This window comes from Haemorhous mexicanus, chromosome 15, assembly GCF_027477595.1.
Source record: "Haemorhous mexicanus isolate bHaeMex1 chromosome 15, bHaeMex1.pri, whole genome shotgun sequence".
Lineage (NCBI taxonomy): Eukaryota > Metazoa > Chordata > Aves > Passeriformes > Fringillidae > Haemorhous > Haemorhous mexicanus.
In genome coordinates this window covers 7289496-7567321 of record NC_082355.1, presented here as the reverse complement: position 1 = coordinate 7567321, position 277826 = coordinate 7289496, and the positions used below count along the sequence as shown (strand labels likewise).

The 277826-nt window shown below is 42.3% G+C and overlaps 3 protein-coding genes and 1 long non-coding RNA gene across 6 annotated transcripts; 2 read left to right on the top strand and 2 right to left on the bottom strand.

Moving 5' to 3' along the window:
* The first annotated feature begins 46999 nt into the window (after positions 1-46999).
* CNOT6 (CCR4-NOT transcription complex subunit 6) lies at positions 47000-79741 on the top strand. 2 transcript variants are annotated; one of them, XM_059860501.1, is made up of 12 exons: positions 47000-47171; positions 61595-61708; positions 64164-64350; positions 67709-67794; positions 68739-68828; positions 68935-69003; positions 70427-70584; positions 71087-71241; positions 72190-72344; positions 73307-73537; positions 74783-74985; positions 75642-79741. In XM_059860501.1, exons 2-12 carry the CDS (start codon positions 61597-61599, stop codon positions 75852-75854), a joined length of 1659 nt encoding a protein of 552 aa, XP_059716484.1. In that variant the 5' UTR covers positions 47000-47171; positions 61595-61596; the 3' UTR covers positions 75855-79741. The 2 variants fall into 2 exon arrangements, with proteins under 2 accessions (XP_059716484.1, XP_059716483.1); XM_059860500.1 differs by having other exon boundaries at positions 68739-68843.
* An 11870-nt stretch (positions 79742-91611) lies between these two features.
* On the bottom strand, positions 91612-96391 carry LOC132334272 (uncharacterized). The gene is made up of 2 exons (XM_059860205.1): positions 96258-96391; positions 91612-94561 (listed from the first exon to the last, which is right to left on the bottom strand). The coding sequence occupies exon 2, from the start codon at positions 94557-94559 to the stop codon at positions 93573-93575; it is 987 nt and encodes a 328-aa protein (XP_059716188.1). The 5' UTR covers positions 94560-94561; positions 96258-96391; the 3' UTR covers positions 91612-93572.
* LOC132334273 (uncharacterized) lies at positions 94074-98704 on the top strand. 2 transcript variants are annotated; one of them, XR_009488367.1, is made up of 3 exons: positions 94074-94213; positions 97989-98213; positions 98458-98704. It is a non-coding gene; the product is annotated as an uncharacterized LOC132334273 (long non-coding RNA). The 2 variants fall into 2 exon arrangements; XR_009488366.1 differs by having other exon boundaries at positions 97989-98704.
* Positions 98705-100750: 2046 nt separating this feature from the next.
* ADAMTS2 (ADAM metallopeptidase with thrombospondin type 1 motif 2) lies at positions 100751-275406 on the bottom strand. Its single transcript, XM_059860002.1, has 22 exons — positions 275286-275406; positions 273967-274328; positions 211812-211971; positions 160289-160491; positions 149193-149276; positions 139591-139747; positions 138649-138754; positions 136889-137032; positions 133831-133963; positions 132254-132367; positions 125152-125297; positions 123569-123744; positions 119599-119732; positions 118667-118790; positions 117981-118061; positions 116343-116506; positions 115013-115172; positions 113693-113825; positions 111243-111450; positions 110757-110886; positions 109698-109787; positions 100751-105386 (listed from the first exon to the last, which is right to left on the bottom strand). The coding sequence occupies exons 1-22, from the start codon at positions 275371-275373 to the stop codon at positions 104926-104928; spliced, it is 3558 nt and encodes a 1185-aa protein (XP_059715985.1). The 5' UTR covers positions 275374-275406; the 3' UTR covers positions 100751-104925.
* Positions 275407-277826: the final 2420 nt, after the last annotated feature.

Sequence of the window (277826 nt, the reverse complement as noted above, 5' to 3'; positions counted from 1 at the left end):
CCCAGTCTCCCAGAATAAGACAAAACAGGCCCATGATTTGTCACCATTGCAGTCTCAGTTCTGTCACTGACCTGCCACATGACATCAGACAAGTCATTTTGACACTCCATTCCAATTTTTCTTCTCTGTTTAGGTAACTGCTCCTTCTCTAAAGCAACCTCTGATCTTGTTTTTCCCAGCCCAACCTGAGTGAAGAAGGACATTCCTAATCACAGCTCTCTGTGTTTTAAGTAGCATTACTATTTATATCAAATTATATACAATAAATATAGCTTCTTATTTGCTTCTTGTGGGGCATTTTAACTAATGAGTGATCCAGACAGTAGGAAATAAACACTTTTTTTTGAACATCACTGCAGTACTAATTGCCAAAGATCACGACTTAGAGCCTAAAATTCCACTCATGCAAGACATTTTGATGTTTCCCTGTGACATTCCCAGGGAGAAAACTAAACAAAATGAGATTCAACTGCTAGGAAGAACTGCATTAATTAGTGGTTAATGCATCACCTTGATAACTTATCAGTCAACACTTCTCAGACACATCTGCCTGATGCCATTTGGCTTTTTCATTACTTTTTGGAAGTACATTAGAGACTACACTAATTCTTTTTACTAGTGGGTTTGTTTGGCTTGAAGGACACATTTTATGGCACTCATGAGGTAATCAAACTGATCCCATCTAACAACTTCTTAAACTCTAAAAGCCAAAATATTTTGAAGTATCACCCACTTTATTCAACACAATAAGGATCCAGAAATTCTGCCATACTCTGCAAAAATGCTCTTCTCATGAGACCATTAAAAAACCCAAAACAAAAGAGGGCACTTTTGACAGAGAGTTTGCAAATTGAAGGTTGCAGTTTTCCTGTCATGAGAGACAGGCAACTGGTGAGCAATAAGGAGGTCAAGGGGTGCAACTTCCCACTAAGGTCTGAAGACAGATCCGAAGGGGCACCCAAAGGATCAGGAATTTTTGCCCAGCTACATCTTTCTCTTTTTTTCTGTTTTTACACAAGTGATCAAAAATAGAAGTAGGAAACAGTGGGGTACAGGATGGAGATGACTGTATCACTGTTTTAGTGCAAGGCAATGAGGAATTTGCCTGGGGCACCAATAGGTAAAGATGAGGGGCAATGAAAATCATGGAGCATGTGGCTGGAAAGAGGAGGGATTTCTGTTTAGGCTCCCTCTGAGCCTAATACTCCTACTAGTTCTCACAGCATTTATGATCTGCCCTGAAAAGCAGCCATCAGCATTTTAAGGACAGCTATTTCAAACTGCATTTGCACACTCAAGAGGTCCAGATACATCTCTGAATACCTTGTTCTGTTCCTTGACACCCATGGGAACCAAGTTTCCTGGTGAGGAGTTCCAGTAGGTTCCCTTGTCCCCAGGAGCGAAAGGACCAAATCCCTCTCATTAGTAAACCAGGGCAGGAAAAATGTAGTGGATGTGAAGTGCAAAAGGGAAGAACTGTGATAAACACCAAGAAAAAATTAGGAGGAGCAGTTATGCAAAGGAACAGCCTCCAGAGGGTGGCTTATGGCCATTTCCCCGGTGACACCACTGGAATAGACCCTGTCCTGTGAGTCACCACTGAGTGACCTGTGTGTGGTCTGAAGGACAAGGGGTGACCAAATGGCAGTCCCTTCCAACTCCAGCACTCCCATGATTATGACTGGGTTATAAAATTCCTTTTAAATTGCCTTTTTGAACTGCTGTTCGAGGTCTACAACATTTTCTGAGAACTAGTAGCCTGTCTCCAGGTTCATACTGGAATGCACAGCACAAATTCTTATATTAAAAATGAAATCCATTATTTTAGTTTATATTATATATATTATTTTAGTTTATATTATATATCTATATATTATATAACATATATGTATTTAATAATTATTTTTCATATAAATAAATATGTAATATATATTTATATATTACATATTATATATTTATATATTTCATATAATTATCTATTATTTATTTAGAGATTTCTTGCTCCCAAATGTGGAATTTGAGAGTCTAAAAGCAGCAATTGTACATTACAGATCATCATCCCCCACAACTGGGGCTTGATGCACTTCTGCAATTTTTGTGTATTACTCCAAATAAAAAAAATATTTAAAACATGGAAAAATCCTGAACATTCTCATCACCATCACTTTCATCTTAACAAAATGGGACAGTGTTATTCCCTGCCAAGTCTCTCAGGAATATTTGGGCTGACAGCTTGGTCGGGATCTCTCTGATTTCTCCCCAGTCTGATAACGATGACTGCTGTTAACCAGGACTCACTCCAATGAAGCTGAATTTCACCCACAGAAAATATAAAAAGGAAGTGCTGACCTTGCTGGCATATGAAGAAGGTCAGGCTGAGCTTCAGGACACCCTCTGCACCCATCTCAGCTCCACAGTGAGTTTGGAGAACAATCAGCTGTGCTTTTGGAGTGAAAACAGCAACACCTTTCTCCTGCTGAGAGGTTCAAAAGAGAAGAAAAATATGTTTGTAATTTTGATGGTTCTCTCAGTGGAGGTGTCAACTAGCTGCTCACCTAGGATCTGTGTAGGGCTAAGGCATTGCTATTTTCAGTTTAAAAGTATGAAATAGTAATTAACAGCTTTTCATTTGAGAATGGGGAGAGTTAATTATCATTTGTCACTGTCAAACAGTTGACTTTGAAATTATAAAAATTATGTGTGGAAGGAGGAGTTACACATAAATGTGAATCAACGTCCTACCTATGACTGAGGATTAAGTGACCATGATTTAATTCAGTGGTGGCTTTTCAGCTGAATGTTGTGAGGAGCATGTGTTATGTAAAACCAACCTAGCTATTTAACTGGATCTGAAATACTTTAAAAAACATGAAGGCACATTTAGTAATAATTCATCAAAACATTGTGTTTTAAAAAGCAAAGGTGGTTTCCTGAGGTTTTGATGTAAATTCCTCATAACAAGAGCTGCAAATAAATCAGTGGTGTCAGAGAGAAAAATAAATTCTTGGAAAAGTCTGTAGATTTTTCAAGCAAGCCAGCTTTCAGTGCTGGATTAGTTTTCTCAGCATATTGTGTGGTCCTTCAGGTCAAAAGTGAGAAATGCTGAGAGACTAAAACATATATCTGCATACTTGCCCTCCCCTGCCCCATTTGTGGGGACCAGGTCCATCTACCATTATTTTTCATAAATTCGGATTCTCTCAGCTCGCATGGAGTTGGAGGCAGCAAAGCCAGCTACTTACAATAGTTGCAGAAAGCATGCCCACGTGAGAAGTCCAGCAGCTTAAAAGTCAAAGATGAAAAAAGCATTGCAAGAAGAGAATTCTCTCCAGTGATGCCCCAAAACATGGCCTGGCTGAAAGTGTTTGAGCAAGGAGCTGGTCAGAGAAACAAAAAGCTGCTGCAGCTCCTCTCTATGGCTCAAAGAGCTCCATCACACCCCACACAGGCCAGAGCATCACCTCTTTGTCCTCCACTGAAGGAAAGCCTCACTCTCCTTCCCCAGTCCCTGCAGAGCCCTCCTGGCAGCAGCCACCACTTGTGTGCAATAATTCTGCTCTCCCCAGCTGCTCTGGCTCACCCAGCACCAGGGAGCAGAGCAGGGAGAGGTGTAACTCCTGCACTGCTCTGGTTAATTTTATTTCTAAGCATAGGAACCTGGCTTGCTGTTTTGGTAAGAGCAATTTCATTCAATTCTTCTCTCAATTTGTTTTCACAGCTTTAATGCTTCAAAGATTTATGCTGGCCCTTGAGAACAGCACCTCTGAAGCTAGAAAATGATTTTGCTGCTGGCTGCCCTCTGGGTTGCCCTTTAAAGAGTTCTCTGGCAAGAAGCTTCTGATTTTGTGAACAAAACCCTGTTGTTTTGCAGAACACATATCTACACTTTCCCCAAAGCCAAGCTGAGTAACAGCCCAATTTTCTCCACTGTCTCGCCCCTAACATTGTTTCTGTCACCACTGCCCAGCAAGAATCTGCTGCAGCAGCAGCTGGAATGAGCTGGAGGGAGGCAAGGTGCTGGCAATGGGAGGTCCTTCCAAGCAGCTCCGGTTATCAGCAGCTCCAGGCTGGAAGAAAATAAATCCAAGTGTCTAAAAGCAGCCCATCTAACAAGATGCATCTGGCTTTACCCCACACATTCAAATCTATTTGTTTTATCTATCCCTATCCCCAAATCCTAATCTGTCCTTATCGCTTTCTTCTAGTCGAAATAGGCATCAAAGGACTACATACTGGGGACTGAAACACCACCTCTTCCCCCTTTTCTCCCATTTGTGATTAAACTGAATTAATGGGGGGAGCCAGATTAAACTACAACAGTAATATTTAGGACTGGTGTATTAACACTGCAGCTTCAGAGCTACTATTTATTTTAGAGGAGGGTGAAGTAAAATACCTTAAGTCCAAACACAGGTAATCAGGCATTCCCCAGCTTTAATAAATAAAAAACAATTATTATAGATATGTGTTGCTGTTGTTTAGCAACTGATACAATATTGAACACAACTCTTCTCACAGGTGGTTTATTTTCTGTCCCAGAGTCACAGCTATTCTGATGATGTCTGCTCTTGCCTACAGATTCTATATTTCTCTTTCTGAGCTTGACACAAATCACAGCTACAGCTTCTTCAAGTGGTTTTTCTAACAGCTTGTGATCTTGTTCTTTTGGCAGCTTATTCAAAGAAAAATGGCATTAACTGCTTAAATAGAAGCAGTCATTTTCTTCCACTGACAATTAATGACTCGTCTACATCTCTGTTTCCAGGGGTTCAGGGTTATTAGATCTGCCATGATCTACCACTTGTCAAAATCAGCTTTAGGCACACCAACATTGGTAGAAATATAGAAATTGCATGCAAGGGATTCCAAGATAACTTTTCTATCACCAGCCATATGCAAAACCAGTTCAGTTTTTGTGCAGTTCCTCTGTACTGGGGATTAGGAAGCACCTAAAAAAACTGCAGAGCTTCTGTTTGTTTACTACACACACAGCATTGCTGCGGAACGGGGTGATAGAGACCACTGAGTAGAAGTCACAAGTTGATAATTAACAGAAACTGCTCTACAACCTGTGAAAGGGGGCAGGATGTTATCCTTAAGTGAGCCTGGAATGGAGGAAAGGTTGTGCAGTGAGACGGCAGCTCCCCCACGGTGTCACCTCGAGTGCACATCCCACAGCACCTCCTCTGCTGCCCCTGCCCCTCGGGCTGCAGAGAAAATCTGTCCCTGACAGCTTCTGCCAGCTACACAGTGAAACAGCTCTCATAACCAAGCTATGAATTGCACTGTTTTACTGGCAGTAAAAATTCCATGTATTTTCTCCTTTTTTGTTTTTTTTTTTTTTTCCTTTTAAATTTTAAATATAGTTTTCCTCTATTAAGCACAGGACTTTTGTGTTACAGTAAAATTAGAAATCCTCTTTGGGTTTCTCTTACTCAGATGGGCTCTATCTAATCCTAACAGCTCCAGTTACTAAATGGATTTAGAACTGTGTGTTTAGAGTATCCCATGAGATGCATGAAAGGATGGCATCCCTGTGGGGGTGTTTATGCTCTTGCACTGCAAAGTTGCCTTTGGCAAATGAAGTTCCTGTGGTATTGTCATTGGGCTCTGGGTACTTTGGTCTGAACATACCAGATGGGGTAAGCTGAGGACGATGGTTTGCTTCAAAACTGAGTTTTCTGCTTTTGATAAACCTACAGTTTGCCTCATCATTTTATCTGGGCAAGTGGGAGACAGGATGATGGTTTTGATTCTCCACTTTTAACTGTGCTTCTGTGAGTTGTGTGCTGAAACTGAGCCTGTACTTCTTAAATGTTTCCTATTGTTTCTACAATTTAAAGAGAAAAAATACTAACTCATGGTAACTTGGACAAAAATTAAGGAAGAGTTGGGGGAGTAAGCAAGAGAAATTTGCTAGAAAAACAAAGAGGAAAAGATGTTTCTGTTTTCTGTATTTGAGGTACATCTTACAATGAAGGGATTTACTCTTAAAAAATATTTTGCCCTAGTCAAAACATCTAATTTCAATTGAAGTCTGAAACCTTTTTTTTTTTTTGTGCTGTACATTTTGACAGCAAAGACAGTCAGTTTTCAACTCAGTTGACCAAAACTGGCTGGCAAACTTGAAACCCAAGCAGCTCAATCCCTTATTTGTACAGCTGCAGGCACTGCGCTCTCCTCTACCCCCCTCAGATGATCGAGTTGCAGGACATCAACTCTGCAACCTCGGGGTCCTGCAGCTGGACCTGGAATGGTCACAAGCCTCCTCTGTCCTTACAGCCCACAACAGTTCTGCCCAAATTATAGAAGGAAGTATTGCTAAAGCCTTCTAACCATAGCAATGCTTAAAGTGGTGCTGGCACAGCTACAGGCACAGCCTTGCTGCAGCCCAAGGGAGATCTGAATGCAATCCAGTCAGTCCAGGCTCAAAGCTTGGGTGTATTGTTACAATACAGCTTGAGTACATTTTAAATTAACTCAAACACAGATAGGTGTTGAATTAAATGGCCAACATTTAACATCAGTCTGCACATTTATGGATCCACCTATCCACCTTACTTCTAACCAACCTAAATGAAGGCAGTTTTAGTTTGGATGTGCTAAAAATGAAAAAAAATCAAATAAGGAAACATTTTATTTTATATCATATATCTTCCGAGTTCATTTACCAAAAGCAGCAGTAAAAGAAGGCAGAAGAAACAGCTTCACAGACTGTCCTGCATCTGCCACTGGAGCTACAACAAGAATTTCCATGTTGGAAACCAACAGGAAGCATGTCACTTCACAAGAACCAGCATCCTTGGCACCAAGGACAGGAAATTTGCCACTTTAGGTTTGCAGGGAATTCTGTGGAAGGTCATTTGCTTCCTGAACTGTGTCATGCTAGGAAAATAGGAACCATCCCAAATAGGAACCTTTTCCTTTTCCAAGAAATGGGGGATTATCATCTGCCTAATTACACATTGCAGTTTACAGAAAAAAAATTTCAATTTCATTGTCTCTTAGTCACATTGTTTACTGGCTGAGGGCGAGGAGCCCAGATATTAAATAATAGCTGCAGCACCTTCTCTACATATTAGATGTGAGAGGAGGGCTGCCAGGGGTTTAGCTAGTCCTTAGTCCAACCAGACTCATCATCCTGTCTGGACTGGGGCAAAACTTTCTTATGATATCACTTGTGCTTCAAGGCCTCTGTGACACACCAAATCTGCTTCCCTGTCTGCATGGGAGGGTAACACCTAAATCAGCTTGGAAATCCAAGAGGCCCAAAAATGTGAAGCAGAAACAGGATTTTTTTTTTTTTTTTAAACAACCGATTCCCCCAGACCCAGGGAAGTTTACCTAACACTCCTGAAGTCCCAGGCAACGCACTTTTGTTAACCTGTGTTTACCTAAGGCTTAAAGGCTTTCCCAGACCAAGGTGTGTGTAAACCATCTCGTGATTCATGAGCAGCACAGCTTCCAGGAGCTGGTGTTGAAACATGCTTTGCAGCAGATCCCCAGAGTGTGCTGAAAGATTGGAGCAGGAGAGGTTCTCCCTGCCTGTTTGCTCTCTCCACCTCCCTTTCCTTCTGGAAAGGCGGCTCTCCAAAGCCCTGCTATTTGTTACCCTGTTGCTTGTCAGAAAGCTGCTGGCCCTGGACCAGAGCCCAGGCTCTCCCAGGGCTCAGCATCAGAGGAGTGTAACAAGATAGGAAATATTTGCTGTCTGAAGGATAATGGGAAGTAGAATAGCAGGGAAGGGTGGATGCTGGAGCAGCCTTGGAGCATAGGCTCTCTTGGAAAACACTCCAGAAAGAAGCTGCCAGGAACTGAGACAATGCCATAGTCCCCCTGAAGAAGAGGAATCTGGAGCAACAAATCTAGGTGGTGGGAATGGAGGAAAAACCTACAAAGTGGAAGAAACAGGTTTGAGACTCCGAGAAGGGAGAGCTCAAGGCAGAACCAAGAGCACTGCCAGACCAGCAGCCAGGCTGGTGCTGCCTCAGGAGGACTCAACACTCCTGTGCTTTTACTCAGGCAAAGAATTTTTCACTCCTGCCAAACAAATTCCACCTCCATCTTCTTCCAGGCAGTTGCAGTATTGAAATGCTTCAGTCTGCTCTCACTAAGTGCCTGGAAAACAAACTCAAACCAATCCCCTCCTGTCTCAATTCAGGATGTCACAGGTTAACATTTGCTGTGCAGTTTCTGTTCCTGAGCAGGAGAAAAAGTTCCTTGGAGGGGAAAAACTGCACAGTTTGAATTCTTCAGTGAATAAATTAACATCACTTCTCTGTCTCCTTCCCTTTTTCTTTCTGAGGTTAGTACAAAATGCAGGCATTGGTTGATGTTCTACAAATAAACCTGAATTCCAGAGCAGCTCCTCTTAGCTGGAGCTGGAAGGGGAGCTTCCTCCTCTCAGGAAAGGGTTTGCTGTCACAAATAAAGCAAACCAGGAAAAAGTAATTTTCAAGTGATTTTCCTGTCCAGTCACTTCTTTGGTGAAAGAGAGCAAAGAAACTCTTTAGCACCCCTCATGATGAATTTTCAACTCTGTTTGTTTTGACTTTTTGTAGCTCAGCTAAAAAATAATTTAAAAAAAACCCAAAAAAAAACCCAGAAAAATAACCCACGTCTGAAAATATCCACTAATGAATTCCAGACTTCTGGACTGCAAAACCATCTGCTTTCTCCCAAGTCATGTTGTCAACAACTAAGCACAGCTGTATGAAGGGTAAGAAAATATTGCAGTTACTTGTGTTTCTACACCCCCAGATTTGCAGGGTTATTGAAGAACAGCAGAGAAACCCACCAGGTCCAATGCAAGGCTTTACCCTTAACTTTGCAAAAATCAGCAGCATTACCCATTTAAACAGGCAGGTTACATAGGTGAGCTATTTTCATTGTTTTAGAACATTCTTACAGTAAAGAGCCAGTGTATAGCAAAGCACACTGCCAGGGCATTCACCACTCAGCCTGGGGGGCAGGAGCTGGGATGCCACACATTGCTCCTGTTCAATAGCTCAGTTTCTGCTGCTGTCCAGGCAGCCCAGCAGCTCCAAGGAGACAGTACCTGTGTGAGCTAGAGGGTCCATTGAGCTGATGGTGTCTCTCAAACCAAATAATTGCATTAACACTGCAAACAAGACAAATGGTTTTGTCCAGCTCTGCTGCCATCAGGGACACCCAAGCCTGCTGATGGATGTGTGCAGAGTAAGGACAGAGCTTGGAGAGCTCCCTGGAGGTGCTGCTGGCACCTGGAGCATCCCCTGCAAAAACAGCAGCCATCAGTCTCAGCCCCATCACAGCATTTGGTGGGAAGAACCTGATTCAGCATTAGCACAGAGCCCTGTCCTCTTTGGGAAGGTCCTGTGGGATGTTCAGTGACTCTGAGAGGTTCAGTCCCACCTTTCTGAGCCCTCCTGCAGATACCAGAAGCTCCAGCTCCACAAGCACAGGGTTCCTGCTCACATACTGGGCATCATAAGTGGCACTGACAGCAAAGGCACCAACCTGAGCCAGCCCCTTCCTGTAGGAGAACTTCCCATCACAAACCACAGCAGGCAGCCTGGTGCCCCTCTTGATGGGCCAGGGGTTTATTTTTTGCCTTTGGAAAATGGTACCTAACAAAATTTTCTCCAGATAGACACAGTTGAAGCAATTGCTCGTTAGTTTAAACACATTAAACAGCCCATTAAACACAGCCTCATCAGCTGCAGGGGCAAATATAGTGAAGTAAATAAAGTTTTAGAAAAGTCTGATTCTGATATCCTTGAGAGCTCCATTCTTAATGCCAGTGTCTTCCTTAAAAAGTCCTTGAAGCATTTATCATTTTAAAAGAAACACAAACTAATTGATCAATAGAATGAATACAGCAAAATCAATACATTAATTAGAGGTCAAGGAGGATCAATACACTGGAAGGCTTCCTACATGCTGCTAGAATGTTTTTAACTTTCAAGTTTCCTCACTTCCTTTCTTACAGCCTTTTTTTTTAACAAGGCACAGGGGAAAGAGAACCTTTGAGATAGACATTTAGAAACTGAAACCAGATATTTAACATAGAGCCTGTCAAATACTTCAAGTCAGAAATACCCATCAATGCATAAATAGCTTGTGCTTCAATTGTTTCAGCCTACATGAAGATATTTTTTCCAGATAGGCTGGGAAAAAGCACAACTCTGAAAGCACATCTTTCCTCTTAGGGACACAGCTCCTATACATTTCCAAGAACAGAAATAAATATTATTTTGCTTATTTTTCTGACTAGCAAAATACTAAATCTACTCTTCTAATGGTCTAAACCACAGCTTATTCACTGCCCTGAACCTGGTGCCTGCTAATACTTAACCAACTTAAGCTTCTTTCTTATCCTTTAAATGGATGGATTTTAAATACACAAAAAACCCCATAAAACCAAACAACAAAAGAAATATTTGTCCTTCATAGGCATAATAAGTCAGGTACATAAATAAAATATAGCTAAGGATCACCCATGAATGAGTTCAGCCACGCAGCAGTGATTGACCTGATCTGCAGCAGCTAAGTTAATTCACAGGTGGAGAGTGACAGCCTTTCATGGAGAGATCCCAAATACACAGCTGCTTTGGGAACCTCAGTTCTATTTTCCACAGAGATCGTTTGAGGAGTTAGGATGAGATCTGAGCTTTTGGAAGCATGAAGTGCATTTGTGAGTGTTGCACCCATCAGGCCTTTCTGCAAAGGCGCTGAAGGGAGCAGCTCTCCTGGCACAGGGGCTGTGCCTGCTGCAGCACCTGGGTCTGGCTCTGCAGGTCCTGAGTCTGGCCCTAGGGTGCCCTCTGGATTATCCCTTGAGTTAAAATAAGTGAGGATAAATAGATGAAACCTATTTCTTCCTTTCTTATTCAGACTGGAGCATTCTTGGGTTTAACTGCTTCTTATCAGCTCTGGGCCAGGCTATATCCAAGCCTAACTTTTGGCCTCAGGGAAACTTTTCCCACTGATAATTTGCATCCAGTACCTGTGTGTCTGCTTATGCTCATATCTGTCACTTTTCCTTAGATAAGGAACCAGCTGCCAGGAGAATTCCTAAGAAAGCAAGTCTTTATTGCTAGAAGTTCCCAAGAAGGGATAATGCTGGGGGCAGTAAGTGCACTTTGGGGTTGGGGCAAGGGCTGTCTCCTACAGCTGCAATCTCAGATCTGTGCCTGTGGCTTTTAATGAGCAGAGCTGTATGTAAAACAGATTATTCACAGCATCTACAAGTCAACATTTGCATTTGGTTTTAAAAGGGCAAAACATTTGCTGAGGAGATAAATAAATATTCTTATTCCTTCTCATGGGATAAAGGATTTATCCAAGGTCCCAAAGAAAGCCAGAGGCAGTGTGTGATGCTGAGGATGGAGCATCTGTAGTGTCTCTGTCCCAGTCCCCAGAGTCCTTCTCCCACCTCACAGATCACATCTGAAAACCAAAGGTAATGAAATATTTCATTTTTCTGTACAAGAATTCTGTCAGATCATCTAGTCAGGTAGGACTTGCCCTTTACAAATTTTGCTTTTGAAGACTCTTCTTGCAATTCTTGTTGGTGTGTTATTCTACACTTGAGAGAACACTTCCAAGAGGAGGCTGAATGCTTTTTTGCAGCCAAGAAAAGTAAAGGAGCAATTCCAGTACCCATTTCTTCTTTACCTGTTCCTACTGAACTGTAATGTGCATTGCTGCTGAAACAGTGCAATGCAGTAAAAGCTTTGGCCTCTTGGCAACAGAAAGAACTAAGTATCCCCTGGTAAGCTACATCCAGTTCTTGTTCCCTTTTTATTAAAGGACCACCTCTCAAACAGCATTTACTGACAGCTTAGAGGAGGTTCCAGTAATGGCTGACACAGTCCATCTTTTAATGGATCTGAGCACTGTTTACTGGGAAGAAAATTAAAAGGCATGGCTGCAAACTTAGAAGGAAATGTATCCTTTTCTGGTATGCCAAAATACAATTTCTTTCTATTAAATTTGGCTTAGATTTAACAAAACATATTACACAGATGGAGATTTCTTTCAAAAGAAAATTAACCAATCTAAGCTAAGCAAGATTTAATGGTTCTGGTAGAATAGCCAGATATAAAATAAATTATCAACCAATATTAGTTACATTTTCTCTTTTAGATTGATGGATTGTTTGCCAGTAGATTGTGTTTTATTTGGGCATAGTTGTTAAAGAAATAATAAGGCAAAGTTCAGACTCTGATTTTATGAAAATGTTCATTTCCAGTAGTTGGGGTTCCTCTTCTTTCCATGTTTTGATTCAGGAAAAGAAAGAATCTGGGTTTTAATCCTGCTCAAAATGGAACTGAACTGACAGACATTTTGCCAGGTCTTTCATGGTAAAGCAGAATCCTCACTGTTTGCAACCAGCCTTTCTGCTTCCTTCCACAAAGGGAGGCATCAGAAGAGCACTGATGGGAGAGAAGGCGTCAAAAGGGAGGTATCTTCAGGGGAAATAATTTCCTTCTCCAGACTGAATGTAGATCTCTAAAAAGCTTCCAAGGAAATGGCTTAGCACACGCATTCTCTCCCCACTGTTAGCAGGTGCATGCAGAGTTTCAGCAGTCATCTCACAGAAATACAACAGCAATTTTCACTGAGACAAGGACTACCAACGGATGCAGGGCAGGAGCCCAATTTTACAAGAGACCCCCCACTCCTCACAACTTTCCTTTGAAGCACAATCCCCCTAGCCCAGATGTTGGAATTGCCAGTCTGCAAACTGTTCAGAACAGGCTCTGAGCAGCTGATTTCCTGACCTTTACAAGGAGCTGTGAAAGCACAATGGACCCCTTGAGGGACATGAAATACCTATTGAGTCTGCTTTCTGCTTAGGTGTGCCTCCAAGGTGAACCCTAGAAATAAGCTTGTGGTATTTTCCTTTAGCTCTAAAGCACCAGTTAGACCAGGAGAAGATGGCTCAAGGGTTAAATGGGCTTTAGCAGATCCTATTTAAATCTCATGCTCCATTATTAATTTTTTTAATAAATGTAGCAAAGTCACTAAAGCCCAGATAATTAAATATATCTGAGTACCAGTTTCCTTGGTTTAATAATGCCTTTTGTTTAGGCAACCTGAGAATTTAAGTCCTGAGCCTTTAAAAGCACCTCAGCAGCACTTTCAGCCCTTGGAAGCCACGTTTCAAGTGACACATGGGAAGAGCACAGTTAAGGAGGAAAAGATGTCCTTTGGGAAATAAACCCCACTGAAACATCAAATCTACCCATGAATGACCTGATGTGGGAGATGATTAGATGATAAAGCAGATGCCCAACATATCTCTCTGACCTGATGTGTATCTGAGCCAAGAAAGAGTTCCCTCTGCCAGAATAGCTGTGAACCCTCTCCCAGGTGTGTGTGCATGACATTTCCATCCCCTACCAGCCAAACCCATCCCATGCCCTCCTCAAGTGCCCAGCTGCTCTCTAGCTCTTCCTTTTGTGAGTGCTCTGTCTCTTTCCTTCTTGATGTAGGAGAGCAGATTCAACTTTCTAGTCCCCACCAGTGACCATTTCCCTGACACCTTCTGCAGGAGCCACATGAGTTCAGATAATGAGGATCCATCTGCACAAAATGAGCTTTATTCTACTCTTGCTAGGAGTTTCTTCAGCTCAAATGCAAGGCTGAATTAATCTGTTTCTTGCAAAACCATCTAAATATTAAAGTTATTTCCTTAAACTGCTTTGAAGTCTTTTGGTGAAATCTAGTCTGGAGAGCACTCCACATGACTATGCCAATAATGTCTCCAAATATTCTCTCCAGTGAAGGGAGTGACATAAAAATTGTAATTCTTTCCTTACTACTCACTCTGCTGTCTGCCCTGTGTGTAGAAACTGTTGAGTGGGGGGATCATGTGTGTCTCAGTGACACATCCCCTGAGCTGATGTGCCACATCCTCTGAGCTGGACCAGGGCAGAAACGACGCGTTCACGCCGCGGCGTCAGAGCCGCACTCTTGGGAACCACATTTCAGAGCCTCCTGTGAGAAACAGAAGCTCAAGAGTGGCGTCAGCTGAGCAAGAGGCAGGGAAAATACAACCTAAAGAAGGTCCACATCATCTTCTAGCTAACCAATTCAAATTAAAATGGACAGATTTTGATTTTGGAATTGTAGAATGAGTAGAAAGTAGACCAGATACAAGCGTGCAGCTACCGAAGTGTTGTAAAAGACCCACAGAGATATTCAGTCTCCTGTGTGTGTTTGCTGAAAAATTACCTGTAGTTCTGTTGCTGAACTGTCTGTAGATCCTCAGGGCAGAATCCAGCTGTTTACACAGAAAGGATGAACTGACTGGCGGGATTTTCCTGACTTCTACTGGCCGTAACTTGGTTACCTTTGTGCTATCTACAGCCATAATTCAGGGAACCTGGCTCACCTTTTACTGGATTATAAACCTGTCTAAACAAACAAACTCCAAGTGTAGCTGGGCAAAAATAACAGCAGAGGTTAAAGACAGGGCCTCCAAGGAAAATAACTGAATAGCACAATTTGGCAAAGAGCTAAAGCTGAACAATGTGTTTTGTTCCCAGTGCTCTTAATGAAGACCTAAAGTAGAAAACTCAGAATTGTTTGTATCACCTAAGTAGGAAACTGGGTAGTTTTAGGATTCTGCAGCAGAAAGGAATCCTACAAGATAGCTAGAGAGCTGATTTCAAGTTTCACCGTTTCTAAATGCTCACTTGGAATCACTCTGATGAAAACGCCTCTGTAACACCTGGTGCTTCATTGTGACTCCAGCTCTCTGAGAACATCACTGCCTCTGCAGAAAAAGGTGTTTAAGATAACAACGAGGACAATGCTTTAAACAAGATAGCAGACAATAGCACTGGGTTTGAAAAGCTCCTCAGAGAGACACTGGTTTACAGCAGGGTGAGCCATACCTGACACTAATTGGAGCAGATCGTGACTCCTTCAGTGACACTACACACAGAGCTAGATTTTGGGGGTGGGAGAGCTTGGATTAGGACAGCTCAGTAGCTTTCATTTGCACTGCAAAGTCTATCAGATTTGGGTTTTTAATTTGACACTGCAGTTTTGACCCTCATAAAAAGAAATTTTTCCTTGATCTTTACATTCAACTGAGCCAGTCTTACACTTCCCCAGCAGGGCAGCCTGATGAAAACAGGCTGCTCTTGGAGGTTCTGCTTTCTGTACAAATCCAGACTTGCACATTAGCTAAACCATATTTGCTGCAGGGGAAGAACTGTTGATTTTTTTTCTTTCCCATTCAATTTTTTCTTTCCTCTGGGGCATCCATCCTAACATCTCATCCTCTGAACAACATCAGGGCATGCATGACACCACCAGTGAGGCAGAGAACATCACAGCAGCCAGAACTTTACCTCTGAACAGAGTTACTCTGTGGCCATCTGAACATTAACACAGGATGTTTTCTTTTCAGCTTCCACCAAAGGGTGTTTGTTTTTATCCACTCCTTTTATTTCCTCAGTAGCAGCAGAGATGTTTTGAATAAGGCAAGGGGAATACTTCTGATTGTTTGGATTCTGTTCAACATAGACAGATTTATGTGTTTACCCTGGAAATGACTTATTGGATCATACTTTGAGCAGAGCCAGGGAGCCCCCTTGCCTCCACCTCTCCCAGCCAGTCCCCAGGGCTCTGCCATAATGTGGTTTTCATTATAAGCAGGAGCATTTTCTTCCTTACTACAGTATTTTTCATTATACAGGGAGGAAAATAACTAGGAAACTCAACCTCTGAAGAAAAAAAAAAGATTAAAATTACTGGGGGAGGGCAATAAAGGTCTTTAGACTCATATGAGTGCAGTGGTGTTAAAGATGTGATGATGGAAGGTGTTGGAAGCCTTATCCTGTGCTTATAGTGCAGCAATGTGAAAAAGTAAGGATTGGTTTAGAACAGACCTCGAGACTCAGTTTGGTTCTTTGGTGTGCCCAGGTTATTGCTGAAGTTCAGGTGAATTGATTTGATTTGGTTTCTTCCAGTGGTGATTTTACCTAGGGAACATTCCTGCTTGCCAGCCCACCACCCTGGGGCTGCCCCTTGCAGCTGAGTGAAAATGATAAATGACATTGATTGTTTCTAGGAAGATGAACGTGTTGATGAAATTTGTCTTCAGTTTCACCTTCATTTGGGATTTATTTTTCCCATGCCTTCATTATATGAGGGTTAATCAAATCCAAGATACCTCTCTTGTTTCTGCCATGTCCCTACAATGAGCTCTGCAGGAATACCAGAACATAAGCTTTTTTGCCTGGAGGAGGAAGGGACAGAGATCCCTTGGGTGAAGAATTAATTGCCACTTTTTGGTGACAAAAGTATTCATTCCAGTAACTTGCTGAGCAACTGAGCTTTTGCAAAGTTTTTTTGCCATCTTCATTCATGTCACATTTGTTCTCCTGTGAGGGACTAGAGCCCAACTGTCTGCTCAAAGAGACACTTTTGCAGTTATATTACCTGCAAGAAGAGCTGGGACACCAGCAGAGAGATCAGTCTGGTGCATGTGAACCCCATTCACCCCAGCTCCCAGTTCCTGCACAACAGGAGACCACTTGCTGCAGACCCCAGGGAGTGTGGATTGCTGTGAACATTTCAGCACAGTTTTTTGTCCCATGGAAGTGTCCCAATAAATCCCCAAAATAGTATCAGAGCTTGGAGGGATTCCTACCTCTGCAGCCCCTCAATATGCATCAGTTTCAGAGGCTGATATGTATTGAATTACCAGAGTTAGCATCGTGGTAGAAGAGAAATTCCACTGGATGACAGAAAGATCTCCTGTTACCCTCCTAAGGGGGGAAGAAGTGAAAGTCTGTAGGGCAGAACTGCTCTTTGACATGTCAAGTTCCAGACACAAGAGGTTATCTCAAACATCTGCTGTTGATTTGCCTGACTCTGGAGGAAGACACATTTCACACAGCAACTTTGCCTCTGCATTTGGGGTGCCTTTCTTTTGCCTTCTCTTTTTCTTTTTCATCTCTCACTCCATCACTGTGGGTTAGTGTGGAGGAAGTTTTACTGAGTGATTTCCTGGCTTATATGATATTTTTGCTTTAATGAGGATGAGAGATGATGAGGCTGAGCAGTGAACAAGTCTATCTGAAATTCTGAGGTTTCCATGTGTATTCCTGGTGTGGGGTTCATGCAGCCCTCCCACAGCAGTCAGGCATGACAAGCCTTTGATGCATGAGACACGACACAGTTACCTCTCCACAAAATGAGACATTTCCAAATTAATATATTTTCTCTTCTGTTACTTCCTTTTCAGCTGTGGCCTTGCATGAGATAACCCAGTTCTGCTGGTTTGTGAAGAAAACACAAAGGCTAGCAGATATAATGACTGAGGATGTTGAGCAAGGAACCATTTACCCAATTGCAACCACTTGAGCCATTCTCCAGATGTACCCAGAGCATCCCTACCATATCACATGGAATTTTCTGTGGCAGAGAAGACCAGCTGCCAGGCCTGGGACAGAAACAGCACTGCTGTAACTCTTCTAGAGACATTTTATCAGATGTTTTCAGTATAAGAGCAAAGCCTGGAGCAGTGTGACATTTCTTGCTTTGGGTGGGATGAATGATATTTCATTAATCATTGCTTGTTTTGGAGTTACATCACTGTCCATGAAACTGAAAAACAGAATATGCTGTGTAGTTTCAATAGGTTTGACCATCAAATTATGCAAGTCATCTGTAGTAGGGAAGTGAACAGGTCACTCTCATGCTTACAACGCCCAGTGTGGCTTTTTTTTCCTTCCTAATGTCTTTTTCATCTGAAAGTAGCTGTGCCTAAGTCACACTGAAAATGACACAACTGAAAAATTTTGTCAGCTCGACCAATGATAATGTTGAAGATGCAGATTGTCCCAGCAAAAAAAGCTTCTATTTTTCATGTGTTAAAAACCAGGCATAGGGCTGCTAGAGTGAGGCCTGGTTAAAATCTGTTAGTAATATTTTAAATAACTGACACTAGGGGGTTTTGTAACTTACCATATTTATGCATGGGACATAGACAACCAAACTGCCATCCCCCTTCAGCATTACAAGGCAGGGCTGGCCATTTCCAGCTGTGACCTTTGCCCACGCTGGTCCATTGCTCAAGGACAGTAAAATGAATACCACAGGGATGGATGAATTCTTTGTGGGATCCAAGCTATGCTCTGCTGGGTAGCCAGATCCAGCCAGCTGCCCTTTGCAGCAGGGGGTCCTTGTAGATGTGGGCTCTTCTGGAAAGACATTTCTGTGTGCACAGCACAAGTCAGGATCCTGCAGCAGATGCAGGAATTTTTGTGCCAACTACAAGCCTGGAGAGGCACTGGACACTTGGCCAGTTCTTGTTCCTGTTGAAGGTAATGGATTTTGACATCATTCTCAATGGGCAGCACAATCAGTCTTCAAGGGGGATTCTCCCACACGTGTGATTAAATGTGTGTACAAGCTCCTGAGTCAGTATTTCATCGGTCATTCCTTCAATTGAGTTTGTACTTTTCAGACATACAAAATAAACATTGATTTCCTTTGTTAAATGGAGAGCAATAAACTGGGGTTGCACACTTTTATTATCAGGAAATAATATAAAACCCAGGAATCAGAAGTGTGCAGGTTTGTGTGCTGTATGGCTAACCCCAGGATGAAAACTTCCCATTACTGGTATCAGAAAAAGACTTTGCTCACCAGTGTTCATTCACATACATGTCCATGTTTGTACACAAAGCAAGATGTGGCCAGCCCATAAAAATGTAGAGAATGATAAAGCAAGAGAAACAATATATAAAATGATAATCTTCTCCATCTACAATATTCAACAACATCTGTGTTGGATCAGAGTTTGGCTGCTGAGGATGAGCTTTCAGAATATGTTGTTCTCATTTTTGGTTCTTTAGGGAATTGGGGAGCTTTTCCTCTGAATTTTCATAAGCTCATCTTTTCATATGGCAAAGAGCTCACCAATTACAGAGTCACAGTGTGGTAGACAGGCAGAAGAAAATGCTAAATGGAATTTTATTCTTTACATTTTTTGAACTTTGTGTGCCCACAAAGTCTTGGGCAGAGAGCTCCTTGGCACATAATCATTACATGTCTGGGAGGCAGACACTCTCTGATTTCTGAAGTGGAAGAAACCAAGATGTTGGAGCCTGATATGCTACTGCAGAGGCTAAAAGAACAATTAGTGAATAGTTTCCACCCTGAAATACAATATCCAAATATAGTCTGAGACCCCACTGCCACACCAGGAATGGAGCTGGGAAGTCCCTGTAGTAGCTTGTAACAGAAATGACTATTGAGAGACAAGGTTTGAAGTAGTTGAAGAAAATACAAAAGCCAAGAGTACAAGTAGCTGGCTACATTTTAAGACCCAAGACTCAGAATACACCATCTGTTGTACGTTGATTTTTAATGAATTTCTGTACAGTTCAGTTCTTATCCCTCTTTGAAGATCTATCATTTACCAGGTAGAGTAAAAAAGCTCATTCACTGCAGTTGTTTTCCATCAACAATTCATGATCAAGAGTTGACCACATCCATTGGAGCTGCTCAAAGAGTGAGCCTGTAGTTAAGAAATGGCCAATTTCTGTGTGCTTGGAGGGCTCACTTCATTTCCAGCCCCATATTCACATGGCAGTTCATATAACCCAATAACCCCTGCCTGACCCTGCCACAGGCAATAGTCCTAGGGGCCAAATCAAAATCCACACATTTTCTGTTTCAGCTCTAGCTCCTTCTCCTAAACCATAACTGCATGGCTGATTAGAATTGGGGTTTTTTAATAATTGGGGTTGTGCACTGCAGACTCAGTCTAGGAGACCTCATGATGTGATGTAACCACCCCATGATGAGCACGGCAGTGATGCTGGAGCCCCACGACTGCAGCGCCACTCCTGACAGGGGCTGGGTGGAGGTCATGTAATCAGTGAATGTTTTCAGCACAACAGTAAACCTTTTCAGCTGGACAGTGAGGGATTCTGAATTGAATATGCAGCCCAGGTAATGCTGGCTGCCCTGTCCTGTTTTTTCTCTGTTATTTTTAATCCTTTGTTGCTATGGGAGGTCTTGCTGGGATGTTTCTGATTTGGAGAGCAGTGCTTTGCATCATTTCCCCTCTAAACCAGACTTGCTTTCTCTGTTGTGGTAAGCAGTGAGACATTATAGTAGTTCACATTTGTTTAGGTTTGTGGATTTTTTTGATGGTAACTACTTACACATCCCCTTTTTGTAGCAGCTGTTTTTCTGTAACTTGCATCTGTGGCATATTTTTGAGGCCAGGAGATAACAGATTTGTTGCTGAATGCAGACATAATGTATGTTGTCAAGGCTCATACACAGTGAAAATCTGCATTGCTTCAGAATGCACCAGGGTTTATTTGTTTTCTCAGTTCAAGCCTTCCTCTGTGATCACTTGCTGGCTGGAGTTTGGCATAAATTCTGTGCCAGGATCAAGGGAGCTGATAGCTCAGGAATATTTGAACCACTAAGTCACTTTGGGGTATTGAGGGTGGGGAGGGGGACTTTTACTCCTCCAGCTGTGGGGTTTTAAGGCAATAAAGTACAGGATTGTAAAATGATACTATTTGGTTTCTTATGGCACTTGAAACGTTCACAAGAGGACACAGGAGCCAGCCTTGGTTTGTGGCTGCAGGTAAAGAGCTGTTTGGGCTGTGTGGGGCTGTCATGCTCCACAGCAGTGATTTGCTTTAGAGGATGTCCACAGTGGCCAGCACAGAGAGCAGAATGCAAGAGACACAAAAGACATTCCCATGTCACTTACAGCAGCCTGGCAAAATGGGCTGGGCTCTCTGAGTCCCACGTTGAACCCAACACAGTTCCTGGGTTTTGAATCTGAATCTCTCCCATCTCTTTGGCAGCTCTGACCTGTGATGGGCAGATCACATCCCTTCCACCCCCAGAGGCTCATCAGACATGGGCAGAGGCTCCTGCTGCTTATTTTGCTGTTCTGAAGTGAGAGCATTCATGTTTTCCATTGCAGCAGTCCTCCTTGCTCTCCACCAGCTGGCACCAAACCCCTCAGCTTGGCAGTTCACTAGAGAGGGGAAGGAAACCTGACCAGAAAGTATGAGAAAGGCAGAAATAATGGATTTTAGGGGAGGGTCTCCTTTATCTGATCTGCAGTTTCATGCATGCTGTCAAGACTCACATGTCTTGACATGTGTCATGCATCAAAAGAAAACCCAAAAGAAGAAACAGATTTTTTTTTTTGCTTACAACCCAACAGAATGGAGGATTTTCTTAAATTTAACAACAAAAGCATTTTCATTTCATTCAAACTTCATTTCCTGATGCTTTATCTATCTTCTGAAGGATGCCCACATCCATCTCCTTCAAATTTCTACCTTTAATCGCTCAGTACATGGAATAACCATTACAGCATCTGAATGTGCCTGAAGCCTCATTTCACATTCAGATGTAGAAAAACAGAATAAACCTCTATTACAAGTTATCAAAGGTAACACCAATTACACTCTCAGCATCTTTCCTTGGTATCTCATTTCCTAAAGAACAGGAATGTGGTAGATCTCACCAAGATTTCAGTAAAGGCTTTGGTTAGTTCTCATCAGGAAAATCAAAGAAACTGGGGGAAAGGGGCATTAATAAGGAACTGTTGATAAAATAATTTCCCCAGCTAAAGAGAAAACATTGATTTTTCATGGAAAAGGGAAACACCAAATCAGCAGCAGAAAAAGGTAATATTGACTGCCCACGTCACTTAGGGAGTTGCTCAAAGACAGATTTTGAGAAGTGACATCCTCAGTCTACACAAGTGAGAATGGACATTGATTGCTTTCTATAAATACTTGGAAAGATACTGCCTGTGAGGGAGAAGAGCTATTTAAGAGCCATTTTTGCAGGGGAACAGATGAGGTTAAGTGACAGCAGACCAGTCCAGGCTTGGAATCAGGCACCATCTGAGCAGTGGGGTTCTGGAACAGCCTCCAGCAGGCAAAGAATCCAAATACCTGCACCACAAATTGTGGCACTCCCAGGAGGGGGCTTTATGAATTATTTCTTCCCAGATTTATGCTACTGCACACCCCTGCAGGGTGTGCCACAGAGGTGGCAGCTGTTCTTTAGCCCTGCAGGTATCACAGACTGAGCAGTAGTGGGTGATGCTCCAGCTCCTCTCCCAGTGCCCTGTTGTACACTCTGGCCTCTGGGCATTGCTACTGAATCCAGGGTCTGGCTCCTGCCTCCTGCAGCATGGAGGTGTCAAGTTCCAGCCTCTGAAAACCTCAGAGAGAAACTTGTCTCTAAAATAAATCAAGAATGACCTTAGCAATGCCAAAGGGGTAAAAATCCTCATGTGCTGCTGGCATTCTGGGGGCACAGGAGGGCTGGTATGGTCTCTGGCACAAACTGAGGGCCCCTGAGCCCTTCATGAGGATTGGCACTTTGCAGCCCACACCCACCCTTTCTACCACCTTCCTGCCTCTGCTCCCCATCCTTCTGCCTGGTGGGCATTCCCCTGAGGGAACAAGGAGGCAGACAGCTCAGGGATGATGCCTAGTCCAGAGGTAGACATGGGATTCTAGAGAGGTCATTTGCCACCTCCTCTGTGGTCTGTTAACCTCCCTGTGAGTGCTGTAAATAGGTGAAATGAAGATGCACATCCTTCCCAGGCAGTGTGCAGCTGTGGCCAGCCCTCTCCAAGACTGGCTTCTGTGGGCACGCTGTGCCTGGGAACAGTGTGTGCTGCTTGAAGGGCAGGAGGAAGGAGATTTCTCTGGCTCCTGTGCAAGGGTCACAATTTGACCCTCAAAACCAAAGAATGTGAAGTCAACTTGTGAGGATTAGAGATGCTGGGATTTGGATTTCTTTTGAGTTTTTCTCTGCGCTTTAAAAATCCCACAAGCACAGAGGAAAAAAATGCACCCATGCAGTCTGAAATTCTTCTGGCTTCCAGCTCAGCTCGGGAGGACTGTGGCACAATGGATTCCAGATGCTGAATTTCCGGCAGAGGCTCTCACACACACACACACACACACACACACATACACTCAGAGTTCCTCAGACAGAACCCCAGACTCCTACAGACAGCAGAGGCTGGCAGCATGAGAACAGAGACATTACAGACTTCCAAACTCATTGCCCCAGACCTGACTAGCACACAGGCCAGTCAATATTTTGGATATTTTTGGGAGTGTATTGGTGTGATGACGTCCCCTGCCTGTGGCAGCCAAGGAGGAGCCCAGCACAGAGCACCAGGAGCAGCAGTTCACTGAGTTTGGAGCAACGTCATTTCCAGTCCCCTGGGACTGCAAAGAGCATCAGGATCAGGAACCCAGAGGTGTAGCTCAGTCATACAAGTGTCTGGTTAACCTGTTGGTGCTTCTAGGCAGAAAATTAAGGAACTGATTCCAATTATAAATATTCCAGAGAGGGCTAATGATGATTAATCTGTTGTTACTGAGTTAGTCTTTTATGACTTGTTATTTATTGCTCATAGGACTGTACTCACTCGTGACACCTGTTCCTCATGGAAACATCTATCACCTATTAAATATCTGTAAGCAATTTAGTAGGGTAACCATCATGTATAAATAATACTTATGTCACATTTTAATATGGTGAATGACACTAGAGATAAATTGGAGATAAATGCATAACTCAAGTTTACATGCTCAAAACCACCAGGTACATTTTACATCTTGCATTTTGTGAGGCTGCTGCCCAGTATCAGTAACAAGAAGCGCTTAAACTGCAGCATCTCTTGGTGTGATGATGGAGACCATCTCTACTTGTCCTGTGCAACACAAATCAGTCCTTGCTGCAGACAGGAGACTCCAGGAATACCCACAGGCAAAGGCCCTTGCTGGGACTCAGCACAAGGTCAGAGGAAAGATCATTTTATTAAGAACTTCTGCTATGAAGATATAAACTTGCAATAAAATGTTGGCAACAGCTTTAGGCTGGAATTTTCCAGAAACTTAAGCGGCAATAGGTCCCCAAATCCCACCAAACTGGTACCCTACTCTTAGAGGTTTCCCTGAACAGCCCAACCTTTGCTCTGACTCATTACCCATACCACTGCTATTATTTCTTCATAAGCATTTGTTTAAGTTATTGTGTTCTTAATTTCCTGTTTCACAATCCCATACTGATGCCAGCAAAATATATTAATTCAGGTTTCTGGATTTGCATTTGAGCATTTAAAGGATTAAAATTAATCACAGCTTCTCATTGGCTCAAGGCAATCAAAGGTTCAGGACACATATTTCAGATTAATATTTCTCCTGACTGTGATTTGTCAAAGCTCAAGTGAAGAAAGAAAGGCAACTGGATCTTTACCAGCTATGCAAACACTGGGGCAAACCCAAGTCTAGCAGGAGTAGGTGAGCCTCCCCTCACTGAAGTGCAGATATGCTGGCTCATGTCCAGCTTGATCCTAAGCAAGGAAGGGCACGGACAGGAGTCAGGCTGTGCTCACAGTGAGTAACACACCCCCACAGCCCTCTGACTCAGGGCTGCTTCCCCAGCACCCTCATTATTTCATCACACTTCAATCCTTTTTTTTTTTCTTCTTCAGCAAGAAGCCCTTTCTCCCAGTAGCTGGACAAAAACAGGTTAAGTGAATGTAAAACTGGGCATGAGCAAAAAGATCTGTCAGTAGAAGTATCAGGTTTGTAGGAAAGGCTTGGAGACACCCCAGCCCCAGGATTTACTTCTGACTTGTGCCTCCAGAGCCTCTGTTATGCAAGATTTCTCTGCAGAGTGCCCAGAAGTGTGAAGGAAAAAAAAAAATCCAAAAGCTGTGAAGCATCTGGACTGCCAGGAATATCTAACTGTGGAATAACAGAAGTGCCTTCAATGAGCCACAGAGCGAAGGCACTTGCTCAGATCACCCAGTGGGCTCATGGCCAAGCTGGAGTGAGGGTCCCAGCCTCCAAGGCCCAACTGGCTGAGCTTATCTCCAGCTAGAAGATTTTTGTGGACAAGATAAATTTACCTAGAGTTCTTCAAGGAGATTTTCCCCCCTGACACTTAGCCCAGTCCTCCCTCACCAGTTTAGCAATGGAATCTGGCCCTTGGAGTCTCATTTCCATTGCAGATTCTCAAACATCTTAGTTAAGGGTCTGGTGTCAAGATGTTTGCTGGCTTTGGTGGTCTGGTCAGATAGGAATAAGGGAAGTTAATTCTCTAGGGGGATCTGTGTGCACTCCTAATTCTTTCTTCTAACCATGTGTCCAGCCAGACAAATCCACAAACATGTGAACTGGTAACAACTGCAGCCAACTGAGTTTTTCTAATTATTTTTCTGTGCACAAGATCTTGGGTGTCTGAAGCTCAGGTTCCATTCCAAGTGTGTTGCAGTTGATGGAAAGACTCCTTTTGGCTGCAGTGGCCTCTGGGTCAGGGCCCTGGGACGAGAGGCAGAGCAGTGGCTGCCTCTGCTTTAGAAATTTCACCAGAGCAACACGTGTTGAGGGAGCACCATTCCCTCAGCATGAGACAGCTCTCAGTGCTCTGGCCTGCTCTTCCAGCCATTGCTCCAGCAAGTGACATCCTGGTTACATAAATAATTACCCTTTGGACTCAGGAGGCACCACTTTTCCTGCCAGCCATCTCCTGCCCCTTCCCTCATGTCTAGCCCAGATCTACAGACCTTCTGTGAGCCTCAGGTGTGAAAAACAGGCCACTTCCAAGGCCTGAGTGGAAATTAGAAAACAAACCAAGCTCAATAAAATATCCAAGCCAGGCATTTTGTGCACATGGAGCAGCATGGCTGCTATCCAGAAAGTCTGAAGGCTCTCCTAGATTTCAGACAATGAGCATCTTTACTGAGGGAGGAGTCTTTTGGGCCATTTTCTCTTGCTGTACCCAGCACTGATGAATGGGTATCAAACACCAAGAACCACTCATTTTTCAACCTGATCAACATTTATAACCTCTGTTTTTTTAGTCACGGAATATGTCTTTTTCTTCATTTTAGGACATACCCTGGAAGGTGTTGATTGTTGAGTCCTGAAGAGGGAAATGAACTAATTTTTTAAAAAATTTATTTTAAGTTTACATTAATTTTAGTGGTTTGATAAAGCCAGCATTGCTGGAAGCTATGCATAAATCCAAGAACAGTTAATATCCATCAAGGTTTTACTGTGCAGCATCCAAGCAGTTAAGGGTGAGTCAGCTCTTGTATTGCAACCAGTTGGCTGCAGGGAAAAAGGATGGGAGGGATGGAGCAAGGGAAGGAGGGAGGGAGAGGTGGGGACCATAGTTTTGCCTAGGGATGGGGGAACACATCCTGCACCAGGCACAGCTTGAAATCCTCCTGATTTGAAAATCCTCCACAGCCACCTCAGGAAATCAGTGGCTGTGTCACTGCCAAATTCCTGATTTGTGGTGCCAAGACACCAGAGTGCCAATGCTGATCTCTGCAGGTGCAGGTGTGGCCTCAGACCTGAGACCTGTCTGCATTTATTCAGATCTGCTGTAACCCAGGCAGGTGGCCTGGGGACAGCTTTGGGTTCCCCTTGCTTTCAGCAAAGCAGCAGGGAGGAAAGAGGGTGGTGGTGCAAGTTTGGTGAAGCTGATAAACCTGTGGGAGAAAAGGAAGAGATGGCCTGGCCAGTCTGGCCTAGATCCAGGGGTAGCAAGGGACAGGTACTATCCCCATGCCTGGAGAAAGAAATGAAAGTTGGAAGTGAACAGAAGGGAAAAGATGACTCCAGCAAAGTTAATGGCAAAGCTTCCAGTGACTGCACTTCATTTCATAAAAATTTCACTGCATTTCATAAAGATTTCTCTTCCATGGCTTACACCCATGGTTATTAAAATTCAGGTGTACTGCTCATTTTGGTGGATGTTTAAATTGATACAATTTCTTGCATTTATAGTATTAATAAAGCTAAAGCCTATAAAAAGGAGGTATTTGGGGGAAAAAAAAATCCTGAAAATTTAGTTAACACAGGCCATATGATTCTTCTCCTACTGACAGTCAACACTTCATAATAACGGAATTTGCTCCCTTTTTAATTAAAAAGGCCAGTGTTCACCAAAAGGTGAATAAGAATAGATGTTTGGCGAGGAGCTTACAGTATATTTTGAAAAGTCTGTTTTATTTCCAAACTTGCTGCTGCTCATGAATCTAAATCTCAGAACTGACTCTGTTGCTTTCCTAATTAAATGTGATATATCCCCTTATCTTCTCACCTTAGAAATCACCTGGCATTCAACGCTCCATTGTGCAACTTCATCTGCTCCTGCATGGCTGGTTTGGGGTTGGATAAATCCCTCTAGCTGGAAAGCAACTGGAAATAATTTTGCATCAGAATGCCACGATTTGTCATTTGACATGGAGCAGAACCACGTGACTTTCCCCCAAAACATCCCGCAGAAAATGAGGCTGATGCTTCCTCGCACTGGGCTGAGTTTGTTCACTGCCTGCTGCCCTGGCAAATCCTCCTCCTGGGGAAGGAGCCACAGCAACCTGCTTTGCAATGGCTGTGCTCACCTTCCTCCTGCACTGCAGCAGAAGGAGCATCCCAGAGCCTTGACAAAGGAGAGGCCAAGGCAGGCTTGGCGAGTGCTGGGAGAGGAGAGGAAGAGGAGAGGAGAGGAGGGAGAAGAGGAAGAGGAGAGGCCAGTGAGGATAAATGTAGGAGAGGATACCATTCCCCAGCTGCTGTGCAGAACCTTAGCTGTTAACAACCACAGGGAACTAGTCCCTTGGCACTGAGATGGGGGCACAGGACCTGTCAAAGGGACTGGGCTGGGGACAGAGAGCCTGAGTTATTGCTTGGATAAAGGGAAGAGAACCAGAGCTGATGGGCCTCCCATCAAGATTTCCTGGAGAGAAAAAATCTCTCCAGAAATCCTGCCCTGACCTTTCTCTGTGCTCCTGTGCCTGCTCAGAGCTCACTGTTCTCTTACCCAAGCCAGTAAGGATTTACCTTGGCACCCAAGACTGGATCATGTTAGTTAGTTAGTTTGGGCTTTTTAGACTTAGGGTTGGCTAGAGAACAGGATTATATTTAATAATAAAAAAGAAAAATAAATGGAAGCTTCAATATTTGTCTCCTTATTTCTTAGAAATGAAATTGAAACTTTCCAAGAAAATTAGCTCCCCCCAACTCACCCTCATAAATCTTCCAATCAGCTTGACTTCAGGGGAGGTGTTTGCTTGCTTGCTTTTGTTTTTTTAGTAAAAAGCATAATCAAAATTCCCCAGTCTTTTTGTCTACCATGGAAGTAGGCAGGGAGAGAGACTGAATGGATGATTTCAAACGTTTTAAACCACCCCTAGATAATTTGGAGGTCTGGAAGTTACCACATTTCCTTGGTGAGGGTCAGCTTTCACCCCAGCTGGAACCAGCTGCAGCTGCAGTTACAGACAACAGAGTGACAGAAATGCCCATGACAGATGGCATATATATATATATAGTGTGTACATACCAATCCATACAGTCATCCACCTTGGAAAATGTTTTGTGACCCCCCCCAAATGGGCTTTTTCAGAGCAAAATATTAATATTGCTTCATTGTGGCAGGAAAGCAGCTTTCCACCTCAAGAGCTTTATTAGCTAATGGGGAACAAAATAATTTAACTGCTTGCTGAAAATGCAGAAATTAATTGCACACAATTTCATTGAATTCCTAGGGAAAAAAAAAATTAGTATTTTAACAGCTTTTAAATAAATGGACTGCCAACTGCAAACAGCTGAGCTCCAGAGAGAGGGCTTGGCTCACAGTGGGAACCAGCCCAGGGCTAACATGGCTTTTATTCAGTGCTTTTTTCCAGGTATGGCTGTCATCCAAGAGGATGATAAATTGCAACACCTTATAATTATTCCAGCAAAAACAACTTGGAAAAATGCATTTGAAATTAAAGGGTGCCTTAAAGATAGAAAGAGTGGTGAATATACTTTCAGTACCTCTTTGTATTATTCTTCAGGGACAAAACTCTGTCTTCCCTACAATTTATATGAAGTGAGAGAAAATTTGACAACTCCCAAAACTACTGGACACCCCATGTGCCAGCAGTGACTTTGGCTGTGTTGTTCTGGACCATTCTTCCCTCAGGCTTATCAGTGGAATATGGCTAGCTCCCCCAAAGTATTCTATTTACACTTTAATCTTCCAGCACTTCAGAGAGCCTGTCAGCAGATCTGTGGTGCTCCAGCAACTGCAGTCCATCAAATGCATTTAAGAATGCAAAAAAAATTGATAAGGAAAGCTGTGGATGAGATGATGGGCTGGAAGTCAGGAGGGTTTGGGGCTGCTCCAGCACAGCCAGAGACCAGCCAGGCAGGGTGGGGGAGCTCTCCCCACCACCCCACGCTCCCCTCCCACTCTTTGCTTCATCCTTTTAGGACATGAAGCCTTTAGGGAAAGCAGCATGTGTGTGAGGCCAAAGGCAGCACGGAGCATGGAGCAGCTCCACTCATACTGGGCTTTTAGGCATCAGTGAAATATCAACAAGAATATATTGACTAAGCCAGCAGCACTCCCCTCCTCTCCATCACCACTCGTGCATGGCAAACACAGCCCCAACCCTCAGCAGTACCTCCCCACACCCAAAATCCCCCCAAGCTGCTCTGGCCCCCCAGGAGCTGCCTCTGGAGAAAGGGCTCTGTATCTGCACCAGGAAGGTCAACAACTTCTGACACTTGTTCAAATAAAGGCTCAAATTCATTTGACTGCTGTGGTCTCTGAGGGCTTCCTGAAATTGTGTTTGGGGGGCGTGTGTGTGTGTGTGTGTGTGTGTCCCCATGGAAACAGGATGGTGAAAGGCAGCAGGCTTGTGCTGGGCAGGAGGGTATTCCCCTCGAGGGGCTGCTGTGCTGCTGCAGCCTCTGGAGAGCAGGAGATTGAACCTGAGGAATTTAGCAGATACCTCTATTAATTTCTGAAGGAGGAAAGGAATTAGGATATGAAATGAAAGCTGAAGACAGGATTAGGGCAGAGGGAACTAAAGGGTAGGCATGTTGAGTCAAGTGCCCTATTCCTAAAATCTTATCCAATATTTTTTAAATAAAGTTAATGAAAAAATTTTCAGCCATAATTCTCTTCAAATTTGCATTTTCTTCTCCCATGATTTGTAGCATGACCTTGTTATCTGTGAGAAATGTGAAGGCAAAGGGATATATGTGCATTAGGAGCACTGAAACTCAGACCTTTACAGGACTTTTCTCATAGAACCTCAGAACATCTGTTTATTTTATCACATCCAATTACCATGGAGATGTGAACACCCTGTGTTATTCACAGGAAGATGACATAGCTATTCTTCTGCAAAACAGAAATTGCTTTTTAAGTATTTCCAATCATAAATCAAGAAAACACCCAAAAATCCACGTTCCACCCATGGCCCAAAATACCACACCCTATTCTGTCAATTTAAAATAAATGAGTGTGATAACCCTCAGCTCAATGTGACCATGAACTATTGATTTGTCCTTCTGGGAATGGACAAGGAAAATTGCCTAGAGAGTGCAAGCTCCCCTACATGGACCTCATTTTTCTGGTTTCCTTTCAAACCCCACTTTCCATTACCTCAGAGTGAGTGATGTCCTATTTGCATTACCTAAATAAGGGGATGTCCCATCTTTACTTAAAACCAACAAAGCCCAGCATCCCTCAGTATGTCACTGAGGTGAGGGATGATGCTGAGGTACACCCCCAGCATCTCAGGGAGCACCAGCACTGCTTTGGGGTGGCTCTGGGGGCACTTGGGGGGATGTGCTGCTCCTGGGTCTCCTGATCTGTTTGGATAATTAGAACCCAACTGTATTGGGAATTAATTCAGCGCCTCCGGCTCTTCCAGCATTACAAGGACAATTGCCAGGCACAAGGTTTTCCTTTGTAAAATGCAGCTTTAGTCTCATAATCCCAGCCTGATATTTCACCCTCCAGCTATTTCCCACATTTTTTTAATGATTAAAGTAGGCTTTCAATTAACATGTCTTATGGATCAGATACCACCTGCAGATACAAACACAAACATTAAAAAAAGAAAGGTTGCTCAAAGGCTAGAGAAAAATCCCATCCTTTGTCACTTCTTTAAATCAAACCAGCCTGATAGAGAGCAGATGCTCTTGCTGGTGCCTCTGGAGGAGGTGAGGTTGAGTTTTCTGTTTGTTCACCATTCAGCACAACTTCCATAAGCACCAGCACTGCTGAGTTCTCTGGTACTGTGGGACACACAAGGGATCATCCTATAAATGAGTGACTTGTTTAATGCAAGAGGAATACAAGTAGGCATGATTATCCATTTAAAAATATTTTAATAAATAGCTTCATATGTCAGGTTATTTTTCTGCAGGATTGTACACATTGCTGAGAGAGAGGGAATTCCACTCTCTTACACCTTTGCCACATTAGGAAAGCAGCCCTCAAAATCTGAAATGACTGGCTAATATTTTCAGAATAAAACTGCACATTGCAGGAACTCCAGCTGATATGAAATGAAGATGACTTATCTGGCTGCAGTTTCCACTGGGGAAACCACAGGTTTGCACAGCTTTAGCTCTGGCCAGGGGCACAGCCAGCTGAGATCATCAGAGCCCTCAGCAGTGATGCAAAACAAGGATTGTGTAAGTCTCTGAGATAACTTGTCTGCTTTCCTGGTAGAGAGAGCAGCAAGGTTTCAGAGGGCTTCCAACCTGCAATGGAATATTTTCTTGTGGAGTACAATCAGAGGCTCACAAATGTTCAAGGTTATATAGGCTGTTAAGTGGTCTGGGATACACAAATGTAAATGTTTGTGTATTCTTCTGCATTCTTTTACAGAGCAAAAAATTGTATAATGGGCTATGTTTACACTTGAAAAATTTTAGGTGGTCACTGAGTCAAAAGAGCTTTGCTTGGCTTAGTTCTGAGTTTAGCTCATCAAAACTTGGTCTTCCCAGCTCTCAAAGTTTTGTACCCACGTGGGCTTGGTGTCTGTGTGCCCCTGCCCTCCCTTGGCAGGTCAGTCAGGGACTGGCAGGGCAGGGGGCAGGGAGGGGACAGCTGGCACAAAATCTGTCATACATCTCAGGCTCCCCAACACCTGCTGTGTGCAGGGGGCAGTTTGCTGACTAACAGCCTATTCAGGCCCAGCAGTCACAATTAGAATCAAATCAGGATCCCGCTGTGCTGAGGAGTGTGTTCTTCTGGAGAGCTGCAAATTTATACATGATGAGAGCCAGGAGGATGCAGAGCACAAAAGATATTAATGTTTTTAAAACATGTAACATTCATGGAATGTTTTTTTTTCCCAAATTAACACTAATTCTACTACTTTTGACTTTTTGCTATGTGAGTCATAGCTAGTCAGGTAACACAGCAGCAAAAATAAAAATCAGGGGGAGATCTGAGGGTGAGGAGTCCTGGTCTTTGGAATGAAGTAGGGCAGGGGATCAAGACACTAAAGCCAGGAGAGAGGCAGAGGAAGGAGCTGCCACATCAAGGAGAAAGAGCCATCACTTTTGGAAAAGGACAATGCAGGGCAGGAGCAGGTACAAGGGGATGGCGACAGAAGAGAGAGGTGCTGGTTTACAAAAATCCTGGCATATGGGTTCACATGTGCCTGAATCAAAACACTTCTAAAGGTTTACTAAGAACCAAAGGAAAGACAGTTGGTTGAAAATAGGTATTTAACCCCAAATCATCTTACCTTCATATTGGGAACTAATAAGTAATAATATGCTTGTAACCAGGTCATAAATTCTACCCCTTTTCCTGCAAAGGCAGCTGTGATAGCAGAGTTGATTTTCCTTCCCATTTCTTACAGGCAACTGAACAATTGTGGAAAATCCAGTGATCTGTGTAAGCTCTGCTTTGTGGCTGGCCCAGCTGAGCTGGACTTTCTGTGGAGCAAAATGTCCTGTGTGGGGAAGATCTGCAGTGCCCCACTGCTGGCACAGCCAAACCACGGGGCACACCAGCCTTGCTCCTGCTGCTGGTTCTGGAATTGGGACCCCAGGACCCTCAGGACCCTCCTAAAATATCCCACTGGGCAACTGTCCTGGGGCCCTTCACCAAAGGCAAAGGCAGCCTGGTTTGTAGAAAGCAAACTGCAAATATTTTGTACCATTTATTTTTAAATGGCTTGTTCTCCAGTTCAGCTTCTCAGCTGTTTTCCAGAGATGAGCATCCAGGATACTTCCTTTGAAATGCTTGGAAGTGAGTAGTTGTTCCTTGGAGTTGTGATTAGTCCCTCTGGGAAGGGTACCAAAGAGAAGCAGCACATCACAGCCCCTTTCTAATACTGCTAACTGCACGTGGATCATCTGTGACACAGCCCAATGCTGTAAGGCCAGCTATTGATTAGAGGGAAGAAACAGATCTAAATGAGCAAAGGGAGAACAGTGGTGACTTTGAGCTGGCTTTCAGTGCTGGTCTTTCTTCAAACCAGACCCCTGCCACTCCAGGAAGCACCCACCCCTCCTCCTGTTTTCTGGGGCCAGTTACACCTACTGAAGCTCAAATATCTCTATGTTACAGCTGATGGCTTGACCAGAGCACCTGAGTGGATACAGAAAGCCTCTGAGAATTCTGTGGTTTGGGTTATAAAGCAGGCAAAAACAACAATTGCTCAGTCCCCTTTAATATTTTGAAACCTACTTTTTATATTTTACTAAGCTATGTATGAGGCAATGATCAGTTCTGACTGAGAAAAGCTGGAATTTGTGTGTTCAGCTGTTACTTGTGATATAGGAAGGAAAACATCTGCATCAATTCAGTCACTTCTGTGAGCAACAGTGTAGATCAGACACTACCGAGCAGGCAGAACTTGCATTAGAAATCTGATGATTAGGACATATTTATGCAACATAATCTTTTTTTTAATCTTTTAGCACATTTAAAAATATGACAAACAACTAACAAACAAAAAGCAAGTCTTTTACATCTGTCCACAGTGGTAACCAGGGCTAAAACCAGAAATATCTGGGGTTTTTTACAGCTTGGTTATATGGAACATCTCTTTTCCTGTGCATAGCACTGCAGCAGTTCAAAAACAAAGGTCTTTTATGGACAAGCTACAGGCCCTTCAAAATACTGCCCAACAGCTCTCCTGCCAAATGAGGAGGATTTTACACCATCTAACAACATAGTGTAATACACCAACACATCCTGTGACACACCAAGGAACTCTGTGTCACTAGCAAAGTTACTGGAAGTGATGCTAACAGAGGTAGTTTTCTCTAAAAGTATTTTTTCACCCTGAGCTCAAGAAGTGGTCTGAGAAGCCTCGTTTGAATTCAGTCAGTCCAGCACGAAGGAAAATTTTCTTTTTTAGGAGTGTTTGAATGTTTCCACGAAATCACTTTTTTCTCTCTTAGAGACTTTATAACCATGCAAAGCACTCTAACACCGAATTTACATACAGCACCAGTCTCAGTAAGAACAACAAATTATCCACATTCATTGCATAAGCACTGAGATGCTCTGCAGGGCCATGATGAGCCCATACACAAGAATCAACCAGGTCCTTTGATCTGAACCTGCACACCTCACACTTGGACAAAGCAGGACTGAGGCTGCAGTCTGCTTTTCAGTGATAACTGACAGAATTCCAGAACTCTCCCATCCAAGAACAAAGGGTATTTCTGCATTGGCTTTGTCACTGCTGGGTCTGGAGCAGATGTCCTCTCTGCATTCCTGCACGCTGATCACCTCCACTCCCCTCTGCCCCCTGCAGCCTGGGCTGCTCCTCCTCTTCCAGCTCTCCCATGGTGATGAGCCAGAAGGTGGCTTCACCTGCTGCACTGTGTTATGATTTTCTTCATTCAGTGCTGTGCTGGAGAGATACAGTTTGTGACAGGGCCAGTGTGTTCCTTAGGGCTGTACAAGCCTACAGGATGTACACCAGAAAAATGCACAGAATAAAACACCCTGAACAATCCTGACCTCCACAAGCATCACCTCAGCACCAGAAACACTTAAATGAAAACAGTGTAAGCTGAGAAAAACACAGGCATGTTCTGAATCTCTTCAGGCAAAGCTCCAGCTGAGAAGCTCTTTTTTTCTATCCAACAAGACTCCCAGGATCTGGGCTCTGTAGGGAAATTGGCCACAGCATCCTCACACAGAAAGGAAAACCTTTTCCCTCTGGCTGGGCCCTACTAAACCCATACATCTATAGTAAAAGCTCTAAATACATTTTCAGCTTGCCCTTGTTCAGACCCACTTGGGAACGCCTCAGATTCACCACTTCCTTAATTTAAACATTTTGCATCTGAAAGCTGCAGACATCAAACCTCAGTTGTGGATTCTTATCAGCTTTACCAGAGTTTTCCATGGGAATCTCCCATCAGGGTACTGTGTCTCCACCAAACAGGGTGGAGTTGCTCTGATTACTAATGCTCTCCTTAGCCCCATCTATATCTAATAGCAGGACACTGAGGGAGTTCCTGTCTGTCCTGGCCAGGAGCCAGAGAATTGAACCTCTGACATGCCACAGAGCTGATGTACAGCTCTGCTAAACCAGGGAAGGACACAGCCTTTAACCTGCTCACCCAGTAGTAATGACAGAAGAACTCTGTCAAATCTTAATTTTCTGGGTGAAAATTAAATGGAGCATCACTTTATTCTCTAGGCATGCCCATGTTGTCACTTGGGCTAGAAAACAACACCAAATGGCAGTCAAGGGACACATTTAAGCATTACACCATGGGAACCACCACCAAGAGGGTCGAATGGCAGGACTTCCCAAGTCAGGGAAAAAAAAAACCTGTACCACTTGGCCTTTCAGACTGAAGTGCTTCTCTTCCTGAATGAAGGCCTGTGACTTGTCTCTGAGAAATTCTATTTTTTTTTTTTTTTAAAGCCAGGACTGAGAAACAAAGCTAAAATCATTCACACCGCTAAGCAAAACCAGATTGTCCCAGTTCCACCTCCATGCTAGTGTTTATTCACAACCTGGGTTCTTTTCCTGGGAGGCACAAAAGACACCACACAAAGGAAGGACTTTGTCCTGGACCCTGATACCATCACCCCAGCTATGAGAAGAGGGAAGGGAGATTGAGGTTTTAGGTTCTGTTTACAGAGCTGGGCAGGATCCTGCACATCCACATCCCTTCTCCAATAAATAGCATGTTCCCTGCTGTCCTGAAATTAAATACTAGGGAACTGACCAGCCTGCTGGGGACATCTCTAATAATGTGAGCCATCTGCACTCCTACCATGGGTGGTTCCTCCCACGTCATCACAGTGAATGTTACTGGCAGGACACCCAGTCTACTTCAGGACTTGTTCCCAGAGCTGTCCTATCATCCCATCCTGAAGGGAATTTTACTTACACACTCTGATATTTCTGCAAGCACCACCCTTCTGAAGAAGCATGCTGCAGTTACACGTCAGAATTTGGCTAAGTTTGAGCAGCAATTTCATATCAGTTACTACTTCTACATTCACTTAAGAACAAATAAGTCACTGCTAGCAAACCCTTTTATTCTCTTCCTCAGATGTGTCTTTCATAGGATGGTTTACTAGAGTATTTTTTTTTTAATGTAAGCTTTACAAAAAATAACTTTACAAAAAATGCAATGTCATTGAGGAACCATTTTTGCAATTAACAGTTACCATGTGATTTACCAGCTACTAGGACACAAAATTAATATTCACTTTTCTGGAAAAGCTGGGATTTGGCTCAACTGCAGCTCTGGAAAGCAGGAGGACTGCAGTGGTAATTCAACTTCTAGATTATCCAGATGAAAATGAATGAGGTTTTACTGGTAAAAGTTTAATGAAACAAAAGGTTATATTGCCACATAAGGTAATGAGCACCTGCCTGAGAGAGGTTGGCACTGAAAACAGAAGACACAGTGACTAGAGTGTATTGAGAACTGATTTAAACTGCTCAGAAGTTCTGCAAGATTTCAAATTCTGTCCAGTTCTTTGGAAAATTGTTACTTTTTCTAAATTGAAGTTTGGAATAGAATCCCAGCATGCTGCTGCAGAAGAAAAGTTCTGGTTTGTCAAAATCAAGGTGTAAAAGCTCAAACACAATTTAATTACAATAGGCTTATAGTTCAAACCTGAGAAAACTTAAACAGTTCAAAACAAGTGGAGACAAGTTGAATCACATATTCCTGTGACAGTATCCATTTCCTAGAGCATTTCCTAGGGCTTTTCTGCTCTCCCTGATATAAATGGATATCTACAGATATAAGAGATTAGGCACATAATATTTTTACAAAAGCAGCTACACCTGCAAACACGGGCCACATAAGAGGGTTCAGCCTCCTGGCACTCCTCACCTGGGCTGACAAGGAAACAACTCAGTGGTTATCCCAGTGGCCAAACTGCAGGTGTTGTTGTCCACATTTGGGCATTTGTAAGGGCAGTCTGAAAGCAATTATAAACCCAGTCAAACAAGAAACTTGAGGTTAGATCGTCTTAATTTAATTTGACATGTGATTGAAGCTCTGCTTTTTAGGCCATAGTAGACTGTCATAACATGTCAGTTAATTATATAAGCCCAGTTATTAAAAAACAAGCAAGTTTTCCCTTTTATTGGAGCTGAAATATTTCCAAAGCCAGCAGTAAACATAGTGTCTGTATTAAATAAATCTCAGGATGAATGTATTATTGACACATGGATTAACTGGGCTGGATATTTCAAAAGCATGTCTGTGCCTTTGCCCGTGCAGATGCTCTCACCAGGCCAACAAAAAAGTATTATCTTATCACAAACCCTGCAGGAATATTTGTCTAAAAATGCTTCCATTGCTCCTGTTGCCACTCAGCTTGCAGGGGAGAGGGATCTGTATATTTTGCCTGCCAGCTGGAGGGTGGACTCAGCCCTGCCTGTCTGACACGCTGCCCTGGCTACCTTCACACCTCTCAGGAGGATTTTGGGCTGGAAGAGTGTTTCCCTTCAGCAGCCCTGGTGGCTGATGCAACCAGTTTAATTCAGCTTTAGTTCAGGTCCACAGAGTCTGCCTGAGCTCGCTGCTGCTCCCAGCCCCGGTGCTCTGCTGGCTCAGCATTACCTGTGCTCTTCCACAGGAAAATGATCCAGGAAGGATTGCAGCCAAGCCAAGACAGGCTCTCTTGGTTACACGGCACAGTAACTCATGGAGGAAAAGTGTCTGTAGAAATGTCAGGGGCTTGAGATTTCGGGGAAAAACTGAAAAACTTGGAAGTAAGCCAGGTGCTCATCCTCTTCAGAGGCAGCCTTCCCACCCCTTCCCTTTCTAGAAAATCAGATGAAGCTTTGCAAAGCCTAATTCTTAAAAAAAACCCCAAAAGTGATGAAATGAACATGTGCTACCACCTGCTGTCCATTATTTGGAAGAGCAGGGTCCCCAGCAGGGCCGGGCACTCAGGGTCTCCTCACAGCCCCAAGTCCCACTCTGGCCCCAGAACACTGAGAGCAGCTTCAGTCCATGCTGGGCCAGTCTTGGGGAGCTCAGGGGCACCAGTCACGCCGGAGAGAAGGCATTCTGTGGAATTCTCCTGAACAAACAGCAGCACCGAGGAGAGAATTAGGAAATTAGGTAAAAGGAATGTCAGAAAAGTGCCCAGGCTGGTGCAGTTTCTTGTGGTGTCAGATGCATGGACAGACATGGAGGTACCAAGATGGAGAAAACAGCACTGGCAGCTCCAGACATCCACGTCCTGGCTGCTTTCCTGGGACCCCTCACCACCCCTGGCACATCCCTGACAGGCAGCTGCTGTCACAAACAGCCATAAAGGCCAACGATCCACCAAATAAATATGGGTTTAAATAGATCAATTCCTGTACAGGTCACTTCACTTCCACACATCCCCACCAGGGACTGGCAACTCAAATCTGAAGTAATAAATCACCTCGGGCTGGCAAGAATAACGGCCCAGAGCTCATGAACAGAAAGCATGCATTTAATCCTTTTCTGTTGCTGTGGTGAGCAAACAGAGCATGCCCGGTGCATTAGGCAGCTCTCTGTGTTAATGTATTACCTATAATTATTTGTAGAACAGAACAGAGATCAGTGGAGTCAGTCCAGGTACTCACCATTCACTGTAGCCAAAGGGCTCCCAGGAATCATCAGCTTCCCAAAGTCTTGAAGAAAGAATTAAAGGAGTAAAAGGGTTTGGTTCTAATTGTAAAAAGAACCACATATGTCCTGAACCTATGGTAAGACATAAGATCTCACAGGGAAAAAAAAAAAGAAAAAATTCTGGACACATCAAAAATCTTCCTTTATCCTTCTCAAGATGTGCAGAGGCTTCTCTTTTTGCAAGGGCCCTGGGCATCAACATTACCCATCTCAAATTCTTTTTGCAACATGTCACTGGTCCATGGTGTCTCTCATCCAAAACACTCAAAGCACCTCTACAGCTAACTAACCAAGCACATTGTTTTACAGAGATTAAACGAAGGAATCCCTCACATACAGTGTTGCACAGCTGAGCAGCAGACTCCAAAGAGCAGCCCAAACAGCCAAAGCGCTCAGCTGTGCTGGCAGAGACCACCCATCAAACAATTCTGAATAAGAAATTGGGAAGAAGTCGCCTTTCCCAAGAACATGTGTCAAAATAAAGTATGGCTAGATTTAATTAATAGATGACTCAGATAGAATATTCTGATCAACTGCAACAGAAGGTTGGATTGCAGAAGATATTTCCTTGGTAACTCCCCTGGACTTCCCCAGCCCGTTGCAGCTTGCTCTGAAAGGAACCCTCACCCAGACAGTTTGGAAGGGATCATTTCCATAAGCAATTGTACCCCAGTTTTATCTGAAGGCATTTTTGTACAGCCAATGTGCTGGAACAATGGAATAAAAAGGCCAATACAGCATCAGTAAAAGTAGAAAGGCAAAAGGTAATCAGAAAAAAAGCAAAAACGCAAATAAGTTAATCCAGGCTTTATAAATATGTCAAGGGTTTTTCCTCTTACTTTCCATCTGCCATCAAGACAAGAAAGAAACATTCTCTGATGAAATAAAAATGAGCAAAGGAAGAAAACAACATGTGTGTTAAAGCCATTTTTCCAAAGCCTCAATGGCATTTCTCTGCCACAGCACTGCACATCTCTCCGTAGGCTCGAGCCAGCGAGCGGATGCTGGGTTACTTCACTCTCATAGCATGAACTCGTACTCCTTGCTATTCTCAATCTGTCACATTCAACAATCACATGTGAAAATGACTCAGGCTGCCAGTTGTCTCCGTGTTGTGCTCGTTGAGCATTTGCCAGTTGCTCAGGAGTAGGCTTGATATTGAAAGCCACACTTTGGGAAACGAGATTTAGCCTGAGCCTGCTGCATTAGGCTCAAACATTTGGGATTTTTTTGTCTAACAAATTTTTGTCCTTTTTTTAATCTTGCAGACCAACAGTTCTGGACACAGAGGAAACAACAGCAGGTCAGATCAGTGGCTTGTTCCACTTGGCATTTTGTCCCTCCTGGGGTCATTTATTCAAAGTGCCTAATATTCTGGAAGGAACGGGAAAGCCCTTAATGTACCACACTAATCATCAGCTTTAAGGGACAAATTTTCTTCCTGTCCCCTGCAGTCATTACCTGGGAAGCAGGCAGTGATTTTCATCCTTTTTTTGAGCAGAAGCTGTTCCGTGGTGCAGCCTTTAAGCCAGCATGGCTGCAGACACTGAATCACCCCCCATCCTATGTTCTCTCAGCTCAGTGAGGTCTCCCAGCGCTTGGAAACAAAACTCTTCCAGTTTCATCACCTCAGCCCCAATGCCTGCCTTCAAAGCCCACTCCAGCGTGTCCCAAAGCAATGGATCTGGCCCTACAGGTGGGGAGCAACCTAATGTGTAGCTCCAAGAGAGGCTGAAAAGTTTTCATAATTAATTATTTTGGCTGTGCTGGTGTTTGACCCAATATTATGTTGTCCCGTCTCGTTGCATACCTGATGTCCTAAGGAAAGTATTTTGTCAATTCAGATAATGTAGAAATAGCCACACTTAACTACCAGCTAAATTTATCTAGTCATTTTGTAATTTTTTTTTGCAACTACCAATGAAAAAAACCCCAAGAATAGTAGGCCTATAACAGCCTCAAGATTAAAGGGTACTTTATAAATTCTCTGGAGGGTCTTTTCCCAACCAGAGACCACCCTTAGCCAAAATTCTTCAGATAAATAATAATAATCTATACAAAACATTCAGTAATGAGGGTATTCAACATCTCTGAAATGTGAAACACATTGCATAAGGAAGACTATGTCTAATTTAATTGGAAATTTTATGAAGTTGTTCTGAAGTTGTTCACTGTTAAATAAGCAAAACTTGGGCCTAAGATTTGACACAGTAAATAATAATATTAAGAGATTGATTCCAAAATCCTCGTGCAACCATTTTATTGTTATTCATAGTAATTAATCCGACTTGCTAATTTACAAAAAGTAAACAATAAATCACTCATTCTGTCCCTCAAATATCAAAAGTAAGATCATGGGGGTAATAAACAAAGTTTGCTACATTTCCTAATAATGTAGTAAATGGACTTTTTCTCCAGCATTCCCCAGTTACACAGCTAGCTGTCTGAAAGCATACGGTTTGTGTAAAGCCTGTGTGTACCATATGCACGTATCACTTCACTTGCCACTGAAACAGTTGTGTCATGGGTGGAATGTGGCAACTCTACCCACACACAGTAATGTGATACAACAGATGAAGATAGTGGAAAGCCGTGAAACTGTATGGAGAAATTTAAGTAGATTGAGTCCATCTCTACTTCAATGGGAATTAGATCAGGCCCCAAATGAGAATTTATGCATGACAGCTGGATTAACATATATATTTCCTGAAAGACAGTACCTTTATAAACTGAAGAGTTCCATAGTGTCACACGGGAGCATTAGTTCATTTTTTATTAAGAGAAAAACCATCATTTTGTAATTCACGGTAATTTCCTCCAGGACATAGGTCTCCTTAGTTATCTCTTTTGATTCCTGATCCTACTTAATTTGCAAGGGATGAGACTGCAGCAGGGACAGCTTAGTGTATATGTGAGTTATAGTCCTCATATATTCTGGTTCACAAGCAGGAAGAAGTGTGAGCACGAGAGACCCAATTAAATTAGAAGTTCAGCACTCTTCCATTTCAGCCAACGCTCAGGTGACAAATGATTACAGTATTACTGCATTTTCTTACACAAGGAAAACTGCCCACCCTCTTTTTTTAAAAAAAGCCCCATGCCCAGTGTGCAGTGCCCTGCCTGCCTGACCCACAGTGTGAAATCCTGACACTGTGGAAAGCTGGAGCTTTCCACCCGTCGCATGAAGCTCCATCAGCCATGCAGTGCCACGGCAGGGGGAAGCTTTACGATGCAGGAGCACAGATGGGATCAGCTTGCAAGTAAATATGTTTCTGTCGCTAGAGAAAATCATAGAAAGCGACAATGAATAAAGATGAAAAATAAGATGCTGACAGAGGAAGAGGAAAAAGCCGCCAAAATGGGCACAAAGGGAAGAGGATATGGTAGGAAACACCAAAGATCTGGGTGGGTAGTTTGAACACTGGCTTTCCTTCCATTAAAGAGAATCCTTCCATCTTACACCAATAATGCCATTATTTGGCTTTTAACCTCTCTGTTGTGACTCCATAACTGCGCATTCAGGGCATTTCATAGTAATTTGCTCTATTCACTCACATACATAAAAGCTTTTGCCATGAAAGGCAAAGCCTTGTGCTCTTTTTGCAGAGCTTTGAATGCAACCAGAAGCTCTGCCCATGTAATGCATGCAGGCAGGAAATACCATTAGCATTTTCTTTCATATTATTAACTTAGTTCTAATATGAAAAGATGGATATCTTCTTGGAGAAAGGTGACCAAGAGTTGGAGAGGTGATTCTAGGAACAAAAACATGCAAGAAACAGCCTGTGTCTAAAAAATGACAGTGAGGTAAACAACATCATGGTTCATAAATCCAGCTTCTTAACAGCCTTCAGATTTTAATATTTGATTAGGACAAGTAAGAATCATGGCATTCTTAGATCTGTTACTTCACTGCTACAGTATAGCACAAATGTACACACTAGGAAGTATTAATGATTGAGTGCTCCACAGACCTGCCTGCTTGAGATAGAGAACAAGATTCAATGCACATTTTAAACTGCTGCAACCCTGACAGTTCATCAAATATCTAAATAATTGTAAGAGTCATCTAAACATAGTACACAAGCATCTCAGGTGGTGGCAGAGTTATATGGTAGTACCCATAACCGGCAAAAAGGAGTTTGAAACTCTTCTCTCATTGTGAAAATCTTCCTACTAAAATGCAGATATTTCTAGAAAGAAAACTTTTGATCATATTCAGTTTTTTTCAAAGTACTTATGCCACTTTTGTCTAACACTGCATATTAAAGTAATTCTAAGGCTGCAAAGCCCTTACCGACAAATTGTGCCATCCCAGGATTAAAATTCCTGAATTCATCTCTGGTGTGGCTATGCATAAGGGGAGATTTCAATTACCTTTTTACATACAGGTCTTCTGGAAACCACTGAACTGCATTCCATGCAGAGAAAGCAGGAATATTAATTGCCTCAATGCTTTTTGTATGGAGCTTTCACTGTAGTTTTAATGCTCAATAAACATCAAAGATTTATCTTTACTATCCAGCTGTGAAAGAAGATGCTCTTACGTTCACTCGGTAGATAGAGAACAGGCCATAAAACTTAAGGCTGAAATCATTAAAAATGCAATGATTTCAGAAGCACAATATGAGTGTTCCAAGTCCTCATTTTTCAGACTACCTGTCATTTTAGGCATATGCCATCTTCAGAGCAGCTATCCCACTGATCTCAGCCATGGAAGCCATCCTGCAGTTCAGATCCCTGTATCTATACCCACACAGACTTAAAATGCAGACCATAATGAGGCTCTGCCCTCCTATTTGGGATCCCTCTCCATCTCCCACTTCTTCTTTCCTTCTCATTATCTCCCCTGCTTTACCATAACTGTGCTCTCCTCTTCGATTCTTTTCCTGCCTCCAGTTACGTTGCTTTTGTCACATTTCCTGGGCACAGAAAGTGAGGGGGTGGGTAGGACTGAACCTTTCCTTGGTCACCTCTTCTGTAACCCCAAACACAAGAGATCCCACAAGGCACAACCCCGCTGTGCCTGCTCTCTCTCAGGTAGGGGTGATGTATGAGCCGTGCAGGATGAAGGTCATCCTTTACTGCAAAGAACTTATAAGACAAACAAGCCTCTACTGTGCAACTGTATATAGATATTTCAAGAGTATATCTTTACCAAATTTAGCAATTTAAATAAAGCAGAAAAGTACCATTGCTCTGCCACAAAGACAACTCTCTACCACAAGTTTCACATCCCTCTGTCAGTGCATAGAGGCACCAGGACCTCGAACCAGCTGTAAGTGTTGGTCAAATGGACCCAGGGCCTCCCTGAGCCCTCCCAGGCACGCTCCCAGCTCCACCTGGACGTGTGCATTCAGAGAGAAGAGGATGGGGGGTACTGAGATTTTTTTAAACCACTCACAGAAAATACTTCTATCTCCAAGTGTAAGCTGAGAAATGTTGTAAGACATTCACCTGCATAGTGTGGGACATGCAATTGTGTGGTACAGGAGATTTGGCCCAGCTGAAGGCTTCTTCCACTGCACAAAAAGGCCTTTTTGGTTTAGAGTTAACGAATGAAAACTTACACTCAGAGTACAGTACATGTAATGTTGTGTTTTAAACAGTGGCCAATTTCTGCTTGACATGGTTGTCTTTCGCAGCACTACTGTCCCAAACTCAGGACAACAGCACTCAGTGTGACTTGGCAGCTCCTGAGATGCATGGAACTGTCATGGGCAGGTAAAAGATTAATGGGAAGGGCTCTCTCTTGATTGATGAATCTGTGACCTTGAGCAACCAGAGCACTTGCACCAAGTATATCTGCCATGTGAGACAGACAAAATGAAAGAGGCTCATGTTACACTCTCAGATCTCATTAAGCACCCAGACCAGAAACACCAATACTGGCACTGGCCATCTGCTCTGCTGTTTGCCTGGTTACAGGTCTGATAACACTTTCAGGGAGCAAAAGTTAATCAGACATACAGATGAGCAATAGCATTGCTGCACAGGAAATTCAGTGGAACATAACAGTTTCTAAAAAAACCCCCACATACCTGTTTTTACTTCATTCTGCTCTTTCATACCACACAAGCTGGTGGTTAAAAAAAAATTGTTAACATAAAAGGCTGTAATTTTAGGCTCTCCAAACATTGCTGTTTTTTATAAATAACCTGTAAAATCATAATAAGGTTCACTAACTCGAAATCTGCCAAATTGCTGTGATCTCCTGTTAATCTATACAGGATTATTTTAAATTATTTTCTCTAATGTTCTCATTTGCTTATCTCAGTTATTTGAGAATTACAGTATTTTCTGCCATTGGTTCTCCATTTGCAGTGTTGCAGGCCTTTGTCAGTAGACCTTTCCATGTTTAATGTACTATTACCCCAGCATCCATCCCTGAGGAATGAAGGTTCCCTGCAAGCATTTTTGGAGAGACTTTTGATCAACTGAATTTTCTTTGCTGAGCAGCAATTCCTGGAAAATCCTGCAACGTATTCAAAGACTTTCCTACTGCTTTTGGAGAATTAGCTCTGGGCAAAATGATATAGTCTATTGAGGCCATATCTGACCCAGAAAGTATTAACTGAAGAATGTGCAGGACAGCTGCTTATCAGAAAGAAAAGACATGCAGTGCAGGGCTACTCAAGTCAGTTGTGAATGACTGTCAGCTCTCCAGAGCCAGCCAGCACGGGGAAGCAGATACGGCATTCTGCCGGAGCCCGTGCGCATCCGTAATGGAGCAGGCTCGGATATCTTAGCACAGGACTGCACCATGTGGAGAGGAGATAGTTTATCATCCAAGAGCATTTCAGATATATGAGATGATAAGGCTGAACAGAAATCTGAAGTATAGCAGGATTATTTCCAACCAAGTGTCAACCTCTCTGTGGAGGAGGTTCTGTGAGCAGGTTTGGTCAGCAGCATGCCAGGGTCATGTTTCCCAAGGCACTGGCCTCCACGGATGGGGGTGCTGCTCCTCAGAAGCTGGACCTGGTACCCTCCTCTTTCACACCGAGTTAAAAGAGAATGCCTCGCTGCACAACAGTGTGAGTGACATTTATTTCCAGCTACATATCCACTTATATCTAAATGGAGGACTCGTTTCCTATTCAGCTTTCCCAGATCATAAACAGGGTTCTGGGACAGTTCTGGGTATCTGGGACAATGTCTTTGTCTTCACTATTCCTTTGGATGGTGTGTACCAAGTGATCATTTGCCACAGCATCATCAATTATTCAGCATTTTAACCCTCTGAAAAACTGTCGAAATCCTTAATTTGGAAGTCATTATTTAGGCATTTTGCTAGTATTACACCATGGATGGCACTTCCCCACCATCATTTCACTTGGCATCTCTCATCATAAGGTCTTGTTATGCAGGGACAGTAATAATAACACTTAATGAGAACGTACTTTATTTTTATAAATATCTTGGTTTGCAGCCAATAATCAGTTCATGGAGAAAATTACGTGAGCCACAACATGAGTTTCAAAAAGGTGCTGCTGGCGACTCTGGGGGACATTTCACAGTAAACACTGTTCCTGAGTGTGTCCCAGTAAAGGATCCGAGGCATGGTTTCCCATTAAAAACATAAACATAGAAGACATGTTGTCTTTCCTAAAAAGCGTTTGGCCTATCACCCGCACCGTGTCTGAGCTCATCCACTTCAAGGCTGAGTTCCCCACTTGGGCTTTGGCAGGAGAATTTAAAAGTTCTTTTCCAAACAAGTGACTATTCCCATTCGCCTTCCTCGGGCTCCTGCTGGGAGCCCCTTCCCTGCCATGCACCACTTGCACGGAGCCTCACTCCGCAGCCCACTCGTCACTTTCACCCACTTTTCCTGCGGCCGTACCCCCAAACACGCTCCAAACTCCTCCCTCCGCATCGCGCCCGCGGTCCCCCGGCCCTGCCGCCCCCTCCTCGGCCTCCCTCCGCGGCCGCGAAGCGTGCGCGCAGTGCGGGCGGCCTGCGCAGGTGGGGCGGAGAGCGGAGCGGAGAGGAGGAGGAGGAGAGGAAGGAGGAGGAGGCGGAGGAGGGGGGCCGGCCCGCCCGCAGCCGCCGCCGCCAGCGCCGCCATGATGCTTGTTTGCTTTCAATGAGTGTGAGGAGAAGGCGGGGGGGAGCCGCTCTCCCGTCCGGCCCGCGGCAGGAAACAAAGAGCCAGGCAGGCGGCGGAGCGAGGGCGGCGGGGGGACGGGGATGCTGCAGCCACAGGTAGGGGCCGCCCCGGCGCCCGGCCCGGAGCGGGGGGCTCTGCCCGGGGGGTGGGGGGGCAGCGCTGCGGGAGGAGTGCGCTGAGGGGGGGCACCGGCGGTAGAGCGGCGAGGGGGGATCCCCGGGCTCGGCGGGGAGAAGCCCCCGCGCCGCGTCATGTGGGGGTGTCGGGGGGCCCGAGACCGCTCTGGACGTGGCGGGGGTGCGGGGGTCCGGGGGCGGGGGGGGGCGTGCTGGGCCTGGGCAGTCGCTGCTGCGAGGACGCCCGGAGGAGGCTCCGCGGCCGGGGAGGCGGCGGGGAACCGCGGCTTTCGAAGCGGGGGTGGCCGGGAGGGGGCTCTGCACCCCCGGGCCGAGCCCCGCGAGCGCCCACCGGCGAGCGGGAGGCAGGGAAGGAGACTGGGAGGGAGCCGGGCCGGGCGGCGCCGCGCAGGAGCCCGGCTGTGTTTGCATCGGAGAGGCAATTAAGGGAAATTAGTATAATGGCATCTGGAAGCCTGAAGTTGTTTTTTTGTTTTTGTTGTTGTTGTTATTATTATTGGTGCTGGTAGGTTTTGTTGGTTTTTTTTTTTTTTTTTTTTCCCCTCACCGTGCAATTGAGTTTAAAATAATTTAACAAAAGGCCGAGGGAAATGACATCAATCGGGGGAACTGCCCGTCCACCCTCCACGCACGGCGCCCTGCGCCGCTGCCTCCCCGGAGGCCGATCCGCCTGGCTGGCCGCGCACCGAGGGGCGGCAGCGCTGCCTGTCAGCGGAGCGCTTCGCCTGCTCCGGAAGGAGCTGCGGCAGCCGCCCGCCCTCCGTCCCTCCCCGCCCCGCCGGCAGCGGGAGCCGCGGCCGCGCTGGCGCCGGGGCCGGAGCGCCGCTCGCTCGTTCCGGCGGAGGGAGCGGCGGGGCGGGCGGGGGCCCTGAGTAGCAGCGGCGACGGCCAATGCGGGGCCGCGGGGGCCGCGAATGACAGCGGCGGTGGCCAATGGGGAGGTGCGGGGGGCGGGCGCGCGCGGCCGCGGGACAGGCGCATGCAGGGATAAACAGAGGGAATTTGGGCGGGGGGCGGCGTCGCCGGGGCTGGGATCGGGATCGCGGCGGCCCGGCTGTCGGTCCGTAACCGGGCGGGGCCCGAGCGGGGTCACTGCCTCGGCTGGGGCATGGGAAATGAGCGCCTGGGTTGCCCGCCGAACCACATCGTGCTGGGGGAGCGGGCGGTGAGCAGCTCCCGCAGCCCCGGTCCGTCTTGGGGCTCGCGGGACAGCTTTTCCTCCTCCAGAATTTTATGGATAGCCATAAGCCTGGGATCAGACAAGGCTTTAGAAAAGGAGATATCTAATGCACGTGTCTGTGTCTTGGTGTCTGTGGTGAACGTGTATTTTATCAGCATTTTTTCCACAAGCATTAAAATTCATATGAAACCTACTAGGTTTTAGTCCTAGGTTGGACTTGATGATCTTAGAGGTCTTCTCTAACCTGATTCTTTACTGCTTTCCTTTGTGTAATGTAAGAACTATATTCAAAACAAATTCAGTAAGCTAAAGGTTCTGTTGCCTTTTTTTGTTCTGTTTTTTTGTTTTGTTTTTTGTTTGTTTGTTTTTTAATGCAGCCATCTGTATTTCCACAAATGCATAGAGGATTGTATCACTGAAAATAGGAATTCATGTATGGGTATTTGCTTTGTAACTAGAGTTGCAGATTGCCTGTTTTTTCATTTGATTTCTGGGGCTTATTTTCACAATCTAGATTTCGGCACAGTGGGTAACTAATTCAAAATCCAAGGGATTAAGAAATACCTGTGGTATTTGTCTGGCTTAAATACAAAGATGTGCAAGTGTTGACTGGTAATTGTATTGTATCTCGCATTTCTTTTCATTCTAGAGCAGGTCTCGTAATTGGGAATTTATCAACATTTCCACTGGGGTAATTTTACAGGATTATCCGCCCTCTGTTCTTCCTGCTGGTTCATCTGGACTCTGTGGAGTTTGCTGCTAGCAATGAAGCCTTCTGTGGGGGTTTATTCATGCTATTACTGAAATGGAGCCCTTCACATTTGGATTAACTCTTTGTTCACTTTTCACCTGAATCGCTTGGATCTGCCCATGTTTGAAACAGATCCTACCAAGCATCACATTTCTGCTTACATTCTGAAGTTGAACTCTGAATACAGTCACATGTTCAGGCTGTTTACTGTGCTTGAGTTTTAGAGGAAGAATTGAAATATAAAGAGAGATGAAGCTGTAATACTGCAGGGGCAGGTAAATACATCTGACATTTTATACATGAAGACTTGAAAACACGTTATGAAGGGTCACAAATTAAATGCACATGGTACCTTTTCAAGATAGGGCTGTACTAGATATTAGGAAGATGTTCTTTTAACCTTGTGCGATGTTTGTGATGGAAACCACTGTCTTCAAAATGGTTCCAAGACCAAGCAAACTAAAAATTCTTTCCCAACATATGAACAAAAGTATCCACATTTGAAAACGTGGCTGCATAAGGAAATGATTCTGTTAATCTGTTGCCAAAAAAAATTAAATATTAGTGCTCGTAGCACACTGTGCCATGCTGTTTGGCTCACCACTGTGCCAGGAGTCCATGTGGTGAACCAGAATTCTTCCATCCACTTGTGCAGTCCCTGTTGCAGAGGCCCTGGTTCTGTTTGCTAACAGACTGGTGAATTTTAAGTTATTATCTGTTTTTGTCATGTCCTTTTGACTGTACACTTTCGTATGTGCAGTCTGAGCATTATATCCCAGTCTCCAACAGGGCCACATTAGGCAAAGATGCTACACAGAAATCTTTAGGAATGAGGATGCCTTCAGTCTTCAGGAATGAAGGGATGTACAAGAATTGACACATTTCTATTTTCAGGAAGTATATGTAGTATTGAAAGATTACAGTTGTGTACATTGGGCTTTAAAAAGCTGCCAGTGACCTTAAAACACCACAAGAGTGTTCTCCACAGACCCAACCACCAGATTTAAGTTCTAGTTGCATGAGGCAGAGGTTGAGCCATGCCCAGTTGCATACAAAGTATCTGGGGTTTTCAATCCGTATATTGAGGTTTTACACTACTTCCCATGTCAAAACACTGACATTTCTGATTTCAGTCTAAATTTATCTTTCTCCATGGTGTAATTTTGAAAGCTGTGTGCATAAATTGCTCGAGCTGAGTCACTGCAGGGTTTCATCTGTTTTGTTCCTTCTAAAGTGTTGGTGCTTCACACTTGGAAGTGTGATTATTGTACAATAGCCTGCAAGATTATTAGCATTGTGTTAAGTGACATAATTTATGTTCTTACATTGAAATTGGCTATACAAGTCCACTCAACAAGGGAGTCTTGGCATAAGCTTGGGGACCTGCACTCTCAGTTTCTACACAGAGCAATTTCTGCAGCTGACATCTTTGAGAGTTTACAAATGCTTAGGCAGGTCTCAAAGAAAAAGCTGTTTAAATGCTTAACGTGTACTTTTAGCTGCTAATTGCACTTCCAAGATGGTGCTTGTTTAAAAAAAAAAGATTGGCAACAACTCAGTTTTTCCTTTTGTAAGACTGCAACATGAATCCTTTCTTTAATGCCTTGGAGGCCTTTTTTCTAGTGTATAAATCAAGGAGGGACTAGGAGCAGTAAATATATGCAGTTGTTTATTTCAGAACTAAAATACTTGCTGTTAGGATTCCAGTTTATGCTACAATAGAGATCTGCAGGAAGAGATTGATTTGACTTCAGATTTTTTTAGACTGGGAATGCTGTTAGTTGTTCTATGGAGGCTGCCAACTCCACGTTGTGATCACAGCCTGGGTATTTGGATGGCTCTCTTGTGCATCTTAGTTCATGTTCCTGGTATGCAGCCTTTATTCTGCAAGTGAAGGGGCTCCTTACCTGAAGACTTCCTAAAGTTTTTGTTCCATTTTATAATACCAGTATCTCCAAAGCATCCTTTGAGCTTCCCCCTTTCTTTAGCAAGGCAGCAGTTTCAGTTGGAAGACTGGGGTTTTCCAGAACATGCTGAAGCAATTTGAGTGATGGATCCTGTCATGAAGGTGCAGCATCTTGCCATGGTTAGAGACCAGGAATTTACAATAGTGTCGTATCCTGCATGTTAGAAATAATACGCAGCTTTATTGCTTGAGCTAATTTGGAGCGTATTGATGGATGAGATGTGGATCCTGCGCATTGATCTGACTTAAATGCCTCTCCACAAAACTATCTCTCTGCATAAATCAGTTTGCAAAGTCAGGGATCAGAAAAAAATTTGCTTCAGAGACAGATCTCCCATGTGATTTTTGCAACAAAGGCCACGTTTAGCCAACACCTACAAAGACAGAAGGCTTGAAACTAAACTAAAACACCACCGGGTTGTGTGCGCCATCTGACGTATGTCACCTGTCAGAGCAATGAAATGGCTTCATAATGGCTGAATGTAAAAAGTATTAGAGAATTTTATGCCACACTCTGATCATGAATACTTTTAAATGTTGTTTTAAAGAAGTTTTAACGGTTGCTCACCCAACAGAGGAGTTTTGTTTGACAAAGCAAAGGTCCTGTGGATTAAGAGGAATTTCAGTGCAGCATTAATCACAGTTCATCTGCAGAGTACTTTCAGGAATGGGAGCTTTTAGGAACAACTAATAAGGGTGAAGAATAATTAAAACTAGTAAGGAATCCTGTTTTGATGAGAAGCATGAGAGATCCACCTCTGGAGATTTGCAATGGCCAGTCATGGCATAGGTGCTTTCTGTATAGGGAGCAGTGGACTAGATCACCTCATGGTTTCTTCTGGTTTAGTAGGTCAGGATTTCTTTCTAGTGGCAGAATTTGGAAAGCTGCTACTTTGGTTGCTCATCATCCATGTTGGTATAAGCATTGCCGGAGTAGTGCTTAAAACCAGCCAGTGATGTGGCTGAGCAGTGATACTTGATTATTAAAAAAACCCCAACCCCCACAACCTCAAAGCCCCGCTTTCTTAGCTGAGTATCATTCTTGGTTTTCAGTATTGTCTCACAAACAGCTGCATCAACACAACTGAGAAAGGTGATGCAGTGGAACATGGGGACAGGAAAGAAGTCTTGAGTTGGCTTTTTGCACAAGAGCGTGGTTGTGGAAAAACATTTTTAGGCTTGTTGGTTAAATTTGAAGTAAAACCAATCTGTGAATAATTTGCTTGCTGTCAGGATGTGGCTAGATGGGTACAGCATCAACTGTGCAATGACTTCTGTAACATCCTGACCTTCACTTAGTTTAGCAACACTAATAATAACAAGCATTTAGGTGTCTTGAAATTGTGTTCTAGGAAGGCAGAGATTTTTGAATTTAGACACTGACCTCTCTTATCAAGCTCTAGTTCAGTTCTATAGCAGGAATGCTGAAAATGAGCTCATATCCAAACTTAAAGTAACTCTCCTACTCCTTAGTTCTGTTGTAAGACTAAGAAATAGTGTTTTGTGTGGTGATTTCTGGTTTTCCCCCATGGAGCCACAGAAATGTGGTAAGCATTCTGCAGACACATAAAGGAAAATGTGGTAAGGAACATGTTGGTGCATGTGCCAGTGTTTAGAATAGCTTACTGAGTTGGACCAAGATGAGAAATTTTGCAGTAGGTCCACTAAACAAGAATCAGTGTTCCATGTATAGTGAAGAATCATAACTAAGTTGTCAAATAAGATTGGATACAACCAGTGGAGTGGGAGTTGGTATTATATTAATGTTTTGGAGTGTAAGGCTATTCTCAGCTTTCAAGAGACATTTGTAGGTGAAGCTTTTAAGACTTGGTCTTTCTGCCTTTATAAAACCTGAAGCTAAATGTTTTACAACACAGCTCTTCCTTTTTAAATCTCCTTTTAGGTTCCATCTGACTTGTACAGTACACAGTTCTGTAATGCAATGCAATTTATTTAAATTCTTAAAGTAATTAGTGAACCTGACACCTCTTTAATATATTAGCTTTTCAGAACACACTAACAGAATGTGCAAAAAGCTGAATGCTGTGTAGTACTCATTAACTAGGCAATGTGGTTCCAGGGGTACCAGTTAAGGTCAGGCTTTGCTTTGCAATTTGGTTTTGTGTTAGTGTTTGTTTTGTATACAGCAGCCTTTTACTAGAGTCATAATTAGATACAATTTCTGATCATTAAGAACTATTCTAATCATCTGGACCATGTTTGCAACACTGAGAACATTTGGACATTGGATTTCTAGTGATTATATGTTGTGCAGGGGAGGGGGTGGGAATTTGAGGGGTTTTTATCATGATTCTTATAGAACAGGTCTGTCTTGGAGGTCTGTCTGGAAAATGGAGGAGTCAAGGAGCTCTGTCCTCAGTTGTGCCTTTTTTACTCTGACCATTTTAGATTTCTCTTCTGAGCCTAAACTAGTTTTTGTAGCAGCTGAACATGGAAGTGGCAATTGCTTCTTTGCATTAGTGAAATGGTGGTAAACAAGTTTTTCACACTGTGCAAGGTTTAGAGGATTACATGCACACCATTAAAACATGGGGCTGCACATTGCTTATCTGTGGGAAATTGTAATAGGCAGGGGTTGGGTAGAAAAAGTAGGAGTTGGGAAAATGACATCCTCCCTATGCCTGCCACTGCCAGCTGGAGCCAGCCAGTTTGCATTTCCATAAACAAGTAGTTATGAAGGACAAAGGAACCTTAATTAAATTTGAAATACCTGCAGGTCAAAATTTAATGTTCTCTTCTTAAAAATATGAAATGACTGAGTTTTGAACTTAACAGAATTTAAAGCCTGTTCTAGTCAGTGCTCTCTAGTCTAATGGAGTCTTCCTAATTTGAAGACAGCAAGTAAATCCTTTGACATTTATGGCCCAGTTTATCTGAACCAGGATGCTTTGCTTGGGTTTCAGGAGGGTTATGTTTCATTTTAGTCAGCTTTGGCTAGATTAAGGGGTTTGTTGAACTTTAACAGCTTTATAGATTTTTAAAAGAATATTAAAGCATTTGTCAGCTTGTGAGTTTTCTCTAGTAGAACTTATATATGCAAATTCAAATAACTCATCTGATTAATAATATTCCAGATACACTTACATGAATTAATGGATATTGACTTAATCAGTATCTTATATTTATTACACATGTTCACATGCATGTTCACAACCCACAGCATTATCTTAAGTCTGAAAAAGAGGCAGGGTAACTTGTGGGTTTGTATTGGCAGTCATGTAAAATTACAGTTTTAGAAGTCCTCAAAATAGGATGGAGAAGCATTACATCCCTGATGAAGCCATTAAATCTTAATATGCTAACAGCCACTAAAATGTGATCTTAGGGAGTGAAAAAGTACTTGGAATGAATCAATTGACTTCATGTTGACTCAACAGCTTTTCTTATAATTTTAATTTAGATTATTCCAACATTAAGCTATAAATTGGGTTTGAGGGATCTTGACACCTTCCCACATGTTTTAGTTGAGTCTCTTGGGAGGGGGGAGTTGTCCTTGTGCTGCTGCAGTTCTGCCTGTGCCCATAGCTGGTAATACATGCCATCCCTCCCCACACTAGGCAAAAGGAAATTTTTAACTTAGAGCATGTGTTCTGAAAAATTCAGGTGTTGGCCTTTAGCTGATTTCCCAATTAGATTTTTCCTAGCCTTATTTTTTCAATACCAAATACTTACTGTAAAAAAAAGAAATTGCTTGAACAGCTTTTTTTCAAATAAAATGCCAAGAGTGTTTGTACTAGTCCACAAATAATAGGTGTTTACACAACAGACTTGATATTTGCCTTGAAGTAGCAAACTAGTAGGGAAAAAATAAATATGTGGTTTCTTGCAACACTGGTGTTTTCTTTGTATATATTTCAATAGAGGGATCTGGTTCTTGCCTACAAAGTTAAATGTAAGGTTTTATTTCAATAGATATGCAAGTCCTTAAATTTCTGTTTATTCAGCCTCAGAATATTTGTGATTTTAGTTCTAATGTACTGTAGTATGGATTTCTCAATTCTGAGGCAGTTATAATTATTTTGGATTTTTTCTTTTTCTCTTGAGTAATGGCTCACACCTGTTTTCCTGAACTTTGGTTTATCTGCTTGTGTATTGTTGCAAAATATATTTTGCAGATATATTGCATGTTAGAATACATTGTAGAAAAAAAAATTCTGTATAAAATACATGTATTAACTATGTGTAACATAAATATATATTGTATACTATATTGCAACAAAGTATGTATTATGTAGCAAGTTACGTTTCTTAGCAGAATGCAAGTATTCTTCTATATTATGTTGTATACCTGCTAGTAGTTGGGAAATACAAAAACCACAGGCATATATTAAGATTTATTTTATTAAAAAAAAAAGTTTCAGTTTAGAATGTTTGGAAAAAGATATTTATAAAAATAAGATATCATGTAATTTAGGAGGCTTTGTAGGAACAGTATCAGGATACAAAAAAACCATCCAATTCTCTTGTTTTATGTCTTAGATGGGTGGGGTGATGCCAAATAATTTTAAATAAGAATTTAGCTGAAATACATTAAATGTACTTCACAGGGCACTTGGGGTTTAGCTTGGATGCATTAGGTATTTGTTTCCTTTCCTCATCATGGTATCTTGCCCATGAATATTTTTCCATCAGTTTTCAGTATTGACATCACTCTTGAGTTTGCTGCCCAGGCATGGAACAGGCTGAGGATAAATTCAGTCATTGACTCAACTCATCAAGTCAAGTGTGTAAAATTCTGCAGGGACTGACCTTTATCATAAACCCTGTTCAAGCTGCTGTGGCTTTTCTGTGGGGACGTGCCAGATGTTGCACCTTGTCATCCTGGCCAGGGACAGTGTTATTTGCCTGTACTTCAGGCTGAAATGTAATTAAGTTCCCGTAGAAATTCATGACTTGCTGAGTAAAGCACCACCAGTGAGAGGACAGAGAAAGCAGCAAGCTTGATTCATGTTGGAAAAGCACTTTTTAAACAAGGGGTAGTGAGTCTTTGAGTAGGAAAGGGCAAATCTGCAGTTTTATAATAAAACTGAAATACAGCACTATGAAATTATTTTAAAGATTTTTTTCCAAAGTACAGTAGTTATCTTTTAGAGGTACTTCCATTCCCTTTGAAGAGCGTCACTGTTTGGAGTTGAAAGCAGAAATTCCTGTTAATTCTTATAAAGCTCAACAGTAGAAAATAACCTTTTCAATACAGCTTAACACATCTGATCATCCTATACATTGCTAGACCTGCTGCAGCCTTAAGTTATCTAAAATGCAATGTACTTTGCCTTCAGTTAGCATTTCAGACTTTGTTCAGTGTTACTGTTTAACTGGGTGAAGGTAGCTGGAAGCAAGAGTTTGCTTCCTGCTATGGAAGAAGAGATTTTGTGTCAGTGTGGCCAGAAGTGCCATTATGATGATGTCCTGATTTCAACAGCTGCAAATCCTCACATGCATTCCTGCTATACAGGAATAATAACACAGAAATCTAGTCTCCCTCAAATATATATTTTTTTTCCTCTTCCCCCCTAGCCAGTTTAATTCTCTTCACCAGCTCCTTTGTTATCAGACACAAGTCGGTGCTGATGCAAGAGTGAAGTGGAAATACAGGGTCCTGGGGAGGAGGAACTGCAGCAGGACCAGCTTAATTCTGCTTCATGCATTGTAAAACCACAGTGCAAGTGGTAGAGGGTGTGGAGGATCCTAAATTAACTTTGAATTCAAAACAGACCAGTCAATTTAAGAAACGTTTATATTTGTGGGGAAGGTCATTGGAACCCATTTGTAAGTGAAACTTGGGATTGCATGGAAAAGAGCTTCAGGGTTAAAGGCACAAGGTTACAAAAGAATGGTCTGGGGTGAGCTTCCAGTTGAGGGTTTGGAGAGAGAAAGGGGAAGAAAAGTCTCTCATATGTGCTATTGTTTTCTTATGAAATCTTTGAGCAACTTAGTAGATTGCTTTCTATCCTGCTACTTTTCAGCAGTTGAGAAGTAATTTATTTGGCAAGTAATACTGCACTGCATCAACAAATGGAAAATATTGTCCAATTGTCTTTTTACTTCTTTATTAGATCTAGATTTGCATCATTTATTCACTGGTTTTAATTAAAGTAGCAAAAAGTTTGTGTAATTCTGCACTTGATCAGGTGTGGTGATGCTTTGTTTACTTTCCTCTCCTGGCTATTTCCAGACTTGCATTGGTGTGTTAGTAACAAGTAAAAGCAAGGGGAAAGAGGGGAATTCAAAAGAAGTCACTGATATGAGTTAGGAAGTTTCAGAAGCAGATCTGTAGTGCTTCAGCATTGTGATTGAATTGAAATACTTCTAAAGGTACTCCTAGATTTAAATGGGTTTTATAGATAGTTCATAGTAACTATGGAAATAGTTATTTTGGAATAGTTGATTGGATCAGTTGAAATTACATCTGAACGCTGTGTTGCTCATACTTGTTCATCATTTTCTACACCGTTTTAGAATTCAAATTTTCTTAATTTAAAGATGCGTTTTAAGGGCAAACTTGATATCTAAATCCATAGTAATAGTTTAAAAGATTGTACTTGGCCTACAGGAGTTGTCCAATACGTTTAGTTTTGAAATCGAGTCAATTTATCATGGTATTGTAGAAAGCATTTCAGGAAATGAAGAATTGCTGTATATTGGGGTGCTTAAAAAAACCCCAAAACCTTAATCTCAAAGTATCTGCTCAGTTACTTATTTTGTTTAAATCTTCTCCTCATCATCTTCTAATTTCATAAAAATGGGAGAACGGGGAAAAAAAAGTCGTCATCTTTCCTGCCCTGTCACTCAGAGCAGGCTCATTTCTCCATTTTGAAGACATTATTTATTGGTAGTTTCCCCAGTCACCTGGAGCATTAACTACCTCACAGTCCAGCTTCCACTTTGCACGTGTCCATAGCCAAGGACACTTACCATTCCAAATGTCTTGTCAGGCAATGAGCTGACCTGCCTTAGTTCTTCTAGGAGGAGCAGTGTATCTAAACCAGCTTGGCCTCCAGGAAGTCCTTTGTAGGCCACCAGCTCCCGCTGACAGGGTGCCTCCATGGCCCTGGTGCTGTGGCTGGGAGGGCACCTCAGGAGCTGGTGGTGCTGGTGATGACACTGTCATTGTCCAGGACAGCCCCAGTGCCCAGGCTGGCTGTGCATGGCCTGGCTGCAGCCATGGCTGTAATCTGGAGAGACAGGCAGCAGTCGGGGCAGGTGCAGCTCCACCTGGGAACATCTGGCTTTGTCTGCAGTGCTCTGTTCTGAGGGAAGCCTGAGCCAGAGCTCCATCACCAACCTGCTGCTGTGGCCACCTTTGTCAGCTCTCTTCCAGCCCTCCCTTGACATAACAATCTTCAGGTTTTTCCTTCCCTTCCTGGTTCCTGTCACCCTTCCCTGAAGGGGCTGTCAGTCCCTGCTGCCCCTCACCCTGTCCCAATGCCTGTCTCTCAGCACCCTCTGTACAAACAAGGGCTTAGGGCAGTGTCTGCTCTGGAGGCTTGAGCTGGAATTCCTGTGTCAGACCTGGGCACTGGTGACTTCATGGGCCTTGCTTGGCTCGGTTTCTGTGGAGTAGGGGGTGTTAATTCTGTGTGGGGACTGAGTGACCCATGGTGGGAGTGGACAGCCACACTCAGTACAGCTCTCAACCTCTTCTGTTTTTACAGCTATTAAAATGACAATTTTAATAACCTGGTACCAGATAGTAAACTATTTCATTTGCATTCAAACATACTTAAATGTCCTTTTCATTAACTTTATGTAGTCTGGAGCATTTTCCAGGAATCCGTGTCATATCTTTGTTATAAAGATTTTCTCCATTACAAACTAATTTACTGTATGCAATAAGAACCTAACATTAATGGTGTTTCACCATCTGTACTGGTGTAAGTGCAAATTACAGGTGGGATAAGCTCTTTTGAAAATTACCATGATGATTGTTAAGAGCTGCAGTTATCAATGGTTCTAAGGATATTCAACACTATTTTATGGGTCTTACTAAAAATTAATTTAGTCTGACAAAACTCTATCACTTAATCTGATGTTTACCTTAGCTTTTATGTTTTACTGTAGCAGCTTAGCAGGTGCTAAATTTGGATTTGGGGAGGTGGAGAAAGGAGACACTAAAAGAGACTGATTTTGAACTACTCCATGCTGTTAAGTTTTGAAATGCAATTGAAGATGTTGTGCTTGTATTTTCTGTTGTACTGTGAGATACTATCCAAAATTAGCCTTCCTGTCAGTTCCTGAGAAATTTTGAGTTCTGGGTGATAGATGAAGATGTGCTAATGCCTGGTGTGACAGTATCCTGGATGTGCCTGGTGGCAGTGGTGCTCTTGGGCAGCAGTAGCTCCTTCAGCCAGGAGGCTCTCAAGCATTTGCTGCTTTTCTGACAGCTGGTAATCCTCAACAGGAGGGACTCATCCTCTGAGAAGTGCAGCAGTGAGAGAGGGAAAACCATGAAGAGCAGGAACTTTATTATAGAGAGGGAGGGTGACTTTATTGAGATGGAGTGACTGGGAATGCAGGATCATCAGGATCCAGTATTAAAGCCCCAAATTCTTAAATCTCTAATTGTTTTAGTGTACATTAACAAAACCCACTGGAAAAGTATGTCATCCTCTTCTAGCAGTGATACACTGCTGGTACCAGCCAAGCTGTTAATTAGTGCATGTGATTGAGTGTGCTCTGGGGAGCGTTCTTGTTTCTGTACTGAATGAAATTTCTGTCTTTGCTATACCTGCTTCTCAAAAAATTGGAACATATTTATTAATTCAGGGAGCAGCAGGAAGAGAAAGCAGTAAATGTCTGACTAAGGTAAATATTTCCTGACAAGCTGGAGCATTCCTACTTGGTCTTTGTGAATTAGATATAATTATATGTTGAAATTTCAGAAGAGATGCTCTGTACATTACTCTGATATATATTTTTGCACCGGTTGCATATGTACTGCGGGAAGAAGTTAGGCTTTTACCTTTCTGGAGATTGTAATCCACTCTCCTCTTGTTTAATTAGTGAAGTTTGATGAAAAAAGTGTTACACTTAGCAATTCCTACACGGTGGCTACTCAAATGCCTTCACTCTGGAAGGAACCTCGCCCAGCTGCTATTTATAATCTGATCCTTTTACCCACAATTCACTTCTTAAAGGGGAATTTCTTTTCACTGCAGAAATCTGGTTTTGACCAGTAGTGGGAGTGGGAAAGGGAAGGAGGAGTGTGACTTAGTTAGTAAGAGCTGTTATATTAAAGTAAGCATGTGATACCTAAAAGCTTTATTTTAATTAAGATGCATAATTATCAGAAAGTTTTGTGTGGATTTCTTTTGTTTAACATGCAGAGTAAACATTTTTCAGTAAAATCAGTAAACAGTTTATAAGTCTGGTTGGTAGTCTTATTTACTAGGAGTGATTCTTTGATTTTTTTTTTTTTTAAATATAATGATAACATTTTTCAGTTTGTCACAGGAAATGAAAAAATGAGAGAGCCTTAAACGACTTGGTAGGAAGATGTCCTTAGAAATTTGACCAGTATAGCTGCTTGCTTATTGAGTGCATTTGTGTAGTATTACAATATTGCTGTAATGTATTTTGATGAATAATTGCATAATATTGCTTGTAATGTGTTTTTAAGTGTTATTTGAGCCAGTATTGTTTAATTTCTCTATTTCATTTGAATAGATTTATAGCTTGTTGTTTGTTGGAGAGGAATGTTTGCTTCTCTGTCATGGTGCATGATTGAGTATGGTAAAAAGAACCTAGAAAAATTATTCTTATAAAGTTACCAGGACTGATGTGAAAAAGAATGAGAAGAATGAAGTTAAGTTTTGGTATTAAGTATCTGGCTGAAGAAATTGATAGAAATACTTACCTTGTGTGCAATATTTTCAGATTGCAAAGAGTAGGGTGAAGGTTGGATTAAAAGCTATCACTTTGCAAATTTAAAGAATTGAGGATCTTTTTGAAACCTTAATTCTTTTCTTGATGCTGATTTGTGTGAAAAGCTGAGAATTGCAGTAAACCTGGAACTGATGGGTAATCAGAGTTATTAGCAAATATGTTCTCTAGGGGTATGAGATCCCAGTGGTCATGGTCATCCCTTTTTGAAGTTTCATTGTTGAAGGAACAAGAGCCTGCAGTGGGATGTTTTGGTTTTGAGGGACACACAGCATAGCCATGGAAGGTGGTGGGACACAATTTCTAAACTGCTTTGTAGATTCTGGTAATTTTTTTTTGGGGGGGGGGGGGGGGGAGTAGGCTGTTGTCTGCCATTCCGGGCGCATTAGGAATCTTTGTTTTTCTATTTTATAGCAGTGTTTCCTATTCAGCGACATTTGTAAATTGGCACATTATCTGTAGCTTTGAGAAGTAGTTGGTACAAAAGCCTAGTATGAAATGTAACTGAAATGAGAATTACCTTCTAAAGAATTCTCAGGATGTAATATCTCAGTTAATCACTTGCCTTTTGGTTTCAACAGGAATGCCCAAGGAAAAGTACGATCCACCTGATCCACGGAGGATGTACACAATTATGTCCTCAGAGGAAGCAGCCAATGGAAAGAAATCACACTGGGCAGAGTTGGAAATAAGTGGTAAGGAACTGAGGCATGGTCCTGAGTTAAGAACTCGCTGCAAGTAGTGTGGGCTTGGACAAGTCTGGGGGGTTACCTGCCTTGAAGTGAGCCAGCAAACTGCAGGGATAGCAGCTGCCAGCTGGGGGGCGTGTGGAGGGAAGAGCTTGGGCTGGGATAACACAGGGAGCTGTGGGAGGGGTAAGGTGGGGCAAGTGGGAAATCCCCATGTATAGGAAAGTTTTCAAAGTGAGGAAATGGATGTGAACTCTTTTTGTTTTGATATGATGAAGTGAGTGAGAGCATGAATTTAAGATTTAATTTCTAAAAGAAAAGAAGGTGAAGCTGGGGTTGATCAGTAGTGGTATGTTCTTACTGTAGGTAGTGTAACAACAAGGTATTAATAGTCCATGAAGCAAAAGTTTCCTGTTTAAAAGCAGTTGTTTGCTTGGTTCTTAAGGTTAAAAACAAACACCAAAACCTCCACAATATTTTCTGAAAAATAAGATAATGGTCAGAATTCATAAGCATGTATTTCAACTGGCCAGCCAGTCTCTTGATTTGTAGAGTAAATCCTGAGTTTGCTACAAAAAGTGTTTACAAGGAAATTCAAGCAAATATTTTAAGAATTAAAAAATTCTGTGACATTTAAAACTTAGGCTGTAATTTTGTGAGATACAGAGGTTCTTTAAACCACTGCAAAAATTGCCATGTGGGATTTAAAAATGACTGTTCAGTAGAGAAATTTATGGAAGAAGGACTAAACAAACAGTTCGTCAAATTGTGAAGAATCTTTCCATCCAGTTCACTGAATCTGTGCCTTGCTTCCAGTACCACGTGCCTCCCCATGTGAATAGCATTCTTTACTGAAGGTTACAGATGCAGAAACCCAGTTAAACGCTGCTTCAGGAATCAGCATTATACATCAGCATTAGGCTTGGAATCCTCTTGGACATCTGCTGCTCTGCATAGGAAGTGCATTAAGTGATGGCTCTTTCCTTTCATGCCTGGTAATCTCGCTATAGACTGATTCCCGCCAAGGGAGGTGCTGGAGTGGAGAGCCTGGATCAGGGATGCTGATTGGAAATCCTTTCAGCTGCAAGGCTTTCTATGATCACAGTCACCTGTTTGCATTGGGGGTGGGGAAGAGGTGCTAATTCACTTTTAAAATGCAAAGAACTATCCATTTGTGTTTAAAACCTTTCAGAAGATTTCTTAACGAGCATTAGAGGAGCATCAATCCCTTAAGAACTGTATGCATTTATTTGCCTTGTAAAATAAAATGTGCAGTGTTTTTTGTTTCATTAATGTTCACACTGTCCTTTCCTTGCAAAGTACTTGGTCACATAATACGGAAAGCCACAAATGTTTCAACTGATCTCATTTAAATAATGTTTTTTCATGACAGGCTTTTTTATGCTCTTTGTTTTGTTATAGTTCACTGGAAATTATAACACTATTAAACATTTTGCTGCCAGGGACTGAGTCCCAGATGCACATGTCTCAGTGTAACCTTCCCTGGGCACTAAATATGAATTCTTATTTTGGAGAAAATTATTTAAGGAAAGGAATTACAGAGTGTGTCTGTTGGTATAATATTAACCAGTCTGTTGTTAACCTTCATGAGTCACAGTGGGCATTTTAAAGTTGTTCCACCTAACTTTTTGCCTTAGAGAAACTGGTGTTGGTACTTCTAAGGCTTTTGATACAGTGAGATGATTTATGTAAATGAAAAGGGATTTACCCCTGGAGGAAAAAAATCTTGGAGACAAGAAATATTTTGAGACCTTCTGATGATATCTCACATTCCTTGCATGCAGCAGTGTAAAAATCTTGATTCTGTCACACACATCCATGTTTCCATACTTCAGTTTATACAAAAAATCATACCTTTTTTAAAATATCTGGCAATAGTTGATACAGCTTTTAGTTGAATGCCAGATGGAAATCCATGTTCTCAACTAAGCATCTTAGTCACCCTAAATATAGTGTTTCTATCTGTTCTTGGCTGGATTAATGCCATAGAGTAAAGATTTTTGGTTTGAAAGATGTGCGGAAATAAGGGATGAATCAAGGCACCGTCTTTCATCTCAGACATAAACTGTAATGGAAAAAAATCTGTTTCTTACACTTCTGTTAATGATAAATTCATGGTCAGCTAGTTAATATGTTTTGTCTTGTATGGAATTAGATAAAGACAGAAGTTTAAGCCTTTAAGTATGGATTGGGAAAAACAACCTCAAGCATCCTTGGCAATATCTTACATTTCTCACACAATGACAATTTTTTCGTCTACAAAATCAGTGATTAATGGAATTTACATTGAATAAAATATTAATAATAAAACCTACAAAAAAACCCACAAGCAGAACTCCTCTTCAAGTTCCCTGCCCCATACATACTTGAGAAATGTGCTATTATTGCCAGATCTATGGATTTTGAATGTCTTGTTTTCTCTTGTACCTTTCTTCCCCAGGGAAAGTGAGAAGCTTAAGTTCATCTTTGTGGACACTGACCCATTTGACAGCTTTGCATCTCAGTGACAATTCCTTATCCCGTATTCCTTCAGACATTGCCAAGCTTCACAATCTGGTATATCTGGACTTGTCCTCTAATAAAATCCGCAGTTTACCAGCAGAGCTCGGAAACATGGTGTCACTCAGGTATGTAAATCCTAACAGGAGTTAAAATTGTTCTTTTATTATCTTTGTAGCAACTGTTCACATTTCAGCATAAGTAGATTTCCCTTTCCTCCCTTCTTATCTGCCTCCCTGAGTACTTGCTGTAGGCTGTGCAGCTCTAGCAGTACTGGCTTTTGTTCTGATGTATGACAGCACAGAATGAGCCTTAGAAGTGCTTGGTTTGATGGCAATCACCCATTTTATATTTTTCTAAATCAGGTTTCCTCTCAAGCATCTCTTTCCAGATTCTTTTACAAATATTTTGTGTGGTGTTTGTCTCAAAGAGTAAGTGAAGCACCGAAAATAATTGCTTTTAACTCATAGTAGAAAGGTAGAAAAAAGATCAGATTAAACATTTATAATCTTGTTAACTACAATGTTGTCCTCTTTATTCATATTTAGTAATTATAGTTAACAATAGTTCTTGTTCTGTTTATTGTATAACAATTGCAACATCTAGTATCATCTAGTATGTCAGTATCATCTCCTCCCCACCTTTGCTGTGATGTAACTGCATTCCTGTGCAAACTGGGGAGGAGAAAAAAAATGTTGTAATCACAGCTTTTCAAGTTTTTTTTCCCCTTCAGTTTTGCAATGCCAAGATGTACAAAGTTAGCCTGGAAGTGAAATATGAACAATGGTGCCTATTTAGATTATACTTAAGGCTGCAGCATTTTACTTTGTAAAAACACTGTTACATAAATATATAAATTATTTATGTAAGAGTAATTATTTACAGGCAACAGTCTTTTGCCCTTGACCCAAAGGAAGAGCCTTATCTTGGGTTTATTAGACAGTTGCCAGTAATTGCCTTCATTGCTATTAATTTTGAAGATACTTCTGAACAGCTTTCTCAAATCCAGAAAGTACAGAGTCTGAAAGTAACAAGAATGTTATTGGAAGTAAAGGCAATGATAGAGCAATGGACTGCCAGCACAGCTTTCATGAAATTGGAAACAAAACAAGTTTGCACATAGAAATATCTGTCATTGCATTTTCCTCCCCTTTAGAAAAGTCCTCTCTGTTGGAGAGGATTAAACTAGCTGAGTAAATTGGTGCTAAAAGCTCAAATTCCAGAGCAGTTCAAGCCTCAACCTTGGAGGCTGAGCAAAGGGACCTTGCTTTTTGAAGTCTAATTGGCAGCTCTGTTTTGTACCATGTTGTATAGTTGCTTTCCACTGGAGAGGAGTCTGTTCTAAGCTCTAGTTCTTTGCCTTGCTATTTCAATTAAAAGCAGTTATTAGTTACAGGTTTCTTCCCTTGTTTATTCAACTTCTTGGATATTGTGAGGTAGCAACCCTAAATTTGCTGGAATAGTCTCAAATTCATCTTTGTACTTAATTAGCCCCTTTCTGTCTTTTTAAAACATTTTTTAAATGTAACACTTGTGACATGGAGATAGCTTAGCAGTGCAGAGTCATCAGTAATGTCAGATCATTATGCCTTCTTCCCAACACTTCTCATTCTTCCCAATGCTTCTCCTGATTTATTCTGGCTGACTCTATGAAGCTTCGGCTCTTGAAAGTCCTAAGTTTCTTCTGAGCAGAGAAGGGTAAATCTTGTAAATGTGAAATGTGTGGCTAAGGTCTAGGATCACATAAGCTTTCTATTTATGACCAAAACACAGCACTTGAGCCCATATCTCTAGATGTGCAAAGCTGTGCATGAAGCCACTGTGCTCCTCAGTTAATTGCAGCTGCTCCATGTGGTTTTTTACTGTAGTGTAAGTGAAGAAAAGCCCATAAGCACATCCTATGTGTGAGAGCACATTGCAGGTCCCAGCTGGGCCAGGGTTTTGTGTTCCAGGCTGGTGTTGCTGCAGACTCTCCTCCTGGATTCTGGGAAGTTGTTCAAACTAACAGTAATTCAGCCATGGGCATTGCTGATATATCAAGCCACGGAAATCATTTGTGCTCTCAGCACTGAGAACTGATAACAGCTCTCCCAGCTCCCACACCTGGAGCTCTGGGTTTGATCTGTACTGTAGAGCTCTCCCAAGACTCCTTTCATCTCCCTTTTTACTGCAAGTAGTTGAAAAATGAGATGTCAGAGCAGTAGGATTTCTGATCTTTGCAGAAAAATGAGGGAAAAATAAACAGTGTAACATGTTGGAAAGCTCAGCTGTAAAACAGATCCTTTTGATATGCTTGAAAGAGCTTGAGTGCACCCCCAGTACATTTGCAGATGACACAGAGCTGGGTTGATCTGCTGGAGGGCAGGAAGGCTCTGCAGAGGGATCTGCACAGGCTGGATCCATGGGGCCAGTGCTTGAGGTTCAGTCAGGGAAGTGCTGGGACCTGCGCTTGGGTCACAACCCAGCAGTGCTCCAGCTTGGGGAAGCAGTGTCTGAGAAGCTGCCTGGTGGGGGTGGTCAGCAGCAGCTGAACATGAGCCAGGTGTGCCCAGGTGGCTGAGAAAGCTGATGGCACCTGGCCTGCATCAGCAATAGTGTGGCAGCAAGACCAGGGCAGTGACTGTCCCCCTGTGCTGACACTACAGTCAAATCCTGGGGTCAGTTCTGGGCTGTTTATGGCAAGAAAGACTCAGAAACCCCCAAACGCTGTTCTGTAGAAATCAACAAGAGTTAAATTAACTCTTGCCCTCCAGGTTTCCTTTTTCTTTTTGTTGCCCAGAAATACTTGTCAAGTCTCTAGGTACCAAGTTCTAAACATTTTTGAGCAGCACCTTTATATATTGATTGATTCTATGAAAGTCTTCACTGATTACCAGGAATACATTTAGGAAAGTGAAAAGTTTGTTTCTTCTGCCTGATTTGTTGGATATCAGAATTCAAGACATGAATTCTGTTCCTGTCTGTATATTAATTTGTGAGTTTCAAAGCACATATTTTGTCTTACCACTGAAATTACAAACCCAAACCAACAGAAAATTACCGTTGTAAATGACTACTGCATGGTAATGCCATAGCTGTAATCATACTGCCATGATTCTGGATTTTTTAATTTGATTTCAGGGATATAATTTCCCTTTATTTTTTAATCACAGCTGACCTGTTTCATGGTCTGGTTTGTCAGAGCTGTTACTGCATCATCACTTGTAGATACTGAAGTGTTTAATTATTGCTAATGTTCACAAAATGTCTGACTGTTTAAGATAAACTCTCCAAACAGATCCTTTTCCTCTGTACTTCAACATAATGTGTTTTGTCTGGTGTGTGTGTCTGAGTACAACAGGATTTCCCTAACAATTGCTGTTTAGTCTCCATTTTTCAACATTGTGGTTTGCTACTATATTGATTCTCTTCTAGTTCAGTTTTTGTACTGCTGCAGATAAACGTTGCTCTGTTTTCAGACCCATATGATTCTTGCTCTGTCTACAGGGAACTACATTTAAATAACAACCTGTTACGAGTTTTACCTTTTGAGCTGGGAAAACTGTTCCAGTTACAGACTTTGGGTCTGAAAGGTACTGCTGTTTTTTTCGTGGTGTCTGTGCTTGTTTAGTGATACTGCTGCTGAGCTGTAATGGCTGTAGTCTGCTAGTTCATAAAATGTCACTGATTAGCAATCCAGATGTAGCTGCTCACTCTACATTTATAAATACTGTTACTTAGGGATTATTTAGAAAAATAACAGGTTTGGCAGTGCAGTGCCCATAGAAAGAGGTTTCCTTTTCTTTTTGCAGACTGTGCAGAAGCTTTCTGTTGCTTGCATGGGGGTTGAATGCAATTCTGTTTTAACTAAGAAATAGTCTGTGGTTAACTGTGGTACATCTCCAGCCAGAAAGGGAACATCCTTTGTACAGCTGCAGGGTTCTGTGCTGTTCATGCAAGCAGCAATTTAAGTCTTTTCCTTCCCCACCCCCCCACCCCCGAAAATTGCTGACCTTGGGGAATTTTGAGTCACAAAATCAGAAGCACTGAGAGATACAATACCTCTATACACTGTTAAGTCTCAAAAGTCTGTTTATCTCTCCCTTAAAACTGGGCACTTGCAGTGTGTATTGTCCATGGCAACTTCTGCAATCTGCTTATGTTTGGCAGATGGCAGAGCCTCTGCTGAGGTCTGACTGTCAGATCAACTGCTGGAGGGTGTTTCACACTGAGCAGAGGTGGCTCCTGTGTTTGTGCTTATCAGCTCTGCCTGTTGTATCACGAGTTCTTCCCTACTCTTAGTGCAGGCACCACCTTTGGAATGCTCAGTCCCACAGCAGAATCTGCAGGGAATGTTGTTAAACTTCACTAGGGCTGTCCACACATCAGAGTTTTGTGGGACTGAAGACCTGAGATCTGAAATCCCAAAGTAGTTCATAGTAGATCTTGTCTCCAAGATGTCAGCTATCATCACTGATATGCAAGTCTGCAATAGTTCTGTGTATTTTATTCAATATTCCTGTGAATTGGTTTGTAGGAAACCCACTTACACAGGATATTCTGAACCTGTATCAGGAACCAGATGGGACACGGCGGCTACTGAACTATTTGCTTGATAATTTGGCAGGTACTGCAAAAAGAAGTAAGTGATCATTCTTCAAACATTTCTTTCTGCTGTGTTAAATAAATGTGATTATCACTTGTTGTATCTCTATTTTAAAATGTTCCCATAGTTTCAACAGAACAGCCACCTCCAAGATCCTGGATTATGTTGCAAGAACCAGACCGTACAAGACCAACAGGTACTGTAACACTTCAAGGATTTCTCATTTCTTCTATTTTTCTTTTAATAAAAGATGTTGATCTTTACTGGAAAAGAAGTTAATGCTTAAATTAACCAATCATCTCGGCAGTGCTGACCAGCCAGCTGAAGTCATTCTATTCCAGTTGAAACACCTGTTCCAGATTTTCCCATCTTTCACTCTAAAGTAATTTATTTTTAATTAACATCCCCCTCACAGGAATTGAAACTGTTGTCCATGATTAGTTAAACGGTGGAATTATAACAGGCTTAATTTAACATTTGTTGAAGAATAAAAAAATTGAAGCATTTGAGCATGATTTCCAAAAAATGTACAATTGTTTTAAGTAACCAGAGTATCATCCTTGATTCAGCATTTTTCTTGCTATTGGGATTCAGGTCATGTGTAATTCTTTGCTTTTTTTTTTTTTTTTTCCCCCTGCATAAATTGTTTAAAATACAGTCTTTTCTATTTAGCCACACACCAAAAATCTTAGTGTATTTCTCAATTATTGCAGTGTCTTCTCTTTCAGGAATGATAATTTTCCCATTATTAAGGCAATTGCTTGAAAGACCACAATGTTAATGCAGTTTCTGTTTAGCTGTTACCTATTTATTGGTTTTCAAAATGCTGGACTTTGACCCTAGTCAGACCGAGATTCTTTTCTTCAATTCTCTATATCTTCAGACAGTTGTCTTGTTTCTTTTTTCTACATTTGAGAGGAGCTTCCAAGAATCTCATTGTTGTACTACAAATTCTTTAAGTGCTTTTTAAAAACAAACAAACCTATAAAACCCAACAAAACAACCCCCCAAATCCATGCTGCTGGAATTACCTGTCAAATTGCCCCAGCCTGTCTCATTATTGCTCTTGTTTCAAATTAATACAGAGAGGAAATATTTCTTGTCCTATGCCTGAATGGCTTTTTGAGGTAGAAATATTTGAGGGGTTAATTTGCCTACTCTTTTTCTTTGTGTGGAAAGATCCTCACCCTGCCTATGGATCTGTTACAGTTTGTGGTGGCAATAATTAAGGTAGATTTTAAAGACTCTAATTGTAGACTTGCAGACCTTTGTGTAGCTGACAGATACAAGTGTTCAAATACACTTATTTTGTTTTGGGTTTTTCACAGTACAGTGCCACTTAGCATAAAACACATTTTTCTGCTTTTCACTGTGTTAACTATATAAAGGGGGGTGTTTGTTTCCTAATTAAATGCTAGAAGACAGCTGCCGTAAGTCCAAACATGTAATTTGTCTCCCTAGAAGAACTAACTATTTTTTTAGCACTGATACACATGCTGTGTTTTGGTTGAAACAAATGAAGCGTGAATTGATACATTTGCAGAAGACAAAAGTCAAGAACATAATTGTATTTTTTTTTTTAAATCTATCAGTGTGTAAATAAAATTATTGTTCTGCAGCCTTGTTTTCTGTCATGTGTTACAACGTCCTCTGTGACAAATATGCCACCCGGCAGCTGTATGGCTATTGTCCATCCTGGGCCTTGAACTGGGAATACAGAAAAAAAGCCATTATGCAGGAAATATTGAGCTGCAATGCTGACATCATAAGTCTGCAGGTAAAAAAAATACACCACTCTTTCTTTTTCTATTCTCACGTGCTGGCTTCTTCACATTAAGTGTATTTTTAGTAAACGGTCTATTTTCAAAACCTTCTGCGAACAAAAGAAATAGAAGTGATGTTTTGAACATTATTTGTTGCTTGACATCAAAAGAAGGCTCTCAGCCCCCACAGTTGGAATGGGAACCAGCAGCCCCTGATCAAAGCAGTGTTTGGGGGGGTGTCTTTGTGCCTGTGTGTGTATGTGGGGCTGTAATTGACACATTTTCAAATAAGAGGCTTGAGATAATCATAACTCCAGGGATTACAGAAATTCATTTATATTTTCTTAAAATAAGGATATTGCTCTTGAATTTGCATTCTCTGATGTGCTTAATTCTTAGATTTTTTTTTCCCTTAAATCTAATTTGAAAGTGATTTACACTTCTGAAGAGTCTAAATAATATCTGTCTTCTATTTTGCTAATAGTACGTTCATGCTGTGCTGCCTTAACTTTACAGGAGGTTGAAACGGAGCAGTACTACAGTTTTTTCCTGGTAGAATTGAAAGAACGTGGCTATAATGGATTCTTCAGTCCAAAATCTAGAGCTAGGACAATGTCAGAACAGGAGAGAAAACATGTTGATGGTTGTGCAATATTTTTCAAAACAGAAAAGTAAGTGATGTGGTTTGCTAAACCTTCTGTTGTCTCTTGCTGTCTTTTACATAATTTCTCAGGTGGATCTTACAGTTCACACAGTTGGGCTTTAATTGTCCTTTTGTAGTCAGGCAGGGTTTTGATACAGAGCATTCCTACCCCTGGAAAGACTGGTTTATATGACAGAGATCATTCTGTGTGCAACTAGCAATAAAAATTTAACCTTGAAATATAGAGTTGAAATAGATTCATTCTGTTTGAGCTGTGCTGGTTGGGAGTTCACTGAATTATCCTTCACTTGTTGAATGTAATAATAGAAAATGAAGGAAATAATGAAAAATGAAGCATATGTTCTTGCCTTTTGTTTTTTTTGCCTAAAGGAATTTATAATCCCCCAAACTGCAGTAATAAGGCCTCAGGTGACATTGACTTTTTGATACATTAGCCTTTGGTAAAGCAAACAACCAGGGATCACTGCCCACTTCTGTAAAAAAACCCTAATCATTTGAGAGCTGCAGGTCGTGTCATATTGCACTGTACAGCTTTGGATGTGATGGTAATAATGTCCCTTCCTGCTTCCATTCCTCTCTGTCCATAAGTAAATGTAGGTGCCAGGCTTGCAACCTAGTGGCTTGGAAAATTGTTTACTCCCTCTCTGTTAAATCTGCATATTTGAACTAGGAATGGATGCAGAGTTAGAAACAAGCATGACTTTTCAAAAATACCTCTCTCTCTCTCTCTCACTATCAACAAAATATTTTAATTGTAACTAAGGTACTATAAACTACATAAAAATTGCTATGAAAACTATATCACTTGATTTCAATTTAGGCTTTTATGAAATGATGTGACTAAGATTTTCACATCATAAATGTGTTTGAGCTTTAATTAAAAGAAGAATTACTGATAACATTTCCAACTGTATCTGGCTGCTGAAAACAATTACATATGATGTTTTTCTTTTAGATTTACTTTGGTCCAAAAGCATACTGTTGAGTTCAATCAACTAGCAATGGCAAACTCAGAAGGTTCAGAGGCTATGCTGAACAGAGTTATGACAAAAGATAACATTGGAGTCGCTGTTCTGTTAGAACTGCGAAAGGAATTGATAGAAATGTCATGTAAGTCCCATTTCATTTATTTTTTAAATAGATGGTACTTTGTAAATGAAAAAAAAATTACTCTTGTTATAATAAACGAGAGAAACTAGGTTCTGCAGGTGAATTTGATTTTGCAGTTTGTATGTTCAAATTTATTTCCAAAAAAGATTCTGGGGAAAAGTCATATTGCTTAAGTGATCAGGGTTTTTTTCCCCCCCTACTTGTATTTTTAAGGAAAAAAAGATATAAAAACTTGAGTGATTTTGTTGTTTGGTTTTGGGGTTTTTTTCTTAAAACTATGTACAAGTATCAAAGAATCAGGTGGTGTTAGTTGTGTGTTTCTGGATCATGTATCTCCATCATTTTAACTTATTTTCTCTATTATCATGCCTAAACAAACTGTTTGTTCTGCCCTGTCATTCTTAATTTAGGAAAGGTAAATTGGCTTTATAAGTATCACAGTGGGAACCTACTCAACCTGTGTTATATTTATCCAAATGATATTTTATTAATTCAGATTGTAGCAGACAAGCCTTTTAAGAAACACTTCCAGCAAGAGAGGTAACTTAGAATGTGGATAACTTAGAATTCAGAGCTTGCTGCCTAATAAGATATGAACAGAGTCTGTTTGCTATCATAGCCTAAGGAAAGCTGCTGTAAATTTATAGAAAAACATTATTTGCCTGTAATTAGGATTATCCATTACTTATGTTAATTTTCAGTGAATACAAAAGCACTACATGTAACAAGATAGTCTGTTAATGGTCTTGAATGTGAAATATCATTCCTAGTGCTTTCTATCAACTGAAACACTTGCTAAATGTAAGAGGAGTTATCTGGCCCTCTTCATTCAAATGTTTTTAACCCTCTTGAAGTCATACTGGTATTTTTTTTTTTGTCCCCTTAATCATTTTGTTAAATTTTTGTAATAGTGTTTTCTGTCGCTGACTGATTTTAAATAAATAGCTGATTTTCAATTTTAGCTGGAAAGCCACATCTTGGGATGGAAAAGCAGCTAGTTCTTGTAGCTAATGCACATATGCATTGGGACCCAGATTATTCTGATGTGAAGCTGGTTCAGACTATGATGTTCCTGTCCGAGGTAAAGAACATTATTGATAAAGCTTCTCGTAGTCTCAAACCTGGTGTGTCGGGAGAGCTTGGAACCATTCCACTTGTACTGTGTGCAGATCTCAATTCTCTACCAGACTCTGGTAAGAGTTCTATTTCTCATTCTTTAGACTGTTTCAAGTGTGTAACAATTGTAAGTTTTTCTGTTTAGAGAATGCATTGTTTGATCATACGAGCTCTAGAGGTGCTAAGGAGAGAGGAGGAGAGAGAACTGTTTCATTTGTGAGTGACCTTATTGCTTGGGCTGTAGTAGAGCTGTGTCTGGTCTTTCAGAAGCATTACCACTGTGATTTTGTTCCCTGTTTATTCCTGTATTTTAAAATATCTTCCAAAAATAACTGGGAACATGAGTGTGTTGCTGATAATTCAGTTTTCTTAATTTTAAGTGTGAAAAGATATTTTACCTTTAAATTTGCTACCATACTCTACATCATTTTCTGTCATGATTTAGAACTTCTAAAATTAAATATATCCCCTTCGAAAGGGGACTTTCCAGAGCTCTTTATTAGCATGAGACTTTGTTTCTTGACTTGGTGGCTACTTTATGAAGTTCAAGGAAGAAACACATTCAGTGACTGCTACCTTCCTTGCTCGGGTACCCAGCTGAAGTGCTGTACTCAAGAGCCATCCTTCATCTCCATTCCTGGTTCCCTTCTGGCTTCATCTTGGCAACTCTTAACATCCGTTAGGGTTTTTAGGAGCAGTTATTGCTCAGTAATGGGAATGGGATTCTCTTTAATCCAAGCGAGGCCAGTATCACTGGTGGTGATTGCAATGACCAGTTCATGTGTCTCATTGTGTCTTCAGAACAACTTAACTGCTTCTTTTACCTTTCAGAACTTTAGCACAGGTGTTCTGAAATTCAGGTACAACCATCATTTTATGTGACACAAATCTAATCAATTTGACTTTGCAGCCTCTTTAAAGTTAACTTCTTTTGAAGTAGTGTTTCAGAAGTTTGCCTTTTTGCAACACTTTAGCTGAAGAGCATTAAACAAAGGACCTGAGCATAAAAGCAAGAAGAGGCAGCCAATAACCAGCATTGATAGAATTTTGCTTCTGATTTTTTTTCATCTTTCCCTTCCCAATCTATGTCTTATTAATCTTCTCTTTTTTCCTAATCAAAGTGTGTCACTTTGTTCTAGGTGATATTTGCTCTTGAATCACATTGCCCTGCAGTACTTTAAAAGAACTGCTGTTGATTGTACTGTGTATTGTTACGGTTTTGGTTATAGAAAGCCTAAAGTTGCATGCCTGACTTTAAGTACCTACACTTACTTGCTGAATGTTTGTTAATACCTTCTTGTTTGTAATGTGTGTCCTCACAGGTGTTGTTGAGTACTTGAGCACTGGTGGAGTGGAAACAAACCACAAAGATTTTAAGGAACTGAGATACAATGAAAGTCTTACTAACTTCAGCTGTAATGGAAAAAATGGGACAACAAATGGAAGAATTACACATGGTTTCAAGTTGAAGAGTGCCTATGAGAATGGTCTAATGCCTTATACAAATTACACATTTGACTTCAAGGTAAGGACTTGCTTATATTTTGGAAAGGTTTTCCATTTTCAAGTGTAACTAATGTGATTTGCTCTGTGAAGTTGTTATATAAGTTAATCTGTGTAGCTAAGTTCACCATGTTTATACTTAAAACATAGCAAACTAGAATGCCCAGCACTTCAGTCTCCTAAAAACCATCTTATTCTTTTTAATAACTTGCTACAGCTTTACAGGAGTTGGGGTGCTCTTAACCTTCCCTGTAAACAGTAGGAGTTTGTGTTTTGATACTCCAAGCTAAATGACAGGGGCACTTAGGCTGTCAAGTGTAAGGAAATAATCCATGTAACTTCTGGAAATGTCTGTGCTCTCTGTTGGGAAAACAGAGATTGTTTTTTTCCTCTTAAAAATCATTGAAATGTGATTTGAAGCTCTCTAGGAGATTGGAAATTGAAACCCACAAAAGCATAGCAGAAGTGATAAAGGATGGCCTTTTCTTTTGTTTTCCTAATCTATATTGAGCATCCCACTGGATATAGGAAGAAGAAATCTCCTAAATTGTGATGTGCTGTAGAGAAGGAGTGGGATATTTCATTACTTGTAACACTGAGCTCATGTCTTGTTTGGAATAATAACTTGAGACAAGAATAAATGCTAACAATAATCTTTTTTCCCCCCTCTTGTTTTAGGGTATTATTGATTACATCTTCTACTCTAAACCTCAGCTAAACATACTTGGCATTCTTGGACCTTTGGATCACCATTGGTTAATAGAGAACAATATAAGTGGTTGTCCACATCCACTCATCCCTTCTGACCACTTCTCACTTTTTGCACAACTGGAGCTTTTGCTGCCTTTCCTGCCTCCTATAAATGGAATCCATCTCCCTGGCAGGAGGTAGTCGAATACATTTTAGAGGGCAACCTCAATCTAACTTGTACAATTGTAAAATCTGAATATAGAGGAGTGAGGTATGGCCAACAGGGATTTTTTTTTTCTTAATAATCTTAATCTTAAATCTAATTATTTGCTAAAGACATAGTAAAAGCCAGGTGCTATCAACAGACACAATTCTGAGCCCAATATACTTTGTATACTGTTCCACAGTGATTGGTGCATTTGCACCTTTCTTTAATACATTACAATTAACCTTCCTGTTTCTTTTCTCCAACGTGACATTTTCATGCCTTGAAATAGGGAATTGTTATACAGTGTATTCTCTTTGCACAGTTATCTGTAGCACTACTTTTTTGAGGCCAGTAGGAACATCCACAGAACATTCTCCGTACTTCACTCCCTCCTTTTTCAGACTTGTTTGTAAAATATAGAATTTGAATTTAGCCTTTATTGATTGTATATGAACAACAGAAAACCTGATTTATGAGATTTTGTACTTTAAAAAAAAAAGAAAAATCAGATTTGGAAAATGATTGTATTGTAAACTAAGGCTAAATTTTTATCTGTTTTCATGTGTTATAAAGGCCAGCGTGTAAAAGGGGTTGTCACAGGTTTTCTCTGCTAATGATTTGCACTGTTAGGGTTTCGTTAGCCCTTTTATACTACTTTTTATGTTCAATTGAGAACGTTGCTTTCAAAATCCAAATCTATAAAATATTAATATCTTACAGAGATACCGGAATACATTCTATTTCTGATTAAAGAAAAGAGAAAGAGGCATTGAGTTCTCACAGAACAGATAAGCTGAGCAGTGAATATAAGTAGACCTGTATGGATTGAAAGTTATTGCTGATGTGTACACAGTCAGACATTTTTTTCATCTCTAACTTTTGAAGTAAAATCTAGGATACTTGTGTACAGCTTCTTCATTTCTGTTTTAAATATTTGTCCTATCTCCACTGTGCCTGCTTAAATTTGTTCTCAACTAGCACTGCCTGTGCATCAGAGAGATCCTGTGCATCCTCTTTTATTTTTTTAAATAATGTTAACACTTGTGAAAATTTTATGAAGATACTTTTGTATAAGCTGTGGCATCTTTTTTCCTTTGTGAAGCATTGAATATCACACTTTGGAACATGTTCAGGTTATGGGTACACAGTTTCTAGCTTCTAATGCCCATGCACTGCTTCTTTCAGTGTCATTGCACAGTGCCGTTTTTCCCACTGAGAGTTACTATCATGTGGATTCTCTTTTGTTTGTGTGTTCCTCAGTTTCTGAAAGTATAATTCCTTGAAAATAAAAACCTAGCCCTACATTTTCTATTAATGAAGCAGTGTAAAATAAATGCATCTTCAATACAGGTCCCAAAGACAATTCTTCAGATCATATTTTAAAGTGACCAAGTCTTATTTTAAAGTGTCAAGCAAGACCGAAGTTATAGTGTACCCTCAGTGCCATTTGTGTCATGAAGCCAAGTATATAACAGCTTACAAATTTAACTTGTCTGTTTGTATCCTAAAAGGGAGAATTCATCATCTCCTTAAACTAGTACAATTTGAATAATAAATGTAAAAAAAAAAAAAACCAAAAAACTAATAATGGAGATAGAGCTTGGTCTTAAACAGCTTTTGTTTCAGCTGCGGGCAGGGAAGCAAAAGGACACTGAGCATTAAGAGAAAACTTTCTAAATATTGTGAATTTTTTTATATATAAGAGAATTGATTGGTAATAATGATTCAAAATTTTATTGAAAAGTAGTCAGCACACAAGTGTGCTCAAACCATTCTGTTTTAAGCTCAAAGTAAAAATTGCAGACAGTTCGGATGTGTAAAATGTACATTTTAAAATTTCAGTATGAGAAATTTTGATCTAGAATCCTTGTCTGGGACCTGATCTCTTGGGGTTATCTTGTTTTGGTTTTAGTTGTAAAAACACCAAACATGTCCAGTTTATAATCAGTACATTGAAATGCTGGTAGTATTGCTGTAGTAGATTTAATGCGTAGTGTTATTTTTTTCCTGTTTGTTTTTTGGGGTTTTTTTGTAAAGTGTGAATAAAAGGTGTTTTACTCATGTTTCCTTAATGATGTCTTGGTAATGTACATCATGACAATTTCCAGTAATGATGAGCCAATTTAGCTTGTCAGACTAAGCAAACTATTTTTCTTTTCTGATATCTGGATTGTGTAAGGAGTCCAGAAAGCTTTACAGAAGGGGAAGGGAAGCACTTACTCATTTTGTATTTTTTTAGAGGGGGATAATTTACTTTAATAGATGCTGGAGCTTGAGTGCACTTGTTAGATTCTAAAGGTTTGAGCTTTATCCAGTATGTGTTCTCCTCTATTGCTTAGTCTTAAAAAATATTTGAATTTTTGACAGCATGTGAAAATATGGCCCTTTGTGCTTTTGGAGACACAACTGTTCCTGCTTAGTCACCTTATGGTCTAAGGGTCCATTTGAATAACCATTTCCTCCAGTTTTTATAGTAGTCCATCAGGTCCTGATTGAAAACCCTCTGAATCCATTAAAGACACTCCTTTGACTTCAGTGGGTTTTAACTGGAAAGCAGCTGTGACTCGGGGGCTGAAGGAAGAAAGGAAAAATGTTTTGAAAATAGGGAAAGACCAGATGGCACCAAAACAGAGCTGAGATAAACTTTATCAATCAATCTCTCAAAGAAAATACATTCTTGTGTCAAACAAATCTAACTCAAAAGTCTCAATTTCCAGCTATAACATAGAATAAGGCAATAAACCATGTCTTCACAAAATCAAAATGTTTGCTTCATAGTTTTTAACATGAAATGGTTATTTGCAATATTTTTATTCGAGGTGGTTTTGGGTGTTGCCATAATGTACCTTCAGTGTTCTTGTTGTAAAAGCACATACAGCAAAAGTCACAGAACATCCTTGGGGTTGAAAGGATTTGTTTAGGTAAGACCAGGCTTTTTTCCACTTAAAATACACTCTGCCATATCTTGTCTAGTTTTATTTACATTTACCGAGAGTTCTGGGTGTCAAAGTGTAAATTGAACTACACCCTTAACTGAAACAATTGTTTAGAGTACAAGACTAATATCACAAGTTACTGCTTTTAACATATTACAGGTAGGGGGGGAAAGAGCATATGAATTTGTGTGTGTTGTAATTATTTTGTCCTTTTAGCAGCTTTAAATTAAAGGTAAATTTGGCTAGCATTGGACTGAACTGATTTTAAGAACGTTGTATGCATTCTTTGATGTAACTTCAGCAAATCTCTCAAGGTTGTTTTTGTTTTTTTTTATAGCAGGCTTAGAAAATAGCTTATGCTTTGCTTTTTCAACCATGCAAAATCTGCATGAAAGACAAAATAATTGCAACACCATTGTGAGGGAGGGGGAAAAAGAAAACTAATTACACTGTAAAACTTTGAAAAGTTCAGTTAACCGCTTCAGTAGGAAAGCCTTTCTCATCCAGCCGGACGCAGTATTTTTTAGTATGTTAACTGCTATTCTTTTCTTTTGGTTGCATAAATTTGTAACACTTAAGTGTCTTGGTATGTTTAAGTAGTGTCTAAAATAGAATATCTTAGTCTTTATTCACAGTACTTCTGTATAATGTGTAATGCACTGGACTAACTCTTGTTTACCATTCATGTAACAAAAACCAGCACATTATCTGCACTAAGCTCAAAGAATGTTGCATTTGTCTATAGGCAGCTCTTCAATAAGAAAAATGGGAAACTGAATATGGTCTGATGGTAAACAAGGGCTTTTACTGTTCTCTTCAGTGGAACTTTCTTCTTGGTCAAATTTTAACTAGTTAGTATTATATTTATATACAGGGTCTTCTTTTTCTTTACCAATGTATTTTCCTACTCATAGCTGACCAATAAATCCAGTATCTGTTTCAAACCTTCTTGAAGTCTAATTCATATTTTAACTTGATTTGTAAAGGTCTTCCTCAAGAGTTACAGCCAAAGTGAGTGAAGTGTGTGAAGGGTATAATGGAAGCATAAGGAACTTGTTAATCCCAGAAGGACCTTGCTGTGCTCCCTGTTCTGTGCACCAGAAATCTGCTCTGGTCAGTTGGGTTTGGATTGCAAAGTGAAGGCATGATCAGAAGTGCCTCCAGAGCTTGTGGAGAACCCTGTCCAAACCTACTCAGAGCTCAACTCCTTGTGTTCATAGCTGGCCATCCTCTGACCTTCCAGGTCAGTCTGTAAGCTCAGCTGTGCAGTGGAGGTTTTGTCTCAGTGCTGTAGACCCCGCCCCTTCCTTCCTCTTACTGCTCCAGAAGCACAAAGTAGACTTGGGGTCTGACAGCAGGAAGGGATTCAAATACTCAGTTTACTATGGGAGGGAAACAAAGGGCAGATGGTTTTTCAACTTCTTTTTCAGGAATGAGATGCAGCAAACTCTTGTCCTTGGTGTATTTTCATACCCCATTCTTTCTCTGCGGGTGACGCTCAGTGTCTGTGATGGTGCAGCCTCACCCCATTTGGTGTGATGTTCCCATCACTGGCAGCAGGACACATCAGACACCTGAGCACACTTGTGTATGTGGAGCACTGAAGCACCCAATACCTCTCCTGGCACCACTGCCCTCCTCAGAGCCCATGTTCTGTGTGTTAGTGCTGCTTTGCTATGAAATAAATGGTCTTAGTTCAGTGTTCCCATAAATACCACAGGCCCCACAATGTTCAGCTTGTTTGTAGGTTTAAAATGTGCTCTCTTGAAGCAGCTATAAGTCCCCAGCAGTGTGATGGGTCCCTTGCAGGCCTAGCTATGATTTCTCTCTGGTTTTGTGTCTTGGGTGAGTAGTTAATTCCCAACACATTTGCAGGATTGCCACTAGATGGTGCGGGTAACACAGACTTCAGCTGCACACAGCCTGAACCTACTTCAGTGCCTGCACAAAGTGTGCCTTGTAGAATTATTCTAAAGAATATTTGTTGGAATTCAGGCTCAGGCATGAACCTTTTCCAGTGGCAGCAGCTGGTTTGGTAACTTCCATGCCAATTAATACTGGTTTTATAAATCCAGCTGTCATGATGGGAATGAAAGGGACCTACTTGGTCCTCAGTGACATTTTTGAGTAGGGCCTTCCCTTGTTGCATGAATCTACTTCAGGTTATGTTTTCAGATGAGCACAGGTGTTACATGGTTCCAGACTGGAGTTTACAAGCTCCTAAACAGAATCTGCAAACCTGACATGTAGGTGTGGGGAGAGCTGCCAAAACTAACAGAGAGGCCAGTGTCCTTGTCAGAGAATGTGGGGAGAAAACAGCACCTCTTCCTCAAAGGCAAAGGACTGAGCTGAGCCTGTGTGCTGTTCTCCTCAGCCAGGTCAAAGAAATCTTGTCTTTTTTAGCTTGCAGTAAAATAACTGGAGCTATTTTAATAGAACTGACTACACAACCTCTCTGGTCAGACTCTGGTTATTGGTCCTTCATAGCCCATATCCACTGGCTGTTCAGTAATAGAAAAAAGTTGGATTTGGGCCTTCTAGGGTGAGAATGTCCCAAATCAAAGCAGTTAACAGTGTGGCTTGTCTTTTCTACTGGCACTGGTGAGGGAGAGGAACCTTAAAACCTGTGGAATTGAGCCCAAAGAGAAAAAGGTAAGTGGAAAGGACAAGACTCAGCCAGGTACATGAAGTGACCTCTTGGGAGAAGTCATATGTCACTAAAGGTGAGTGCTCTGGTTCTTTTCTTGCTTTCCATTCTCCTTTCCTAACCCAAAGGCAGAAATGGTTTGCTCTCTAAATGTTGCCTTACTCTGTATGTAAAGCAGTAAGTCTAATTAAGCTATTTATAGGGATCTTTGGTACACTTGAATATTTTTTTATTCCAAAATAAGCCTAGTGTTCTCACAGTTTGTCAGTTTTTAAAAGATAAGAAGGTACATTTTGAATTAATCTTCCTAGTGTACCAGTGGACAGCACTGATTTATTTAAAAAGGCTAGATATTTATTGTAAAAAAACACACTCTACAGAAAATAGAAACATACAAGTAACACAGAGGTCACTTGATGAGGCTACACTTTTTTTTTTTTTTAATATAGTTTAAGTTTTCTCTGCAGTTTTCTGGTCTCTGGGAACATGCCAGGCTCCAGTGGTTTGTGAGAGTTCTTCATGGCCAGCATGGTGGTGGTGGGGTGCTGGGAGCCAAGTCCTTGCCACGCTTGTGCACTCACCTGTGTCATGGGGTGTGTGTGCTGCCAGCCATGGAACAGCTGCTGCAGGCTCAGGAGGATGAATTACAGGTTACTGTGCAAGGAAACCAATGGAGATAGTGAATATTTGCCTACCTCTGAAAACTGAGCTTCAGGGGAAAATCCATCCCACTCTACAGCTCTCTGGAAGGAGTCTGTAGGTCTCTTCTCCCAGGCAACCAGCAACAGGACAAGAGGAAATGGTCTGTCAGGAAAAGTTTAGATTGGATATTAGATTTCTCTAGAAATTTCTTCATGAAAAGGTTGTTAAGCATTGGAACAGGCTTCCCAGAGAAGTGATGGAGAGGCCACCCCTGGAGGGATTTAAAGGATGTTTAGCTGTGGCACCTGGGGACAAGGTGGACTTGGCAGTGCTGGGCTAGTGGCTGGCCAGCTCCCCAGTGAGTAATAACAGAAACACCCAGTAAAACTCTATATGCACTGCCCAGGGAGACAAGATCAAATCAAACATGCTTTTTTTCCTCCAACTGCTCTTTGATTTTCAGTTTTTGACTTCACAGATTTATGTATTTTCATGTCTTTTGCAGTTTTAAGTTGGTGTCTGAGGGAGCTGAAGGTTTTCAGTGCCTTAGCTGTTCTCTGAGAGGCTGTACCTTGTGTAAGTGGGGGCTATGCCTGCTAATGCTTGCAGGTAGTAACCTAGGAGTATTTCTGGCATAAATTGAGGTGATAGACTACAGGAAGGATTGGGATTAGCCTGTGTAACATTTTCTTCCTCAAGTGGAATCATTTAGCCACAGACCAGTGAGGGAGGAGATGAACAAAAGGTAGAAATTTGGGTCTTGGCCCAAAACTGCCAGCAGGAAATTTTCCATTGACTCCACTGGGCTTTCACTGGGAAAACACAATCAGGAGCACAGAAAATGAAGTTCTCACGTGTGCATGTGGAACAGCCTATCTTTCCTGAGACCTGTCCTAACTCCCCAGAGCCCTGCAGGCACCAGGGCAGTGTCTGACCTGTGGCACCCAACACAGGATTCACATCCCACTGAACTGAGTTTGCATTTTTGCTGGGTCCAGTGCCAGGTCTCTGGCATGGCTGTACAATTTAATTAGGCTTTCAGTTTGATAGTGTGAAAACTGCAGTTTCAACTTGTTCCATCAGCCTCAGGAGTCAGCCAGCCTTTCCCTTACATTTGTCCATGTACTCTTGTCCTGTAGGAACTGCTGAAATTAATAAACAGAAAGAACCACCTGGCACTGCAGCACAAGTTCCTCTTTTACCTCTGTGATTCTTTGCTTGCTCTGAAAAATCTGTTCCTATATAATTATTTTTTTCTTATATGTTTGGGTAATCCTATGAATCTTTTTCCCCTATGTAGGAATGATTCCCGTTCTACAGAAAGCAGAAATAATTCCAAAAGCCAGCAACTGACTGAAGCTCCTGGGTGTCTGGGTAGTGGAGCAGGTGACACCTGCAGTACCCAGCTTGGACTCCAGGGTTGGTTCTACTCCCTCTTGTCCTGCAGGTGAGAATCTCATCCCATGAACTGAGGGACTTCAGCAAGGGTAAAACTGCTCTGCACTGAGCAGAAAGATTAATTTCTGTGCAGATCAAATGGTCTGAGGAGGGCACAGAGCCATGGCCTTGTCCTGCTGGAGCTCCTCTCCACAGCAGGACGAGCAATGTGCCTTCAGTCTGTCAGGAGGGTTGGTTCCCTCCTGTCCCCAGGACAAGGAATGCCTGTGGTGCAGTGCTTTGTTTTCATTGTGATTTTTAAAGTACTGTACTGCTGGCCTGGAACACTCTGTACAAGGTTCTGAGAGCAAGGACTTCTTAAATATATCTGCAAATGTTCTGATCCATAAAGATACCTGAGTCTGTCTTGTCTGTGGAGGTACAAAGGAGCTGAGAGACCTTGGGAGCTCTTTTGGGTCAGGATGTGCAAAAACCACGTCTCTTAAAAAAATACAATTATGTGTGACAAACCACTGTGTAAATGTGGTGCTTGATACTGTTGATGAGAAAGGAAAGAATTCAAGTAAAGGCAAATTACAATGTTTGGTTTGATAGCTGGGGCCTCACAGCCCCCACAGGTCTGAGTCTGACAAAGTGGGACAGGCCATATTAGCCATTGCTGTTTCTGGAAGAACAGGGAAAAGGGAAATGATAAAAATATTTTGAATTTTCTTGTGAAATTAAATTGCTAGAATTAGTATTAGATACAACAAAATGTGATGAGGCAGTTTGGGGAGGGTTTATTTCTTTGCCAGTTTTGGGCAGCAAATACAAAAATGAGAGGCTTCAAACAGACAGAGGGCAGGGCTATATTGGGTATTAGGAAGTTCTTCCCTGTGAGGCCCTGGCAAAGATTCCCAGAGAAGCCGTGGCTGCTCCATCCATGGAAATATCCAAGGTCAGGCTGGATGGGGCCTGGAGAAACCTGCTGTAGTGGAAGATGGCCCCACCCATGGCAAGGGGCTGGAATGAGATGATCTTTAAGGTCCAAACCATTCTATGATACTATGAAAATTTGGAATACAATGGGCATCACAAATTTTGCCAGGCCTAATGGGGTGATGTTTGAATGCTTTTCTCTCTATCTTGTATCCTTTGCAAAGGGCTGTAGGAAGGAGGTTTCATCTTTGGGCACAGAATCCAAAGATTTCTGCTGCCTGACTGAGATCACCAGGTAAATTTCTGTTGCCAGCATTAGCCTCAGAGAGACTTTTCTCTCAGAATGCTGTTGTTGCAGACAGTGCAGTTTAATGAAGTGAACTGATGTGCTCAGAGCAGCTGCACTGCCCTTGCTGTCACATGCAGTGCCTTGTGCCTGCTGGCCAATTGTGCCAGGAGCACTTCTACATGTCAGAAAAATGTGCAGGGATTATGGAGGTTTGTCAGCATCTTTCTACTGAAAAATAAAGCCTAGGAAAAGGCTATACTGGGCACCCCAGCCTCCACCTTCCACCTCCATGGCAAGTCCCACCTTGGAGCACTGGTGCAGTATCTGCCAGCCTGGAGAGTGTTCTCTATTCCAAAATCCTGAGGATTTTGCTCCTCTTCTCCTTGTTGCAACCTGTTTGGCTCTCTTTGGTGGTGGAAACCATCACTCCCATTATCCCCCTGACACTTCCCTATAATCCCACTGTTGCCTTCTGGATCCAGCTATTTACCCCACATGTTTTCCTGGTTAACACTATTGTACAGTTATATAATTAACTTGGTTGATTACGCTGAGAAGAGTTTCAGGGTGGAGACACAAGCAGCTCATCTGCAGCCAGTTTACTGTGTGGTTCATTCCCTTCTTGAGATATTGTTGATCTCAAGCTTAGAGGCAGCAAAGAAAGGAAACTTTAATTTTCTGCCTTTAAAATGACAAGGGGAGGGTTTTGCTGAGCACTGTAGCAAGGATCAGTTGTCACTTTGGTCTCGAGAAGTTCCTAGAGCAGGCAGTGCTTTGTTATTCCAGGGAAGAGAAGACACTTTGCAATAGATCCTGCTATTTGCTTGCTGCTATAAAAAGGCTGGGAAAGGGAGGTGGGGAGGAATCTGTTCTAAACCCAGCTGGTACCAGCTCAGCCCTTCAGGGAAGCACAACACTTAATTTCTCTTGTATTTCTTTGACCCAGTTAGCATTGCACAAATGTTCCTGATCACAGGACTGTCTAATCCTTTCTTGAATCCTGCTGAATTTTATCTTGTTGACATCCTGCAGCAATTAATTCTAGGAGCTGACCCTGCACAGCAAGAAGGGTGTTGTTTTCTGTCTGTGTGCCCTTGTTCCAGCAAACCAGGCTTGAGCAGAGGCAGCACAGAGGGTCAACACAGAATCTGGCATCTGAGGCAGGGATGTCACCATCCCTTGAGGGCTGGGGTGCCCCACACCCCAGCACACCTGAAGGGAAGCTGAACGTTGACTGAGCAGCTCAAATGTCACCAGAGCCTAGCTGTGATTTATGTCAGCTTGCAGTGCCTGAGGGAACAGGTGCAGTGGTATTTTTGGGGAGAGCTGGGACTGAGCTAGGCTGGGAGCAGCAGCAGAGTCCTAGCTGCAGCTGCTCTGGCCCATCCCCATCAGCTCTTCTGGGCAGGAGCAGGAACTCACCTGCAATATTTGTACCACCAAACTCTTCTTACCTGCAGACAGTGCCAGTCACCACAGTGCCAGTCACCACCAGGGGCACAGTCACCCCCAGTGCCACTTAGACCCCGTCTGTCCTAAACTGGGGTCTGGAGTAGGACCTGGATGTTTCTGGATCCAAGACCAGGCATGATCAGGCCTGTGCTTGTATTTGCTTCCCCTAAAAAACACTTTTATTTTTTACTGGTTTGCACAGCTGGCTCTGTGAGCAAGGACCATGTGCAGGTTCATTTGCTCTTTGTGCAAATCAAGCTCAATCTGAAGCTCCCAGCTCATCCCACTAATGAGGCTGGGGTGGTTTGTAGGCTCAGCAAGTCAGGGGTGGCCACTCTGCATTTCTACAGCCTCCAGCTCCAGCCTGGTGGGAGGCTGGCACTGCTCAGCAGCCATGAAGGGCATCTCTGAGCCAACATCACAATTTATTCAGTGCAGTTTTTGATGCTTCTGTAGCATGACCTGAGGGGGAGTGTGAAAAACATCTGGAGCAAATTTGGTATTTCTTGTGGAATTGCTTTGGAGCCTGGACACTTGAGATGTGGCATCTCCCTGTTCTGAGGCTGAGCTAGTGGAGCTCAGCCAGCACTCATTGAGTTGGAACAATATAAAAACACAAAATAATTAAGGTTGGAAAAGCCCTCTAAAATCACTGACTTCAGCACAGCGCTGCCAAACCCACTGCTAAGCCATGGTTTTAACTCTTCCAGGGACAGTGATTCCACCATTTCCCTTGGCAGCCTGTTCCAGGGCTTGACAACCCATCCAGAAATCTTTCCCAATAACTAATCCAAACCTCTCCTGCCCCAGCTTGAGGCCATTTCCTCTGGTGCTGCCACTTGTTACCTGGGAGGAGTGTGTTATGGTTTGAGCTTGGTGAAATGTCAGTGCTTTTATGAGAATACTTCTTTTCTTGGTAATTACTGTGAGATGTGATTAGAGACAGAGCAGAGCAGGCTCTAACGTACGATTGAAAGGAAAAAACTTTATTAATTTAAAGTTACAGGGAAAAACACACAGAATACAGGATGAAAACTTTCTAAATTTCTTCTTCTTCCCCCCACCAAATTTCTTAATTCTGTTACTATTTTTGGATAATCAATTCTCAATTTTTCGAGGAGTCTCTTTTGCACTACAGACTTCACTTAGGAAACAGTCGAAACTTCTCGTGTTTCTGTGTCACGTGTGGCACCGCCCAGAGAACATTTTGCCATCGTGACTTCTTTTTTCTATGTCTAATGCTCTCACTACTGCACATGGACTAGAGCTGCTTCTAGGGTTTTTCTTTTTAAGGATGCTTTGTCTAGTTCTAAAAAAGAGTACAGTCTTTCTCTTTTTGGGACACTTGTCTTCTTCATGTTTCACCCCCTGGGGCTGAGGGGTTTTTTGAACAGAGATTATTTTTTCTTTTTTTTTCTTCGAAGACGGAGGGCACTACCACTACCCTCCTCACCCGTCGTCTCTGTCCACACACTTTCACATCACTGCACTTTCTTGGCTTTGAGCCATTGCTTCTTTTTAGATGCAGTTTCTGTGTCACAGGAACTCAAGGGTTCTGTCTATAGCTATCTAAGAAAAGTCTAGCTAAAAGCTACTCTATCATCTCCTCTTACTTAGAATTCTTCTCAACTTCTTTCAGTCTCACTAACTCTAGGAGGAATCAGCATTTGCAAGGTTTCTATTGTCTCAAGAAGGGTTAAAAGTCTCAGGCTCTGCCGGTTTGGTTCACAGCTGGCTGCCCTGCTGGGCACCTTCTCCTTTTCTTTTACTCTAGCCGCGCTATCACAGGCACAGGCTGTTCTCTCTCTCTCTCTCCCTCCGGGGGGGGGGAATGGGGGATGGTTGCCTGAAGCTTTCGCAGTGCTTCTTTACTCTTTGGCCTAGGCTTGGCTTACTTCTCTCTGGCCACATGGCTCTCTTCACCCAGCCCTGCTTAGCTCGGAGCCGGACAGGGGAGGTTTCTTCTGGTCTAGGACTGGAACTCAAAAAGAACTTCTAGTGGGAGTTCACAGCTTTTAACCCCCTGTGTTCTCAGAGGTGTATCTATGCCCTCAGTGGACAAACCAGGTGCCAATATTAAAATCTGGACACTAATTGGCGTGACTACACTGTCTTAAAAAAAAACTATTTCTCCTCAAACCACGACAGAGAGACCAGCACCCTCTGGCCACAGCTTCCTCTCAGAGGCTTTAGAGAGCAGCCCAGCACCTCTGGGATAAAACCTGTTCTCTCCCACATACTCACCATCCAGGAAAAACAACAAGACTTTCAGCCAAGCACAGCTGACTTGCAAATGTGACATTGTGCTGGCAGATGAGATGTGGCAGTGTCCCTGCAGGCTCCCTCTGCTCTCACCGTGCCTGACCACCAGCTCTGCAGAGCAGCGATTTGCTGATCCTGAGGGACAAAGCCCCTGCAGGTGTGAGGCACAGGCAGATAAAGCCCTGTGGTTCACACACAGCTTTTGCTAAGCTCACAGCAGGCTGATGGGCTTTCAGCTAGGTTAATTTAAAAGCAAAGACAAGAAACAGTTGATACAATGATAATACACACAATTAAATAAAGTAATAATTTGATTTTTCTCATCAGCTGCTATTAGAAATCTGTGCTTTGAATGCAGCACCCCATTATCCCCATGACAAGCCCATTCCAAAGCACTTAAAGGCTCCCTTTGATTTAAATGGCATTTGGTCAAAATTTATGTAGCAACAAGCTGGTATTCTAAAAATGACCAGTCTTTCTACAGCTCTTTGCAAGAGCCCCAGGAAGCATTGCCTCCAGGACCATTAATTCCAGGAAGGCTGCAATTACCAGGAACAATATCTATTTACACAACATGTATTTTGCATCAGCTCTAGCTCGTGTCAAGCAAATTAGATTATCCTTGAGAATCCCTGAGCATGGGGAGAGACCACAAGTCCATGATGTGGCACTTCAGGGGTCATCCCTGCTGTCAACTGTGGCCCATATAAGTGATGCCAGCCACAAAAAACACGTGGGCCCTGTGGATCAAGGCAGAGAGCTGTGCCTGAGTGTTCTGCCTCTTCAAACACAAGCAGTGAAGCTTTCAGCCATCACTTCAGAGCTCTCTTCTGCCCATGGTTACAGGAGCAAATGGAAAATAGAAAACACTTTGCTATTAATCACGGTGCTGATGGTTCAGTCAAGGTTTCATTCAAAGCTAAGGGATTCATGCTTAGTCACTAAATGCAGTTTAACTTCATTCTGCACCATGATAAATGAAGTAGTCTCCACTTAGGAAGGCTCAAAGTTAATTAAAATATGTCCTAATGAGCAATTAGGCCCAAATGCAGGCACTTCAGGGCAGGGGGAAAGCCTGGAGCACCACCCACAGAGCCCCTGCTCTCAGCTGGGGCATCCTTGGGTTTTGCCTCAGGCTCAGGTCTGATCTCCTTTAAAGGTGGGAGCTTTAAGTTTTCCTTGGAGCTTTAAGAGTTGTATTTTTTTCTGAAATCAAAAATAGCTGCTTTAATCTTAACTTCAGAGTTAAAGACCTTTTTAGAAACTGATTTTGCTAACCTTGCTCATAGCCCTCCAGCACCTCCCTGTTTGTGTGCAGCCCTTCGATCTGCTCTTGCTTGTCTCTTGCATTACAATCGCTGTCTGTAATCACACTGCACTGCTCACATTTCAGTTGGTTCATCACCATCTCTCCTGCTGGCTGGCTGTGAGGGCACAGCCAGGCCCTCCTGGGTGGGTGAGGCTCTCTGTGCTGCAGGAGTTTCTGAGCAGCTCCTGCACTGCACAGGTCTGATTGTGGAGCTGTTGCTTCCTCGCCTTGGGTTTCAGCTGATGGGTATCTTTGTTATTTAAAGACAAGAATGTGAGGAAAGAGTGGGACAGCTTTCTTTCTGCCTCACCATCTCTGGTTTGTAAATTCTGGTCATGATTTTCTGTGTCCAAATGCATTTACAGTTTGCAGCAGGAAGAGGCTGCATGATCATGCAAGCAAAATTGCTATGAATGCTCACAGTTTGCTTGTGAACTGGATGTGAAGTCTGAGACTGAAAGCTGCTGGTGGGATTTGGATACCAATTCCGCATTCAAATTAATCCAAATCCCTTTGGCAGTTCTGATGATCTCAATAAATGAGATTTTTCTGCCAGTGACTTCAAACGCCGAGCCTGCCATGAGATTGGCCATGGAAGCAGCACGGCTTTTATCTCTCTCTGTGACCTAAATTCCTAGATAAGGTTTTCTTTCTTGTCTGGAAGCACTTCTGAACAGGCAGCAACTTCTGCAGGCTTATCCTGACCAGTGATTCCTCAGGGGCTGTTCTGCAGAGAGGAGGGGGGAGCATTTTCTGATGGCCCAGGTGTGCATCCATGGGGTGAACAGGGAGAAGAGTGCTGAATAACTACAGGCCACGTTATCACACCCAACAGCATCCATTTTTTTTTACCTTTGGTAGGACTGCAGGCTCCCTCAGCAGCTGGGGGGCAGAGGCTGTGACAGGGGAGTGACAAGGCTGCCCCAATCCCCATCCCCTCCCTAAACCAGCCCCAAGAACATCTGCAGCAGGTGGGTGATGTTGTACAGCTGCAGATCTGCCTTATCCAGGGAACTGGGGCCTATTTAACTGTGCAGTGATTTCACAAGGACCAACATGGTAATTTCCAACAGAGTTGGTGGTGAAGAAGGTGAGGACTGTGCTTTTCAAAACAGGATTTAAGTGAACTTGAATAGAAACAACCCTCCCTATCTGCTGCCACTGTCCTGTGTTAAACCAGCTTTTGTCTTCTTACCTGTCACAGCTTCTACTGCACAGCTGGAATTCCTCAACCTGGGGCTCCTGGCTCTGCCCCTCCTGCTGGGAGCTGCCCTGCTCACTCACTGGCACCACCAGCCCCACATTTCCCTCCTCCCTTCCCTGCCTTGACAGTTCTTTGACCCTAATTTGCCCGTGTCTCTTTGCCCCCATCTTTGCTGCATCCCAGCAGCTTTGGGTCCTCTTGGAAAACCCCATTGCTTGAGTAGAATCTCAATTTTCACTCAAGTAAAAGTATTCTCCAGAAAGAGCCAGTTCACTCCAAAGCTTCATTGCTCCAAACCTGGCTGCACCTGGAACTAACACCGTGTTTTTAAATGGCCCCAGCTCTGAGCCCAACCCTGCCATCACCCCAGCCCCCAAAACCTGCTCCCAGTCCTACATCAGGAAGTTGGAGGCTTTTCCCAGCCTCCTGGGCTAAAGCTCTCCTCTGCTGCTGTGCCTTTTTGCTCTGGAGGGAAAAGATGATGAGTTTCAGAGGTGTAGAGACTTGCAGGATTGTGGCAGCCGAGAAGGAATCCCTGCCCTGGGCAGCAGCTGCTGGAGGGGTGAGGTGTGAAGGCCTTTGGTGACCTGGAAGAGTGAGAAGGTGCTTGCATGGCAAGTCACAGCCCATGTGCTGTGGATCAGCCCAGCACTAAAAATAATGCCCTGTGGAATGCAGAATGGAAACAACAACTGGATGGAAGGATTTTATTTGTTTCCTCTGTCAAAAGCAGTGATACATGCAGTTGGCACAGGACTTGTTAGGCATTAGAGTCATAAATATTCACATGGAGAGAAATTTAAATGACAGCAGAGCAGTGAGGACAAGCATTGCTTAAACCCCAGCATTTACCTGAGAAGGGAGGGGCAGGTGTGGAGGAGGCAGAGCAGCCTGGGACCTCCTGGGTTCAGCTTTCTCCTTCTGCTTTAATGAGTGCTGGAGCCATCTTCACTTCCATTCTTGCTGTGTGGTTAGTTCAAAACCAGAGCTGAGAAGCAGCTCAGCTCCATAGCACTAATGAGTTTCAACAGGAGAAAAAAATATTTGAGGTAAGAGATGTGAGGCTGAGAAGCTCAAACACTCTCACCTTTTGATCCTTGAACATATTTACACTCATGTTGGTACTGAGTAGAAATTGCTTTTTCATTTAATCTGCTTGAGGGTGGTTTGGAAATCACTTGCGAGCATTTTTATAATTGCAGCTTTCCAATGCTGTTTTTCATCTTAGCTGCTGTTGAGCAAACAGCCTGGTCCCTCTGCTCTCCACTGTGCCAAAACATTTATTCCTAGTAGTAGTAATAATTAGGCTGGTATTCCTTTGCAGTTTTCTCAGCTACATCTCCTGACTGGCCACAGAGAGTGTGACACCAGACACAGGTGGGTGAGGTTGCTCTGACTGCAGGAGAAAGTGCCAATGGCAGCTTCTCTGATTGAGAAGTCTCTGTGAGGCAGAAGGGGTGGCCTGGGCATGTGCCCACTGCCCCATGCCAGTACCTCCCAGCCCTGTGGGAATGCTTCTCGTCCTACAGACATCCCATGTAGCAATACCATCAGCATGAATTGTTTGTGTATGCTGTGTGCTGGATGGTTGGGACATGCACATTTGTTTTTTCCATGTTTCAGTCTTGCAGCATGAAGCAAAGCTCAGTCAACATCATCAGCATGGTCAGGTAGGTGAGAACACAGGAGCACAGGTATGAAGGGAAACACAAGTTACTATTTTACATCCAGGTTCTATCAGCAGCAGCCCAGCATCCCTAGGCTGCCCCTAAGCCAAGGCTGCTCTTCTGAGCCTGCAGAGCTGTGTGGGCTCCTGGGCCCCACACCTGAGTACAGATCCCGTGGGTGCTCGTGGTGTGCAGTCTGGCTGTGGCAGTGCAGAGTCCCACGTGATGCCTGTTCAGAGCTGGCTCCACAGCAGCCACAGCACCAGCGCAGCAAGGCCCACCAGAGCTCCCAGCTCTCCTCCTACCAGGGCCAAGTCCAGCAGTAAAGGGAACAGAGTTGGGACAGGGTAAGCACCAGGAAAATCCCTACCCAAGGAGTAGTAATATTTTCCACCTTACCCTCCAGCAAATCCTCATAAAAGACTTGTTATGATTTTTAAGAAATAATTATTTATGCTACTGCTGTAATGGGTGACCTCTCCAGTGGGATCCTGGTGCTGAGGCAGGGATCTGTGATGGGTCTCCCAGTAAATGTGTGTGTGCAATTTCTACTGTGCGAGCCTTGGGCAAAGGGCTCCTTCCTGAAAAACTGCACCCAAGTGTCAGCAACATCTGCCTGCTTGGCACTGCCTGGGAAGCACTGTTACTTCAATGTTCCTACTTCTTCTCCAGTACAGATGGGATTTGTGTTCTCTCCAGGTCTCTCCAGCTTTTCTTCATGCTCAGGGCAGTTCTAGGCAGTAGGTGGGAGGAGATGCTTTATGAACTGTTGCCTTTCCAAAATGAGAGCTGATTGCTGTTTCCTTAGCAGATGAGACTCTGAATTGTCCCTTTGCCCATGGATGAGGGATATGATGGATCACTAGAGTCTGCCTGACTCGCATGCATGTTCAAGCCATGTTTTCTGTGTGAGGACTCCAGGGAGAGCTGCTAGAGCGCAGGGTTGGTTATATCTTGTGAATAAAATTATTCTAAGCAGCTACTTCTTCACACTTCAGCAATGGTTGGGAGCAAACAAGCTTTTAACTTTGCCTCTTTCCAGATGCATCTGTGCTCTGAAATCCAGTTATGGATGGTGGCTTTTTTAGGTACCTGGAAAGACTCGAAGTATCTCTGCTTAGTGGGAACATCACCCATGACATTTTTGTCACAGTGAGTTTTTCTTCCTTCTTTTTCATCTATGCCTGCAGGATTGGACAAATTCTGCCTTCCTACAGAGCAGGGCAGGGCTAGGTTTCCTGCCACCTTCCCTCTGGCTGAGGGTGCCAATTGCTCTTCGGTGTTAATGAATATGGGTCCATTCTCTTTCTGACTGTGGTTATTCCCTAGAAGTGTTCCCTCATCCCTTCTGAGATACCTCAGCTCTGAGCATACTGCTTCTTTCTGAACTGGCCTTGGGGAGGGAAGCCTTGGAAAACTGAACACTCGTGGAAAACTGGTTATCCCTGTGTTTTTTTCTTCTAGGTTTGTGTGATGAAGGTCACCATTTGGGGCAGAAGAGTTGCACTGTGAGTAACCAGTGCTGGCACTTTGACCATAGGAAGAAGCCTTGGAGGAGCAAAGATTTCCTGCATTGGTGTAAATTTGTTCCAGGGGGTCCTCTCTGGACCAAAAGTCGGTTTCTGCAGGTGAGACTTTTCCCAGTGGTAGCACACTAGAGATGAAATTGGTCAATTTACATTTTGACCTTTCCTGCTGTGTCCCCACAAGCGGTGGAGAACCTGACACATCCTCAAGGGTCTTCAGGGTCTTTCTGTCCTTACCCTTACATCTGCTTTCCAGAAGGGCTGGGAAGGTGGGCCTGGCGAGGTGGCAGATGGATTGGATGTAGTCATCACTGGAGTGTGAGTCTGGGCTGGCTGCAGCACTCCCAGCACACTTTGGGTTGCTGCTTAGCTCCTCCATCGCTTCCTCGTGGGTTTCCCGTATGGTCGGGAGAGGCTTTGAAAGGCTCAGTCTGATCCGGGGTGCCATGGCTGCAAAGAACAGAGCAGAGCTGATCAGCATGTGAAAACCTGCTGTGCTAAAGAAATCCTGGCCTTGCTTCTGCCTGAGCCACCTGATGTCTTCTTGAAGTAAACATGGCTGTTAACAAAAACCACACTTTAAAAGTTTGCTGGCTCTTTTATATCCATGGCTTCATAAAGAGCTTCATAAATGTGCCAAAGAAGCCTGGTGATTAAATGTGGCAGTAAATAGAGGGTTCATTAAGGAGATCAGCAATGGTGCTCCCTCCCTCCTTAAGCAATGCAAGGGAGCACAGCTGGAGAGGTATGGGGCAGGGGCATGAGCTTGTCTCACTGTCCTTGGTGGAGGAGCAGGGCACAAACTACAGTCCTTATTTAATGCTCCGTGTCTGTTCACTGTGACAGGGCTCTGACTGCACTCTTAGTCCAAGCAGGCAGGAGCTGAACCCAACAGGAGAGGAGCTGCCCTGCCCCTTTGGGGAGCACCACCTAGATAAAGCAACATGACAGTGGTCTCTTCTAGAAACTGAGAATGTCTAGGGTCACTCTTGTCTGTAGTTCATAAATGTAGCTGTGGAGAGGTAGGTCCTCCCCTGAGTGCTTACACAGAGTCAAAGGGATTTAATTCATGTCCTTTATATTCAAATAGTCATCCTCAACTCATTTTAGGATGGATTTCCATAAAACTGCTCTTACTACTCAGTTAAATATATTGAATTACAAATTTTTCAGTATATTTTGTGCTGCAGTGTTTTCTAACTGTACTGATTTTTTATTATTTTTTCCAAACATTCCCCTCTGTGTTTTGCTTATCTCCCCTTCTGGCAGAAATGACCACATAGCCTGGATTTTTTTTTTTTTTTTTTCTGCTTCCCCCAATGAAATTTGTATGTGACTAATCTGCAGACACAATATAGCTTTGTTGTGTGATTAAAGGCAAAAGTGCTTTGCTGGCTATTTTAATGCCTTGCTTGTCATTGCTGTAAATAAATCTGGCTTTGTTGAACCTCCCTGCAAAGCTGCAGATCACACACGGAGCACAAATGAGCAGCTTGTGCCGAGCCCAGGGTAGAGCTCGCCGGGTGCCCATCTCCCCCCAGGCTGCTGCTGGCCCTCCCTGGTTTTTCTCATGTGCTGCTGGAAAAGCCAGTCAAGCTGGGATTTGCTGCTCTGAGAGCAAGAGATGCTTGTTTTAAACCCTAGGGCCCTTTTATTATGCTTTTTCCTGCCTGTTCTGTTTCTCTCACGTCTCCAAGCCTTGAAGAAAAGGCTTTTTCCTTCCTTCCCTTCCAGCCCTGGCCTGAGCTCGGCAGTGTCGGAGCCTGGGCCCGGCACTGAGCGCGGAGGATGCTCCTGGTGCGGGGCGCGGGCATGTCGTGTTAAACAAACCCCGACAGCGCTAATCCGCAACCGAGTCCTGCCAACACGCCCTTCCTCCGGAAGGAAATTTGAATTACCTATTTGCAGGTAAAAAACTCTTCCGATGAGGGGATGGATCAGGTCCCGCCCGGCTGCGATCTCCTTGGCCCTAGCACCGCGCTGGCGTGGCCGAGGTCACCTCCCTGTCACCTGCGGCCCCCGCGGAGCTGGACCCGCTGCCTGCAGCTTCCCTTCCACCATGCCGTGAGCATCCCTGGCTGCCAGCACCCGGATATCCCTAGCGACCCCGGCACACACAGCCCGTGGCCAGACCCCCTCCCCTTACCTGCGGGCACGGGCGGCTGTCGTCTCCCCGGGCTGCGCGGCTCTGCCCCGCTCCCTGCTCCCCGCTTCAGCGCGGGAGATGTGCTGTCTAACAGTAACCCATGCGCCAGCTCCCTGCCTCAGTCAGCTGATCCCGCTGCCTGTTTTGTTGCTGTTGCTAAATATATCGCGCTGGCTGCCTGCCCTGCCCGAGCCGCAGCCGGCGGGCGCCGAGGCACCGGGGCAGCCCGCGGGCACCGGCCGGGAATGGCCATCCCACATCCCTGCGGCTCATCTCCCGGCCGGGAACGGCCACCCCACATCCCTGCGGCTCATCGCCTGGCGACAATTCCCAGTGCGAAAGGGACCGCGGGGCCGCCGCCGTGATGGGGGAGGGATAGGGCTGCCCGTGCTCCAAGCTGGGGTAGGAAAAGAGGAGCCGTAGCTCCTTCGTGCTTTATTGCTGGAAGGGGAGTCCTTAGGGTTTGGGGGGTTTGGCGCTGTTTTTCTTCCTCCTCTGCCTTATTTTGTGAACAAATTTGTGCTGCTTTTCCCAAGAGGTAGTGGGTGTTTGCAGCTTCTTCAGTGCTGCTCTCTGCTCTCTTCTGTCCCTGCTCCCATTCTGCTCTGAGCTGAGCATCCCTAGGCCAAGCTGTACATCCCTGGGCTGAGGCACACACCCCTGGATTAGGCCCTGCATCCTGGGCCAAGCTGTTCCTCCCTGGGCTGGGCTGTTCCTCCTTGGGCTGAGTTCTACATCCCTGGGCTGGGCTGTACACCGCTAGGCTGAGCTCTACATCCCTGGATTCAGCTGTATATCCACGTTGCTGTGGAGGCACAGCAGCAGCCAGCCCTGCCACGGCACCTCCCTTGGCTGTGCTCCACCACCCCCCTCTCTCACTGCTCCCAGGATCATCCCCATTTGTGTTTCTCTGAGACCACACAAGTGCATTACAGCAAATTGCTTTGCCAGGAGGACTGGCAGCATCCGACCTTGTGGGTCCCTGTGCAGCAGGGATTTGCCTTTGTTTCCTGGCTAATTAACGTGCTGCAAACTGATTGCAATTCTGGAGCAACCCTGGTGTCCCTCTCATAGCCTCTCTCGCAGCATCACATTGCTGGGGGATGATGAATTGTCATGTTGCAGCAGAATCTTCCTTCTGTATTTATTTCCCAACACTGTCCTCAGAGGCAGCCCCAACAGCTGCTGCTCTTTCCTGGGAATAGCCATCCCACATAACATCCCTGTGTGCCCAGGCCAGGGAGTGTGACTGCATTTCTGAGCCTTGCTGCTCCCCACAATGCCTGTCCTGACCTGCTGGAGGCATGAAGAAAAAAGAAGAAATTCTAAATTAAAAATCACTACTTTAGTTTTAATGCAAATATTCTGTGTTACCATCATTCAGGCTGGAATTGGCTGTAACAGCTGATTTAGTCACCCAAGCCCACACTCATCATTCAGGTTTTTTCTTTATCTCCATTAAAAAGGAATAAGCAGCTCAACAGACTTGTGCATCCCTTTGGGATCTGGTTCCAAGCAGATTTTTTTTTTTTCTGGAAATAGCCATTAGCTTATTATTTCAATAAAACAGGTATGTAAGCTTAAGCTGTTTGTCTGGACTTCTGGTGCCAAACAGCTGAATTTAGCTGAAATGATCCACAACCTTTCATGAATTAAATTCACTAACAGCAATGATCATAAGGGAACACACTGTAGTAACTCAGAGCTTCAATTTTTCCTTCTTGCTTTTAGGAAACGTGACTACCATCAAAAGGAAAAACACCCTCAGACACCAGCTCCGCTAAGCAGCTGCAGTATGGAGCTTGGGAAAAACATTTTGTGAGGAAGATCACTGAGCTGGAAACAAACTCCACATGTGCAGATGTGCATGGATACATTCTCTTTAAAAAGTCTTCAAGATGGTTCCTCTGCCCTGGTAAATCTCTCCTCCCTGATGGAGTTACCTCCTTCTTAAAGGTATGGTGGAGTGAATAGAACATGGCAGATGGGAGGGACAAATAAAATATTCCTTTTATTTTGTTTACCTCCACCACAGCTATTTGGTTTCTTCTTTCATCACCTGCATCCTCAAAAAATCTTAATTTAAAAGAAGAAACAAGGTGCAACTTTGAATGCTTGCTCCAAGAATGCCATTTCTGTTATTACTGATCTGCCTATGATTAAACTGTATCTTGCATGGATGCATGTTTCATCATTTTAGATTATACACGTCCCAAAGTGCCTGAATGCTGGTGTGGATTGGTCCCTCTTGGATGCAGCACACAAAGAGGCTGGAGAGTGAGTGAGTGAGTACTGGGAATTGTTGCAGCACTGCCATCACTTGAAAACCTTCTCCTGCCTGGGGTCACATGAAACCCTCTGTGCTGCCAGCAGCCCGGGTCACCTAAAACAGGTTTGTCTTTCCATAGCTGTTGTGTTTCTTTAATAAAAGATTTTTTAAAATCAAATCACAATCATCAGTGGAACCTCTTGTTGTGTTTCTGGCCTCTAAATTCTTTCCTGGAGGAGCTGGAATGTGTTTAGATGCCCTAAGAAATAACCCCAGAAAACAACTTATTCTTGAGTTATTTTTGGTGTTTTGTATTGTTGGATTGATCACGGCTCTATTTCTGCACGGCAGGTGCTGTCTGTGTTTCTGTCCTGCAGGATCCATCCCCAGCCCCCAGACCCAGGCAGGGGCGGCGCAGCCCAGCAGCATCTCCGACTCCATCCGCAGCGCGATGGGGTTTGACTCCCTCTGGCCCTGTCTGAGCGCATCTCCCCAGACCCAGGGATGTTCCCGGCCGGGGTCACAGTGCAGCGGCCGTTCCATAATCGCACTTGTTGTGCCGCGCCACCATCTAGCGGCGGCTGCACCGGGGTGAGGCGTGCCCGGCCTGCCGGGAGCCCCGGGGCTGCGGGGCTGCGCCGTTAGGCTCCGTCCCGGGGGAACGCTGGAGGCAGCGCTCTGCTGATGAAGCATAAAACCCAGCAGGTTAACCAGGATAAGGCTTCTACCACTCGTGTCATCCTGCTCTGCTCCCTCCTCTAAGGAGAGTTTGGAAGTGCTTGATGTGGTTCTGTGGCTCCACCGCTCCCTGCTCAGCTTTGGGAAGTGGCTAAAGGAGGAGGGACAGGGAAAGGTGATGGGGAGGGGCAGGGGGAGAGCTGAGGTGAGCAATGCACACACACACACACGCACACACACACACATATATTCACATGCACACACCCAGCCCCAGGGGAGCTTCCAGGCATTTCTCTCCCAGGAAGGCTCAGGAGACTTTTTTGACCCCTGTGAGCAAAGCTGAGTGTTGAGCCAGAACACCCTGTGGGAGGCTGGAAATCATCCTGTGCCCCCCTCGCTGTGGGAAAGGGGAGCTGAATTTGCACAGCACATTGGAGGAGCTGCCTTCTGCCTGGTGTAATTAAGAATAACCTGAAAACTGCTTTCCTGGCCTGGAATTGCAGCTCCTTGAGCTGCATAAAACCAAAAATTTTCCTCAGAGTCAGATGATGGTGAAAACGGATAAAAATCTGATGAAGGCAAGGAAAGGAAGAGAAGGCCTCCTGTGGGTGTCACCTTTTGGCATTTGAGAGAGAGAGCAAGACCAGGGGGAGGGAGAGGTGTTGGACATGACTGAGCCCACCTTGGGTGTCCCTCGTGTCTGGGGTGTGGATGTGAGACCCCTTGCCATGGCCACTCTAAAAATCTCAAAATTTATGCAAGTAAAAGGCAATTAAATATAACCCTAGTCACAGCTGTAAATGCTGAATGAATTATCACAGTAAATGAACCCCAGGTTTGGGCTAGTCCACTGTTTTATTGGGGCATTTAAATGTGTAAATTACTTTTCCAGATGGAAAGTGCTGAGGTGGCTTATTACCTGATTAAAGAATGCTGGACTTGAATGCACTGCATGGTGCTCACTGAATAATCACTGTAAGCAGGGATCTTTCAAATCCTCAAGCAACAAATTTCAATCAGATGAGAAAGATTCAATTACGCTCTAAAGGGAGCCCAGCTACATGTGTGCAGGATACAGCAGGAGAATGTGGGCAAAAGAATTTCATGAAAGGAGCAATTACTTTATCAATAGGACATGCAAAGCAGAATTCACTCATCAGTTCTGAATAGGAGCCCAAATAACTGAGCCTTTTAAAGAGATGATACATGGACCAGGATGGATTTGGGCCTCAAGCAGGTTTAAGTGAGTTTGTTTAATTTCAGTGCAGTGATCAACTGAGGTTTTGGCCCAGTGACTCCATGATATTTAGCCTTGGATAACAGATGTTGTAACAAGGATGCAGGACTTTGGCAGCAAGTCTATCCCAATCCCACTTCATTAAGTTGTAGAAATTGAATTTGTTTTGAACCTGAAGATGCTGGCTCTTCCTCTTCTAGCATCTCTGCATAACATCGACTCAATGAAAAAAGCACAGGGAAAAGCCAAACACTTTTTTTTTGCAAAAGAACACAGACATTTAAATTTAATAAATTATAAAATTAAAGATTCTAATTTGTATATACATTTTTAATATACAAGAAAAGGCTATTGCAATTTCTGTTAAGGCATATGTAAGTGAATGGAAGTTGCATATAGATATTCAGATGAACATAGTTAATACTGTGCATTGTAGGTGAGTAAATAAGATATTAAATGCATTATGTAATAAAATAAAATAAAAAACCCTTTGAGTACTGGTAAAGCACCATTGCTAGAATTCTCAAATATCTGAAAGCATTCTATGGAGGTGTTGTGAGACTCTAAATATTGAATGGATATATGGATATAAAAAGTGATGCGTTCGTAATAGATAACAGAAATTTTTAAAGAAATGATGGTGAAAAAAATGGCAGATGACTGAAGCCAAAGAAACCAGAATTTGTTTGGGATTTTTTTTTATGAGAGGCTGTTACTTGAATTTTAAGTTTAGACAGCCAGAAAAATGACAGTTGAGAAAACTGTACCTGCATGGTTAGATCATAAATATATTGCTTTGTGGGAGCACATTACTTTATCTCTCAGATCTCTGAGATGGTCTCTGCAGGAATATATTTGTTTATAAATCTGCTTTAGTTTCTGGGGATTAGGTTACATCAAAATATTGCTTTCTGCTTGTTATGTCTGAAAATGCAGCACCTGGGCAACAGCAAACCAGTTACAGAAGATCCACTGTGATGATGCTCTTGCCCAATTACAGCATTGTAGAGAAGATGAAACAGTTGTCAAAGTTTAACCAAACAAAAAATGACCAAATTTTCCACTGCATGACACAGAAATGAGACCAGCTCAGGAAAGCAAACCCCGCCTTTTGTCTGAGGCTGTTTTTTCTTTATCAATAGAACCTGGTGCTGTGTTTACCAGTAGAAGTGATGTACATGTTCTTGGGGAACTGCTGAAAAAAAAAAACACCTTCTGAAGAGCCCATAGCAGCTTGAAAAGAAGGCATCTTTTCTGGTCTGAAGAGACTTAACATACAGGAAGAGTGTGAAGAGAAGGCAGCTGGTGGCTCCTGCTCCTTAAAGAGAAGGTCCATCAGCCTCTTGATGTCTTGAGCAATGTAGACTGAAGCTGCTGCCTCAAGTAGTTTAGTGTTCCCTCTCCAAAAAACAGCTAGAGAAATATTCAGTAGAATTTAAACCATTGAGAAACAAATCAAATTAAATCTCTCAAAAGGTGAGACTGAGAAGGGAACAAGCCCTTCCAAAATGCAGATGCCACCAGGCATTGCACTGGGTTCCTAATGAACACAGGACCTAACATAGCACCAGACCAGCCTTCCAGGAGGCTGTTCCTGCTCCCTGAGGCAGCAGAACTTTCCACTTTATCTGGAAAAATGCTTTTTTGAGCTGTGGGCACTGCCTCCTGTGGTATTTCTTCACACTGCCTGGCTGACTAAGCCTATTCAAGAAGCTAGGGCAGAACAGAATCCATTAGATGAGTTACCTCAGGGGATTGGAGCAATGGGTCTTGAAAAACCCCCAGAGGGTAAGACTGCTACCCTCCAGGCAGCAAACTTTTACCTCCCCATCTGCGTAAATCCAGCTCCAACCCTTTCTATCTTTGGGAGTTTGGAAAAGTTTTTCCAAAGTTTCATATGCTTGGATGAGCTTGCTCGTCTATGAAAAAGCTGGGGGTTGTGGTTTATTTTTATTGTCTACAGAGCTAAAAAGATATTAACTTGAAGGGGAAAAGATGAGTTTTAGACTAACCACATCTGTGTAAAGGAAACGTGGAAGGCAAGAAATACTGTGGCTACAGGCTGGGAGCCTGGCTACAGCTTGTGTCTCCCATGGCACAGCAGCTGGATGTGGATTTAGACACATCTTCCTTGCTTATAAATAGAATGGTGGGGTTTTTTTCCCTTCAGTGCTCATTACTATATTGCTGCTGTGCACAGATGTGACCTGACCCCACACTGTTATTGAAACTTGTCCCATCTGTAGGCAACCACAAATCCCTTGGCACGAGGCTGCCTGGGCTTGCCTGCTGTGTGACAGCCAGCAGGCCATGGAGCAGGGCTGGGACAAGGACAAGCACCCTTTGACTGCAGGGGAACACTCCATGTCCCAGCAGTGAAAATCTGTGGTGGAACTGTTCCCACTGTGCTGCCAAACTGCACAGCCTGAGTTTTACTTCTCCAAACCAGAACAGATTTTTGCTTGTGCTTGCTGCTGCTTCCACATCTGCAGCCACGTCTGCTTGGCCCAGGAGAGGTTTCCTAATGCTCTGAACTCTTAGCAGGCCTGTTGGGCTTCCCTGTTGTCCTGGTCTTCAGTGTATCTCTCATCCCTGCTGAACTGCTCCAAGTGTATCACCGTGGTCCTGTGTAAGAAGGGGCACTGGATGCCATGACCCCAGCTGGAAACATTCCTTCTCTGCTGGGCTAGTATCTCCATGAAGAATTTTTCTTAGACCAGGCTTGTGCTTCAAAAACTTCTGGCCACAGTTCAGGCCAAACACAGTCCCACATGTAGGTGCTGTAAAGCCTGAGGTTCCTGCTGGCTCTTGCCTCCTTTCCAGCAGGAATGGCTCGTTTGGAAGAGGAGACTGGGCAGTTCATTCAGTTGTGGTGGTCAAGGGCAGAAGGTAGGTCACAGAGAGTCATATGGCCTTCACCTTGCAATACCTGTGAGGCTCTTTGCCAGCAGCTGGGCCAGAGAAGAGCTCACACATTGCTGGGAATGCAGCACATTCCCAATGATTTTGGGACTCTATATATGGGCTTATTGCTGGTGTTGCTTCAAACCAGGACCAGTTCAGGCTGGAGGGTGAGATCTTCCTCTCAGACTGGAAAATATGAACTTGGAGCCACCAAATCTACCTAGTGGTGAAGAGAGGATTTCAGGGAAGCCCCAGACTCTGCAGGAGATTTACCAGGAAAGAAGAAACAAATGGAAGAATCCAAGCCAGGAAAAAATCTGCTCAGATGCCACCCACAGCAGGAACCAGTCCATGCAGCCTGTCTCGGCAGTGTTAGAGCCAAGCTGAGTTCATCTTCTGTTCTCCAACCAGGAATTCAAAATTACCTACGAAAACCATGATGACCCTGAGGGGGAAAAAAGTACTCAAAGGGTTGTCAGGTTACACACCTGAAAGTTTTCTAGCAGAGCTTGTGCTGTGAATACACAATGTATGTGTATGTGGGTGTGTGTTCATGTAAGGGCACAGCAAACAGTTGTTCACTTCTGCACCAGTAAAGCTGTCCTAAGGAAAGGAAGATAATACAAAATTAATTCCTCAAAAATAACTGCAGGAAAAGACAACAATAATCCAGTCATCTTTAAGTTAAACAGAATGTGGGTAGAAAAAAATCAGACCAATAAAAAAAGCACCAACCAATAAGGATCACTGAGGCTGTTGCATTACAGGAACCTAAAGATTATAAAAAATATGGATAATTGTAAACAGAAAGACTAGGATGTTGTCAGTCCAAGTTGGCCAGATCTACCCTACTAAATGTCTTGCATGTGTCCAAAAGTTTAGGAGAATCCTTTGAAATTGTTTATGGAAGTAAGTAAACTACTGTTTGTCAGTTTTTAATTTACACATAAATATATGGCTACAGAGTTTTCTCTCTATTTTCTTACACAGCCCTGGTTCAGGAAGCTACGTGAGCACATGCTGAGCTGTGACCAGAGAGGCAGCTCTGCCAAGGTCAGCCAAACCAAGCCTGGCATGTCCTAAGAGCCTTCCCGAAGCTGGCTGTGTTAGTGCCAGGGTTTGTGCAAGGCACAGGAGCATCACAGGAGTGCTGACCCCCTGCTTGTCAGAGTTAAAGGGATTTATTATGTCTTGGGACTGCTTTCTGCCATACTAAGTGTGACTCCCATTACTGTTCCCAAGCAGTTTTACATAGGCATAGAAGACTTTAAGGAGTCTGTAACTGAGAAACTTGCTAACCTGACCTAAGTAATAAGGTTTGTTTGGATTCAGTAGGACACTGTAGGGACATTGCACTAACACTCTGTTGCACCCTGTATGCCTAACCTAGCCATCAAAGTGTTCAGATTAGCACTTATGAAACAATCTGTCATTCCCATTTATAGTAGGCTTGAGAATTTGGGATCTCTGCCATAGCACCACTATGATTTTTCCCCATTCTTAGTCTCTATGATGGCCAATACCATGATGTTGGTAACATCTCTATAAGAGAAAAATGTTGCTTGTGCCATATTTCCATTTTAGTTTATTTTCCTAAGAGTCTCTCTTTTCATTTTCTCAGCGATCAGCTCCTGAATTCTTTGATTTCTTGTCCTTTCATAAGGCCTCCTCCGTGTAATGATGTTGTGCTGTGGTACTTCGTTATCCAACCCATCAACTTTGTAGGGAACATCCACTGCATTGATTTCTGGGTGCTCCTCAGTGGCATTGGAAGGGGGTGCCCGTGTTTTGGAAAGCAGAGGAGGGCTGGTGGCAGACTGTGTGGTGGGCACTCCCACGGGAGGGCTGAGGGTTGTCAGGAGCTCCTCCTCAATGACATTATTCTTATTTACATTGGCACTGGTTACATTGCCATCCTCTGTTAGGTTGCTGTACATGTTGCAGGACTTGCAACACAGCTTATGGTACCCAGGAATGGAGCAATAACGGGAGAGAACTTCCATGCGACAAAATATTGACTTGTCTCCTTGACAATGATCTTCTGAAAGAGAAAAAGGGAACAGATAAATAAAGAGCATCTCCACATTAATCAGAAAAAGAAACACAGATGAAGCTTTGGCAGTGGGCAGAGGGTTTGATATTTAAAGTCGGTTGGGAAACTGGCAAATGAGCCTTCTACAAGCAGAAGCAGGCTTATATTCAACCTAAAAGTCAACCCCAAGAATTGCAATAGCTGATCTGACCTGTATGTACCAGCCCCATCCAAGCTCTAGACCATCACACTCGAATTTTTGCCTTCACATCCTGGAAGCTCTATCCTGAAGACCGTGAAGCCACAATGAATTGTGTTACTGTCTTGGTTTAAACTTCAAAACACACTGATTGTGCTGTGCTGTTACTAAAACTACACTGAACTCCCACAGAGTCATGAAGTTTTATATTAAGAAATCTATTTTTTCCCTATTTGCTCCTTTTAATGCTTTTCTGCAACCAAAGAGTGACTAACCACAGTCAGGGGTAACATATATTTATCCAGACTGTCTCAAGTCCTACTTTGATGTGTATAATTCTCAGAATGAATCCATCTCCGCTAATCGGAGTGATATTGTTGCCAGGTACCCCTACTCTGAAAATAGCAGTGTTTTCTCAGCATGTCTCTTGTTTGAGAGAAAAGTGGTGCCATGAGGCTTTTCTACTCCTCCTAGAAAGGAGCTGATATCTTTGCAACAACAAACTCCAGTCCAATGGAGCTAAGCCAGCCCATTAAAGACTGGAAGAGTAAGTAAAAGTCCTGATTTTTGTGTCAATAACTGTTTTGTGTAATGGAAAAGAATGATCATCTATAAGCTTTAAGCTGTCAATAGCTGTTACAACAATTTGCACTATATGGTGTACTGGCAGATCCTGATCTTGCTGAAATGCAGGTGGCAAATTGTAGGCTGAGGCATTAAAGGTGAAGTGGTCAAAGTGTTCCTGCCTGAGGAACATAAACAGAAGCCTACTCAGAGATTCCCCAAGCCCTTGTGATTTCTGCTCAGGGGAGGCAGAGGATTGTATGCATTGGCGGGAAATGGGTGGTGAAGGTCTAGCAGGTTCCTTGGAGAGAAAGCTGCCTGTGCTCTGTCCCACACAGACACCCCTCAGCTCCATCCTGTGCCTCCAGGATGAAGTAGTGGAGCCAGGCAATGCAGTGAAGGAAAAATCCCAACATGCAGCCCATGATGAGAGAAGAGTCAGAGGGTTTGTAGGAGAGGAGAGGGCTGAGGAGAAAAGCAGACTGACCAACACCTGGCATCATCACTAATAAAACATCTTCTCTGTGACCAGAGTGCTGAGACAGAGATGAAATCACTTGTCTCTCTCCCCCTGCTCTTACTACATTTCCACCTACTCTTACAGTAAAGGGTGAGTAACTCCAATTACTTGCTTTTATTTAGAGTGCACCCGATGGGAGACAGGGCTCTCAGCTTGGTCTGGAGTCACATTTCACCCTCCTGCTACAGCACTGGTTTGTGTCAGCACCCTCACAGCAAAGGAGAGAAGCAGAGCAGGTTCAGCCACATAAGGGGATTTGGAAAGCACTGGTGCCACCTCTTCACTCATCCTCAGTTAACAAACAGGGCATTGTGGGTGTTTCATTGGCAAACATATCAGTCTAAAATAAACTAATAGCTGGTGCTGCTGCTTTAAAATGCTAGTGCTGGCTGAGGCAGGTGAAAACACCTCCTGTACAGTATCTATGCTCTGATTGTTGCTTTTGTTGCAGAAAAGCAAGATTATAGTTCCTACTTTAAAATGTGCCAGGTATTTTTCATATTTTTCAAATACTAAACTGAAATAGTGCTGGAGATTAGGAATGACTCCTTCCTTAGGAATATAAGAATAGTACCTTGGTTTTGGAGAGATTTTCAAACCAGCCTTTAAGAGCTGGAACTGTTCATACCTGTGTGCATAGCTCCCTACAAAGGCCTGAATGTGCCTATGCAATTTATATTTTTACATACCCCATAAAAGTCCCCTTTGAACATTTTGCCATTTTGCCTTGTGATGCATGACCTTATGCATATTCCTCCAAATGGCTTCCAAAATAAAAGCCAACAGATATAATATTTAAATGTAATTTTAACAAGGCAGGGCTGTTCTTGGCTTTGTAAGAATCAGTAACAGCACCTTTAGAAAAATGCCTTTTTCCTAATAAAAACATGCAATGTCAAGCTTAACAACACATGGAAATAAAACTGCATTATATAACAAATTTAGTGACATCTGATAAGTCGTATAAATAAACTCTGCAACTTCTTAATGCCAGAATGAAATTCTGATCCTCCATCCAAACCAAAATATCCAGATTTGCTGAACTTTTATTTATTTTTACTTGCAGTATGCATGACAGACTGGAAGAATATATTCAAAACATCAGTAAGAAAAAAATAAATCAGTTTCACAGTCACTTTGGTACACATTAGTCTCATAAAAAAATATTGAAAAGCAAACTGAATTGGCACATCTTTAATATTATGTTAAATACATACAAAACACTAATAAAATATCCCTGATAAACCAAAGTGCATATAGACATAGTGCACAATGCCCAGATACCTTATTGCACCATTCTCTATAGCCACCCATCTCTTGAAACATCACTAAACATTGTCTATTTAAAGGTAACAGTCATGAATATATTTATACAGTTAAACACCGATTATTTTACATAACAGTATTCAGTGCCAGATACGTGTCTTTGCTTTTTCACCTTGTCATGTAAATTGTTAACATGTTTCAGGAAATATTAACAGCAAAATTCAAATATGTGATCACATGATAATGACAAGTTTGAAGTGCTACACTGTTGACGACCCAAAGATTCAAAAATGCCACTTTTCCAAAAACTATTATCAAAGCAATAAGGTAGTAATTTGCTCCAAGACTGCAGTTTTACATTTCTACTATTGGTACTGACTGTCACAAAGTAGTTTATGACTTGTGAATTCCAAATCTTCAACACAAACACGGAAGGTAAAGCACGAATGCCAGTTAAATCTTAGTAAGTCAGGCCACAATCCTGTCTCGATGAAGATATGGATATGCACTGTGCAAATCAACCTCCAATTTAATTTACTGCCTTCCAATAGTTATCAGTCAATAAAAACACTCCATATGAAGATTAACTCAAGGTACCAGTGTACTGTTCATATTTAAAGCTGGATCTGGTAAATTAATGCCATTTACATTTCAACATTAAGGCATTTTTCTAAAATTCTTCTCCTAAGCAAAAAAAAGCAATAAAAATTGAGGTAATTCTGTAGTAGTTCACACTGTTATGTTTGCCAGTTGACACATCTAAGAGCACACACGCACGCACACGCGCACACACACACACACACACACACAACCATACCAGTCAAGTCAGACATGCACATGGTGAAAAAAGACCAGAGATGTAATGAGATGTAATGAGTATAAACAGCTCCATGCTGAGCAGCTGGAGACATCATAGTCAATGAAAACATCATATTGCCTCCGCCACGTTAAGGAAAACACCACCATGCCACCTTCACCATGGACCATGCCTGTTCTGCTTTGGGTTTGTTTCTAAAGTGAAAATGAGCAAAACTGGCAAAAATTGTGCGATGGAAAAAATGAACGCAGTTTTTCTGGAGGAAAACCCCTCCAAACGACCACCAGGAGTCTGGCCAGAGCAACGGCATCAGAGCAGCAGGGAAAGTACCAACAGAAACTCAGCTTCTGCTTCCCAGTGAGCCCTCCACAGGTCACAAACGTAAAGGTGAGGGTCAGGAATAAAAAATGAGCAGCAAGGGTGAGGAAAGCAACAGCACCACAAAGGAAAATGGCATGAAAAAATTCTTCCACTCATCAGACTACCCTGTCAGCGAACTGAAACCAGAGAGTTACGAGATTTCGGGTTTTTAGATAAAGGAGAACTTTAGCACTACAAGGTGTCATTATTGTGATGTGATCACATTCACAATAAGTTCTCAGTTTTGCTATCAAACTGAACATCAGGAACCAGTAAGAGCCTTTTTTCACCACCACCAAGCAACAAGCAAACCGATCCCAGCTTCCTTTCAGAGGACTGCAACATACTGTGGAGATCCAACTTCACACATCCAACACTTCAAGACCTCCACCACCAGTGCTACGCAAGCTCCAGAGAAGAAAGACACCGAGCACCGAGTGCCTGGTGTGAAAAAACAGATTCAGCCCAAGATTTAAACTTGGCAAAGTCAAGGGAACTTTCCGCATAGAGAGAAGAAGAGAGCAAAAGGCAAAGTCCACATTCGATGTGGCATGCATTTAAGGGCAAAGGCAGAGTTATAAATGGGTCTTTTACTTGAAGATATTTTCTGGATGGGGTAGTCTGGATCGGGTCTTGACAGCCATTGTATCATGTAGGTTTTCTTTGAAGGATCAGAAATGTTTCCTTGAATAGAGGGAAAAAAAAAAGATGCAACACAATATATGTTAGGCAGCATTAAATTGTTGTCCTGTCAGAAGGGGACAAGCTCAGACAGTGAGTGGGCTCCAGTTGTGAAGGAGCCCAGGGAAGGATTACAACCAAGTTGTCTGATTTTGGGCAAATGGAGCTGTTTGGGGAGGTTGCTACAGCTCATGCCCAGGACTTCACAGCCAACACTAAAGACAGCCCAAGGGCCAGTTCTCCAGCAGCATTTCTCATGGCAGTGTCACACATCCCCAGAGACATGCAGTCTAGTTTAGTTACAGTGCCTCATTAAAATCTTTGTATTGGAAACTATAATTGACAGCTTTCTTCTAATTAATTAGAAATCAAAAGCTACCCTGAGAAATACATCAGGAAAAAATAATACGAATGACTTAATAATAGTAATATGTGAAACGATCTCACAAATATAATTTGCAAACAGCTGAAAAGCAAACAAGGATAAAGGCCTTATTGTCCTGGATTAAGGAGGAACAAATTAATTACAGCTTCTAAAAACTGAGTTTGATAACTTGTGTTTGACAGAATGAAAGAGAAGCCTGGAACTGTTGGTGGAGGTGGGGAAAGTAAAGAGGCATCCTTGGTTAGCCACAGCCCAGGAGCCCCTTGCCAAGCCCCACAGCTCTCAGGGGTGCAGGGCTGGACTCAGGCACTGCTCCTCTCCCAGGGCAGCTGTTGGCTGCTGGCCACTTCTGGCCATCAGCACTGAGCTGAGGTCTGCCCCAGGCTCTCAGGCTGTCTGGGCCAAGCAGTGCTCCCCAGCAGGAGAAGAGTGCCCAAGAAGCCCATCATCCACACAGCAGCTCCACATCGGGAATCCCTACCCCGGCAGGTGTAGCATACAAGTATCAATTCAATGAAGACATTGCAAATAATTAAATATTAATTTTTTTCAACCAGTAACAGAAGCTATTGAGGAGAAGCCCTTACTGGGACAGGGAGGTAGTCTGCAAATCCTGACGCTCTCTGGTTTACTGTCCTTGCACAGGCCGATGACATTGTCCCTGGTCCGGCACAGGACCGGGCGATCCTGGGTGCCATTGCCACAGCTGACAGAGCACTGAAAGGACAGGCAGCAGTTACACCCCAGCCACCCTCTGCAAACAACATACCAGAAATTAGCTTCGCAGTTTTAAACTGCCCTTGATTTGAGCTGATGTGGTACATTATTTAAACCACTGCAGTATCTGCAGTAATGAAGCAAGAGGGAGAGCCACTCACTGCTTCTTGTGGTACACCAGAGATTGTGAAATACTCCAAGAACGAGCTGTGGTCTGAGCAATAAACAAACAACTGCACATGCCAGCCATCTATTCACAGAGCCGTCTATTCACAAATACAGGGGTGGCATTACTTGTCATGCTCATTCCACCAGACAGAAATGAAGTTGTTTGAGACCTCCAGGAAGAGACTGACCTGTGACCAGGGTCCTATTCTCCACTGAGCTGGGCACAGCTCCCTGTTGCAGGGCCTCCTGCCCTCGGGGCGGTCGTTGTTGCAGTACTTGGTGTGCACAGAGCGATTGGTGTTGTCGTGCAGGGGCTGGATGCAGCGCACAGACCGCACCTGGTACCCCGTCTTCCCACAGGATTTGCTGCAAGGCTCCCATTCCCCTGTAACCCAGCTGGGTTGGTGAAAAGAGAGCGAGCAGAGTAAAATTCAAACTGTTGATCTGTAACTCTTACACACAGGTTTAACATGATGCTAATACTAGTTCTAATGTGGAGAAAATGAGAAGATATGAAAAAAAACATAAGAAGTTATGGTGAGGGTTATTTGACTGTCCCTGAAATGTCCTTAGTAAGACCCAGATCTTCAATAATTCTCTTTCTCATTATCTCCAAGGTAAGCATTACTATTACTTTGCTGTATTTGCTTTGATTCTAAGCTGCCCTTTCCAAATTGCACATAAAAATATGGTCACTTTTATGTCAAAAGCAGCCACCCAAGGTTGCTGATGAGCTTCCCAGGTCTGGGTGCATGAGATGTGCCTTGTCTCATAATGCAGCACAAACCAGCTGGTTGAATGAAGCCAAAACATCTGGGCTAGAAATGCAGCTCCTGCCTGGCCCACATCTGGGCACTCTATGGACCACATGACTGGCCATGTTAGACTCAATCTGCTGAAGCACTGACAAACCCAGTGCTGTGAGGGCTGAGCTTGGGCAGATCAGGGTCCTCATCATCATAAATATTTGGTTTGGGGAAAGGCAACACTCCACTGAAAACCAGAAAGTTTGAGTTCATGATTTCTAAATTGGTTTGGTCACTGAAAAATGAAATCTACAGTTTGTAATGTGGTGTAGTTGAAACCCTCACTGATCACACAAAACAACTCCTTAATTACAGCTACAAATTGTAAAGGACTTAGAGAAGAACAGGGACAGACAGCACCAAAGGAAGTTTACCTAGACTACTGAAAGCTTGGTTATAATTAAGACATACAGCAGTCTATAAATATTTACAGAGTGCAGAGATCTGCAAGATGGAAATATAGTTACATGTAAACAATATTCTTGGGATAAACTTCACCAAAAAATAGACATAGTCTGGAGAAACACCCTGAGCTTGAAGGAATTGTCCTAAAGTACTCATAAAATCCTGGGTTTGGAAACGGTCAAAAATAGTACAAGGCACTGCACTACACATTCCAGTTAATCAGAAAGTAACAATTTCTCACAACTTTCTCTTTGTAACCTACAGAAATTACACAGCTGTGAAGAAATGCAAGAGTTGTGAAGCCAGGAATCCTGAGGTAACTTCTGAGATAAAGAAGAGTTTTTCCCAGAAGAGAAGAAGCAGCATATTAGTGTAGGGGGTGTCCCAGAGCTTTGTAAAACTCCTTAATAATTGCCTCTCCTGTGTACAAGAGCAAAATGCTTGGATGACATTCTATGGAAACAGAGCTAACTGAAACTTCAGGGATCCAAGTACAATTTAGGATCCTATTGAGCCTTTGTGGTACCTGGGCCCAATTATATTTGCAGCTGAAAGGAGGATACAGTCCTTTCCAGAGAGCCTGAGATGTGGTTAGGTCATTACTTCAGTTTTCCAATAAATAAATGTTCAACCCTGACCCATGCAGAGTTTATGGGGCACAGTTTCTTGCCTTTTCTCTCTTTCAAATCTTTTTCTTTTGAAAGGAAGTTAGGAAATATTGTGTGGTATGTTCTATTTATTTGCTGTGATTCCTGGAACCTACACTCTGTCCCCAGAGAAAAAGCTGGGATAAACATTTTCCTTTCTTGTTGCAATAGTAGCAAAAAGAATATATTAATCCTACATGTGGCAGGAATAATCTGCTGCCAGTCAAAAAATCACCTGTAAAATGTGAATTAAAATATTTATAACACTTGACTATGTAGAGCAGAAATGAGGGTGTGACAGGCATTTCATGCTGTACAGCCAGAGAAATCTAACAGGTCAAATATTTCCCCTGTGTTTAAATGTCCAAAAATGCGCAGTGAACTTTATGAAGATTTGGATTTGAGAGACTGGACATTGACATTGGTTGTCTTCTGCAGCATTCTGTACATTTGCTCTGACATGGTTAACTCACACTGTGTAAAATCCGCTGGTATAAATTGAATTTATGTCTATTTTGTACTGCCTCAAGATGGCCTGAACACAAAAGTCTGGATCAGGACAGCACTTCTTTTCTAATCCAACTTATTTAGTAAGTCACAGGAACCAGTGATCACAGAAAGAATATTCCATGAGCAGAAGAGAGCATGAGATCCTCGCAGGCCTGGGCCTCAGCAACGGCCAGGAAGGTGAAGTTAAGCCACCTTCCTTGAGGTGACAGTGCTGGCTGGGTGTGATGCCCCTGCACCTCCAGGGAGCAGTGCTGGGGCAGGGATGCTTACATGGGCTGGGAGCACTCCTGGAGGTTGCAGACCCTGCGGATGGGTTTGGGCTTCTGGATGAGCTCGCAGTAGCTGCGATGAACCATCTTGTGGTCCGTCTTCCTGCGGCAGCCGTACTTGGTGAACTGGTAGCCTGGGGAGAGACACTGCTCTTACTCTGAGAGCTGGCACATCTCACAGAGGGCTCGAGCTTCAGAGGAGCTGCACAGATTCTGTCAAGGGTTGCAGTAGGAACTGCAGAGGAACATGCTACCAAAGGAGGAAGAAGCTGCACTGAATAAACACTTGCAACACAAATTTAACACCCAAAATTGTTCACCCCCTTTTTTTTTCACTCCTTTAATCACAGAATCACTGGGATGGAAGAGACCTTTAAGATCATCAAGTCCAACCCAGCCCAAACACCTCAACTAAACCATAGCACCAAGTGCCACATCCAGTCTGTTTTTAAACACACGCAGGGATGGTGACTCCACCACCTCCCTGGGCAGGCCATTCCAGAACTTTACCACCCTTTCTGTAAAAAGCTTTTTCCTAATGTCCAACCTTGTTTCCCTTGATGCAGTTTGAGACTGTGTCCTCTGGTTCTGTCAGTTGCTGCCTGGAGAAAGAGACCAACAGCACCTGACTACAAACACCTTTCAGGGAGTCATAGAGAGTGATAAGGTCACCTCTGTCTCCTTTTCTCCAGGCTAAACACCCCCAGCTCTCCCTCAGTTGCTCCTCACAGGACTTGTGTTCCAAGCCCCTCACCAGCCTTGCTGCCTCCTCTGGACATGTTCAAGAATCTCAACGTCCTTCCTCAACTGAGGAGCCAGAACTGGACACAGCACTCAAGGTGTGACCTCACCATGAAAATGAAAAAAACACTTAAACAATGTTTAATGAAAATAACAGCCAAATCTAGCATCTCAAAAACATTCTGCAAACCTCCCCAGCCACAATCCAATGCTGCAACCTGACCATCAGCCTGGGGAACAGCAGCAGCAGTCACATGTGGCCCCAAAAAGGAGTCTGACATTGCAAAACCCACATCATTGGATGGGGATTTACAAAGGGCTGCCCCATGGCACCTTGAGGTTCAGCACCTTCACAGCCTGGAGACCCTCATCCAAATCTTGTACATTTGTCCAAGTTTTCAGTTTCACAATCATAAATCAGAAATTAATCAGCCCAGATCTGCCTCCAAACCATTTAAGTCAGATTTTAACCCCATTCACTATTTATTTATTACTTAAATAAAACTCCTCCCATACTCTGGTCTCCCTAATGTCTCGTGGCAATGAATGAATTTTGCATGATCTGAGGTTTTATTTTTACCTCCTCCACAAGGTTTTGAACACTGGGACCATTTCTTCAAAGCCCATTCATATGACAATGAGTCCTCTTCCAAAACATTATTATTATCTACATTCAAGGAATCTTCATGGATCATGTACTTGTAAGTCAAAGATATCTTGGCACCACCATGAGGAATCACCTAACAAGTAAAGGAGATGTAATGAAAAAAGATATGAAAGACTGATATCAGGAGCTCTGTGAGATGATGTGAAATAGTGATCATGGCTCACATACAAAAACATCCCTGGAGGCATTTCAACCTTTTAGCTACACTCAACACATTTTTTCCCTGATGAAAATGTATCTCCATCCTTATGACACAGAGTTTCTAAACTGCATATTAAGAAAGACTGTGGTTGATTTAGACTTATTTTCCTTGCCAGCATTGGACTGACATCATGATACTAAATTTTTTCCACATCCCATCACAAAGGAAGGAAATTTTGTACTGAAATGATAACGGATAGTTCCACTAAAAGACAAAGCAAATTCAACAGCAGAAATAAGTGAAACCGGGAAAGAAAATTGCTTATATTTCTGATAAAACACAAATATTCTTATGATAATCTTGGAATTCTGCAAAGCTTTTTACTTAATCTTGACAGAAATATAAACTATTTAGAAAGAGGCTTTGTTATCACACTGCACTAAGACAAATGCAAGAAAACAGATCTCAATTTGAGCAAAGTGCAAAATATTTGTCCTTTGGAAACATAGTATTTATTCTTCCGTTGAAGTTCAGCTGGTGTAGATCAACACATTACAGTTGTTTTCAGAGGGACTTTAAATCAATTTAGCCCTGAATTGAAGTCTACTGTTTGCAATGAAAAAAAGAATATATTTGGGTGGTTTGGGGAACTGTGGAACTGGTCTTGCCCTGAAAAAGGAAGCCAGGATCACAGGAATCCTCCATCTGCCTTTGCAGGATACATTTTCAAAACATGGATGGGAGAAGGATCTATTAGATCTAGCTGATATGAACCACTCTGACCTTTTCTTTGATTGGCGCTCACATGTCAGATAGGATAAGTAAGCTGCAGTCCTTACTCAGTGGCTGATTGCTATGCCATCCACAGGAAATAATCACAACAGCTGGTTGCTCAACACATAACCCTGAATTATAACAGCCCTCATAAACCCTGAATTATAACAGCCCTCATAGAGAGCAATGAACTGGGAGAAAGGAATTAACACACATCTTCTATTGTCTAATAATCGCAGCAGATGTCTTCTTGTAACTCACAAGAGGAATCTGAACGATATGCTGGCCCAGGATGGCTCTGTGGAAGGTGGTTTCCATGGCACTCACCAGGATAACGATCCCGTGGCGCAGCGGCCCCATGGTCTGCACCGTCTCTCTGTCGTCGTCGTTCCGATATTCCCACTCGACGCCCATGTCAATAAAGACTTTGGAGTCTGGCACATAGTTGTCCTCACTTAGAATGAATTTCCCCGTTTCACGATTTTTAATAGCTGGGAAAAGCACAAGAAAAGTGAATATAAGAGGTTTGTTTCTCATCTCCACTTTTGTTCTGCTCGTGTCCCAGTGGACGAAGCTGAAAAGGCCAGTGTGCATTTTCCCTCTCCTCCCTCACAGGTTTGGAAAGACTTTTTCAGGTGTTTCACTGAACTGTCAATGCTTTTCTGCTCAGCTCCAGGAACATCAGTTGCCCTTTTTTTCCCTTTTTCATAGCCTGCCTTGCCAGAGAAATGAGGCCAATGCAGCTGCACCACAGGGGTCCAGCTGCCTGCTCCCATATAACAACTTCTGAATCCACTGGCCAAATCCGAGCCAATTTGAGAGCCAGTGGGGGTCCCAGAGCTATTCAGCTCTTTCAAATGTTGAAAGGCAGCTCAGGGGGTTGTTACTGCTCCATCAGAGAAGGGCTACTGAGCTAACCCCCAGCAGGTCCCCACAGTGAGAGAGGGACACTAGAAGCAGCATTAATTCTCCTGCTCTGATCCAGTCCTGACACCAGCACAGCCCTGTTAAGCTCCTGCTGCTCTGCAGGCACCTGCCACTGCACACAGAGCCTAGTTCCTCTCTTCAGCTCTCACCAGTGCTCCATCCTTCGCCTGGAGAGACTTCAGCCACCTTTGGATGAGGACAGGTTTTCACCTGAGACGGAACATCTGCCCTCCTCATTAGAAGAAACATATTGTTATGTAACACCAGATTTTAACTCCATTCTCTGCCCGGCTGCTACCTGAGCATCCTGCTCCCTCAGCAGTGGCCAAGACAGCGAGCCAGCTGTCCATGTGCACAGCACTCACCCCACCCTGGCAGAACTTTTGCTCCCCGATCCACAGGGCCAGGCTGCCCTGGGCAGCCAGGGAAGCATTCACTGCAGAGAAGCTGGGGTGACTCACACTATGATCAGCAGACCATTCACTGCACATCTACTTCCAATTAATAGCAGCCTAGCAGTCACTGCTTCCCATTGATTACAGGGCCCAGGAGGAGTGGATTTCCATTACCTCCTGAACTGCTGGATTGATTTGGCAGCCTTGTGTCAGTACTGTTAGCAGTGGGGCAGGATCTGGAACATATTTGGATATAGCTGGGAAATTACTGAGGGTGAGTAGCATTAAAGATGCACAAAAAGACAATGGAATGCTTTGGTTTGAAAAGGACTTTGAAGATCAGCTACTTCCAACCCCCAAAGATAATGCACTGCACCCCACAAAGTAACTCAGTGCCTCTTCCAGAAGTTTTCACACATCACATGCACATACCAACACAGAGATCTGGCTGGGACACCCTGGAATTCAGCACAGGGAAATCAAATTGCCAAACAAGTTTCCTAATTTAACATACTTAGAGAAAGTTCGTGGTGTGGGTGGGTAATGGGTAAACAAATGTATGAACACATTGTCAGCCTCCAGAGACAAAAGTAAAAATCAGAAAAAAATATTCTGACTGAAAATTTTCCTACTTGTTACTTACCAAGATGATGAGTGGTGGCATCTGTTTCCTGTATAAGTAAATGTCTTGCACCAGCAGGAATTTCAAACATCTTAACGTACCCTACATTGGGGTATTTGAAAAGATAGTTATGGATTAATATGCCACAAACAGGGAGGGTTTGTCTTAGGTTTTTAAATAAATCTTATTTTCTAAAAGCAGGGTGTATTAAACAAGATGAAGCAAATCCAGCATTATTCCCATTCCCATTTCTGTGCCAGGTGATGGAACATAACTGGGACAGAGGGCTTTGGGTCAGAAGAAAGGTGCCTGAAGTATCACCAACAGACTTGGCTTCAGACTAAAGTGGGCTTTGAGTGCCATGTGCACCCACAGAGACCACAGGACCTCCTGCCTGACAGAGCCTGCACTGGAGTGACAGAGCAGCTGGCTGACATCAGCAGCACAAGCCCACAGCTCTCCAACAAGGAGCAAGGAAGCTCTCTCCCATGCATGCACAGGCCTTGGTATCACCAGCTTTAACTGCTCACTGGACAGAAGTCTTATTTTCAAATTACAAACACATCTGGAAGTAAATCCAGATTGTTTATTGGAATTAATGATGCTGCAAATGATTTGGAATTGTCCTGGTACTTTCCACGAAACCTAAGAGACGAAGAAAAAAATACCCTGAATTCCCCCAGACAAACCATGCTGGATGTACTGACCTTGCTTTTTTGGTACTCTTGAAAATGTTCTTTTCACCACTTTGCAGTGGGAATTATCTCCTCCACAGACACCACACTTATCTTCCTGCTTCGTGGAACCTATGACCCTGTCACACCCAACTTTCTGTGCACAAAAGAGAGAAACAGTCATTCTTATTTATCCACTATTCAATTCAAATGAGCCTTCACTTTATATATCAACCCCCAGATTCTGCTTCAGCAAGGCAGCACACCTCGTAGTATTCTCCTGGAAGATCAACACCTAAACAGATTTTAATACTTCCAGTTCCTATAATAGCTGTCAACTGGCTGATTATATTTTCATGTTATGCTTCACAGTGGCTCTCTTACTGAAGGAAAGCAGCAAGGTTAGGGAAAATCTCTTAAGCCTCAGCTTATCTTAAGAAAGACACTTAAATTCCAGGAGAATCTAGGCATCTATAGGAGGATAAGCACCTCCACCAGTGTTTTGCTAGTCAGATACTAATTCCTTTGAAAGATGACCTGCGGCAGATCCCAACTTAGAGGAACTGTCATTGATTTTTTAAAAATAGCATGATCAAATACCAAGAGAATGCACATCAGCCATATCCTAACACCACTTTCCTTGAAAGCTGCTGCGTATTCCTAATTCATTGTACATTCCACCCCCACTAAACCTCAGCAGGGAGAGCTTTTCTTGAAAGCTAATTGTAATACTTCATCTTAAAATACCACATGAAATATTTCTTGTGTAGGTAGGTGCTTTTGGAATCGAGTCACATGCATGGCAACTGTGAATATCACACAAAATATTGTGACAATAATCCTAATGAAATCTCCTTATTGCCCAAAGTGTTATTATACTTAGTCATGCTCGGAGAGAAACACTCAAGGTAGAGTTTGAGTTGCTTTCACACTGCTGAGCTCTGCAGGAGCCCCCAGGCACCCACCAGGCAGTCCCCCCTCACACAGATGCTGTAAGCATCCTTGTAGGAGCAGCGGGTCCCATCGTGCACCATCCTCTTCATGTACACCACATCCCCTGTCTCCTTGGATTCACAGTACAGGTGGCACCTCTCCTTGGCTGAAAAACAAAACAACCCAAATTGGGCATGTTCAGCTCTCAGTTTAGTTGCTGATGATGTGAGCAGCACTTTCAGTAGTGCTGGCTCTCTCATTCCTTGCACACATCATAGAGCCCAACGTGGTGCCCATAAATCATTGATGCTTTTCCCCTTTGAAATATTCCGTGATCTCTTGGAAAATGCTGACTCATAAAGCATCCATGTGTCACCGTTAGGAGACAGGCTTAAAAATAACAGATCATTGACTCTGAGGGGGGATCTATTTAATCCTTTGCAGATGATGCAATCTGGCAGAGCTCTCCTCAGTTGCATGACTACCTGTGAGAGATGCTGTTTTCTCCTGCACTGCACTTAAATGGAAAAAAACCAAATTAATTTTCCCATTAAAAGCAGCTGTTTGACACTGAATGAACCTGGCATTCAAAATTTCTTCAGAGACAGCTGGGCCAAAGAATTTCATCCTAACCGCTAAGTTAATTTTCCCTCATGGTTGTACTTGTATTTATGATAATTTAAACCATTAAACAAGATGAGACGTCAAAAAGATTCAGACAAAACCCATTTTTTTTACTGCTAACACATGCACAAACAGCCAGACAAGTGATATTTCCTCTAATCTGTTCAAAGAGCTAAGAACAAAAATTAAAGTTGAAAATGACTAGTTGTTGGCTGAATAAAGTTGTATTCCAGTAGTGTATTTCATTTTATCCATCTCTCTTGCTGTCCTCAGCCCCCTAATAGGATTCACTGGGCTTTCCATGGCACTGAAGAGCAGATGGCCTTTCTGCTAGATGAAACAAATAGAGATTCTGCTATTTTAACATGATTAAAAGTTGGAATGCTTTTCCCACCATTTAAAACAATAACAACCTTTCCATTGTAGCAGTTCAACTGAAATAAATCTTCACAGGCCCTTAGCATTCTTCCCCTGTACAGTTCCATGGCCTCTGCCCTCTTTTTATAAAGTCCTTGTTGTTGCTGTTGATGTCCTCAAGGCCACTGGGTATTGGTACATCAGAGACCTTTGCTATTGCTCCCAAACCATGCAGAGAAGCCATGCTGAAAATCCAGGGTCTAGTCTATTAAAACAGGGACTTTTTTTTGGTGCAAATTCTTCACAGGAGACTATTAAGATCATAATAATGACAGACCTGATGTATATATTAGGAACATTGAGCTGTGCACAGGATAGATGTGTACCCAGCACCCCTGGGTATGCAGCCACCCCCACCCCACACACACCACACATTCACTGCATGTGATTAAATGAAAATATCAGCAGGTTTGACTGGGTGCCAACAACTCTGCACAAGGGCTTCACTTTGGAGATGGTTCTGCTCCCACTGCTCCATGGAACAGTCAATGTGTAAGTGCTATTAAATTAGACCCTGCTATTGCAAAGAATTATTTTCTTCCTATTCACTGATGCTGGACACAGCAGAGGTGCAGGAGTATGGATGTGATGGTGTGCCTGTCCAGTCCCTGCTCTCTGAGTCCTTCTCATTCAACTGAGGCTGGGAGCTCATGGCCAGAGTCCCTCCCTGCTGCCCTGGCAGATGCACAGTGCAGGAGCCTGTGAGCACCGCAGGGTGAGGACTTGGGGGCTCAGAGGGCCTGGAACAGGAGACAACGGGGCATGGGATGCTCAAGGACACACAGGGGTGTACCCCAGCTCAGTGGCTTTTCTCTGCCCACAGCATGAGGCACTCCTCTCTGTTCTTATGCCCTGAACAATGTGTCAGACACGTCCAGCTGAGCTGCCTGTGAAGTGTATGGATTTATGTCACTTCTGAGCCACAACAGCATTATCCTCACAAGTAAGTCACTGATATGCCTTATCCTTACAAAAGGGAGTTTTGAATAAATTAGGGTTCAAGCATAAGCTTGTCTCTGGCCTTATTTTCACACAAAAGCTGTTCCCTCTAATAACCCTGCACAGGTAAATGTAACTCTCAAGGTGTCTGCAGTTATACCATAGTTATATTGGAAACCAGCAGTGCCCAGGGATCAGTGCTCAGACATCAATGAGCTGGTTTCTGACCCAGAAGCCATTGAATTTAATGGAAAAAAAAATCTGATTTGTTTCACTGGTCTTTGCAGCAGACTGCTCCAAAGGCTAAAGCATAAGCAAAGGTCCTGCAGGCCACAGCCTTCATCGCTCCACCCTCTGCTAGCAAAGCTATTTCATGAAATTAAGCTGTGAGGCTGTGTCTGTGCCTTTGAAAATCCCAGACTGACAGACTGACCAAGATGGCATGAAAAGAATGAGGGAACTCTGAGAACTGTTTGGGAAGAAAGTCAGGCAAATTAATTACAAGGAATTTGCTATTAATTTCTGGCAGAGTATCCTCTCATTGGAATGCAAAATGATTCACCCAAAGTGACCCTTCCCCTCCCAGCGAGGGCAGCTGGGCTGAGGATGGGGTGGGTGCTCAGAACCTGCCCCTTGCCAGGCCAACCCTGCCCTCAAGAATTTGTCATTCAAGTAAGGTGTTAGGGCTCAAAAACAGTGAGCAGCTCACTCTGCTCATTCAACAAGCTGAGACAGTGCCCTCTGCCTCTTTGTTTGGTAAAACATCTCAGTGTGTTTCTGGCAAGAGCAGACATGGCCCAAAGCAACCAGCTGCACTTGCATTGACAGTTAAGCTGAGGCATTACCAGGAACAGGAACATTTTTGTTCTAGGAGGTGATCTCTGTCAACCTTGCTGGTTTGAGAGTCAGCACCCATCCAACACAACAGCTGTCTCCAACAGTGCCAGCAGCATTTGGAGAAAGACACAGGAACAAACTGGAAACTTTTCTCAGAATATTCTCCCAGGTTCTCCTACACTGCAGCTTAGGGACTTCCAAAATCATGACTGGAACTTGGTGTTTAATGGCTCTTAATGGACTGTAGAACTGTCAAGAACTTTTCAAAATAATTTTTAAAACTTTCTGGCATCAGCAATCCTCTGTGGCAGTGAATTTCAAGATAATTAGCTGCTTTGTACTAAGCCTTTCCTCTTATTTGTTTTAAATCTGCCACCTGATAATTTTATTTGATGTTCCCAGGCTCGTGTTATGAGAAACTCAGTAATCATTCCACGTTCAGTCTCTTTGGGCCACTCCCAACTCTGTAACTCTATCTTTTTAATCTATATCCTTGCTTTTCCAGGGTGAAAAGTCCTGGTTTATCCAAACCCTCCTCATCCAAAAGTCATTATTTATGTTTGCTTTATTGTGGCTGGAGTTCAGCTGTGGGTTTTTTAGCAGCCTGGGCATCAGTGAGAAGGGCACAACCTGAGCTGCATTGACTGAGTATTTAAAGTGCAGGCACAACATGCAGGCACACAGGGGCAGCTCAGTGCTCTCCATCTCTCCCTTCACAGTCACTGAACTGTTCCTAAAGCCACTCCCAGCCTTTCTCTTCTGAGCTACCATCCACACACACCCACACCCACACCCCCACACCAGTTTTTACCCCCATATCCATTACTGGCATTCATTAACATCAAACTTCCTTTGCCTTCCTGTGTCACCTAGTGTCACAAGGTCCTTCTGCAGCTCTCAGAGTGGGCCATCCTCCCATGCAAAACCATTCCCTTTTATTCCCTTTTATCTTGTGGCAAATCCATTTAACAGCTGGCACTGGGGACCAGTGTTCAAAGTTTTTTGGAAATCCAAGTGCATTGTATAAATTGAGTCACTCAAGCACTGATACTCACTGATCCCTCCAAACACCTCCTCACAGATTTAGGAGGCATGATTTCCTGGGAAGAAATTTTACCCCTCCCTATACAATTTTTATTCATATTTGCAACTGATTTTAGTTTTCACAGGAGAGGGGCTGCTCACCATCAACATGTTCGTAGGGGAGCCAGTGGTGTTTGGTGTTCTGGTACTCAAAGTAGGGGTCCCACTGCCGGCACTGCTCCTCTCTGAAATCCTCGAAGTCCTTGGGACAGTCCTGGGTGTTGCACAGCTGGAACTCATAGCTCGGCCCCACACACGTGCGGCCTCCGTTGGCAGGACTGAGACAGGCAGAGAAGCCCAAGGTTAGTTTTACTACTATTTCATTAATCAAGTGTCTATTAAATCTTTTGAAGATCCATTTGTTTACCAATCATGTCAGCAGGCAGTTGATGAAGCCAGGGCTGTATTTCTGATATGTAAAACACATATTTCTTTTCAAAACCTGTTGTCGGTATTTAGCTGTTAAAAAGCAACTTCTGCAAGAAGAGGTTTAAATTACTTTATAAAGGCAAGTGAAGCCATTTTCTTGGTGTAGCCAGGAAAGGAAAGCACAGCAGAACTCATTCACATTCACCCCTAATGCAGCAGCAAAGGCAGAATAGCCCAGCTCGGTGTGTGCCCCCAGGCAGACGTGCACCAGATCTCTGGCAGATCTGGCAACACAGAGCTCAGGACCTGTAGCTGGGTTTTTATCCTCTTCCAGGAAACACAGAAAATGTTTTCAATAGCATGTTAGGCTTCTCCTACATGCAAATAGGTTTTACAACTCAAGCTGTGCCCACAATTAGAAAGGTCACTTCTCTGTTGCCAAAGTAATAAAAGCTGAAAAGAGAACTGGGAAATGTTTTCTTAACAGAACAATTTCCATTGGAGAATGCTGCTTCATAAAACTCAATTTAAAAAAACCAAATCAATGATAAGATGATTTTTAATACTAGCCAAGTTCAATTGCTTTATCAACAAACCAAGAAATTCAATGTTAAAAATAATCTCTCTGTTAAAATAATTTAATTCCAACAATTGTTTTAGTCCTTGCTGTTAGGACCTTGACATTTTGTGATATCACACTAAGATAGCAATAATTACACATTTCCTATCATATGTACATACTAATCTTTATTAACTATACTTTACTTCCACTCTTACTGAAATGGAATCATTCTCATTATCTAGATGACCCATATGTAAGTTATTAAAGCAAGACAATTCAAAATTCCTAAAATTAACTTTGGGGAAAGTTCTGATCTCAGGAGCTTTGTTCCAACTTGGAATGAAAACAGTTTGAAAATATTTTAAGATCTTCTTGTTGAAATACCCTAAAAGGTGGATTAAAGAAAGCTTTTTAAAAGGTTTTTAAAAAATCTAGTAAATCACTTATATTATTTCATACTCCCATTTTAAAATGAGATATATAGGACTCTAAACTTTTACTTATGCTTTACACAGTACTGTATTAGCCCTTGTAACTGCATGACCAGTTTAATGGATGGATAAACTGAGAAATAAAGATGATTCATGACTTGCTAAGGGCCAAAAGCAGAATTTCTGACAACTTATGCTATGGGTCAGATTTAACAAGCACCACTCAGCATCCTTTCCTGCACTGCTGCACTGGCCACGCACTGAGGATCCCTGTGCAGCCTCTGCACATCAGTGGAGCCCCACACCAGTGAGGTGTCACTTACTGTGGGTTGTCACACTGCCGGGTCCTGTACTTCACCCCGGTGCCACACGTGCGGGAACAGGAGCCAAACTTGCTCCAGGCCCCCCAGTGCCCATCCTGCTTCAGGATGTCTGGTGTGAGCCAGATGCAGTGACCTTTAAAGCAATGCTGAAAGACAGAATCAGATGTCAGAATGATTAGATTATTAACTTACATCAGATGAGAAACTGTTGTACCACACATTCTAATTTTCAGCACAAATTCTGGAATTTTTCACCTCTCCAATAGAAAGTAGAGGGACTTGCTGTCAGATTGTGCCCATGATTCCAAACTCACTCAGATTTTACTACCTTACATGTCAGTATGCACATCTGTGCATGCAGGTTTCAAGCCTACCAAGTCTGTTAAACTTTCGTCAGTGTTACATTTCCTCATTACCTGTCTGCAGCAGGGATATCATTTAAGGGAAATGGCAGAATCCCAAATCTTGGAGGCTAACAATAACATCCTTCCTGTAGCACCTCCAGGCAGTGCTTTCAGGAGCTCTGGCCACAGCACTATCCTGCCCAGCTGCTCCCAAATCCACACACGTATTCCTATAGTAAATGCAATCAGCAAAGTGTCATGGAATGAAAGCAAGCTCACATTGTAGACATTAATGCTATTAATTAAAAACTTTTGCAGTGTCTCCCTGGAGATCTCACGGTAAACCTGACCAAAAAAAAGGAGGCATTCCTTAGGGACAGCCCTGAGCAGTCCTGCAGCTGCACAGGTCATCATGCCCTACCATACTTTCTCCTTTCTTTTACCTGGTTTTTAATACAGTCATTCCACGGCAGCTGAAACATAGAATTTGCTACATTCCCAAAACTATTAAGGGATTTATTTTATTTCTTTAAAAGCCTTTATAGCTCCAGTACTGATCATCTCTACTGTCATCTCCTGTTAAAGAAACCTGTCAATGCCTTTCCACCAATTTCTCCAGTCCCTAATCATGGAATTTTTTCTCAGCTGAAGTCACAAAGAATTCTTCTCAAGGATCACAAGACTCTGGCCCCTTTCAGTACTATTTCTGCTTTCATAAAAGTCTACTGATGAAGTGTGGGTGCTGGAAAATATATTCCAGCAAACAAACGACTTTGCAGGAGACTGTCACAGTTTGTCTGCGTTAGCGGTTACTGCTGGGACGAGAGCTCTGGCTCAGGAGCACAGATGGCTGCAAAAACAAGTGAAATCAGTCACTTACTTTCCTTAACATTCAAGTCAACAACAACATTTTACACAGCTTAACAAGCCCTGGAACGCAGGAATTTGGCAGGCTGCACAAGACAAGCATATGGCTAAATGCATGCTGCCAGCAAAAACAAAATCAGAAGATATATAACAGGAGAGAGTTCTTGAGCATAGAGCGATTAGTGATCTGGAAGGCAAATCTAAAAGTGCAGGATAATCATTAATAATGCTGAATTTCAAGAGAGAATCACTAGAATGGTGACAAGGCACAGCTTACTGGTTCAGTAATCTGCTCAGTAACTGGCTCCTTATTCATGCAATTTATTTTGGGGCTGATTTGGTTGGACAAGGAATAGAAGAGAGAGTAGAAATTAGGTTTCAACTAATTTTTTTCTTTCCCATGACTTCAGATATTCAAAGTCAAAACCTATTGAAATAGATGAGTTACCACAAAGCCAATTATACCAATCCTGCTCCAGAACTGTAATGAGCAAATTTTTCTTAGATGTTTGACAGAACAAGAGATAATTCAGCAAAGCATGAAAGAAATGTAAAATGCTAATATGTCCTTTGCTTTTTTTGGTTTAGAAGCTCAGGGCTGTACCCTTCAGGGACTGTTTACTTATGGCTTTAGAGAGGTTTGTTTGAACAAACATTTTGAGTTGTGGAGCCCTGTGCTGCCAGGGGACCATTCAGCAATGAGGGGGAAGCTGGCAATGTCTCAGCTAGTCAATAGACATTTCAGCTGGGCTTAGAAGCAGATGTGAAGTGACAGCTCCTGATCTGTGCTTGCTCACACATCCTTCCATCAGGCTGCTGCATCTCTCAGGTGTAAGTTCCACAGCAGTGACCAAGTCCATTTCAGGAGCCATTTAGCCTATGTTCATCATGTGATGATCCAGAATCCAGTGCTTGGACTCATGGAGGAGAGGGAGAGACATGTGATGACACTGTGCTTCCCAGCCTCTTTTCCCTGTTTTAGTCAGGAATAGCAGGATGTAGGTTTGCAACAACCTCTTATAAACCCCCTCACTGACATTGAGACTGGTCCCTGGACTGTAAGGCAAACATGGAATAGTGTTATTGACTTTGCTGTGTAAAGAGAAGAGCAGCACTGATTTTTAGTGCAGAAGCTGGTCAGATGCTGATTGTTGGGAAGCTGAGGCAGAGCTATTAGGAGAGAAGCATTTGTGTAAAATGAGTCATCCCCAGCTCTGCCTTTTTTTTTTTTTTTGTGGATTAAAAGAATGGAGCCTAGAGAAAACAAATTATTCACTAATGAATCTTACTCTGTGCAGATCCATGCAAGAAAATGCATGAGAAGGTAAAACCAGAGACAGAGCAATCTCCAGTGTAATAAAGGAAGTTAAAGCCAACCCTTCCTATTGCTACTACATTAACTACATAATGAGGTGGAAAAGAGCCAATTTCAAGCACTATTCCCTTCATAAACAGGGGGTTTCACTTAAAGAATGAAGCATATTAAAGCAATTTTCTTTTTTAAATGAGAAAAAAAAGGGTAAATGCAAATTGTTTTCTTAGTTGAGGATGACTTCTTGCAGTCTCGCCTATTTTTCTGGCAAACAGGGCAGTCCAAAACAAGTGCAATTTCCAGGAGAGGGAGCTTAAATTTCTTGCAGTAAAACATTCCACTGCTGTTTTCAGCTTTCTTTGAAACAACTGCTGTGGATGCAAAAAAAAGAGCCAGTGTGTTCCTGTGGGCTTAACACATCTGCAAGTCAATTTTCTAAGAAAAGGCTTGAAGATCTTCTGTGGGTATCTGTAAGTATTTTATATTGGGCAGCAATGGGCGCCTCTCTGATCTCCTCACTTGATGCTCCAGGACCTGCCAAGGAACCCCTCAAACTGCACCAAGGCTGGGGTGCTCAGCTCTTCTCACTGTCCTGGGGTCCCCCCAGGAGGGCATTTCTGATTTCTTTGCATCCCCCATCACACGTAGGCTGGCCTGCTCTGCTCCATCTGTTTGAAATAATTAGTTGCAAGGGATGAACTGAAAGTTCCAACACTGAGGACTACTCTGAGGCAGTAAAAGTTTCTTCAGTGGAGGAGCAAGTATTCTCCGTTTCTGTGGTGACTAACACAGCACACACTCACCCATCTGTCTCCTGTCTCCAAGAGAAGCTGAGGTCAGCTTTCTCAGTGGGAAATTAACTGGATTGCTTTGAGTAGACATTAGTGTTTTCAGAACCCTCTTTTCTTGGTCCATCTTTCTTCTCAAAAATATCTATTTATTTCAATATTTAATCATTCCCTTCCTTTCCTGACAGAATAAAAAATCATTCCAAGCTTTACTCAGATCATCTCATTAGCACAGTGCAAGCAAAAAGAAGACCTGCTAGGTTTGTGCTGGATCCTTGGCACAGAAGCCAAATCCAAGAGCAACATCAGCTTGGTTGGCAGGGGCAGCTACCAGGCTCTTAACCTCTCTCCAAGAAAAGAAAAAAAAGGAGGCTCAGGTGGTGCAAACCTTGATGTTAGTCACTGCAGCAAGCAGATGGACTCAAACATGTGATCTCCCTGCGTGACTGACTCTGGATTTTATTTCTACCCTGTGGAGAGCAGTTAGCTACTTCAGCCGACATAAACGTCTCCCCAGCAGAATAATATTTTTGAAAAATAGAATAACAAAAACTGATGATAAATTTCTGAAGTTTGCCCAGATTCAGAAGCCTGAGGCTAATAGTAGAGCTGACAGAATTGTATACAAGTAAATAATCAGCTGACAGCATATGTTTTCTTTCAATCTGCAGAATGCCAGGCAGAGTTAAGCTTTGCACAGTTCTGTCTTGTCTGCATGGTTTACTACAGCAATTTATGGAGTGTCTGTGACTCCACTGTAAGACTCTGAGCCTCCATGTGCTTAACTTTACAGACAGGAGTTATTTCGTGGAAGGTAATGTGACCATTGCAAGTGGCTGCATCATCAAAGCCTCATAAAACTGATAGAAACTTCCCTCTTGCTGTTGAAAACTCAATCTGGTTTTAAAAAATCAAGCTGGGAGCAGTATAAATTATTCTATTTCCTTTAGGATTCTGTCAAAATAGTAGTTTTCTTTTCTGACTGGGAAGGTCCAGGAGATTATGTTCTTTTTTTATCTTTAAACCCAGCAAATTATTAGTTTGCTGCCAGTTAACAAAATGGTTGCTTAGTATCTCCATTTGCCCAACAAGACTTAATAAGAAGTTTTCAAAATGGCAGAACCTCACTCTTTTGTCAACTTAGTTCAAATAACCACAGGCACAGAAGAGCTTAAAAGGATTTACATAAATATATAAACTTGTCTGTACACATACATACACAGGTATAGACAGCATTAGAAATCCTCATCTTCCCTTTCAAGGTTGGTGTCTGGGTCCAGGACACAGCCTGGGTGTGCAGACACATGGTCCCTCCCATCCTGCCTGCCAAAAATATGCTCCAGATTTCACAGCTCCCACGTGGCTGTTCTTGCCCCTTGACCATCAGTTGGGAAGGAGGCAGCTGGACTGGATTCTCCTCCATGGCATCTTGCTGGATCTGGGATCAGTTTTCAGTTGTGTGAACACCAGCCCTAGGTGAGAACATCTACGCACCACCCGCCGTGCTCGCCTCCCCAGCACCACTTTCATTTCCGGCATCCTGTCCCCTCAGCTGCCGCAAAGCCAGGATGTTTCTGTGACACATCAGCAGTGTTGTGATTGGTTTGAGCTTAAAATAGGCCCTGGGAATTAGTGGTATGAAATCATGAAAACTGCAAGTCTCTAAAGTGGGAAACAAATGAATCTTTCTCAATCAACATCTTTAATTGCTTATCTTTCTGTACTTTTCTTTTCTGGCATGATTCCAAAGAAAATAGGAGATCATGTTTGAAATTATTTTCCATTTTTCTCAAGTGCTGATGAGGTATCCTGGGAGATGTACCTGAAAGGAAGCTGCCCCACAGCAACTGAGTCCCAGCTTTGGGCAATAAATGCATTTTACAGCCCTGTGCATTCAGGCAAGAGCCTCTGGTATTGTCCCAGCTGGTGAAGAGAGTGAACAGGGGAAAGCAAAATCAAGGGCAGGGATGAAAAGGAAAGGAACAGACATAAAAGCATTGATCTGATGTACCTGTATTAAAAACACCAACATCTAATAAATACACTGGTCAAATGCTGAGCCCAGACACATAAAGTCAGCTATATAACCTCCAGAACTCACACTATTTTAAAAAACCCAAACCATTTAGTTCAGACTGCTGAGCCTTATCTAATAAAATGGTTTTCATTTTACATCATTTTCTCAGGTTCTTCTGGAAGGTGGCAGCAAGTTTATTTATCAAAAAACTGGGACAGCTCCCTTGAGAATAAAACAGTCAGAGTCCTATCATCTACTGAAACTTCAGAATGTGCACATACTCTCTTGCATCTCTGCAGAGCTCAAAAGCCGGGCTGTCTGCACAGCTTGCTGAAGCCTTGGATCCCAAGTTCCAGTCCAAAGAAAATTTTTACAGCTGAGTTGCATAATATCCTGACAAACTGTTTATAATGGAAGCACTGACAGATCCTTAACTGTAGGGTTACAAATTCCTTTTTTCTCCTCATTTCTGTTCAAATATTAATATGAATGAATAGAGCAGGGAAGAGGGTGATGCAACAAAATGGAATATAACTTTTTTTTTTCAGTTGGTGGTCATGAATATTTTTAATATAAGAATCAAGATAAAGAAAAGTGTATCCAAATAAATTGTCTAAAATTTTGGATAGTAACCTAATTTTTTAATTTTTTTTTTTATTAAGAAACGAAGTTTTCGTAACAGGAATAATTTAAAGAAGAGAAAACCAGAAGGGAGTGGTTTGGATAGAGCGTGACTTGCTGGGGAATTAATTTAACATAACTTTTTCATAAAAAGACTTTTCAAGCCATAACAGCAGCTGCTAATATGGTTCATTTATCGCATAAATGATGTCATTCACTGGGTTGTAAAAAAACCTTTCCAAGTAGCGACATCTTCCTCTCCCCCTCAGTCACTGCATCCAAAGCCCAGGGAAGCCAGATTTTTTTCATCAGACTTCAAAGGACTTGGAGCTCAGACCCACTGTGAGCAGAGTGTGATCTCCAGGGAGGAGAGCTGGGGCTAGGAGCGGCTCCAGCGCGGTGGCTGCGCGGGCGGAGCTCTCTGAGCCTTTGCCACCCCACACATCCCTCCACCGCTCCTCGTGCCTCCCTGGGCTCTCATCAAACCGGCAAATCCACCTCCACAGACCTGCCCTTCTCTGCTCACAGCCCCTCTGTGCTGCCACGTGGGTTCTCTCTAGCTGGCACTCAGATCCATCCCTTCCCTCCGGGAAGCTCCAGCGGCCATGGCTTGGCAGTTTCTCCAGCTCCCACAGCTCTCTGCACGGGGGAGGCCAGGCAGCACCACAGCAACATTGCTGGTCCAAGCACAACACCCTGACCTCAAAAGAGTCATAGGAGAGAGGAAATTTCCCCATCTTTGGCTTTGTCACAGAGACTTGCTTGGGGCAGATGCTGCCAAGACCTGCCTGAGGACGGGGTTTAATGGTCCCAGAGTGGCCATGCCGGACACGCCAGCCTCACCCCATGTCCTTCCCTCACACTGCTCAGAATCACAGAATATTCTGAGTTGGATGGGACCACAAGGATCAGCAAGTCCAGATCTTGAGTGAATGGCCCCAACAGAGGTCAAACCCATGTGCTATTCACACCATGCTCCAACCAGCTGAGTTAATGCTCAGCACTTCACTTGCACTCAGGAGTTTGCTCATCTTAGCAAACCTCAGGTCCTCCAGACAGGCTTGCTCTTGCTCCTCTTGATTTTGAGGGGAATATCCCCAGCTGCACACAAACACACATGAACACTACGGGTGTGTGGGTACACAGCTCTCACCTTCCCTGGTGCACACATGGTCCCGTCCAGCGGAGGCCCTTTCTTTGTTTTGCAGAAATAGGGGTTCTCAGGGTGGCTACACCACAGCTGCTTGCAGGGATCAAATGTACGGAACTGGAACACACAAAAAAATCAGAGTGGATGATGCTTTGAGAGAGCTCCCACTGGAAACTGCAACAGAAGCTGCAGATGGGGGGGGTTCCTTTCCTAGGTTCAAAATGCCAGCTGTTAGTGCTGATCCCTGAGGAGCACCGTGATGTCTGTGGATTGAATATTTGAGCATACAGAATCATGACTCTGAGGCGAGATCCCACCTGCATGAGATGGAATAAAGTCAAGCAAAAATAGTTTTACACAAGTGACCAACCAGCTTCTTCAGGCAGTGAGACACACGCTGCCTTTTCTTACAGCTTCTCCAAATGGGGCTGCTTCATTTGGCAAACAAAGCAAAAAATCCTTGTGCACCCATGGGAGATGGAAATGAACTGCTCAGACTTCAGCTCAGCTGTTGTAATCCCCGTTCTTAGGGGGATGGAAATTTGAGATCAGGTCCCCAATCCAGTGAATAAATCAGCATTTTACCTACAATGCAAAGGCTTTTATAGGAGAGAATGGGAAGCACCCATCACAAAACATACTAAATCATGATGCCTGGACATGCTTTTGGCTATTCTGAACAAAGAAGAATAGAAAGCCTCCATCTCCCAGGCTCTGGAGGATGGCTGTAAGAAAAGATTCTCTTTGGCTGGGACATTCTTCCAAGGCAGCATCAGAGGGAATTGTGTAAAGATACAACCCTACAGCTCATGCTGTAAAGGTTCTCATCCATTATCTAGGGACACTGCTCAGCACACATATTCCTGCAGATGGGAATGAAAGCAGAAATGTTATGTGTCAGCAGCTGCCAGCAGCTGAAAACATCTCTTTCCATTTAATATTTAGTTCTACTTGAGGAGCTGGAGGTGGAAGACACAGCCCTGCTGCAGAAGGCTATTTTCTGAGGCCAGTCCACTGAGAATGGCACTAACCTTGCCTTGCTTTAAACTTAGACTTTGCCTCTTGTTTTCCTCATACACAAGAGCCAACTGTGTCACCAAGAGCCCCTACAAGTTGCTTACACACTGTGATGCCTATTTTCTCTTGCAAGGTATCAAAATGCATGACACTTTCCATAAAATTGGATCATAAAAGCATGCTGCCCTGTGCTAGCACTGCAAGATGTGGCAGCAAATCCATCTCCTTCACATCCAGGTGGGAGTTTTGTAGCAAAATAACCAGCTGCCAGCAAGAGGAGGCTCAATAACACGGCAAGTTTGTTTGCTTGACAACTACAGATATTTATGAAACTACACAATAATACTTCTGTAACTCCAGCTTAAAAAAAACAACCAGAAAACCAGACCAAGAGATATTTATTATAACATATATGTCAACATTCAGTTGTTAATCGTTGCTTACAGATAAGGCACAACATCTTTCCCTGTGGGCTTCACTACACTGTCCCTTTTAAGGACATTTCAGAGACACTTAGACCACTCCTGGATGAGAAACAGCAGAAGCTAAAGTTAAGTACTCACAGCTGTGCACATCATGTATCCCAGACCGAAGTCAAATCGGCACTGCTCATTCATGGAGTAGTGAATCCCTGGCAGCTGTGGAAGGGAGGGCCAGTCGTGTTCGAAGGGATCATCCCGCAGACAGTCATAGGAACTGCAACAGGCAAAAATCACAGGAACAGATGAGGCTGTGAGGCTTGCACGGTGTTTGTGGTTCCATTGCCTTTTTGTTCCAAACAAAATAGAGCCTACAATTTCTCAGATCTTGGTCTTTAAGAGCAGAGAATATTGCAATTACGGTCACATTCACTTTAGCACGTTGTATCTACCTTCAATGGATTCTACACATCTTTTTCTGAAGCCCTTCCATTGTAATTTCCATTTAGCTAGCAGGTAAATTCCTATCAGTCCCCAGGCCCCTTATGTGAAAGGAATCAAAGGAAGAATCCACATGAGACCAGGAAGAAAAGAAAGTTTAATAATTTTCCATTTACGGAATTTCTTGCTGCCTGCAGCTGTCTCTCAAATGGGGTTTCAAAAGCAGAGGCCAGGGTAACCATCCCAGAATACCACTGAGCTTACAGTTTCCCTGTGTCCTCCCTGACAAGCAGTGACTCATTTACAGACTTCACCCGGCTTTGTTCCCGCTTTCTGCTTCCCCTGCTCACTCCCAACTCCATCCATAGTTTAAACTGTTTCCTTTTTGTGTGATCAACATGGAAGTTTCTCCTCTGCTCCTAAGGAGTGAGGACAGCCTGTAGAATGACATCTGACCAAGTCATGCCAGCTCAAAGGACTGACGCCAGTCCCACCAAATGGTTAACACAGGGTAAGAACTGATTCACAACACCAGCACAGTCCACAGGACCTCTGAAATGTCTCCCAGTTATTTAACAGACATGAGGACACCATACATGAGCCTATCCTGGCAATCATTAAGGTTGCCTTGAAGTTACCAATAGCTGAAAGCAGAATTTTGAGGTTAGATTTACTTCAAAGCAACCCATCATTTTGCTTTTTTTAAGACATTTTATAAATAGTTGTATTTAAAAGAACATAAAGCAGCCCTCTAGGCCAGATGATTTTTATTTAATGGCTAAAGCTCTGGAGGATCTTGCTAATTGAAACAATCACACTTCCCTCACAATGTTTTTATTCTTTATTGCCACGCCTAAGATATCTACAATAATAAAAATACTGACAAAAAGACTGACTCATGTTTACTTCGTGTATTTTGCTGCACTTTTTTCCTACTCATTTTCAGCTTTTGCTGGTTATGGCAGTAGCTTCCCCATATTTTTTGTACAACTTGCACATAACAAGGGGAGAGTTTTTTCTGTAAGGAGCAAAAAAAAAGGTCATAAACAACAGAATTTGTTAGGGAACTCCACACAGGTCTAATGCCTGAAGTGTCAGGTCCAAAAAGGAAGGCAAAGGGCATGGATGAAGCTGTTTAAACAGCTTTCACACTTAAGGTACTGAAAGAAAAATTAAAAACTGAAGAACCGATTCTGGAACCATGTGGGCTCTTCAGATATCTACTAAAGTCAAGAAAAACCCATAGCACTTAAAGGGTCAATTTTCCTCTCTAGGCAGCACCATCTTGTCACTGACAGGTATAAGCAACAAATGGCAAGACAGACATGACACTGTAGGAAGCCAAGGCAGCCCTCAGCTAGAGGTTAGAGTAGGGAGGGAGGAAAGTTAGCAATGAGATTCATAACAGTGTCTTCCGTCATCCTGAGAGGACAGCAAATACACGCTCAATGTCCAGAAAACAAACAGACAGAAATGAAATTACAATAATGTAGAATGGGCTGATATTGTATTTGCAGGGTGCCCCAATGAAGGCAGGAATGATGAATCTCACTCCATGTTCTCAGAAGGCTAATTTATTATTTTATGATACTATATTATATTAAAGAATACTATACTATACTATACTAAAGAATACAGAAAGGATACTTACAGGATGCTAAAAAGACAATAATGAAAACTCGTGACTCTCTCCAGAGTCCCGACACAGCTTGGCACTGACTGGCCAATGAGTGAAAACAAATGAAACAATCACCTGTGGTAAACAATGTCCAAACACATTCCAAAGGAGCAAAACACAAGAGAATCAAATGAGATAAAAATTGTTTCTCTTTTCTCTGAGGCTTCTCAGCTTCCCAGGAGAAAAATCTTGGGCAAAGGGATTTTTCAGAAAATGTGAATGTGACAGGCTGCCATCAAAGCGAAGGCGAGATGCAGAAGTGTTCCCTCACTCAGGGTGGGGGCTGCCGAGCGGTACTCACTGGAGGGAGCAGTACTCACTGGGGGAAGCGGTACTTACTGGGGGAAGGCAGTACTCACTGGAGGGAGTGGTACTCACTGGGGGGAGGCAGTACTCACTGGAGGGAGTGGTACTTACTCGGGGGAGTGGTACTCACTGGGGGGAGCGGTACTCACTGGGGGGAGCGGTACTCACTGGGGGGAGGCAGTACTCACTGGAGGGAGTGGTACTTACTCGGGGGAGTGGTACTCACTGGGGGGAGCGGTACTCACTGTGGGTAGCAGTACTCACTGGGGGAGCAGTACTCACTGTGGGTAGTGGTACTCACTGGGGGGAGCGGTACTCACTGGGGGGAGGCAGTACTCACTGGGGGGAGTGGTACTTACTCGGGGGAGTGGTACTCACTGGGGGGAGCGGTACTCACTGTGGGTAGCAGTACTCACTGGGGGAGCAGTACTCACTGTGGGTAGTGGTACTCACTGGGGGGAGCAGTACTCACTGGGGGTTGCAGTACTCACTGGAGGGAGCAGTACTCACTGGGGGGAGCAGTACTCACTGTGGGTAGCGGTACTCACTGGGGGGAGTGGTACTCACTGGGGGGAGTGGCACTCACTGGAGGGAGCGGTACTCACTGGGGGGAACGGTACTCACTGGGGGGAGTGGTACTCACTGGAGGGAGCGGTACTCACTGGGGGGAACGGTACTCACTGGGGGGAACGGTACTCACTGTGGGTAGCGGTACTCACTGGGGGGAGGCAGTACTCACTGGAGGGAGTGGTACTTACTCGGGGGAGTGGTACTCACTGGAGGTAGCGGTTCAGCTCCTGCTGGCTGCAGCGGGACCAGTGGAAGCGGTGGAAGGCAGCCTGCACCAGGGGGGCCATGATGCTGCCCAGCCGGACCTCGTCCCCACAGCGGTTCCCTTGGCCGTCATGCTCCATTCCTAAACTGCCCCCAACAGAGACACAGCGGTGACGTCGCGGGTGGGCTCCGAGTGTTGCCCCTCCCCACGTCACCAGGGGTTGGTGCCAGCAAGGTTCTGAACTCCCACGGCCCTTGTGCACATGAACAAAGTCATGGGGAATAAGGGTGAGGCTGGAGCTAAAGAGCTGGTCTGGAGTTACTCCCACATGCAAGGACTGACCCTGGAGAGTACTTTCATGTCATTAGCCAAATCCACTTTTAAAAAAAACCCTAAAAATGGGTTTTTTTCACATGCACATTTGTGAATTACTACAGCTAAATGTGAATCCATTTCTGAATTACTGAGCCTGCCCACCCTCCAGCAATACTAGCAGAAATGTTCCCAGGCTCTAATCTGGAGCTATTCAGGGCTTTATATAACCTCTAAAAAAATCACACCTTAACTTGATTCAAAGTATTTTGCAACTGCAGACAATTCCTTTGCATGGAAATAAAGAAAGGCACCACACAGAAAGCTAGTTCAGACAAGGTGCTGCTGTTGCCCAGGAGCAATCCCACACTGTTTAAATGTGAAACAGCCTGGAAAGTGGTGGATGCTTTCTAGAAAATTACCCCAAATTACAGATGGTTTTAAATTTCTTTTTGGATTTATTATGAATATATTTGCTCCTTTCCTTTGTTAGGATCTTATATTGTATTTTTAATGAGCACTATTGGACTAATGTGGGCAATATCTGTCCTTAGTTAAACCAAATTAACAGATTGGGGCTGAATATGACTTGAGGGATTACAAACTTTCTGCAGTGGTGTCTCTTTTAAAGCCCATGCTGTGTTCTTTTCATTCCTAATTCAAAAATTCTGGAATCAAAGACTATCTCAGACTCAAATAGGTGTCTCTGTCTAACTAAGAAAATGTTTATGGTGATTTCAATAAATTTTGGCACTTCATTATTTAAAAAATGAGAAAAGGCCTGCAGGCTTTCTTAGGGAAAACAGAATAGATGGAAACTGTTCAGAAAAATCCTTCTGGTACCTGTTATTCTACCAAAGAGAAAATGGGAAATCAGTGGGAGTTCTCTGGAGGGAAAACAGAGAAACTAAAAAGATCTGAGAAAAACCAAAGCTCTGACAACTGCTTCCCCAGCATTGATTCAAATCATGTCAACAGGTAGAATGATTGCATTTTTTATATGAGATATATAGAGCAGTTGTAACTGCAGTGCTTGGCACCTCACTTCTATACAGTATTGTTTCCTTTATCAGCACTAACACACACAGATTATGTGCTTATTTAGTATGGGTTGCTTGCAAGAATACTGTGTTCCACTGACTCAGTGAACTCATATTTCTTTATTATGGGTACTTTATATTTCCACCAGGAGACTACAATACATCATTCAATCTAGTCCCACAGCAGCCCTGGAAGATATTTTGGTATTAGTTTTTTTCTTCCCTTTGAAAATCCCAAAATATAAAGCTTACTTAAGATCTTAAGGAAAGCTTTGCAAGAGCTGAGACCTGAAACCAGAGCTAACACTAAATATAGTTTCTTAACATCAATTGCATCTGCTTAATGTCATCAGCATTTGTCTGTACCAAAAGCCATTTAAGGCACAACACAGATGTCCAGTTGTACTCACACATGTCCAGTTTCATGAGCCACCACAAATGCAGATGAAAAACCATCTTCATGATTGAGAGTGCAGCTCCGGACAGGATGGCACATCCCAGTGACGGGAGCATAGCCTGTGAGAAACACCAGGGGGTTCAGAAAATGAACAAGTACAGAAAAATCAGCGTGGTGGGAAGCTCTAGGGCGAGCTCTGTCCTTTGTTGTCACACAAGTATAGTTGAAGTGGTCCTCCCAAGACCTCTGCCCCCAAACATTTAATGATGTTCTCCTTCATCTAGAAAACAGATGAAACCAGCCTTGAACAAATGAAAACTTCCTGGCTCACCAAGAAAATTCTTGTCACCTCTTGGACTGCCCTACAATTGCCTTTTCTAAGTGCATAAGATAACAGAGGCAAAGAACACCACGTACTGCTGTATGGATGAGCCCAATACCACCCCTCAGGGAGCAAAGCCCTCCGCCCTGTGTTGACAGCAGTTCTGGCCAACTCAAAATAAATGGGAAAGCTCTGAGATTTCTCCCCTCTGGTGAAAAACCTGATCTCACAGGAGGCAGAGATCTGAAAAAAAGGAAAAAGGGGACAGCGCTTGGCCCTGCTGTTCCAGACCTCTCCATAACCACATTTTTTTGCAAATCGTCTGTAACACAGCAACAGCTTCGGAACTTTTCAAACAGAAAATCTGTTATTTGATCTTTGGGCATTTCCAGGACTCTTTACATTTGTATCCCATTTTCTTTACTTCCGTAAGAACGCAAAATAGTCCAATAGGTAATCAGTAAGAAAGAATCAAGTAACAAGTGAAGCAGTTACAACTGAAAATGGCCCAGCACAGAGCTCTTGGGGAGAGAAAACACTGAGCACAGCTCGGCAAAAGAGGTACAATTAAACTTTACATGACTAGCCTGGCTTGGTAATAAATGCAAATGCAAACCAAACCCAGACACACACCTTGCATGCCTGATGGACCAAAATCCTGCCTGGTGAGGAAGATGGCGTGGTCGTGATACTCAGCGTGCCCGGTGTCGGGTTTCTGCTGCAAGTAGGCCCAGCGACACACGTTCTCCAGGCTTTGTGAGGGGTTCCCAATCTCTATCAGACTCATGGACTGCAGTCACACAGGGAAAAAAAGACACCAAGAGTTATTTATTAAAAGCATAGGCAATTTTTTTTCCCAACGTTTTCGGGCACTTGACTAAACATCTCATTTCCATTACAAGTTTGTTCTTAGTTAAGAGATACTCACGCTTCAGAAACAAATTTTACTGGATCAAGAAAGCAAAAAAATAGCTAAAGTTCATGGTTAGATTGTGATTTCTGCATTTAATGAGATCTAACAAATATAAAAAAATTTAAAATAGACGAGAAATAAAAAGATGGGTATTTTAATGACAAAGCTGATACTGGGTTGTGCACTCTTATTATTTCTATGCCACCCTGGCATCAGTTTACATCACTTTATCATCTCTTTACTCATCACTTCCAGTCTGGATATACAGTTCCTGACAGAGCCCATGTCCTTTTTGGAACCAAAACAGTCTCAACCAGGAGAGACTGACCCAATGTGAGGAAGATCAATGTCTGATGGCCAAGAAAATCCTATCACAACAACTGCAGAGAGCCAGCACCCTGTCCTGTTCATCACTGTTTTTGTCATGAAATGGAGCTGGTTTTATGCTGTTCTGGCAGACCTTGGCACACTCCTGCATGATCTGTTGGCATAAAACCAAGTGTACTTTTTCAGCTGTACTTGAATCATTACTTCCAGAAATGGACTTAATCAGTGACTGTCTTTAAAATTGCATTTTCTTTATCCCATTACTCATCTGAAGGTAGAACACAACTTCCAACTGAGGGATGCCATTCTCCATACAAACCACACATTACATGGGTGGTGAACTGACACTGGTTCCAGTGAGCTGATGTGTTAGGTGAGGTGCAAAGAGCAGCTCTCTTGAACAAGGAAGAGAAAGGTATTTTAAAATCCAACTATTACATTTGCCTCTTTTTCTTTTTTTTTTTTTTAAGTAGTACTTAGGAGCTCCCCGCTAATTCTGCAATTCTGCTTGATACTGTGCACTGCTAAGACTTTAGAAAGCTTATTGTACGTGGGATATGACTAACTGACCTGTCTCAGGACTTCCAGGATTTGTAAGAACTATAGATATGAACCCTGGCTTTTTATTTGCAAAAATTATATTACCGTGACAACACTGTAATCATAACAAAACCCACTACAGTTTAGATGCTATGCTGTACTGCAAGTATTTGTCATTCCAAAATACTTAATGTAGAGCAAAACCTAGCCTAGGCCAAAAATAAGAGAGAAGTAATACAATTCATGTTTAAATACAGATGTATTTGACGTGTCCTCTAATTGAATGCATGATGGAGTACATAGAGTATTGACTACATGAAAAAGAAAATCCTCAAAGGGTTGTGGAAGAACAACTGGAATTGATAAAAGAAGTGTCTGCCAACTGAGGTCTGATTTTGGCAAAACTAAGATATTACAATTCTGCAAATGTTCAGAAAAACAAATTCATAAACCAAATAGAGGCACAGTTTGGATTCTGATACCACTGTGGAATGGAAAAGTTGTAATATAATCCTGTGCTGGATCATACTGCTTCCAGCCATAATTCCCTTGGAAATTGAACTAATAACTGTATTTAAAATGGTGGGACAGTTGTGGTGCCTTTATTGAATCTTTGTATATTTATAAGAACATACTTAAACAAACTTTGAGTTACTAATACAAGGCAAAATCCTGGCTCTCCAAGAAAAATCCTAGTCGGTTAAAAGGGTTTGACTGTTGCTGAGGTCTTTACTAACATCCATCAGTGGTAAAACAAAAATAAAGAAGCAAACACACACAAAACTTATCTATATCACCTTCACTCTTATTTCTCTAAAACTGCACAAAAAAGATCAATTTCTTCAAGGAGCTCAATAAAAGAATCTGCAAGACTCAAAAGCAAAGAATGCTGTAAAATGAAGTTGAGAAACTCTAGTTTTCTAATATTTTGTTATGTTTGTTAATACTTCCTTATTTCATAATGACCTCCTTGTGTACATTCTACCAAATGAAAAATTGCATCGTTTAAGACACAATGATCAGAAAACAATGAAAACACACACCCTATCAACATATGCTTTGTTTAAGGGTATCCAATTATTTGCAAAGAAGTCTTGAATTTGCATGATCAGCAAAAAAGCATAGAAAATAAAATGTCAATTATTTCCTAATAACCACTGCTTTATAGCTGTCCTCTGTCATCTCTTCCCTGCCCACTAAACCAAACCCTTGTCGGTGGCATCCATCACAAAAGCAAAATGTTTGTCTCTGAATGAACCAGGTTTCAGCACTGCTCTGATTAACATCCAGTCTGCCAGGGGCCAGAGCAGTCTGGCACAGCAAAGCAGCAGCTCCCATGGCTCAGGCCCTGCCCTGGTATCTGCCATGAGTCAACAACTCACTCACTGGATCCTGAGTCCATTCCAAGAGCAAAACCACAGGCTCAGTCCAAGAGAACCTCAATGCTTACTTATCAAAACACTGATTTTAGAGTTTGTCTTCAAGCAGATGAAGTTGGACCAAGTGGTTAATGTGGAGCATTGTGGGGTTTTTGCATTCAACACAATAGGGAGAAAGAAAAAAAACCCCTTTCACATAAAAGGGGAAACTGAGAACACCCAAGTCCTAGAAAACATGATTTAGCTGACCCAACGTTTTTGCCAATGACACAACTTTCACATCATAAAACTGAGCGTTATTGCTCTTTAAGCTGGGAAACAAGACATCATGTAGGAAGTCAATTATTTGGAGTGTCCATGTGCTATATGAATGTAAGTAGCAAGTCTAGGTCCTGTAAGGGAGGAGGACTTCAAAGAGTGAGAGGAAAAACTCAGTCTGTCTGCTGAGTACTCCAAGTCCACTGACACTCAAATCATCTGGTCACTAATCCCTTGTCTTTCCCCCCTGTAATGCAGCAGCCTGAAAAGAGAAACCCACTTGATTCCTAGCAAATTTTCACCTGAACACCCAATTTCTGCAATTTGCCAAAGACTTTCAGATCAGAAAGGCTCCATCAGTGCTAACAGCAAATATTGCATGGCTGGGCAACCATCAGTGAGTCAAGCTCACTGTGCTGCGCAACTGCACTGGCTGAGACTGAAGAACCACAAACACCATGGTCCTCTCTTCACAGCAGGCAATGGTATGGCCAGGGAAGGGAATTAGAGGTAGTGTTTCCCTCCAAAGAACCTCCAAATCTCCAGTGGTCTTTGGGTCAAAGACTTCCTGAGCCAGGCATGCCTTTATATAGAATTTTATCCACATTTGAGCTGCCTTGCCTTTACAGATAAATGCTGCTCTCCCAAAGAAAGGACTTTAGGAGATCATGGAACTAGGCAGAGCTTGTTAGTAGACAGGGCAGATGTCATATGTTTTAGAAGGATGTTGTCCAAAAATTACTCTTGTAGAGATATCAGATAACATTTAATAATATTTTCTTTTGGAAACCAATGTGGGCTTTCATCAGAGCCCAAATACTTTATTAAATGGACAAAGCAAATAAGAAAGAGGAAAAGAGATGAGCAGTGTGCTGTAATAAGGGCTGAAAGGTAAAATCCCTCTTTGTCACACAGCAAACAGGGGAAGTTGGGGGCCAGCAGGCTGCACATGGAGAAGAGGTGTAGGTGTTACTCTTGGCCAGCAAAGGGCTCACACTGCCAGGAACTCACAGGTCCAGCAGCTGGCTGGGAGCTCTGACCTGGCTGGGAAGGACCTCTTTCCAAGCAGGACAGCAGGCCTGTGGAGAGCATTACTCAGCTGATCAGCAGGAACACTGCCAAAGGAAAGAGAAACTTTCCTTCTCACAGCAAGAAAAGCAAAAAAATCTGTGAATTGCTGATGGAAACAGATGGAGATATTGGCCAAGAAGTGGAAAGGGCTCAGCTGGGAAAACATCCCCCAGGCGAGGAGATACCACAGAGGGTGATGAGGACAGTCTGCCCTACAGAACTAGATGAGGCCTTTTCTCTGGGAAACTCAACACTGACCAATGCTGCACAATTTCCTCCCTTTTTTTGATTCTGCCTTCATTTTTTCTCCACTCCCTTCCTTCTTAGGTAGAAGCAACAACAACAACAACAAAAAAGAAGACAACTGAGCTGCAACTACCATTCATACAAAGAGGCAAAGCAGGGTAGTAAGAAGTGGTTGAAAGCCAGAGAGGTCTCTGAACCTTTTTATCCTTTGGGAAGTTATCAGTTCTCTCCTACAAACACACTGAAGCACAAGTCATTCATAAAGCTGTGGAAAGTCCTCCAAATACTTGTGGAGATTATGGAACAAGGAAGAAATATAATTTTTTTTCTTTAACAATGTCAAAGTTATCTTAGAAGAAAACTGCAAATGTAGTCTATATTCTACCCAAGCCTTTCAAGAATGTTCAAGCTGCCAGCCCATAGGAAAGACACACTGGTGTCACACACTGAATCAGCTCAGGGGCAGCTCCCCTTAAACAAATGTTTTATTTAACTGATATTTGGCAGCACTGGGTACAACTTTGCAAAAGTGATGATGAGTAGGTGCCTGGTGATAAGAACATAAGAAATTTAGGCTGGTCAGAAGCTTAGGACCTTTCCTAACTCATCCATTAGGTGGTGCTCCAAGAGAACCAACGGAGAAGGCTTTGCAGCTCTTCAGTAGCTCCGGGAGGAGCAGAAATATTCTAACATGACAAGCTTCAAACTATAGTAGGAAAAGTTGGACCACAGCAGTGCCACGTTCAGGAAACCATTTAGCATATGACTTTCCCTTCCTGAATGTGTAAAGTCTCTGCAAAACACACTGTTTACATTGCTTCTACTTGGCACTTCTATTGCTTATTGGATTAGAACTTCTATATTCTTCTTTCATCCTGAACAAGACAAACAAAAGATAAATAAATACAATTATTGAATGTCCATGGTAACCAAACTAACAAAAATAGCTCATTCAGCAAACTGTCATTTTGCATTCAAAGGATTTGTAAAGCTTTCTTATGGCAGCAGTTTGTAAACATTTTTCAGTATCTAATTCTGTATAAATGTAAGCAGATCAGGAGTACAAAGTACTGTTTATGCTATCAGCCAGCTCCACTTTCTTCAAGGTCCCAACAAAACACACTGGGAAATTATAAACTCTAAGTCCAATTTATAAATAAGGGAATTCAACAATTCACCCAGATAAAAAACAGGAGGGGCAATATTTCTTCTCTTTATCCCCATATGAAACATATGAAAACAGAGCAAAAATATAAACAGCTGCCAAAATGCTGCATCATATGTAGGTCCTGGCCTTGCAACTCAGCCTGTGCAGAGCTGGTTACTGGATATGGCCAAATGCTGGGGTCAACAGCTCCATCTTCAGACACATTTGTAAGGGCTTGATTCCTGCTGATTCTTTCAGGTCTTCTGCATCTACCAATGTCAGTGGAAAAATAAGATACTCAACTCACATTTATGACTTAGTACAAGGAGAGGCTGGAGGAGGCTCAGGAAGATCTCAATATATAAAAATACCTATTGGGCAGGGAATAAAGATGACTGAGACAGTCTTCTCAGTGGGATCCAGAGAAAGGAGAAGAGGCAATGGGCAAGAAAATAGCATTTAGGAGTGTTGCTATAGTTTTACCATAAGAGTGGCCAAACATTGGGAAGGGTTGTCCAGAGAGGTTATTGAGTCTCGGGAAATATTCAAAACCAAGCTGGACAAAGTCCTGAACAACCTGCTCCAGGTGACCTTGCTCTGAGCAGGGCAGCTGGACTAGATGATGTCCAGAGGTCCATTCCAAGCACAGCTATTCCATGGCCCTAATGTGCAGCCTTGCATTGCCAGGCACAGGTGCTCTCAGCCAGAGTCTTTGCACCTTCCTGGGAGAGGCAGAGGTAAGTAGAGGTGCTCATCCCTTTCCCTCCAGGGAAACAGCAGGGTCAACAGCAAAATAGTAAGGAAAAACACCAGATTTAAGGAATAAACCTGATTTGTGCTTCCAAGGCTGCCTTATGGGAAGCAGAGATCAAGAAGAACCTGACTCAGACTGAACCAGCACTTCCATCCTGGCTGAACCAAGAACATCTCATCAAGCTTAGACATGAAAAGGTCAGATGGCAGAGATAAAGAGAACATCATTTTATGAAAATATCAAAGGTAAAGCCCTGTCCCAAATGAAGGCAGCAGGAGCTCTGCTAATGTCTCAGACATACAAAATTGAAAAGTCCTTCTCAGTTGGACAGTCCTGTCCTTTGAGGTTGCAGGCATGCACCCCATAGCACCTTCTTCCTGAACTGCTACCTCAAAGCTGTTTGGGTTTTCTTCCCTCCTCTAAGCTATTTGAGAGGCCCTCTGCAGTGGTAGTCAGGCTCCTTTTTCACCCTGACCAAGTTAACACATGGTCAGAGTCCAACCACTTATTATGATGCCAACACTGGTTTACAGCTTATGTGGGTTTTCTCTCCCTCCTGGTTGCATTTCCAGATGCCACGGAGCAGAGAGCCAGCATCCCTCAGCCCATCCCACCCTGCTCCAGGCTGAATACACTCGGGCTGTGCATGGTGCCAGAGGAGAGAGCAGGGGTGTTCTGCACTGCCACATTCACATTTCCCAAGAAATAACCCTCACAAATCCTCAGGTGGCTGCTTTTACTGAAACCCCTGAAGTCCCTGCAAAATTCTTTCCAAGTGTTTTTTCATTAATCACTGTATTAATTACATCCATCCCAGCTAACCTGTGCTTTCCTCTGGGCTGCGCAAGGGCAGCTCATCTGCACACAGAGTCACCATTGTCAGTGGACAGAGCATGGGGCTGCAGCCAGGAATTTATGAGGTCTTATCCCCAGCCTGCCAGTGGCCTTCCGTGTGGCCTTGGAAAATAACACTTAACATCTTTGTTTTTTTAGCTGTAAAATGGGAATAATAATCTTTATTCATTCACCTCAAAGAGGCGATGAGAGGATTTTATGCAGTGCTCAGTATTTAAATGTTTCCAAACAAATTTTAGAATAACCAGTCAGGGTTTTTAAATGCGTGCTCAGCTCATCTCTTGCAACCTCCTCTGCACTTGGTGCTCGTGGTTGCTTTGCTTATTTCCCTGAGTATTCTAGAGCTAGCTGTATTACAGAGCTGTTACAACCAAAATAGGTCTAAGTGGAATAATTCGCACAAACATTGAATTATATTAATCTCAAATACATCCGCAGTTGCCAAAACTTGGAACCAATCTTCCTACTACGGAAGTCAAAAAGGCAGAAGCAAGCCAGCTCATCTTTTTCCCATTTAAAGAAGAATGCACTGCATGTACCCTGTTTACTTATTTGCAGTATCCCATCCCATCAAAAAAGCCAGTGACTTTGGAAGTCAATGTCAAGAAAATGCAGAGAAATGCATTGTGGCTTCTGAAGCCAACACAGATATGGAGCAGCCTTTCCAGAACACATTTTTCTATCCTAATGATGGAATTGATAAATGAGTGGGCAGCAGCAAGGCACAGCTGAAGCCTTCAGATCAGTCTGTGGTACATCATTTGCAGGAAGTACGAAGACAAAAGTGGGGAGTCAGGGAAGGGCTGGCAGCTCCTGCAAAGTCCTGCAAAGCTACCCCAGCCCAGCCACACTCTGCCTGCTCTCCAAACACACCACCCAGCCAGAGCTCAAGCCTGGTGCTCTTGGCAGGGCTCAACCTGCCACCCCCTCAATGTCCTGAGGTGATAACTCACACAAAGTGCTAATTCAATAAAACCATGTCAGATCTTTTCAATTCATCCCTGAAGTAATTTCAGCATGTGATCACTAAGGAATATGTTTCATTTTTTCATTTTACCACATATTAATGCTATTAATGCTATTCCTGAAATTACTGAAACCTCTGCATGTACAGTTGCCTGTGTTTGAGAATATTAAAATATAAGTACATTTGAAAGAGTGGAGTACCTTCAAGCAAGAACCAATGAAAGGTTGGTTGCTATGCAACTCAACTATTGTCCATATTATTCTTATCAACAGATGACATATTGTATAAAATAATACAATCATCTGAAAAACCACAATACAGTAGAACGCTGCTCAGGGGTGGAGAATTGACAATAGCTGAGAGTGCTGTCATAAACCTGACATTGATGGTACATACTTCATCAATTACAGAACCATAATGTAATTATTATGATTATTTAAATGGCACCCTTGATAATATATATAAATTGCCTGCAGTGAAGCAAAGAATCTGAATATATTAGCTCCATGCTTTCAAAAGAAATGCTTACTCAAACAAGACTGGGATAACATTTTCATGTTGTAAAGCCAACCACACTGCTCCATTCATGCACTGCCTTAACTTGTACAAGTACCCCACGTAATACTATGTGTTTTGAATATATATTTTCCTAAAAAATTGTTGGTGCTTGTGTGTGGGACAATAAAATATTCAAGGTTTTGTTCTAATTCCTTAGAACAGGTTCAGAAAATAAGAACTATACACTTCTTCTCTCTGCTTTTCCACTGCTTAATTATCCCAAACCTTTAAAGAAAAATCTCCTCACCTTCTACTCCCTGGTACTAGTCCTCTGATCAGGAACTTTAAAAACAAGAACAGAAAAGGATATATTCTTATAGAGCCATGGCATGCAGGTTCTCACATCATAAAGTAGAGGAGTTCTGGAATTATGTCCTTTATATATACTTTTACTATTTTTAGAAAGCTGTAAGTTTTCATATAAACAAGAATCAGCTACGGAAATGCAAGAAAAATTAACTTTGGGGCAAGCTTGTGATAGCAGAATTATTATTCCACTGAAACCAGCAGGACAACTCTTGAAACATCCTATTCTTGTTCCCATGGAATCTGATGTTGACTTGGCAGTAACAGGACACAGGTACTGAACAGATCAATACTTTTGAAACCCATTTAACATTTTGTTCCTCCTTACCCAAGTTTTGTCTGTGGAGCACCCCTTCCACAGAGACTGAGAGAAAGTACACTTGATATTTTTAATTACTGATTTGATCTGCAGAGCTCTTGCCTTCTGGCCCCTATTGCACAGAACACCCATTTAACTTTAGGCACATGTGTAGTTCCCCTGATAATAAGCACAAGTATAAATGAGTTCTTAGAAAGTGGCCGTAGCCCTCAGCATCTTGCAGAACTGACCTTGTGTTTGCTGTTACTTACATACAGTTGAACCAGAACACAGTTGTGTTTTCTTTAGGAACTAAAATGTTCTCTGTTTCATAGACTATTCCAAACAAATCTGAAAACACAGACTGCCAGAGCCAAGCAGTAACATCAAATGACACAGGGAAAACCCAGAAGAAATTGAAATTATGTGAAATGTAAAGTTTAAATGATAAACAGATATATATAAACATGAAAGTTCTTTATATTCACAGACTAATAAGGATAATACTAATGGGTTAAAATACAAACCAAATACATGTCCCCAGTAACTGCACTGTTCATAAAAGAAGGAAGTCTATAGATATTGATATCCTCCATTTAAATTAACCTTTCCTTACCTTGCCGTAGCTCAGCAGGATTATCCTCACCAAGACAACGTTAATGTGAGCACCCAGGGACTCATCATGATAAATTTCATTAACCTGCAAAAGAGTTCAGTGCTTTAACAATGGTAACTATGAAGGCAGTGATACAGCTGGTACCTTTTATGCTCTGTCATTAGGCCAGACACCACTTTGTGATCATATTTAAAACATGAAAACTCCACTAATGAGAGAGGGAATGGGGTTTTTCCAAACTCTGCTGTAATCTCCCAGCAGGCCATAATTTAGGGAATAATTTAAAATAAATATTTACTCAGAGACTTCAGATTAACAGGTATGTAAGTTTCAGCCTAATTGCACTTGGAGGTATCATGGTGCACCCACACCATGCAGCTGAGCTGACCCATATGTACACACTGGAGCCTGGAGCATGGCAATCCAGGCAAAATCCCAAATATCTCTCTGCTGAGCAGGACCAGGCATAGGGAAGAGGATGAGTGAGCAGAGAGACAGGACCTCTCTCCCAAGAGCCAGTCACTGGATCAGCTCAGCTGCACCCTGCAACTCTTCCATCTGGGACCTATCATATCACACTCTGCCAAGAGGTTGTGCCTCCCCCAAAAAGCTGGTCAGGCACATGAGCTGGCTTCATTGTGTGTCAAAACTGATCAGTGTTAAACTTTGCAAGTAGAACAAAAGCTACAAAATGCCAGCAAGTTAAAATTGTCTTCTTTTTTTTTTTTTATACCAGAGCTACATAACTGAACACGCACATGGGGAAATCACCCCAGGAACACTGAAAAGAAAACTGTAAATATTTAGAGTAGAGAATGAAATGTGGATGAATAACAATTACTTCGGAAACACTGCTACAGGCAAGCTGGGCAAATATTAACTCTTAACGAGGCTGATTTAAGTATTCAGTGATGAAGACTGCATGAGACTTGGCCAAATGGCAGGGGTTTAGTTTTACAAATTAGAAGAGGCAGATGAGATCCCTGCAAGGCAAGTTCCTTCCCTAAAACCTCCTTCCCTTGGTAAAGGTTGCACCAAACTGACCTGGTTTTCTGGATGGACCTAGATTTCATTTATTCCTGCAAACTAGATTCATTACTTCAAGCTAATAAATAACTTTCAGGGAACCTTTCATTTGAAACATGGTAAATAATGCCCTGCTACTTCAATCAGCCCCAGTTTGAATGGCCCATATTTTATCTCTTCAAAAACCATTAAAATTAAATACATCAGTGTAGGTTTTGCTAAGCAATCCCCACTGACATATTGAAGTGAATTTTAATTTTCTTCATCAGTATTTTTTGCCAGAAGAGCCTTATTTTATGCCTGGTAGATATCCAAGTTTTCAACAGTCCTGAATGTCCTGCTGAACCGCAGCTCCAGGAGGAGGCTCACACCCTCCAGAGCACCTGGAGAACATTCTGGGGAATGCCTGGGATGCAGGCTTGTTACTGGTTGATGAGCAAGCAGATCCTTGGATTAAGATGATGGATGAGGAGCCCATGGCTATGAGTGGCTTCAGGGGCTTCTGTTTTCCTTGCGGGGTAGAAGGAGCTGATTAGGTTCAAATCGGCTTTGTAAACAACCCCTCTAGAAATCAGATCATCTCTTTGCATGTTTAAATAAGATTGTAGAAGATGAACTTTATATTCTGAAATTTTAAAAATGCTCTTAGTTTTACTTGGAGGACCATTGCTCAACACAGATTATAAAGAAGTAAGACATAAACACATTTTGCTTTACAAAAATTCTTTCACCCAGGAAAAAGACCCTTGAACGCTGTCAAGGGAGGCAGGGATATTAATTTGCCTCCCTCTTTGTATGGTGAGAAGAGAGCACTCACATCAAGGATATGAGGTTGAAATAAGCTGCAAATTACCTGTACATGAAATGAGTATTAAACAAAAATTGCTGTGTATAGAGGACAGAAAACACAGCATGTAAATAAGTATTTAATTAGTTCATAAAGCATAATCCAAATTGGTGCACACCACTCTCTCATTAACTTCCAGAATTTAACCTAAGCCTCTTTTAACAATCGTTGAGTAACCGAACAACTGTATCGCTGTTGTGTGCCAAAGGGAAACTTGGCTTGAAAACATCGATGGAACAGAATTGAAACACTGTTTGACTATTCATGCAAATGACATCTAACAAAGAAACTGTGAATGAACAGAGAAGGACAAGCACTGCAAAAAGCTGCTTGGTTCTCTTGGGAACCTGGATTTTCTGCAAGACAGCAGGCCAATTCAAAGCTCTGGGCCTTGGTTTCATGAATAAGGATGAGGCCAAGCCCTCTTCACCCAGCATCTTCCTCTGACCTAAACCGTGGTTTGCTAGGAGTGTCTCACTGCACATGAATAATATGCTGAAATAGGTGCTTTTCTTTTTTTTCAGCATAGCCTAAATCACACCTATTTGTTTCAGGAAGCTGTAAGAGATACAAGATCCAAGCGAACACCGTGCACTCAGAGGTTCATGAAAATGCACACACTGAAAGGCCCAACACAATCCCTAGCTCAGATTCCCCACATTTCCACCTCTTATTTCAACAGGAAAGCAGAGTCAAGCTAATGCAGCTCAATGTATAGGGTAGAAGACGACCAAGCAGCCTGTGCAACCAGAAAGCTCCAGGCTTGAGAGCAACTCACGACTTTGAAACATTGTTTGAAAGCACAGATAGCCAGACAATGGAGATACATGTTCAGATGTCTGTGCAATAAATACACAGAGCTCTGGAAAAGACTGCAAGTACTTTTCCAGCACTGCATCTTCATGTACTTCAGCAGGACATCCTGGTTCATATCAACAGAAGAAAAGCCAGAGTCAATCTCCCGTTGTTCTTAGATCAGTAAGTCTAAAATTAAGTTGCTGCATAGGAGAAAAAAAGTACACAGAGACCATCCCAAAATCACAGCTCCTGAACTGAAAGCAGTGAATGAATTAAATCTTGTTAGATGTCCTACAGTGATTCAGCATGTATAGAGGGTGATGAAGAAGGCTGGGTAAGTCTCAAAGAATTCAAAGCACAGTGAAACACTGTAAAGACACTTTCATCAAGCTATTGTAGTTCACTAACTATTTTGGGATACCTTTGGTTTCTTTTTCTGGGATATTTCAAAGGAAAACATACATTTCTATTTAAAGTTTCTGTGTAGAAATCAGGCTAGCACAGATTGGTGCAACATAATAAAAACAAAGACTTTATTTTCTTTTTTTCATCTGTCCCTCTCTGCTAATTTTATAATTCTTCTATCTTGAGCAAATTTCAAGTCAGCACACTAAGCACACAGAATACATCAAAAAGCTAAAGTCAAGCCAAGCACCAGTAAGGTGCCTCATGCTTTGTAAAAGAAGCACTGGAAAGTTTTGATTACTGAGCAAAGCACTGCCTGATCCTAAAAGGGAATTTTGAAGGCTCCCATAACACAAATAGGAATCAACAGCCTGCAGTTCTGCTAGTCTTGGTGCAGAGCAGGTTACCTGCTGGTAGACCTGGCAGGATTTTTAGGCAAAGTCAGGTGTTCCCTGGATCCCTAATTAAACCCATGCACCATAGGAGAATAATCTGTGTATTTTGGCAAATCATCAGCAAACTCATTCATGCACTTTGAAGGAGTCCCCAGCCTTGCAGAGTTTGTTAGTATCTGCTATGCAAAAGGCAGATCATTTCATCAGAACACAGCTCCTGATCCATGAACCATGGGGTTCTTCCTGAGGCAGCTCCACGGATTGCTCCTCACGCCAGGGTGAGCGCCGCTGCCCCGGGCTCCTGAGCACACACCCCTGCTGGACATTTCATAGCTTCCATCTCGGGCTACATCAGCGTCAAACGGCTCTGACCCAGCACCACAGGCCATCAGAGGGCACATCTGACCCTTTGGAGAGGGCACAAACCAAGAGTCTTCTGGTTTTGCAGCCACCACAGTCTGCTGATCCACCCAAGCTGATTAGCTCTCTCTTTGATCAGCCAGCATCCTTACACAACTACTGCTGCATAAACTACTGATGGCTGCGTGCTCCCAGGCAGAGCTGGGACCGTGTGTGGATCTCTGCCAGCACAACCTTGGAGAAGCTGGAGAGCATCAGCTCCTTCCCTGTGGGATGGCAGAGCTCCTGGCAAGCCATTGTTAGAGCCCAGCCCAAGATGCAGCTCATTCATCAGCTCATAATTATCTGCAGCAAAGCTTCAGTGCCTGGTGGGCATCCAGTGATTGTCTATTTCTGTAAGAAACGTCTGGTTTGAATTATAGGATAGGAACCAGAAATGTCATGGTGGATACACAGCACAAACTTCTGTAATCTGACCCTCCCAAAAGCATTTCCCTCTCACTTTATTTTTCTGTGGTCCCACTTCAAATACCACTGTACTCTTTGATTTTCATCACCTTCTTTATGCTTTTGAAGATCCCAAATGAGTATTTCTGACATTCCCAAAGCTTTATCTTAATCCCACAGGAATAACATTACATCAATTCCACTGGTGGATGTACTATGGTCACACAAAAAGTCATACAGCAAAATCAAGGGTTCCTAGTCTCCCTTTCTAGTCCTTACAAGGCATTTCCTCATTTCCTCATAGAGGAACTCTCTTTTTTTCCTTAAATTTTTATTGAGCATCACAAGGAAAAAAGAAGAATGAAAGCACACAACACACATGAAACTTAAAGGTCAAACTGTGATCCCACATTTGGAAAACATCTATCATTCTGCTCAAAACCACATACACTGGGCAGTTTTAGAAGAGCTTGGCAATGTACATTTTGACCCAGAGATAGGAATCCCACATTTTCTGTGTAAATATGAGTCTGAATCCTGATTTACCTTCCCTGGTGTCAGAGTCAGTAGGTGTTACCAAGTCCAAGCTAGCTCCTTCTGATCAAAATGAAAAACATTCCCCAGCAGATGTGTTGGCAAGGCACTAGGTAGCTTCATGTTACGGGCCTCTATCTCATCTTCCACTGTAACATTGGCTTTAGAAAGGTCATAGACTTTGTTTTCTGACTTCATTACTAATTTATTTTTCTTAGTTCCTCCCACGGGCTCTTGGAACTTCTCATTCCTGCTCATAAACCACTGCTGTGAGAGGTTTCTCTAAACACTGTAAATTACCTTTGCACCAGCAGACTCAGTATTTTTCTGAATTACTGTCTCAAGATCATGTTAATAAAATCAACATCATAAAATAATTAAGCAGACTGATTTATCACTTTACTACAAGGGATAGGGATGTGGTGTCATGGTGACCTCTTCAAATCTGAGGGGTTTGGTAAAGAAAAGCACCCAGAATTTGAAAGCTGATCCTAATTATCCACACTCCATCACACAAACCACACTGTCACAACTCAGAAGTCCCTGGCTGAAACCTCTGTGGCTAAAGCTCATGTTGGTATTTGGAGTAAAGGAAAAAAATCTATCTTTTAACAGTACCTGCCCTCTGCCTTGAGGATGGCACCAAAAGCTGTGTGATAGGGCAGCAAGGCACATTCCAGGTACCAACAATGAGCAATGCTCACCTAATTGACACTGGGAATAAAACCTCTGTGAAAATGAGCACAACCTGTAAGAGTTCTGAGAGGGTCTTTCCTGCAGGAACCCCTGAATGCCCAAGCACTACTACAGCTTCCACTGCAGGGTGGCAATCAAGATAATGAACAAAAATAACCTCATGTAGGCCTCTTCAGACACTGTTCACACCAGTCACAGCTACTGGTTTATAACGAACAGTCAAAATGTGGAGTTAACTCACATACATATATTTAAACTTTCAAACAAGCTGTAATTCAGCTACAGACAGCTGAAGTCCCTCAGATGAATAGAGCTGGACTTACATTCGTTATTTGTGAAACTTCTTAGAGTTAGTTCAAATTTAAAGTGCCCATATTAAAATAAACTGATTTTAAATAATGAGCATTGGAGCTTATGAATTATTTAACTTTCAAAAATCCAGTTGAATTCTACATTATTGAACTATCCTTGCTGTCTAAAAGAAATGCTTTTTAGTTTAAAAAGCAGGCTTCTGAAGACTGGGAGCACCATTATTTCAATGTATTCAATCATCACTTTCTTTTTAGCAGCCTGAATTAGACATGCTTTCAGGTTTTTATCCAACTGTCAGTTAGAAACCCATGGCATTTCTGCCCTTTCCTCTCATTAGGGACTTGCTGTTCTGTACCTGCAAATCTTCATCTCTCATCAGCCAGAGACACGAGAGTAGAAATCTCATCTATAATAGCAGTACCATGTACATCCTATTAAAGAGGACAGATAACACATTCAGCAGCACCTCAGGGCCACAGTTTCAAAGACATGTGCAGTGCTGAAAGATGCAGGTTAAAGACTCCAGGGACTTTCCAAAGCCCCCAGCTGCATAACTCTCATTGATTTCAGTTATTCAAATGAAAAGTTGTTTAATGTATTTGTTCTGGAGTTGAAGTTTCACTTGAAGGCTGGGGGATACATAATTCCATGAGCTAATTTTTAATACTGATTCTCACTGATTTCAAAGGCCAGTAAATGACTAAATACTCAGATAAATCTAGCCCAGAGTGAAGCATAATTCTTATTTAGACTCTATCTCCCTTTGAAATAACAGCAATTAGACACTTAGCTACTTTGAGGAGATGGGCTTTAGTATTACAAATATTTTGGCCATATATCCATTAAATGAGTATATATAAATATTTTAATATCAGCTCTTCTACAGTAAAGGAATGGAAAAGAATTTAAAGATTTTTTTACCCCTGAAAATTGCTTAATCCTCGAAACTACTTTTAAGAGGTTTATGAAACAGTGAATTTCAGCACCAGGACTGGGTACCAACAACACCCGTTTCAAAATCAATGAACCCTTTAGGTTGGAGAAGCTCTTTAGGATCATGAAGTCCAACCATCAACCCCAGCACTGCCAAGGTCACCACTAAATCACACCCCCAAGTGCCACATGCAAATATCTTCTAAACATATCCAGGGAAGGTGACTCCATCACTTCCCTGGGCAGCCTGTTCCAATGCTTGACAACCAGGAAGAGCTTTTTCCAAATATTCAATCTATACATCTCCTGGAGCAACTTGAGGCCATGTCCAGATCCCACTGGAGAGCTTTCCAGCCCTCCAGCAGATCAACACTCCCATCTACCTTGGTGCCACCTGCACATGAACTGAGGATTCACTCAATTGCCTAATCCAGATCACTGATACTGAGCACTGCTGGACGTGGGAATACCACTTTGGACTGGCCACCAGCTGGATTTGGTTCCATTTACCACCACCCTTTGGATTTGACCACCAGCCAGTTTTTTATGCTCTGATCAGTGCACCCATCCAGGCCATAGAACTCAATGACGTCCATTCAGTGTCCTTCTCCTCCTCCCAGAGCATCCTGCAGTGAAAACCTTTTCTTTCCCAAGCAACAAGGTAATTCTACAACACCACTTCTAGCCTTGCACTTTTCTAGTATTTCCCAAACAATTGTACAAGCAGATACAATTACTGGGGGGTTGAGATGCTTTCTTGCTGAAATTGAATTACCTTCTATGTTCTTGAGCAACTACAGAACTACAAGATTCCACCCAAATATGTCTCCTTTGTGGAAATGCTCCTGCATGCTATAAATACAAAGTTAATTTGTGCAATGTGTGGGCTCACACTTGGAAATGCAGAGGACTGGGCAGGCCAATATCCTCCCCAGGAAAAAACACAGCATGACGTGCAAGGAAAATGGTGCAAGCCAGAGGCAGCCGAGGGTCTCCAAAGTGAAAACAAAGGCATCTTTTCCAAAGGTGACTGAATGTCCCCATGGTGCTGAGCAGAGAAAAGAGAGGAGGTCAAGAGAAACTAGAGTTTTGTCAGAGGAAATGACTGGAGGATGAAAAAGGTGGGGCATGAGGCCGAGCTCACTGCAGTGGAATGGCTGGCGCACAGTCAGACGATACGTGGCTGCAGCCCAACGTGTTAAAAATCCTCTGGCATCTATCACCATTTGTTTGGGAGTGACTTCATTTCCAAACTTTGGGATAAATATTAGCCCAGCTATTCAAGATAGCCAGGACACCCAGCCCCTGTTTTTTCTCACTTCTTGGCTTTTAGGTGTGGACTGTAACACATCACTTAGGCTGCACAAAACAGATTTTACTGAATTTACAGTCATTGCACTGGGCTTGGAAAAAAAAATACATTGTTTTGATTGGGTTGGTGGTAGGGTTCCACCCAAGATCCCTGGGAAAAGTTAGTTAAGGACAACTGCTCACGCCATCACACACAAAGAGATAAGCACAGTGGGAGAAGCAGCCATGCTGGGAGTTGCTCCTGGGAAGTAATGTCTTGCCTCAGGAGGGACAATTCACCTAAGATTTATTTCATTTTTGGAACCTCAGAAATTCAACTCTTTGATGACCTGTTTTATCTTCTTTAAATATCTTCACTATTATTTTATTTTGTTACCAGGCATTCTTGATTTTATGCTTGCTACCTCGTTACCATACAAAGCTAATTGATTCTATGCCTTGTTACCACAGGAAGCTAATTGATTACATCCTCAATCCAGCAGGGTGTACACAATCTGATGGTTATGAGAGGATCTCGAATTAGATTAAAAAATACAGCTGCAATTGTTTGCAGCTGTCTTCTTTTTCAGTGACCTTGGACCTACACATCTCATCAGAGACACACTGCAGACATGTGACCCCTGGCAGCCAGGGACCCCAAAGCTTTTTATAGTGGGCTCATTTTCTAAACAAAAAACCCCAACCATTCAAAGAGGTGGAAGAGAAGGCAGTGGCGGAGTCGCTGTGAATCTCAGGAGAGGAGACCAAAGCCATGTTCTACACATAATTACACCTTGCACCCATCCAGCAAGGAGGACAAGAGCTGGAGCTGCCTTGTTGCAAGTAAGGAGAGGTTCTGCATTGTGTTGTCCTTGGCACAATCCAGGTCCCAGCACCATCTGCAGTAACAAACCCCTCCTGCCTCTCTGTGCTGGAGCTGGAAACAGGGCTGGTTACCATCACCACCCCTCTGCTGAAATACAGACTCTAGAAACCAGCTGAGTTTTGAGAGAAAGAACAGGACAACACTGATGACTGCCAGCAACTTTCCAAAGCCTTTCAAGAGGCCTTGAGGATTCCAAAGCCTTTCAAGAGGCCTTGAGGATTTCATGCCTTGTGCTCCTTGAATTTGGGCACAAGGCATGGGACACATCCTCAGTCCCCAAAAGACATGTTTCTACCTCAGAGCTCTCAATAGAACAATTGCTGCCTATGCCAAGAGCTGCTGTGCCCTGTGGGGATGGTTACACAGGCTGCGCTTTCTAAACCACTTGCAGAGACAGGCTGCTGAAGAGTTGTTATTTCTTGCAATTTGTGTCTTGGTTTGGTTTACTAAAATTAGGAAAAGTATATTCCAGAGCTGGAACATTTATGGCTTCTTTACCATTACTGTATATTTTAATTCTTAAAAATAGATTTAAGTGACATGATAAGTAAAGAAACCTGTTTAATCTATTTTGGCCTGTTTGCCACATTCCTGGTTTGGCCTGTTTGACTTGTTAATTTAGAGATGCATAAAACCATCTGTTTCACTGTAGACTTTGTTTTAAGCCTCAGAGGAAACAAACCACACAAATAAATTAAATTCACTATGTCATTTCTGTTAGAATATATGCATTTACAGCCATCAGAGCAGACACCAAGTACTCCATAACTCTAATGTCAGAGCAGGTTTTTAACTATTTACAATGCTGTTACAAAAAGTCATATCTGAATTTATATCACACAAGGGATTTTCTCAAATTGTATTCCACCTCTAATTTAAAATGAAAAACAGTGATATTCTCCACATTGCCTAAAGAATGTAATAAAGAAGGAAAAAAACCAAGCTTCATAATTAAAAAAATACATCTTGGAAAAACTGCATCCCAGACAAATCTACCTAACAGCCTGGATTTCTGCCTCTGTGGTTTGCAAAGTGAAAGGACTCATCTACAGGCTCATCCTCCTGACACAACTGTAAACTTCAGCAGTCAGACTCCATTTGTCAAAAACAGAGCAGACCTACAATTTTTTACTCAACACTATTTTACTAAGAGCACACATTCACTGAGCCCAAAGCTTTTTCAGAAGTGTGTCTTATTGAGAAAAGACTTCTGTTCCAGACGAGAAGAAGGAAGAAAGTCATTCCCAAATGAGTTGCCTGTGAGGGGGGTGCTACCACTGACTTCTATTTCTTTGGCAAAAGAATAAAATATATTTGGATTTTTATCTGTACTAGGGATGGTTTTTCATGTCTTCATTCTTTTCCAAAAAATAGTATCCTTGCTTACTCTCTGGGGTATTAGAGGGCTGTTGCATCAATATTTAGAAATAAAAAGTGATTCTTTCAAACATAATATTCCCTAGTGTCTCCTTTCATCACTCCTACACTATATAGTCTGTTACACAGACTATGGTTATGAAGATTAAATATTGAACTAAGGAAACCTTAAGATGTCAGTCATGGAGTAAATACTAAATCAATTTGAGAAAGCTCAGTGTTACACTGCATAACATTTTACTGCAGTGTGAACAAGGAGCAGGGAGGTGGCCCGGGACCTAAAGTGGCGGTTGAGAAATCAAAGAATTCAGCAGAGTAGTTTTAAAAATGTAAAAGCCAGTTGTAATTTCTGTTAGAACCTTATTTGAAGACAATTCTCCAAACCATGTTCCTCAGCAAGAAGCTTAGGTTAAGGGAATATACAGCTGAAACATAATGACTTCCAAAATCCTGAGCCCCTGACCTTGTGTCCCACCCACCAAAGCACATAAGAAGGACTTTGAAAGGACTTTGAACATTTTAACAGTCCAACACTCAGCTTCTGTCTTGGCTCCTTTCTCTTTTTGTGGTTTTTTGTTTTTGTTTTTTTTTGTTTGTTTGTTTTGGTTTTTTTTTTTTTTTGCTTCTTCCCTATTGGATTTTCTGCAAGTGGCCTGGATTTCCCTCCCAGAGTTATTTTATTTCCTGCCACGAGCAAAATCTGTTACGTCTTATTCAAACGGCTTACCCAACCTACATTCCCAGGCCTTTCAGAGCCTTCCCACAGGGCAGCGAGCAGGGCTGTACTCACAATGTTCATCAAGGTCAGCAGGTACTTCTGAACATGTTCTTTCCCATGGAACTGAACAACTGAGTCATCAACCCCCAGGAGGACTTCGATGTTGTAGTCGTCCTCCGTGGCGTGCCTCCGGCGGCGCTGCCTCCACCCCTGCACCTGCTCCTCCGCGAGGCCCAGAGCGCTGCCCAGATGGTCCAAGGCAGTGAGGTTGGAGCCTGGGATCAAACACACAAAGAGTTACCCTCCAGGAGAGGCTCAAGTTTCAGCTCAGATTCATTTGAAGCAGCAGCATTTGTTGTGTTCTGAGTGTTGTATAACAGCATTAGTTTCACAAAATGTCAATTAAAAACCACCTAAATGAGAGGGAAACGTGACCCAAAATGTTTTTGTTTTGCAAAGTAAAACAATACTTTCTACAAAGTAATACTGCATAATAAATACAGGCCCCAAAGAGCAGCAAGTCATACCAATGTCTTGATGAGAAGAACGGAGCAGTTTGAGTAAAATACTTGTTGCTTAAAAGTACTTCTAACAGAAATACACTGTCCAGGGATCCTGTGCTACCCAGTGTAGCCTCTGTTCAGAACAATTAAAGATAGACATGTGGTTCAAAATCTGATCTTGCTGCCCACCTATTTCAAGGTAAGTGCAGCTGCCAGTACAGCCTTTTGCCATCCAGGCAGGTACCACCAAACCAGTCCCCCCAGCCTCAACCCTTTAGCTCCTTTCTGAGTTACACACATGCAATCCAACAGTAGTGACATGGATCCTATTTATCATTACAGCTCAGCACCACATTTTGGATACGAGATTAATAAATTTATAGCTACGTCCACAATTTTTTTTAACAGCTTTTCATCCTTCATTCCAAATTTTCCATGTCACTTTACATTACTGCATGTCACAGACCAGCCCACCAGGCACAACAGATGTCTCCTTCATTACTAATGATTTCTAACAGTTCCTGTGATATGAAAAGCATGTTCCCTGACAGGATGGACATGCTTAATGTGGCACTTACCTACTAAAAATTAACCTGAAAATATGGAATCTTGACATTTCATCCTACAGAATAACAATGATTATCATTCATATCATTATTACCATTTGCATTACAAGAGACTGGAATCACCACAGAGAACCTCTTGATTTTAGGAAATGTCAGGAAAGACTCAGAGAGTTCAGCAAAAGTGCAGAGAGGACTGTGGGTTGAGTAAAGGTCCCAATGCTTCATTCAAAGAAATGTAATGGGAAGCAAAGGGAGGAAGCCCAAGCCATCACCTTCAAACCAGAAATGAGAAAGAGCTCTTGGAAACATTACAAAAGTGGATTCTCCATTTCCATTTATTGAAGTTTTCACATCAAAAGTGGCTGTTTGGGAAGGGAATGAGTCACCAGACCACTGAGCTCATTACAAGAACATCTGTGCTCTTGCCTGAACCTTGCTGCCTCAGGCTGCTGTGTCAGCAGGTCCTGGGCAATGTGCAGCCTGAGCAGAGTCCCCTCAACTCCCCACTGAGGTGACAACAACACATGGACCTGCACAGTCTCTGGCTGCCAGGAGGGACACACACCAGGCATCCCCAATCCCCATGGAGCAAACAAGTTATCAGTCAGGAGAGGCTGTGCCTTGTGTGGTGAGAAGCTGGTCTCTGTTCTCCTCAAAGAGACCTCCAGGCAAAGGACAGCCCCTGAAAGGCACAGCTTCCTGCCAGTTTCCAGCAAGCTTCAAGGACACGCTTGTCCTGATATCCACAGCTGCAGGGATCTCCTCTGCACTGCCCTGGCAGAGCTCCCCTTGCTCAGCAGACAGAGAGAAGGTGCCACGTGGTGCTCCAACACCTCCATGGAGCTCCAATGTCCTTCTCCCCAAACAGCAGCAGTTAATGTGGCTAACAAGCACAACCACTCCTGGCAATTCTCATTGCCAGCCTCAGGGCTCCCAGCAGCTTCTGCTCCTGAGGCTACAACTTTTACAATTATTCTGGTCAGAATCCATGATTCAGCATGAGAATTCATTCCCCATGCTGAGCCCAGCTGTCACTCCCAGGCATACCATGGAGGGTGAATGAGCCTGGCCTGGCAGCACTGGAGGCAGCCCCATCAGGTTCCAGCCCTGCCAAGCAGCCAGTTCCAGCCCTGCCTCCTGGATTACCCACAGGAAAACTTCTGTGTTAAAATTTCCTTGCTAGTGCTCTGGAGTAATGACCAAGCCATCACTATGGGGTCATGGGGCAATCATATATTCCTGATCTATAGGACAAATCATAGTTACTGTAAAATATGACCATAAATCTTAAAAGCTCTGTAGAAAAATAAGCCTAGGCTGGCAGGGGCTGCAGGTCATGTCTTCTCTCTGCTCTGCATAAAAAGCTAAAGCAATCAGCAGCAAGGCAAAGCTATCAGAGCTGCTACTGTAGAACAGCAGTGCTGGGCAGGGGGAGAGCCTGAGCCATGCACTGAGGTTGTGGACAGCAAGCTCTGCTGGCTGGGGGGCTGTTATTTGGGTGGGTGATTGGCTGTCAAGGTATCTTGAGCTTTTGTGCTTTTATTTCTCTCCCTTATGTGTCAAACTAACTCCTGACACAGTACCTTTATTCCTGCTGTGAGTAAATCAGCCAGAGGCAAAATATGATCCTACCATCCTGCAGCAAAAACTGCCTGTCCTCCCTCTTTGCTGCTCACTTCATCACTGTCACACTGTAGACCCTACAGTCCTGCCAACTCCTGAGAAAAGTTATCAGGAGGTCCCCTGGAAGTCATCTCCCTCCCACTAGGTGCCAACCAAGCACTTTAAATTTTCTTGGGAGCATAAAAATTCCACACATACACAATTCCTTCACCCCTCAGCTGTTCCCCTCAGGACAACACGCCCAGTGTTGGGCACTGGTACCTCTGAGGCACCAACCCCATGTGCTTCCTAGCAGAGGGAAAGCCACACTGGCTCCAGCTGGTGCTGGAACCATTCCAAGACCAGAAACACAGCTCAAAACATTGACAACAGTAGCTGCAAGATTTCTGGTTCACATCCCAACTTCCCACCCAATGCTCTTTCCCAGAGGCTGTCCCTGGGCAGGCAGGGATGCCTCCACACACGCCTGACCACAAACCCCACAGAGTCCTCCTCCAGTGCTGCTCTGCCTCTCAGGCTTCTGGATGATGAATTGCTGGATTTGCTGGACCATGTGATGTTATTCCCATGTTGGATTTGCTCCTAAATGACAATTACATCCAAGTGAAATTAATGCCCATATCTTAGCAAAGAGGAAGAGAAACAAAGTTCCATATGCAGCGAATGAAATATTTGTGGTGTTTTGCCATCTTAACTTTCCTTAGTTAACGTCAGCAACTTTGCTGTATCATTGTACTGCTAACAATATGCTAGAAAAGCTCAAGAGAAAGCACAAAGAACCAAATAAGACACCAAATTTGTCCTTCACGTTTTCCACATTACATTCCTTCTGATCACCCCTGCACTTTGCACAGTAACACCACAAAAGTAATTTCAAACTGCACTGTTTCACTAAATCACCCCAAGACCTCTCCCTCAGATGACAATTTTCAGCAACTTTTGCCAAATCAGCCACTAGTCATTGGTGCCAACTTTGTTTTCCATCTCCCAAGAGGAGACACTTGGCATTTGCAGAGCCTCACACCAGCCCTTGCTAACCCTCTTGTTCTTGCTAGGAAAAATTCACATTTGGGAAAATTAATCACTCACAGAGAAGCTTCTATTTCTCTCTATTGCTGCTCATTCAGAATAAATCAAATGACAGCAGCACTCTAACCGTTCAACAAAAATCCCTCAAAACCTCTCTTTTTTTTTTTTTCCTAACGCCAGCTAAAAACCTGAGAATATTAAAAAAAAACAACAAAAAAACCCCTCAGATATTTCAGTAATTTTCTCCTACCACTGTAGACCATCTTCCAGAGATGGAATAAAATGTGCCCAAGTTGTCAAATAGTGTTACCTTTGCACATCTTCAGAAGAATTCCCCATCTGCAACAGTTTGGGATGACACCATCTTATTTTCTGGGAATTTTTGCCTTGCTCATGAATGTTTGATATCACGTTTTTTATGGAAACCCAATTACATGACATCTCCTGATTCTGCCTCACCCATCGTGGCAGGCAAAGCTCAAACAGATGCTCTGAGTTACTGAAGCGTGAACACACTGCCTGCCATAAAAACTCCCTCTCCCTGTGTTTTCTGTCACTCCCTTTAGGACATCCACCAAATCCACAGTTGCTGGCTCATGATCTTGTTTGGTTTTTCTCATGACCCCTTTCAAAAAGGCTCAGGAGATTACAGCTGCACCTTATGAAACAACTGGACTTTACCACCCTTAGGGTTCCCCAATCTCACAGCAGCAATATTGTGCTAATAAAGCAGTTTCTTATATTTTATCTCCTCTTTCTGACTGGGAGAAGGGAACTTTCTGGCAAGCCCAGAGCAGAGGCCAGGATGAGCAGCTGGGAGACTGAACTGTGTGTCATGTTCACAGCCATCATCTGCAGCTTGCCAGCACAGCAACGAGCTGGAATTTCATTTCAAACCTGAGTGTGCAGCATTCAGACCAGGCAGCCACCATTGAAATGCAGCAGGTTTGCTTTTGTGGGCACTTCATCTGTCAGCGTGGGAGCAGACGAACGCCTGAGCCGACTGCTGAGCACCTTCTCTGCAGCCACACGAGGATCAGCACTGCTGATCTGCTGCTTTGCCACTCATCTCCATTCCTGGGACACATTGCTGAAGGAGATCCCAGCTTCCCATTCCTTGCTGCAAACCAGCAGCTTTTGTGTTGTTGTTTTCATGTTTTTTTCACCCTGGTGACTCAGGCAGCTGTGGAGCACAGCTGGAGCCCGCTCTGCTGGGGTGGCAAACACATCTGTGACAGCACAGGAGCCCGGGGCACCCAGCCCTGCTCAGCTGCACCACAGCTGGTGGCTCTGCCACTCCAAGCCTCAGACTACAATCCCAGCTCAGGCATGAGCCCATCCATTCCTCAGTGCTGCAAATGCAGGAGGAACAGGCTATGTGGTAGGGAAGCAGAAGCAGAAGCAGGCAGGGTGGACTTGCTTTAGCTCTCAGCTTCCAAATGCTCAAGTACATCTGCACCTCTGGAAAAGCACCAAAGCCTGCTGACAGCTTGACAGAAAACTGCTCTTTTGGGAATTGCACCTTCAATCATGAGCCATCCTTCTGCAGTGCTCCCTGCCACTTGGATCCTGGGGGCTTCTCTTGTGTCAGTCCTCTGTGATCAACTGACTCCCTAATTAGCCTCCAATTACCCTGTTCATACATTTTACCAAAACCGTGGTTTGCCTTCCATGGTAAATTGAAGCCCGGCCCATGGAGGTTGGAGTCAACAATGAACAGTCATCAACCCTGGATTTTATCCCCTGGTGATTTATTCTCCCATTTTTAAGTTTCTCCATTTGGGGTTTTGTTTTTCATTACAGTTGCACATGACCATGTTGTGTTATGGTGATTTCTGAATCAATAGTTTCTCTGATTTTTTAATTTATTTAAAAACTTATTTCTGATGGTTTTACAGCCATGCTCACCTTCCTCTGCTCTCTGCTTTGTTTTCCAAATGTCCTCTACTTGTCTTTCTTCTCCCCCCTAACCATCCTGCTCAGCTACATTGGTGTTTCATAATTTATAAATCCCTTTCCCATACCGCAGTCTGAATTTGGACCCTTCTGCTATAGATCACTCATAAGAAAACTGGGTAAAGCCAGCAGGGAATTAAAATGGGAGAGAGCTTCTGTGAGGTGAAAGCAAATTGAAAACAGCCTAAACAAGAGGAAATCCATGGAGCGCACTTGGTACATGATACCAAGTCAGCCCTGTTTAAAAGGCATCTCCAGGAGGACACTGCCTCAACACAGTTTTAACTTGGAGTTCAATTTTCATGGGATTCTTGTGGTTTCTTGAATCACAGGCTAACAATGGCTGCTACTTGGTGAATCTTTAACCAAGAGCAATCACTGCAGCAGAATTCTCTTGAGGAGTGGGATCAAATTCCTCCTCTCACACATTTTTACATAAATCAAAAGCAAGACCACAGTAGTAAACTAAAGACTGGGTATGCACCAGGCATCCTCTCCAACTTCCCAAATTGCTGTCCTGCCCTGATGTGCAAAGAAGCAGCCATTTAAAAGGAAGATTTTAGGCTGTGTGCTTTGCTGACCATATGATCTCATTACAAGCTCCCTGCCTCTGAGCTATGGCAATGCTGTTTCTGGTCAAATCACATTTTAACACAGAGCCTGCTCCACCTTTCATCTGGCCAGGGGGAGTTTGCCACGGCTGTTGGGGTAAGCTGGGCTGGGCTCTCCAAAAATAGGTCTCAGACTCCAGCTGCATAAGGCCAGCAGATAGAGCAGCTGAATTCCTGCTGGAATGATCTGGTTCTGCACTTGAAATCAGGAGTTTCAAGTATTTAAGAGTATTTCATACAGACAGCAATTGTTGTAAACTCCTTGGGGCAGAACTCTTGCCCCCCCTTTGCAGAGTGAATGCACATTCTTGCAAACACACAGGCACAAGCAATCCTCCTTTTTTTTTTTATTTTCTTGTCACCTTTGCAACAGCACAGTGACTTTGAAACTTGGGACATGCTCAAGTGTCTGCCTGAATCATAAAATCACAAAATTGTTTGGGTTGGAAGGGACCTTAAAGCTCATCCCATTCCATCCTTCTTCTGCCATCCCAGGTTGCTCCCAGCCCTGTCCAACCTGGCCTTGGACACTTCCAGGGATCCAGGGGCAGCCACAGCTGCGCTGGGCACCCTGTGCCAGGATCTCATCACCCTTACAGGGAAGAATTTTCTTTTTAATATGCAATCTAAATCTAGATCAGAGAATCAGTGTTATTTAAAAAAAAAAAAAAAACCAAAACAAAAAAAAAAAAAAGATGAACCTACCAAAGTTGGGGGGCAAAAAAAAAAAAAAAAAAGAAAAAAAAAGTCTTTCCAAAGGATAAACCAATTAGTGCAGTGAAAATGGCCAGGTGGACACAGTAGCAAGTGGCCAGGCCAGAGGCACTAAGAATATCCACAGCTAGGGGTTGCCAGGGAGATTTTTTTCTGGTTATCACAAGAGAAAAGATATCACAATACTAAAAAGAGAAGCTGAAAACTAAATTGATCTCATCAGGGCCAGAGTCACACAAAGAATAACATAAAGATGAGAGATAATTGCACTGTTAGAAGATTAAATGAGAGCAAGGTAATAGAATACCCCAGGGTAAAACTCTTTTTTTTTTTTTTTCCCAAATGGTGAAACATAGTGTGTTAAAATTTTAACATTTGTCTTACAACATAATAGTCCAAAAGGGGAAATGAAAGAAATGGCAAACCAGCCAAGAAACCAGACTGTGTGACCTGGTTGAAATGGAGCTCTTTGGGATCCATACACTAAATTTTTCCAACAGCAAAACTTATCCTTTGGAAAATTTTCAGCTATCAGCCTTGCTAATTCAAACACAGGTTTCACAATTTAGCACCAAGTAATACATGAGCAAAAAGTTCAAACTCAGTGCTTAAAAATAAGCTCAAAAAGGGGCAAAGAAAGCCACTCTAGAACACTAAATTAGAAGCCAACTTTTAAGTTTCACTGACTTAATTGATTACATCTGAGAAGAGCTATCTGGCAAATATTTTGGCAAGTCATTGTAAGCTGGCCTGTATTGCAGAGCCTGTGACTTGCAGAACAAGGTGCCTGATTTACCACACCTCACCCACTCTGAGAGCCCCCATCTGGCCTGGGACAAGGGCTCCATCCCTCCCAAGCCCTGGGGTGCTCACTGTGCCTGGGCAGAGCAGGCTTTGCTCTGCAGCTCTCACAGAAAGCCACAGAGGGAGCTCAGCCTGTTCAATCTCATTTGCAGCTAATGCATAATTAATTAAACTGCAGAGCTCAGCCACATCTCCACACAGGCACTGGGCACAGAGCCACAGCTCCACGGAGTTCTAGGAGCCCCAAAGACCCCACCTGAAGCCCCAAAGGCAAAGGATCAGGAGCTGACCACAACTCACTTTTCCCAGCCAAGCTTTAACCAAGTGTTTATGGGCTGTGTGAGTCCAAGTCTGCCACCAAGATACTCAGATGTCCAATCCATATTCCAAGCATAATTAAATTATAGCAAATTAGCACATTAAGTAAACTGCCAAGCTGACCCCATGGCTTTGTAGGTGACATGTCTAACAATTCCACTTGCATTTTTAACAGAATGGAATGCCAAGCTGTGGTACAGGAACTGAATAACAACAGATTACATGGGATGGCATTTGTCTTTCCATAAGCCAAGTATTCCCTAAGAAAGGGAAATGAAGTTTAATTACAGTTCAAGGATATAACATTAAAAAACACACAGGTAACAGAAGTCAAATTCCTAGCCAGGGAAGGAAGGTGAGATGAGGGAGAAAAGGCAAAGGAATACATAAAATAAACATACATCATTGGAAATATTACTGAAAAATAATGACTGAAGCAAATATGTATCTTTCCTATGCTTTTTAGCCATAACCTCAAGTCTTGTCTTTTGGCAACATTTCAAAGTAGAATTATTCCATCCTTTTAAAAGGCCAGCACTTTTCTCAGTTATAAAGTCTCCCAAAGTTGTAAATTATACAATTGAATGTTCTCAATGTCAAGTAGAATATAAAACTCATCAGTGTAAGCAATGTACAGCAAAAATGACAATGCAAACAGCTCCTTTTCCTACATAATCATAATGATCTTTTAATTAGACAAAGTAAACATTCTGCTCATTTCACCTTGTGAAGAAAAGCATTGGAAGAAGAAAATCTTCCCAAATTCTAAGGTAGAAAACCTCTGCATTTTGCAATATCAGTGAGTTCAACAGACTTCTTGCACATCTCAAAAAATTTTGCCATAAACCAGCAGTCAGACAGACAAAAGAAAAGAAGGTAAATTGAGTATTACAAGAAGAAAACCTCATCCAGACAGGCTGAGTAAAGGCAGGGCAACACACGATGCCTTGGCTACTTCTGCTGGCAGGATTTAACACTCAGTGACAAGGAGTTATAATTTTACCTGTGTTTTGAAAATATCCTTGTTGCTAAATCTGCCTGGACCTTCTGTACTAATAAACTCAGCTGCAATTGATTAGAGACTGCAGGAAAGACAAAACTCACTCGGAGGATGCAGGAGTTTCTTGAACTTCAAAATGACAGCAAAAAAAGCCTGAAAGAGAGAATCAGCCTCTGCTCTAGGGGAAGCACAGGAGCTTTAGTCCCAAGGCATTTCAAAATCAAGGGCAAAGGCTTCTTTTGTTATTTGTACAAGAGCTCTCAATTTGTCAGGCCCTACAAAAGGCAAACTGTGAAATGCTGCCCTTCTGCTGTGGTGGGTGGCTGGGAGATGGGTCCTGGCAATGACAGCAGAGAGGAGATGCTTTAAATGGGCAGTCCTCTCCATGAGCATGGACTGGGGCTGGAGAGAGGGGAAAAGAAGGTAGGGAGGAAGGAAAGAAGATGAGTGGGTGTGAGGATAACAAAACCCTCTTGGGAAAAGGCAAATTTAGAGGGAGGAGTTGTGAGGACGCAAATGCAACAGAAGAAAGCTAAAAGAAATCACTGTTGGTTTTCCTGCTGCAGTTCCCCACTGGCCCTAGGAAAGCAAAGCCAGGGCTTCCTCCCACATCCCACTCCCTGTCCCTGAAAGCTGTGTCCCGTGAACAGCCCCTGAGCTTCGGGGAACACAAGGACAAATGCCAAGGTGTGCCAGGCAAACCATCTCCCCAGCACCTGCAGGCAGGGCTTTAATGTTCCTTTCTCAAGATAAATTTAGCATTAATATCTGGGAGATTTAGAGGGATTAGATCAGGTCAGCGTGCATTTATTTCATTTTCTGGCAGGTCCAAAATATTTGTAATTCCTTTCAGGTCAAATGGACTTGAATACTGAACTTTTTTTAATGTGAACAAACAAAACATTTCAGTTCATCTGAAATAAAGTTTTACTCATTTGATATGAAATCAAGCATTTCAAGTCTCAATGCAGAGAACAATTTAAAATTATAAGATATCTCAAGGGAAAGAAGGGAGATAGTTTGTTTGGAATGTACTGCCATGAAACCCCTCTACATTTTCAGGATTTTTCCTTTTTTATCAATGTGAAATTCAGTGAAAAATTCCAGATTTTTTTATCACCAAAAAAATTGCACCCAACTCAACTGTAAGTGCCAAGACTAAAAAGAATTTCCATTTCCTCTTTCCACCATCTACCCCCCTTCCTCCAAAGGAATGATCATCATTTCAGGACCTCTGTATTTTTCTTGGGTTCTTCACATATTATTGATAAACAAGCTGTACTCAGCACTGACTGGCTTGTCCTTTGAATTGGCTTGTAGCCTAATCAAACTCAGGTCATTTTTCTGCTAAATGAGATGTAGTTAGTAGGATGTAGTGCTCCTTGGCAGGCAGCAGACAACTCTCCTGTAGGGACAAATCAAACCCACCTCAAAATAAAAGCCTTTCAAGAATTAGGTAGCAAGGAATTTATCTCCTGAATTAAAGATATCATCTTTGTGCAAATGAGGCTTAAAGTGGTCAGAAACTGCATTTGTATTCCCTTTGCAGTGTGCTATAAAATTGCTTTAATACTAATGACTGCTCTGCTCTTTCTACCGAGAATGAAATGAGACTTTGCAAAGAAAATGCACAATGGCCAGTAAGAAGGGCTGGGAAGCTTCTTGCTTATATATATATACACACATACATAAATACATACATACATACACACACACACACACACACACACATGTATAGATATCCTTACATGTAATAATGCTAAAATAAGAGAACTGTTTATTTTAACAAAGGTGGCTGGAAGGTTGATGGATGAGCAACTCTCTTGATAGCTAACATTTCTATTAGAAATGTTTTTAAATTATATCAAACATTAGAAAACTATCAGAAACAACAGAAAATTGAGATATTAAGTCTTTTTAAACTTAAATTCTCTTTAAATGGTTTTAACCCAATTGGAAGCTAAGAGGACTAGACAAGTCAATGGATGTTAGAGAAACAGTGGATGCTGTTAAGGATAAAAGTAGACAGCTGTTCTAAAGCTCCAAGTAGTTTTTGCCACTGGAACTAGAACAGTATTTAAAGACCATTTAGCCTCCAGCCTGTTACTTTTGCATAGTAACAAATGGAAATGTTAAAGCCAAAACCAAAAAAAAATTTCCTTAAAAAGCAGTTTGCTAAAGTAACCAAGAAGTTTACTGAGAGCAATGCTGACAGACATGATAAAGGTTTCCAGTAATTAACACATTTTCTCTAAAACTGGTAAAAACACAGTCACTCCAGCTCTGAGTTCCTGCAATGAATTTTGGGTTTTATCCAAATACTAGACTGGATTAGTTGAACTCTATCACCTGTTTCCAGCTAGTTAAGAACTTGCTAACCAAGCCACTCCTAGTTTACCTGATTTCAAAGGTACCTGTGATCAGTTGAATGTTCCATTTTGGGAATCGGGAGGTAAAAAGATGTTCCTGAGTATATTCATCTTCTTTATTCTTCCAAAAAAAAAAATGTTTAGGTAATAGATCATACAAACTCTGATAATACTAAATATTAATGCATTGTGCTAACAGAAGTAATGACGCAGTTCCCTCATTTGAAGTAGGAATAGACTCCATACACTTTCAGCTCTTGCTGAGCAAGAGAATATTATTGCTTTGGTGTTTCAACATAGAAATCCCTTCTATTTTCCCAATACTCCAAAAAGAAAAGTCTACAAAGACAAGCAGCAAAGTTAACACTAACTGAACTTACTTTAAAGGAGTAAAGTGACATTTGTAGCAAACGGGAAGCAAGACTGGAGGGAAAAGTAACATTTTTTGGCAGCTGAAGAAGGCACATGTTTGGTGTCAGGGTCTGTCTCTTCAACAGATTATTGTTCCCGAAGAGCAACTTCCTGCCTGTCTCCTCAGCAACACAAGTCCCACAAATACAGTCTCCTTAAGTTCACCTATTGTACCTGTTCAACCAGATCTGAGACCACAAATCAGTGCTGAAAAAGATTGTTTTTGAAAGCCATACAAAACAGCATTTACCTGTCCAACAACAGTGCTACTCAGTTATGAAATAAGACATGAAAGTACCACAGTCAATAAAGACTCCTCTTTGCTGTGGTGCCCTGGAAGCCCCCATGAGTCCTCAACAATTACTTTGGACTTGCAGGACTCTGAATGATCTTGTGCAGAGTGGGAGCTGGACATGTATTTATTGAAGCTGACACTAATCAATACCCATCACTTTCTCACCGGTTTCAACTTTATTAGAAAAATGATATCAACAGCTGCTACTGCCCCAGTGAGCCCAGAAGAAAGCTGAGGGTTGATGGCATCCAGCTGCTCTCATTGCCTGGTTCTCCAGGCTCTTCCAGTGAGCTCCAGGCTGCCTTTCAGTGCAAAGCTTTCCATTCGACCTTTCCCTTATTTCTCTTAGGATCAGAGAATTTTAATGTATTACTTTTTCGCTCTTTCGAATCTATTTCTGGCTAATCTTCCCTAAAATTTCTGAAGCATTCGGAAAGGTTTCTTACATTCTGGTTTTAGTCCAAGGTGCCTTGGTTTCAAATATTGCAGTGCAGCTGGAAAACGCTTATATTTTGCTGAATAACTGGTTCACCAAAAACAAAGTTGTGATTGGTTTGAAATTATTATCAAATCAAATCACAGGGTGTTTCAGGAATTAAAAAAAATTAAATAATGGAGTAGGGACCCATATTTCACTTTGGTGAACATATATTTCACAACATGAAAGTGCCCAACCAACTCAGGCTTCAGCAGAGAGGAGGACTCAGAATCACAGAATAATTTTGGATGCAAAGAAATTTTAAATGTCATCTAGTCCAACTCCCTGCGATGGGCAGAGACATCATCAATTGGCAAGTTGCTCAAAACCTCATCCAGACTGACCTTGAGTTGTTTCCCAGGATGGGGCAGCTACCTGGGACACTCAGCCTTGCCAGCACAGGGGTGTTCATCTTCCAGTGACAGGAGCCAGATCTGCCCTGTGAGGCTCCAAGCATGGCAAAGTTAGTTCATGCCTTAGGTCTTGAAAGTATAATGTGAATTAAAGGAGTTTTTCACAGAAAGAGACAAAGAGCTGCACCTTGCCAAAGGACTGGAGCCTTTGGGAATTCAACCAGGAATATGAGGGAGATCCTCAACCCTCCCAGTGAGAGCTTGATTTTTTTTTTTGCAGAGACTGTCTCACTTTAAGCTTTTAGCCTTGACCTTGACTTCTTGACCATTTGAATGGAAGATTGTTCTCCAACTTTAGCAATGGATCTTAGCCTGGCTAAAAATCAGAAAATACCAATTCTGAGCAACGAGCTTGTGGAGGAAGAGGACCACACCAAAAAAACCCAACTGCAATGAAAGCAATTACAATATGAAAAGAGGGGAAACAAAGCAGTTTGTGAGGGGAAAAACCTTTAAAAGTTTTTGGGGTTTTTTTCCTCAAAAAGTGAGAGTGTCAAACTGTGGTATGAAACCAGGGCAGCAACCACTGCCCAGTGCATGGGTTTTAGCTGTCTCTTCTGACCAAAGGTCAGCTCTGCAGCAAGGTTTTTATGTCTGGGGGAGATAAATATTCTTGGAAAATTCCACTTAAATTATGGTTTAAAAATTCATCTGGAAAGCCAAGCAATGCTGTGGGAGACAAAAGAGAACACCAGTATTTGGATCCCCTAAAGTACAAGGAAAGTCAGCAAAGAACAAATTGTCTGAAGCATTAACCTGCCAGGATTATATTTTAACGTCACAAATTTCAGATCCATTTGAAGTCTCACAACAGAGAAACTAAAGCAACTGATTGAACTTCCCTGTGAAAAGATTTTTAAAAACCCAAATCCTATAGAGTACAGCATGTGGTCTTGCCTATATGTCCCAAATTCACCCAGGGAAACCAACTCCTTTTGCAGAAAACCTCAGTTGCCATTAGTCAGGGAAAACAGAGGGGGGAAAAAAAGTACTTTCTCATCCAGCTGCAAAAGCAGCTCTTGTCTCTTTGTTTTCCAGACTTCCACACGTGGATCTAGCTCAATCCAGACATCACTTACAGCAATCAACCTCAGGAAGGCCAAAACATGCCCAGGGGCCTGTGAGCAACATCCTGCCCTGCTGGTATCAACACTTAACTTCAACAGGGACAAGTTTCCGCCTTCTCTCTCCTTGCAACTCAGAATAACCTCCAGAAAACCAACCCACTTCCCCAAAGACAAATCATGGCAAAACTCTAACAGGTTATGTAGATAACTATCTGAGCAAGGAAAGGTTCATGCCAAAAAGCATGTGGGAGAGGGAAGAAGGGCTGTTTGGGTTTGGAGAGAAGATTGCTTTGTTTGGCAGATATTTGTAGAGCATGACCATGGAGACAGAGGGTTTTGGGTAGAGGCATTTTAATGTGCTTTCAAGTGCTGGACCACTGATGGAAACTCTGGTGAAGAGCTGCAAGAAGCAAAGCTGGCAGGGCCAAGCTGAGCCATTTGATGTACATGGGACCACCAAGCACAGCCTTCTTCCAACCCCTGCCTTCCTGACACTCCTTGGAATAATGCCCATGGAAGCAATACCAGCTCTCAGCTTTTGAAGTTTCCCCAGATTTATGGATGCATAGGAGAGCAAGAGGCCAAGACAAGAATAGACACCCCAGGAGCTTCCCAGTGCTTCCCCTTGACACTTTGTGAGGGAAGGGAAAGAGGCTGGGAAGGCACATCCAGGGGCTGAACTTGTACCAGAACAGGTAACACAGGGCCAGTGCTTGCACCAGGCTCTGAACTCTGCACTGGCACCACAGCACGTGGCTGCTGCTACAGCTCCTGCCAGACCTGCTCCCACTGGAAATCCTGCAGGGCAGGGAGTGCCCCTCTCCAGTGCTGGGATTTCTAGCCCAGGCTGGGCATTCTGTATAACCACCATGTAAAGCAGCTGATAGCAACAGGTTATTTTCTCCCTGGGGCCAAATGCTTTCCAAAACTTCTGTAAATCTCTTAACATGAAGCTACCACAGCTCCATAATTATGGATGTAGCAGAAGGAGTAGACAAGCTGAATTAGGCTTCCAATTGCATGTCTAATTTATGTACAACTGCGGCAATTATAGATGCAAATTAAATAACTGTGCAGAAAATGGATTTTATTAGCCATAACTAAAACCCAATAAAACTCAGTAACTCATGCACATCTCTGTACTGAATATGCCTCTTCAGAATGTCAATTGGAAATGTGAGAAAAGACCAGGATTTTCTATTTCCTAATCTGAAAAAAAGGAAAAGAAGTATGAACTGTCTGAGCATGTCTTTCTACCACAACAAAACAAACAGCAGACCTAATTGGCAATTTCAGAGCAACACATTGTTTTACAGCCAGCCGTTCTATGCAGCTTTTAAACACATTATTTATACTCAGTCTTTCATGCCTGACGTGGCTGAGAAAAGTCTCATCTAATAAAACCATATGCTAAATGGAACTCAGTTGCACAAGAGGCCTGTTCTGACTGCCTGGCAGGCTGGGATTTTAAAGTTTAAACTCTAAGCTGAGGAACACTGTGGTTGACTTTGCAGCCTTTCTGAGATTTGTAAAGGTGGGGGCTTCTTAGCTTCACATCAACTGGGTCCAAGGCTGTGAAAAGCCTCTCTGGATGTTTTAATGCTGAAACCTCTCAAATCTTCTGTCATTCAGACTTAGCATGAGAGCTGTCATGTCTAAGGAGCCAGCACTTACCTGTCAATTTGTTTAAAAGCAATAAAAAAATTGTTCCCATTAAATCAAGGTTAATCTTCCTGCACAGTTCTTACACAATTCCCTGCTATGTGTGATTAAACCATATATATAAAACACAAACACCTAGATAAAAGTATATATGTGTGTTTGCACTGTTTGTTTGCATCATTCCTTGTTTTGCAGGGGACAGGGGATTTTCCTGGCTGGCTGCATTACACACATGGAAGTTGATAACTGGGAATGACCATTGGCCTCACTCCAGGATCCCAGGGGGGCTCCTGTATAGCCACTGCAGGTCAGAGCAGACCAGCAATGCACAGCCAGGACCTCCACCTACAGCAGAGGTAATTTCCACACCCATCCATCCTTCCCCATTTGGCTGCAGGCAGAGGCTTAGAAAGGCTCTGTTCTCCCAGGACACACATCCCAGGTGGGGTGGGATTGCCAGGTTTCTTCCCCAGGCCACTCTGGCAGCCACAGGAAGGGCCAGGAGGAGGTACAAGCACCCAGCTCCTGGCAGGGATGGGCAGCAGACACCAGGAGTGGAGCAGGCAGAGTGCCACAGTCCCTCGGTCCCCTTGTCCCCAGATTCCACTGCATGTGGCTTCCACTGGCACCCTCCTCTCCCACAGATATCCATGGCACTCTCCACATCCTCAGCTGTCCCACTCCATGATGGATCACTTCCAACATAACATCTTCTCCAGTGCACACAGCAACACAGGTGGCATTTAGCATAGAAGATTAGCAGGAACATTGTTATTCCTACACCACTTCCCAATGGACCTGGACCTGGATTCAGTGTCCTACCAGTCACAAGCCTCTCCTGCCAGACCACAGCATGGACACTCATGCTGGATGCAGAAAATTCAGCATTTAAATATACCACAAGCACTGACTTCCTCTTATCTCTTGTGGCAGTTATATCCTCAAACAACTCCAGCAATTTACTTAAACATGACTTCCCTTGCCTGAATGTCTGCCAGGTAGTCTCAATTAAACTGTGCATTCCCACATACACTCTCCACAACACCCTAAGGGAGGTTTCCAAGATTTCCTCATTTTGTGTATTCCCTTGAATCATCTATCATTAAACAGCAATAATGATAAGCAAAATGAAAAAGACAAAAATAGTTTTGTATCTGCAGAAAGATAATGCGCCAAAAATAACCAACTAGAAATCAGTTACTAGGCAGGTCACTGTGCCTCTCCCAAACACAGATCCTGAGATGCTGAGCACTTCCCTACAGCTACTGGAGAATAAACTTTTCAAATCTCATGGTGATGAACACAGAGTAAAATCCATGTACAGGTTCAGATCAGGTCTTACCATAAGAAGGATAATCTAAGTTGCTAAAAGAGAAGAAGAACCAGCAATACTGATTTTTCTTATAATTCAAATAGGAGAAGAATTTACACGGAATCATCTTCAGCTTTCTTAACCAAGAGATTCATATCAAAGGTATTATCATTTGATAATTAATTTTTTATGCTGCAGTTCTAGATGCAGATGTTACAGATTCCATTAAAAGCTTTAAAAACCCCAACCTTCAGTGAGCCCACTGCTCTCTCAAATCTGGTCCCTCCTCTTAAATCAATGTTAGATCTGCAGGAGCATCCTGAGGCCACCAACTGCAAACAGCTCTACAACAGAGCAGAGGGCAGGCAGGGCTCAGCACAGCCAGCCTTGGCACTCCAAGCAAACACCTTCTCTTTGAGGTGAACTGCTCTGGAAATGGAGATTTCATAACACTGGGAACAGCCAAAGGACAGAGAATGAACCACACTCTCCAAACCTCCAGCTGACAGTCACATCAGTGGGGCTGTAACACAGCAAGAGCAGCACCCTGGGCCCCAGGAGCCTGTGACAGTGTGTGACATCCAGAGAAGGTGAGTAAGGTAATGTAAGGCACAGGTTTACTAATCCTGTCGAGAAAAAAAATCAGTTTAAGGAGATTTAGGATTTACACTTATCCCATGCCTGATTTAAAAAGATATTTTAAGGTATCATGCATTTGTTTCTAGATGTATTTTGTAGCTGACCCATTTCCCTTCATAATTAATTGGGGTCTTATTTTACTCCAGGATCAAGAGAGGGAAAAATTACCTGGGTTGCATCTGGACTGACATAACAAGGGTGCTTAAATTCTGGGTACAAGGCTGTTGTTGCTGATGAGTGGAGGAGGAGAGAAATCACCTTGATTTTGTGACCCAAGTTTGACTTCGCATAGGTCAGTGCTCAAAGAAATGCTCTTATTTCCAACAGTACAGTGAAAACTGGCAGCATTTCACAGCAATGCATATGGAAGTCCACAATGTCATCCCTGCAAAGTCATCTTTCAAAGTCACCCACAGCTGCACCATGACATCAAAATTTCCTCCACTGCAACCTAGACCAGGTTATGTCAGGCACATAAAAACATAGCTGGGATTTTGCAGTAGAAAATGAATATTAAAAAAAAAAAAAAACAACACAAAACCCCCAACAACATTATAATTAAAACCAAGGTTTTAATAACTCAAGAAACTACCTGCTCCTACAGCTGTTTCTGGTGGTCAGTTGGCTGAGGACACTGTTATGAGGTAGAAGGTTAGGATGCTGGGAAAGGAGACGAAGCAAATGATGGAAAAATGGGAGGCGGAGAGCTACACACATCAGCAAACTTGGCCTCCTTAAAATAGATGAAAAAGCAGGGGATATAGAGCAAGGGATCTAAGAAAAGGACAGTTACAGTCATTCATAGTGCTCTTGAGAGTAGGAAACTCTGTGTGAGATAAATGCTTTATACCACAGGAAATACACAGGTATATCCATTGCAGATTTGGACCTTGCATGTGCAGGGGGTGTGAAACCACAGACAAGAGTTGCCTTTGACAGCGTGGTTTGTGGGCTGTGCTTCCAGCAGGGGCAGGATGCAGACACTGCAGCCAGCAGACCTGCTGGGATCGTCTGGCTGCCAGACATCATTGTCTTGCATTGCATACAGTGCATCTGTGTTAAAATTTAATGAAGACCTGGGTACAGCTATCAATAAAGATGGACAAAAGTGAATCCTGTGTGCAGGAGCTCTCTGTGCAGCTGAGGAGAAGAGTCACTTTCAGGCTTGCAGGCAGAACACCACACATGGCGACTTTGCTAGTGCAGCATCCCCAAGAGTCAGCACATCACCAGATGCCATCGATCCGTGCCAGGTTATGCAAGGTCTAGAACACACTGCCTACAGAAACTTGACAAACTAGAGATCCTTTTAGTACTTAACCTGAGATTTTGCTAAGATTCACTCATTCTGTCCTTTTAAAGTACATTTCAAAAAGCAAAATTAATCAATAACTCCACCATTAAATTGCATTACTTTGCATAAGTAATTTGGGACAATACATTAAGTAAATGAATGAATAATCCTTGAAATCTACATTCAGTAGGACAACAGCTTTAATAGCAAATCTCTGCTGGAAGGAAAACTAGCTATTCAGATGACTAAATCTACAAGGCAATTTAGAAAAAAAAATCAGTTTCATATTGGAAGCAAGTAGATTAACTTTAACAGACACCAGCATAGCAATTTATAGTTATTACAATTTTTTTGACAACATAAATCTCCAATTTCAGCAGCCAGAGTAGGTGAAGCTTTAAGAACAAAGAGCTCATTGATTCAGTATGTCTGTGCAGTTTAATTCTGAGAAATCGATCATCATGCATTTCCTCCAACACTTTTTTTTTTGTAGCATCCTCCTAAAAAATTTATTATTATTGCTTATTGCAAAAATAGAAACGGTGATTCCACCACTCGCAGCCCTAGTAAATCATAGTTTAATGCTGCATGGCTGCCCTGCTTATATAAAGGGATAGCTCAGTTTATTATGAAAAAAATTGTTATTAAATGTTTCTCAGTTGTGTTTATAATTGTAGCTATTATTTTAAGAAATCTATTTTCTTTGACTATATTTCCCTCGCCCCATCTATGTCATGTCAAGCTCTTGGAATCACCTCTAAGGGAAAGGGTCACTTTTGGTTTATGAAATATCCCTAGGCAAAAGCCAGAAGCTATAAACATGAATTTTTCATTATATTAATTGTCCTAGTTTAACTATGCTACATGACTCTTCAAGATAATGGATACAGAATTTTAATTGTGTGTGAAATATTCAGTCTTCATAAGCCTCCTTCCTAACCTTTTTTATACTGGAGGGAGCTTCTGCCAACAAACACTGCCTCTTAGCTAATGCTCAACTTTCTCTGTAATTCACTTTCCTGACCTTTTATTTTGACATTTTCACCTCATATATTAATTTCTGCCTGCACTGAATACTGCAGCATTATAATTACTTACATATAAACCTTTCATCACATCTTTCTTTGGATTTTGTTAGAAAATGCTGTATATCAAATAACAGCAAATTTCACGATAATCAGCTGGCCTTTCAGCAGAACAGGGAGATGGCAGCAGGAGGAGATGATCCCACCTAAGAGCTTTTGTGCCTCCAAGGCGGGGTCAGAAGAGTCTTCTACTTTGAGAGAGCAACACAGAGCACCCAAAAGAGAAGAACCACCCTTTCCAGACCTCCCAGGGGCCCTGTGGATGTGTCCTCAGCCTTGTCCTTCCTCAGATTTAGGGCAACAATAAATTAACCAGGACACTGAGCACCCTTCCAAGCACATCCCAGGAACCCCCACTGCCTCATTCAACCTTCAGCCAAGCTTGAGGATTACCCTTCTCATCCTGCTCCCTTCATCAATGGGTATTGCTGGTAATCTAAACCACATTTTCCAGTGAGTTTATTACCCACATCAAAAAAACAAGGGAAAAACAAACCAACAAACCAAACAAAAAAACCAAAGAACCCATGCAGGTTTTATTGTATATTTTGTCTACAGCACGTTCACACACCATTGCAGACAGGTAAGGTGCAGTGGCACACTGCATGTGGTCACATTCCATTGAGAGTTTTTCTCACCTGGTTTCCACACTAGAAACAAGGAAAGTGCACAAGGTGTGATTCAGGTGATCACCTTTAGCAAGAAGGTGTGCATTGGATCTGACACCTCCTAAATCCAGCCCAGTGACCCTCCTGAGGCTCTTCCACAGTAAAGACAGCAGGGAGCAAACAGATCTTCGTGCCTCTCTGTAGGGATCACACATCCACAGCAGAGCCTACCCTGTTTCACCCCATGAGAGGAGCCTCACCCCATGTCCAGCTGGCAACAGGCACAGAGTTCAGCAGCTGTTCTCCATGGTATTTCTGACTCTCCAGGATACAGATATGATTCTCCAAAATGCCCAAGTGAGTGCAATATCCCACACTGACTTCCACGTACCCTTGTGGATTTCAGCCCTCCTCTATCTTGCTGGCTCCTCTTCCCAACACAGTGTCAAGCATTTTTCCATGGACAGGCCAATGCTGGGATGACAACCCATGAAAAGCAGGAGCAGGATTTAATTTCTCAAAACCCCAGCCTAACTTTTTTCTGCTTCTGTTCCATCAGATATCATAGAAAATATTTAAATTAATTCCCCAGCAGCTGCCTTTAGAAAGTCTCTTGGATGTGACTCCTTTAAATACAATTCCAGACTTTTTTAGGTTTTTCATCTTTTAGTTGCACTGAAGGAATCATAGTACCTTCACAGCTGTCACAAATTTTTGATATGTAGACAGAAGAGATTTTCAAATAATGTGTGCAGGCAGCACAGATGTTCTTGCATTGTTCTTCCAGCTTCCATAGAGCCAAGGCCCTTAGTTCTGTTATTTACCATGGAGACCAGTGAAAAACTAATCCAAATATGTGGGTGAATTGAAGTAACCTTGTCAATAGTTCTGAGAAGTGGGTATGTGCTCAGCTGAGCAAGAGAGACAGAAAAACATGCCAAAGCCATTTCAAACATCATGCAGTGTGAGATGCAGGCACACTGGAATTGTGCATCAGTGGAAAATCTCCACAATTCTGCTATCCAGCCTTTTATTTTACTAGCAAATAAAAATATAACTCAAAATGTTTGCAGACAGGAACAGCTGAGTACCCTTTAGGCAGAGGTCTAAGTCAGCTTCTAGTATCCTGAACATTCAACAGACCGAGATTCCAGTGAGATATTTGATGTGCAGGAGAAAATGGCACAACAGAGAAAAAGAAAGGTGCAACAGATTATGTTTGTGCTGCCATATATTAAATACATTTTCTGGAGTAGAAAATCATGTAGGAGCAACACCACAGATACTATTGGGCTGCTCAGCTTTTCCTGTAAGGCATTTCATAATTCTCTTTCTTCCCCTTATCGACTCTAAACTCTGTGTCTTGCAAGACAGAGTTTAGAGTCAGCTCAAACCTCCACTCCAAAACGTGAAAGCACATTTTCAACTCCAGACAATAATGAGAGATTTTCCCACTAACTAAGAATGCCACAGTTTCATCTTAATCTTTGCAAGATAACCAAAATGCAACTAAGAACATAAGCAATACTGAGCAGACCTTATCTGTGCCAGAGATAATCCTGTCGCTGAGAGGACTGCGAGGTATCTATCCTGTATTTTTGCTTTCCAAGACCACCAGAGCAGTGTTTTGTCAGTACACTTGGAGATATCATTAGCTCAACCAACATACAGCTTCATTGGTCTCAAAATCAAAAGAGCAGTCAGCTCAAAATCCCAAACACAGTTTTTGCTTTTGACTTGCTAGGAAGAAGCAGAGAGCTCACAATCATTGTCCCGCTATTTTTTAAATACCATTTCAAATCTCTCTGAGAAGATTATTTCAAAGCTTGATCCCAGCTCACCGCATAGTGATGCTCTTGTGGAACTCCTGGTAATGGGAAAAGAGCAGGCAGCACAAGGGCTATTTATCAGAGCACATTGTAGGAGAGAAGTCTGTGCCCATAAAAGCACAGCCAGGTCCCTTGGGCCTGTCCAGACACCAGCACTGCTATTTAATCACTGGAAGCTGGAGGAACATTCAGAATCCTGGAATGCAAGTCAGTAAATTGAACAAGTGAAGTTTCTTTCTTCTTTAACCCATTACAAGGAATTTTCAGCAAAGTTATGAAACCCAGATAGTATGGATGCTTTATGCCCAGCACAGCCAAATGGTAAGAAACTTTCCCAGGCCTGGGAAAGGGAGAATGAAGTTAGTTGTATTGGGGTTTGCTATGTGTGTTCAGTGAGTACCTGCACAGTCTGAGGGATGTTTCAGATGGCTCCAGCCATCTTCTTGTGAAGGATACAGTATGTCCTGCCTGAAGGTACACAACTGAATCACTAAAAATAGCATCCTGCCCTGAAAACATAGATGCAAATCTATTTTTTAACTTAAAATTCTAAGTCAAAAAAAAAAAAAAATAATTCTTCCTTTTTATTTTTGTGTCTGTACTTGCTAGGATTTCTCTGACTGCAACCTCAATGTTGGGTATACCTCATTTTTGTTACTCCTAAATTAGGGATAATTTCATCATCTAAATGTATCATCTTTTTAGATTACCCCCAATTGTAATTTCAATATACATAGTCCTTTTTTGGCAATATGCTATTACCAATCAAAAATTACTCTGATTCTTTTCTATCAAGGTTAGCAGTAACTGAAGGCAGATAAATTGGTGTTAAGGAAAACAAAAGTTAAATTTATCAGAGTTATAACGCAGAAATATGCTGTCTATATGGCTAATCAGACACTATTTAAAACCAGGAATATATCCTGTGCTATCCCAAACCAATATATTAAATAAAAATTGGCCCAGTAATAACAGAAGCATTTTGTTTTATTTAGTGTAGGAATGGCCCCCAGTTAAGTGCAGTTAACAGAGATTGTATTCTGCAGAGAGGATCACGAGCCCAGGGAGAGGCACACAGAGTCAGCACCATAAAGCAAAACTGTCTGCAAGAAAGTTTGTTAATCTCTGCTATGGGACATTTCCCTTAAAACGTGTTTCATAAAGCCTGAGGTTCGTTCTGCCAAAGCCAGGCTGCGAGACCGAGCCGGCAGCAAGCAGAGCCGTGCAAGACCTCAGTCTCTCTTTAATGAGCATTTCAACAAAACCTGCATTTACCCAAAGACCAACAGCAATTCATGTTCTGCACCATTTCCCAAGCCAGATACCAGAATCCAAACCTATGAGCCCACAAACTTTTCTTTAGTTTGCTATACAAGCAGCAGATAAGTTTTTCTAAAACCTGAGTACTCATGTAGCAGTTAGAGCATTCCAAAAGCAACTGGATTTTATATTTATAATAATATTCAAAACATCTTTAGCACTGTCTTTATAGTAGGAGATACATAAGTTTAAGAGAAAAAAATTGAGATAAGACTAAACAAGACAGAAGAAAAGGCTAAAGCCACTTATTACAAATACACAAAAGAAATATCACTACAACACTCAAAATGATAGATTACTTTTCTTTCAGCAGACCCCAAAGGTCAGCGGATTTGAATGACTTTGGAAAAAAGGAACACATTAAGTCTGAAGCTGAAAATCCACTGCAGAGAACGTCTAGACAGCGAGTCTTGAGTCTCACTCCTAAATCAACTGAGCTGCAGCTCAGCTGTCCCTGCCATGCTGCCATGCTGGGTGAGGGAAAAGTCTTGGGAGGAGCAGTCCCCAAAACCACAAAGGTGAGCTTTGAGGGCCTGGGATGCTGCCCTGAGAGCAGGGGACAGCCCATCCCACCTGGCACAGAGCTGCTCTGTGTGAACAGTACTGGATCAGGGTGGGTTTTTAAGGAGTCAGAAATGTTCTGCCAGAGCTTCCAGGTGGATTTAACAACAACATCTGCAGCAGCAGCACTGAGAACAGGAGTAGCAGACAAATTTTTAATCTACAGCTCTCAAAATACTTTCAAAAGAGACTTTTATTGTTTCACCATGGTACAGAGAGGGAAAATGCAGCTCTGAGAAGTGACTGGTGGAGAGCAGACTGTATCACCACAACATCCCACCTGCACCCCTTTGCTCTCTGGAGGTGCCCCACCAGCTATTCTGCACCTTTAATAACAGCAAATCTTCCAGCTCTCATTCTTTTCAGGTATTTCTGACCTCGGGCATAAGAAAACTTTGAATCATCAGAAGTTTAGTGTCTGTTTTCCCCCACAGAAAAGAATATGAAGCTCCTTCCACTGATTTCTGATTCCACTGTCTGTCTGGATCTCCTTCAAAGACTCGGCTACAACATTGGGCTGTATTTTGTACGCCAGAGGGTAAAAGCTCTAAATTGATTCACTTTGGGTGCTATCTTCAAATATAATTTATCAGACCCAGCTCACTGTGAGGAATATTATGAAGGAGAGGAAGAGTGAAAAATGCCATTAATGACTGGCCTGAGAACACGCAGGATGGAGCAGCGGGATAATGAATAGTGGGGGACTCCTACCTCCTGGTCATGGCTGCAGATCATTAGACAAAGATATTGTTTTATGCTACAACAGGTTCAGACACACTCCATTCTTTTGTTTAATCCATGGAAAAGAGATTTAGCTGAGAAACAGATATGCCATAATTAAAAAATAACAGAGAAACTTCCTTTTTTCTGCCTTTTAAAAATTTCTTTCTCCCTTCCATCCATGCATTCACTTATTTTTCTTCCTCTCCCACCCCAAACATCCTTTTTTATTGTTTTTGCATTTTATTTCCCCCAGACAGAGACAGAAAGAAGTCATACCATCGTGACTGTGCCTTAATCTTTGCCAGTCCTTGGTCTGACTCTGTCTAATTTCAGTAAAGATCCCGGAGCTAATAAACAATTAAACCACAGCAGATAGCCACCTTTGGAAGATGTATTGCAGAAAGAATTACAAAGAATTTTTTTTACCTTTTCTTTTTGTTTTTTTGGCTAAGCAGACAGAAATTGCAAAAATATTTTGAGCAGCTTTGGGATTCACAGAGTGAGACTTATGAATTTGGTAGCAACTGCATGCAAATATCAGTAGTTTCATACAGCCATTCCACTGAGGAGAAAATTTAAAAAATCTTGAAGAATAAAGGGGGAGAGAAAGAAGTGAAGGGGTGGTGCAGAAATGGAAATGTCAGAGAATGTTGCAGACAGAGGGTAGGTATGGGAATTACAGATCCAGAGCAAATCTGCTGGAGATGTTAAGAGCTGGCAAAAGATCAAAGTGATAAGAAGCAGGAATGGAAATAACCTTTAATTCTGTGCCTGTAAGAGGATGTCAAGAAAACATTGCAGCAAAGGCCAGCCAAGGTAACATGGAAAGGGGCCTAGTCATGCTCTGGGAGCTCTGCTCACCTCAGTCCAAACCTACAGCTTTTGTCCCACTTTAAAATCATTCTGAAAACATAGTACAGAGAAGCTCTGAAACAAAGCTGAAATACTTTGGGGGTATTTAGAAAACCAAGGCTATAACTGCAGTTTTGTGACTGTTTGGACATCCCAGCTCTGCAAAGCTGCATTCCCACTGCTCCTCTTCCAGACATTGAGATGAGGCAATTCCACTGCCTGTAAGTGCCACCACCATGTTTAATTAGGTGACAGAGCAGAGACAAAAATGACAAATGGGCCTTTGCTCCCAGCACTCTGTTCCCCTCCTGGAGACATTTGGATATCCACTGTACTCTGCCCTGAATGACTGCTCTGGGCTTACTAAGAAGACAAGTAATGAGCAGATGTCTTCTCATTGGAAATCTCATCACTACTGCTTTCTCCAGAGCAGGTACAACCTGCCCAGGTGCTCCCAGTGCAGGTCCTACAGCACAAATCCCCTTCCTGGAGGACACACGAGCTCAGCCAAACCCTTATCTACTTGCCCCCAAAGCTTTGCTGGAGCACTCTAAGCTTGAGTTCAGATTGTCTTGAATGTCATCCCTGATCCATACATGCTTTTGTCATTTGAACACCTGTTTATACCCTCCTCATCCTCATCCCAAAGTGCCAAAACACTGCCAGGAAATGGCTGAGGATATTACAGCTTGCTCCCAATCTAAAAACGCCAGAGAAGTCTTAACTTCACCACTGTAACAAAACCAGCTTTGCACAACTGGTGATCCTGAAAAAACTTGGCTAAAAGCTGGAGAACTGCTCAGCTTTTGAGCAGCATCCGAATTGAACCACAGGGAAAAACTGAGGTTCGTTCATCACTAATTAAGGGCTTAACTGACATTACCAATGCTTAGCATATGTTCCTCCCTATTAGCTTCCAAGAACAACAACAGGCACGCAAGATTATTTTGAGCTGGAGTTGAAATAAGGTGAAACATACCTTAGGCCAACAAAGTTTTCCAGAAGGAACAAACATTTTGTTTACTCTGAAGTCAATTCTAAGACACAAAGTATTTACCCAACTTCAGCAAACACAGCCATGGATCAGCCCCATTTCCAGCAAACTGAAGTCAGCTTTATTCCTAATTCTTCATTTCAGCAATTTCAGTTTTCTATATAAACCTGAGTGGTGATAAACCATATCATGTTAATGCTCATTACATTAAATTAGCATATTTTTTGAAGTTGAAAAGTCTTTCCATGGATAGTTGTACAGATTGTCCTGGTTACAACAGAGCTGATATCTTGTGCGTCTGCATGATGCTTTCTCTAATGCACATGGATACAATATCCAACATACAATATGTGCAATATATATTTGTGATGGGAACTACCCACACTGAGCCCTATCAAAGACCCCAAAAATACTAAAGTGAGGCTCTGTGGAGCACAGAACTTGCTCCACGGGAGAAGTTTAATCCTAAAATGGATTTCTTTCCATGTTATGGTTTCAAACTACACAGTGCTCACTAACATCCTTATCTGCAGGCACATATGGAGTTCCAGAAAACTTGCTATGGTGCTTTTACATTTAAAAGTTTATACGGTCAGAGGCTCGGATGTCATTATTCATGAGCAAATAAAATTTCAGAACTGCAAGGCACTATGGAAAATGTCAAAGGCAGTTCATCTCATTTTCATATAAGTTTTTACCCTCATCATTTCATCACCATCATTTAATGTTATTGTTTGCTATACAGAGGGAAAAAATATCACTTCTATATTTAAAATGGAACACTCAATTAATAAAGCAACATATTTATTTATTACATTTTAAAAATCAATCTGGCTCTTACTAAAGCTAGCAGAAAATACCATTGATTCCACTGGGAAATGGGTCAGACCTTCAAATATAGGCCAAAAGAATAAGGTTTCCTGTAAATGTAGAATAGTTTATACCACTGAAAGGCCTAAAGTCATCACATCCCAGCTCTTCTACAAATACTGGGTGGAGGAACAGGAGGTTTCTCCCATTTCGCTCTGGCTAAATCAATTCAGCGCAAGGGGAAGGACTCACCCAGTGGCTTTTGTAACACAACCCAGATTTGGTACATGCACCTGAGCTGAAAGCAAGTGAAAATATTGTCATTTTCTTCAGGGATCAAAATTTCCATCTATTTATTTTTTCTGTGTCCTGTCACATGGCAGTTTCAGGGCTGAACTCCTGCCAGCTCTCCCTTCCTACCAGCACTGGTAGCTTTTGCTAGAAAACCAGTATCACTGGCTTAAATGAACAGCTGGCAGCAGGCAGATTTCCACCCACTATAAAAAGGTCAGACACATCCCAGGCTATTTTTAGTGTGTATTTAGGGCCCATTCAGGCTTGATTTATGCCTTCTTTTAATTCAGAGAGTTCAGAATAATATAAAGTTGCAATACTTTAAGACTCGTTAAGGAAACATCTAAATGGAAACCTAATGACCTTCCAGTGACCCAAGACTGATTTCACTATGATAAGGAACAGAAATGAAAATTCATTTCCTTGCAATAAAGGACAGTTGACTTCATCATTATGTTAGAAATTAGTCTTAAACCAATTATGCTTTTAAAGCATTGCTAGTGTTTTACACTGTCTGGTGAAGTAGTTCTATCTATCAAAATCCAAACACAAGCTCAGTAATTGGGATGTTCTCAGTCTCCAAGTGCTTTTTGGTGCCTAAAATGTCTTCAGTAAGCCTGACTTCTCAAGCAAGCATGGATCAGCAATTTTTGAAAACAAGGCCTTTGCCAAAGTATAAAAATTGTAACTTAGCAGGTACCTTAAAAATGTAGGTCACCTGTTAAACTCAGTGGAAAAATAATCAGGATGCTTGTTCTCTTCAAGCTACCCAAACTGGCTAATAAATTTGATTTCCCTTCTATAGATTGCCAAAGTCAACTGTCTGTGTAAGAGATGCTCTGTTTTGGTGTTGCTTCTGTGTGGAAAGATGATATGCTAAGAACAGCTGAAGGGAATTCAAACTGCAAACACATCCAGGGCAGAGCCCTTCATGAGAAGTGCTGTGAAGGGGCTTTCAGCATGATTTCAGGGGCTGGGGGGAGAAAAAGAGGTTGTGCATAAGAAAGTTTTGATTCTCATCAAACACATTTCAAAGTAATGTAGAACAGGGAAAAAAAAAAATTTAGTTGCACTCTGTAGTGGGGAAGGTGGAGAAAAATCAGGATTCAGATTTAGTCCTTGAATAGCAACTGTCACACTAAGAATTTAGCAGTCACAAGTGACCATAATGAAGAGAATGAAAGCAGTTATTTACTACTTCTCCTGGTCATCAGTTTGTGCATTTAGCTCTCCCTGAAGATGATAGATAGATGGATGGATGGATAGATAGATGATAGACAGACAGACAGGAAAGAGTCTTTCACACATCCAGAGCAACAAATGCCAATAACCTAAAAATCTGTCACTGGAGACTTTACCTGTCTCCCAGAAATTGTAATTGCTTTCTTAGTATCACTAATGAACAGAATCTCTGTAACCTACATTCAAGCTGTCAAATCTTGCATCCCACTAAGAGTCACAAAAGCCAACATATCTCTTTGCTCTGCATAAAACATACACTATTTTCACTAATTAAACTGTGGGATATAGAGGCAATTTAGCTGTCTATTCCTTTCTTAGACATATGTTGCTTTACTTGAAAATACTTTTTAACTGAAAAATCTGGGTTAACTTTAGAAAAACGACCATGAGAGCAGCTTGGTAAATTTATATGATGGAATATAGATAAGATTTTAAAATAAAATAGAATTTCTAGCAATGAACAAAAAAAATTATTTATTAAATTTTGTTTTCCCATATCCACATGAAGCATAGCTCTACTGACCTCCCATCCTGCCAAACACCCTTCTACCACTGGCATCTTTACAGGTAAATACAAGGAACATTTGAAAGGTACCTTCTTGCCCATATAAACTCTAAGAATTCCTCAAGATTATCTCTGGGAATTAAGAAAGAAACTGAAACTTTTTAACTCAGCAAATGAGATGGTGGTTTGCCCTTGTTCCTTTCAGGAGAGTAATCATTTCTGCTTGACTTCTCTGTCTTTTTGCTACATCCGCAGCCTTTGCTGAGTAGCTCCAGGAAATTGGCCTTTGAGTTGAAATCCTGCACAAATTTCATGCACCCACCCCAGTGAGAAACCTTTTATATATTTCCATGTTTGTGTATTTGTTGCACATCCTTAAGAACCATCCACTCAGTACATCCAGTAGGAAGGTCGAGTCAGGTGTGTCCAATTTAGGAAAGCTTTGCTTCTCATGAGCTCCTTTCCATCCTCCAATCTGCGGTACCAGAGGTCTGTCCTATAAAAACACTACACAGATGTAGTGGAATTTCCCTGACACACACAGCTCATGGCTGTTGTTATCCTCACAACACCCCCTGAATCTCTCACACACCTTCCCCTGCAGACAACTCAAACTAGGTCACTATCCATGGGCTGAGTCATCGTGCCCAGCTGGAGCCTCTGATGCAGCTGGCTGTTCAGGAATCTGCTCACCTGAGATTCTCTGAACAGTCAACAAAGATAAAAAGGCATCTCCTGACAGTGATTCAGAAAAAGACACCAACAAAATGCTCCAAATCTTTTTCCAGAGGAAAGCAGTGATTGTCACCCAGATTTTTAGAAAATTATCAGGGCAAAGGAAAAACTCTGTGACTAAGTATTTTAATGCACATCCTTTGATATTACATTTTGAAGAGCAACATTTTTTGAAATGAGGAAAATCAGTCAAAGAAGGCCAGATATTTATAATATGACATTTGCAATACCACTTATCAGTAGCATAACTAGAGATTATTTAGGTCTTCTCCAGCAGTCTGGTGCTAGAGAAGACCAATGATTTCACTGAGCTGTGGATGAACTCCCACTGGAAGTACCTCAGGAATCAATCACTGCCCAGCAACCCATCAGAAAACAAAATGAATCATAGCAATGGGAAACAAAAATTACAGATGATCCTTTCAGCTCTCTAATACCAAAAAATAGAAATCCCATGTTTAAATAGCATTTCTAAAGCATCAATGTCAAAGGTTTTCTCAGCTACAAAGGTAGCTTACTGAAAATGCTTTAATAATGTTCGTGTGACCCTAACCCTGGACCCCAGCCTTTATGTATTATGATGTAGATTTCTAGATCTTCACATACTCTTATTTCCATTGAACCCTAGACCGTGCAAGCAATAAAAATGCATAGACATGATTCAGGAGAGGACAGTAAATAGTTTTCCATGGAATGTCTTTGATCACATGTTGCAAAAATGAGAAGCATGTTGGAAAGTGTCTAAGGGATAGAAAATGATGTGCTGGAGAAACAAACTCTGCTCCATCACATGCACCACGAAGAATTTCCTGTGCAGGTAAGTATGTGCTGTAGCCATCTGGCTTGAAACATCAGCCTTGGATTTTAAAAGACTCAAGTTCCACAAACTGCAGCTGGGCATTACAGTTGCTTAGTGTTTTCTGACTATTTAAAGCACTCAAAAAAAGGTAGCTCAAATGGGTCGGTCAGAACACAAGGGAAGTTCCAGCTCCAGGCACTGGTCACTTGGGTCTCTCCTCTGCAATATGCAGAAAAAGCACTCTCTTCCTGTGGAGGGCTATAAAAACAGAATCATTAGTGGCTGTGAAACATCTACTTAGAGCATCAGAGAAAGTTCAGTCATCAGAGCAGGGTTGAAGGGAAACCCTGGAGAGCAAACAGAAAACAAAACCCAAAGTAGCTTCTTCCTGGAGAGCCTTCTTTACTCCGTTCATCAAGCATGGTCTGAACAGCACTGCCAAAAGCCAGGCTGGCCCGAGCCTCCAGCGGAACTCAGTCCTGGCAGACACCTGGCACAAACCAGGAAGGCTTGGCAAATTTTTAGGAAAACTAAATCTGAGTGCAATAATAGGAAGCACCCTGTAAACTCAGCAATAGCTGACACTACCCACTCTGCTTACAACTCTGCCATGTCTCCAGATAAACCGCCAGCTTCCAGCTGCCCACACGGAGATTCATTGAGGCGCCCGCAGGAAAGAACCGCACTGCTTTGTTCAGGGGAAAGTGTGAAATTTATCATATGCCTTTTATTTTTTGCTTTCCCTTTTCCCCTTACTTCAGACTGACAAGTGCAAATTAAAATTTCATACCAAGCCTCATACAGGGAGCATGAAATTCTGATTTGGAGGATTTAGGTAGATTTCTCCAGGATTACAGGGATGGCAGCTGCCCAAGACAGTGGCACTGGGCCTGTCCTGGCCAGCCTGCCCTGCCCTTGGGCAAAACCTTCTTGGTGCAAATGTTTAAAGAGAAGGCAAGGCAGATGTAGCACTAAGAGAACTACTGAATATGCATCTTTTTTTATTATTGATAAAAACAAAACCTATAAATACTGGGAAGTACCCTCAGAGGGATGGAGGCTGTACTCTACACAGAGACATCTGGTCCTCAGTGTCACTGTAACAGAGCCACTTACAGGGCTCTGCTGCAGATAACTGACTTACAGATAACCAGAAGATTCTCATATTTAAACACCTAAAACTTAATGCATGATTAACATTGAACACAGATTTTTATTGTGCCGTTTCTAGAAATAAGAAAGGATTTATTATTTTGGATAAAACATTTTTTAGATAATACCTATCCTTTGAAGATTATTGACACTTATAATGTAATAAATCATAATTTAATAAATCAAAGACTGCAGTGAACTGATGAGCAAAACATTTAAAGAAGTAGGTTGGCTATATTGGCTAGGAATTTTCTGGCACCAGTTCCTGTTTTAGTTAGTATACACCACAGCACAGATATTCAATGAGCTACTTTTCTCTTTGCAGAGAACCACATTCTCCCCATTTTTTGAGATGATCTAGCACATGGAAAAGAAAAAGGTGAGACTAAAGTCAACTCTCAGTTGTGCTGGTAGATATTTAGGGCAATCTCAATAAACTCAATGTCCTTGAAGAGTTCTGGACCATCACCAGTGTAATTGAAAGAAGTTAATGACTCCAACTCTTAAAAAGACTCTATACAAGTCCTATACACTTGTTATTAAGGGTTTTGGTCATCATTACATTTGATTAATTCTGAAACCTTTTTCTAATTCAAAGTCAGGATGTGATGGCATTCCAACACCACACAGCCACAACACTTCTGGAAAAGCATCTTTACAGAAAATAACTACACCAGTGTCAAAACTGAAGGATTAACAGCGGCCTCCACATTTGAACATTATTTTGTCCCAGTTTTGAATCCATAAAAAACAACTCTGCTCAGTCAGGATGTTTTAATCACTGAGACTTATTTCGGAATACAAATGTATGAATAAGAGTCATTCCTCCATCCAACACCACCAAACCAAAGCAGAACATGAACTCTGCTCAAGGACACACTTTTACTCAGCTGAGGACTCTGCTGCCAAGCTGCCTATCCATTGCTATATTTTTCTTGTTTTCAGGGTGTGGAAATATTTGTTCATTTAAAGGCATCCTTCTGGTTTATTGTCCTAGATCACTTACCTTCTGAGTGATAATTATCAGTACAAGCACCAGTGGGGGTACTGGGATAAAGGTAACTTATCCCAATCAGAGTTTGTCTTCCCCCAGAACTAGGTTACACAACAACACCAGTGAGGTTGCATCATTTTAACTACAGGAGGTTACATTAGTACGATTTCTGTATTTACATAAAGATGAAGAAAAAAATAATGATCTACAGGAACTAAAAAGTACATCTTGATTGAAAGATGGCTGAGACAACCTGATAACAGCTTATATGTCTACAAAACACTGGCACATGGAAGAGAAGGAATTTTTTTAAGAAGAAAGTGGGGGAGGGTTAGCTACAAAGGATAGATTGTGAAAAATTATTAAACTTAGACCCAAGAAAACATTTTTAAGCAGTGAGATCATTTAGACTACAATGTAGGCTCCAAGTGCAAATTGTTGAATTTCTTCCTCTGGAATTCTGCTAAATGAGTTTGAACAATGCACAGGAGGGAGTGGTAGGACGGGGGCTCAGGACGCACCAAAGGACCAAGGAGATCATTTCTGTAGCAGACAGAGGATACTGACACTGCTACACAAGTGACTGCAGGGATCTGGAATATCTGGCTTCTGAAGCTAAATGAACAATAAACAACTCACATTCTAACTACATTTCTAGGGCTTTGCTTGCACTGAGAAATAATCCATCAATGGAAGGCAGAGCGGCGCGGGAAGAGAGATGTGAGGAGAGCAGGGTGGGCTGTGAGCACTGCAGAGTGTCCCTCCACAGGGACTCTTGCATTTCTGTGGGTTACACAGAAATTAACTACATTTCCTGCCTGTTTGGCCAGAGGGAGTGGATATTCAGAATAAAAAATAACAGCCTCTTAAAGACGAGTAAAATTTGAGAATAACACAGTGAAGGAACAGATTGGAAATATCAAATCAAAACAGATCTTTGATTTTAATACAGGAAACCATTATCAAACACTCAAAGCAAGAACAAAAATACAGTCAGCACCAACTAACTGTTTCACCAAACAGTCTCCATTTCATGTAGACAAAGGCTAATATGTATGAATTTGTCTAAGCAAGAACTTAGAGCCTTGGTGATACACCATTTGTACCAAATCCGTAACTTTATTTTTAATTTTTTTTCCTTCATGAATTAGACACTACTTGGAAAATTCAAGCAGCATTTCAATCCTGCTTTGATAAGAAAGGCTATAAAATCAAAATAGGCTCTGATTTTGGCCAAAATTTTTCTGTATTTTTCCAGAAGGGAAAAAAACAAAACCAGAAAGAGAAAAAAATAAGATATACCTTTGTGGGTGGCCTCCTGCAAAACTGGCAGAAGAAACCCACTGCTTTCCAGTTTCACTTCTATATTCAGACATGTTTGCATAACTTTTGCATTTGGAAAGGATCTTTCATATTTCAGGGAAAGATGGTTCTAGTAAGAAAAAAATTCTTTACCCAATAACAACTTCCTTTTGTCTTCTTCATTCTAAGTTTAGCAAAGAACGCTTCATCTCGTTCAACAGCACAATCCAAAACCCACTGAAACTTGATTCTTATCAAGCACAATGCTAACAAAGCCCTTGGGAACAGTACATGTTTGAGACCAAGGTTTTGACATTATTTTGTTCATCCAGATTTCTCCTTCTGCTCTTTATCTTCCCAGAAATTTCACCCAGGTAGAACTAGAGAACACTGGCTGTAGGCCTCACTTTTGTAAATGTCCAGATGTCTGACTAAGCTACTGGTGTTTTGAACCACTCCTCCAAGGAAAAACACTGGCCATAAGGTAATTATCTCTAGAAGCCCAGTAAATCTGGTACAGCTGCAAGGTACTGGAACAAGTGAGGCACACATGTACCCAGTAAATTTGGGACATTTTTCAGCATTGTCTCACATGTTAAGAACATGCTCTGAAATCTCCTGAGCACGTGCAGCCAGCAGGATGTAACTGGTATGTACTGGGATTCCAACATGTAGGTGGACCTGTGCTGCAGGACATGCAGCACACCGAGTCCCAGTCTTGCATATTAAATCCCACACAACTTGGAAACTGCAGATTCACTCTGGTCAAAGCACACACAGATCCCTTTTTGGAAAATCCTGACAGAATGATGATCCACAGAGCCTGACAGATTTGTCCAAGTCCTATTAAAAAATCCATCAAAAAAATCAGGTGACACTGAAATTTTTCATGCAACTCAATCATTTAGCCATAAGCATATAGACTTCTTGCAAGATACAGCTAAATCAGCAAAGAACAACACTTCAGATTGGAAGGCAGATTGGAAGATTTGAGTATCTTGACACTGCCTAATTAAGCTCAGCTGCTTTTCACACCAGAGCTGCCGGCAGAAGGTAAAACATATTGCAAGCATACAGTTCTCGGTACAAGCAGACACTAAATGGCACTCCTGCCTTGCTTCCTCACTCCTCTCTGTGCCACCCCACCTTGCCTGCCCACTGTGCTGGCAGGGAAGCACTGCACAGGGCATGCACCAGAGCTGCTCTTCCCCAGGGATCAGGGGACTTGGGCTGTTGTCCTCATCCAGCCTGCCCAGGAGGCAACCAGGGCACCACATGGCCACACTCTAAGCACAAGAGTTTCCTCCTTGCGAAGGGCAAGAGCCTGGAGCAAAGGAAGCACCTGCAGCTGTGGAGTGTCTTTAGACCCCTCTGCAAAGGGAGAGCAGATTCCAGCTGGATTTCCACGGCAGCCTCCTCTTCCAGCCTGAGGTCAGCACTTCCAAGAGAAGGAAATTCGCCCCAAGCTCTTGGCAGTGTTTCTGAAACATCCTGTTAAGCACTTTGTGGGTGTTTTTTAAGAGCAAAACGTGAAATGAAATTAAGTTTAAGGGTTTACACTGTCATTAAGATGACTGTGAGAGGGAGAAACAAGAGGAGAGCAGTTAGTGGGAATACAGAGGTCAGACCACGAACTTCAAAGCCTGTAGGAGCCTTATTGATTCTCCCTTCAGATCCTGAAACCAATAAAATTATCTTCTTGAGATCCTTTCTATAAAGGCTGAAGACAGTGATTTCTCCTGGGCATCTGAACAACTCTAACCTTGTTTTTAAAAACTTGAACTATTTACCTTTATTATGAAGGAAGTGAGAAAGGTATTTGCACATGACAATGACTTCTGGAATAATGTGGAGAGACCAATACTGCAGGATTTTTTTTGTGTTGGTGCCCAGGAAATGTGTTTCTATCCTTTTTAGCAATATCAGAATATATCAGAATATGTGCTTTGCTTGGATTTAATGGATATTTTGGGATTTGGGGAGCAAAATTTTGTGTTTCAAGCCAAATTTGCCCATGAATGAGAAATTCTTCTAAATGCTAACACAGTATCAAATTCTTCCAACAATTTCACTTAAACTGGGAGAACAAAAAATGAGGCAGTAAAAGGCCTCATGCCACGTGACATCTTGGCATAAAGTAGTCAAAATACTGAGAGGGCAAGATGGGTTCTGTGGAAAATGTGAATGAGAGGCCTGCAAGATACTAGGTCATCTGGGAGACATAGGAATCACCAAGACATCATCTGGAGACCTAAATTAGACCAATTGTTGTTAAAAAAACTAAAGAAAAAAAAAGTGGTTTACCCGGATAAGGAAGAAAAGGAAAGAAAGTGGAAAGACCAGTAACAACGGAGTTTATGAGTCAAAATCTTAGACTTCCTGCTGTTACACTGTAGAGCTGAAATATTTTTGATGAATTGAAGAAAAATATAGAAGCACAGCCCAATGTGAATTCAATCAATTATTGAAATCAGTTGAGAAGTTGTCAGAAAATTGCAGCAGAAGGATGAAAAGATACTTCCACATGCACAAAAAGCAGTGATTTTTTGAAAGGACTATAGGAAAAGAAGGCACTACATATTTCCTGAAAACTGGATTAAAAACTAAGTATGAATGGAATAATGAGATTGAGCACAGTGAAGTGCATATCTAAAGAGAGAGCTGTACAAAGAAAATCCAGAAAATTATTTAATTGGAACGCACAAGGAGGAATGGAGGCGCAATTGTTACTGACAGAATTTAACAAAATTAGACCCCCACCTCTGACTGCATCTAAGAAAGGCTGGAGGAAGGAGCACCTGACCAGGTGAGAGAAGAAAGTGCTCATTAAAACAAAAAGGAGCAGCACTGAAATCCCATGACAAATAACCTGGTCACTTATGATCTGGAAGTTCCTTATCTGGTTCATTAATGACAAATGGGCTGAACTGGTTGAAACTAATGATGTGTTGCTTAATATAAGGGAGGCTATTGACAAAGCATAAGTGGGGAGGAAAAAAACCATCTCCTGGTGGCTGAGGTTTTAAAGGCGGGAAAAGAGTGCCTGAATTCTGAGCAAATGAGATGAATGTGTAGGACATTGTCACAAGTCTTTGTCTGTGTCCTAAATGGTGAAAGCTTATCTGCTGCAAATGGAAAGCAGCACAAAGCATACAATCTCTGCAAGCTGCACAGTGGGAAACCAGGGAAAAATAAATATATTTTCAAAAGGGCTCTGATAATTTTTCATGAACAATGAAAGACACTGCTGTCTCTCAACAGACATAAAAGGAATGTTAGAGAGCAAGCACCTGTGCAGTGTAACTTCATTAGGAATGCCTGGATCCTTTCCATCATGGACATATATACACTCAATCAACAGCAATACCCAGGTCATGTTTTCAATGCTGAATTCTTAACATAACTTCAAGTTACAAAATCTCAAAGTAAATCATGAAACCAGAAGGTACAAAATTAATCTAAACAGAAGCAAAGACACTTTGCAGTTCAGGCAAATTCAGACAGGCAGTTTCCCACAGCCTTGTACTGCGTCTGCCCCCAATAAACTCACTGGGAATTTTTCCATTAAAATCAGTGTGAGCAGGATCAAGTGCATGGCTTGGCTGAACCCTATCCACTTGCCAACCAGTAATTTATTATTACAAAGGCAGTTCCCAGAAAATGCATTCTCTTAAGGTCTGTGAGAATTAGCTATCACATAGCACGCCTTGCCTACAGGGATTTTGAAGGACACACTGTAATTTATTGGTGAGAGTCCAGCTCCATCTCACATTGCAAACACTCCAAATTCTCCTTTAAAAAACTTTAAAAACCTGAAATAATCTTAAGGAAGCAATGTGGCTTCCTAGCAAAGGGAATTCTTTCTTCCAAAGGTTCTTGGAAATGCCTCGGCCGTCGCTTCAGAGACAATCAGGCTTTCCAGCTGTCTGACCTGAGACCCACAAGGTCTGTAAATCCTACCAGTGCAATCAATCTGATCTGCTGCAAATCTCCAGATAGCAGAGACACACCAGCTTCCTTGCAAGGAACGCTCTGCCCTTTGCCAGCGCTTTTCTCCAGGGTTTCAGCAGCACAAAAGAACATCTAATTCTCTTCAGGATGTCTGGTAAGAAGCTCCCATGTGGAACAGGGGGCAATCCATCATTATGGACCAGTAAACACCTCCTCAGCGATCTAGGGCTTAAGTAATTCTGGCCATGTGCCCTTCCCACCCATATCCCACCACCATTACCAACAACCAGTGGAACAGAAGCACAAAGGGTCATCTCAGATTCCCCAAAGTCTGTTAGCACCTGGAATTAAAGGATAACAGGAATTGCTACAACATTTTTGCAATCATCCCACCTCTAATCCACACCAAGCCACAAATACAAACTAGATCCACGGCCAAAAAATGGCAGCAATGAACCCCTTGGGCCTGGAATGTGATGTTACTCACCACCCTTGGAGTCTTAAAAAAAACTTCCAATTAACTTTCAAGCACAGATTTTATTCCAAAGCCTGTGTTTTCTTGTCTGCATTTTGTTGCTATGCACATTTTGCAGGCATGGTAGATTTTGCCAGTCTTCCAAAAATATTCTGCTTCAGTAATATATGACCTGCAGGTTAATATCTGAAATGCTACAATGGGTTGCCATGGAAATGTCAATACCATCCATTTCTCTGCACACATTTAATTGGGATATCCTAGAAAAATACCTGGAAATTTAGAATTATATTCAAGTCATCTTACAGTGACTCAAAATCAGATTTTCCCCTTTTTGTATATTTTACTCCATTGAAGTTGGAGCAGCTTTTTTGGGCTTCCGAGGACATTTAATATCCTTAGCTGGAGACTTTGCGCTGCTTTTTTGTAACCATTTCATGGTTTAACAAGCCTCCAGAGGATCTGCTTAAAGAAAAACACAGCAAAAAATACTTAAGCTTTTAAGTAGAATATGAAGTTAACATGTATGATTTTCAGCCTGCTCTTTAGTCAACAATTTCTGAAGAGGGACTGGGAAAAGCCTACATTGAACTGGCAAAAGGAACAGCCAGCAAGTCTGCGAACAAGGACTCAAGCAGAGATTTAATCTATGGCTTTGGACAATATAATATTTTAAACTCAGGCCCCTGAAAGGTCTGATTCCCCAGGCTCAAGAAACACATTTTTTGATGTATTGAAGAAAGACTGTGCTTTAAAAGCCACATAACAAATAGATACAAGCCCCAAATATCTAGGGTTTGGCATCCCCAGTTTCATTGTGAATAAAATGTAAACGAGAGCTCTGTAAAATGAGATCCAAACTTCTGCCCTGCTCCACAGGAAAAAAGGCATGCACGACTGCAATGTGTCCATCACTATATATAACAGGGTCTCTCTAAAAATGGAAAACCCTAGAAAGAAAGAAACCCAGTATGGTGAATGAACTCTGAGCACTATGATCTAGCAAAACTCAATTAGACAAACAGAATTGCTGCCCACTCAGCAACAACAAAACACAGCTCACAAGAGGTAATTGTCAGTGCTTGCTAATTTCATATATTTTAATAGTCAGGCAAGGGCTGCTTCTCATGTCACTGTTTAGATACTGTTGCTACCACTCACACCAGATGCTTTCCCACAAAGTGACCTGGGTTTGCTGGTCTGTGGAAGAACAGCATTTCCAAAAAGTCAAGACTCCCCACATCCAAAGACCTATTCAAAAACCTGCATCACTTAAAACCACACCAGCCATTTATTCCTAAAATACTTCACAAAAGAAAAAAGAAAAAAAGATGAGACAAAAAAAAGAAAAAAAAAATTGTTTCTATTTCTTTAAAAGTTAAAAAAGAGCCCTGCAGCAGCAAGGGAAAATTTCCTGTCAAGCATGCAAGGTGGTTTTTGAAGGAGGAGCAGGGATGGGCATTTTGGAGGCAGCTGCTTCAGGCACAAAACATTTTTTAGTGTCTCTCACCATTCACAATCTGCAAACAACTTCAACAACTGCAGTACGCCTCCAGAAGTACCACAGGAAAAAAGATCTCCTCGACAAGCAAACTGACATGGTCACAAAGTGCACAGATACCTGATGAGATTACAAGTTTAAAAAATTCCTACAGGTGGCAATTCATAGAAACCACCATTAGGCTTGCCTTTTCAGGTTACTTTTAGACTGAGCATGTCTTATGCACAACTCACTCTTTGGGTAAAAGAATCCTTCCTCAAATGTTTTGTAAATAATCACTCCAATGTTTACAAAGCTCTGATTGTTGAAGCAATGCTAAAATATTAGTGTTACCAGGAAAAAAGAACAGCCCTCTTAAAATCGACAGTCTGTAATGACCAAACCCAGCAAAATGGACCAGAGCCCGTGGAAATTAATTTTGATCCAAGGACAACTGCCTGGAGCCCAGCAGTGCTACAGAAGGTGATGTTGAGCACCGTGAGGCTCCTGCAGCAGGACAGCAGCGAGGGACTGCGGGGCTGAGCCGCCAGGGCCGCTGCTCCCAGCTCATCCCTCACACCTGCTCTGCAGGACTTCTGGGCACCCTTCCTCACACACCCATCAGGCAACGCTGCAAAAGGCTGCTGAGAAATCTGCCCTGAAGAGCTGCCTACCTGTGGAACTGTCAGCTCTGAAGTGGAAATAAAACCCATGCCTAACCCCCTCACCATCCAGACTGCGATTAATAATTTCTCCCCTTGAAAGCAGCACACGGCGACGGGCAGCCGAGCTGTGCCAGATGGTCCGAGCACACACACAGAGCTGGAACAAGGAAGAGACTGCACAAAAACTGAGATAAAAGGAAGAGCAAAGATTTCATCTCAGGCTTTTAATCAAAGAACCTGCTGACAAATGAAATACACAGTATTTAACCCATTAACAAGCACTGCAGTTCCATGAGCTGAGCAACAATATCATGTAGAACATTAAGAACCTGTTGGTCTGCAAGAGACTTCACCTTTAGCACGGGAATGGGACGAGTGGACACCAGAACCAGGTGCCACTCTCTGAGGGTCTCTTTCCAGAAATGCAGCCAGTGAAGCACAGGGTCTCCATGGGCATTGAGGAAAGCAATGCAGTGATTCATTTGCTGGCCTTGGCTCTGTTGGAACACCCAACAGCTTCCAGCTGGTAGCTGCATCCCTTCCAGAAATAAGGCTCAGGTAGCAACAGCTGGCAAGAGACTGTGGCCAGTGAGAGAGGGGACTGTCATTAGCAGGGTGTTACACTGCTTTAAACCAATTATCAGACCATGCCTTTGCTCTCATTGCAATAGTAAAGTTTCAGTAATGGAGTATCAGGGTGCAGGTGTGTGCAGGCAGTGTTGCAGGGATCAAGAAAACACCTCTATATTAACAAATAGCCATTGTTTGGCTTGAAAATTCATCATGGTCCAAGGCAGTCCTGCTGACAGACCATTTGTAATCTAATATGCAAATGTTACGTAAAACAACTCCCAAGGTTTATATTCAAATGTGCAAAGACATTTAAATTCAAACTATTACCAGCAAACATGATTGTGGGACTTAATGATCTACACAGTTTGGGACAAAATATTTAGAAAAAATAATTATAAATAATTTGTAACACGATCATTTAGGAAAAGCAGAGTTTGCACTCATAGTTTGCAGTAACAGTTTCTGTTACTGCTTTATCCCACTTACCCACTGTTTCAAAACAGTGTTTCTGCTCCATGGAAAGCACAAATTTTCAAAAAGAAATTCATTCACTACTGTTACCAAACTGCAGATCCAAAGCAACTATAATCAAAAACTTTGCTGTTTTCCTCCTGGGCTAAGACATTCTCGCCTTTTAGAATTTCAGGAAAGCGCAGGGGAAAAGAGCCTTGCACTAGCTGAAAGGAAAGTTAGCACTGCTGTTTCTTGTTCTTCAAATGAAAGTTATTTTTACCTAAAAAGTCCAAGCAGCCCCAGGCACTGCTCAGGGAACTCAAAACAAAAAAAGCACCAAAAAAAATAAGGAAGAGTCACAAAATGGTTATGCAAAGTTATTACCCAACACAGGCTTTAGCTCTAAACCATGGCTGGGCAGACCAGGCACCTCCTTCATGCCAACCGCCGGGTTATCACAGGTGCGCTGCCCACCTCCTGCAGGGTGGAACACATGCTTGGCTAAAGCATAAAAACCCAAGAATCATGAGCTTCCCTGCTCATCCCTGCACTGGCACACACCAGGGGCAGAATCTGCATCCTCCTCTCAGCCCGTCTGCAAAAGGCAGAAGTGCTCTGTGTCCTGCAGTCCCCCCAGCAGCAGCACTGGTGAGCAGCAGTGCCTGCCCTGCTCAGCTCCCCCAGCACTGCTGGGTCTCACTGACCCACACAGGACCTGTGGCTGCAAGGGGGAGGCAGGACAAGCAGGAGTCCTGGCTCTGGCTCTAGGGCAGGGGGAAGAACAGCTTTTAAAGGGAACAGTGCACAATGCAGAGTTTAAATACATTATATAATGCAGAACTCACCATATACAGAATCAGCTAAACAAACAGCCCTTCAGCTCAGGCAGTGGCTTTTGCTTTGGAGGTGCCCAATGATGTCAGGCCGAAGGATCAGCTCTGGGCACTCAAAGGTTTTCCTTTAAACCAGCACTGAGCTCATGGGCAGCACAGGGATGTAGGGAAGTGTCTGATGGCAACCATGGAAATCAGTGCAGAATAAGACCAAGCCATTTGTTTCTCATTCTCCAGCTGGGCTCACACCACCACAAATGCAGAGACCCTTCCAGTCCCCCTTCTGCAAGCACCAAGATAACAGCACCACACAGCACTGCTGCTCTGGCCAGCCCATGAGGAGCACATCTCACAGAGCTGAGAACAGTCAGAACCAGCTGAAATACATTTTTAATCCTTGGACCACTTCACAAGGCCTCACACATGGCTCTCCTGGTGTGAGAAATTACAGAAATGTAGATGTTTGAAGGATGTGCATCTCTCTTGTAGCTCTGGGCGTGCCCATCGCTTTCACTTGAAGATGTCTTTCAGCCTCATCAAACCACTGCATCATCATCATGGACAGCAGATGAATTTACGCCACTTTTTGTCAAAAAACATTTTAAACTGAAAACACTTATCAGCATTTTATACTTAGAGTTTATTTTAGTGGTGCCTACCAGATGCTATTTTGTGTATTGTTATTAAACACAGAGTTTGAATCCCATGGTACAAAACAGCAAACACTACATGCTACCCATAGTTTTGAATTCTCACTGTCAGAATCCATTTCCTAAACAGAGATACGAGTTGCAGAACACTTTCAGTTTGTCAGGGCAGACTATTAAGGTCTTTCTGTGAACAAGTTTCTCCCTCTTTGAGCCTGGCAGGACCCGCTGGATCCTCTCCATCCTCTGTTTTTCTCAGCAGGTTGGACAACACGAACACAGCTTGTAAATAAACAAACCACAACGGGATGACACTTCACAGAAAAACATACCAGTAAATGTGAAATTGCAAAAACCTTGTGGGTGTCCACATACATTTTCATAAGGCAAACCTCCCCACACGCCTGTGGGCGGCTGCACACCCTCACACATGAGAGCTCTGGCTGGGCTTCTGCAGGCAAAGTCTGACTTCCCAACTGCTGCTCCAGTGAACTCTGCCCTTCCACAGGGCTTTTACGAGCAAGGCACAGGGTCAGCTTGCAGTGAAAAAAAGGTTTATGTCACCCTTGTCCAAAAGGCAAATATTTTGATCTCTCTTTCCTCCCAGGAGACTGAGAGGCTAAATCCATTAAGGATTGTGAGGTCAATGGATATTAGAAGGAAGTTCACAAAAATGAACTTTAATAAATCTGCTGAAAATGTTTTGTCTTTATAAGCAAGCGTTGACTAAATGTAAACACAAACAAGTGATTAATCAACCTCAGTTTCACACTCCCCAAAAGCTGAATTTAGGATGTGAAAGAAGGATAGAAGGATTAGCTGATAGAAGGATGAGAAAAATAAAATGAGTGCTTTCTCAATACTTCCATCAAAGCTGTTTACAAAAATTTTACAGGAGTATTCATATGAGAACTGGAAACTTGTTTTATAGGCCAATATCAGCTTTATTATCATTTTGCTATATTTAGCAAAATTTGGTAATATTCAACTCCAGCTATAAGCTGTTCACAGCAATCATTTTGGAGAGCCTTATAGAGCTTGAATTTAGCAGAGAAGCTAAAATTAACTCATCAGTTGAGAATTAAATTAATTTTATTTTTAATATTAGCTGTCAATACAGGCAAAGCAGTTATATTTAAACAAGTACAAATAATTAAGTCCTTCACCCTTAATCAATGCATATCTGAATGGAAGTAACTTGCTCCAGTTACTTGCCTCATAACCACAACAGAAACCCATTCAGAATAAAAAATCCATTTAGCCTAAGGTATGTACCTGAATCCCACTGAAATCAATTTGATTTAAGTACCTGCTCAAAGCTGAGCCTGCACTGAAGTGTTTCCTCAAAGTCTACACAGACCCCAAGCTGCCTAATGAGAAAGACAGGGACAAATACAGAAACTGAGCTTCTTCACATACTATTATTATGTTCCTGTATTCCAGGAAGATAATGATCGTCTAGCAACAGTTTATTTCAGCTTGGTGGGGTGTGTGGGAGAGAGAGATGACAGCTCAGTGCCAGGAACCTGGGCCAGGTGGCAGCTCTGCTCCAGCTCCAGGCCACCCCACCAATTTTTACCTCTGTACAAGAGGATTTGTGTTCATGGTGAAACAAAATGGTGCTGCAGCAACTACAGATTTGATATAATGAAGAAATAATAATGAGAAATTATTTAATGAATGTTCAATAATTCTGGAAGTGATTTAAAGCACCTGGAAAAAGGAGATGTTTAATTGAAAGAAAAATCCTTTGAAGATGGAATATACTTCCCAAAGCACTCCAAAATTCAAAAAAGCACCCTGCAAAGGTAGCCCACACAGCTTTGCTTGGTCCTGATATGCATATGCCTCACCACACAGCAGTAGTTACATGAGCACATCCCCATCGAAAAAACTGAGCAAAATTACTGATATTGAGAAAAAATCAATTCAATTCATTTCATAATAACTTTATTTCCAGGCAAAATGAAAATTACTATCTCAGAAGCACTGGGAGGGTTGACTTTTCACCTGACACCCTTCTCTGGCCCAGCTAAGGCCACCCACTGAGGAAGTCCACAGCAGAAAACTTCATCAACTCTGGAGAAAAATAGGCTATTCCTGGCATTTCCCATCCAGTACATTTAAGAGCACTGTTCATTAGCCTTCACCTGATCATCCCACATGATTTACTATTGCACATGATGCACTATTGTAAAAGTAGAAACCTTTAGATTTTTCCCCAAAATTACTGCAAGGATCTCATTTGCCTGGCAAAGAATTGCCTGATCAGCTGTAATGCAGATGGCTGGGAAGGGTGACATCCCATGGCCTAAGATAATTTTCCCTGGAGATTTGTTTTTCCCATGAGTGCTTAACCTTGCTTCTTAATCAAAAGCTGATTTGCCACTGAATTCTCAATCTTCCTCTTCCCAGAAATCCCCATGAATCTGCAATGTGGAATTCAGAGGAAACCCAAGACAGGGGAGAAAGACAGATGTATTTATCATGCACAGATGATGTAGGAAGGAGACAAAAAATATTGTCATCAGAGTCTTACTGACTGCAAAATAAGGGAACAGTAATTAATCAGCAAGAGTGCAAGCTGAGAGGAAATATTGATTGGATTTGGAGAAACTTCAGTTTCCTGTTCTCCTGCAAAGGTAACCAGGAAAGTTTGTGTAAATTAGAATGGCAGCTAGCCAGCCAGCAGCCAGTCTGAGCCATTTCAGGCAATCCAGAAAAATATACACCAGATGCACATTGGTTTCTAAAGAGTAATTTAAATACATTAGTAAATCAATGGCACTGACAGTTTGATGGACTATGATGGAGGAGTCTTCCTCTGAAATATCATCTCCAAAACCTGCAAAACTCTGGCAACTGAGTTGTTACAACTTTATCATATTTTTAACTTTCATTTTTTCAAAAAACTTCCAGAGTGGAGTTGTTTCAGCTTAATTTTACATGGATTTCTCCCCTGCTGAACTGGCCCCTAACTTTTTAGGGGTCCTAAATGTCAAAGAATGTTGTCCTTTTGCATTGTGGAGGCCCAGGAGATGCCAGTGAGAGGACTGAGGACCAGCTCTGCTCTGATGAAGTCTGGGTCTGTCAGAAAGAAGTTGGCTACCGCTATTGAGTAGCAGCAGTAAATTATTTTTGTCTTTTTATCTGACTGGCATGTGCTTGCAGCCAGGGGGATGATTTTACCTCGATGTAAAAATAAAATGAAATAGTTGAAAAATGTACCAAAAAAAGTAATTAAAAAATGGTGAGGTTTGCCCCAGGAAGTACATCAGAGGGTCACATGAAATGATCACATCATTCAGCACCATGGCACAGCTCCTCTAAGGTCTGACCTCCAGCAACCCCAAGTATTGCCATGGGAAGGGGTCCCAAGTCTCCAGCAGAGCTGTGGGTTTGTCCACCCTGTCAGCCCAGAGCTATTCGTGATGGGACTTGTGTCAGACTCTGTTTGGCCATTCCAAGGGATTTAATTGGCACTTAGAGAAACAAAAACTTTCTGGTTTAAGCACATTTGGGGAGTTACCTTACTGTCTTCATCAGTAATAAACAGTTCTTGGCTAAGGTCATCTTTCATCTGCACAGTAAATAAAACTGTCACTAAAGCTGAGTTTCTGTTTCTCATCAATAATACAATACAATAAAACTCAGTGCACAGTACTTAAACGACATTTTTTAGAGAAAAGGCAAACCTTAAGGAAGTTTCAGTATAATCATTTCCTTTCAGCTGATCAACATAACAGACACAGTAATTAAGATGGAGAAATGTGATATTAAAGCTTACAAGCCTGATAATCAGGTCGGCTTTAGAGGCAAAAATCAAGCCAGCTTTCCAGGCCTCATCATAACCTTTAATTAAATACTTAGCACCTCTTCAGTTAACATTCGAAGAACATTTAAGCAAAAACTCAGCAGTTTCAAGAAAAAACAACCCGCTCTAGTTTATTTATTTAATTCCAGTTTTATTATGTAGGTAGTTTTACTGCTATCAAGAAACATTTCTCAGGTTTGTAAGAAGGAATTCAACTGGAAATATTAAAATATGTTCAACATGATGCTTATTTTTATCTAGAGGAAGATAAATTATTATACGTATGCAAGCACTAATAGCAGTTGCCAGAGAAAACAGGATTTATTCTCACCACACCTGCAATATTTCAGCCACTACATGAAAATATTTCTCTTTCTGAAACAATTAGCCTAATCTGTAGTGAACTCACAGACTTTCACAGTATTACTCTGCTGAAGATTATTACTTGCCTAAAAAATTATGCTTACATTTTTCCAGTACATTAACAAATAGCATTGTTTGAGAGGAGACCAGACAGAAATATTACACCCCATACTCTTCGATTCTCCCAAACCCCAGATAATCCCACACCAGTCAAAACAAATTATTCAGGTTGCCAAAACAAGTAGTTACATTTCCCAATCTTCTGATAACGTTTTACCTAAATGCAGAAGCAAATCTGGCACAGTCTGGAACCAGGGCAGGGCAGATCTCTCCCAGCACATTCCACTTTTCAAAACCCAGCATGTCAGCAGAGCCTTCATAACACAAGATGTACACCTTGATCTCTGCAGGGCTTAGGAGGTTGTGGGGTTTGCTTGTTTACAATTTTCAGACAGATGTAATCTCGGTTTTTCTTATTATAATATAAAAGATAGATAACGGTGCATGGAAAATGCTAGAAGAACCCTGCTGTCAGGTCCATCTCACCACATCTGTTGACATAATTTAGAATTCACTTCCATGGTGTGGAAAATGCAATTTTTTTTCTTTAGGTTGGTTTTTGAATCCTCACTCCCAAGCAGTAAATGGATCTTCCATTAGTCCTGGCTGCCTTTTGGGGTGTTCAGCTGTCCCCAGCTTCAGGGCCCTTTGTCCCACTGCCAGGGCAGCTGTGGGGGATGCACACTGCCTTGGGGTATTGAGTTCTTACACAAACCTCCAAAATAACTGCATTTAGTAGAAAATCCCAAACCCTTGTGTCTTGTGAGGTCCAGTGTGGCCACTGCCTACTACACACCCAAGACCTTGAAATGGTGGCTGATCCTCTCAACTCCAAGTTCATGGAGTTTTCAATTCCTTCACCTCCTGTTTCGCTGAGGAGAGAACAGCTTGTCCTATTTCTTGTGAAAAGAGTGCCAAAGATAGGAATATTTATAAGGAATTTGTATCTATCTATCCAAACCAAAACATTCAAAAATCATGACTCACAATCCCCTCCCAAATCATGGGATTGAATTAACATATCATGGGATTTTAAAAGATGCTGTTTTAAAAATTATGGAATACATAAATTTTGTTCGTCACGCATTACCTTAAAATATTTACATAGCCAGAAACTACACATTTTTTTCAACAGTTAAAAGAACCAGAAGCTTACCTAGGGAAAAAAAATCATCACATATTCAAAAGATTCCTGGAGGCTGGACCTTTAAAAATAGTCCAAGAGTTACAATTCAGCACATGTAAATTTATGGGATTTGGCAACAATGCACTTGTCTCCAGGGATATTGGAAAGAGGAGTAGTGCTCTTGGTTAACCTTTTTTTTTTTTAATAGATACAGCATGCTGAAAGTGCCCTACTAAGTATTTCCTAACTCAGCCCACCAATCAGTTTAGAACTCTATGGAAACACACAGCAGAGTGTGCTTATCAATGCCCAATCACTAAATATTTTGGTGTTTGTTAACCAAAACTCAAAGCATTCTGGAAAAAGACCAAGTGGAAAATAAAATTACAATTTGTGAAAGCATATCCCTCCCATGCCTTTTGTCTAGGGCAATCAGAGGTGGGAAGCCAGGTTTAATTAAAAAAAAAAGTAGAGAACAAACCATTTTCCAGTGGTTGTTCATTTTTTTATTAAAGGCAAAGACAATTTCATGGAAAAAAATCCCCTTTACACTACAGTTTTTATTTTTACTGATTTTTGGTAACAGTGGGGTTTTTTTCCAAAATCAAAAACCAAGTTTCCAAATCAAAAGGTGATGGTGTAGAAGGGAAGATTACTGCCCTTAGCATTCTTTTCTTAGTTTAAAAATTTGAAACATCACAACCATTCCTACCTGACCCCAACACCTGCTGTACCAGACAAGGTCACTGCTACTTCTCAGCCCAGCCTCCCTTTTGCTTTTCAATCCCACAGTGCTGGCTGGTGCCTGTGATTACTTTGTGCGCTATACCACAGTTTACAAACTCCAGCCCTGACACAGGAGAGGTGACAGACACCAAGTCTGGTGGCATCAGACACGGCGTGTGGATTTGCTGCCAGGTACAGGCTGCATCTCAGCCACTGCTGACAGAGCCTCCTCCAGCAGGTACCAGGTGCCAGTAACTGGAGCTGATCTACAATTTGTGCTTTTCTGGGTACCAGACTCCTACTCCTGAGGAATATTTACCATCCAAAACCAAAAATACTGCCATAAGGTGTGAGCAACATCAAGTCTCTTTTGTTTAAGAGGAAACACAGCCAGCTGCTGGTATTTTCCAACATGCAATAATTTTATAAACATTCTCTAATAGAGCAACTTCCACCATACCTACTATCCAACCCTTCTGGGACTGTGGCACTCAGACTCCTGCATTACCCAGATCTGCTCCACAGTGAGTACAAAGGCAACAAGAACTCACCAAAGCACTGTGTCAGTCATAAAAGTCTCAGGTCTTTTCCAAAGTCGAGAAGAAAAAAACTGGTTGAATGATATTGTTTGCTTTCTTTTTAATCCTTGTTCCAACCTGAACAGTGAGAAATTTATACTGCTCATGGGGCCAAAATTTCAGTGTCTCATCCCTGTGGCCCTCTGTTCCTTCCTTCCTATACTTGAAACCCCACTGTACTGAAATAAGATAATACTAGGGTATGAGTGACAAACAACTCTGCAGTTTGGTACACACATTTGGAACAAAAATGTAGCTATTTTGTTGTTTCCACTCAAATGACCCAGTTAATTTCAGTGTTAACATCAGCTGTCAAAACATCCTCTTAGCAGATTTGCATCCCTTATTTATTCAGAAAAAAAGGTGCAATAACCAGGCAGTTATCAGAGAAACAGAAAACACTACACAGAATGGGTGTTTATATTTAATTCTTGCTATTCCATCACTGTCTATCACATGCTTAGTACATTATATACCACACTTGGCAACACATAAATAAATCCAGAAAGTTTGTGTTCATACTGGAGATACCCTTTATTTTCATTTTGGGACTAATGCATCCCAGTGAAGACACTGTCAATGAAGCCCATGTACCATGCCAGCCTCAGTGTCCTGCTTGCAGCCTTCCAACACAGCCTTTGCAAAGCCAGCACTGCCACCTGTCCCAGCAGCCACAGCCAGCTCTGCACTGCTGTCACCCACCATCCCCTTCCTCTGCTCTGACCCAGGGCTTTGGGGGACACACGACTTTATGTTGGCCATCTCTGAAGCCAAGGAAACTCTTCAAGGCAAAGACAGTGCCACCATCCCAGAGATGGTTTTCAGTGTTTGCTTAGCCCATAGAAAAATATTCAACATGTTGCCTACTTTTCCCTCCTTGGAGGGAGAGGACATTTCCACTTCGAAGGATAAAAAAGCCAGAGGTAGCAGATGACACTGGCTTGGTGCCTTCAGCTGCACCTCACCCCAGAGCCCGCCTTACCTTTGTACACAGTATCCACGTTCTCACCAGGAAGCTGCTTCCTGGCAGCTGCCCTGCGATAGACCACATGTGTTCTGCCTCCTTCCTCCTCCTCCTCCTGGGCGCCCCTCTCCAGAGGTTCGATGAAGAACTCGTCCTTGTCCGTGCGAATCATGCCAGCCTGCAGCACAGGGCAGAGAGGGAACGCTTTGCATTACTGCACGTACAGCAGGCACTGTGAGCAGTTACAATATGCCTAAGCACACTTTAGTGCTCTCTAGAGAGCAATTAGGATGCAGAGAGGAAAGCAGGTGAATTCTTTATTAGAGCAAAACAAAGCATCGTTTTCCCAGCTTGACAAGAAAGGACAAAAGGTACAACTCTGAACCAAAAGGATTTCTCCTTGAGCCACACGAGCCAAGTATAGGTCTAAGAATCTGTCTAGGAAATCACCCTCTCCGTTAAAAAACATCTACATGGAAGTTACAATGACCTTAGATATCCATCAGGCCCAGACCACTCCAGTGTCTACTACTTCTGCTTAATAAAGGATCAGATCAGTGCCATAAGCTGATATGCACTTCAACAGTCAAAAGTTGAAGAGTCAGCCTTTCTGTCCAAAAGCAAGACAGAAAAATACTGCATCTTACATTCAGGCAGCTAAGCTTTGTGATTATTTTCCCTGAGATTATTATTATTCCCTGTGATTATTTTGTTCCCAAAGCCAACAAAATAATCTTTCAAGAATTAGCCACTACTAGTTTGAGTGTCAGGAATGCATTGTTAAAAAAAAACCCCAATTTATTCAGACTGGACCAGATACCCTGGTATGAAAATAATAATTTGCACTTCTACAAAGCACGCCAAAGGAACATCATCCAATCAATTCTCATTGCATTCAAGGAAAACCTTCATAAAGACTGAAAGCTTTAAAAAAGAAAAGGACTTTCCATCATCTTTATGCAGGTGAAACAACTTGGGCACCTGGATCACCTGGGCTTGTCTCCTCTTGCAGTCCTGCCCAACTGCAGGACGTCACAGCAGCCAGAGTGAATCAATTTTTTCTGCCTGTTTGCACATCTGTGTTTGAGAACTTCAGCTACTGAACTCTTAGCTTGCAGGCAAAGTCTTACTATTAACACGACTGAAACTGGTCCAGATCCAGCCTTCAGAAGCTCCTTCATCACATTTTTTCCCACTCTGCCCAGAGACAATCCTGGGGACACTGCAGTTTCTAATTTGCACTGTGACACTCTCCATCTTGCTATCTGGCTTCTGGGAGCCTAAATCTCCTGTTCAGTGAAGCCTTACCTCAGGCTTCCAGGGGAACCAGTTTGTCTCCTTTGAACCCAGTATTCTCACTTGAAACAAACCCATCTAAGCACACTTATCATATTCCAGCACCAAAGTTCTCATATAGCACGTATTTTTCTCCTACAAGCAACAAACTACATTCCTACTGCTATAAATACAGTATGTTCACTGGTTCCCTCCTTGGAAAAATGTCAGGTTCATTTGTCATGTCTTAACTTACATTAGGCAAGATTTCCAGTCCCAGAATTCGTATATATAATGTATACAAAAACAGATTGGAGAGGAAGGATTAAAGAAGCAAAATTTTATCAAAGCAATTTGAGCTGATGCCATCCTGTCTGTATAGAGGAAACTGAATCTGAAGTCCTGTTTCTTCTTAACTAATTTAAATTCTACATCAGACACAGAAAAGGTGAGACAAGCTCAGCAGCTTAAGGAAGTCAAGACAACCAAGAAAATAAGTGCTGAACCCAAAGAGACAGCAACTGATCTTTCACTGTAAAGGGGAATGCATGAAAAATTCAGACTTGATGTTACTCTCCTTTTAATGTTATTCTAACTACATAACACACACAGTTCTTCTGGATATTAAATATTATATCCAGAAATTTGGAAATCTTTTTATGATAAATGCACAATTAAACATCAAGAAGGAACAAGCATTTGCAAGTTCAACAGCAGAGAGTATGATGCACACACCATACTACAACCAGGAGAAATACACTGAGAGTTTGACTGTGACATGTGAAAAATATGTGATTTTGGTTTTTGCAAGTGAAAAAAGCACCATGGTTGTGCACATGTTCTTATGTATTTTTGGATACATTAAGCCTAATATTAATTAAGCAGCTAATGCCAGACCTTAGTTTGGAATGCAGACCATAATTCAGGATACAGGGGAAATGCTGCTGTACATTGTGTGCAGCAGGGAGTACTGATGGGAGCTTGGAGGAATTTAGCTCCTCTAAGAAAATTAACAGAGAAACAATGTCTGCAATCAGTAGTTGAACTGATTGGACAGAGGAACAACTCTTATAGGTGAACTTTAGCTTCCAGGGTACGATGGCCTTTTGGAAATGAAAACTCTTGGTCAGAGTGAATTCTCCTCTCTTAGAAGGTGAAGGTGACACCCTGGGACAGGCTGTAAGACTAAACAGAAAGAGATATTTGAATGCTGGATCCCAAGACATAAAACAGTGCTTCAACACTGACATTTTCTGCAGATCATTGTGCCTGGTATTGGCCTTTTTTTGTGCAGGGAAATTCATGTGGCACTGGAAGCTGCCAAAGAGCAGGACAACATCAGGTGCTCTCATTCCCCACTCTGCTTCTTGGATGGACAGAACACCACTCTACACATCCCCATGGCAGTATCCCCCCTGCTTCTGTAGGGGTGTAGAAAGGAAGGAATTCAACCTTCAAATACAGAATCAGAAACTCCTGGGTTGGAAGGACCCCCAAGGACCATCAGAGCCCAACTCCTGGCTGCATGGCTGAATGTTCTTTTTCTCATTTTAATCTTGGACTACACTAAAATTTATCTTTTCTTTTAGTGCTGAGAAACCCAACAATTATTTTTGATCAGAATTATTAGGAAAGAATGTATGTTTGAACTGTAAATTTTTTTTATTTTTATATATTGCATGTCTTACACACTCTTTGATTTAACCAACATATTGTCATAAAATAAAATAAAACAAGAAAGAATGGCTATTTCAGACTTTAAGAAGAAAATTCATTTAAACAGCAAGGCAGAGTTCCTACAGCAATCCACAGTTCAAGTCATCTGTCTAATAATGACCACAGCTATAAATGATTCATTAAGAAATATGTGGGGCTCCTGAAAGTCTCCACCACACATTTCCTTACTGCTTTGAGCAAGACATTCAACCTCTTTACTTCCATTTTTCCACCTCTGAACCAGCATAACAACAATCTTGCAGGATAATTGCAAGGCCTGATTTGGGGTTTTTTTTTGGTCAAATGCTTTGAACATGAAAAGCTCAAGATGAATCGCCTAATGCATTTTTTTCTGATAGTACTGAGAACACCCTCAAAAAGCCACCATGAAAGGGAGATTGCTTTTAGTCATCATCTCAACACCAGTGTTGTGCACAGCCAAGCAAGCAGTAGGGCAGCAAACAAGGCAGCAGGGGTTTGGCCACATCCTTCACCAGTCCTGTTCTTTTCCACAGCTGCCATCACCTCTGTGCCAGTCCACCATGCCAAGACCACTGTCAGTCAACCACCAAGTTTGTGATGACAACAGAGAGCCTTTCAGGTTGCTGCAATATCATGGAGAATGCCTCTGGATGACTAAGATAGAAATGCTGTATTGTTTGAGCACACCTGTGCCTTCCCTTCGACTGGAAGGGCTTCAGAAAATCCTTGCACAGGCGTCATCTGGACATTTACTCCACAAGATGTGAAAACAGATTTAAGCCTTTCAATTGCCCATTCCCCAAAAGTTCTGAACAGAATCACAGCAGGGGCTTTCACAAACTAAGAGCTTAAAAGTAGTATTGTAGTGTTTTTCTGTCCTATACTGCTCACCACCCAGGAATGTTGTACTTCCAGGCATTATGGATTAGGAGTGATCACCCTGCTCTATCACCCTGCAGCCACATACACACTATGCAATCCATAATTCCAGGCATGGAATTGTGCATCTCCATGGAAAGGAAATCCAATTCTGGAAAAATTGCTAAGCTCTTACCTCTTCCTCTTCTGGGACTTTTAACTTGAAACTAAGCTGAATATAGGAATATTGATGATGGCAGCCGTGATTGTGTCCTGTGACTAATGAAAACATAAATTAATAGAAAAAGTGTTTGCCTTTGAAATGCACCAAATTGTAGCAAAGAGCCTACAATATCCCACTATTTCCCAAAGCGGGACATCCCCAGGCCTTCCTTGCAAGGGCTTATAGATCCCAGCTGCAAATTACTCAAGTCAAGCACTGCTTGACACTCATTAATATGCATTAAAACCAGAGCAGAAAACACTTAATCAAAAGGAAACGGCAGTTCAGAGAATCAAAACCTCTGATAAGGTTAGCAAGACGGTTATTTAGAAGTGAAAGCCACACAGAAAAAAATCCACATGGAAGACTGAACGTCCTGTCTAATTATGACACAAATTACACTGATAAGCCACAAATGAGTCCATTTGTGGATCACAGGGAGTTGGGGTCTAGAGTTCCACTAATCTCTTTTGAGAGTAACAGGGCTCCTGCGAATCCCTGGAGAGCTCCTCCCAAGGCTTTCAAGGACCAAAGGATCTACATGCACTGGCAATGGCCACAGTCACATGGGCTTTCTGCCCAGGTTAATGACACTAATCCCATCCTACATGACGAAGATCTGCTCTCCAGCCCAGGAGACCTGCCAGAGCTTTGCCACCACAGCACAGAGCTCAGCTGAACAGCAGGTTTCTTCTCCCATCTCCTCAACGCCCCCAGCCCCTCCTGCATTTCTAAAGAGATTCTTCAGAAGCCTAATTTGACAGAAAAACTGCCTGGCATATTTAGATCTACAGAAAACTCCAGGTTTTGGAGCGTGAGCTCCTGTGGAGAATTAAATGTCTCTCTGGCTCTGCACTTGGTGAGCATCTTAATTGTCTCCTCATTGCATGCAGATCACAGCTCCTGGTTCTGGGCTGTAATGAAGTAACCCATCCAGCGGCTGCTTCAGGACTCCAGAGCCTCAGCCCATCCTGAAACCAGGACTTTAATTAATGTTCATTTTCTTCCTCGTTAGTACAGATTTACAAAGCTTCTCATTGCCATAAAAAGGCAGATTTACATCCCAATCTCTGACTACATGCTATAGATAGGAGGATAAATGTGAACAAACCTGAAATTAATATTTTTTTTAAATCCACGTAATTGGTTAATTAATTAAGTCAGTAACCTAGAAAAACAGTGTTTCAGATACTCTTAGAAATGGCATTTGTAAATAGAGAAAGATCTAATTTTTTTGAGTATTTGATTCTGAGGTAACTAGCCAAATTACATACCTGCATGTTAAGAAATCCCAAATACAGTCTTGAAATACAGGCTATTTTCTTGAGACAAAAGCAATGTACAAACTCTCCGATATTTACCCTCAGTGCCTGGATTATGAGCTTGCACTCCCTGCAATGCCAGTGAACACTCCAGATGGAAACTGGCAATATGGGATTCTCCCAACAATCAATTCACAGAGAATCTGAGAAAGACTTGCATTTAAACGTAGAATTGCCAAAAATACTCTGTTGATGACTTGAAAGGGAAAATATCTATATTTTCAGGACAAGATATTGGACAAAGTCTTATGCCATGTTTATATCAACATGGTTTTACCTAAAAACACATTTCTCTATAACTGACCAAAGTGGCACTAACAGAGCAGAGAATTTGCAAGCAAATCCCACATGTTACTTTCATGATCCTTCTCTAGGTCTTAGAGCCACAGGAACACGCTTTTTCAGGCAACAGATGTATCTTCCTAACACGAAAGCCAAGTACAGAAACACTCTTTGCTCAGTTACAATGGAATGGACCTGGTGCACCAGGACCTCCAGTGACTGGAGCAAGTTCACCCAGGAAGTTGAGACAGAGCTGTGGACATGACACAGACCTCCCAAACTCCTCCCTGCCCACGTGAGATCTCTTAGTATTTTCCCTTGTGTGATGTGTTCATTCCCAATCACACAGTACATTGATTCAGGAATGGGTGAGTTTGGAATTTTACTTCCGTTCAGCTTAATTCATGTAGATAACAATGAAAAAAAAACCCAAAACCTTTCATGTGTCATATTTGCATTTGATGCTTTAGGAACATTCCTTCAACTAGTGAAGCATTGCAGAGGTAGAATTGTGCAGTGCTGGAAATTCATTTTCCTTTACAGTGAAAGGAGGTACTGAAGGAACTGTGGCAAATATTTGGAACACACTGGCATTTACTGTGCTGCATGGTCCTGCTGCCCTCAATCTACATTGATCTATTCAGGCCCAGACTGGATGGGGAAGAAGGTTTCTAATTGATCATATATAATTTTGTTACTGTTAGTATTTTTCAGCTTTTTTTTCAATTTGGTTTGCAGTTAAGTCATGTTATTTTTACATATTCTCAAAAAAAAAAAAAAAAAAGGGGTGAATAATTATTGGTACACATAAGAATTACACAGCCAGACTGACAGCAAGGCAGAGCCTTCTGGGTCACCCTATGGAAGCTGTGTGTCCCTTAGGGCCCCCATTTATTCTCTGCATGGAGGTAAGGTCACATTTTCAGTGCACTTTGAGATCTACTAATGAATAGCACCATACAGGAATTACTGCTACTAAGAACTCTTTGATGACAGGCTCCTTTCTACAGTCCTTGTTGCTCAAGGGAGGATGGGTATCCATCCATTCATGCATCTACAGACTTCCACTGCTACCAAAAATAAAATTTTGTTCCCAGAGCATAGCTTAGTCACTGCACAATTGCAGGTGTGATTGATAACAGCAGGGGGACAAATCTGAGCCAATATAACCTGGAGTTAAGAGAGCTGCATTAGTTTATAACTGATGGGAATGTGGACCCAAATCTTGCAGTTTTATGGTATAATTCATTTTAGGAACTCAGAAGGGTTTTCTATGGTTTTTAAGGGACACAATAGTGAGACAGACTGTGTCTCACTCTCAGTGAAGCATTGAGAAAACAGACACAATTAAAGTGATTTCACAAAGCAATGCCAGCAGATTTCAAGACAAAGGTCCTGGCCAAAGGGCCTGGCTTTCACCAGTGAGCAATGTTAAAAACACTGCTTTCAACTTCTCTGCCTTTACAAGAAAATCACCAAATTCTCACCTCTGTCACTCAGCGCCTGCCCAGGGCCAGCAGCAGCAGCAGACCAGGCACAGCTCCAAGCACTTCCCTCCAGTAAAATCTCCTGCCTCTGTCCCCCATGACCTGCCCTGCCCTGGCAGCCACTCACCTATGAATCCTCAGAGATAAATCTCATTTTCAACAAGTTTAGGTAATGTACAAACCCAGAACTTTCATTATTTGCCACAGATACTCCTTTTGCAGAACACAGCCAGCAAAAGTAGAAAGGGCTCTGAAGCAGGCAAATTCAGAGCAGATCTCCCTGCAGCTGCTGTACAGGAAATAGCCTGGCACCTCTGCCAGGTTGGCTTCCACCTTTCAGATACCTCCACCAGCCTCATCTCCAATGAGCCCAGCTGCAAAAGTGTTACAATTGTGTAGCTTTTCAGAGACAAGCAGTTCCTTTAGCTAAAATAATGCATAAGCAAGAACATTTTGGAAATTCTCTAGGCTTGATGCCCATAGGTATGTGTAATTCCGAGTGGGAAAGAGGTGAGTTATTAAATAGCTGTTAAGAATGAAAATGATAAATGTGGCAGATCTTGCAGACTCAGGGGATTGTAAACTTGATTGCTGTTGTTGCAAGCAGGGAATGGTAATTGCAGTGCCCTGAAACAGAGTTTCTCAACTTTAATCTTTCAGGGAGGGAAAGCATGAATATCAAGTCCACGAATTTGCTAACAGCAAGATTCAAAAAGATTAACTTTCCCAATTTTGACACACAGAACCATTTGAAATAAGGCTTTTCTGAGGACACTGACAAAACACATAGTTGAGTCCTACCCTCAGCAATAAAACTTAATTGACATTCTGCAAGAAAACAAAATAAGTCCAACTGGAAAGCTCCTCAGCTCAAACCCTCAAAAAATGGACAGTTGCTACACAAGTTTCTTTTCAAAAATATATTTGCTTAAGGCACAAATCACCACCCACTTAAGTCAATGGTTGTCACGTTCATAAGTCTCAAGGTCAGAATTTATAAATGGCTTTGTAAATACTAAAGCAGTTTAGTCTCATATTCTATATAAGACAGGCCAAAGGCTTTTTATCAAAGCATCACTGCAGCCTCCCAAAAACTGTCTGCAGCAGGGCTGGAACACATCCATTAATGGGTAGGAAAGAGAGTCCAGGGCTTTGCTATGGTAAACAAGATAAAAAGATCCAGACCACAGAAAACTGCAGAAAAAGGTTTACTGTATTAAAAAAGAAAAAAAAATCAATATATTAAATTAATCTGAGTGGAAACCCAGCATTTAAAGTAATTCCAAATTATCTTATAAAAGTCCTGGCTCTTCGCTTAGGAAGATGTTCTGCAGCAGCATTACACATCCAGAGGAGCATGTGAACTGCAGAGCAGCAGCTGCAGGGCACCAGGAGCCAGCCCTGGCCCTGGCCATTCCCATCTCCTGCTCCTCCCAGTGCCACCCCACCCACAGAGGCACAGCAGCCCCAGTGCCCACACAGCCACAGCACGGGCAGGTGCAGGGAGCTCACCCCAAAATCCCTGCCCTGGGCAGCCCCTTGGCAGAACCCAGTGCCCCTGGGCTGCAGCCTCTGACATTTGCTACCACAAGGAAAGACCCTCAGCAGGTAAAAACTCCCAGCTGGGAGAGAGCATCTTATCTCACACACACTTCATACTGTTCCATGCAAAAGCTCATAACCCAAAGCCAGCCACAGGTCTGGATTCGTGGCTTGGAAATCAGACAGGGTCCTTCTCTGCTAAATGCCAGCTTTACCTCTAACAGCATGCCCGTAAGGGTGCAGGAAAACAAAAGTAACAAAAGCTTGCTGCAACTGTGGCTTGTTTTTCTTTCCACATCTTATAGTCAGGCTTATTTTAACCTTCTTTCTCTTGCCCTGTGTTGGAGAAATGGACCTGGAAAACAGTTTTTCAAATGAGAACATGAAAACCTAATGAGAGATGAGCTTTCAATTTTATACTGCACTCAGCTGTAGGCTCCCAGTACAAGATGTCAACAAAGTGCAAGATACAGTACAAAAACTAAAATAATTAATCCCTGGAGGAACAGGCTTATTAAGAAGGATTAAATCAAAGAATTAATGTGCACTATTTGTCTGTGTGACAAAGATGAAGGGAGGCATATGATAACTCTCCAAGATCTGAAAGCATAGAAAGAATAAGAATTGCTGATGAGAAAAGCTTGGACATACCAGGAAACAAACAAAAAAAGAACCTCTGACAAGAAATTTTAGCCTGCAATATTATAGGCAATCTTATGCAAAAACCAGCTCAAAACTTGTCCTTAAAAATCTTTAAACACCTTTTTTTTCACACTGCACTAGTACCTACTGTTCAAGGACCAAGGTTTAGGCACTGCACAATAACAAAGACATTTTAGCAGACTTCTGCAGAGGAAAAAATAATAAACATCAGCTGAGTCCAAAACAGGCCCAGGGAGCTCGGCAGTACCTGGTGATCTACATCCTTTGAAAAGCAAAATCAAACATGAGTTAAGTTCAGACACTGAAGACAATCACCTGCCTGGCTGGTTTTGAAGACAAGATAAGGCCTCACATGGACATCTGGTCAAACACAGTGTGGCTCATGAAATTTTCTTTCCCTCTTTTTGACCACCTCAATTTTTTACGGTTTTCACTGTTTGTGTTTTTACGGATAATTTTCCCCTCTCCTCCCTCCAAGGCTGCAGCTACTAATAAAACAATTTAATATTGTGCAAATTGAAGAATAAGAATGCTCCCTCTGTTGCTTAGACTAGGACTCCAGTAACTATAAACTTTTCACCATAGTCCAGGAAGTACAAAAGGACTTAACTATCACACACAAAACTCTAAAGGACAAAATCACAGTTAGATAATAACTGTAGAAAGCTGAAAAAGTAGCAAGTGTTGCAGTTGAAGGTAGACTGGTAGTAATGTTTTACTTTGGAAAAGCACCTATATCCTTAGGCAAAAGTTGAAAGTGTCTGTTTTCAAAAAAAAAAAAAAATAGAAATTAATATCCAGCAGCACTCAGGTAGCTGAAAGTTGGTAACAACATACATTGAGTCAAACGGAGCCTGCAAAGGAACATAAGAGAGTATGGAAAAGAAAGGCAAAGCAAGAAGCATAAGTCAGCCTGTAAATCTTTCAGAAGTACTAGAAATCAAATTACACACCATATGTCAGTGGGCTAATGTATTCACACCAGTAGAGCTGGGTTAGCACCACCACATATTCTGGTAAGTTTACAACTGGTGTGTGTTTATTTGGACAATACTATTACTATAAAAGATATTAAGTAAGTTCTTTAAGAGGTGGGGTGGTTTCTATAATTTACACATCTACTACAAAATGATATGGCTTTCTTACTTAAAGATGTCTTTAAAATAGCATGGGATTGTTTTATAATGAAATAGACATTATTAATTTAGATTACTAGGGAGAGAGGAAAAAAACCCAAACATTTGTAGTTCATGAGCCAACAACATTGCTTAAAAACTTCTCAAAGTCAGTTGTCCAAGTACAGTTACAAGAACTAACAGCTGGGAGTATGGGTCAGAGGAAACACTCTAGCAAGGGTGCCAGTTATCTACCTCTATAAATGCAAAAATCATAATTAGTTTTCAAAAAAAAAAATCAGATAATCTGCATCTATCCCCCCACTCACTCTAAAGTCAATTATTGCAATTGTGTCTTTAAGTCCTGTCTAGAGGAGGACAAAACATCCAGCCCAGGGCAAAACAGCCGAGGGCACCAAGGGTACCCAGTAGCGACACGGGGGCCTGACAGGAAACATCCCTCCCCCAGAAAACAGAGGTTCCAACCAACCCATGCTTATCCCAGACCAGACAGGTGAACTGACACACTGGTGGTGAGTTATGACCATGTCACCAGTGAGCCACTGAGCTTCACAACAAATTTCCAAATGTGTTTGAAAAATTACAAAGGAGGTCAACATAGCCCTTGCACTTCCACTTTGAATTTGCTGCTAGCTACACAATTTAGATGAGAGATAGCAGTATCAGGAGCCCTGGAGAAAGAGCTCAAGAAGATCAAGGAATGATTGCACAGGAACCTCTCAAAAGGAAGATAACACTGACAAAAAACTAAAACATTTTGTTAGAAACATTTAACCAACCTACACACAAGTCCTAAATTAGCTACTTCCAACTCACGTGAGGGATGGACAACTATTGCAACAAGTTAAATAAATATTTCCTTTCATTTCACTCTACAAACTCAATCAGCACCAAAACAGAAAAAAAGTGTGTTTAAATATGGGATAAAAAAAGACAAGACAGATGGCATTGTTTTGTTGTTACACAAGTCAGTCCTATAGCTGCACTGAAAACACTGGATGAAGGATGCCTGCAAATACAACCTAACTGAAATGTTTCAAAGAATTTGAATGGGAATGACCAGGCTCTCAAACCCATCCTCATTTCAGCAAGGAGACTGAAAACATTAAATATTTGTTTTAACATGAATGAGAAGGACAAAGAAACGCAATTAATGGTGTAATAAGGACTACCTGAAAGTCATCTCTTCATTTCACAATAACGAGAGTATCAATTAGATTAAATATTCTTTCCCCCGTCTCCTTCTGCCTAAAACAAATCACAGAGTAACTCAGCAGTTTTTATTCTCCAGCTGACATTTTATAGCAAATTAAAGACCTTTAATACAAACAGTGAGGAGCCTCAGAAGCTCGCGGGTGCCCCAGAAAGAACAGAAGCAGGTCTGGACTTCTTGATTTTGGACTCCTGCCAGACCAAAAGACTTTATTAAATGAAAATGCCCAGAGGATCCTAAAGAGAAAATCTCTTTTAGTTTATTTGTTTAACTAGTGATATTGCTTCATATTTATAGGCTGAGTTTGTGCTAGTAGCTTTTTGTTTTCACAAGTCAGTGTTCCAGATGACCCAGGTTTCACAGGACTTACACCTACTGTGACAGTTTTACAACCGGTTGTAGCTGCCCCACACAACACAGCCAAAGCCAAGCTGCTCTTTTGGTAACACTGTCAGGTTTCCAGCTCTCCTTCAACAGGTTTCAAATTCTATTTAGGTCCTCATCTCTATGGTAACTGCCAACTCCACAGAGCCTCACAGCACCGTGCTGGAGGAAAGCAATCCCCCATTCCTCACTGGGGAACTGGGAGGAGGGTAAGCTGGATGACTTGCCCAAGGACATGTAGGAACTCTGTGGCAGAAATGGGAAATCAAATGTCCTGAAGACCAAGTCCAGAGCGTGATCCACAAGGTGCCCTTACTCCTACCAGCAAAATCTCTCACTTCAGGCAGCTCTCAGCATCGGAGTCACTTCCAACCATTCCACTGCTCTCAGTTTAAAAAGCAGGAGAGGTGTGGGATATCTCATTACCTGCTGTTCCTGTTCTACTGCAAGGAGTTGGTCAACCAATGACCCTCTCTGCCAACTGTTCACCATCAGCCCTGACTGGCCACAGCACTGCAACAAGGAGCTTCACACAATTAGATTGTCGTGGGATTCATCTGAACTCTGGGGAAGCAGGAATTTCACAAAACTATTAAGGTTGTTTTAAAAAGTTTTCCAGATTTTATCATTTTTCACACAGTCTGCAATTCTCCTTCCTGGCTTTAGAAAAATGACACACAGCTGTGCTTTGGATCACAGCTGTGACTTCTGGCAGCAGGCAGAGGAGGCCCAATGCTAGATTGGGGTAGCCAGTGTCACCCTGAGCTACCTGGGGCATCTCATCAGCCAGGAGAGACCAGTCCCCCTTGCTGGCCTGGCAGGGTGAGGTGCTGTGGGCTCCTGCACTGTCACAGCATTTCTGAGCTGTGAAATACCTTCAGGATCGGCTCTCCTGAGTAGAATCACTGGGAAAAAATTACCTCGTGTATGAAAGGCAGTGGGGAAGATACAAGATGAAAAATCCAATCAATATTGTGTTTTCCTGCACTTCAAGTCAGTTTTCTTTCTTGTGTTTGTTCCTTCAAGTGTTTGTTTTGTTGTATTTGGTCTGTTTTGGTGTTATCCATGCTCCTACCATTCCTCAATTTCCACATCCATCTTTTCCATAGATCCTGAACACATTCTCTGCCTTTTCCAAAGAGCTCACTGGGTTTTGTGTCTCTACAGCACAGATGGCACAACACTCAGATCTGCTTCAATAACTGAACCAATGCAGTCACTTTGTTCTGCTCTGCTCACAGCTGCTCGGTGAGCTGTACCTCTGCAGGCCAAGGGCAGGGATGCTGTGGCCATCAGCTGGCAGTGGGCAGGACCAGGCAGTCTCCAGATCCCCTGGACCCAAACTGGCCTGGAGCAGCACGGATGGGCACAGACATGGCATCTCCCAGCTGGCAGCACAAGGATCAAACACCAATAGGCAAATTCTTCACAGGTCCTCAAGAATAACAAACCTTCGGAAAGCATTAAAGTGCAAGGGGAGCTAGGGAGAACTAGAAAAACAAAAGAACAAGATATGCTGACTCTCTCAGAAGAGCCTGAGGATAAGTACTGTCATTTTAAACCATATTTCAATTTCTTAAGCAGCTTCCCATCAGTCAGAATTACAGTTTGTGGAAGGAACCTGTCCCATCTTGGAAAGCCAGAGGCCACATAGCCTTGTGACAGCAGGCTGGGATCATACAACTTCTGAACAGAGCCAAGCAGTGACAATTAACCCCTGGCCTGCCAAGCCCTCTGCTGTGCTGGCAGACACAGGGAACGATCCCTGGAAGTTGTGCCTGGTGATGGATGAAACAGTCTTTAAACAGCCTGCTGTGGCCAGGCCACATTGTGCTACAGACAGGACCCACTCCTTCCTCAGATGGGCTCTCGTGTGCACAAAGGGCCCACAGTGGTAACTCCAGGTTAGTGGTCCAGATTTCTTCTGGGCACAACTGTCTCAAAAGAAAGAAGATGATGAGTTCACACATCCAACTGATCACATCAGCAACCAGAGGTGTGTTTGAAGGAGCCTTTTCTCCTCTTCCACAAACTCACCATCCAATTTTAGAGTGACACAGGGAAATATTTCAGGCCACTTCAATTCAGTAAGGAATTTTCAGATACACATTTTTTGGTGTCCACTTGGGCTAGTACTCAATAGAAACATGATAAATTACCATGGAGAAGGAGATGTCATTTTTCAACCCATGGAGATAATCCTAGAGGAGGAAGAGAGGAAGTGTAAGGAAGTCATGAGGTCTGGCTTTAGGAAAAAAGCCTGTGTATAAGAAAGGGATTAATAAAACACCTGTGTGATCCCAGAGCTCAGACTCCTCCTGGATTTACATTGGACTGGTGATCCGCAAAGCATTACATTTGAGCTGTCTTTGCTTTATCAGCCAAATACTAATACAGACAAAACTGTAAATGTATCAACACATCCTCAGTTATAGACACATCACTATGTTCATGAGAACCAAATTATTTTAGCATGAACCAACTCTTTCATCCACTCACCAACTCCTACATTCATTCACAAGTGTTTTGTACATGTAACTGGTCACTAAAGGGAGTAACACTTACAATAGCTCTGACAGAAACAGTCTTTGGGATCTACTTCCTACCTTGGGCAAAGAGGAGGTAGAAATGAGAGCAGAGTAGTAAATGCCAACATTTTTCTACAAGATTTAAAGGTTTCTCTTAGAGAGTTTATGCTGATTTTTTATAGTTTATTGGAAGAAAAGAAAAAAAAGTCATTTTAGTTCAGTCTCAGAGGAATTGAAAACTACTTCTTTTTTATTTGACTCTCTCCAAGCCTGTTTATGTATCCCTCAAGAGTGAACAAAAGATTGCTTTTTTCCACATCTTGTAGAGATTTTTTAAAATTAGCTTAATGCTTTAAAATTAATTGCATTTTTAAAATAAGAATAACCTCAGCTTTCTTGCAGGCAGCTAGTGTAATACATGATTATGCAAACCACAAATAATATTTTGGTGCCAAAAATACAGCTCAGCAGAGAGATGTATAAATACTGGCCAAACCTTGGAAAGTTCGAGTTACAGAAGTAGATAACTGAGCTCTCCTTTCAGCAGCTATTCAAATTTCCTTCCTTTTTAACTTCTTTGGAAAGGAATCAATTAAACCCCAAACATTATTACAACTTCTACACCATTTTTTAATTGCTTCTATCTCATGGGATAAACTAAATCACACCTTAAAAATTCCCCTTAACATCTCCCTTCAAAAAGCAATGTCATTCACTATGGCCAGAGCTCTCCGTGCTCTTTGTAGCTCCTGGGGCTACAAAAGCAAAACCTCAGAAACAATAAAATCCAGGTAGCAGAAACTGGGCTTTGGAACTCTGTTCTTCTCCAAGATTTGCACATGACTGCAGCAACCAAGACACTTGGCACACGTGAAAGTGTGGGCAAACAGAGGGGTTTCCTATTTTACAACTGATTCATAGAAGAGAAATTGCTGAAAGACCCACTTACTTTCAGATTTGTTTTTGCTCTCTATGAAAGCAAACTTGGGCATTTATAGATTTCTTTATAGATTGGTACTTGTACAAATTTCATAGAGGGCTAAAATTAACATGCAGGTATTCATAGCTGCTTACTAATACTACTTTAAAAAGAACTGAAATATAATCAAATATTTGTATGCATAAAAATGTAACTTTTAAACCCAAACCTAATCTTTCTTCAGTGAAGCACACAGGCAAAGACCAGCCAGGTACCTGGCACTATTGTCTAAAACAATAGCCAGGGCCTGATACTGGGAGGCCCCTGAGAATTTCACAGGGAAAAAAAATCATTCCATTAAATGTAAGTACAGCACAGACCATGTGATTGCATTATCTAACATGACTACAGCGTTTCTCAAAAGCAGTGGATTCATATGGAAAACACATGGATAGAGAAATCTTGAAACAAAATTCTCCATCTGTCACCTCTCCCTCCCATAAGTGCTGTCTCATTGAACAGTCAGGCTAAGCCTCCAAATCTTCTCAGCAAGGAAAGTACTAACCATACTCTAAATTCTCACTGGAAATGCCTAACTTGGAATAGTTGCCATTCTTCACATCAGTATCCATGGCTGTAGCAAAGGCCTTGGACACTGTCTGGTCTCATTCTCCTGCTCTATAGAAGACAATGGGTCAGTTAATGGGCTGATTTTTTTTCCATTTGTTCTCCACTGGTCTGTTCTGCATCTTTTTAGTGAAGCACTATGTCCTTTTGAGTGAGTTAATGCTCATTAATAATACACAAAGGTTTATTGGGATTTGGTTTTCCTCTTTCCTTTGACCCAAGCATAAGGAACTGCACATCAAAAAAATATATAAATATTTGGGAGTGTTGTCTTGGTGTGCATTCCAAACAGCACATTGTGCCTCCCCTACACACTCCTTTTAGGGATGGATAATGTCAAATCTAAACAGGTTATGTTCATCTCATCTATTATTAACCAAGAATCTTCTGTACAGATTTCAGTATATGTTTACTCTGTGAAAACCTACACAGTACAATCTACAGCTAAGAGCAATAGTAGACACCTACAGAATCAGAGAAAAAGGAGGAAGAATTCTGCAAAGCAAATGTACAAAAGCTAAATAGATCCTATTATATTGCTCTGACTCTCTGGAAAAGGGAGAACAAATATTGAACATGCAGTATTACCATTTATTTCAGCTGAAGTCACTCAGGAGTAAAGAGGCATTGTGTAAATATATAACCCACAAATTGCTGATGATCAAACTACAGCCCTGCACACAAGGATTAGACACAAAAAACAAACCAAAAGTGGGGTAAACACCAGGTAATCAGCAAGAATTACAATCCGCCAATACACAGCAGCTGCAGAGCTTGGGAGTGCCCAAGCCAAGAGCAGTGATGCTGTTTGCTAATGAAATCCTAGAATCATCTAGGTTGGAAAATACCTTTAAGATCATTGAGTCCAACCCTAAAACACAGGATCCAAAGCACACAGCCCCAGGGGCTGACTCCATATGAGAGGCACATGTCAGGCTGAGGGCATAAAACCATGCAAGAAATGATGAAAAAGCAGCACAGGTTACAACAGATTGCCAGACTTATCAATTCAAATGCAACAAACCACCCCTGTGGGCAATACTATTTCAAGAAGTGTCTACCTGGCAGGGGAGCAGCTGACTCCAGGAGCGTGGGTTGCCAGACTGTGCTTTCCTGAAGTTGCACTTTCAGGGCTCCTCCAGCAACAGACACTTGGGAAAAATTACACACATTTCTTCAAGTTCTTACAGGATTTTAAATTTCATTTATAATGACAACTTGATTGTCAAGACAGACTAGAAAGAGGGGCAGCAAAACACAATGTTTGACAAGCTCAGCTTTGCCTCCCAGCCCAGCCCAGGGTAATGAAGTGCAGCCTGAGCCACTGCAGCCAGCAAACCTGGCACAGGGAATACACAGCACCTTGTCAAATAAGCAGCAGTGTACCTGTCTAATGCCTTTAATTTTGTATATTGGAATCTGGTGCATTAATAAAGCCTGTCATAACAGGCACAAGGAAGTTTGGAGCAATTTCTGCACATCAGTGTAACATTAGCTCCCAGTTTAGAAAAAGTGTAAAGATACATAGTTTTCATTAGCTGACAAGATTTGTAAAAATTATGGGGAAGATCGTTGAAGGGAACTAATTCTTGCTACTGTGCAACTGAGTCCATGTTTTTAAAACAACTAAAAATAAAAAATAATAACAAGAATTTAAAAAAAAAAACATAAAGCAATCTACTTATAGAAAATTTTACACTCTCTGAGTCTGACAGGATTTGTTCTGACCCATTATTAGAAGCAGAATAATACACAAAAGTCAGGGTTCTTCTTTATTCTTCAAGCTTAGCCCTGAAAAGTCAACACTAGAATCTGATCATATTGCCATGATGGAGATAGCCTCTGTTTACTCTAAAAATCAGAAGTTCAGTTTCAAAGTATGCAGAAGACAGAAAAAAATGTGACAGTCTATTTTTAATAATGTAATTGCTTCATCTGTCTTATAATGAAATAATTTTTTGGCAGAACAGCTGGCTGAAACATGAAATTCTGGCAAATATTACAATATTCCCATAAACTTATGAATTGGAACGCTCTAGAATTTTAGTCAATCCTTTCAACAAAGCAAAACTTAGCAAGTTATGATAATCTAATTTTAAAAAATTAAAATAAATCCTGAAATTTCTGCATTCACTGTAATATGAGCTTCTAAACATCAACTGCTCACAACAAAACTTTTGTAAATGAGTTACAAAGTAAGGATTACTGACAGAAATTATTTGGTGTATAATTTTAATTAACAACTGAATTCAAGTAAGCTATGCTTTATTCCCAGGCAATTCAAAACAGAAAGAGGTGACATTCATAAAATAAATTACTCTTTATGAATTATTCACCCAGTTCTAATATCTTTTTCAGACTTTCCAATCTGTTCACTAAACCCTACTGTGAAAAGCTCAATACAATACCATATTCATTAAAATAAACTTAACTGAACCCTGAAGGAAAGCACACACAGATTGGTCATTACAGCCAACTGTTCTGCATCTGAAATTCCTGTTTTACACAAATGCAGAATGTGTTCTCTTACCTGCATTTTAAAAGACAATTCAACACCTGGATTACAAGTGCTATCTTAAAAAGAAACTAAAGATATCTGGGCATGACCTACTGACCTACTTCCTAGACAATCACAGGCAGACTGAGAAGATGTTGCCTCTCTCCTGTAGTGGCTGGATACATCATAAAACTCAGGATGAAGCCCCAATCACAGATCTGTTCCCTTGCCATGTGAAAGAACATGCGTAAGGTAAGGTGAGTCACAGGCTAAGAAAGTAAACTTTCCACATCCTGACTTTCCCCTTGCACTGAATCATCACTTGAGTCTGTCCAAGAGCAGGAGAGGGGTACAGGCTCCTGAAACAGCAGCTCTCTTGGTCCACACTGACAGGATGCAATCACAGACCCTTTAGTGACTCATGACCTTGAATCCTACAACACACAAACTAAGCACACTCATTGACCCTTGCTGGGGAGCACAGTGCAGTGATGAATGAAGAGGAACTGGAGCTGCTGCTGTCTGCATTACTCACCATGGAGAGTTCACTTCTCCCATATTAGTAAATACAAAAATATGCAGTTTTATCATCAGCCAAATAGCCAGGCTGTGGTCCACAGAGGATAATCTGGCAGCCATTGCTGCAAGGTTTCTCCATTTGGTTTGCTATTACGTTAAATAAGATGTCTCAGATCTCTCTCATAACAGTCAGCTGGTGTGTTATCTCTCATGTATATGAGGGCTGTTTTCCCAAAAGCTGACGTATCACCGTAACCAGCATATGTCAGGGAATTGCAGATCAGCACATTACAGAGCACTGCTGTAGTCCCAGCCCTGAGAGCAAATGCAGCCCCACACCAGAGGACAGGACCCTGCATCAGAGAGGCCCTGCTCTGCTGGGAGGCTGAGCACATGCTGCTCTGGGCACACGGGGATCCCAAATGCCAGGCAGCACTGAAGGAAGGAGATTCACAATGCAAATCTAGTATTTACATTCTTTCCCAGAATCTTAACCAGATTGTCCATGGTCTATTGGCAGCTCAAGTAAAAATGGAAGCATGCAGAAGCAGGGAAAGAATCACAATTCTGCATTGTAGGACAATAAACAAGAGCAGGCAGGATAGAAAGTGATGCACCTCAGAGCAACTTCTGTCCCTCCAGGTTCCTGTGACAGGGGGAAGTCTCTGCTCACTGAGGAGGGTCTAGAGGCATTGCTGTTCTTGGTGCTGCTATGCACAGGGGATGGAGAAACAGAGGTCAGCAGAGGCAGGGTGGATCCTTGGAAGGCTGTGAAGGGTGTCTCCATTCACTTTCTGATAAATATGTCAGCATTAAACAAACAAACTCTGTTCTCAAATCCTCTGCTCTCATTTGCAGTGTCTGAATTCTCCAGAAATCCCTATGAAGTTGCTGCTTCTTATATTTGAAGGAAAATCTAAATCTTACATAGATGTTTCTGAGCAAATTTAGAGCTTGAGAGGTTGGGGAAAGTGTTCTTTTCAGAGGGAAAATGGACTAAAAATTTCCAACTAACCCTAATGGATCTACAGCTGTGCTCCCTCTGCTACATCACCATCCTGACCCACAGCCTCCTCTTTGCATCCAAGAAACATGACCAACGTGCTGGAGGAGTAATCTGACAACTCAAAATGCTGGACAGTGACATCTCATGTCCACTCTGTACCAGCATAAAACCGCAGGAAACATTTTCCTTGGAATGTCAGCTGATCTGCAGATGAAAAACACTTAAGATAAATCCTCTATTTGCTGTGAGCAGGAAGGAAGATGGAATGGGATGACCCACAACTTAAAACACCAGAGGGAATAAAGAAAGAAAGAAAAGAGAAAGATATGGCAAAGGCAGAATGGGAGAGAAAGCAGAACTTGCAGTAAATGGCATAAAGGTCCAAAAGAAAAGGATGGAGTAGTGAGGAGGAGAACAGGGTTTCAACTCAAATATCACAAGTGGTTTGTTAAGTAGCTGCCACCAGTGAATTTTTAGAAACAAGAAATTTATATCACAGGAAATAAAGGTGATGGAAATTGATCATGCCAAGAATGTAATTCAAAGTTTCTTTCTCACCACTTACATACCTGGAATTATTTCTTATTAATCTTATGTCTTTAAAGGACAGAGAACCAAGCCCATCTCACTATTCTCAGAGATCCCTGCCTGGCACAGCAATAACATATCCAACAAGAATAACCCACAGTAAGGGAATGCTCATGTGCAGTTCAACAGCTGCACATTGTTTTAAAGATGAACAGAAACAGACAAAATACATTTTGTGCTATTTTAATATCTACATATTTAAACATATCTAGTAGGTAAAGGAAATCGAAATCCAAAGTGCTAGCAGACTGCCAAAACCAAAAGAAAAACCCCATGGTGTTGCTGTTGGCTCCAAAGAAAATGGTTTGTCCCTTCTTCCAAGAATTTTAAAAGTTAGTGATAGAAAGCAGAAGGAGGGGAGAAAAACATAGATCTAAAAAGAAGAAAATTACCATGTAAATGGAAACTACATACTGGGTCCCTTATGTGTATCACATTCTTCTGCTCATGGTGTGCATCAGCCCTGTAACTCACAATTCCAGGTCAATACTCTCCACTGTCACTGCTCTCTCTAACACACACCTACTCTGGGCATTAACACACTCTGTGGCTTATTTTTGTTTGTGTAGAGGTAAAGGGAAAGATCATCTCTAAGCAGGAGTCAACTTACATCATTATTAGAAAATGAGTTTCCATGGTGAGCTCCACAGATCAAAGTTGTGATCTCCTCTCTGGAAATGAGTTTTGCACTACCTGAAGGAGCAGGTGGGGAAGGCTTCAAAGCCAGAGGAGCCTCTTGAGGCTGTGACCAAGGAGGAGAGAGGTGAGGAGCTGAGGTGACCCCATTCTCAGCCATCAGTGACATCTGTGCCAGCATTTTTGTAAACCAGATTACTTAGAAAGAGGACACTCAACTCCACTATGTAGGTGTTGCTGCAGCTGATTTAAAAACAGGATTGCAGGCACCAATCAGGAAAGCAGATCTCAAAATATATGAAAGGGGAAAATGTGGATGATGAGATCTGCATTTGAGACATGTTTAAGGTGCTTGAAGCAGTTTGGAAAGAAATCCTAGCTTTGCAAGCTCCCTACTAGATAAAGAGGCGTCACGCTCCAAAGTCAGAAAGATGAGCAGAAAAAGCAGAAGTAAACGAATCAACCAGCTCCACAAAGTTGATGCTTATTGACTGCACTGTGCTAGAGATGACTGCTGGGGATACTTCTCCTCAGAGACACCTTTAGCTCGCAGGCAGTTGCATGCAGGCACTCGGAATAGACCCATACGAAGTAGGAACTCAGTTTACCTCTAGTGGAAAAAGTTCAGGCAATGGTGAAGAGAAAAGGAGCAGGTTCTGCCAGAGAGTTAAATCCAGAGTTTATTCCAAGGTGACACAGTTCTGAATCTCAGTACACCCGACAGACCCCGACCACACGGCCTCCACGCCTTTTAAGCTCACTGGGAGGTGGGAGGGAGAGGATAGGTAAGCCACCAACCAGGTGGGAGGGGGAGGGTCTCAGGGGACAATGACACCTGGACAGACCAATGACTCCAGGTCTGAAAAGCATCTTTTGAACTTCTGCCAATCACACGATGCCCTAGCTGGAATGTGGAACTGGACAGACAGCCATTAGGAAGAGGGCAGGGGGGAAACAAGGAGAAAGCAGAGCTTCACACCACAACAGATGCACATAAATTAAAGCTTACTAAGTGCTGGGGATTATGCTCATCTGAAAGAGGAATTTGTTTGTCATAACTTAATCCTACCCAGACGAACATTCAGCAACTACACTGCCAGAAAAGACCATTCTGGCAGAGGCTTGAGATGCTCTAGCTAAGTCCCAGTAAGTTCACAGTTTAGAGAGTTTTGACCTTTTTTTTTGTGTTCTACAAATAAACCATGCTCAAGCATTGTTAAAAAAATCTTAAGTGTATTACACCCAATAAATAAATCATCATATTTTAGGGAAAATAAGCAACCACTCACAGCTTCAGAGTGGGATGACTTTACACCTGCTATTAATCTTTATGTACTTGTGGCTGGGACCCTTGGCTTTGGCCATTTTCAAGGCAGAAAAACCTGATTAATGGGAAAACAGATGGTAACTGATATGATAAAACACTTACTCCTGACAGACAGAAACAACACAATCACATTTACATCCAGTGCAACCCAATTCCCCCTGCCCTCCTCAGAAGTGCAATACAATCACGGCTCCTGCTCCACAGCTGTGTTTCCTCAAGGAAGAAGAGAAGGATCAAGAATGTGAACACAGAGAATTCCCGTTGGTAGAAGGGCAACAAAAACAAGATTGTACAGTCTGTGAATTCAGACTGATACTCTAAGTTTTTGCCACCACTTTTCCTCTCATTGCACCACGAAAATTAAATGAACCTGGAACAAGTTATAAATCAGCCTTTAAAAAAACAGGATTTGTTGTCTTTAAATGCACAGAGTTCTGCCATCCTGCAATGCATGAATTCTGCAGCCTTTGCACTTTAAGGGACATTAAATTCAAATGAATGCAGTAGTAGACCACTGCCATATATTACACTCTGTTTTTACAGATGTACGTAGTTTTCCAATTGAAAGATAAAATAATGCAAGCCTAGGCAGGGGAATTAGGTATGCAGGCAGAGTCAGTGTACAGGTATGAAATACAAAGCAGGACTGGCATGCTGACACGACATTGCTATTCTCTAGGAAAATCTAACATTTTAAGAGAGTAAAGTGTGCTGCTTGAAAACATCCAAATGGCCAAACACAGCTTCCTGTTTACATAAATTAATAGGAGATTAGTCCTTTCCAAGCTTTGAGTTCAGCAAGTGACGTGTAAATTCCATGTGACTCACAAATCCTTTGCACATGGCCCAAGTGCACATGGGATTTTCCATCCCGAGCCAGCACTTGAGTCCAACATTTTCCTGTAATGGTGATTTCTGGGAATGGAGATAGAAACTCTAAGATCTTTTTCTCTGTCCATCCTTCTAAAGACATGTGGTAACTTTGTTTTGCCGGAGCAAGCCTGGTAAAAATGCAGACCAGATGGACATGCATGGCTGTTGTGAGCCCTCCAAAGAAACAAGCACTATCTTCTCTGTCTGAGGCCAATGTCCTGAAATACAATGCCTGTATTTCTCCTGAAGAATGATGAGTGATCTTACCCACTTCATTCCCAACATAAAGGCTAGAATAAAAGTCCTCTTCAGATGTCAAGTAGTGTACAGGGCGACCACAAGATGGTAAGAAAGATGGAAAGCAAATTCTTACTACATTGGGAATTGCATCTGTTTTCCTCAAGGGGAATATTCAAATCCACCTCCACTGCATTTTCTTGCCTCATGCATGCCACAATAAACCAGTGAGCTCTGAAGAGCCTGGTGGCTTTGTTTTCCCCTGAGGCCAAGTGCTTCCAACTACAAAGAGGGACTGATGACTGCCCCATTGCCAGGGTGGGAAAGGCACACTCCCAGCAAGGGCGGGCATCACACTCGCTCTACACTAATTGGAAGAATCATCTGCTGCCTGTTTCAGCTGGCCTTGCAACCTCTTCACACACAGTCCAAACACTCCTCGTGGGAAAGCTGGCAAAAGCCCCAGAGAATTACAAAATGATGAATTTTGCTTGGACAAGAGATTGCCAGAGTTAATTATGAACCATTATTTAGACATATTGGTGAGGAAGACATAACAATTCTCAATACTCAGACTTGTTATGAGGCCTGCCAGATTCCTGCCTCTGGGTTCAACACTGCACGTAGACCAAGACATTCCTTCAGAAATTGGCACTGATGAAATTTTATGAATAAGCAAAACATCCCATTAGCAAGGGGTCTCTGAACACCCATTAGTCAGAGCAGCAATAAAAGCATGGGATGGAGCAGCCTACATGGTCACTTCTTGCCCTGTCCCAATAACATGGATTGTGAGAAATGGATTTGCAGCCACTGAAAGACCCAAGAATGTTGATAGCTTGGGAACAGGCTGAAATTCTGCCCTGTTAAGTGGAAAGACTGGGGAAATGAATTTTCACATTGCCAAGAAATCAAATCAAATTTAATTTCCCATCTTGGGCTCTTTTGTATCTTCTCAACTTCTTGCAAATCATTCATTATGCCAAGAAAATATCTTAAAAATATCACAACACAAACTCCATACTGCTAAGGCAAATGGTGAGTTAGAGAAAGAAAACATTTTCTCCAGTGTCTGAAAAGCTTTGATGCCAACTAAGAGAAGATGAGAGAAGTATCATAATAAGAAACTGAGAATTTAATACATGGAGACTGATGGGATATTTGGACAATATAATATAGGAAAGTTATGAGAACTGCATTAACAGCAAAGCTCCAAGCCACTCCTAACTGCAATAATGAGATGTGCTGATGGAATTGTGGAGAAATATGAGGGTTTTTTCATAATATATGATGCATAACAGCAAATGTCTGTCCTCACAGGGCCAAAACAGACACAGAGTTTTTCTGTCTAAACAGAGGATGATAAAGATATGATAGCAGTGTTTCTGAGCCTACCAATTGCCTGTGAAGCCCCAAGGATCCCCAGTTGCAATAAGAACAAATATTCTCAGTACTTTGAGACTCCCAAATAAAAGTCCAATATCCTGTTTCCAAAGGTGTCCTGTAATTCCTTCCTAAGAAATTATGTAAGACTAAGTGGTATTAAACATCGCACCTCCTGCAAACTTGCAAGCCAGTGATGCTCTCCAGAATATACCTCCTACTTCCAGCAAAGTGCTTGTCTGGGATTTCCAGCAGCAGTGCTGGTGAATGCATACTTCCAGCCCTTAATCAATTTTCCTTCTGTGAATCTCTGATGATTTTTTTGAACTCTTGCAGCACTTTACTATCCACAGTATCACTCAGCAAATAGTTCCATGGCTTTATGGCGCTGAGCTCACTTCCCCCTGTGCCTGTCTGAAACTGCTTTCTTTAAGTTTTACTTGATGTCTCTTAGTTGTTACATAGGAAGAGACATGGGACCTTCTCCTGCACACTAATGATTTTATAGATCTTGATATCTCAGTATCACTTTCCACCTCTCCTACCTGGAATTGTTCTGTCCTTTGCAACACTCTTTGAACTGCTCTTGGAGACAGGTCCATCGTAGTCCCCGTTCCACTCTCAGGCCCAAGAACAGCTTCATTTGGTTCCCACACTGCCATAAAAACAGTCTGGTCCTCCAGAGACTCAGATAAGGAAGAGTTTTGTGGAAATGCTACATATTATTACTGCAATTCACTGGCTGTTCTTCTCTCCATTCCCAGTTCTGTAATAGTACCATATTCCATAGCTTTGTTTTATATTATTTTGGTATTACACATCATACCTCCTGCAAGCTTATCACAGAGGTCCCATCTAAAGGTTTAGTCTCAATTCAAAGTTAAGCTCCAATCTGAATATAAGATTTGCATGTTATAATTCAAGGTGACAGAACACTATTGTTGATGAAAAGTGACAGACAGCAAAATTAGTGGTTTATCCTTACACAACCACAGCTTCTGCTATCCCAGTGAAGTCTGTTTTCTACCACTGTAAAGTTCAAGCAATTCATGCTTAGAGGAAAGAACTCATTTCACAATTTTATCACTGTTGTTATGATACCAGCAGGGGTTTCTTTTAAAGCCTGCTCTGGCAGGAGCATAACTCCCTGTGATTCTCTCCCTGCATTTAAAACAAAACAGCTTGAACTGTTGTGGTTGCAGAGAAATGTTTGAACTTTAACACAATCTTAAAAGCTCTGGGGAGGTGGCAGATATAAACCCAAATATGATGAGAAATTAAACAACAAATCTGAGGATTTTTCACCAAATCTCATTTTCTGAGCAATTGGATTTAGCGCATGAACCTCCCTCTACTCTCTACAGATTATCTGTCTGTTTCCTAACACCGTGCCTGCAGCTCATGCAAGTTTAAAACAGGTTCCTTGGGTATTCATTTCACCATGAAGTTCAGCTCAGGCTCACCAGTCTTTTTGAGATGAGGGAGGCTGCAGTTACAGGTTGTTTTGGAGGGGTTGTAGCCTCGCCTTCAAGCTCTTGCAGTCTCAGCAACTGCATGTGATCTACACAAGCTGCAATCACACCTTTGACTCAAGGGCCACAGACCTAAATTGAGTTCAGAAGGACCCCAGGTTGAATTTAGCAGCTCAGAGCTTCACTCTGCTGCTTTCCACAGTTCAGAGTACAACTGAAACATCTTTTTCATTCTGCACAATACGCTAAGTTACAAAATAATATTCACATACTCCAAATTCATGTTGCAGTTTGTATCCAACTTCCATGTATTTATGTCTGTTTATATTAAATCATTGCGTATTTTAAGCCTTTACATAAGATGGGAACCAAAAAATGGTAAAAGCTGCTCCAGCAAATTGGTATTCACTTACAGTTTGTTTACACTTGATTCAGAACTCCTTTTCAAAAGCTTCTCTGAATTTATTATTAGCAGCTTTTACACAACACTGAAAACATACAGATCATTTTACACATAGTATGAAGAACATTCTCTGTCCTGAAAACTTAATCATGGCCTGAACTAAATTGGAGTCAGATTTCACAATCATCTTCTCGATTTGAGAATATAAATGGCAATGTTTGTAAGTATAAATATAAATGGCAATTGTCTTTGCCATGGCGGGGGGTTGGAACTAGATGATCTCTAAGGTCCCTTCCAACCCAAACCATTCTATGACTCATTCCATGAATGTGCCCTCATTTGAACAAAATGGCTTAGAAGTCAGCTAAATACATGTTTGGCTGAAACAAGCAGGCATTTATCTGACAATCTTGGCATGTACAAAAGTTATTTACAGCTAATGAGAAAAATGGGAAGTTTGAAGATACAGAGCATCAAACATTGAACATTATAAAACTGTTCTACAATTGTCCTAGGCACAATCAGTGGAGGCTCACTAGCTACATTTTGTGCTCAGCTCTGGGACCTGATCCTACCCATTCCTTTTTTTTGTTTGTGGCCTTGGTCAACTCTGAGCCTGTTGGTACTTTCAAGACCACTGACTTGCTTCCCTCAGCCCCACATTCAAGCCTCTGCTTTCCAGCCATGTCTGAATACATCCCCAAACACTACTGGGAAATCCCCTCAGAAGTTTCCAGGTATTTCTCTGAGGAAATATTTCAGCTGTGAAACACCAAATTATTTATTTTTTATTTTCCCCTTTCTATTTTTTAATACAGACCCCATTAAGTTGCTCCCACATTGCTTATTTTAGTTGTCTTTCATTTGTAGCTATACCAAATTGGCAGAAGACAACTCTGCCCAGCTCCTATTCTCACACCAGGCTTTTACATTCTAGATGTTCCTCTAAAAATAAAGGTGCTTTTTTCCCCCTCTCAATGACCAGGCAGCTCAGACACCAGATATCCATGAGAGAACCACAGGCTACAACCATCTCTCTCCACCCATTCCCAGATCCCAGAGTTGACATGGAAGTGTTTCCATGGGATGGCAAGGGGAAATTGGTATTTGGAAAGGGAAGTCTACTCTACAATTTTACTTCTTTTAAGCTTGTCTGGTCCTTCTGAAGGAGAATGTCATATTCCTGGGGTTACTGGGTAGGAGAGGATAAGGACAGGAATGCTGCTTCATTAAGACCTCCTGATGGCACAAGAGGAAGAGTTTTCCCATCCATCTTCCAGAAAAGTCAGCACTGACACTCCTACAAGTTCCTGCTTTGGTTTGAGTCTCAACATCTCATCACCTGAAAGCTCTTAGTAACTGCACAAGCTGCAGCCAAAGCATTCCAGGCCTCTGGATGTCCAGTTATCAGTTGTGATCCCTGACAGTTTCTAGACATTTCCATGAAAGTCTGAAAGTAAAAGAAAGAAAAAAGCCCCAAAACCCCATACATTCATGCCTTAAGAGCCAGCCAAAATCCTGAGACAAGCAGTACCCCATTTATCTGGAGAATCTGACAACCACTCCTGACATGTAAAGCTGGACCTTCTAATCTAGCCAATTTGTAAAACTACAGGAATTCATTCCAGTGCTGCACAGCAGGCACGCTCCAGCAGAAAATCAATTCCAATGAGCAAAGACTGTGGAAAGCACAGAATACTTATTTTAGGATTTGGTGAAAGCTGAGGTGGTTATCAATTTTTGTTTTACCATAATTATCAATATATTTTCCAATGCATACATTGAACAATTTCCAGGGAAACAGGGCATCAGATGAGGCAAAAATTATCATCATACTTATAAGCTTGGTGGGTTTAGCGCTATTGTGACCCTCTTCAAAATGTATTGCAGATCCCAATGGATGATGGACTGCAGAGAGAAAAAGACACCTCCAGTGCATTCACAAAACCACACAATCCTCAACGCAGAGCCTAACTTAGTGGTCTTTTATGGGATATATCCAAGCATGAAGACATTACACTCTTAAGTCAGGTTAACACACCACTATCTCTCAAAATTTCACAAGGAAATTTTAAGCTTAAAACAGGACTGATGAGAATCACAAATCCCCCAAACTTCAGATCCTGAAAGCAACCAGAACTCTGTCAGACTGGATTCTCACCTCAAGCTCACAATGGGAACAGAAACATTTACTCAAAAGCAGATGGTTTTCTCTACCTCACTAAATATTTAAACCTCATATTCTAGCGGGATCTTTTGTCCATCCACAGCAAACAAATGAGAACTCAGGAGAAAATCCTGACACTTCCTAAATATTTGCTGTCAGGCTGAGAAGTGCCACTGTCCATTGATAGGCTCTTAAAAAAGCAGAGCTCTGGGACATTTGACCGATCACTGTTTCAGGGAGAAACTCCCACTGGAAGGGCTCTGCCTGCAGGGTGGAGCACAGAGCTGTTGTGGGAGCAGACACTGCAGATCACAGTAAAGGACTTCTACAGCCCTTACTGATTATTCAAATTACAGCAGCCCTTTGAGGAACTGAGAATCAACCACAGTGCTTGCTCCTCCAGTTCCCAGTGGGACCAGAACATGGTACAGAATAGACTACCAGACCTAGAATCAATTATTGAAGTTTTTGAAATCTGTTGCCTTTCTAATTGTAAGCAACTGTAAATTCACTCTCCTGGTTTTCTCCAAAGCCCCACAAGATCAAGTTTCAGTTCCTGTCTTTAAACTTACATGTTCATATTCATACAGTGGATTTTTAAAAATAAATAAACAAAAAAGCAATCACTTCCAAACAAGAACTTAGTACAGCCAAAAAGGTATGCTCAGCATCAAGAGAAAAAAGAGAATGTGAAAAACTAAAGATATCTTTTTTGTTTTTATTTTACATTATTCTGCGTTTGAGGGTAGAACAGCAGGATTGAGCCAGAATGCTTTAAATTGGCTTTACTGCAACACATCCCCAGGAGGATTTAAACCCAGAAAATGAGAGCAGAAGCCTTCATGTTCAGCCCATGAGCTGTCTGGATCAAAGGTTACAGAAGAAATCATAAAGCCACATAATCATTTGTACTTTGACATGTAGGCCCTCTCCTAGAGCAGGTTCTGCCCAAATTCTCTGCAAAATAACTGCTAGCAGTAATGATATCTATAAACTGTGTTCACAAGGCAGTGATATGGCAGGTTTTTGAGTTCTTCAAAGGGATTAGTGAATTTCACGCTTGTCAGGAAAGCAGATAAATCTTAATATTCCCCTATGTTTTGCAACCAAATAATGGCTGATTAAAAATAGTTCTTATTCCTTAATTCTTTGCTTGAGTAATGGACTATTTTATGCACATTAAATTTGTCCCTGTCTGTGACCCCTGCTACCCCACCTAAAGTGCATATTTTAATAGAATATTTAATTATAGGCCAGTAATTCCAGCATACCACAATGAGCTGATTTCACAATCCCCATTTGTATTGCAGTTCCACCCAGTTATTTTTCACACATCCTTGCTGACAAGGCTGCAGCTCCAAGGACTCCATCAAATACACCTGCCAAGTCACAACAATTGCAAGCAGTGAGAACTACATTAAACATCCTGCTTATAGCACTAAGTGTATATGTTTAATGGAGTCTAAATGCAAAGCCTCATGTCTCCCACATCCTTCCCTGTAAAGTCAGGTAAGTGTTAGAAGTAGTTTGCTTGTCTGGAAGGGAAACATGCATTTTTCTACGGCTGCTTATCTTAAATTCAAGCTTTCAACCTTAAGGGGTAAATAGTGTGAGGATTCAAGAATAAATCTCAGTGGAACACGTAGAAGATTTACTAAGACAATTTGAAAATGAAAAAGGGGAAAAAATTCTGACAGAAAATTATTTAGGTCACTGGGATAATTCACTGTTAAGTGCCCTAGAATTTATAATGCCACTAGCTCACTATAGTATTTATATGAATGCATTAGCAGTTACACTACGCATCGTGATTCTGACACATGCACTTCACAAACACTTTTATATCAATAAACATCTTTATATTGAGAAGACATTTTTTCCTGTGTTTTTAAGGGCCAACAAATTTGACTCCTTTTCCCCACATAATCTCTAGTACTGATGAATGAAACCACAACAGTTTCAAGCCACTCTGGAAAATTAACTGCATAACCCTTCCACAAAGAAAAGGGCAGACACATTGCAGAGTTCTTAATTCTCCTTATATCCTTCTACCTGCTGACGACACCAAACATTTTCATTCCTCAGTACCACTTCCATCTTATTCACAAGTATTTTAAGATCTGAACTGAAAATCCTGCCCTCTGCTTCCCATTGCCAATCTGCTCCACAGTCCTCTAGCAGAAAGAGAATTTTGTTCCATATTTTTTATATTAACATCTTCGGGATTTTGGAATGCTTCACACTTCCTAAAATCAGATCCAATGTCAACATTCATACCTTTGGAGACTAAGGAAATTCCTGTGGCCTGATTCATGTTACTCAAGTGTTGTGCTGAGAGATTACCAATCTACTTGAAGCCACAAATTAGGGTGAGAATACTTCAGGAACTCTAACAATAGTCTGGATTGCTGTTAAAAGAGCATTTGCTGGTCAGCTAGCTGCAAAAAGTAAGTTGATCAGAAAAGTTACTTACTAATTGCTTTGCAAAAATGTATTACCATTTTCAGCTGTTTTCCAAAAGCTCTAGTAACGAACAAAAGATTCTCATATCCTCCCTCTTTTGCACTTAAACTTACTAATTATCCCCAGTCTCCTAACTAAGTACACTCTTGGATGGAAAGGCCACCGGGCAGTCACTACTACTGCATGTTCACTTTCATTATCTGCAACTTTCCATGACATGTGTCAACGATTCCATTGCCTTTGGATATTTATTCTTTGCTATTTTCCTAACAATGAGTTGCATGTAGGGAAACTTCTCTTTCTCTTAGACTCCTGCAATGCACAGCAGCCGCAAAATCAACACAGCACTAGGAGCAGCACAATTTGGTTTCTGCAGTTTCTGATTTAGCAGGAAGCTCATAATGACTTGTGGCTATACATCTATGAGACAGAAATCTATCCTCTAGCTCAACCAGGTTCCTAAACAGACACCAGATTGTAAAATGGGCCCTTAGGCTCCTTGTGTTCGTGTAACAATTTCACTGATCACAACAGAGTTAGTGCCTGTTCCCATCAGTGCACAGTAATGAGTTGTACCTTCCAATATCTCCATAGTAAAACACCAAAGACCATTTTCAGAATAAAATTGTTTAATATATGTATCACAAAATGAATTTCCATTGAATTATTCCTTTTGCTTCAGAAATCTACAGTAAAAAAAATATTGGCATTGTCCCATGCTATTTGTAATCTTCACGGTCATAACACACAGTGATCATAGAAACTGGCAGAACTGCTATGGAGACTTCTACTCTTGGTGAATATTCTGTTTAGAGGGCAGCGTAGTGTAACTGCAAGACAAAACCCTGGCTTTGTCCTAGCCCGGCCACTGACCCATCTGTGTAATTGCCACAGATTGCTGGTTTGTGAAATGGAGATGAGAAAGGGACAACCTCACACATGCGTGGCACCCGCGGCAGAAGGCGCACGGCAGTTCAGGAGGTTTCTTCCACTCTATGCTCTTAAAAATCCTTAATTTACATTAGGTTCTTTGAGGTCCTTAAATAATTGAGGCTCTTTTCATAAGGCACTTTGCATCAATTCCCTATGGGGCGTAAAGGGGAAGGAAATAATTTTTGGAAATACTAGGAATATAATCTGACCAATGTTCTTACTATTGTAATATTATCCAGATTTACCTGCTTTAAAGCAGACCAAGAAAAGATGTATTCCATTGCAGAGGAAAAGTGTAGGCATATAAAAGAAACTGTAACTTAAGTTCTAAAAACAAATCAAACTCAAAATCCAAGATGGATTTATCCATATCTTCAGCCTACCATTAGTCCGGACACCACTTCCAACCTGTTCACAAGCTTTTCCCAACATGAGTAGCTTCCTCTGAAGTTCCATCACAGTAAGCTGAGCTACGCAGAGAAGTTACAAATTAAAGAAAGTGGTAAATAATATTCTTCAGATGGTCTCCCATAAAACCCAGGCTCATCTTCAGCTTTGGTCATTCCAGTTCCAGAAACGGTTGCAGGTCACAAGGAAACTTCCATTGCACAGAGCAATGTCACGCTGGAGAATGACACCAAACACCAGAGTACATTCTGTGCAGGGTAAGTAATCTGGCCAGAGTGGATGTCAGCATTGAGATATGTGATTTGACCATGACAGCAGTTATTTCAAAATTCAGGAGCAAAGGAAAATATCTCAAGATTAAAATCTTGGCAGGTATAATGAAATAGATAAATATAATAGGTTGTGAAATCTCAGTTCACGAACCTTACTAATAGATTAGGTTCTTATAACTGGATTACAAATAAGCATTTAAAAAGCATTTCTTTGAGGGAAAAGGGGAGTTACTCTTTTTTTATTTTGGAGGAGGATCAAAGGAAGAGGACCAGGATGAGAAACTGCCTGCAAATCTCAGTACAACAGGAAAGAAAGAAAGAATAAAAACCTCACATAAAGCCAAGAAAAAATGGATAAGTGGAGAGAAAAAATCCCTCCCTCTTTCATCATCTTCTCTTAAGTTTCAGGCAGAATTTCTCTTAAATTGCAGGCTTGGAGCAGTGAAAAAAGACATGGGGCATTTGTAATCACAATGGAAGCAAGAGAATATATCAAAACAGCTCTAGGCACAAATGCATTAGCTGGGACAGCAAGCCTACAGCCCACTGCCTAAGCCTGCCACCACAACTCCCTGCCCTGGCCATAAATTAGTTTTAACATAATGGGAAGCATCATCATCTCAGAAGAGGTAGACTTTGCCTCTGGGAGCCAAACAGCAAAATATGCCAGGAGGAGAGAGGAGAAGAAATTGCAGCACCAATCTCCAAGGATGCTCTGCTGCAGGTCTCTGAGCTGGGACTCTCCAGCTCCTTCTGCTACTGGCACAGATGCTCCAAGCGGCCCCTGGCAAGGGGAGAGACACAGGGATTTGGCAGTGCCTCATGATGGTCTTTTTAATGTCACTTAAAGCCTTTCTGAAATCTTCTTTCAAACTATGGCAGAGCAAGGGATGGACAATTAAAAATAAGATAAAGTTTTCATCTGTTTCATCAAGATCAAAGAAGAAGGTAAAGCAGTCTGTGGCTCCTGAGGGACCCGTGCTCCCCACCAGGGCAGTCAGCTATTGTCATAAGACATGGATCTGTATTTTATTCAGACAGTTTTGCTTAACAGAATAAGCTAAGATTCATCATCTCATTTTCATAAGGAGCCTCAGGGGACACAGTGAAAACACCCACCCTGAACAAGTAAAAGCATTTAAATATAAAAGTATGAGGAGGGAAAAAAGGTAGAGCAGAATGCAAAACACTCTGTCCAGCTACAGAGACTAATGAACGATGACCCAGGTTCATTTACCATCATCTAACTGAACTTCCTTAGTGTAAGCAGGGCTTGGGATAAATTGGGACATTTATTTCAGCTAACAGGACCAGAGTAAACAAGTAGATGCTTTTTAATTTCTCCTCTTAGTTAGGGGGCCGTAAAAAGACCAGGGAAAAGAAACTACACAGAAGATTTAGACTAGCACAAAAAATTTAACATTGCCATCTGAGCAAAGGTTTGCCTAAAGAAATTAAACAAAGATTTTAAGTTCAGAATGGCTCATCCTTAAAAAAAAGAACAACTTTTACTCTTGTACACATCCCTGCTCTCTTTTCTACCTGCAGGCTGGTGTCCTGAGCACCCCTTTTTTCTCTCTTCACCAACACAGCAGTGGTTTAAAATACTCTTGCATCTTGTGAGGAAAACAAAACAAAACAAACACCACCACCACTAGTTAAACTAAAACTGGAACACTGAGTGTTTATGTTTGGCTCTTCAAATCCCTCACTACACACTTTAAAATGACCTAATTTTAAACATTCAACTTCCTTTCATTCCATTGAAATTGCAGAGCTAGACTAGCCATAATACTGACTGCAGCTGCCTGTATCATCAACCCAAGGAAACTACAGCCCTGATATCACACCTGAAGCAGCACTTCTAATTCAAAGACAATTAAAGAAGGGCTTAAGAACATCTTAGGTACTTTATCCCTGAGTAAAATAACACCACCCTGTCTCACACAGAAAGGATACACCAAGGAAAACCAGTTATCAGAAGGCCATGCATCTGCTAAGTAGGAACATGGGGAAGAGTTTATGCCATCATCACTGGAGAAAATAAAGCAGCTCTGTGACACGTGTGCAATGTAACCACGACTTTACACACAGCATCAACTTATGCTATCCACAGGAAGTGTTCCCTTTATGGAGGATAATGCCTTGGCTCTCATAAGTTATATCAGTTTTTCATCAAATTTTATCTCACTTTTTGTTGCTGTTGTTTAAGCCTTTAGGCATCAAGGTTTTTCCAAAACCTTTCCCTGAAGCAGAAGCCTTAGGAGTCTGCTGTATATACTATTTCTTTGCAGCTATCTCTGTTGAAGACTTTTTTAATTACAAAATGGCTTTTGGAAGGCACAGGAGTGGTTCAGCAAATTACTGCCTAGAGCACAGTATAAAACCCAATGCCAACAAGGGGGCACGTTCAGAATTTCAGTCTTGAAGGTCAGAAATACCAACTGTAATGAAAGATGGTTCAATTTCAAAGTGCTAAATGACAGCTGTGGTCCAGAGATTTTTTGTCAGATGTGCAGGAAGGCAGAATCCTAAAGAGGAGAAATTGGTGCGTGCACATCTGGTAGAACAGCATCCAGTAATTTCCTAGGGCATAATAAGGTTTTAAAAGGCAGGTTTCAAAAAGGCACGAAAAAAATATATCAGTGCATATGAAACTTCTTTATAAGCAGTTAAAAAATTCACTGTCTTGTTCTGGGATCCAATCCATAGCCTGGAGACAATTCTGGAATGCCTCACTCAACATCAGTGATCGAGGTCTGAAGACCTGCACTACAGTGAGAGAAGAACAGGAACTCTGATAGAGCAATCCTTCAGATACATAGATTTAAATTTCATTTCTCATATGGGAGGAGGGGGAAGAGCTCTCTCACTTTGGAAGAATCTTTGAGTCAAAGATATATACTGTTATTAAGAGTTTCACTAATGCACTTGATTGACCCTGAAGAATTCTAGTTCTCACAAAACAAAACAAAAAAAAATTAAAAAAAAAAAACAAAACAGTGAAGACTCTGAAACTTTACAGTGTAAGGTATATACTGCTTTTCAGACTTTTTCCCTGATCATTTCTGATCATGACCAGATGTATGAAGAATCTCTGATAAGCCCAAGCAATATTTTCAAATTAAAAGTCATGTTTTCATTCTAGATACAATTCAACATACATTTTGCATTGAGAAATGCTGCCAAATTTTATCATTTAATTTGAAAAAATTCTCGTTTTCCTTAGTGTACAAATTGCTACATTCCAAGCACATCCTACACAGCCTGGCCAAATTAACATATTCTAATAAAGCTTAGCAGATATCATTTTTACTTGTCCTGCAAGTCAATATGACAAGGAGGAACATTGCCTATGATGCTATTAGAAATATTTAGAAAAGAAGGTACAAAACATGGACATGAGTAACTCAGTGATAAGGACTTGTCTATTTTTCTTCACCCAAATTACATCCTCAGTCACTCATTCCATTTTTTAATATCAGAGCCTATTGTCCAACAGATCATGTGGAATTTTTGCCTTTTAATTGCAAGTTCATCTCTTTTGCATTTTCAGTCCATACTTTTTCAGGGAGTTCAGCTCCAGTCTTTCCTCACCCTGGTTTACTTAGTTGCATAATACAACCTTATTAAAGATTACAGTCTGCTGCAAATGGCTTTCTTCTGCCTGGAACTACAGAAAGAACTGAACTAAGGCAGGCAGCATTTCAACAATAACTCAGACTAATTCCAGCAAGGCAAACTAAATAATTTTCTGTCCCACTTACTTTGGATAATCTTGAATTTAGTCTTATGCCATCTCTCTATGCAGTATTTTGCCATGAACTGGAGACTTGCTAATGCACCCTGACCTGCTTAATTGGAAGCTGAAGCATAATTGATATCAAAACAGATATCAGAGGAAAACGTTAGCCAGTTCACCAGATTTCCCATGCCCAAAAAACTTCAATTGACTCATTAAGAAATTACTGTAAGAAATGAGATATGGAAGAGCAGTGACATCCTAATTAACAGAACAGGAAGCACATAATCAGCAGGAGAACTGTTTTGTGTAGTGGGTGCACTGTGAGATTTTTCAAGTAAATAAGGCAAATGCTGTGTGCCCAAATGTGCCCAAACTCACATTTCTCTGCATTGATGGTGCAGTTTTCTCAATAGCACAAACTACTGAGAGTTCAAATGAATCTGCCCAACAGTCAAGTCATAGTAATCTGCCTATCAGAAATAGATCAGTTTAAAAGATATTTGAAATCTTAACCTCATCTCTTGAGATTATATCCACCTCCTGTCTGTTTCATTTATTTCAAGAAATACTTTTGCTCCATTGCAGAAGAATGCATTTTAACCAGAAATAGGCCAAGACTAAAAGATTTCTTCCAAGTCCTTAACAATTCAGGTGGGGCACCCATCCAAATCTGCTTTGGATGCAAGTCAGATGTAAAACTGGAGAAAAACTGTTCTCTTGTTCCAGTTCAAATATGGACAAAATCTGAAAATCTGTCTTGAGACAATGAACATGTGCCTCAGATGAAACATAATTAAAAATACTGTTCTCCTTCATCTCCTGTTTTAATTCTTTGTAGACAGTCCCACTTTGCCCTCTTGCACCTTTTCACCCAGCCTTGCTGATGGTCCACGTGACACTGAAGCAAAGCCACCTCCTCTTCCCAGCTACAGACTTTCCAGCACTTTCTCCTGTTCCAACCCAAATTTAACACTTCACCAAAACATGGTATGATCCCTTCCATTTCCAAAGGAGATTCCCACAGATTAATACACATAGATTTATGAATCAACACATAGGAGGTTTAATGTCAGAAGCTCCTCCCTTTTTGTAACCACACTCCATATTCTCAGGTACAGGAACTACATTGGAATAGAGTTATATCCAAAATCATTAATTAAAGCCTTAATCCGTCCCACAGGAAACTAGCAGAGGATTTATTTTCTGCAAAATCCTGCTATAAGAAAGGCTGATCTACACTTACCACATGTTTAAAATCAGCAGGTTTTCCTCCCTCATTAACCCTCCTTCATTTTCACTTCCACCTCATAAAAATCACTTGCAAAAACCCCAAAAATTCCATATTAATAAAAACAAAGCAAATCTGACTTGCACAGGGTTTCTTTTATCATGACCACCTTCCTCACCCCAGCAGCTGCCTGGGAGCCTGAGCAGAGCAGACCACACATGGGTGATGCCAGACACCTCCCTGCTTCCCTCGGCTTCCAGCTCAGCCAAGCCACGCTCCAGGAGTGGGGCAGGTCAAGGACATAGAACAAAGTCATTCCTCACCCAAATACATGAGCTGTGCACAAAAGCACCCATGAGCACCTTGCTGTTTGGGTGGCAACTAACCTCTCGTGTAATGTTATAGGGAAAATGGGTAAGTTCCATTCCTTAAAAGCTTAAGAGTTCAGCATAACATATGAGGAACAATTTTTTCCCCCTACAACAATCTGCTCTTTGGCACTGCCTCAGAATACTTTACTGCCACGTCTTACTTCGAAATGGGAGGATGCCAAGAATGAGATAAGTGCAGACATCCATGACTGGGAAACACAAGTAAAAGGCCTTCTCCAGAGCCAATTACAGCCTTCGACACACAAGCCCTTAAAATATAAAAATTTTTTTGAAAAAAGAAAAAAACCGCCCCAAACTTACACTAAAAAAAGTAAAAGCAACAGTAAATTTCTCTCTCTGCATTCAAGTAGAAACTCAACATTTATTTCTTTAGATTAAAAGGTTTTCTTTCTTTCTTAATTAAAAGATTAAAAATATCCAGCTAAATTAAAATAAAGCATTTGCTTTTTCAGAACATGAGTCTTCATTCTCAAAAAATACAAATGCCCGCATTATTACATTAAGAAGAGATTATTCCTTATCTGCTAGTCAATGAATGGAAACCCAGATTACAGCTGAGATTTGCATGAGATATAACTGCTGTAGTGGCCAGATTTGTGTCCTGACAGTTCCATTTGGCTTTTGTCTTCCTTAAATGTCTGATAGCACTTCACCATATAATTTAATCAACAGTTTTTTTCCACTACTAAATATTGTAGTCAAGATGACAAAAAAATGGCAATGTGACCACAGTCATCATTTGAAACCTTTTAGTTTGGCACATTTCCTTTTGGAAAAGGAAGAGCCAACTTAAGTCAATTAGGGAAAACATGGTATGAATACTTTATAAACCATCAGGAAAAAAAAAAAAAGAGTGAAATGAAACAAGCCACAGCAAGTAATTGTCTATTTAGATTCAGCTTCATACACACTTAAACCTATCAAGTATCCCAAGCTGACCCATTCTGCATCCACCATTCTTGCCCGATTAGAAAAATCCAGGTGCATGAAGCCAGGAGTGAGCAGGTGAAAATCCATAAAACAGAATGACAACACCAAGATATGAAATGATTTTCACTCAAATGAAAAGAGCTCTGACATCTCTAAAATCAAGCAAGTTCATGAGCAAATATCTTTCCACTAGCCAGACCAAATGAAACTGAAAATTACCTTCAAATAACAGTAGAAATGTGCTTTGGCTCCTCTTTCTCTTGCCTGACCTGTTCACATTGTCTCATCCAAGAGCTCTAGCAACTTCAAAGTCCTCGGTTTCACTTTTCCTTCTTTGCTAAGTACAGTGATGCTCACCACTGCTATTGCAGAGGGCAGATATAGGTAATTTAAATATATATACTTTTTAAAGCATTAAAAACAAACCATTTTAGAAGGAATTGAGGCCAAATTCAGAAGAGGGCAGCGAAGCCCAGAACATTATTTACTTCCTCTGGAGGTTATGAAGGAGAACCAACAAAAGCAAACAGGTCAGAAACTCAGCTGTGTGGGGTTACATATCCAAAGGCATTCACCCACCAAAGAGGCCGGTGGGTTCTGCAAAGCCCCAGCCCCAGTGAGTTAGATACTTATACCCCATGAGATCAAGAGAATTAAAGCTCAGGTGAGTGTGGAAGTGTCACTGGGTACCATGCTTCTTTTTAGTTCCCTGTATAACTCTACAAAAACTCAAAATCCACCACAATCTTGAGAATCGGTGGAAGTTTCAAACTCCTGGTTTTCTGAGAGGGTTGATTGGGGTCTCAGCTACTTCCTTAGGCTGGCTGCAGCACAACTTCAGGTGATTTTGTGGTTTGTGCTGTCCAAGGGATCAATCAGCAGCATCATAAACATTCTTAGTGATATTAGAAATAAAAGGCAAAGGACCATAGCGATATTTTTGTGAACATGTGCAAAAACACTCCAGAAGAAGCTAAGACAGAGTCCTCTGAGCTGCTGCAGCATTGGCACAGCAATGGGAAAGGGGCAGGAACCCTGATGGGAGGGAGAATCCGAAAAATTATTGAATTGGTTTTATTCAATGTTTCCACACAGAGGAGAATTTATCTTTGGCCTAAAACCAGGAATGAAAAACTCAGTCCAAAAAGAATGCTTTGGCCAGGGCCACATACAGCTTGAAAAGGGGGCTTCTTGTGAGAGCTGGAGCACTGTGGTTTGTCTGGCATCTGCAATCACATGTTTCGCATTTTCCTTTCTTAATGACATTATGCTCTCTGTAAGTACTGGAAGTAACAGAGATTTACTTATTTTACCCATTTTCCCGTATGTTCTAGAGGTGCACTAGCATCATTTGCCAATTTATTCGATTTTATAAGTATTTAAGGGATTTTGAATATACAATAGTCTAAACTATTCAGCCCAAATTTCATTTCATCATGTTTAATGTCCATTTTCTGTGAGTTCCACAAAAAGAGTCAATTGTCTTTTGCAAAAGGTGGTACTTGGACCAATATAGAGTATAATGTTTCAAGCACACTGAAATATAATTATATACATAGACTACTCCAAGAAACCTCCCTTTTCCAGTATTTTCCATAAATCTTAAACCAGAAACTGAAAAGATAGGTTTTTTTTTCCTAAAGGAAAGAGCAATATGTACTTGGTAAGGTCTATGCAGAAGATAGATAAAAATAAATGTTATACAAAAAGAAAAAACATTACCCTGATGCCTGAAAAAAAGAAAATTATTCTTAAATTAACTTTCATCTGTTGGCTTTTAATTGTACTGGCCCAAAAAATTGAATAATACTCAATTTCAAAACTGGTGCAACCACTTCATTATGAAAGTAACGTAATACTACAGTCACTTTTTGTTGGACTCAGCCAAGCTGACCTCTCTCAAGCCACCACAGCATTGCCACTTCCACTGATTTTCTACAAATGGGAAAGAGAGGGATGCTTTACTACCTCTTCCTCACATGGGTCATGTCTGTGGTCTGGGGAAGATTTAAAAAGGGAGATCAAACAGCCACAGAGGCAGGAGGCTGCATAGGACACATTTGGTCCACTTTCTCTTTATGATCCAAAAAAGGTCTCTCCAACTACCCCCAGCTTTACCCTCTCCTTATGTTGGGAGGCTGAACCAGCACCCTTCAAGGCAGAAGGAGCCCAGGGAACTGCAGCTCATCAGCAGCTCAGAGGGTGACAGTTCCAGCAAGGGAGAAGGGCGGCAGACACAAATGTTGGGATGCTGAAGTCCCGAATTTCCTTCTCTCAGAAGCAGTGGGTGGTGCTGTATTCACTTGGGCCTCAGCATGTGGAAGAGAACAAAATCAGAGGGAGAATCAAGGAAGGGACAAACACTTCAGAGCTATTAATGTAAGAACAAGTCTGGAAAACAGTGGCATTCCTTACAAACCAGGGGCAAAAAAAAAGACTGAAACTTGGTAATTCCCTCAGCAACAACAGAACAGAACTTTCCTAGTCTTCCAAAGAGGACTTGAAGATGGCATTTATTGTTTTACACTTCAGTGAACAAAAGATGCAGAAAACTCACAGAAGAGAGTAACAAGTGTATTTACACAGTTAGAATTTCAAGAGGAGCAGCTGTATTTTGAAAGGAAGGAAAGGTCCCTTTCTTCTCTGAAACTGGATTTAAGGAACACAGAAAACGCCAAGCTTTATATTATTTGTATTTAAGATTTGGCTGATTCAGAAGAAAAACAGAAATTCTTTATCTGAAAATTAATGCCTGCAAAGTGACCAGAAGGCTTCAAATTTTTTTTCCAAAAAGAGATTTTTTTAATATGAATTATCTCATTTCCTGATTAGCAAACTAAAAGTATGAAATTGTTTTCCCTCTGGCCATATCCCAGCTAGATCAAAGCACTGGCCCAAGAACATACTGTACAAAATCAGTTATGGAGAAAGCCCACCAGAAATTCAAGCATCAACTCCTCATCTCTCCTGATAGATTTATCACCCCAGAATATAAACCTGGGCTCCTCATGTCCCATACTGACAGATACATGTCCAGATGGTTTTATAACTGTTTTTTGTTGCAGTTATTACTTCAGCACAAGCAGTATCTGCTCTGCTTTGGGAGCAGAGTTCCCAGTCCTAGACAAATCACTGAAGTTCATTCCACTGTCACTTCTCTTGCCAGGTCTCACAGGGAATGGTTTATTCCATACCTGGAAGAACCATCCTCTCTGATGAATACCAGAGAGCCACAGCTCCCCCAGGAACTGTGAGTGCCCGTGGGCCAGTGAGTGGCACAGGGACACCCTGTAAGGAGCAGTGCTTGGGAGATACTTCAGCAGGTTCCTAAGAGTTAAACATCACCATGATATCTATTTTAGTGAAGACAGAGGAAAGAATCTACACCCACATCTTTTGAATGCACAGAGTCATCAATAAAAGGAGTCTCCTGCTCCAAGCCATAAAGTCATAAATCAAGGTAAAACAAGCCATTGACCTGTTTTTAGTCTTATGTGCAGATGCACTACTGCAGTGAGGGTTTAAGGCCATGATAAGTCCTGCTGCATAAATCAGCTCTCTCTGTGTTATGATGTGTAGGATAAATCCAAATACACTCTGACAGCCAAAACAGGGGAGTGGTACTGTGGTGGGGGGACACTGGCTGGATGCCAGATGCCCACCAAAGCCAGTCCATCACTCCCCTCCTCAGATAGACAGAGGAGATAAAATATAACAAAATACTCCAGGCTGAGATAAGGACAGAGAGAGATCATTCACCAATTACTGCCACAGGCTAAACTCGACTTAGGGAAAATTAATTTAATTTATTACCAATCAAATCACAGTATAGTAATGAGAAATAAAACCAAATCCTAAAAACCCCTTCCACCTCATCCCTCTGTTCTTTCCAAGTTCAATTTCACTCCTGAATTCTCTGCCTCCTTCTCCACAATGGTGCAGTGGGTTGGGGAATGGGGGCTGTGGTCAGTTCATCACATGTTGTCTGTGCTTCTCCTTCCTCCTCAGGGGGAGGACTCCTCACACTCTTTCCCAGCTCCAGTGTGGGCTCCTCCTTGGGCTGCAGGTGGATCTCTGCTCCCCCATGTTCCTCCATGGGCTCCATGGGGACATCTGGCCCCACCATGGGGAATCTCTGCTCCAGCACCTGCAGCACCTCCTCCCTTTCTTCTGCACTGACCTTGGGGTCTGCAGAGCTGCTGCTCTCACATATTCTCACTCCTCTCACCACAGCTCCAAGTCCTTTTCCCTTCTTCTAAAATATGTTATGAGGCACTACCACCATCACTGATGGGCTCAGCCTTGGCCAGCAGTGAGTCCCTTTTGGAGCCAGTGGCACTGGGGAACATGGGGGAGATTTGAGCAGCTGCTCACAGAAGCCACCCCTCTAGTCCCCACCCACACATACCAAAACCCGGCCTCACCATCTTGATACTAATGTTCCTCTCTGGAAAAGTGGAGCTATCCTGTAGGATGGTATTTGTATAAATACTACAAAGACTGAGAAGTGATTATTATCTTCCAGAGAGCAGTGTTAAAACAGGCTTTAAAAAGAGATCAATGGGCATTTTTGTATTAGTCACATTTTTGGCAGTTCATCCATATCTGCAAATACTTATTTTAGAAGATCAAATCAACAGCCAACCCATGCTACAGTCAGAAAAAGGAAGACAGGAAAAGCACATATCATACAATTATACTAATACTCTCTCCTAGAGAATGGTTTACTGTTATGTCTGGCTAGTCAAACCAATTTCTCTTTACTGCTCACTGGAACACCACCTCTTCTATTTCCTCCGAGTTGACTGGGGCTTTTCTGTACCCCTTCTTGAGTTCTTTTATTTCATAAATGTTTTGCAAATACACTCACTCGGATTAGGCTGCACTTAACCTGCACTTACTGGGTTTGAAATGAAAAGCATAAGAGCAACAGAGGGAGATCTGGTGTACATCACTGTCCAAAGCCTGTGTGTGTCCAGGGTCAAGAACAACTCTGCTGAACACAGAACAGAGAAGCAGGTGCACCTGAGAAAAGTCAGACAGCCCAAAAACACACAGTGCAGAGAATCAGAACCCACTGACAAAGAGTCCTGGGGAAAAAGCCAGGCTTTGAGTTAGTTGTTGACCTTGGAGCTGGGAGCAGGAATCTGTGTCCCATTGCCTGAGTTCAGTGAGAACTCAAAGAACTTCCTCATTCTTTGTAAGCAAGCAGGAGGTACAAAGAATATCTGAGTCCATCACCTTTCCCTAACTTCAACTGTCTGCAAGAACCCAGTTTTTGGGAAATCCCACACATGTCCAAAGAAGCAGCAGTACATGCAAATGCTTTATGGTTTAAAATTTCGTATGTTGATGCTGACAAGTTCAAGACATGAGAAGAAGTTGCTATGGAAACACATGCAGTATTGCCTGGGACATAAGGCAACATTTTTCATTAGGAATTTTTTAAAAAATCAACCTTGAACCAACAAATTAGTTGGTTGCCAAATTAGGTTTAAGATGGGGAAAAATCAGTTTGTCATTTGCTCTCAGACAGAAATATTTTTGTTTAGAAACAATGAAGCTAAATGTAATGGAAGCATTTCCATTATATTTTGAATTATTTTCCTTGTCTCAGAGCAAAAAGTAATTTCATATTGAAAGAGTTTCTTTTGAAGCAAATCCATCTCTATATTCCCATGTGCTGGAGTCTCCATCTAATTTTCTTTTATAATTAATGAAATCACTTTAATGAATGGTTATGTTCTTTGAAAGGTAAAACCTTTAACTCTTACATAACCTTACTTGCCTGTGTACCCACATTGGCCAACTGAACAAATACAGGAGTAGAACTGATCAGCAGAGAGCAGGATTGTACCCTTGGGCAGTCTGGCAGTTCTCAGTTGTGTCCTGAGCCCTGTTTTATAACCCTGTTTGCAACCTGTCACCATTGCAAGGTGACACCTGCCCTTCTGGGGTATTGCTGTGCAGTGGCATCTTTCAATGCCAATCTCTTCTGCTTCATTCTCTGCCCTCCCAACAAGCACAAGAACAATTCTGAATTCCCCAAATAACAGTCTTACTCTGCAGGCCTCACAAAAAGCCTGATTCTAAAGCACAGTTCCTACACACCCATATACTCAAGGGGAAAAAAGCCACTCTCCACCTAATCTTTCTTACATAAAGCATAAAACCTTTTGTTTTTCTTTCTGAAAACTTTCTATGAGTTATCTACTGGATTTGAAAGAGAAGATTTATAAAAAGGGGACACAGGGTTCTACTTATGACACTTTATTTTTGGAAGCACAGAAGAGCATTTGAGCTGCTGGGCCTCAGACTGACTCTTTCCTTTCATCTTTTCCTATTTTGAGTATTCTAGAAAATTTCAGTCTACTAGAATGTTTATTTGTTTGGGCATTTCAGCCATCACAGAATTGAAATATAGACTAATCTACAATTCAACCTAAATTACTCTCCAATCTGCAGCTGCAGCTGACAAGACCTCACGATTTTGGCAAGTAGAGGCCAAGATACACTTATAAACACAGAAGATTGGGTCATGGTATCAGCATGGCATGATCAACATTTTTGCCTGATAACTTTAGTTAAAATCTCAACCAAATTACAGACATCATTTCTTCATAAATACCTGAGCAGTGAAGGTGGGAAACCTTCTTTTTTGCTAAGTTTAAGAGAGAGGGTGCTAGGAAATCTGATGACAGGTATCTGAAATGGAAAAAACCTTATGAACTGGCTTAAGAGCACTGTCCTTCAGTAAATGCAGCAGCAGGAAAACAAAGCCAGCAAGTTCTCTTTAGAAAACATCTCATTTAGGGTTGTGTTGTCAAAGACACCTAAGGAGAACTGACAGCCAAATACAGATGGGCTCCTAATGTCCTCAAAACCTCAGCTTACATGGTTACAGCTGAATCCCAACTCATCCAGCTTGTTTTCCAACCATCCCACTGTCACAGGGAAATTCCTGTAAATGCTTTTTGTGAGTGCAGACCTCCTGTCTCAGCAGGCTGTAGGCTACTGAATTCAAGGGCCACTGCTGCCACCCAGGCAAAGTGGGTCACAGCAAGAGGAATAAGGAAGAGCATTTCTGAGTTTTAAATGCCAGATCCTTTTAACATCCATCCAGCAGCCCATATAAATTCATTTATTACTGTATTTTTAAGCTGTCTGTACATGGTTGGGTTTTGGCCAGTTCCAGAACAGACTTTTTTAATTTTATTTTTTAAATAAAACCCACTTTTTATGCAGATCTTCCAGACACATAAGACATTAACTTTTACTTTATCTTCTACTTATAACACCAATAACAGTGAAAAACTGTTTCTCTTTTCTGTGGAATCTAGTAAATCTGTGTTCCTTAAGAAGCTTACAAGAATACTCAGGCAGTGTAAATGCAAATTATTAGTACCCTATTTCAATGTTGTTTAAATTGTAACTTTTTCTTCTGTCGTACCTCACTTCCCTTTTTTTTTCTTATTATTACCTTGAATAAGGTAATATTTATTGACTAAATATGTCTATGAAAACTTGCAAATAGGCAGGATAAATGTAAGGATCTTCATAAATTCAGTTCTTTTAAAAATCCACCATGTATTTGTGTCAGAAGGACTGAGGCAGAGATATGTGGAAAAGCTCATCTGTAAAGATGTTGAGACTTTGGCTGCAGTTCACTCAACTTCACAGGGTTCATCACAACAGTATTTGGCTCTCCTCTCTTCTGTTTTCTTCACTACTAATGGATACTTTACTATTTAATTAGTGCAGCATGATCCAAATCCCATCAAAGTCAATAAAACTCTTTTCATTTATGTTAACAGGCTTTGGACTGACTCCTGGTTTAACACCAGAATCAAATAAAACACCCCTAGGAAAAGAACAGATACACCAAGCTTACACTTTAAAGTACAATCTTAAAACCTTCCTAAGGTTTTTACCTGCTTTAAAATAAATCTCATTATTGAACACCTTACAAAACCAGCTGGACAGCTCTTTTTTTGCCAGTGTGATTAAAGTGTCAGAAGGCATCTAAAAGTGTGCAGAGCTTCACTGTGAAAAACCTTCCCATGGCAGAGGGTGAGGCTTTCCTGAAGCTTTTCCTGGGGCTCCTGTGCTGTGCAAGGACAGGAGGATTCACCCTGGGAGGACAGACCTGGCAACAGAACTGTTTAAAAGAACTGCCCCAAACACTTGTTCTGTCTCTGGCACCACCACAGTTGTGCCAACACTGGGTCTGTTGGGCTGCTCTGCAGAAAACTTCACCAATGTCATTCAGCCACTAAGGCTGTTTGGCCAGAGACATTCACACCTGACCAGGTGGCAGCAGGACAGCCAGGGCCCAGCTGAGGGGAGCTCTGCTCAGCAGAGCCCTCAGCTCTAGTGCAGCACAGCTGAACCTCCATAACCACTTTAATCAAACCAGCAGGAGAGAGCACAGCTATTTTTGTCATACAGAGGAGGGAGGAGGCTTCCTGCTCTTAGACTATACCCCAGTCACTGCAGAAAGCAATGAACCACAAAGCAAGCAAAATGACACTATGTAAACAGGGAGATTAAACCTTCTCCTGATACTTTTGACCCATTTTGGCAATACCAAGCAAGCCACACAAAGCCACCACATCATTTCTAGCATAATAGCATGCTTTAATTGACTGGCACATTAAACATCAAAGTTCTGTGTAAAGTTTGACTACAGAAATCACGTTCAGAAATCACATCCAACCAATGCTGACTCAGCAGCAGAGCCACTGGATCCTTTTTTTAAATTCTCGAAAGCCCAAACAAAAAACCCAGACTTGTCCTGTTGGTTTCAATGTGTTTTTTGCATTTCACACTACTCCAACCTGGCAGCCCAGTAGGCTGTGGGACTAATTTCCTTGAAAACAACTTTGGCAGAATGTTAATAGAGAAAGAAGAAAATTCAGGGTGAAGATGAGAGGTGCCTCAGTCCCTTCTGGGCTGGAGCTGTGACCCATCCCATGGAATCAATCACAGCAGCTCTGGAGAGGAATGTCCTGCAGCACACCAGGACAGGTTGGCGGTGTGGGCACATGTCTCCAGCTCCCTGCTCCCATCACCCAGTGCCTCTGGGCAGCCCTGACTCCCCTTGTACTGACACCTGCACTGGGTTGGGAGGTGCAGGAACCTCCATTGGCTCTCCCATGGAGTCAGATTCCTGCAAACTTTCACTGAGGATAAATAGGGACATCACTTCTTGCTTCTTTGTCCCTTCTAGAGCTACTCACTGAAGGAGAATATTCACTGAGCAAGGATTCTGTTGTGAACTGCCAGGAAATACAGTGTTTGCTGCTCCTTCCTGCTGCATGGGCCACTCACAAGTTATTCTCACCACCTCAGCACCCCAGTGCCAGTGCTCAGCATCTTGCCCTGCTGACACTGATCAGATGTCTCCAACTGCTCTTTCTTTTAGCATTCTTTCTGACACATCCCTTCCTCTCCCCCAAACCCCCCACAGAGGCAGTCATCTCACTGCTCTGAGCACTCACTACACTTCTCCACAGGAACCACAGTGCATTTTTCCCCAGTGAAGGAAGTCTTTCCAGCTCATGAAAAGGAGAGCAGAACTGCCCAGCAGCAGCCAGAGGGGAGGGAGGTAGACTTCCAAACAATCTGTGCAGCTTTGGAATTCAAACCCATTCACTGTTGTGGAGCAAATTCACCAGCAATTGGCGGCAATTTCAAAGATGGCCATTTGTTCCACATTCCCCAGCAAGGGAGGGATGCTGACAAGGTCCTTGGCTCTGTGAAGGTGAGGAGTGAGAACCTACAGGCTCAACCATCCCCTAGAGCCAGCTCCAGGGAAGACATCATTACAAGGTGAAAGCTGCCTCCACACAGACTAGAAAACATAAGTATTAGGGCTAATCTAGCCAGCACACCGTGAGATAGAGAGGATTAGATTTGACCTGATAGGTCTCTGACGTCAGTGAAAAGTGGTCTTAATATAAACAAATATAAAATGAAAAGAGAAAAAAGCCAATGCTTTCCCACAGTGGGATAGCTAGAATCTACTGTAGAACTTGCAAGCAGTCATTCAATACTCCAAAAATTATAACCTTGGGTTAATGACTGCATGGAGTTCATTCTGGAAATGCACTATAAAAGTGTTACCTAAGCAGAAATAGTTCTCAAACCCACAAGTCAAAGCAAACACCTCTTCAAACCATCCAAAAGGAACACAAAATAGCCAGAAGCAGCTAAATCCTTCAAAGACCTAAGTATATCCATCACGGATGAACTTCACATTACTAGCATTGCATTTATTCAACAGTTTTCTTAGTCTTGTCATGATTTCTACAGGCTTGCATAATAACATGAAAATGTCACAAAAATTATGTCAGAATGGCAATCCAGAGGCAGGGAGCCACAAGGCCCTCAGTGAGCTTTGTGTGACAAGAAGCAGTGCCTGGAGCTGTGTCTTTAACCCATCTGCCCATTTGAGACCAAGGACCCTTCAAAGGTCCTGGGATTCCCAGTCTCCCTTTACAGTGCACTTTGCCATTTCCAAAAAACAAACCCTAAATTTCACATTACTTAGTGAAATCTCATGAAAACATATGCACATTCACAGATCTTATGTGTCCTGCTGGCTCCCAAGAAGGAGTGTATCTCTTTTCAAACCATAGAAGCCTGTAACCCAGACTGTCAGAGGAAGGCATATCTCCACATGAGTGTGAAAACATCTAATTACTCAAGGCCAGGTCCTCAGCTAATGCAAAGTGACAGAGCTCCCAGAAATCCGTGGAGATGTGATGATGCAGATTAAGAGAGGTTTGGCTCATTATAATTCAGTGGACCCAAATTCTACTTTTCCCATCTAGTGACAGATTGTTGGAATCCTGACCACCAAAACCTCATAGTGCAATGGGGAGTTGAAAGGAGATAGCATCAGGGAAAGTAAACTCCAGTTTGGCTGAAAGCATATTTATGATCTAGGAGTTTCAATTAGCTGTTGCTGAGCTATCACAAAAGTCTGTTGAACAGATGTGCAATTAGTGTTTTTCTCATGTTGTTCTCTCTTGTGACTTGGGTTTTTTTTTTTGTTGGGGGATTGTATTTGGCGTTTGGGTGGGGTTTTTTGCAAGTGATGCTAGTTTTATTGAGGTCAAAACTAACATCTTAGGCAGAGAAAGCTCTTCCCACCACCACACCCCCAGCAGTGCAGAAGCAGAGAGGCAATGTCAGCAGGAAAATCTTTCTCCTTTCTGGCCTCATCTTCATAGGAATATGGAGACAGAAAAGCTGTCAGAATGAGCCTGCAAATTCAAGGCAGCTGGAATTGCCTCATCCTCCTGGCATGGACTAGAGGGTTTCTCCTGATCCCTCCCCTTTGCTTAATGCATCACCTCTTCTGTGGTGGGGATGTGGTGTGAGGCAGAAGGGGAAGAAGGTTTAGCAGAGCTATTTCAGTTTTAGAGGTACACAGTTCTGTCCTGTTCCATCCAGCACACGGGATATAAACAGCCATGGGAAAAGCTGCACTTGAGCTGCTCATACTCACCTCCCTCCCTGGCACCATCGCACCAGGGGACAGAGAGCAAGGTGAAAGACAAGGTTATGATGTGGAATACTCCATGGCCTGCTTTTTGTCCCAAATACTCTGCTAATCAACCTGTCCACACAAAGCCAAATGGAGCCAGTGAAACTAAACACATTCACTTCAGCAGCTTTGGAACAGACCCAAGAAACAGCTACTTGCCATGGGACCTCCCTGGCCCTTATGCAAAATGATGCTGGATCATGACACAAACATTGACAGAAATCTGGAGTTTTTCCTGTGTGATTTTCTGTTTAGATAAATGCCAGCTTATACTGTATTTTCATAGGTTCAGCATTTTTATTCTAAGGTGTGTATGATTACTGTTGGGCTTAATTTGACTGTAGTGAACTAAGTACTTTATTTTCACAGAAATTCATTACACTCTCCTACTGAGGAGATTAATTCAAAACATCTTGTAAATGGTCTAGTCTTTCTTTGCTTGTCTATTACTTATCCAGACTGAGTTTCATATTACTCTGAAAGAAGAATAAATCATCTTTTGATTAATCCCATTTTTACACTTGCTGCTTATGTCAGCCTTAACGTGCTGTAACTTTGCAAACAAATTTAATATTGACAGACATCTCTTAGCACTTATTTGGGAATTAAATATTTTGGTTTACTGAGTAATGGTGGATTTGCAATTTTTACAATGAAACCTAAAACTATTCAAAAACTCTGATTTCAAGCTCGGTTATAAATCTGAAATCAATCCAAATTCATCTCTAAACCTTCTTTAACCCAGTACCTAGTGGTATTGAACAGCAGTGGCATAAAATTTCTGCTTCTGCGATTTGGGGTGGGTTTTTTTTTTTTGTTGATTACAATAGGTAAAAGATTGTGACCCTATGTATGTTCATAGTGCTTTACAGAAAGAATTCTGGAGTCTGAAAGACCATTTCATCCAGCTATTACTTTAGGTATATAAAAACTTTTAGACATTTTCAGCCTTGCAAGTTTCAGAGCCTGTCATCTTCCAATATAACTCTTGTTACGTGAGAGTGTTGGTACGTGAAAGACTCTCACTGAGCCCAGCTCAGCTGTCTTCATTGTCAGGTAGTGATTTATTTATCAAAGATTGCTTCTTAAAAATATTCTGGTTTGCAGAACACTTTCTGAACAACATCTCTTACATTCCTTCCACAGCTCCTCTGCTTGGAGAAAGAGGAAAGTCTCCCAGTTTTAGCACTCTGAAAAATGAAGTATACTATTCTGCATATGAGTTGGATGAACATGATTTACCCAAAAGCCATGATTTGAAACAAATAAACCCACTATTAAAACAGTAACCACAGCCTGTGCTGCCACCTACCCTTGGTTAATCTCTGTGTTTTCTGTAGGCTTTTTCCAAAGTGTGGGCTCTGTCCTGCAGGTGATGTGATGGCCATGGGCACCAGCCTTGTACCAGCCTTGGGAGTCCCACACTTCACCATGGGAGAAATGCAAGATGCAGCTGCTTAGGGCAGGTACTGGATGTTAGTTCTGCTTTTTGCATATGGGGGAAAGAGCAGAAAAATGAGAATCACAGCACCATGGAATCATTTAGGTTGGAAGAGACTTAGAAGATCTTTAAGTTCAACCATTAAGACAGGAATGTTAAGTCCACACTAAACCATGGCTCCGGGTGCCACATCTGTACCTCCCTGAGCTCCCTGTTCCAAGGTTTGACAGCCCTTTTTGTGAAGAAGTTTTTCCTAACATCTAATCTAAAAATTCAGCAAGTGCTTTCTTTCTTCCTTTCTAAATTCAATCATTTTACTGTATTTGAATTAAAATGTAAATGGTGCATTACTATGCTTAGCTCTTGAAACAGTTTTACTCCCAAGAAAGAAAGCCTTTCTTTCCTGTTGGACTCAATGTATTATTTTGACTTCTTCCCTTCTATACTCTACAATACTCATTAAATCATGCCAAAAAAACTCATGTTCAGAAACAAAACTTGAAAGAGAAATCCCTCCCACGGACCAAACTGTGCAAGAGTAGCCCTGAGTCTGCAGTGCCCATCCTGGGTGTGTGGTGTGAAGGTGCTGGATGGGTTTGCCTGAGGGGGCTGATGTGTGTCCAGAGCTCCACTGGACATACTGGAAGCTACTGCTGCAGCCCAGCAGCCCCTAGGGCACAGAGGGAGGAGGCAGGGGTGAAAGAGGGACTACCCACAACCTTGGGAAGCAGGCACAGCAGCAGGTTGAGAGAGCTGCACTCAGGGCTCCTGTACAAATTTGCTGTATCATTCACAAAATTCAATGTCCCCTGCCATTTCATGGACTGCTTCTTGTCAGGATTGTAAGTGATAGGGTAAAGGAAAAGAGCTGCTGGCCAGCCTGCTCATTAGCCAGCCTGCTCATTAGCCAGCCTGCTCATTAGCCATGCAGGTTCTTCTCTGCACATTCACTTCATTATTCTTACAGTGACAGTAAATCAGAAAACACACTAACAAAGGCTTTAAGACTCTCATCAAGGTGTGGCTCTGTGCTACCCTAAACCTCAGGTAGGTATTTTGATTTCATGTTTTTTCAAAAAAACAGATGAGATGTTCACCACACACCAGATATTTCCTTCCAGCTTTCTTGCCTCAAAAAACTGTAAAAATTATTCACCTCCATTGCAGGACAATAACAGCAACCCATAGTCCACACACTTAGTGAAGAGAAATAACTTAAATGCATAAATTAGCTGTATCTAGTTACAGGTAGAAGGAGCTCTTCTTATCCACATATACCAGTGATGTCCACTGACTTTCTCATTACAGGATTAGTAGGCTTCATGCTTAATTTCAGTGGAAAATAGATTGTAATTTGTCCCCTGAGGTCCAAGAGGCTAGAGGTTAAATGCTGGGAAAAAGCAGTCTGACCATATAATGAAATTCAAACACAGAGGTGGCAACTATAGGAAAAGTTGAAGGGAATGACTGGGGGAAAGAAGTTAAAGTAGCTGTATTTATAGCTCACCACATCAAAAGAGAAGTGGCAACATTGTACTTTGCAGGTGGAAGAGTCAGAAAGTACCAGGGACATTAGGCAATTCCAACCTTGGGATTCTCCACAGAAAGCTGCAAAAGTGAGGAATTAATAGTGTCTTTATTTTGAAGAGAAGGGTCACAAATGCAGCAATAAAGGGGCAAATACTAAATTTTACATAAGCCAATTTAAAAGGAATAAAAAAATATATAAACTCGATGGTTAACACTGAAAAACTTCAACACACTTGGGATGCCAAGACTAAAAAGTAACAGCAAGTTGTACAAATGGGACTTCCATTTCAGCAAGGGAAAGATTTGGAAAACAAACAGATCAGTAGATGCAGTCCCACAAGGGGCATGAAGCAGGGAGAAAAGCAAGTGTGTAAATTAGTGGTGAGGACAGGTTCTGTCTGTGGTATTAGAGAGGATAAAATGATACTGAAGTTACCATGGTCAGTAAATGAACTCCCCCACCTGGGAGGCAGCCAGCCCACGGAACCCACAGCAGTCCACAAAGTCTCACAGAGGCACACACAAGACAAAACACACAAGGTGTAAAGAGAAACTCATCTGTACTGTGAAATGACACCTTCAAAACAACATACTTGGGATGATTTTCACTGGCCAGGAGATTTTTGTGATTTCAAGAAAGAGAACTGGCATCTCTCTTTTTTCTTTGAGGGAAACACTTTAAAACTCTTTCTTTAAACCAAAAAAAAAAAAAAAACCAAAAAAAAAAAAAAAACCAGTTATTTAGAAGAAAAAGCAGAAACATTAATGCTGAGGTTCACACTCACAATTCAAGAACTCCAGATCTGAAGAAAGTACCAGACGTTTTGAGACCTGCGAATAACTGAGAAGATCTATAACAGAAGCTGTGATTTAGATATGAGGAAGCAACGTGCTCTCCTGCTCTTGAAGAGGACACTCTTCTTTTCAATGTTACAGTTTAACAGAACAGAGCTGAAAATAGCGTGTGAAATGTGGGCCTTTCATTTGCAGACTATTAAAGCTGGGAACCCGCTGTGTCAAGACTCTGCAAACAAAGATGAATTTAAAACACACTCAGATAAAGGGGCTAAAGGAACCAGATGTGATGTGTTAGAGAACTTACTGAAACTTTGGAAGAAAGAAAGCAATAAAGGGACAAGGTGATCGGAAAAGGAGGGTGTACACATCAGAGCAAGGTTGTGCAACCCCCTGCAAGACACTCAAGACCTGCTCCCTGGCTCTGTTTTAATCAGACCCAGTATGAGAAATGTTCTAGTGTGCCATTAAGCAATGGCATGACCTGCTTACAAAGCAACAATCACCATAAATAAAAAGTACCCAGAAGTAGGTCAAATAAAACACTAGTGTGATCTCTGGAGAAAAGGTCCTGCTCCATGCAACATCTGGAATTCTGGCTGATCCAAAAGAAATTTTTTTTAACCTTCTGTAGCAAAAAGTAAACATGGGACTAACCTGAAATGTGGCAATGCCTTGCCGTTTGCAGGAGTCTTGAATTCTCAGGGAGCAGCCTCCCCACACCACAAGGAAGCAGCAAGCTGGCAGGTAAATGAGCTAATAGGTCTTTTTGAGGGACACACCTCTGGAAGCTAAGAGGGACAGACTTCTCAAAATAGATGTTCTGCTTACCCCAGAAATTAATTATGACCTTATCAAAATTAGTTCCTATATTTGGGTCTTTCAAGATGGGAAGCAGGAGACACTATAGGCTCCTTTCCTTGGGTATATTGAGTTTAATACTCTGGTTGGAAAAATTAGTTTTTGTGTGGTCAAAGGGCATAGTACAGCTGAGACACTACTACAATGAGGAAAATGCAACACAAGGTCACATAGGACATAAATACTTCTATTTTATCCAAAGGCCTACAACATACCACAAAGATACCAGTTTTGATTGCCTGAGGATACACTGTCCAGATGGTGTCCACCTGCATGATGTAGGAAATTACTTGCTCTGCTCTCAGATAAAATGTAGGTGAGATGATCCATGCACAGAAGATGCAAAGAAAAAAAAGCAAACAGTATTTACCGATGACAGAGTCTCTTTTAAGGACAGGAGAGGATAATTTACTCCAGTCAGAGGCTGAATCACAGTGTTTACAGTCTTCGTCTTTCACACTGTAACTTTTAAAAGGGAAAGCCTGTGCAATTCACACAGCAGAAGGGACTGTCCAGCTGGGCTTGTGTTGGCCAGGGAAAGGAACAGCAGAAACCCAGAGAATGGCTTACAAAACAGAGTCTCTATCCTGTGAAAACATGGACATGCTGGAGTGTTAGGTACCAAAAGGGCTCCATTGCTTTGCCAGGCAACACAGGTCTTTTAAATGATGTGTGCAGATGGGGATGTGCAGTCAGACTCTGATTGTGCTAGAATTCACATACATGCTTGGCTTAGCCATGTGGAGAGCACAGCTGAATTCAAAATGCCCTTGAAAAGGGGGTTAATGGTGATCCCACTATCATCTGCACAGGAAGGGCTGCTGTTTCCTTAATGAGAATGGCTTTTACATTTTGTTCTATACTATGTCACAGAACTTATTTGCACTTCTTCTGCCACTGTATTACAGTTCTATTTATCAAAAAAACCCCACAATGAATTTTGCCATTACATTAGAAAATGGAGAAAGAAAAAAAAATAAAAGCACGCAGATGATGACTTTGGTTTGATTTTGGTTTATTTTAATGAGAAAATGCTCCCAAATGAAAAGGTCATATGAGCCCAAATGTCTCCTTAAAATGGATGCAACCCCATTATATTGTAAATGCTAAGAATTTAGCATACAGAAAAGGAATTGCTGGAATTATGTGTAGCACGCATCTGTTTTAACTGTCAGGCACTAGACCTGACCAGACTTTGAAGATAATATTGTGCTACCTTGAGCTCTGCTCTTTTACTACATCACAAACCAGTGTAATCCAAAAACCAGATCAAAAAGAAACACGACTAAATTATAAATCCATATGAAAGCAGGAGATGGATGTCTAAAAGGAAAAAATAAGACAGTTACATAAGCATGTCTGCCTCCTCCGGGTATATTCATTGTGAGCAGCTCCTTCACCCTCTTATCCAGGAAAATTACATGTTCCACCTAAGGTGAGTTAGATTCACCTTCAAGTCTGTGGACAGTTCCAAGAGAACACCTCTGTCAGGACAGTATATAACAATATAACCTTAAAATTCTCTTACTTCAAAGAGATCAAACTCATGCTCAAAGTGACGAAGAACTGAACTAAACAAGACTAGACTTCACAAAGTAACCAAATGCCCTTAGGAATACAGAGAAAGTGGCAGGAGGAAGGGGAGAAAGGTGGGCATTTCACATGGGTAGCTGGAATTGCTCTCAGGAAACAGCATTGACTGGATCTAAACATGAGATTCTACATTTCCACTTTAGAAATAAGATTATATGAATACAACCCTGAAAAATAAAAACGGAGGGAAAAAGTTTAGTTCTCTGATTTAAAACAGGAAAGAAAATACTCATAATATAAATCATATCTAACAACATCTTGGGACAACTGGCAGGTGTGCACTTGTATTGACAGCAGCCAAAGCACCAGCCAGCTCCTGAGGATCCATGACTGGTTAGGAAAGGGAAATGTATCACCACAAATCCACCCAGGTGAGCCCAGGGCTACAGATACTGCAGCATTGGGCATGAGTCGAAAAAGCACTACTGGTGTCCCAAGCATTTCTAGAAGAAATAGAGCCTGGGCAAGCAGCCAGCCAGCCAGCAGGCTGCTCAAAAACAGTTTGGGAGGCTTAGCAAAAGCACAGGAAAGACTGAAACATTGTAGAGCACACCCTGACTGGTTCATCAGGAGAAGAAACAAGTCCACTGCACTTGTAAGGTGTCACTCTTGGTACCCCCAGCCATGTAATGCTTACAGTTCATTTAGAAAACAAACAAGCAGAGATGGCTTGGAAAGCTCAGTTTGTATATATATTCTTCTAATAAATTTTCAATTTTGTGACAATAATGTGAAATTTTTGGACAGCTGATCTTTTAGCTTTAAAAAAGGAAGAGGATTATACTAATGGAGCCAAACTAGGACACCATGATGTGTTACTGAAACTGATGTTCCTTCCTTTGCTTCCATGGGTGCAATCAGATCACATTGATTGTTCATCATGGAGTAGCGATCCTCAGTCTTCTCAGTCCTGTCAGTACATCTGACTCTGCACTGCAGCCTAAGTTAATCATGTGTTCATTATCCACTTCAGTTGTGCTGTTGATATTGTGTTTTTCCTGTCTAAGTACACATTCTAGCTCACAAACTACAAATGTCATGAGGAGACTGGGAGGGACTTTATGTCTCTGAATTTCCACAACCAAATAGTGCCATCCTGTCAGCCTGAGGAAGACGTTTTTGGCACATCTGCCTCAAGCACTGCAGAAGTATTTATCAAAAATCTAGATGTGTAAAGAGTTCTTCTACAATGGCAGGCTCATCTGCTGAGGTGAAGAAAGACAGTTCCCATAGTTACACAATAATCTGGAAGGATTAGCATAATCCTAGCTTTTTGGTGTTTTATGGTATTTTTTACTGCCTTCAACCACTCTCCTTCACAACCCTTGGAGAGGACAGCCAGGTCCCTCATCCTCCAACTGCATCCACAAGTAAGAATCTGGCCAAGGACCAAGAACATACTCAAAGAACAATGACTTCCACCACAGCCTGCAGGCCATGGAGAGCTGACCATGCTTGTTCTGTCCACTCAGTGGAGAATTAGTTTGAATGCTGTCAGGCCAACCAAGATGATAACAAATTGTCCCAAGTGTTTTTATTTTAAGTGGGAAAGCTTTCACAGTAATTTTTTTTTAATATGGTAAAAATCACATTCATAATTCAGAAAGCTGTTAAAAATCTATTGATTAGCTTTAACTTTGATTTTCATCCACAATTTTTAATGACCTGCTCCAGCTCTGACAACACACCTAGACTGCATACTTCAGAAGTTCTCTTCATCTGCCTCAGATTTGATTTCTAGATCAATAAATTTTCTGTTGAATTCTGATACAGAAAACCGTGAGTACCCAAACTAATGCATATCTCTTCAATCAGGGCAGAAGATCTCCATCATTTATAGTACAGTTCAAATGCCCCTTCACAGATCTACTATTTTCATGTAAATTCCTTCCAACATCTTCTCATTTGGCAATACCAACTCCACCAACCAGACTCTTCTAAGACAATAACTGGAAAATAAGACAGCGAAACCAAAAGGGCTGTTCAAAGGAGATAACATCAGAAGTTGGCAAGGTGGCAGATGCATTTGCTGACTTAAACCAGATTCAGCCAACAAAAGTTTGCAATGAAAAAAATCAAAGTAGGACACTTCAAGTCTAGTATTGTTTCAGCCCCGATGGCTGATGCAAAAGACAGAAGACCAAGGGAAGATGTCAAACCACCATCAAAAGCAAGCACTTCAAAAATAAATACTAGGAATTCAATTAATCAAGTTTATAATGTAAAATTCTAACACTTGTCTGTGGACAACTCAGTTGTAAGAGAGATCCACCATCCCTATCTCCAGAATAACCTAGAAAATGTGGTGGAAATACTTCAGCCCACTGAAAAAAACTAGGTGTGAAGTAAAAAACAAACATAGGGAAACAGTAGAGAATAGCTTTGTCCATGTCTTTATTCACATCCAAATGTCAATAAACCCAAGAAAAGCATACAGCCTAGTGGTCTCTAAGTATGTCTTGCTGGCAACTCATTGCTCCAAGGACTCTTCAATACTCCTTGCAAAAAACGAGAAATAAAGGGAGACAATCACAAGCAGTATTAACTTCTGTGGTTACTTGCTTATTATTTTTGTCCACAGAGCAGTGGCTTTTGGAGAAACAGTGGTATAATTCCTTTGAGTTTCTGTCATTCTATTGATAATCTGTTTTATACACTCACCCCACAAGAAAGAAAGAAACTGAGGTGGAGAGAAAGGGTAGAGATGGAACATGGTACCCAAGGGACCGGAGTTCAATTTGTTGTTCCAAAACAATTTACTGCACAATCTCAAGGAAATCTTTACAGCCTAAAGGTATTGAGGCAATGCTTCCTTCAGTGACCTGGGCAAAAAAAATACATCTCTGCACTGCAACATCTACCATGTAGATACACCCAGGAGGAAGCAGTAACCCATTTCCACATGTATTAGCATAACCACAGAAGTTGTAATTCCATTTGAAAATCATTCAGATTAGAATTTGGCACTTCCCAGTCCAGACCAACTCTCCAGCTTCTTCTAATGGAAACAAGAACATTGGAAAAGGCAGACACACGGGTTGGGCATACAGGTTGAAAGACTACAATTCCTTTGGTAGTTTTCTGGATTCCAGCCTTTTATGAGTGCATTTATTATTGTATTGAGGCCTGGCTTCACACCTTTGCATTTGAGATGTAACAAATGCGAACAAAGCAGTAATTTATAAAGCCTTTCATTTATATCTTCACTTCATTTTATAAACCATTCTCATTCTTCATCATTTTTACATGCAACATGATGCCTTGGACCTTTTGAGTCTCATCCAAAGTTTGGCTTTAACTCCTGTTCTGTTTTATCATAACTCTTTTGTCTAAATATAAGGAGCCCACATTCAGGCAAACACTGGAAGGAAGCAGGAAACGCTCCTCCCCTGCCCTTACAGTCAACACCTGTGCTGAGGACAAGAACACAAGGCGAGGTGTAGCTATCAACAGGATCTTCCTCCACCTTTCAGCACAGATGAACAAGGAAGAAGAGCTTTTGCTCTGCTCCAGTTTTAAAAGTAAAGAGCAAGTAAATCTTGAGCAAGTAAATTTGCCTTACACAAAATGAACTGTGCTAGACACAGGGAGAGCACAGAACTTTTGCTTCCCCCCCGAGGCAGAACTGCAGGCTCACACTCTGCTCTCAGAATGGCTCTTCTTGTTCAGTCCTGGTGCTTCTCTTACCCTCAGCCAGCTGTCCTCATCAAACAACTGCAACATTAAAACCTGCTTCTCAAAACAGAAATGCACATGGCTAGGAGAAACCACAGGAAAGGAAAGACTAAGGGGAAAAGTATTTGATTCCCTTCCATTCTCAGATAGCCAACATACTATCTCCATACATGTCATCTTCTTGGCACAGCAAATGAACAACTTCCTATGACTAAATAAATAGAAATACAACTGACTCCTACTGGCTCTTCATGCAGAGGCAGAATGTATTACAATTAAGCAAGCTCAAAAATACAAACTTTAAAGGCTAGAGCAAGGAAATACAGGCTGGATAAACTGGTCATTATAAAAGAAAATATAGCCCCTTTCTCACTAAACAAATTGCTGTGCAGTAATTACTGTTCAAATGGCAGTGTGACAGTTTAGGATGTCAGGGACAAACAGTGATAATCTGAGTGCTGAACATGCACTCCAGAACAGAAAACTGCAGCCAGTTTTAAGCACACAGCTTTGACAAATGTATCACAGGGGGCTGTTTTGCTCATAAAACTCAAACTCTTCTGCAACTTTTCATCAATCACTTGATTAGGCAATGAAATTCACCGAGTGAAATATCCAAGAAAACAGACTCTGAATAAATTTAAATTTTCCAGGACAAAACCATATTTTACCTATCAAATTTGTTTCCAGAGTGGTCCAGCCTGTTATTTGGAATTAACTCTTTCTAATATTTACCCTTGCAGGCTGTAAGAGAGAAGTGGAAGAGGATGCTGAGAACTTGCCACTTAACCTTCTGGTTTAGAGCATCAGACCCCTCAAGTAACTTTACCACGAATCAACATAAATGCTGGTTTCAGCTGCTCTGTTCCAGAGTAGCTACCTCAGAGCATGTGCTCAAACTTCTAGTGCCACTGTCTGTAAAGCAGCGCTTGGTGCAGCACAGCTATTCCCACACAAGGGAACATTAGTTAATTTGCATTCACAGTTACCATATGAGGTGTGAGTTTCTGACAGTCCACACATTTTATATTTAAAGACTGCGGGAAATTAATATAATTATCTTAGATATAATAACAAAAGTAACTTACCAGTCCATCACAATTGCTGATAGCAACTGAAGCATTTGGCAGATCAGTGATATCCCCAACATAGAGGCAATTCCCATAGAGAGGTTCAATATGAGTCTCCTCAGAGTCCTCCTGCCACTCAACTGTTGCTCCAGGGGCCACGAGCCTGGAGTTTGGCCGCAACCTGAAGTGAAACTCTCTTCCAAAAACAGTGACATTGTAAAATATCTGCTCATTTGCTGCTTCACGTTGCAAGTCCTCCACAGCTCTCCTGAAGCGTGCTTTTGGCAGTCCAGACACCAAGTGGGATAGGAACCTGCCCTCTGAATCGGTGCTTGTGGGGATGACAAGGCTGTACTCCTCTATATTCCTCAGGATTGAATCTTTACAGGGAGAAAGCAAGAGAGAACAGAGATACTAGAACTAAACATATCCTGATGCCGCGGGATTTTTATTCCATTATTCATTAGCACAGCAGACACTTACATAAGGCAGATGGACACTGCACTCTTTGCAGGCACTTGACTCACCTGCATGAAGTGTGCAGAGTTCACTCAAACTTGCCTTTTCTTCCCCAAAATACCAGACGGCAGCGTGAGCCTCCCCACCCTGCCAGGACCCTGCACTCCTGCCCGTGCAGCGAGGTCCCGCTCCCCTTTGCCCACCCAGCCCGGACCCCCCACCCCTGTACGCCCATTTAGTGATCGGGTCGACTCGGGGACTTTGGGGGTTTCCAGGGTGGCCAGCGCTGAAGACAGGGCGTTGATTCACTTCGGGACTGCTCGCAGGGGCAGGGGTAGGGGCTGGGTTTGCAGGTGGTAAGCCTGAAAGGCAAAGGCACGTCCCTCAAACTACCCCCGGTGTGGCGGGTTTGAGTCGAGCGGTGATGGGGACGTCGCGGGCAGCGATCGGGAGCGGTCTCTGGGAAGCCCGGGAGTTTCGGACGGAGGCGATGGCCCGGGCAAGAGGAAGAGGAGGAGGAGGCAGACGAGCTGCCATGTGTTTCAGCCCGCACGAGGAGCCCCAGGCACCGCTCCCTGCCCGCCGGGTCTCGTCCGCTCCTCGGGGCAGGCAGCGGGCGGCGCGGAGCTGGGGGCAGCGCTGTCACTGCCGGGCACTCCCGGGTCCCTTTCTCACCAGCGGCGCGGCTGCCCGGTCTCCGTCCCCGCCTGCCGCTTGCAGGAAACAACTGGAAACCGGGCAAAAGTAGCCGCAGAAGAAGTTCAAGGGGAGCCGAAAGCCGCGGGGCGGAGAGCCGCTACTTGGGACGGCCGGGCTGCGGTACCGGCCGGCGGCGGGGAAGGGCGAGCAGCCCCGAAGGCGTCCCGGCGGAGACCTACCTCTGTCCCCGGGGCGCCGCAGGGCGCCGGCGGGCAGGGCGAGCGCGCAGCAGAGCAGGAGGCAGGCGATGCCCGCGGGAGGGTCCATCGCGGCGGTCCCGGCCCGACGCGGGGGCCGGCGCCCGGGCTGCCCGCAGCCGGGGCGGGCCAGGCGGCAGCCCCGCTCCGCGCTGCTTCGCGCCGCTCAGCGCTGCCCCGCGCCCCGCCGCCCGCGCATTCGCCCAGCCGCAGCCGCAGCGGCAGTGGCGGCCGCGCTCCCGGCTCGCAGCGAAGCAGAGACACCAGGAGGCGGCGGGGGTATAGTACTGGAAGCACAGGGCGTGCGGAGTGAAGTCAGGCTGATTGACAGAGGCGCTGCCACACGGCGCAGCCCGGCCGCGGGGAGCGGGGACGGGCTGCGGGCAGCGGGGACGGGACCGCCCGCCCCGCCGGCAGCCCCCGCGCCGCCCCCGCCGCGCCCCGGGCAGCCCCGGCCGGCAGCGCCCGCCCCGCGCCGCGCCCCGCTCCGGGACGGACCCGCCGGCGGGGACGGGCGTTGGCAGAACGCGAGTGGAAGCGAAAAGAAACGCCCCGCGCCGGGCCCGGGAGCCCCCGGGAGCTGGGGCAGCGTCCTGCTACCGGGGCCCGCGGGCTGCGCCGTCCCGGCTGTGCATCCATATGGAAACGACCAGACATACGAGGCTGACAAACTTTAGGCACCTCGGCCTGAGTTGTGTTGCAGTCTTGGTTTCCAGTTGACAGCAGGGACCCAAATGGAAAAAGGGCCACCAGCAGAGGCAATTCACGGTCAGAGATCTTCATCTGATCCAATAAATAAGCAGCCATTTCACAGTAAAAATTGTTAGGGCTGTTTGCTAATAAGGCTGAAATTGCTTCCTGCAGTCTTACATTAAATATCTGCAACTGGAGAGATAGACCCTGAAAGTCTTTAGGAATACTATAAATACAATATAGAAAAAGGATTTTTAAATAATTGAAAAATCAAGAGTGGCCTTTATGGTAAAAAACAAGTTATATTTGTTTCCATATGGCCAGGATAAATGCCATACTGCTTATTCCCTTCAAATAATGTGTATTTACCCAGCTTTTATATTGCTGGGATCATCTGCTGTTTTCACCACTTCACTCTTTAACCTTGCAGAATCGTATTAGCCCTTCTTGTGCTCCTGCTGGCCCTGCCAGCCCACAGCCTTACCTACCCCAGGCTGATTCTCACTGTATCTGCATGTGTTAGACCTCTCTGGAAAGCTGCAGGCAATGACTTCCTGCAGGAAGCTGGTCTTCTGCCAAGGAATTTTCCTGGGTATCCTTGAATATTCTTGCTCCTTTATGACTAAGGGTCCAGCTATTACCTTCCACCCCTATATTATGGACACAAAAGAAGGGTAGAGAAGAAAAATAACAGCAAGCCAGTCCTGCTCCCTGCTCATGAAGAGGGCTTATGGACCCCCAACCCCAATCAGTTGTGGCAGTATATGAGCTTTGCTTTCTTGTTTTGATATTCTGGTTTGGCTTCCCTATTCTTTAGGTTAAAGATAAAAAGGGAAAGATTATTCTGAATGATGAAGTAGATCAACTTGTACATTGCATTCAAACATCCCTTTTCTTATCTTTTCAAATGACCCCTATTTGGAATTGCTGTCTGCACCAGGCTTCTCCCAGTTCTTCCTTCTGGTTTGTTTTAATCTTGGCTCTTTTTTTTTTTTTTTTTTTTTTTTTTTTTTTTTTTTTTTTGGTTTGGGTTTGGGTCCATATTGAGCAGCTTCTCTTACTTTTAAAATCTCGTATGTTTTCATCAGTACACAGCTGGTAAAGTTCCAACTTCATTTTTATTGGACTTGTATTTTAAGCTGATGATGTGGCTTTTTTATGTTTCATCCATCCCATCCTGCTCAAATTGAAATAACTTCTGCACATAAACTTGAAAGGGAGAGGGGTTTGCCCTCTACATTTGAAATCAAAGATCTTATTTGTATATGATTCATCAAAAAAAAAAAGTGACAGAGTAGATTTTACAAATAGAAAACAACCAAGTCATTAGTTCTACTAATTAAGATGGATTTTTACTCTTAAAAATACTGGAGGTTAGAAAATATGCTTTAATATGGATAACAGCTGTACTGCAGAGTAATGATGTATACAAAAAGAATCAGTAACTGCCTTCATGCAATTTATTTCTATAGAGAAACCAAGTTCTGTGTGCACAAGTTGTTACCTTATCACAGAGAGACAAAGCTCCATGGGCTCCAGGGCTTGGGGAGACTGTTTTACAACCTCCTTTAAAATTTAAAAAAAAAACCAAAGTGAGAACCAGTGTCAAACAACAGAGCCAGATCTGCAGTTGGTAAAAACTGTGCTTCCACTACACTCGCTGGAATAAATCCTGATCCCCACTGAAGCCAGTGAGAGTTTTGCCATTGACTCCAGCAGAGCCAAGATTTTCTGCAGTAGATTCTCAGTGAGATTTAGACCAACTGAGGATATGCCACATGGCACAGCAATGGGCCTGTTATCCTTCCACAGGAAAACTAGATGGATGTC

Bases quoted from the DNA above. Each gene is read 5' to 3' on its own strand.
- CNOT6 (XM_059860500.1), top strand. From the start codon at position 61,597: ATGCCCAAGGAAAAGTACGATCCACCTGATCCACGGAGGATGTACACA. The intron at 64,351-67,708 runs GTATGTAAATCC...CTCTGTCTACAG, and splicing joins GGAAACATGGTGTCACTCAG to GGAACTACATTTAAATAACA. The intron at 73,538-74,782 runs GTAAGAGTTCTA...GTGTCCTCACAG, and splicing joins CAATTCTCTACCAGACTCTG to GTGTTGTTGAGTACTTGAGC.
- LOC132334272 (XM_059860205.1), bottom strand. From the start codon at position 94,559: ATGGCACCCCGGATCAGACTGAGCCTTTCAAAGCCTCTCCCGACCATA.
- ADAMTS2 (XM_059860002.1), bottom strand. From the start codon at position 275,373: ATGGACCCTCCCGCGGGCATCGCCTGCCTCCTGCTCTGCTGCGCGCTC. The intron at 160,492-211,811 runs GTAAGGCGGGCT...GTTTGATCCCAG, and splicing joins CGTGGATACTGTGTACAAAG to GCTCCAACCTCACTGCCTTG. The intron at 115,173-116,342 runs GTGAGTGCCATG...TTTACTTGTTAG, and splicing joins GCCACGGGATCGTTATCCTG to GTGATTCCTCATGGTGGTGC.